The sequence below is a fragment of the Leopardus geoffroyi genome, chromosome B4 (genome assembly GCF_018350155.1).
Source record: "Leopardus geoffroyi isolate Oge1 chromosome B4, O.geoffroyi_Oge1_pat1.0, whole genome shotgun sequence".
NCBI classification, from domain to species: domain Eukaryota; kingdom Metazoa; phylum Chordata; class Mammalia; order Carnivora; family Felidae; genus Leopardus; species Leopardus geoffroyi.
In genome coordinates, this window is record NC_059341.1 from 122,714,287 (window position 1) to 122,919,437 (window position 205,151).

The following is a 205,151-nucleotide window of genomic DNA, read 5'->3' on the forward strand; positions in this document are numbered from 1 at the left end:
AAAAAAGAAAAAATTGTACCGTATTCTTTGTAATATTCTGCGTCTCTTTACATTACGTCACTAAGAGAATCTATATTATTAGGTGTAGCCATAGTTCTTTCATTTTCACTGCTGTATAGTATTTTATTGTGACTCAGTGCTCCATAGTTCATTCCATGGACATGTGGATTGCTTTCAGAATATAGCCTATATAAACAATGTCACTATGAAATTTTGATCTACATATATGCTAAAGTTTTCGCAGAGAATCTGGATGTGAAGTTGCTGGGTCATAGGCTGGATGACATTCAGTAATGGGGAACTGGTTTCCAGTTCCACCGACAGAGTTCTCATTGTTCAATATACTCACCCCTTGGAATAGTCAGATTTTTTTTTCTTTTTTCTTTTTAAGTTTATTTATGTTTGAGAGAGGGAGTGCCAGCAGGGGAGGGTCAGAGAGAAAGGGGGACTGAGGATCCCCAGCACACTTGGGGTTGACAGCAGCAAGCCTGATTTGGGGCTTGAACTCAGGAACCATGAGATCATGACCTGAGTGGAAGTCTGTCTTAGCCAAATGAGCCACACAGGTACCCCTAGAATAGTCACATTTCTTAATTTTGCCATTCTAGTATAAAATGATATTACTTTGGGGTCTTTATGTCTCTGTAATTACTTGTAAGATTAAGCTCTTGTTATGCTTATTGGCCATTTGCATTTCCTTTTCCATGAAAATCTCTTATTTGGGGTTTTTAAATTGATTTATAAGTCTTTATATATACCAGACATTAATCTTTATGACTGTTTTCTGTATCTTTTCAAAGAAACACATCTTTATCTTGAAGTCACAAAAATATAAAGGTTTTAACGTTTTATTTTTTAAGTGTTTATCTAGAATCAATTTTTGTGCCTAGTGTCAAGGTAGAATCCAGTTACTTTTTTTGCCCTATGTGGAACCCAATTTATGCTTTTTTTTGCCCTATGTGGAACCCAATTTATGCTTTCCCTGCAACAGCCATGTTTGTATGACAGGTTTCTATATGTTTTGGGGTCTGTTTCTTTATCCTGTTCCACTGGTCAGTCCCTCTATACCTGTGCCAAAAACAAGACTTTTTCATCATTCCAGCCTAATTAAATCTTTGTTGTCTAATAGGGCAAGTCTTACACCTTATTTATTTTCTTTAGGAGTATTCTGTGTATTCTTGAACTTTTGCTTTTCAAATGTAAACCTTAGAATCTGTTTTCCAAGTTCCATGGTGGGGGGGTGGGGTGGCGAATGTTGGATTTTTATTGGAATTGCAATGAATCTGTGGCTCAGTTTGAGTAAATGGGAGTCTTCTGTGCTTGAATATAGTATATTTTCCATTTACTTAGACCTTCTTTAATATCCCTCAATAAAGTTAAGTCTTTTTTTGTCTGTGCAGGGTTTGCACTTTAAATAGATTTATTTATAAATTATACTTTATTGTTATTTTGTTCTAACTGCTGTTGTTTAAAAATCCAGTTGATTTCTGATATGATCTTATATCCAGCAACTTGCTAAACATTTACTGCTTCTAATAATTTGTAGAGGCTGAGATTTTATAATCATATCATCTGAATAATGACATTTTTGTTTCTAATTCTTAGGCTTTTTTTTTCCTTCCTTTTCTGACTGCACTTGCTAGAATGCTCAGTACAAAGATGAATAGAAGCAGCAATACTGGACATTCTTTCCTGTTTTAAAGGTTATGATTCTAAGGTTTCCATTAAGAGAGATTTTGTTTGCTTGTTTTGTAATTCTGTTTTAAATCATGAATGAGTGCTACATTTTATTAAATTATTATTATATCTATTGAAATGATCTTTTCTCTTTATTTTGTTAATGCGGTGAATAAGATTGATGTTTTTTTAATGTTAAATCAAATCTACATTCCTGTGATAAACCCAAGTTGATTATGATGGATTAACTTTTTAAAATTTTTTTTTTCAACGTTTATTTATTTTTGGGACAGAGAGAGACAGAGCATGAACGGGGGAGGGGCAGAGAGAGAGGGAGACACAGAATCGGAAACAGGCTCCAGGCTTTGAGCCATCAGCCCAGAGCCTGATGAGGGGCCCGAACTCACGGACCGCGAGATCGTGACCTGGCTGAAGTCGGACGCTTAACCGACTGCGCCACCCAGGCGCCCCATGGATTAACTTTTTAAGCACATTGTTGTTTGGTTTGTACAGTATTTTGTGTCCATTTTCATGACTGAGATTGGCTTGTAATTTTCTGCCCTTATCTAGTTTGGAATCAAGTCTAGGTACATGGCTTACTTCATGTTACCAAGTTTTTGTTCAAATGCTACTATTCATATCAATGAGGCCTTCTCTGCCCCTACTTTTAGATATTATAAATGCAAACTCTGCACCTTATTTCGCCTCTTTCCCTATTCCCCTTCCCCATGTACCCTTCTCCCAACACTTACCATTTTTTATTGTAAAGGTAACTTATTTACTTTATTGTCTCCCCCAACCCCCATTAGAATGTAAACTCTGAAGGGCAGAAAGAATTGTATATAGTGTGAGGAACAGATCTAACTCCATCTGTTTCCAAATATCTATCCGGTTATCCCAACATCATTTACTAACATGTCAGTATTTTTCCCCCACTGATTTGAAATACTGCCTTTATTATCACTGCCTTTACTTATTTCCATAAGGAGTGGGTCAACATCTGGATTTTCTGTTACATGCCATTGGTTTATATACCAGTACCACACTGAATTACAGACACTTATGAGTATATTTTAATATTTGATAGACCAGTTCCCCCATGGCTATTTTTTTAGAGTTTTTCTAGTTATTCTTACATTATTTAAATATGAATTTTAGCATCATCTTATGTCTAAGAAAGAAAAAACCTTGACTTTTTAAAGTTTTTGTTTAAATTCCAATTAGTTAACATACAGTGTGATATTAGTTTCAGGTGTACAATACAGTGATTCAACAATTTCATACAACACCAGGTGCTCACCATAGCAAGTGCACCCCTTAATCCCCATCATCTATTTTACCCATCCCCCCACCAATCTCCCCTCTGGTAACCAGCAGTTTATTCTCTATAGTTAAGAGTCTGTTGGGGCGCCTGGGTGGCGCAGTCGGTTAAGCGTCCGACTTCAGCTCAGGTCACGATCTCGCGGTCCGTGAGTTCGAGCCCCGCGTCGGGCTCTGGGCTGATGGCTCAGAGCCTGGAGCCTGTTTCCGATTCTGTGTCTCCCTCTCTCTCTGCCCCTCCCCCGTTCATGCTCTGTCTCTATCTGTCTCAAAAATAAATAAACGTTAAAAAAAAAAAAAAATCTTAAAAAAAAAAAAAGAGTCTGTTTCTTGGTTTGCCTCCCTGTGTCTTTTCTTTCCCCTTTGCTCATTTGTTTTGTTTATTAAATCCTGCATGAGTGAAATCATATGGCTTTGTCTTTTTCTGAATATTTCACTTAATTGTATGACATTGCAGATGGCAAGATTTCCTTCTTTTTTATGGCTGAGTAATACATATGTATATATTATATTGGCACATTTTTTTAAGGGAGAGAGAGAGAGAATATCTTAAGCAGGCTCCACACCCAGCATGGAGCCTGACGTGGGTCTTGGGTCTTGATCTCACAACTGTGAGATCATGACCTGAGCCAAAATCAGGAGTGGGATACTTGACCGACTGAGCCACCCAGATGCCCCTATACCACATTTACTTTATCCATTCATCAGTTGATGGACAGTCCAGCTGCTTCCATAATTTAGCTATTGTATATAATGCTGCTATAAACATCAGGGTGCATGTATCCCTTAGAATTAGTATTTTTGTATTCTTTGGGTACATAGTAGTGCAATTACTGGATCGTAGATAGCTCTATTTTAACTTTTTGAGGAACCTCCATCCTGTTTTCCAGAGTGGCTGCACCAGTTTGCATTCCCACCAACAGTGCAAGAGGGTTCTGCTTTCTCTACACGATCGCCAACACCTGTTGCTTCCTGTGTTGTTGATGTTAGCCATTCTGACAGGTGTGAGGTGATATCTCCTTGTGATTTTGCTTTGCATTTCCCTGATGATCAGTGATATTGAGTATCTTTTCATATGTCTGTTGGCCATCTGTATGTCTTTTTTGGAAAAATGTTTATTCATGTCTTTGGCCCATTTATTTTTTATTTATTTCTTAAATCTTTATTTATTTTTGAGAGAGAGAGAGAGAGAGAGAGTGCAAGCAGGGGAGGAACAGAGAGAGAGGGAGACACAGAATCTGAAGCCAGCTCCAGGCTCTGAGCTGTCAGCACACAGCCCAATGCAGGGCTCAAACTCACGAACTGGGAGATCATGACCTGGGCCGAAGTTGGCCCCTTAACCAACTGACCCACCCAGGCACCCCTTTGGTCCATTTTTAAATTGGATTATTAATTTTGTGGGCTTTGAGTTTTATAAGTTCTTTATATATTTTAGATACTCTTTATCAGATATGTTGTTTGCAAATATCTTCTCCCATTCTGTAGTTTGTCTTCTGGTTTTGTGGATTGTTTCCTTCACTTTGCCAAAGCTTTTTATTTTGATGAAGTCCCAATAGTTTCTTTTTGGTTTTGTTTCCCTGGTCTCAGGAGACATATATAGAAAGAATTTGCTATGGCCAGTGTCAAAGAGGTTACTGCCTATGTTCTGGGATTTTTATGGTTTCAAGTCTCACCTTTAGGTCTTTCATCCATTTTGAATTTATTTTTGTGTTGGTGTAAGAAAGTGGTCTAGTTTCATTCTTTTGCATATTGCTGTCCAGTTTTCCCAATACCATTTGTTGAAGAGACTCTTTTTTCCATTATATATACATATTCTTTCCTGCTTTCTTGAAGATTGACCCAGGAGTTGTGGGTTCATTTCTGGGTTATCTATTTTGTTCCATTGATCTGTGTCTATTTTTGTGCCAGTACCATACTGTTTTGATTACTACAGCTTTGTAATATAACTTGAAGTTCAGAATTGTGATGCCTCCAGCTTTGCTTTTCTTTTTCAAGGTTTATTTGGATATTTGGGGTCTTTTGTGGTTCCATACAATTTTTTAGGATTGTTTGTTCTAACTCTGGGAAAAATGCTGTTGGTATTTTGATAGGGATTGAGTTAAATGTGTAGATTGCTTTGGGTAGTATAGACATTTTAATAATATTCTTCAAATCCATGAGCATGGAATGTTTTTCCATTTTTTTGTGTGTCATCTTCAATTTCTTTCATCAGTGTTTTATAGTTTTCAGAGTACAAGTCTTTCACTTCTTTGGTTAGGTTTATTCCTAGGTATCTTACTGGTTTTGGTGCAATTGTAAATGGGATTGATTCCTTAATTTCTCTTTCTGCTTCTTCATTATTGTTGTATAGAAACACAACAGATTTCTCTATATGTTTTGTATGTGGCGACTTTACTAAATTTGTGTATCAGTCCTAGCAATTTTTTTGGTGGAGTCTTTCAGTTTTCTATATAGAATATCATGTCATCTACAAATAGTGAAAGTTTGACTTCTTACTTTCCAATTTGGATGTCTTTTATATATTTTTGTTTTCTGATTGCTGTGCTTAGGACTTCCAGTATAATATTCAATAACAGTGGTGAGAGTAAACATCCCTGCCTTGTTCCTGGCCATAGAGAAAAAGCTCTCAGTTTTTCCCCATTGAGGATGATATTAGCTGTGGGTTTTTCATATCTGGCCTTTATTATGTTGAGGTATGTTCCCTCTAAACCTGCTTTGTTGAGGGTTTTTACCATGAATGGATACTGTACTTTGTCAAATGTTTTTTTCTGCATCTATTGTAATGATCATATGATTCTTCTTTTTTCTTTTAAGTTTGTTTGAGAGAGAGAGAGAACGTGCAAGTGAGGGACGGTCAGAGAGGGAAAGAAAGAGAATATGAAGCAGGCTCCATGCTGTCAGTACAAAGCCTGACTCAGGGCCCGATCCCATGAACCATGAGATCATGACCCAAGCTAAAATCAAGAGTTGGATGCTTATGGGGCACCTGGGTGGCTCAGTCAGTTAAGCGTCCAACTTCGGCCTAGGTCATGATCTCATGGTTTGTGGGTTCGAGTCCTGTGTTGGGCTCTGTGCTGACAGCTCGGAGCCTGGAGCCTGCTTTGGATTCTGGGTCTCCCTCTCTCTCTGCCCCTCTCCCACTCTCACTTTGTCTCACTCCGTCTCTCAAAAATAAATAAATGTAAAAAAAATAATTAAAAAAAAAAAAAGAGTTGATGCTTAACCAATTGAGCCACTCTGCCCATATGGGTCTTGTCCTTTCTTTTATTCATGTGGTGTATTGATTGATTTGTAAATATTGAACCATGTTTGCAACCCAGGAATAAATCCCACTTGATCGTGGTAATTTTTTTAATGTATTGTTGGATTTGGTTTGCTAGTACTGAGAATTTTTGCAGCCATGTTCATTAAGGATTTGGCCTTTAGTTCTCTTTTTTAGTGGAGTCTCTGGTTTAGGTATCAGGGTCATGCTGGCCTCGTAGAATGAATTTGGAAGTTTTCCTTCCTTATTTTTTTGAATAGTTTGAGAAGAATTTGGTATTAACTCTTCTTTCAATATTTGGTTCAATTTGCCTGCAAAGGCATCCGGCCCTGGACTTCTGTTTCTTTGGAATTTTTTGATTACTGATTCAATTACTTTACTGGTTATCGGTCTGTTCCAAGTTTTCTGTTTCTTCCTGTTTCAGAAAAACCTTGGTTTTTTATTGGGATCGCATTACACTTACAAATTTACTTAGGAAAAAAATGAAATCTTAATGATGTTAAAATGTTCCAACAAAGAACAAGGAATGTCTTTCCACTAGTTTAAGTATACTTTTGTGTCTTTAAGAAGTATTTTAAAGTATTTTAATGTAGGTTTTGAATGTTTCTTGTTGTTTGTTCCTAAATATGTTCTTTTTTGTTGCTAGTATAAGTGAAATTGATTTCCTCTTTCATTGTATAACCTAACAGATTATCTTTTGTGTATATGAAGGCTTATGGGTTTTGCATGTTTCTTTTATATCCTGCCACCTTGCAGAATTCTTTTCACGTTTGAGTGAGTTTATTCACTGAGTCTCTAGAGATCTCCAGGTATTTTTCATGACATCTGTAAATGGAGATCATTTTATTTCTTCTGATTCCTGTCTTTATTTTCTCTTGACTCTTTCATTAGCGAAAACAGTGTCAAATGGTTAAATAGTAGTTAAAACAGTGTCAAATAGTTAAATAGTAGTGGAGGTGGTGGGCATTTTGTGTTGTTCTTTACCTTAGTAAGAATGCCTCAGGTATTTCCCCATTATTAAGATGATGATTTTACAACTGTATTTTTATTTAAAATGAGTGTTAGATTTTGTTAGAGGCTCTTTCAAGCATCCATCAAGATAATCATACAATTTTTTCCTTATACCTATTAATATAAATTATATTAAAATGTTTGCTAATATTACTTCATCTCCGTATTCTTAGAATAAATCTTACTTGGCCATGGTGTGGTATTTTCTTCTTGTAATTTTGAAGTCTGATCAGGTTTTCTGCATTAACATTCATAAGGAATATTATTTTATAATTATCTTTTATGTTGCTGCAATTATCAGGTTTAGATCATGTTATACTTGCTTCATAAAAAGAATTTAGAAGTTTTCCTTCATTTTCTATGCTCTGAAACATCTGTGTTGGGATTCTTTGGTTCTAAATGCTTTTTTTGTAAATTTCTTTGTAAAATCTGAGCCTCGTGATGTCATGCGAAGTAGCTCCTTGATAGTTTTCTTGATTTCTCTTATAGAAATTGGTCATTTTAAACACTTGTGTTTATTAAGGTCAGTTATAGTAAACTGTCTTTTTCTAAGTAATTCTTGATTTCATTTAGTTTTGTAAACATATACATAGAGATGTATAGAGTAGTCTACTTAGATTTTTAAATTTCTGCGGTATTATTTCCTCCCTGTTCCTGTCTGTTTTGGGATTTTTTGGTTTGAGTTTTGTGTGGAGTTGGATTGTTTTTGTTTTGTTTTTGTTTTCCCCTATTCCTGGGGTTTGTTTGTTTTTTGTGGATGGTGTTTCTAGCTCAAGAGCACCTTCTTCTGTCAGTATAATGAAGTGCAGTTTCTTTTTTTTTTTTTTTTTAATTTTTTTTTTTTTCAACGTTTATTTATTTTTGGGACAGAGAGAGACAGAGCATGAACGGGGGAGGGGCAGAGAGAGAGGGAGACACAGAATCGGAAACAGGCTCCAGGCTCTGAGCCGTCAGCCCAGAGCCTGACGCGGGGCTGGAACTCACGGACCGCGAGATCGTGACCTGGCTGAAGTCGGACGCTCAACCGACTGCGCCACCCAGGAGCCCCAATTTCTTTAAGTGATAATAACGTGGGAATGAGGAGGTTTGGTTAGGTGACTTGTTTAGCTTTTGCTTCTGCAGGATGTTTAATTATACCCTTCTAACTTTCTGGTATCTCCAAGGGGCACCACCCCTTCTTTATTATCTGATTCTCTCTGGAAGCAATGGGGCCCTGAGGCTGCCACCACTACTGGGTCATGCTTACCTTCAAAACCTAGCTGGTACCATGAATTACCAAATCCTAGGCCTGTGTTCTGTATTTTGGCTCTTAGTATTAGACTTTGTCTTGCTAGACGTTATTCTATCTTGTTTCATCTACGTGTTATGCTCCCCAGCCCACTTTTGTGTAGTCTTTTAAGCCTCCCCTGCGCAGACTTATACCTGTACCTGTACTTATACCTGGGCTCGCAGCAATGGCACAAGCTCTGTTGGAATTTGTCGTTTCTCTACTTAGAGAAGTTCATTGTATTCTCTGTCTCCTGGTAATGCTGAAGGCATGGGTTGTGTATGATTTTATTTTCACTCTTTTGTTATCTTATGGTTCTCAGAGAGGATGTGTGGAGAGATTCACGTTCAGGGGGTCACCATTAACCTCCATATGCCAAATTCTCTCCTAAATCTTTCCTTGGTTTTTAAACATCACCAGTCTTAAAAAAATAACTTTTATATTTATTGATCTTTTCTGTTAAATCTTAGTTTTCTTTCATTAATTTCTGCTGTTTATTATTTCCTTATTTCTATTTTCTTTTGTTGGTCTCTTTCTAACTTTTTCTGTTGGATCATTAGCTTGTTTATTTTCAAGACTTCTTTTCCAACATATTCATTTGAGAGGATAAATTTCTCTCTATGTGCCCATTAGCTGAATCCCACAAGTTGTGATAGGCAGTATTTTCATTACTATCCGGTGCTAAGTATTTTAAAATTTCCGTTGAGTTCTTCTTTGACTCATGAGTTACCTAGTATGTTTTTAGACTTTTAAACAAATGTAGTTCTTCAGTTTTATCTTTTTTATTGAAATATTCTAATTTGATACCTATAATCTGGATCATACCTGTGATTTGAAATGTGCTACCACTTGCTTTATGACTTAGCACAAGGTCCATTTAAAAAATTATTCTAGGGGCACCTGGGTGGTTCAGTCAGTTAAGCATCCAAGTCTTGTTTTCGGCTCAGGTCGTGATATTATGGTTTGTAAGTTCGAGGCCTATATCGGCTCTGAGCTGACAGTGTGGAGCCTTCTTGGGATTCTCTCTTTCTCCCCCTCTCTCTGACCCTCCCTCACTTGCTCTCTCTCTCTCTCCTTCTGTCTCTCAAAATATATAAATAAACTTCATAAAAATTATTCTACGTGTGCTTAATAAGAATGAGTAAGGTCTAATTTAGAGATGTTGAGTTCTAGATATGTCCATTCAATCAAGTTCACTAATTGTGTCATTCAGATCTTTTATGACCTTGCTGATATCTTTGTCTCCTTGGTCTAGGAATAATGGAAGAGTTATTGGATATGTGTTAAAATATTCTACATCAATAGTGGATTTGTAAATTTCCCTTATAGTGCTGTCAATTTTTGATTTTTGTATTTTGAAGACACTTAATTAGGTACATATATGTTTAGAATTCATCTTTCTGTCAGTTGAAACTTTAATCATTATGTAGTGACCTTAATAATGCTCTTTGTCTTAAATTCTATTTTGTTTAATATTAATAAAATGTCCTCATGTTTCTTCAGTATTTATCCAGGATATCTTTTCTCATGTGTTTACTTTTAAACTTTCTACATCCTTTTATATTTCATGTGTATCCCATTGTACATACCCATTTTTGTTTGATGCTATAATGTTTGGGAACATGTAGGCTGTTGGCTGGGGTATTTCAGTTTTTCTCAAAGTGGGCTCTCCAGGAAGCTAGTTCAAGCCCATCCACATCAGTTCCTAGGTTCTAACTGAAGCCAAAAGAGAGCAAGCCCCAAGGCACAATCATTTTCAAACTTCTGCATTTGTCCCATGTCCCAAAATTATTCAAATGACCAAGCCCAGCTTCAAAGAGTGAAGAAATAAATTCTCCCTCTTGGTGGGAGAAGCAGCATAAATCTGTACTTACAGGGACACAGGCATTATTGTATTCATCTCTGCAAATAAGTTATTACAAACCTCTGTTTTGTATTTTGCACCTCCCTGTATCTCTGCTACAGTGTGGGCAATTATATATTTGATTAAATCACTATGTGAAATGCAACCAAATACAATTCTGAATGATACAAAAGTGCATAACTGAATTTTTTTAACTCAGTTTGCATTAGCTAGGGTAGACTATTACTGCAACAAATAAAACCAAGTATGTATAATGACTAAAAAAAAAGTTATTTCTCCTATGACTATACTGGGAAAGTAAATAGGTCCTCAGGGCAGCTTTCATGTATGCAGGCATTTAGGGACCCAAACTGATGGAAACTCTGCCATCTTCAACTTGTGGCTTTCAGAGTTGCCACAGAAGTGGTCTCTATCCCAGCCAGCTAAATAGGAAAAGAATAGGGAGGAGCACCAGGTAGGAAGTTTTTATGGGCTAGACCTGGAAGTGACACACGTTATTTCTGCTTACATTTTATCACCTAGAAAATCAGTCACATGTTCACACCTAACAGCAAGTATAGTGTTATTCAAGGAGAAATTAATAAAAATGGTTTAAAACATGACATGAAAGTACAGAACAAAATTAAATTAGGCTCTTCCACTTGTTAACCATGAGACCTTGGGCAAATTACTTGACCTCTCTAAACCTGTTAGTCTTCACTAACATAGGGGGAATAAAAATAATAGTATTTATCTCATAGAAGCTTGGATTTTAAAAAGTGAAATAAGGCATAAAAATTCTTAGTAAGCACTCAATAGTATATATCAAGTACTCAGTAAATACAAGTTATCAACATTACTAATATTATAATGGGTACTTGTTGAGTCACTGGTATACTATTTCCTGAATATCAAACATGTGAGTGCCTACCAGTGCCAGACATATTAAATAACATAGAAAATTTTAATCATAAAAATTAATGTTTTATTAACAAATGCAGATTTAGGGATAGAAAATATGAGTTTTTTTTCAAAAATAAGAGTTACTTAGAACATAAAATGTTACAGGTCATTCTGAGTCTTTAAGGAAGTAGTTCTCAAAAAAAGACCTAAGAAGCCCACAGGTAAACAAAAGCAGGACTGCTTGCATAGGCTGGTTTGAAAGGACCCTGTGGTAGTTACTGCTCTCACAGTCTTTTTTTTTTTTAATTTTTTTAACATTTATTTATTTTTGAGACAGAGAGAGACAGAGCATGAATGGGGGAGAGCCAGAGAGAGAGGGAGACACAGGATCTGAAGCAGGCTCCAGGCTCTGAGCTGTCAGCACAGAGCCCGACGCAGGGCTGGAACTCACAGAGCAGGAGATCATGACCTGAGCCGAAGTTGGTCGCTTAACCGACTGAGCCACCCAGGCGCCCCTCACAGTCTTGAGGCCATTCTCTCACATGTCCCATCTCATTGCACCTGTAATAGGCAAATGATATGATTTTATTAAGTTTAGTCAGGTGACACTTTGCATATCAAACAGAACAACTTCCTAGACATCTCTTTAACCAGGGAGCTCTTTCCCTCCAAGTCCGCATAAGAGGGCCTCATAGCAGCTATCCGTTCTCTCCCACTATCTCTCTCGCTTGCTTCCCCACTACACCTCTTGCCAAGTTTTCCTTTTTCCCATTGCCTTGGATCTTCCCTTTTGGGTCACTCTATTACTTTCTTTAGTAAACAAGATAAGTTTCTCATGCTTCTGTTGTATTCACCCTGTAACTGCAGTCACCAAAAAAAAGGACCTTCCTTAGAAGGTTTGAAAAGAATAAAATTATACATAACTAGTTAATAATTTTGCAATCACAGCTAGAATAAAGAGCACAATTTGGAAAGGTAATCCTTTAGGCAGATATCCCAAGCATCCTTGATATCCTTCTTGGTCTCCCTGTTCATTTACTGAACACGGTGATGTTTGGCACAATCTTCTCACCTTGACTCCTGCCCTCATCCTTTGACCTCTCGGTTCCTTAAGGTCTTCATCTAAAATGACCTGGCCCTGCACTCCATTCAAAGTCCCCCAACTCTTATGGCCACACATGAAGCTGTTCTACCCTCAAAATTCCTGTCAGACATCTTACCCTCAAACCAATCAATACCTCCTACCTCTCCAGCTTAGTCTCATCTGTTTCCACTATAACAGATATATATATATATATAACTATAACCTGCCAGTCTCATCCAGACTTTCAGTCTGTTACTGTTTTACTTTTCCTTTTTCCATTGGCCCTCCTCTTGTCTTTGATTCAAATTCCATCATTTTAGTCAGTCTTTTGCAAATAACAACCTGTGCTTTCACTACATTTGTATGGCAAAATGTTATTTCTGCAAACAGCCAATTGCCTTTCTTTGTACTACCTACCCTTGCTCCAGTGCCTCTGGGGAAAATTAACCAAATTAACCAAAGGAGCAAACTTGTAGCACTTTTATTTATGAGTTCTAGCCTCAGTTGGGCCCTCAACATTGCCCTAGATTCTCCCATTTCCCTGTGGCAATTCACTGTCCCCAATTACCATTTTAAAGCCTTTTCTACTCTACTCAGCCTTCAACACTGTCACCCCTCTTTCACTTAGTACTTAACCCTCCTCCTTTTTTTTCTGAGGGAGTAGTTCACACTGAAACCTCCAAAATTTTTCCATCAAAGCTACAACCTACCTACATCTGTGTCCATTCTTTCCTCCTCTTAGACTAGAGATGTTCGTCCTGTGTTCGGAATTCCACGGCCTCTTGTGCTCCAAGAATCTTACATTAGCCATTATTTCTTTCCCTTTCTCTGCTCTATCCCTTCCCATTAACATTTACAAATACTCAAATCTCTCCACAATTTAAACTCCTGGGCCTTATTTCCAAACAAACTGTTAGTCCCCTATGCCTTCCTTTTAGCATTCCAGATTCAAGAAAGAATTATCTAAGCTTATTGCCTCAAATTCCTCTGCTTCCATATACCCTTTAAAATACCCCAACCACCTTTGGCCCTTTCCCCTTTAAATTGGTGCTCACTCTAAAGTGACCAGTGACCTCCATGTCAAAGGGATGTTCTCTGGTCCTCATCTCATTTGCCTCTCAACAACAGGCAAAAGTTTTAGCTACTTTTTTTCCCTCCTTCTCTTCCTTTGGCTTCTCTTACTCTCTTCTCATTCTGGCAACTTCTCAGTATCTTTGATAACTCTTCCTTCTTCAGTGGACCCAGATGTTGTAGTTCCCCAGAACTTGGTTTTTCTCAGTTCTCAATTTGTATTCTTTCTCTAAATGTTTTCATATACCTGTGGCTTCAAATATAAGAGTTTCTCAAAGTGTGGTTTATGGGCCAGGCTATGTCAGGATCATTTGCAGAGGATGAAGTGGGGACATGTTGTGGTAGGGGGGTGGGATGGGTAGAGGAGTGTTAAAATGAAGATTCTTAAGCCCCATGTAAGGCCTAACAAATGAATAACTCTGTGGGTGGGGACTGGGAATTTGCATTTTAAATAGTTCTCCAGGTAATTCTCATACTGATGAAAGTTTGGAACCACCAATGTGATTTGCCACATTAACAAGAACAGCTCAACATCTCCATCTCGTGTCTTACTAACACCAGTGCCTTATTTTTTCAAACGTTAGGAAACTTAATGATGTGAAAAACAGAAAGGAAGTAAGAAACAAAAGATATGAATGAATTACCTGCCCTCTGAATAGCCAAGATTAGATTATGTCCTCTTTTGGCTTTTCTAGCTCCAAATGAGAATTCCTTTATATTCAAGTTTCAAATTTTAATCCTTATCCAACTAAATAAAAACATAAGGATTGGAATGACTGTTTCATTCATTACACAGTCTCCTAAAATGGAACCAAGGGTATTTTATGGATTTTCAAAGTTAGCTTTCTCTTTAGTTAGCTAATAAAACGCATTCTACTTCCCAGTAAGCATTTAATATGGGTCATTAAAATTTTACCTAAAATTTATTGTTAAATTGTTATCTTAGTTTAAAAAGTAATAAATATTCATTGTAAAACAACTTTTAGAAGATAATTATGAAGGAAATGAAATTCACTTGTAATCTCACTACCAAGAGATAATACACAATTAAATTTTAGGTATTTCATTTTTTCTGTGCATAAATGGATTTTCCCCTGGATAATTTAAAAATATTTTTTGACTTTTGTATCTGCCTTAATTTGCAATTAAACTCTGCAAACTTTTTTCTATTTTTAGCCATATATTTTACCACTTGTATCTAAATTTGGCAAACAAAGGCTTCAGGGTTTTATTGACTTTGATCACACTTTGATTGCCTAAAGTCCCAGATAAAATTCGCATATTACAACATATTAGTTTTAGATGGATAACAATTTGATGTTTGCATATACTACAAAGTGATCTCCACAATAAGTCTAGTTACTGTCACTATATAATTGACTCCCTTCACCCTTTTCACCCATCCAAACCACTTCCTGTCTGATAACCACCAGTCTGTTCTCTGTACCTATGAGTTTTGTTTTCCACATTCTACATATAAGTAATACCATATGGTATTTTGTCTTTCTCTGATATCTCACTTAGCATGATACTCTCAAGGTCCATCCGTGTTGTTAACAAATAGCAAGATTTCCTTCCTTTTATGGCTGAACAGTATTCCATTGTATACATTCCATTGTATGTCCATCAGTGGACAGTTAGGTGTCCATATCTTGGCTATTACAAAGAATGCTGCAGTGAACTCAGGTAATTCTTAGAAGACCACATTAATACTCCTCCATGTATATCATTGCCCATTTATTCTAATTACCTGGATTCCTGACAAAATGTCCTCTCCTTTTCTTTAGCAACCAGTGGTGTAGAATCTTGTCAAGGTCATTTGAAAGCCTAAATATTTCATCCCTTGGTTCCTTTTTCATTGCTTTAAAGAACTAAGGCGATATAGTCAGTCTCTTAGGAAACTTCTCATTAGATGAACGACTAATGATGGACTCCTACCTTGACGTAGGAGTAGGAGTTTAATGAACAGATAAGGAAAAGACAGGTCAACCAATAATATTATCTGCAAGGGTACAGAGGCATAACAGTGCAGAACATGTTTAGGAAAATGCAGTGTGGCTGACAGTGTGGGCAGGGGTGAGACTGGCAGGGGAGGAAAAGCAGATCAGAAAGACAATGTAGGACCAATTGTGAATCATAATAACCATAATTGTGAACCATTTAGGGAGTAGTATGTGGCAGGTACTGTATGATGCTTTGCAAACATTTCTTTGAATATTTCCAATAAAAAAATTATAAGGTTCACTGTATTATAATCAATTTTTTCTAATTTTTTTAACATTTTTTTATTATTTTTTTTAATATATGAAATTTATTGTCAAATTCCATACAACACCCAGTGCTCATCCCAAAAGATGCCCTCTTCAATGCCCATCACCTACCCTCCCCTCCCTCCTACCCCCCATCAACCCTCAGTTTATTCTCAGTTTTTAAGAGTCTCTTATGCTTTGGCTATCTCTCCCACTAACCTCTTTTTTTTTTTTTTTCCCCCTTCCTCTCCCCCATGGGTTTCTGTTAAGTTTCTCAGGATCCACATAAGAGTGAAAACATGGTATCTGTCTTTCTCTGTATGGCTTATTTCACTTAGCATAACACTCTCCAGTTCCATCCAGGTTGCTACAAAGGGCCATATTTCATTCTTTCTCATTGCCACGTAGTACTCCATTATGTATATAAACCACAATTTCTTTATCCATTCATCAGTTGATGGACATTTAGGCTTTTTCCACAATTTGGCTATTGTTGAGAGTGCTGCTATAAACATTGGGGTACAAGTGCCCCTATGCATCAGTACTCCTGTAGCCCTTGGGTAAATTCCTAGCAGTGCTACTGCTGGGTCATAGGGTAGGTCTATTTTTAATTTTTTGAGAAACCTCCACATTGTTTTCCAGAGTGGCTGCACCAGTTTCCATTCCCACCAACAGTGCAAGAGGGTTCCCGTTTCTCCACATCCTCGCCAGCATCTGTAGTCTCCTGATTTGTTCATTTTGGCCGCTCTGACTGGTGTGAGGTGATATCTGAGTGTGGTTTTGATTTGTATTTCCCTGATGAGGAGCGATGTTGAGGATTTTTTCATGTGCCTGTTGGCCATCTGGATGTCTTCTTTAGAGAAGTGTCTATTCATGTTTTCTGCCCATTTCTTCACTGGGTTATTTGTTTTTCAGGTGTGGAGTTTGGTGAGCTCTTTATAGATTTTGGATACTAGCCCTTTGTCCGATATGTCATTTGCAAATATCTTTTCCCATTCCATTGGTTGCCTTTTAGTTTTGTTGATTGTTTCCTTTGCTGTGCAGAAGCTTTTTATCTTCATGAGGTCCCAATAGTTCATTTTTGCTTTTAATACCCTTGCCTTTGGGGATGTGTCAAGTAAGAAATTGCTGCGGCTGGGGCGCCTGGGTGGGGCAGTCGGTTAAGCGTCCGACTTCAGCCAGGTCACGATCTCGCGGTCCGTGAGTTCGAGCCCCGCGTCGGGCTCTGGGCTGATGGCTCAGAGCCTGGAGCCTGTTTCCGATTCTGTGTCTCCCTCTCTCTCTGCCCCTCCCCCGTTCATGCTCTGTCTCTCTCTGTCCCAAAAATAAATAAACGTTGGAAAAAAAAAAAAAAAAAAAAGAAATTGCTGCGGCTGAGATCAGAGAGGTCTTTTCCTGCTTTCTCCTCTACTGTTTTTTTTTTTTTTTTCAACGTTTATTTATTTTTGGGACAGAGAGAGACAGAGCATGAACAGGGGAGGGGCAGAGGGAGAAGGAGACACAGAATCGGAAACAGGCTCCAGGCTCTGAGCCGTCAGCCCAGAGCCCGATGCGGGGCTCGAACTCACGGACCGCGAGATCGTGACCTGGCTGAAGTCGGACGCTTAACCGACTGCGCCACCCAGGCGCCCCTCTCCTCTACTGTTTTGATGGTTTCCTGTCTCACATTCAGGTCCTTTATCCATTTTGAGTTTATTTTTGTGAATGGTGTAAGAAAGTGGTCTAGTTTCATTCTTCTGCATGTTGCTGTCCAGTTCTCCCAGCGCCATTTGTTAAAGAGACTGTCTTTTTTCCATTGGATATTCTTTCCTGCTTTGTCAAAGATTAGTTGGCCATACTTTTGTGGGTCTAGTTCTGGGGTTTCTATTCTATTCCATTGGTCTATGTGTCTGTTTTTGTGCCAATACCATGCTGTCTTGATGATTACAGCTTCATAGTAGAGGCTAAAGTCATTGATTGTGATGCCTCCTGCTTTGGCCACCTTCTTCAAAATTACTTTGGCTATTTGGGGCCTTTTGTGGTTCCATATGAATTTTAGGATTGCTTGTTCTAGCTTCGAGAAGAATGCTGGTGCAATTTTGATTGGGATTGCATTGAATGTGTAGATAGCTTTGGGTAGTATTGACATTTTAACAATATTCTTCCAACCCATGAGCACGGAATGTGGTTCCATTTCTTTATATCTTCTTCAATTTCCTTCATAAGCTTTCTATAGTTTTCAGCATACAGATCTTGTACATCTTTGGTTAGACTAATTCCTAGGTATTTTATGCTTCTTGGTGCAATTGTGAATGGGATCAGTTTCTTTATTTGTTTTTCTGTTGCTTCATTATTAGTGTATAAGAATGCAACTGATTTCTGGACATTGATTTTGTATCCAGCATCTTTGCTGAATTCATGTATCAGTTCTAGCAGACTTTTGGTGGAGTCTGTCGGATTTTCCATGTATAATATCATGTCATCTGCAAATAGGGAAAGCTTGACTTCATCTTTGCCAATGTTGATGCCTTTGATTTCCTTTTGTTGTCTGATTGCTGATGCTAGCACTTCCAACACTATGTTAAACGACAGCAGTGAGAGTGGACATCCCTGTCGTGTTCCTGATCTCAGGGGGAAAGCTCTCAGTTTTTCCCCATTGAGGATGATATTAGCTGTGGGCTTTCTATAAATGGTTTTTATGATCTTTAAGTATGTTCCTTCTATCCCGACTTTCTCAAGGGTTTTTACTAAGAAAGGATGCTGAATTTTGTCAAATGCTTTTTCTGCATCGATTGACAGGATCATATGATTCTTATCTTTTCTTTTATTATGTGATTAATTTAATTAATGTGATTGATTTGAGAATGTTGAACCAGCCCTGCATCCCAGGAATGAATCCCACTTGATCATGGTGAATAATTCTTTTTATAAGCTGTTGAATTCGATTTGCTAGTATCTTATTGAGAATTTTTGTATCCATATTCATCAGGGATATTGGCTTGTAGTTCTCTTTTTTTTACTGGGTTTCTGCCTGGTTTAGGAATCAAAGTAATACTGGCTTCATAGAATGAGTCTGGAAGTTTTCCTTCCCTTTTTATTTTTTGGAATAGCTTGAGAAGGATAGGTATTATCTCTGCTTTAAATGTCTGGTAGAATTCCCCAGGGAAGCCATCTGGTCCTGGACTCTTATTTGTTGGGAGATTTTTGATAACTGATTCCATTTCTTCACTGGTTATGGGTCTGTTCAAGCTTTCCATTTCCTCCTGTTTGAGTTTTGGAAGTGTGTGGGTGTTTAGGAATTTGTCCATTTCTTCCAGGTTGTCCAGTTTGTTGGCATATAATTTTTCATAGTATTCCCTGAAATTGCTTGTATTTCTGAGGAATTGGTTGTAAAAATTCCATTTTCATTCATGATTTTATCTATTTGGGTCATCTCCCTTTTCTTTTTGAGAAGCCTGGCTAGAGGTTTGTCAATTTTGTTTATTTTTTCAAAAAACCAACTCTTGGTTTCGTTGGTCTGCTCTACAGTTTTTTTAGATTCTATATTATTTATTTCTGCTCTGATCGTTATTATTTCTCTTCTTCTGCTGGGTTTGGGGTGTCTTTGCTGCTCTGCTTCTATTTCTTTTAGGTGTGCTGTTAGATTTTGTATTTGGGATTTTTCTTGTTTCTTGAGATAGGCCTGGATTGCAATGTATTTTCCTCTCAGGACTGCCTTTGCTGCATCCCAAAGCGTTTGGATTGTTGTATTTTCATTTTTGTTTGTTTCCATATATTTTTTAATTTCTTCTCTAGTTGCCTGGTTGACCCATTCATTCTTTAGTAGGGTGTTCTTTAACCTCCATGCTTTTGGAGGTTTTCCAGACTTTTTCCTGTGATTGATTTCAAGCTTCATAGTATTGTGGTCCGAAAGTATGCATGGTATGATCTCAATTCTTGTATACTTATGAATGGCTGTTTTGTGACCCACTATGTGATCTATCTTGGAGAATGTTCCATGTGCACTCGAGAAGAAAGTATATTCTGTTGTTTTGGGATGCAGAGTTCTAAATATATCTGTCAAGTCCATCTGATCCAATGTCTCATTCAGGGCCCTTGTTTCTTTATTGACCATGTGTCTAGATGATCTATCCATTGTTGTAAGTGGGGTATTAAAGTCCCCTGCAATTACCACTTTCTTGTCACTAAGGTTGCTTATGTTTGTGAGTAATTGTTTTATATATTTGGGGGCTCCCGTATTCGGCACATAGACATTTATAATTGTTAGTTCTTCTTGATGGATAGACCCTGTGATTATTATAGAATGCCCTTCTTTATCTCTTGTTACAGCCTTTAAAGTCTAGTTTGTCTGATATAAGTATGGCTACTCCAGCTTTCTTTGGACTTCCAGTGGCATGATAACTAGTTCTCCATCCCCTCACTTTCAATCTGAAAGTGTCCTCAGGTCTAAAATGAGTCTCTTGTAGACAGCAAATAGATGGGTCTTGTTTTTTTATCCATTCTGATACCCTATGTCTTTTGGTTGGCGCATTTAGTCCATTTACATTCAGCGTTATTATAGAAAGATACAGGTTTAGAGTTATTGTAATGTCTGTAGGTTTCATGCTTGTAGTGTTGTCTCTGGTACTTTGTCTTACAGGATCCCCCTTAGGATCTCTTGTAGGGCTGGTTTAGTGGTGATGAATTCCTTCAGTTTTTGTTTGGGAAGACCTTTATCTCTCCTTCTATTCTAAATGACAGATTTGCTGGATAGAGGATTCTCAGCTGCATATTTTTTCTGTTCATCACATTGAAGATCTCCTGCCATTCCTTTCTGGCCTGCCAAGTTTCAGTAGAGAGATCCGTCACTAGTCTTATCAGTCTCCCTTTATATGTTAGAGCATGTTTATCCCTAGCTGTTTTCAGAATTTTCTCTTTATCCTTGTATTTTGCCAGTTTCACTATGATATGTCGTGCAGAAGATCGATTCAAGTTACGTCTGAAGGGACTTCTCTGCGCCTCTTGGATTTCAATGCCTTTTTCCTTCCCCAGATCAGGGAAGTTCTCAGCTATTATTTCTTCAAGTACACCTTCAGCACCTTTCCCTCTCTCTTCCTCCTCTGGAATACCAATTATGTGTAGATTATTTCTCTTTAGTGCATCACTTAGTTCTCTAATTTCTCTCCTCATACTGCTGGATTTTTTAAATCTTTTTCTCAGCTTCTTTTTCCATAATTTTATCTTCTAGTTCACCTGTTCTCTCCTCTGCCTCTTCAGTCCATGCTGTGGTCGTCTCCATTTTATTTTGCAGCTCATTAATAGCATTTTTTAGCTCCTCCTGGCTGCTCCTTAGTCCCTTGGTGTCTGTAGCAATAGATTCTCTGCTGTCCTTTATACTGTTTTCAAGCCCAGCGATTAATTTTATGACTATTAATCTAAATTCACTTTCTGTTATATTGTTTAAATCGTTTTTGATCAGTTCGTTAACTGTCGTTATTTCCTAGAGGTTCTTTTGAGGGGAATTCTTCCGTTTCGTCATTTTGGATAGTCCCTGGAGTGGTGCGGACCTGTGGACCTGCGGGGCACTTCCCCTGTGCTGTCTTGAATAACTTGCGTTGGTGGGCGGGGCTGCAGTCAGACCTGATGTCTGCCCCCAGCCCACCTCTGGGGCCACAGTCAGACTGGTGTGTGCCTTCTCTTCCCCTCTTCTAGGGGCGGGATTCACTGTGGGGTGGCGTGGCCCATCTGGGCTACTTGCACACTGCCAGGCTGTGGTGCCGGGGATCTGGCGTATTAGCTGGGGTGGATTGGCAAGGTGCACAGGGGCGGGAGGGGTAGGCTCAGCTCACTTATCCTTCGGTGATCTGCTTCGGGAGGGGCCCTGCTGCACCAGGAGGGAGTCAGACCCGCCCCCCCCCCCCCCCCCCCCCCCAGCCGGAGGGATGGATCCACAGAAGCACAGTGTTGGGTGTTTGTGCGGTGCAAGCAAGTTCCCTGACGGGAACTGGTTCCCTTTGGGATTTTGGCTGGGGGATGGGCGAGGGAGATGGCGCTGGCGAGCACCTTTGTTCCCCGTCAAGCTGCGCTCTGTTGTCTGGGGCTCAACAACTTTCCCTCCCATTGTCCTGCAGCCCTCCCGTTCTCCGAGCAGATCTGTTAACTTATAACCTTCCAGATGTTAAGTCCTGCTTGCTGTCAGAACACACTCCGTCCGGCCCCTCCGTTTTTGCAAGCCAGACGCGGGGGCTCGGCTTTGCTGGCAGGCTGCCCCTCCGCCCTGGCGCCCTCCCGCCAGTCTGTGTAGTGCGCACCACCTTTCTGCCCTTCCTACCCTCTTCCGTGGACCTCTCGTCTATGCTTGGCTCCAGAGAATACATTCTTCTAGTCTTCTGGGGATTTTCTGGGTTATTTAGGCAGGTGTGGGTGGAATCTAAGTGATCCGCAGGACACGGTGAGCCCAGCATCCTCCTATGCCACCATCTTCCCAGAAGCCTTCTTCCTCTAATTTTTTTTTAAAGTATGACAGCTTGCCTTCAACTTAAGTAACCCAGGAAATTGATCTTCCACATGTACCCAAACTTTATTCTGTGAAGCTAGTGTTTTTGTCACCCCAGCACCCCTCCCCTCTTTCTTTTGGTAAAAGTCTCCATCTGCCTGTCTATAGAAGTAGGCACAAATCACAGTAACTCCTCTCCATCAATGTTTTCTATACTGGAGCCAGAGAGGAAACTTCCTGCCTCTATGAGAGATATGAGTCAGGAGCTGCCACGACCCCACTATTGGGGAGAAATGCTGACGTACAAGGCAGGGATGGGCTGTGTTGAACAACAGTCTTGGCAGGGTATCTGTCTCCTCCACCCTTGTTTATCCCTTAAGTGGGTTGTTCTTTTTGAACCTTACAGTCCCTTTTTGTATCTTAGTGGCTAAGAATTAATTTTGGAGACACTTGGGTCAAAAGCTGATGCTGCCACTTAATAGTTACAGACCTTGAGCAAGCCACTTAAACTAGTTAGGTCCCAGTGATAACGTAGGGGATGTGGGGAGGATGAAATGGGATTATGAACATAAAGCATTTAGCACACACCATGTGTTTACAAAGATGTAGCTGTCATTAGGCCAAGTGGAAGAAGGAGCAACTAAGACTGACAAGAAGCTCCTTCACCTCTCCTTACTGAGACTTTGTACTCCATGAAGTTGGGATTTACTTGAAAATATATCAACAAAGAAAAACAAAGAATAGCTCAAACAAATGTGGCAAAATCTTGGTAACTGTTGAACAGATGGAAGTCCTATGCTAGACTCTACTTTTAAATTTTTTATAATCTTTTTTGAAAAAAGGTCCATTGAGATGGTCATGCAGTTGTCAGTCCTGCTGATGTAAACTGTACTGATTTTTTTTTTGTTTTCGGTTCTTTTATTTAAATTTTTTTTTTTTTAACTTACATCCAAGTTAGCATATAGTGCAACAGTGATTTCAGGTGTAGATTCCTCAATGCCCCTTACCCATTTAGATGAGCCCCCCTCCCGCAACCCACCAGTAACCCTCTGTTTGTTCTCCATATTTAAGAGTCTCTTCAGTTTTGTGCCCCTCCCTGTTCTTATATGATTTTTGCTTCCCTTCCCTTATGTTCATCTGTTTTTTATCTTAAAGTCCTCATATGAGTGAAGTTATATATTTGTCTTTCTCTAATTTCACTTGGCATAATACCTTCTAGTTCCATCCATGTAGCTGCAAATGGCAAGATTTTGTTCTTTTTGATTTCGAGTAATTCTCCACTGTGTATATATATATATATATATATATATATATATATACACCACATCTTTTTTATCCATTCATCCATCGATGGACATTTGGGCTCTTTCCATACTTTGGCTATTGTGGATAGTGCTGCTATAAACATTGGGGTGCATGTGCTCCTTTGAAACAGCATACCTGTGTCTCTTGGATAATATACCTAGTAGTGTAATTGCTGGGTTGTAGGGTAGTTGTATTTTTACTATTTTGAGGAACTTCCATACTGTTTCCCGGACTGGCTGCACCAGTTTGCGTTCCCAAAACCTGTGCCGATTTTCAAGTGTTGGGTCAACCTTGAATTCCCTGAATGGACTCAGTTTGATCAATAAAAAGAGTTATTCCCCTTTGAAGGATAACTGAATCTGGCTTAGTTTTCATATGGGATTTTTTTTTTTTTACATTAATTTATTCTTGAGAGACATAGCACAAGTGGGGGAGGGGCAGAGAAAGGAGACACAGAATCTGAAGCAGGGTTCAGGTTCTGAGCTGTCAGCACACAGCCTGACGTGGGGCTTGAACTCACAAACTGCAAGATCATGATCTGAGCGGAAGTCAGATGCTTAACCCACTAAGCCACCCAGGCACCCCTCATATGGGATTCTTATGAGATAAGATGGTGTGTGGTTTTCCTCTCTTATGGTAACTGAGCCAGGCTTTGTGTTCACCTCAACGGATGAGGTTAGATGGTGTTTCCTTTGTTTTCTACCATCTAGATTTTTGTGGGATCAATGCTGTTTCTTCCTTAAATATCTTGGCCTATGATTACACTTCCCTTTTAAATCCTTGAGCTGTTACTCATCATACGTTGTATGCTTTTTGGTATATGTAGATATAATTTTAAAAATTAACACTTTTGGGGGCACTTGGGTGGCTCAGTGTGTTAAGCATCCGACTCTTGATTTTATCTCAGGTCATGATTTTGAGCCCCACATCAGGCTCCATCAGGGGCTGCTGGGTATGCAGTCTGCTTAAAATTCTCTCCCTCTCCTTTTCCCCCTCTCTTGCTTGTGCACTCTTGCTCTCTCAAAAAATAAAATAGTCTCAGAGAAACAGGGTAGGCAAAAAAATTAATTTTTTTAAATGAGAATATGTATAACTTTCTTAGCTAAGGGCAATGTAATCATTTCATCCCAATGAAATGGGATGAAAAACCTCACCCCTGGTCTAGATAGCAGTCCTTTACACACACACTTTCACCCTGCCATCATCACCACTGACATTACCAGGTAGGAGTCATTTCCCAGGCACTATGCTGGGTATACTACATCTGCCATTTATTTTAATCATCACCATAAGTCTCTGAGGTAAACACCAGGTACTGCCTCCCACATTTTAGGAGAAAGCTGAATTGTAGCAAACAATGTCCATCAAATCCCAGAAGTCTGACTACATATACTTCTGACTGTGAGATCTTAGACAAATCACATAATCTTCCTAACTCTGGTGTCCTTGACGATAAAATACAACGGGTAGCCCAGGGAGTCATTTTGAAAATTTTTCCTATCAAGGCTGAGAGTTTGGAGGCATCAGCTTGGGGTCAAGCAGGATGAGGAGCTTTCCTTCTATATTATACACTAGTCTTCAGTAGGATTTCATTTGAATTAATAGTTCTGGGGCTTTAAAATTTTTGAAACTCATCAGCTTCTGAGGTTCTTCCACTCTAATAATTCTACAGAACCATTTAGATGAATGGTTCTATGAATATTCTAGGATTCTGTTTTCTATCACATTATCTGTTATGTTCTTAATTAGATATGGACTATTCATCTAACTACAGAATCTCCAGTACACCCATTCATTTCTCTATAGTTTTTCTATAATAAATTCATGTTTAGAATACCCAGATACATCCTAAATTTTTACTGTATAATAAATCCCATTTAGAACTTATTTTCCCCCCTATAAAAGGACATTCTCCAGTATGTTCTAGTACTACCTTCCTACACTACTTTCCATTTATTATCAGTAGTGTTCAGTAGACACTGATACACTGTACAAGCACTCAAGTGATTATGGACTCTGGATAACAATAAACTCATTCCTCAAAGATTTAAAAATCAAAGCATCAGACAAAATGTAAGTTTTTATGAGATTTCACATTTTGAAATACATAACTCTTGTAGCACAAACACTGTATTTACAAGTTTTTTTTTTACAAAATATGTGTGCCATTTTGAAAGAATACTGTTGAGATCATGATCTAAAATACCTGTTAGAGTTCAAAAAGGACTTACGGAATCTGGTCTCCAGAAATCCACCATATAATGATATAAATAAAATAGAGCTGAACATCAGGGCTTACTCATACATAAAAATACTAGTTCTCTATCCCAGTGGTCAGCAAACAATGGCCTGTGGGCCAAATTCAGCTGGTGGCCTGTTTTTGTACAGCTGCAAGCTAAACACGGTTTTGACATTTTTAAAGGTTAAAAAAAAATAAAACACCTAAACAATAAAGAAGAATATGCAACAGAGATACATATGGCCTGCAAATATTTACTATGTGTACAGAAAGTTTGCTGACCCCTGCATTATATGAAACCAGCTGAAAGAGATAGCTACTAGAATTATGCTGAGTATTAAAAAAGACACCACTGTAATGTGCCAGTACCATCAGCATTACTCATTTCTAAAATGAGGCACTTCTGTTTGAATATGTACATTTCCAAAACATAATTACATCTGAAAGGTAGCTCTGCTACTTAACTCTAGCCCTTTGTAATTAGGCCTCCACATGAAATCACATTCTTAGGGGCTGAAGTAAACAAGCACAAAGTACTTCAGATGTCAGTCATTGATCTCCTCAGTAGTTGACCACTTACAGTCTTAAATGTTAATAAAATCCATAATTTAGGTATTTCCAGTAGGAGGTGGTATTGTTGCATTATTTAAATAACATCTATAAAAATGTGTTTAGATATCCCAATTCATTATTTTCGGAAGCAAGGGTAACTAGTTAACTTAGTAGCTACTTATTTTAAAAATAGGAAATGGGAAAAACAAAAACAAAAAAACCCAAAAATGTAAAACCACAGCAAAAGGCTTTGGAATGCAAAGACTGGGTTCTCTTAGCAATGGCTCCCAAGCTAGCCAAGGCTTCTCATGTGAAAGTTAATTGGCAATGGTTGCTATGGGAACTTAGCAGCTGTCTCTTGTCAGTGAGCCTTTTCAGTAAAAGAATGATGGGTCCAGGAGCAAATGCCTTAAAAGTAAAACCAGTCCAGAGCTGCTCAGCACACAAGTTTTCCACGTCTTGTTTAAACAATTACTGGTCAGTAGGCTATATTCACACCACAAAACAAGTATTGTACTGGATGCTTTTCCTTCTTCAGGCCAAGCTGGCTGATGTCACGAAGACATCTCTGTGATGCCGAGTTTTAAAATGCTCAGTGAATGCTGAGGTAGATGATTTTCAAATGAAGATCTTCTATACCCTGATTCGATCGAGACTAGCTTCTTTCTGTATCCTCCTTCTCGGAAATACCTTCCGCTTTAGTGCAATTAACTAGATAATAAAGACAGAAAATAAATTTTCTCCATGTCGACACATGTTAAATTCTGATAGTCATTAATCATTTCCAGTCTTCTACATAAAAAAAAAAAAAAAAGCAAACAAGTCTCCATCATTCCTCCCCAAAATAAAACCAACTACTACTTTTGTTATAGAGTCAATATGCCTAGATATGTGCCCACAAAATATTTAAACCCACAAGGATTAAAATTATTTTGGCCCAGCTCCACTATTTAAAAGACCTATAACCACAAATTTTTACATAGTGATTACCAAGCATATTTATTTTCAAGATACCTGTTTGTCAAGTCTTTCTAGAAACCTGTGTAGCTTATTAAAACACTGCCTCTCGATCTGAAAATGACTAAATATGTCAATTTTTTTAAAACCCTGTATTAAAATCCTATCACTTTCCCCTTAAACATAGCAATATCATTTGAAAATATAGGTAATACCTAATTTGTGAAATGGGTTTTAACACAAAACGCTACTTTGTAAATTATTGGCTTAGAACTTGGATAAATACTTCTCATAGAAACCATTTATCCGGGGTGCCTGGGTGGCTCAGTTGGTTGAGCGACCAACTTCGGCTCAGGTCATGATCTCAGGTTTGTGAGTTCGAGCCCTGCGTCGGGCTCTGTGCTGACAGCTCAGAGCCTAGAGCCTGCTTCGGATTCTGTGTCTCCCTCTCTCTCTGCCCCTCCCCCACTCATGCTCTGTCTCAGAAATAAACATTTAAAAAAATTAAAAAAAAAAATTTATTCAACGTTTATTTATTTTTGGGACAGAGAGAGACAGAGCATGAACGGGGGAGGGGCAGAGAGAGAGGGAGACACAGAATCGGAAACAGGCTCCAGGCTCTGAGCCATCAGCCCAGAGCCCGACGCGGGGCTCGAACTCACGGACCGCGAGATCGTGACCTGGCTGAAGTCGGACGTTTAACCGACTGCGCCACCCAGGCGCCCCATCCATGATACATCTGAAATAAAAAACCTGACCCCCATCATAACAAAGCGTCAGTGAGAAAAACAAATGTGTTCTTTATGGTTTCAATTTGGGATCATACTGTCTACCCCTCCATCTCAAGGTAGAAGCAGGGCTTTGCCCAAGCACAGGCCACCACGGTTTGAGTGATGAGCTAGCTGGGACTGTGGGGCAGAGGAAGCAGCAGCACTGGCTGGTTTGTTGGGGAGTGTGGTAGAGGTTAAGGAATTTGCTTCAAGTAGGTAAAGAGCAAGGAGACAAGAGAGGATTTATTCTTCCCTTTTCTAGTTCCCTGTTCTCTGCTGGCCAGATGAAAGACTGGCCCTCTTGTTCCTTCCCACTGCCATGAGCTGTTCCTTTGAGCTGAGATGCCTCTCCTTCCCCATCACAGGCAGCACACAGCTGACTCATACGTTCCTCATTGGACCTCTGTTCTAAAGCAGGAACAATTTTTTTTTAAAGATTTTTTTCTAAGATTTTTACCCGCCAGGAATAATGGCAACAAATATCAAGAACAAGATTTACTGGGATGCAGGTGAAGATTAAATAGCAATCCTGTTCAACTGCCCAATCTCCATTTCCTCATTTCCTTCCATTTGCAGCAGAAGGCCCATGCACTGCTTATTCTAAGGTTCTCAATACTTCAGCCTCTTCCTCCTTCTCAGTTTATGTAAACTCAGTGCAAGTTTCCCATAAGTGACAGCTAGAAAATCTCCACTCAACAGTCACCTCAAATGAAGGCTGAGGCGAGGTTTGCATGCCCCAGTAAGTCAGGTCAGCCCAGACACTGTTCCCTTTCTTCTTCAGCCCTTTCTGTTTAGAGCATTGCATGCCTACACCAAATAAGGATTCTTTGATCCCTTTCTTTTTACCTCACAAACCTCTCTTATACTCCTGAAGGAGTTGTGTGCATGCCTGCATGGAGAGAACTCCCAGCAATTCAAAGGAAATGTAATTGAGAGAAACACAAGCACAATGGGCACTGTCCACAGAACACTGGGAGACCTGAAGATAAGACACTGTGGTGGTCACCTTTTAGAAAGGTTATAAGAAAAAAAATTGGAAACCCATACAAAATCAGTATCAGATGAGGATTCTAGGTGGTTTTTTGGTTAGAAATACTTAGAGACTTTTTGTTTTAGCTTGATGTCTACAAGTTAATCTACTGAATTCCAGGTAAAAAAGAATACTCGTAGTGTATCCAGAAGGTAAATGAATAAAAAGCTATTATGTTTGTTGCCTGAATATTTTGAAATATGTTTGACATATCGACACCTGAGTTATATGCCAAAAGAAATTAAAATTTTCTTGTTGTAAATTAATGTCACTTACTAAAAGAATCAAATATTCACATATTAAAAAAGTTTGATCTCCACATAAAGTATGTAACACTTACCTGTTCAGCAAAAAATGAGAATACAGTAAACATAATCAATGTTGCTAGTACACAATGAGTCCAAAACTTCAATTTGTCTCGATATGCTCTCCTATTCAGAGAGAGAGAAAAAACAAATATGTTTGTCTTACAGTCTTTGGTTTCTGTGCACAGTTTCACTGTATTAGTTATATGCTAGTTTACCAAAAAGTCTTGAAACACAAAATCACTGGAGGCAATTTGAAAATGTTAATACAATGTATGTTTCCAACACGAGTTCAGATTTTTCATTATGTCATGGTAAACATTATATCTGAATTGTAAAAGTTATCCAGGCAGAAAAGAGGCCTTCAAAAGAAAATTACTTCTAGCATTTAGAATTTAAACAAAAGCACACTTTCATTTACTTTTATTTATTCATTCATATCCATTTCTTCATAGTCACTCAGTCAATACTTCCTGTGGATACAGACGGATGAACAAGACGAAGTCCATGCTCTAAAGTGTTTACCGACCTGGGGAGTCACTGACCTGCAGATGAACAGCCATCACACAAGATGGACCCAAAAATGTATTATCAAAAGCAAAGTCTTGGGGCGCCTGGGTGGCGCAGTCGGTTAAGCGTCCGACTTCAGCCAGGTCACGATCTCGCGGTCTGTGAGTTCGAGCCCCGCGTCAGGCCCTGGGCTGATGGCTCGGAGCCTGGAGCCTGTTTCCGATTCTGTGTCTCCCTCTCTCTCTGCCCCTCCCCCGTTCATGCTGTGTCTCTCTCTGTCCCAAAAATAAATAAAACGTTGAAAAAAAAAAAATTTAAAAAAAAAAAAAAAAAGCAAAGTCTTGGGGAAAACAGCATAATGAAGAAAGCACCTCAGGGATGGTGACATTTCATTCAAGCCTTGAAGCAGAGAGGGAACGCATTTAGCTGAGTAAGGCTGTGAGCATCAGCAGAGTCAGATTAGCAAGCTGAGTCCTGCAGAATGAAGGAAGTCAGGCCTAGGGGGCATCAGGGAGAGAGCTAAGCCACGGCAAGGCAGATGGGCATAAACTGCAGGTGTTCTGGAAAACCATGCAATGGGGTTTGGACATAATACTCTAGTGGGAAAGCATATGAAATGGCAGGTGTGTGTCTGTGTGTGTGAGAGAGAGAGACAATCGGGGTGAAAAAGGTGGCCATCTGAAGGATGCATGGCAGGTGACCAGAGGTAACCAGCCAGGCAGTCACATTAGTCTGGGTATGAAAACCTAGTGAAGGGCAGTGAGAATGAAAGAAGCAACAGAAGAGACAATCTGAGAGTAGAAGCAACTGGACTTGGAAATAGGATATTGGGGATAGAGGCAGTAAAGCACAGTTTCCTCATCTGTAATTTGGAAATAATTTATTATGAAGATTAAACATATGCTTTTAACATAGGCTTGTAAGATATATTAATGACTACCAAATTTAGGCCTCTGCACTGAGTTCAGAACCTCATTTACAGTTTGGCAGTGGATGTCTCTACTTCAAGTCCCGTATTGATAATGGTACGTCTGTTTTTCCTCCTGTATTTCCTATGTCTCTTAATAGGATCACAACCAATGCAATCAGTTAATGTCTACAGTGTCATTCAGAATCAATATGTAATTTAAAGAGCCAAGAAACCACAGACTGTAACACAACTAAAAAATTGTCCCAGCAACCAGAGAACCTTAAAAGAGCTGGAGGTTTCCTCAGTCACTCACATCCACCAAGCACCTACCATGTGCTAGAGAGGCACTGTGGACTCAAAAAGAGTAAGACACCATCTCTGCTCCTGAAGTGGGCTCACAGTTTACCAGGAGAGACAAGTGCACCCTATAGACTGCTGTACAGTGCAGAAAGTGCTGTACCCAAGGAACAAGAAGAAAGCCTATCAGGAAACCAGAGAAAGGTAATAGGGGACACAGGAGCATGATGTCATGAAAGGAAAGAGAAAAAGTAAAGTTTCTAGAAGGTAGGGTGGTGTTGGTGCTCAGCAGTGAGAGATGATCCAGAAGTGGAGCAGGATGAGGAAAATGAAGCCCCCAGATCAGGGAATTGAAAAAAGGTCCTACACCTGATTTATCTCATTTGTATAGCACAGAAATCAAAGTCCTCTCACTACTCTTAAGCCCACTCCTTTCTCACTCAATTAGGCCCTTGAAGATAAATTAAGTCACAAACTGGATTTGGGGAAACCATCCAGAAATCTTTTTCCTTTGAGCTAAAGGAAAATAAAATGAGGAGAAACCATTCCTAGAAGACAAGACCCACAATTTAGTAATAACTTCTCATTTCAAAAATAAAAATATATAAATATTAGCAATCTACATGCTGTCTCACTTTCCCAACTCCAAGACACCAAAGCATTCTAGTTGCCAAGATTGCTAATTTTCTCTCTACAATCTGTCCCAATTCTGTCTACTGCTTTCTCCTTATTTCCTGAACTGTGTGTCCTTGCTTCACACCTTGACTGACTGTTTCATAACTACTAAAATGCTTAGTACTTGTATCCCTGCCTCCAGTTTCTAGACAATACTGTCTCACTCCAAACAACTTCCTCACCAGTCCAACCCCATACTATTAGTTATCTTTCCAAATCATGAAGTCTGATCACTACAAACATCTAAAAAAATTTCTCTGGGGAGCCCCATTCTCTAAAGAAAAAAAGCCTAATTCAGATACAGCCCTTCACAATCTCTCCCTTCTCTCCAAAGCACTCTATTTTACACCTCTGTGCCTTGCACATGCCATTTCTTCTACCAGGAACATGCTTTCCTACCTGGAAATGTCCTTTTCATAATTCAAAACCAGGTCCAAATGTCACCTTCCCCTAACAGAATTAGCTACTCCCTCATCCAAACTCCAGTAGCACTGAACCATGCCACAGCACTTGGTATCACAACTGTTTGCCTGCAGCCTGTCTCCCTGAAGGGACTGTGAATGCCTCATAGCCTGGTACCATACTCCTTTCGTCTATGTATTCCTAGCCCTGCATGGGGTAAATAGTAGTAAAATAAGACATGAAGGAAACATTTATAAAATTGCTTTGGATTACAGTGGAACTGGAGGGTTGGAAATCAGGCTGGATTTACCACTTCTCAGCTACTTCACCTTGAGCAAATCACTCACCTTCTGTTACTATGTTCTCCTCCCATACAGCAGGTACTCAAGAAATAGGGTAGCTATTCTTATGGCAGAGAATGAGGCTCAGCAGATGTGCTTGGCCAGTAAGCTCATTAAAAACTTTTAAGTGTATTTTTACAAAGTAATTATAGATCAAATAATACATTAAAGAAATTTCATCTCTCTAAAACACACACACACACACACACACACACACACACACACACCATATGTGAACATGAGACCTTACCATTCCTGCAGCTCATGCATGTGGAGGAAACGGTTTCGATACTCCCTTGGCAGCTCAAACTGGGACGGTATGGGGAACATGGACTCATAGAAGTCCCTGAGAACAGCTTTCACTGTCTGGGCATCTTTATGATTGTGGTCAATGTTGTCATTCAGGCAAACAAACTTCCTAGAGATAATAGAGATCTGGGGTTATTGGTTATGGTAAGAATGATCTTGACATAATAAAACAAGAAATGTAGATTCCAAGTATATTTTAAATGAACTCGTGTTCCAAGCTGTTGCATGTACTGATATGATTCTCTGGGAGCGTAATATCCTATAAAATTTTCTTTGGATATTCCTCACCTATAAAACAAAGAAGAGTTAGGGAAGATAATCTTAAAAGTGCCTTCTGGCTGTTGGGAGTAAATTAATTTAATGATTTCTGTTTAGCATGTCCCCAGTTACGTGTTTAATAAATGTAGTTTACTGACTAGAGCATTTTTGTTGGCAGCCAGGGGAAAAACTGTTAAGCACCTAAAAGCAAGTTCTCTAAACTGCCACAGTTATAGTACTAAGAACAGTGACATAGATATGGTACCTTATAGCTATAGATTCTGTGAGTTTGATGACTTCTTAATATATCTCCAACGAACCTATAAGATACTACTGTTCTAGCAAAAAGCACATGACAGATGCTTCCCTACTTGTTTCAAGTTCCCTTCAAGGCAAAGTCACCCACTGAAACAGTAGTCAGGGATAATGCCAGTTTTGAAGTACTTGTGCATTTTAAAATAAAAAAAAGAAGTAACAACAAAAATACCCCCACCAAATTTTAATAAAGCTCTCAGATTCAACTACCAGTTTATAGGAAAAACAGAGACCTAGGAACATGTTAAAGAACTGAGACACACACACACACACACAAAAAGAACTGAGACACAATCAGAGAAATCCTAAGTAAGGAAAAATAACAGAATATATAAGTGGATTTCTTCGTATACACACAAAAAATTATATGGCTAAGAGAGGCTGAGGGAAAACCTGTAGATTTAAATGCAGTGAATTTACTTGATACCACTTCAAATCAATAAACTTAAAAAACATAAATGCTTAGAAAAGACAACTGGAGAAATGTGTGCACTGACCAGATAGTTTATCATATTAAGGAATAAATAATGATATTCTGGTTATTTTTAAAGAGTCGTTATAATTTAGAGAAATATATATGTATAAATCTGGAGATAAAATGATACAGTGTCTGAGATTTACATAAAAACAATCAGGAAGTGGTAGTAAAGGAATGTGTTTAGATGAAAGAACAACCATAAATCACTTCTTATTGAAGATGAGTGATGGGTGAAAGTTCATTATCCTATCTACTCTCTAAATTTGAGGACTGCTGGGGCGCCTGGGTGGCGCAGTCGGTTAAACATCCGACTTCAGCAAGGTCACGATCTCGCGGTCCGTGAGTTCGAGCCCCGTGTCGGGCTCTGGGCTGATGGCTCGGAGCCTGGAGCCTGTTTCCGATTCTGTGTCTCCCTCTCTCTCTGCACCTCCCCCATTTATGCTCTGTCTCTCTCTGTCCCAAAAATAAATAAACGTTGAAAAAAAAAAATTAAAAAAAAAATAATATAAATAAATTTGAGGACTGCTTTAAACTAAAGGAGTACTAAAAAGGCAGGTTAACAAAATAACAATGCATGAGCCTTGATTTAATTATATCCTGCATTTAAAAAAAAATAGCTAGGGGCGCCTGGGTGGCGCAGTCGGTTAAGCGTCCGACTTCAGCCAGGTCACGATCTCGCCGTCCGTGAGTTCGAGCCCCGCGTCAGGCTCTGGGCTGATGGCTCAGAGCCTGGAGCCTGTTTCCGATTCTGTGTCTCCCTCTCTCTCTGCCCATCCCCCGTTCATGCTCTGTCTCTCTCTGTACCAAAAATAAATAAACGTTGAAAAAAAAATTAAAAAAAAAAAAATAGCTATAAAGGGCATTTGGAGGCAACTAGGGAAATTTGAATATAGATGATCTATTAGGTGGTATTAGTCACTGTTATGGTTCTCAGATACATGTTAATGGTCTTTGGTATAAAGGAGAATGGTTTGAGGGTTCCTGGTGGCTCAAGAGGTTAAGTGTCTGACTCTTGTTTTCAACTCAGGCCATGATTTCAGTTTGTGAGTTTGAGCCCTGTGTCGGGCTCTGCTCTAACAGTGTGGAGCCTGCTTGGGATTCTCTCTCCCACCCCTCTTTGTCCCTACCCCACGCACGCACATGCTCCTTCTCAAAAATGTTTGAAAAATAAAAATAAAGGAGAATGGTTTGGCTTTAGAAGATATGTACTAGAATAATGAGAAGTAAAGTATATGGATGTCTGAAACTAATTTTCAGATGGTTAAAAAACCATCCGGTAACAAAAACAAAACCTGTGTGTGTGTGTGTGTGTGTGTGTGTGTGTCTGTGTATGTGTAGATAAAAAGAGATCAAGCAAATATGACAGAATGCTGACAATTTTAAAATCTGGGTTAAGTATTTATGAGATTTATTGTACTATTTTTTCTTTCAATTTTTCTGTATCTTCAAAATTTTTCAGAAAGTTGGGAAAAATGAAAAAAGAAGGCATGTGCATGAGACAAAGGGTGGGGGTGGATACAAGTAGCTAAAGCAGACCCTGCTGGGTGCCCAGCAAACACCACCCCCTTTCTTCCAAAGAGAATTTGCATTTTGTTCAGTATTTCTCTCCCCATGAGCTGATTCAAAGGGAGGCAAGCCCACTTCACCCCCGAGGCAGCTCCTGACTCTACATGAATCCCTCCTCTTCACAGTCAGTGACTGGAGTAAAAGTGGAGGGACAGCACAAAAGGGGCAGTCCCTTTCTGCCTCAGAGCATGGCTCCATCTGCAGGGCCATCTAGAATTACTGTGGCTGCCCTATCTCCCGCCTGAAGATGAAGCCAACACAAGCAGGAGGGCAGCAGAGATGAGGAGGCTGGAAGAAAAAGCCTGGATTCAGCCTAGCCCAGACTCCTTGTTAATGGTGCAAGTGTGTCCTTAAACTTTCAGTCAGAATACTGGTTTTCCACTCCTAACTTAAAAATGAGCACACATAGGGGCACCTGGGTGGCTCAGTCGGATGGGCAACGGACTCCAGCTCAGGTCATGATCTCATGGTCTGTGGGTTCGAGCCCCACATCGGGCTCTGTGTGGACAGCTCAGAACCTAGAGTCTGCTGCAGAGTCTGTGTCTCCTTCTCTCTCTTCTCCTCCCCCCTTGTGTTCTATCAAATATAAATAAACATTAAAAGAAAAATAAATGAGCACCCATAAAAGTAAAACAAAGCAAATCAAGAGTTAAAAATGGTAAGACTGTTCAAGGTCACAGGAGGTATCTGGGCCGGGGAGACACTAAACCTGGACCGCCATGTGTCTTTCTAGTTAAAATCCTGTCTCTTTAAGTACCGTGTAGGTCTATGAACTGCTCATCCAAAAACTTTCAAACTGGCACAAAGACATAAAAGTATAAGGTACAACTGAAAACTACAAATTCTCACATGGTATTGCTATAGATAACTAAATGACTGAGAGAGCACACCAACAAATGGGAGAAGCAAAAAGCAAGTATTGAAATTGGTTTTTAAAGTTATTTTTAAAACTTAGGGCAGGGCATTCCAGTCAGAGGGAACAGCAAATACAGACAGCTGCAAGCCGGGTGATTATTATGATGGCTTACTGTTTGCTTGGCTTCTGGGAAATACTTGTTATTCTGTAGGAAGTATTGTACCAAATTACTGAATATACTAAATAAGCATGAAAGGTGTTTCCATTTTTCTTAAAATTCCCATTTCCACCCCCACCCACAACCAGGAATGAGATTTTCAGAAAAAAATACCATGGCTTTAAAATGTCTAGAAATTTTATATCTTCTGATCATTTATAAATAAAATCATAATATAATGAAACTAAAGACTTACAAAAGCATTTTAAAAGACTCAGGTGAGACATACTCAATTTTCCTAGAAAAAAAGACCTTTTTTTCCTGATGAAATTTTTCCTGATGGAATGCTTCCCACTAAAGTTCAAAACTCAAAAATGCAGGTTTTAACCAATTTTTATCAAACTATCTTAGGCAAATGTTAGGGTGCCCAGGCTGGAAATTTTCAAGGCTAATATAAACCTGAACATTTATTCATCCCCAAGGAATGACTGAAGTTTACTGGATTCATTTTCACATTTATGAGAACATTTCTTTTTCCTCAGAAACTAATCTGAACTTTACTTTGAATTAAAAAGTCTAACTGCCAAAACAACTTTTCTGGAAGCACCTTTTTAGAAAGGCTACAAGAGTCCCAGCTGTCTGGCCTCACTCCCCACAATGGAGCCCACGGCTTGGCCTCACTGAATAGCTTATGTCACCAAACTCTTAGAAGTCCATGCTAGTCCCTGTGCCTGGGGGAACCCTATCTCAACTCGCAACTGCTTTCTCTAGCTCAAACTCTACTTCACCATTAGACCTTTCCATCTACTCCAAACAAAACAAGCCACTTCCTTCTCTTGAGTCCTACTGCCTTCTTTTTTTCATGTTTGTTTGCATAATTAAAGGTAATTGTTTAAAGTTGTGGGAATTCTCTATTTTCTGGTCAACTCTGCTATGAACTTAAAAAAGTACTCAAAAAAGTTTATGGGTTAAAAAAAAAAAAGTACCTGGGGTTTTTCCTTATATCATCCAACTGGCCAACCACATGAGAAACATTGGTACGAATCATTTTAAAAGCAATTTCTTCTTCTCCCATGATTTCAAACCTAATTATCAAAACATTTAAAGAGTTTAAATATTTATATGGGAATAAAAACAAAATTTCAATAAGAAAAGTAGTTTATAAAACTTTAATAGTCAACATCCTGAGAATGACTTAACCTTTTGGTATTACTAAAGAAAGCAATTTCACATAAATTTTAAAAGGCTTAAGAGATAAACTATTGTAAAATTATGAAAATACCAGACTCCTACAATTATTCTTAAACAGAGAAAATGTACGTACTACTTACCTATATTTGTTTTTGTCCTTATATGCTTTGTGGATTTTATCAGTTACTGGTTTACAGTTGGTTACTAGACTCTTAGTGACTGGTGGCTATGAGAAAATACAGACATTGCATCAGGCCAAGACCAGGGTGAGGCAAGTGAAGCACTAACCTCATTGTAAAATGTAAGGGGGGAGGAGGGAACCAAAGGCTCAGTAATAAAGACAAATATTTTAATCCAATATTTGAAAAATATCTAATTGGCATGCTACAGCCTGCAGGCTAACTGCCTGTTTTTGTAAATTTTTTTTTAATCACACATTACTATATACTATCTGTTAAAATAGTCTCATAAGTTATTGTTACAATTTTTTTTCAGAAAGAAAAATTTTTAACAAACTGTTATGAACTGGTCTACATGATACTCATAAGCTAACCTGTCATTCTTAAAGTCTAATTAGAAAATAACCTACATGTAATCAGTTACTTACAGTAATGAAGCCAACATGTTGCTAAGAGTTCACTTGAGTAATGTTAACTTATATTGCCAGTATAACTGGTACTTGTGCTCCAAGCAGTTTATTTGCATAAGCCTCAAGACTAACTTATAATCGTTAGCAGACTTTACTTAATTCTTAACATACAAAGGATATTTATTTGTTGATTCTAAATTTCATGCCAGAAAGCTGGCAAATACTGAAATGCTTTGCTAATAAAGGAAATTGTATGCATTTCAAAAGGGAACTAAAATCTCTCAATAATCTTTAATTGTGCCTGTAACAACACAAGAATAACTGCTTTCTATCTGTAAATCATATTCCTGAGAAACATGCAAATTCTGTGTAAGTGCAGGGGTTTGGTAACTGTAAAGTCTTACTAAGAACCCAAAGTTTATAAGCTTTAGAAAGAAAACTAGAGGAGGAAAGACAGACAGTGAAGGACAGATACAGAAGTACAGGTGAAGTCCTGAATGAGTGTGAACACAGGATGTGCCACCAGCAAAACTCTCTCAAGTATTTTCACTGGCTATCTTCTGCTATACTTAGTGAACAGACGTCTGGTTACAGAATATTAGCAACCAATCTCAACGTTAGTTTATCATCCACTAGGCAGGAGAAAAGCAAGATATAAACGATTCTGGATTATCTGGACTACTGTTTTCTACCAAAGATAAATACAGAGCCTGCTTCTACTGTTTAAAGTATATTTTCTGTTTTACATAAAGGAACTCATGCCACTTACCAGATTGGGATCATAGTAGGCTTCCTGAGTTGGTGGAATACTGCTTAGCTGAGTGATATTAGCAGGAAGCATTTTTGAGCAATTTATTAGCATGTGTTCCAGACCTGTTAAATCCTAACAAAGCAAAATAAAAGGATAAACCTATGTATAATACAAGTAATAACTATGATTTAAAAATAAAAATTATGAAAATGTCTCCAAAACTTCTTTAAATGCTATCTTCTGGGCACCTGGGTGGCTCAGTTGGTTAAGTGGCTGACTTTGGCTCAAGTCATGATCTCGCAGTTCATGGGCTCTGGGCTGATAGCTTGGAGCCTGGAACCTGCTTTGGATTCTGTGTCTCCCTCTCTCTCTGTGTTCCTTCCCCGTTCACGCCTGCCTGCCTCCCTCCCTCCCTCTCTCTCTCTCTCTCTCTCAAAAATAAACTTAAAATTTTTTTTAATTTAACTGCTATCTTCAAAGAGAATCTGACTAGATGATTCTTGAAATAAAAACACCCTAGAAAAAACAGAATGAGATAATACAAACACAAATATTTCATCTTCATTTAGAAGTAATACATCTTGGACTGTGAGGCTCTATTTTACACAGAATGGTCAGTGGAGTGCCCAGATAGGATGTCCTGTGATTAGATTCATTTTGGCACTCTCCATTAGCGACTCTCTCACTCCTGGGACTAGAGGATGCCGTGACACTGGGGATTGTGCAACAACCTAGGCCTGGCTGAGACATAACTCCAGTTGGCCACACCCGAAACTCCCGAATGAACTTGTCACAACAATCTTATAGGCAGGGACAGTCTGGCTCTCCTCCAGATAATACAATAGCAATGCATAAAGCCTAAAAACGTAATCTCATAAAATATGAACCTCAAATTTGGTTTAATTCTGGCACCAAAAATGGACTAGTTGTGAACAGCTTCATTACATAAGAGAATTACTTTTACCTGCATTGTACTGAAATATGTAAGAGAAAAGGGGAAAGTTTAGGGAAAAAAATACAACACCTGTAAACTTAAAGGCAGGTCATGAATTCTGGTAGCCAGTGTTCGGATTTCTCTGTCAGATAATACACCAGATTGGTCTGTATCAACTTCATCAAAAACTTGAGATATATTCAGTGGCTGAACTGCACTCATGAGATAATAAAAATACGAAAAGGCAAACTGCATATCCTCAGAATGGCGCACTTTGTGAAATGACGTCTTGTCAAATTCCTCAGGAAACCTGCCCAAACATAACATATATAGTGAGCTCTGGGCATTTAAAAATATATATATAGACATTCATCTACATTAAAATATATTCTAACATTTGTGGAGTTAGAATCTTTTTCTTTCCTGCTTATTTAGGTAAACCTTCAACACATCAGTCACCAAGTATTAGAGCCATACATGTTGCACAGCGAAGTGTCAATTTTAAGCAGACTTAAAGCAGCTCTGAGCATGTGCAAGCAGCTCAAACAATCAATACTTACATATCCTGAAGCTCTTGCATAACGATTCGGTCAATCATGTGAGGCATGTGAGCAGGGACTTTCCGAGATGTGAATCCAAACTTGCTGTTAAGAATTTTATTTACATATCGGAGGGAATCTGCAAATGTATCTTTTAGTTGCCTCCCGGTGTGTCTGCTATCAGTGTAGTATGCTAACTGTGTCTTCAATGACTCTTCTTCCTGAAAAGAGAATTCCATGTAACACAGCGCTGTGTTTAGTGCACAAGTGTATACTCTGTTAACAGATAAAGGTACTATGTTATATAACTAGCCACTAACAATGGCAAATGAAATGAGCGCTAACAGGTCACTTTAAGGATCCTAAGTGCAGAACTAAACTAGATTTCAGTGAAAGTAACACCACTATTGGCTTGTGAACAACTGTTGTATGATACAGTTCTATTTATAGGGTATTCTTCAAGGATAAGCATGAAATTTTATAGCCAATTCAATGCAATATTTAGAAAATGTATTTAAAAAAAATTTGATAGCACTTTGTTTAAAAAAAAAAAGGTTTATTATTTATTTTGGGAGAGAAAGAGAGCACGAGCAGGGGAGGGGAAGACAGAGAGGGAGAGAGAGAGAGAAAAAATCCCAAGCAGGCTCCACACTGTCAGCATGGAGTCCAATGTGGGGCACAAACTCACAAACTATGAGATCATGACCTAAGCTGAAGTCAAGAGCTGGATGCTGCTTAACCAACTGAGCCACCCAGGTGCCCCTGATAACTTGATCAAGTTATTTCTACTGATGACACCAAAGCAGTCAGCACTTGAGTTCTGAACACAAGGACTAAAAAACTGTTTTGCCATCTTAATAGTGTTAATATTATAAATCATAAAGAGCCCTGTCAAAACCAGTAAGAGGCAGAACTAAGTGAATGGGTAAAGAATATTTGCAAAATATATGAACACACTTTATGAAGATGAAATATTTTTGCTTCTCAAACTGGTAAAACAAAACAAAACACCATAGACTGACATTAACTGCTGTTTGGCTAGCCTGTGGAGAAACAAGCACTCTTGTACTATACACTGTGGAAGTATGAAGCGGTACAGGGTTTCAGAAGGACACAAATTTAACTGTAACACAGCAATTCTACCCACAGAAGTAAAAACTTCCTCCAGAGTAAGATATATGTACAAGAATATTTATTGCAACACTATTTGTTAATTGCAAAACAAACAGAGCTATTAAAAAACAATGAATTGGCATGGGTTTGCTCACCACTAAATCAACAGGCAATGGCAGAGCAATATAAATAGTGTCATTTCACCATTGCAAAACAGGTATTATATAGTTTGTATGTTTGCATATCTATATAAAAATACCGGAAAAGTGTCCACGAAACTTTTCATAGTGATTATTTCAAGTAGGGAGGTTAAGGAAGGAAAGATGCAGATCTTTCCCTTTTTCATTGTGTATTTTTTGGATTGCTTGCAATTTTTACCACTAGCCTGCAAGACTTTTGTAACTTCAAATAAAGGGGTTGCCTGGTGGCTCAGTCAGTTAAGCATCCGATTTAGTTTCGGCTCAGGTCATGATCTCACGGTTCATGTTTTCAAGCCCCCACATTGGGCTCTGTGCTGATGGGGTGGAGCCTGCTTGGGATTCTCTCTCTCCCGCTCTCTGTACCTCCTCCACTTGCTCACTCTCTCAAAATAAATGAACATTTAAAACATAAAATAAAGAAAAGGCTTGGAAAAGTGAGGAAATCATCATAAGCAAGAACTCCGCAGTCCCTCACTCAACAATTAGTAAATGACTACTGTGTCAGGAACAAATACTTTCCAAAGACAATGAGATTAATAAGTTCCCTTCTTCATCCTCTTTTTCTCCCAGCTGGACATCTACTCATGACTGTGCTCTGCTCACGATCCAGCTTAGACCACAGTGTTTTTCTTGGTCAACTCCTACACACCTTTAAAAGGTCAGCTTATGGGGCACTGCCTCACGATGCCTCCCCCAATACTCTCAGTGGAGTTAAGGAATTTTTCCCTTTGGACTCCTTGCCCCTACCTCAAGAGACCCCTATCACTTTGCTATAATTATTTACACACAAATCTGTCCTCCCAGCTTGCCCCCTGAGACTCCATGAGCTGTGTTCTAATAGTCTTGCATTCCCCAGCAGTGACCACAGTGCCAGCACTTGGCAGATGTACAAATGACACCATGACACCGCGGAGGCCGTGGTACAGGAGGGTGAGCACTCAAACTTTGAGGCTTGGCTCACACTGGAAGCTAAAGAATATATCTGCACCTTGGGGTATTTTCCATCAGTAAAATTGGAGAAATATTAGGTCTGGCCCACACAACATACACAAAAGCATTTTTTTTTGAAATCACAACCTGCCAAGTGAAGGTAAGGTACCATCCCTGTTCCACTACTTACTCGGGGCCTGCTCCTGGCTAACTTCCCAACTCATTCACTCTAAGGCTGTTTCACTCTAAACCGTAGCATGGGGATCCTGACAGTAGATAACCTTATAAGGTATTTTTATGTTAAGGGTATTGGGACAATTATATTAAACCACGTAAAAAAAAAAAAAAAAATTTAGTCCAATGGTTGGCACAGGAAGTCCTAAATAAATGGCACCTATTATAGTTATTACTCACAAGGTTATTTATTTCTTCCTGAGCATGGGACGCAATTAGGCTGGATGTAACTTACATCAAGAAGATCTTGGAAATATTTTTTTTTCTCCCATGGCAAAAAGCCCAGGTAACTGTCTGCGTGATGCTGCAGTTTTCTGCCAGGTAATACTTCATTAACATCGATATAATTGTTCACATCTTCCTCCATTCTGTGTTTCTCTTGTTCTTTCCCTGTGATTTTTTCTTTTGCCACCTGGTCTTGCAGTGGAACAATTCGAGATGAGAGTTTTTCTTTTGACACACTTTCGCCTCTTACTTCTTGGATCAGAATTTCGGATCTAAATTTGCCTTCCATTTCTAAGTCTGGGGGTGGATTCTGACTCTGGTAGTGGCCATTCACTTTTACTGTTGCTGCTGGAAAAGTTGACTTCTGTAATCTTTCAAATATTCCCAAGCTATATGGCAAGATGCTTTTGTGAACCTGTTTTTCCAGCGGGGCCTCTACACTGTCATTTCTTTCATCTGTTATTATAGCTTGATATCTTTTTATTTTAGCATCTGGTAGGTTCTTCAGAAATGATCTCAGCAAAGCTGACTTGGACAGGTTGTACCCTTTCACAGTGATGTCTCCACGTTCTAGTTGCAAATCCAAGTTACTGAGACTCAACTGGGCCTCTTTCGGAAGGAGTGAAATATTCACTTGGGGAATTTTCATCTCCACTTGGAATCTTCCTGTTGTGTTGCCATCATGTCTCTTGAACTTTGGAAAGCGTTTCTCTTCAGGAATATCTTCAAACAGGATTTCTGCCTCTGGTAGAAGTGTCGTGGGGCTAACCAAATTTTGGTAAGATTTCTGGGTTGTAGAATTCACTTTGGGTTCCTCTCTCGTGTCAACCTCTACTATTATCTGAATTTTGAACTCTTCATCGTTTGTATTTTGAAACGTGAGATTAAAATGTATTGTGGTTGCATTCATTCCACTGTGCATTATGAGGTGGATGGTTTTCCACTTATTGGCAATGGAAGCATGTCGAATTATTGGGTTGTCGCTATAGGCACCTTCAATTCCTCTTTTGGCTATTTCTGCAAAGCTGAAATAAGGCAGGCATTCACCTTTTGGAATAACATAGTGAGTCTGGTTTGGGAGAAGTGTTACTTTATACAATTCATGAAAATGATCTAGAGGAAAAAACACAAACATGACTTTAAAAAATGAGGCATTTTCCCTTCCTTTTCCTTTAATTCTGAGGGTTTGAGTTTTCACTTTCTAAGAATGACTTTAAATTGACTTCAAAATAGTCAAACATTCTAACACAAGAGCTGCTGTTATAGGGCTCATTTTACTATCTGAAGCAATCACTATTAACATGAAATGCAGAGTCTAACTTACTATAGAGATATGGCAAATTTCAGTGATGAACTTTCAGCTTTGTGTCCATTTGAAAAAGTATGACATTCTGCCCAAACGACCACCACTGATAAGCTATCAGCAAGATCCAGGGGCATGTGGGTGGCTCAGCTGGTTGAGCATCCAACTCTTGATTTCAGCTCAGGTCATGATCCAAGGGTTGTGGGACCGAGCCCCATATCGGGCTCTGTGCTGATGGTGGAGCCTGCTTGGGATTCTCTCTCTTTCTCTCTCTCTCTCTCACTGCCTCTCTACCCTGCTTGTTCTCTCCCTCTATCTCTCTCTCACTCTCTCTCAAAATAAACACTAAAAAAAAAAGATCCAATATTCATTATATTGGATTTAGTACATTATAAGGTCTCCTTTTATTATTTCTAAATTAAACCTTTACTATATATTTTCAACAAAGGTATATCTGCTTAGTACAAAATCAGTCAGACTGGTGCAATAGCAGGAAAAGCAGCAGCTCCAGTATCTACTATTTTTTAAAGATCTCTTACTTTTCACTTACTGCTAGTTTGAATGCAAGGATGGGTGAAGAATACATAGAGAGTAATTAGTTTAAATAACAATACAAACTCCCCTCTACTCATCAAGGATTTTGATCCCCTTATTCTAAATATGTTTTACGGCAATAAATATACCTTGCCCACAGTCGCCAGCATCAAACCCACAGGACAAGACATTGCAAGCCTGGTCACAGAACTTATCAGCAAGCCAGGAATTAGCACATCCTTGATTACAGTAAGAAACACTGTTTAGACCTCCGCCAAACTGCCAGGGCTGTCCAATTCCAATACTCCCAGTACCCCCGCCTCCTGCGACGTAGCGACTCCCGCCACTGTTACCTGTAGAGGAAGGAAGAGAACAGGATCCTGCTGTGTTTATCATCTTGAACAAAGGGCAGTTTCTCTTTCTCAATAGGGCTATTGAGATTAATGCCTACATTTCAGCCAGAAAAGGTTCACCCAGATTTCATGTACCTTAAGAAGAAAACAAACTGAAAAGGGGACATCACTTGCCAGAGGATTAGGCATGTGATGACCAGGCCTTGGCACTTACTAGCTGTGCAGCCCTGAAGTACAAACTTGCTCCAAGGGGTGTGTGGGGGCGTGTGGAGGTTGTGTGGAGGAGCAGGGAAACAGGAAGAGGTTATTGAAGACTGACTGTCAGAACTGCCAAAACATGTCCAAATATGGGTGCCAATATCACTACCAAATGTTAATGTTCTATTAGGGGCTGAGTTCTCTGGACTGCACAGATCCACCGGGTATGTCTGCATTCTCTCATTGCAGCTGCTTATATTTTTCAGTGCATCGGATAGATCTGACCAGACTACAACTTAAAGCTTTGCTTTTTCTAATACTCAACACGTTTCCAAATCTGTTTCTGCATGTGGGATATGGGTATGATACCTGTGCACACATTCTCTCTTCCTTAGGTGACTAAAAAATTCAAGTGGATAATGGAGAATGCTTTATAAACTGAAAGGCAATCAACAAATGTAAAAACACGTTATTATCAACAAGTGTAAACATAACCATGTAAGGGGGATGCTGAAGAGAGAAGATCTTTATTTCTCTTTAGTTACTCCCTAACAGCAAGCTGCTGCTGAAAGCCACCAGCTGTGAGCTCCTACAAGACCCAGTCAGAGTGATTCTTGCTCTTGAGTTTACATAATTAAGGCTATTCCTGATTTTCGTATTTTAAATAATAAAAGGCATTTTCAAGTGCAGGGCCAGCATGGAAATATGCCCTCAACAATGGAGAATATGAAAAAACTGATCTACATGGGGACACTAGCCCTACGATCTCCAGAATCTATGGATTACTGATTGTTTTCATACAAGCAGAATGTTTAAGTCATATATTCAATAATATTCAATAATGACTAAGAATGAAAAACCGTTCAGGGGTGCCTGGGTGGCTCAGTTGGTTAAGTATCTGACTTCGGCTCAGGTCATGATCTCGCAGTTTGTGGGTTCAACCCCTGAGTCGGGCTTGCTGCTGTCAGCATGGAGCCCGCTTTGGATGCTCTATCCCCTCTCTCTCTGCCCACCCCAACTCTCACTTGCTCAATCTCTCTCTCAAAAATAAACGTTAAAAAAAAAAAGAATGAAAAAAGTCCATAAACATGAACAAATTACATGTGAACACACCCTTACCAGAGCAGTCACCACCATCCCAATCACAGGCTGAATTATTACAAGCCTTGTCACAATAGCCATCTTTGATCCAGGAACCCGGGCAGCCCTCAGCACAGTTTGGCACAGGCCATGTCAAATAAACCTAGGACAAAGCCAGAAAGAAAATGGTTTCTGACACTTTCCAATCTCAAAGTAGGATTCTTTTTAAAAAACAGAAGAAGAAGAAAAGGAAAAAAAAGAAAAGAAATTGAGTGAGCCTCTAGAAAAGGTTACAATTTTCCCTGGGCTGTCTGCATCCATGTGGCATATATTGCATTAAGTCTGCAGGTACCTGCAATAGTTTGCAAAGTCCTCCTGCTCTGTTGATGATTCTTACTAAGTACATTTACTCTTTTCCATTACTCAAGGAAAGCAGACAAGGACTCAATTCATGGGTTAGTTTTTCACATGGTCTTACAATGTATTTTGAAATAAAATAGCAACATGTCAGGCTTCAATGTGAATAAAACGTGCCAAAGCAGGTAGAAAGTATATCATACAAGTCACTGCTTTTCTGTTAACAACTGTCATTAACTCCCAAATGTGTTTATGTATAATCTTGTCCCAAGGCTGAGAAAAGCAGCAGATGAACTCTCAATATCCTTACGTCTGTGCATAAGGTCCTGTGATACATTATCAGCACAGTGTTTTGAGTTGTGAACTCACCTGCTTCCAAAATGAGTGACAAGGTACAAGGTTACTTTTTTTTTTTTTTTTTTTAATGTTTATTTATTATTGAGAGACAGTGAGACAGACCATGAGCATGGGAGGGGCAGAGACAGAAGACAACACAGAATCCGAAGCAGGCTCCAGGCCCTGAGCTGTCAGCACAGAGCCTGACACGGGGCTCGAACTCACAAACTGTGAGATCATGACCCGGGCTGAAGTCAGACACTTAACTGACTGAGCCACCTAGGCGCCCTTATTTTTTTTTTTATTTTTTTTTTTTTATTTTTTTCAATGTTTATTTATTTTTGGGAGCTAGAAACAGGGCATGAGCAGGGGAGGGGCAGAGAGAGAGGAAGACACAGAATCAGAAGCAAGCTCCAGGCTCTGAGCCGTCAGCACAGAGCCCCACACGGAGCTCGAACTCATGAGTGGTGAGATCATGACCTGAGCTGAAATCGGACACTTAACCGACTGAGCCACTCAGGCGCCCCACAAGGTTACTTTTTAAATTAAGTTACTTTTTTAAAAAATGCACTCCATGCCTCTACTTGGAGTGTCTTTCTTCATCTAGTTAACTCCTATTTGTTCTTCAAAGTCCACTTCAGTTCAGATGGGAATTAGTCTCTGGCCCTGATTTCAGCCTGCTGTGCTCCCACTCTTCGCACCAGGGCATACCTGCCGGCACGGAAATCGCCGTTCAAGGCCCTGATTCTGTACGTCCCCACTGCCGAGCCGCAGCTCAGCGTGGCAACCCCACAAACACAGAGGAGGCAAGTGAACAGGGGAGGAGAGGATGAGCACTCTGGGGCAGCATAAACAGCAACAGGAAAGTAGCTTTGTGCAGTTAGCACTTCCACCTGCAGGGTTCTGGCACTTAAAAGCTTATGACTAAGTCTCCAACTCATCACTGATTCCCTCCAACAGCGCCACAGGGGTACTCCTAGCTTCCGCACTTTGCAGACAGGAAACCCACATCTAGTCACTGGCCCAGGACGGTCCTCAACCGTTGCTCTGGGCTCGGTGCTCAAAGCCACTTCCCCATCATGCCTCTCAAAGCCAGAGTGAGACCACTGCCTTAAATGAAATTTTATCCATGGCTGTAAGCAGAAAAGTGAGCTCACTTTTATCCTGGCCATTTTGCTGATGTTCTAACCACGATTTCACATTTCATAGCGACCTTACTTTTTTCTGCTGTTATTGTAATAGAATAATTTAGAACATGGGTTCTAGGTGTCTGACAGGGCAGAAAAGTAAAAAACTACTAGGGAACAGTTTTTGTACTTCCAAATTATTAACTCTCCTGAGCTTAGCACTCAAAACTGAATACAGTAGTACGCATACTCGATGTCCTGACCTACTGTTTATAACTTCTAAGTGACTTCTAAGCTAGGCATCCCTTTCTCTTAGGCACTCACCTTCTGACCTTTGGAGTGACTATAAAAATCATCTGGCCACACATCCTTCCCAAACATGACATCGTCGTTCAGATAAATAAACTTCTGGGACAGCCCTTCGATGCGATGAATGTGGCTTTCAATAGCAGGTGAACTAAAGGTAGGCAAGTGGCTCAAATTTCGGAAAACATCCTTTTAAGCAAATGACAACATAAAAAGGCAAGAGAAAAAGAGGGCGGATAAGAATCGTTTTGTTTTGGTTTTGGTTATGGGAGGAAGGAAGGGAGAGGAGAAGAAAAATGAAGGGGATGCAGGTGGGGAGGGGGAGGGTACGGGGAATGAAATGAGGGATAGGTAAAGGTGCAGTGAGCAACAGAAAAACCACAGCCTTGTGATATATGGAAAGTCATGGACCTGGTGTGTGACTATTGTCACTCGAGGATTATCAAGGTTCAGCCAAGAGGGAATCTGCCCATTGGTGACAATGAAAATATTCCGAACCCACGGAGCATGCCTCTCAATGGATCGCAGGGAGTATCTCAGCTCTTCATTATCTTCAAAACGGCTGGCAGAAACATCTTCATCCTGCTTAGACTGAGAAAACCATTTCACACGTGAAGATGTAAAATACCACTTAAGTCATACCTTCTCCTCCTGGCTATCCCTCTGCCCAATCTGCTCTCAGGCTCTGGCAGACTTTTAAAGACCAAGCCCTACATTTGAACATTACCAAAAAATGTGAAACACTTGGCATATTTAAAACAACAACATAAGGGTGCCTGGGTGGCTCATTTGGTTAAGCATCAAACTCTTAATTTCAGCTCAGGTCATGGGACCAAGCCACACATCAAGCTCCACCAGGAGTGTGGAACCTGCTTGGGATTCTCTCTCTCTCCGCCCCTCCCCACCTCTAAATAAATAAATACATACATACATACATACATACATACCCAACTTTTTTTTGTACTTTTTAATTTTTTTTAAGTTTATTTATTCTAAGAGAGCTAGCAAGCGTGTGCATGAGTGGAGGCACAGAAAGAGAGAATCCCAATCTCACAAACCCGTGAGCTCATGATCTGAGCTGAAATCAATAGTTGGACACTTAACCAACTGAGCTACCCAGTTGCCCCCTTTTGCACTTTCTAAAGAGAGACGTTTCTCGGATCTGATTCTAGGTCACTTCGGTTAATGTTAACCAATGGCAGTGATTGGAAAATTAGAAAAGTTCCAATCAACTCCTCTCTCTGGAAATCCTCTTCCTTCTAATATAATGACTTACAAATCTTTAACAATCTAAACCCTTGATCCAGGTTCATGCCTTACCTGGCTGATGGCACTCAGGTCCCACAATAAATATGCAGGACTTATAGTCAGTTCTTTTCCCTCAATGGTCATGTTCTTCTTGGTCTGCTTATTCAGTTCTTGGAAATCTTTGGGGTTATTCAGTTTCAGAAGTGCTACACTGGCCTCTGAATACAATTGCAACTGTAAAATAACAGAAGGGTTACGCGTAGAAAAACTCAACCTCAAAGAAGAGACACGTTTGATCCCAGTTTGATCTTTAATCTTTAAATATATACATAGTGTATGATGCATACTTAAATATATTGTATATATATTTAAAGATTAAATGTATCTCTTTATATAGATTATGAACTAGTAAGGCTATTATCACCAAAAGAAGACCTGAACAGGCCAGACACACTTCTCAAGTGAACGGAAGAGACCAGGCATGTAAAACAGAGCGAGTGGTGGAGTTGTGGGAAATGGGACATTTCAGGGCCATCCACAAGCTGCAGCCACTGCTCAACATTGACAAGTGCGGCCAGATCCTGAGACACGAGGATCCCCGAGTGTTGTAAGAAATCTCCCCATTTTTCAATGCTGACTTGTATGTTTTTGATGGTCATGCTCTCAAACAAAACACAACTGGTCACCAATTGTGACCTTTGTTCTAGAATATTACCAATCTGCTTCTACTGGGAGAAACCTGCAAAGTAACTGCCCAGACTGGCAGAGAGCACGCCCGTTAGCAGGGCCTCCAATCGGCTTCTGTGCCCCACATTTAAGAGGAGCACCTTTGACAGGACTGACTGTAGGACTTCCATACGAAAAGCGCTTTTGGGGGCAAAGCTTTCAAAGAAATCATGTCTAAGGGAACGTCACAAACATCAACATGTTTTACAAACAGGCTTTCCCACCACTACCAGAGTCCACACCACCCTTGAGCTGTTTCATGTTCTAACTCTGTATCATTCAATTTCCTATGAAAAGAGGCTTTCAGACTTTAAAGGGTAGGGAGGATTGGAAACTACTAATCTTGGAAAGCAAAACCTTCTGCCCAACTGACTCTTCTAACAGGGCCAGTTCCTTAATTTATGGCATCCTTTCTTTATAAAACAGAGCAAACATAAATCATTATGGGCTCATTTTGAACTCTTGTATATGCCACATGACTATATTTACCTCATCTTTCAATGTTTCCTCAGCTTATTTATGCCAAAAACTAGAAGCTAAAGTTAGAATTTCATTTATATTTTTCCCCTTAACACAAATCGTGTGTGGGTGTATGGGCATGTCCATGCACAAGTGGATACTGTCTTCTGACAGATTACTTTCTTCCATGCTAATGGCACCTGGCATATACTAAGCACTCACCGAAGGTCAGCTCCCACTGCTGTCATATCCTACCTTGCTATGTGGTGGGACAGGTAGGAGGCAGGGCAGATATTCTTTTATCCGGACATCTACCGAGTCTCACTGCCCACCCCAGCCTCCCCTGCTCCTCCCCTCCCTCCCTCACTGCCTCCCACAGCACGTCTGAGGGCTCCCTGGAATATAAAATCACCAAATGTTTATAAATATAGTGTTTTAACATTGGGTAAATATCCTTATCTTAATCTCTTCTATCCGAAATGATTGTAGTCTGGGAAACCATTCTGAAATTTCATAGACATTTTCCTAATTAGAAAGATAAAAGGTAAAGAGCTTCAGGAACTATTTACATGTTGAAACAAGCTTTTCTGCTGCCATCAAGTTGTGAGTGGTGAAAAAGTTGGGGAGGAAGTATCCTCTGATAGCCACTAGGTGGCACCCTAATCCTGGACACTTAATTATGTCTGCAGGGAGACAGGAGGTGGTAAGGAAAAGTGGGTGTAGTAAGTGCCCAAGGCTGGAGTTCCTAGTTTGGGCAACTATGGGCAACTGCCTCCATATATAGCTTCTTATGTGAAACTATCATTTCATCTAAGTTCTTTAAATTATAAGTTTCTCAAAGAAAGAACAACTTCTACACCCACCCACTGCAGACCCACAACAGACATTTCTTTAACCTGATGGAGAAATAAAGGTTTGTTATTTTTAAGCCAGAGATTTCAGGATGTTTGTTTACTATAGCATTATCTAGAATAATGGATCGATATACCTATACATGGTGGGATAAGGTTAGGGGAAAAACATGCCAACTAATATAAATGAAAAATAAACTCATTCCAGTAATTAGACAACTCAAGAATTTTCTAAAACTAAAATCAGTTCCAGGGTTGTTTGTTTAATCTACTGAAGTGCCTACCTTAGGAATAAAACAGGCCAAAGGGTACTATCCTTTAAAAGAGCAGGTGCATAAGGTAATTTCAGGGAAGTCACTAAAATGGGCATCAATACAGTATTACAATAATTTACTGTTACCTTGAATGTGCCGTGAATAGAGGTTTGAGGGAACAGAGTCCAGGTAGGACAATATGCTGTTCTCACCCCACCCGCACTGTCCTTCCTGTCGGAACAAACACCCTGGTCAGCCTTCAAGGATCTGTACAGGCTCTTAGTCTTTGAAAACTTCTCTCATGTCTCTAATCCACATAGACCTTTCCTGACTCTAAATGCCAACCCGAAGCCTCTGCTACTCTGCTCGATACCTAATATTACACTGTCTTGTCTTGCTGCTTGAATACTTCACATGCACACATACTATCTCCAAAACATGATTCTAAGTAGCTTGAAGATAAGTCCATGTTCTCTACTTCTTTTGCACACTCACTCAGCAACTAGTAGTACTGAATCATAAACCAAATGGTAGAATGTACTTGAGAGCTTTGGGAAGATTTTTCCACATGCTCTAATAACGTATGTTAAAGAAGTGAACAAAAAATCAAAAAACAAGTGAAAACTCCACTATGAGTAAAAATGTCTGAAAATACAGAATGATTTAGAGTGAGCTAAAAATAAAGACCAAAGGATAATCTCATTTCCCAAAAGGTGAATTCTGTGTCCATCATGTATAAAAATTCTACAGATAAAGGGTTATTAATCACATCAAACTAGAAAGCTTTTAATAGAAAAGACTTATTTGTAAAACTATAGGCCACATAAAAGTGTTAATGAATTCAAATCTATTGGTCTGCAACTGCAACTACATTCAACCCTACTTCCCCTCCTCGGGAGCGAGGAGATTCTGGTTTTGCTCTAAACAGAACGATAAATGCAAAGTTGTACGTATATGACTATGGTACCAAAACCCAAAGTGACTTCTTAGAATAATCACACTGCTCAAACATTTCCCTTTATATTCCAGGCCATGGTACACGGCAGGTATGTTCTCAGTCACAGCATTTCTTCTTGCTCATGCCTTCCACAAGCATTTCTGGAGTGGCCCCCTAGGTGCCAGGCCCTGTGGTAATCATGAGGGGTACACAAGTGAACAGGCAGTGCCTGTCCTGGGCATTCGTGCCCAGGCAGGGTCTGAAGGACAGAACCGAGCCCTGGGTGACTCGGAGGCCACAGGCCTACTTCAAGTCCTCCTGGAGGACCCTGGGAGGGCAAAACGGTCCAGCTCGTTTAGGTCCTGAAGTCCAGTGTCTAATAGCCCTCTTCTCCCACATGCCACAAAGCACCTCTAACATAACATGCCCTAAGCTAAGCTCTGGATTTCCTTTCCAAAAAACTTGCTTCTCCCATGGAGGCTCCAAATGTGGTTAAAGCCATCACTTCCATCTTCACTAGTAACATCCACTTCCCCTTTCATTTTTCCTTCCCTCTCACCAATGGCTAATAAGTCACTAGGTCATGCTGAGGATTTCTTGCAGATGTTTTTGGAACCATTCTCATCACTGGCACCATTGCCAAGGCACTTGCTGAACCTGAACATCTTGCTGGGCTATAGCCACAGTGGCTGAACTGGTTTTTTGCACAGCCTCATCTTGCTTAATCTCTGCCTACCAGATACCTTCACCTATTACATTCCTTAGAAACAGATTAAGTGCTCCTGGTTGCCCCCTGTCTCCAGGATAAAGTTCAGGCACCTTAACAGGAGATCTTTCTCAATCTGGCCTCAATCTCTTTTCCCCTTTCTCAGCACCAGCAAAATCCCTGCCTGGTTTCTAGCCTCCGGGAACCAGCTGCCTTGGTTTTCAGGAAACCATTGACTTATAGGCCTCCAGTCCTTTGCTCAAGCTGTTCCCTACTGTTGGAATGGTCTTTCCCCCTCCCTTCTCTGCCAGGAGAACGGCTGCTGTGTTCAGGGCCCAGCTAAGATTCCTTCTATTCTGCAAAGCCTTCCTTGCCCCAGTACAACTAAAGCCCAGGTGTTCCTACAACACTGTATAAACACTTACTTGGAAGTGATCACCCCCGAAAATTAGTTAAATGCTTTTATTCACTCAGTGATCCTTAGCACACTCCCTGGCACACAACAGACATTTACTAAAAGCTCACACTCTAAATGGACTGGGAACCCAGGAACAGGAAACTTCATTCTCAAGGTATTCATAATAAAACCAGGAAGAGGAACCTACAGAAAAACAGTCACTCGAAGAATTGGCCTCAACTGCTGATACACTCCTCTTGTTCCCCTTTGTCATTTTCTCTTTAGCCTCCAAAAACCAGAAGTTCTAATCCCTGAAATTGATCGCAGGTGTTGGCATCAGGAAAATGACCTGTAATGAATGTCGTGGGTACTCAGCCTGACCCTCAGAGGGGGTGATAGCCTCCACAAAGACAAGTCTGGGAGTCCAAATAAAGCTCCAGCTGGGTGAATGAATGGTGGAAGGGGGTATCATCATGCACAGAGCACAGAGCTTGCTGGTACTCCTTGTCCAATTCAAGTTACTCCCCCGCCCTACTTCTACCTGCACACACCACTCCATACCCAAAATAGTTTTGCTGAAGGGTTAACTGCTACTTGGATTGGCATTCTTTGGTGGCACACACCCATCCACCAACAGACGCACCAAAAGCTGTCAGCACTGGTGAGCACCTGCAGCAGCCCAAGAGCAGTGGGGTGGTCAAACCCGAGTGGAGGATGGAGATGTATCATGAACCTTCTTTCCTTTAAAAATGTATTACAGTTGGAATCATATAAACAGATTCAAGAATGTCATTCTTTCTGCATAAGGAAGTTGAGCTAACAGTCAGAAGTACAGCTACACGTGTCTATAATTCTTGAACTAATAGCTCGGAAGCCAAGAAGCTAAATAAACATCGGGGGAAACGAATGCTAATCTATGCTTTTATCTGTCCAAATCAGTACGAAAAATAAGTGACGGGAGAAAAACACATGCAGAACAGTGAAAAGAGGGATCCCTCCTTCCCACCACTCACATAAATTGGCTACAAATGATCAGAGACTTAAACATAAGACTTGATACCATAAAACTCGTAGAAGAAAACAAAGGGAAGGATCTCCTCCATAGCAATCTTGGCAATGAGTTTCTGGACGTGATGCCAAAAGTACAAACAACAAAATAAAAAATCAATAAATGAGACTACATCAAACTCAACAACTTCTGCACAGCAAGAGAAACAATTAACAAAATGAAAAGAAAACCTAAAGAATGGGAGGAAATTTTTGCAAACCATATATTGGATAATGGGGTTAATATCCAAAATATAAAGACCTCATACAGCTTAACAACAACAACAAAATCCAATTTAAAAAGGAGAAATAAATAAATAAATAAATAAACAATAAATTAGAATGAGAACTAAGTAGACATTTTTTGAAAGAGAACATTAAAGTGGCCTGCAGACATGAAAAGATGTTCAGCATCACTCATCATCAAGGAAATACAAATCAAAACCATAATGAGATACCACCTCATACCTGTCAGAATGGCTACTATCAAGAAGTCAAGAGACAACAAGTGCTGGCAAGGACGTGGAGAAAATGGAACCCTTGTCCACTGTTGGTGGAAATGTAAATTGGTCCAACCACTATGGAAAACAATATGGAGGTTCCTTAAAAAATTAAAAATAAACCTACCATATGATGCAGCAATTCCACTTCTGGGCATATATCCAAAGGAAATGAAAACAGGATTTTGAAGAGACATCTGCACTCCCATGTTTATTACAGCATTATTCACAATAGCCACGATATGGAAACAACCAAAATGCCCATCAACAGGTGAACAGATTAAAAAAAAAAAAAAAAAAGATGTAGTATATATACATAATGGAATATAATAATATTCCATTTGGCCGTGAGAGAGGAGGATATCCTGCTATCTGTTATAACATAGATGGACCTAATGCTTAGTACATTACACTAATAAGTGAGGCAAGTCAGAGAAAGACAAATTATATGTGGAGTCCAAAAAAGTCAAACTCATAAAAAACAGAGTAAAATGGTATTTACCAGGGGATGGGGGACTGGGGAATAAGACCGATGTTTTAAAACACAAACTTTGCAATGAGTAATAAATAAGCCAGAGAGAGCTAATACACAGTATAATCAATATAGACAATACTGTGCTATAATTATGTAGTGATAAATACTGCTACCATGGCAATCATATTACAATACATAAATGTATTTAAAGTAACATATCATAGGGGCACCTGGGTGGCTCAGTCGGTTAAGCGGACGATTCTTGGTTTCAGCTCAGGTCATGCATGATCTCACAGTTTGTGAGATTGGGCCCTGCATCAGGCTCTTTGCTAACAGCGTGAAGCCTGCCTGGGAGTCTCTCTTCCTCTCTCTCTGCCTCTCTCCTGCTCGCTCATTCTCTCTCAAAATAAACATTAAAAAAAAAAGTAACATGTTGTACACCTTAAATTTACAGTGTTATGTCAAACTTTTTCAATTTAAACAAACAAAAAAAAAACTTAGAGGAAGGAGGAATATCTATTTTTAAATAACTGAAGATAAGTAATAATTCAACCCTGATCTAGCTGCACACTACCATATTTCTAGGTACCATAAAAAAAACTTAGGAAAATATGAAAAAAAGAAAAAATATAAATATCATTCTATTACCATCGCACTTACAGAGGTGATGTAGTATATCTTAAAACAGTGGTACATTTATGGAGAAAAGAAGTTAAAGGGAACTTTAGGAGTGGGGCAGGGTATAAAAAATATGGTCAAGACAGGAACTCAAGAACTCTCCAATCACTGCTCTCCCCCACCACTGCTTCCTCATCTCTACCCTTTCACCTCTAAATTGTTAAATGACATCAATAGAAGGAAGTAAGAATCAGGAACCTGACCGTGGCAGAATTTAAAGAATGTTTCCTTGCAAAATCAAGAAAACCAGACCCTAAAAATTTCTGAGCCCAGAACTCTATGCCTTCTGTTCTAAGAAAAAGGCATTCATGTTTCATAACCCGGAATGTTTCTGACAGAACCGCAGGCGTCTTGACATAAGGTCAAAAGGAAAGAACACCCACACAATAGAACAAGTGGCTTGAAAACAATAAATGTTAAGGAAAAGGCATGTCTTGGGTCAGCCTCCAGAGTCAACCCTAACAAATGGCATCAAAGCATTAAGAGTTAGGGGTGCCTGGGTGGCTCAGTCAGTTGAGCATCCAACTTTGGCTCAGGTCATGATCTTGCGGTCTGTGGGTTCGAGCACCATGTTGGGCTCTGTGCTGACAACTCAGAGCCTGGAGCCTGCTTCGGATTCTGTGTCTCTCTCTCTCTGCTCCTCCTCAACTCACACTCTCTCTCTCTCTCTCTCTCTCAAAAATGAATACATGTTAAAAAAAATTTTAGAAAAAAAACAAAAACATATAGAGTTAATAGGTATAAGTTCTAAATACGTTGGTGGCTCAATTAGCTACTAGCGAAGAAGGCTTTCACATTATCAAAATTCCAAGTATCTGACGCATTCTCCCTCTATGAGTGAAGGCTCTTAATAAAGGCTCAGGCTGCAGTCCCTGTCTACTTACTGTGAGTTTGACCTCCCCTACTCCCTCCTCTGTGCTTCCATTTCCTTGCACTGTCAGCTCCACCAGGGCTTTTGTCTGTTTTGTCTACTGCTATACTCTCAGCAGGTGTAACAGCACCTGAGACACAGTAGGAGCTCATTTGTTAAACAAATGGATCATGTTTCTGTCTGGGAATCCAGTAAAGCAAGTAAGACTCTGCAACTTTTGCCCAAATAAAAAGAAAAGAGTAAGGATCTTCCATAAAGAAAGACAACACTGTGGCAGAATAGAGACCTGCTCTGCTTATGACTATCAGCTATGCTAGAATTCAAATGGACCACAGAGAACAGTCGGCATTACATGAAATGTGTTATACTCACTGCTCAGTTCCTATGCTCTTACCAGTTTTATTTTAGAAGAAAGATTTTCTGGCAATTTTGTTTTTAGTTGATTTGTTTCCTTAAATGTCAGTGGAAATCCACTCAGGAAAGCCAAATCTTGCATTAGCACTAACCCAGGGACTTCTTTATCCGTGGTCTAAAATAAGAGAGGGAAAAACACAACTCACTTTCCATACCATATGGCTGGTAAAAACTTACAGCTGGGAAAACTAGTAAAGATTTACTACATCTATCTACCAGCTTCAAAATCAGAACATTACAGTTACTTAAATCGGCACTCATTAATACTTGTAAGCTAGGCTAAGAGGAAAAGTATCAAAAAGCCTCTCAAGGTAAAACAGCTTTATTACTTATACTTTTATTCTAACCTACTGTATAAATACAATTGATTTAAAATAACATACCAAATAGCCCCTCCAAACTGTCTGTTTGCTGTTTCCTTTAAACATTCCATTCTGGGCATCTTCAACTACAATAAAGAATACAATAAGCAAGCACATTCTTAATGAATACTATTATGATATCTACCAGGACACTACAAAGCATTTTGAGACTGTATAGCAGACTGTTATATGGTCTCAAAAATAGGTAGCTGGGGGAAACAAAATTAACCCATCCAACAAAAGGGGAATGATGTAATACCAGTGTGCAATTAAATGCTAAATTTTGCAGTGCTGTAGAAGAGATTCATACAGGCAGCAGAAACACGAAGATGACAGATCGAGAGAACTGCAGATGTAGGAGCAAACGTCGACATATTTAATAAAAAAAAAAAAAAAAAAAGAATTATTGGGCGCAAGTAAAACATTTGGGAGTGGTGGGTACTAAGAAAAAGGGGTAACCAGAAGAAAGGCCCTTGAAAGCCAGGCCAATGGCATTATGATTAACAGCAGGGAACCACTGTAGGTCCTAGGGTTCCCTCAAGGGTGACAATGAATTCCTAAAATTTATCAGGTAAGGCCGAATAGAGCAGATTAAGTTGGAGAGTGCAGAGGGGCGATGACACAGCCCAACTGGGAGAGGGTTCTAAAGTGATGGGGACAAATGAGATCATCAGCTTGCTGCTGTCATCTGGAGATCCCAAGGATCTTGGAAAACAGGAGACGTCAGAAGGCTGTCATCTTCAAAATGGGCATGGAAAGCAGGGTCTGGCCTGTCAAGATGGCTGTCGATCTTGGGAAAGAGTTTCAGAGGTACCATAAAAATAGAACTGGTGAGCAATGAAAAAAAGCAAAGCCTCTGCAGTATACTGTTAATCTTTAAAGGAAGCACTGAGCACTAAGAATTATGAGTTCATTACAAATAAATTTATCAGATATGCACCTGTCTCTTTCTGTCTCTCTCCTATGCTGGCAGATCAGAGAACTCTGATAGATGTGGTATGTCATCTGTGCACAATTTCAGCAAGGTAGCTAATGACATCTCACGTCATCTCTATGGACATAACAGACACTTAGCCTAGATCCTAAGTTCAGTGGATTATAACCAATTCTGACTGAAGACTGAAATTATAAAGCCACAATTAACCTAGAGAGAGGTTTCGAAGATCGTGCCATAGGTTTGTATTGTTCAACAGTCTTTCAAGGTTTTGGAAGACATAGAAGGCATGCTTCTATGAAGTGTGTGGATTTACATAAAGCCAACAGAGAAGTGATTATCCTGGATAACATACTAGGGGTTCCCCAAAGTTCTTATTTGGAGCAATGAGTCAGACCTAACAAAATGAAATCTGCTACAAAGGTTAAGACCTTTAAGCTGGTACCAAAAACCAACTACACGAGCATAAATTAAGAAGTACTGGAGCATTAGCATGGATTGTTTCTTTAGAAAGACAGGTGTTTTAGTCCAGGGCAAGTTCAGTAAGAGTCAACAATGTGCTGTGGCCATACTGAATTTCTACTGTAATTCTGTGCTTGCTTGCTTGCTTAATTTACTCACTCATTTATTTAATAGAGAGAGGGTGCTGAGTGACGGAGGGGAGGGAGGGAGGGAGGGAGGGAGAGAGAGAGAGAGAGAGAGTTCCATGAAGGTCAGAGGGAGAGACAGGGAGAGAGGTGGAGAGAGAGAGAGAGAGAGAGAGAGAGAGAGAGAGAGAAGGAACTGGGGCTCACCGAAAGCGGGGCTCTATTCCCCACCATCAACCCATCAGGAAATCCTGTTAGATTGATCTTCAATCCAACCTGTTCTCTCCCCTACTCTGATCCAAGTCACCTTCCCTCTTGCCTGAATCTTGCCTGAATGATTCTATCTTTGCCTCTCCTCAGTTTATTCCCACCACAGCAGCCAGACTGCTCCTTTTGGAACATCAGTCAGATCATATCACTCCTGTACTCAAACCCTCTAATGACTGCTCACTGCACTCTGAGTTAAAGCCAAAGTCCTCACCATGGCTGCCAGGGCAGACCCCCTATGTTCCCCACTACTTCTCTAGGCTTATCTCTTGCCCCTCTCCCTTGTTCACCCTATTCCAGCCACACCAGCCTCCCTGCCAGACACACTCCTGCCTCGGGGACTTTGCAGTGGCTATTCCACTTAAGTGAACCACTCCTTCCCCATATATTCATGTTGCTGGTCCTCCCACCTACTTTAAATTTTCACTCAAAAATCACCTTCTCAGTGAGTCTGCCCCTATCACTCGATTTCCCCTGCTCAATTTTTCTGTACACCAGTTGTCTCCTACAAACTATGTAATTTATTTGTATGCTGTATTTGTCTGTCTCCTTCTGCCAAGAGGTAAACTCAATGAGGGCAAAGATTTTTGTCTCTCTCTTCACTGCTGCATTTTCAGCACTGAGAAAAGTACCTGGCACAGAGTATGCACTCAATAATAAATACTTACTGAATGAACAGACCCACTCTCTTTGCAGACTGAACCACAGTGAAAAAAAAAAGGTTCTATTCTACTTGACACACTATAAAAGTAACAGAAACTAAAGCTCATTCTGAGAAGAACAAACTAGAACACAAGCCCCTAAGAGACAGCTAAAGGAGTAAGAATGAAAAGAAATGTCACATGGGAAAGGGAGTATATTACATTAGTTCTGTAAGATCCCAAAGGGTACAAGTTTAACCAGCATGAGAAAGCTACAAGGAAACACTTTATAATTCCTTGTAAAGGTCAGTGTAGTCAAGAGGTAAAGTGATCTATCACAGGAGAAAATTCAATTCCTATAGATCAAAGGGAATAAGCTTAACTGGAAAAACCACTTTGCTGAGGAAACCCAGGCCCAGGCTACAGGGCTAGACTGTGTGGCTATTGAAGTACTGTCCACTTGATAGGGTAGCAGAGTCATCGGAGGGGCAAAAATGACGTATTTCATAAAGAGAAAAAGAGTCAACAGTTTTTTGTTTTGTTTTTTTTTTTTTTTTAACGTTTATTTTTGGGACAGAGAGAGACAGAGCATGAACGGGGGAGGGGCAGAGAGAGAGGGAGACACAGAATCGGAAACAGGCTCCAGGCTCTGAGCCATCAGCCCAGAGCCCGACGCGGGGCTCGAACTTGCGGACCGCGAGATCGTGACCTGGCTGAAGTCGGACGCTTAACCGACTGCGCCACCCAGGCGCCCCAAGAGTCAACAGTTTTTGATAATTAACTGAAAAGAGGTTAAATGAGATAAATGGAACATCAAATGTGGAACAAATATTTTATCGACATCAGGGTCGGCATTCCATGGCCAAAACTTAACCACTGCCTGTTTTAGTACAGCCCCAAGTGAAGGACAGTTTTGACATCTTAACAAGGCTAAATGTTAAATACTTATATAAATGCCTACATAATATCCTCCATTTTGCCTCTTGGCCCATAAAGCCCAAAATGTTTATTATCTGATCCTTTAAGAAAGAATTTGGCAATCCTTCATCTAGATAATTGAGGATAAAGAATGTGTCTACGGCGCACTAGAAATATGAGCTCCGTGAAGGTAGGGATGTGTCTTTTTTGTTCTCTGCCATTTCCCTTTTTCCTGGAACAACCGCAATGGCCCAACAAATCTTTACTCAACAAATGAGTGAGTAGGGCAGGCAAACAGAAACCCAGGTGGGAATTCAAAAACAATGTTTAGAAGACTATAGTTTAATACAGATTTTATTTATATCAAAATTTACAACCTCTTAAGTCTTTACTATGTTATAAAATTAGCAGAGGAAAAACCCAAGATTCTCTCCATAGATATTATACCTGAATTATTATAATTCTTAACATAATGTCATTCCTTTTTCTCTTCAGATGGAACGTTATCAGAGCACCTTAACTATAGTTACTTAAAGAACAAAGCTAGGGGTGACTGGGTAGCTCAGTCGGTTGGTTGAGAATCTGATTTCGGCTCAGGTCATGATCTCACAGTTCATGAGTTCAGCCCCGCATCAGGCTTCGTGCTGACAGTGTGGAGCCTGCTTGGGATTCTGTCTCCATCTCCCTCCCTCGCTGTCCCTCCCACACTCTCTCTCTCTCAAAATGAAATACATACATACATATATACATACATACATAACAAAGCTGAATTTAGCCAAACAATAAAACAGATTAATTTGCTATAATTTGTCCAAGATTATCCCTTTACTTTCCCTATATATTTAAACTGTAACTTAAAAACAAAAATATTTTACACAGAACAGTTCAGAAACAAATCTATAGCATAAAGGGGACGATATCTATACTTAGAAAGGTTAACTTGGAAACTTGAATTTCCTTTCAAGTTACAAATACCTCATTAAGTACCAGGAAGATAGTGTGATGTTAGATAATGTTCAGGACACAAATTGGTAAGTGATAAGGTTTCTGCTGGATTAAAAAATTAGATGAAAATACCATAAACTCCTGCACAACCAACAACTAAGTTGTGAGTCGGGTGACAAGTACAGGGATACAGAAAAGTCAAAATCAGTAGAATCACTGTGAATGCACTGCTCGGGATCTTCATGGAGACAGAACTTGAGATGGGGTGGGAAAGAACAGGAGATGGGCTAGGAGGGAAAGGGGACCAGGAGAGCAGCACCACATGTGATGACAAGGGCAGCCTCGAGGAGATGCTGGAGGGCTGGAATGTGCGGAACAACGGGCAGAGTCAAGGCAATCAAAGCTGAGTCCTGAACACCAGGGAAAAGGATTCTCTATCGTGTGAAAAACAAATACTACTGTATTGTCTTCAAAAAAGGAGCGAACCAATAAAATCAGAGCTTTCTGGTTTATTTACAGTTATGTGCAGGACAGACTGGAGAAGAACTTTATAGGTAGGTAGGCAGAGCAGCTAGGTGGCTATCACTGGAGCCTGTGTGAAGAAATTGGGTCTGGTGTGGGGGAGGTGAGATGAGTAAGAATGGGGAGAATCATTTGCAGAAAGCAAAAGTAATAGGGTGAGGTTAATATAGTGGTGATGGAGGTTAAAAAGCAAGAACATATCGGAGATACTTCCAAAGATTTAAGCTGGGAGGTATGACACTGAAAGAATGGGAACTTGAGACTAGGCCTCAATGCTATAAAGGGAATGTGACAGCTTTCATTTTATACAAGTGAAAAAACATAGAGCCTCTAAAGAGAGAGGCTCAGTGCAGAGGAAGCATGAGAGACAGCACACCAGAGGAGACACAGGCATGGGGCTCAGCAACTCAGTGGCCAAGTAGGAGGATAGGATCTCTAGATGCAGGTATTGTTCTAGGCCGGAAATTACAATTTCAATTCTATTATCTGGCCAAATCAACTGTATAACCAGTTATTTCAGGACGTAAAGTAAGAATGTTCCAGGTATGTTCTGTCCATACTGTAGAAAACAACCTTGCTTAAGAGTTATATGGTGGTAAGAAGAAGAAGAAGGAGGAGGAGGAGGAGGAGGAGCAGGAGCAGCAGCAGCAGCAGCAGCAGCAGCAGCAGCAGCAGCAGCAGCAGCAGCAGCAGCAGCAGCCTCCGCCGCCACCGCCTCCACAATGACTCAGAGGCTAGGGAATAAGGTTAATCTACGTATCAAAGTTAAGGTCCTGACCACAGCACAGAAAGACAAGTGTATTACACAGAGTAAAATGTATGCAATCCCTTTCTAAAATTAGGGCTGAAATACAGCGGCAGCTCTTCTGCCTCTCTTGTTATGTTTTTAGTTTATCGGACACTTCTTTAAAATTGAATCATGTCTGTTCCATTCAGAATTTTGTTATTCAAACTGCCAATGAGAACATGATTTTCAAATACCCATAAGGTGATCTTACCATTCTTAGTACTGTCGAAAACAACAACTGAGACATTAGTGGAAGGGTTTTTTGGTTTTGCAACGTTGAATACGTCACTGGCAGAATGAAAAGAAGGATAAAGAGATCGCAGGTCCTTCAGTGTGACGCTGGCTGGCAGGGCTGGGTCCAGGACGAGCATTGGCACCTTAATGCAGTATGTCAACAAACATTCCAACTGCTTCTCGCTGGAAACAAACACCAACATGCTCACAAACGTTCGTGAAAATGTGATCAACACTAAAAAGCTTGTTGGTACTACTAAATTTTCCAGATGTTTTTCTAGATCCATAAAAAATCATAATTTTTTAATAAACAAAGAATTTTTATCTCAAGAATAGAAAAAGAGAGCAAGTAGGACATAAAATTATTAAACAAGTACAGCTCTCAAGCTTTTAAACTCCTATTAATATGATTGTCACCAAAATTTACTAACTCAAAGGTGGACAAGAAACTAAGCATTTCATTTAAGCATTTCATTACTACCATCTTAAAGATTATTCATAATTCCAGTGAAGCCTATCATTTGGCAGAGCAGGAATAGATAAATTCTGTTTAACAGAGTATCATCCTACCAGATACAATTAATTAATTCTGATCAGAATACAATAAAGTACATTCGAAAGACATGACACCAATGGAAACAACAGCAAATGTGACAAGGTTCTAATATGAATGTATAAGGTATTTCTATCTAAATGTAAGGAATGCCTAGAATAAATATATTACCTAAATAAACAATGGACAAAACACGGCTAGAGAATTCACAAAGAGAGAGCTATGACTAGTTAAGCAATATATAAAATTGTCCAACTGCACTAATATTTAAAGAAATGCAAAAAAAAAAAAAATGAGTTATCACATTTTATTTACTAAATTAGCATTGCTCAAAAAGTGGACTCAATGTTACTGCAAGCCCAGTAAACCTATCCCTTTCAAACACTGCTGGTGTCACTGCAGATGGGTGTTCCCATTTTCTCTCTGGAGAAGCAATTTCATAGTGTATGTGTGTATACTCAGAGCCATAAAAACTTACACATATGCTTCTACCTCAGTAGTTCACTTCCAGGAATCTAGTCCAAGTAGGAGAAGAGAAACAAAACAGGAAAAACAAACCCACATACAGAAAATGCCACAGACCCAAATTTAAGATTGCAAACTATTTACAATAGTGAAAATACAGAAGTGCCTAATATTTAGTAAATTATAGTACAGTTACTTTACGGGATATTATACAACAATTAAAATTGATAAGTAAGAAGCATGAAGATAATCTATGAACATAGCTGTGTAGATTATATACAATTTTTAAAGCAGGATACAAAATTGCACAGAGATTACAAATTACAACTATAAATATATGCACAAAAAGGGAATAAAAAAATGATCACAGTTGTTGAATGGGGGCCGTAGAAGTATCTTCTTTTCACTCCTCTCAATCCTTTGTAACATGGCATCATTACTTTAAATAATTAAAAATTTTATTTATGTCATTTAAAAATAACAGTTTTAACAGTGGTATATTTATAAATAAATATATAGAACATAAAGAAATGATTCAGAAGGTACTTCTAAATCTCAAAATTCCTCAGGATCATTTCTATAAAATAACTCTTTTATTTTAAAACTAATGGTTAAGTGAGAAAGTGCCATTAACAGAGATTTCTGCTTATCAGTGAGGCAGTTTTGTTTTAAGGACCTATCAGAGTCTGGTAGGATTCAAATCACAATAGACACATCTGATTCTTGGCATTGGGCTAAATCCCCTTCCCAAGTCCTTAAATATAAGACATACAACTATGACAGCTTTTAAAAATAAGGAAATATATAATGAACACACAATTGAATGACGGATATAAATCCTATAAATGAAAACACTGGGTATAAGTTACACATTAAGTGGACCAAGAGAACAGCGCACCAAGACAGATTGATGGAAACAGCAGAGCAGAAAAACCTTGCATCCAAAAACCTAACCCATCCAGAAACAATAAAGCTTTTGTTAGCTACAACCCAAACAAGAGTTCTCAATCAACTATGCCTCTGGCATTGCAAGATTTCCCATCTAAAAGAGGCAATTAATTTGGGGGTCAAAAGCTAGCAGATGAGGGATTAAACAGGAACAATAAACACAAAATACTGTATATCCAACAAAAAACAAGAACCTGGAAGTTTCACTTCAACTTCTATTCCTAAGAGGAAAATCAAAACACTTACCTCTTCTTGGTTGGTTCTGTTGCGTTCTTCCCAAGGATTTCTCTAATGAAAGCAAATATATTTCATTACATATTCATGAGCTAGTACTAGTCCTAAATGTGAACAAAAGGTAACTAAAAACAATGATTTTCTTAGTTACTCCACTGGACTAAATAGTAGGTTAGGAAATATAATGCTTACAACATTTAATATGCATAATAAATTTTAAGTTTCAATGAAATATGTTCAACAATTATCATCACATACCTCCCACAGTAACCATGAAAGTTGACTTAAGCTTTTACATTTTACTACTAAAACATGGTACCAGGCTGCCAAAGTTATTTTCATGCACTGGGAAGGTATCCTACTCTCTGACACAAAGAGAAAGAGAAAATTTGTTGCAGTATAACATGGCCAATGACCTGCAACTTGGGGAGCACCCATCATATTTATGAAGAAATGAATGGAGAAATGGAGAAATTCTCAGAAAATGCTAAGGAATCAGAGGGGAAGTTATATCAGCCAGATTTCTAGCTCTTAAGGCTCTCCATTCAAGTGCATTGTACCTTTCTCAGATAAAAGAACTAAAATGATCAAAATTCCACATATAAAAAAATTAGCAGTTTCTAATTCCATATTGTATGATTTAACATTAAAAGGGGTAAAGGGAACATACTTTGTACTGTATTTATCAAATGGAAAAAAAGTTAAGTCTGTAGGCCTGTTTTATTTTCAAGGGAATAATGGGTCTTACCATGAAACTTTTTTCCATAATAACACCTTATTTCATGAAGGTATCACACATGGGACTCAGACTGAGTAAGCAAGAACCCGTGGGAGACTCCTTTCCTTTCAGGCCCCCAGAGAGCAAGGCATCACTAGAATAGCACAGTCATAAAATGGCCATCTAACAAAGTGGCTGAGTCCTCACTGGGTACCAAGAAACAAGGGTCAGACACATGGGTGACAAAATCTTGTAATGGCACGAATTTGAGATGCAGGTTTTTGTTTGGATTAGCACTGTGAACATCACCCTACCCTTCTGAAATGCACTGTTACTTGTATTCATAGAACTTTGTGTGTTGTTGTTTCTTTTTAATTCCAATTATTGTTATTTATTTTTTTTTTTTAAGTTCTATTTATTTGGGCGGGGGGGGGGGGGTGGGTAGAGGGCAAGCTTGTGTACATGCAGTGGAGGGGCAGAGAGATACAAAGAATCCCAAGCGGGCTCTGCACTGTCAGTGAGGAACCTGATGTGGGGCTTGATCTCATGAACCATGAGATAATGATCTGAGCAGAAATCAAGAGTCAGATGCTTAAATGATTGAGCCACCCAAGCACCCCAGAGTGTGTTTTGTTTTTTAAAAATCCATTTTACCTCATTGCTTTCTGCTCTTCCTCCATCTGTTCTCGGACTTGCTGTAGCTCCTTCAGTAGTTCAAGATCTGTGCCATTCACCCAGGTATAAACCACGTCGATTGGCATGGGCAGACAGAGCCTAGGGCAAAGCCACAGGTCCTTCAGCTTACATGCATTTTTCCAATACATTTAGGAATAAGAGTATATAACAGGGCTTAAACTCAAAGATTATGAAAAAAAATCAATGAAAAGGTAATCTAGCCAACTGTATCACAGACTTGCATGACTTCAAGCTGGAGCTGGGAGACGACTTGTTGAAACTTTCTCTGCAAGATGCATGCAGATAATTTCTGCAGTTCTGCATCATTTAATCCTCACAACCACCCTGTAAAGAAGCTGCCATCACTCCACTTCTAAGACCATCAGGAGGTCCCAGAAGCTCAGTTTACACTGCTACATGCTCAGTTTGACAAACAAGGGTGTTGCAATGCAAATGCCCCCAAACAGAGAAAAGAAATTAAAAGCAAAACAAAATTACCAAAAAGGAGTTATCCAACAGTCCGTAATGAAGACCTAGCCCTATTTAATGCTGCAGTCCTCCTATTCCCTGCTGCCCCAAGCCCAGCCCCTCCCAACCCTCCTCACCCTGCCCTGCATTTTCTTGTCTTCATAGCACTGACCACCTTTCTAACATATTAAATAATTAACTTGTTACCTACACTGGTAATTGTATGTGTCCCTCCCCCAGAATGTAAGCTCCAAGAGGGCAGGAAACTTTCTTGTTTTGTTCCCTAAAGTACCCAATCAATTAGAAAAGTGCCCAGCATACAGGCACTCAGTATTTGTTCAATGAGCCTATGATATATGTGAGACACTAGCACAGACCTTCCTGATACTGCTCAAGTTTTTCCTTATTATCTTTTCCTCAAAATAAGGAGTGAGGCAGGCATCTAATTCTTGAGTAACCCACCTAAGCCTCATGTTTGTGTTCTGTTCAGGTTTTAACCCTGCTGAAAGCTCTCTTCCCCTTTCTTTTACCAACTTAACCAAATCCTCCCCATCTTTCAGGTCTACTTCAGATCTATAATATAGTAGTTCATTATGACTCGTAGGCAGGTGGCATTTCAGCCAAGACGTGAAAGAGAGGAAGCAAGCCATGTGAGTAACTAGGGGAAGAATGGTCCAGAGAATGGGAACACCATGTGCAAATGTTCTGAGGCAGACACCCAACAGGCACAGTCAAGGAACTAGAGGCCAGTGTGGCACAGACAAGGGGAGCAAGAGGAAGAGCATAAGAGAAGATGAGGGTCAAAGAGGAACCAGGGACCCAGAGCTTCACAGGAAATCAGGAATCACCTCATACTCAGGCATATGTGATAGCTGAGCATCTACCAACCCTCCTGTTAATGTTCACCACTGTCTGCAGAATAAAATCTAAACTCCTCCATAATGTGCCCCTTGTGGTCTAGACACTCCAATTGCTTACCCAAGCAGGGTCAGACTTGCAAGCTTTTGCACCTTTGAACATGCCTCTCCCACTGTCTAAAATATCCTCCTTCCCCAATTGCCCTCTTCCCTCACCTCCCACAAAGAGAATGTACTGCTTACCACACAGTTTCCATTGTACTCTGTACTCTAAGGAACTCCTGGCATACTATGTTGTACTAGTTTTTATGCATGTCTATCTTCCACTAGATGGAGTATCTCTAGGGCAGAAATGGTACTATGCATTCTGTGCTCTGCTTCAATTACTTCCTCTTTCCCATATCTTCAGACTCTCTCTCCTCACCATAAGTAACAGTACACAAAAGCTTCCTCGGCTAGGTTTTTTAATCACATTTATTATACCAATGGTCCTCAAATGTTAGCAGGCAACAGAATCACCTTCGGGCTTGTAAAAACAGACAGCTGGGCTCCATCCCCAGAGTTTCTGACTCATTAGGTCTGGAGTGGGGCCTGAGAACTCACATTTCTAACAAGATCCCAGGTAATGCCAATGCTGCCAGTCCAGAAATCTGAGAAATAATGATTTATATGCAGGTTGTAGTTCACATTTTTAAGTTAAAAAAAAAAAAAAAAGCTTCCCCCACTAAAACGCCAATTCTATATGAGGTCAGTGAGTTTCTCTTGTTCATCACAAGATGCTTAAAAATAGGGCCTGGTACATGAATGGGATTTAACATATACTCATTGGCTAAATTAAAACTCTAAGTTCATTCCCTCAACATACAAATCAGTCTTTTGTGGAAGGAAGGAAGGAAGGAAGGTCGGTCTTGTATTACCCACATCTAAATTATCCAAGGTCATCTCACTCTCAATTTCTCAGACTAAAAATTAATTTGAAAAAACTGCTTAGATGACATATTTTTTAAACTTTTTTTTTTTTTTTTTAAAGAATTGCACTTTCCAAAGCTATCCTGTAAAAGTAATCACCTGCTATTAAAGATCTTTTAATAGAATCAAGAGATATCCATACATGTTCATTTGGGGAAATAATTAAGTATATAATAGATTGATGTACTGGCTCTTCTATTAAGTTTGTATTACAAGATCAATTTAATTCTCTGGTGTTAAACTAACAAACTAAGGAGATCGTGTGATCCGCCCCAGGTCAGTGAGTCAGTTGTTTTTCTACTATTAGACATGGCCACAATGAGTATGAGTCTTTATTTCTGACCACAAGACCACTATATCTAAGTTTCCAAATGAAAGAAAGCCTTTATCTTAGAGTTGAAGACTAAATAAGTCACCTGTGACTCAGAACCAAAGCCATGGTGACAGTAATACAGCTTTTATTTTAATCAGTTTGGTTTAAGTGAATACACAGGCACTATGACATGTAAAGGATACTATGAATGTAGTCCTTTGGTTCTACATTCTATAAAGTAGGTATGAAAACTCAGAACTTAAATGGTATCTTAGTGCCAAAGAGTTGGAAGAGATTTTACACTTAATCTAATACCTACATTTTAGAGATGACAAGACTAGGCCCAGACTGACTTAATGCCTTATAATTAGTAGTAGATAATTTACATATTCACTTGTTACTGACATACAGAATAGACCTTTCTTTTAAAGGGGCGCCTGGGTCGCTCAGTCGGTTAAGCATCCACTTTGGCTCAGGTCATGATTTTGCAGTTCGTGAGTTCCAAGACCCACACTAGGCTCACTGTTGTCAGTGCAGAGACCTGCTTTAGATCCTGTCTCCCTCTCTCTCTGCCCCTTCCCCACTCATTCTCTCTCTCTCTCTCTCTCTCTCTCTCTCTCAAAAATAAACATTAAAAAATTTTTTTTTCAAATAACATTAAAAAGACTTGCAGAGAAATTGGCAAAATGATGAAAACTCCCTATAAACATTATGGTATTTTAAAATGTATTAGAACATGTGATATGTTATATATGATCTATTTACTTGTCATCTTCAAAATTAGGCAATTTTGAAATATCCTTATATAAAAACCAAACTATATTTTAATGCAATCTAAAATTAGGAGGAGAAATATTTAACACCCATACACAAAATTTTTCAGAAAGAGAACAAGAATGGTTGATTAAAACCGCTGACCTCAATATCTGGATTTTCTAAAGCTACTTTTCCTTCTAAAATTTGGATGCTCCTTCAGGGCAGGGATTCATGCAACTGCACGATCAGCACCTAGCACAGCATAAGGCACAGTAGGTTGAGTAGATGCTTGATAAATATTTGATTTTAAAAAGACAATCCATTTTGAGCTTTTCTTAGGAAAATCAGCTAAAATGAAAATGAAGAAGTAGGAAAATTGTATTTCATCAAGAAGCCGTAGTATTCTCCATAGTCACCAGACCTGCAGCTTCGGTACCACCAGTGAACTTGTTAGAAATGGAAATTCTGTGAGCGCCTGTGAGACCTCCAGACGCAGAAGCTCTGGGGGTGGGGGAAACTGTATCTTCTCAAGCCTTCCATGGCATTCTGCTGCACACTAAGGTTTTAAGAACTGCTATGTGAGAGAAATGGTTCTCTACCAACTTTTTACTCTCCAGACCCTTTACACTTAAAAATTAAGGATCCCCAAAAACTTTTGTTTATAGATTGTAACTATTCACATTTGCCATATTTGAAAATGAAACACTATAAAAATAGTTAATTCATCTTAAAATGTTAACATGAATAACTTTTTTAATGAAAATAATACTCTCCAAAACAATAAAAAAAACAGTGAGAAGAGAGGCATTGTTTCACTTTTCTGCCAATCTCTTTAATGACTTAGTAGAAAAGAACAAGCACCTTGGATCTTCTGTCTGCAATCTGTTCCCACGTGTTGTTTTGGCTGAAGTGTATAAAGAAAACCCAGGCTCACACAGATAATGTAGCTGGAAAGGGGAGTTGCATTTTAATAGCCTTTTCAGGTAACGGCAGGTTTTCTTCTTTGATCCTACCAAAATAAGCGGTAGCTGCTTAAAAATTCATTGCAGTGTGGAATGTGAAGCCACATTAAAGAACTTTTTGTGCTTTTACACCAAAATCCATTGGTCTTTCTTACACTTGAATGACTTTTTTACCCATGCAAGATTTTGTAAACACCTGTAAGGATCCTGTAACAATGTATTGGTTATCTGGAAAATAACAGCTTACTGAGTTATACACATCTGCCAGATGGTGACATATTTCCTTAATTTTCCTATATAATATTAATGAATGTGATTTTTGTGGACAATGCCACATATCTATCTAATCAGAGAAGTCTTTATGATATGTGAACTGTTAAGCTCACAGTGATAGAAACAAGTTTTCCCAAATTCTAATTTACATTTGAAAGCTCAAATTTTATCATTGGCAACGGATACTATTATTCATTTTCCTTTAAGAGACAGAATTGCTTTGTTCACTGTCAAGAAAACATCTATCAAATGACCAGTGTGAGTAATCACACTGTCATCTCTCCTTTCAAGTTATGACAGTGGTGTCCCATGAAACAGAAGGGCTGGTCTAGGTTGCAACTCAACCACACCAGGGTTTCCTCAAGACAATCACCATACGGTCAGGTGCATTTCATCACACGGAACATTAAAAAGATGTGTGGCCAAAGGGTCAAGATATAACCAAATGAATAACTTTTAGTGCTTCAACAAGAACATTTTTAAGTGAAACTAACTTTTATCTTACCCCTGAAAATATAGGGTGGTGAAGAATACAGTGATTCATGCTAAGGTCTGGCAATCTTACCCAGCACTGCTTTTACACCACCAGTGCAAATGTCAGCACAGTACAAAAGGCAAGTAACACCTTAGAACTCTTATAAAAAATAGTTTGGATTTTGCAGACCCCTAGAGTCTTTGAAAACTATCTTTAAAAGATCCTAAGAGAAAAGCCTAGAGTTTCCCTACTTCACTAATTACTTGCTTACAAGCCATTCTCCCTACCACACTATGAAATTCTTTACCACAGATAGTTATATATCAGTGTCTAAAACAGAGTAAGGCTTAAAGATTCCTTTTCTGTTAAAGGAGCAAATTGAGGGATGTCATTCACACATAGGGCACTGAGCAAAGAGTAAAGCTTTAGTCAATTCAAAGAATCCATAGCCCTTCCTCCCTAAGATGGTCAGGACTATAACAGTGCACACATCTAATTAGCACACTAATTTTAAAAAACACTTATTTGGGGGCGCCTGGGTGGCGCAGTCGGTTAAGCGTCCGACTTCAGCCAGGTCACGATCTCGCGGTCCGCGAGTTCGAGCCCCACATCAGGCTCTGGGCTGATGGCTCAGAGCCTGGAGCCTGTTTCCGAGATTCTGTGTCTCCCTCTCTCTCTGCCCCTCCCCCGTTCATGCTCTGTCTCTCTCTGTCCCAAAAATGAATAAACGTTGAAAAAAAAAAGACCAAGGCTGCTTGGTATTCTTTAAAAAAAAAAAGAAAACAAACACTTATTTGATAGAAACCACATAGGGACTCATAAAAAGTGAACAGAGGGACAAGGAAGTACTTCTAAGCAGGGAGCAAGGGCTCCAGAGGAATTGGTGATGCAGTCTACAGATCCTCAGATAACTCTGAAGGTGAGCCAACCGACACCAAATGTAGTTATTTGCAGTTTCGTTAGGTTTTCCGGTTCAGTGAGAGCAGAGGGAAAGATTTATGAGAACTATCCTCAGGGGAAAATGGACAGTCAGGATCAAGGGAGGTTTGTGGTTATGGCCTCTGACATTTAGACTCTGGTCTAATGAGGTTAACTACCCCTGTTAGCTACCCCACATTTGTTCTGGTCACCTACTGCTCTTAGCCCCATAACAACTGGCTATGCACCATTACAATGGAAAAGAGTCAATAGATACTGCATAAAATGAATAAAAAAGGAGAGAACTCCACTTATTGTTTTAAAGTTAGAATGATGATTACCAAAAGAATCATTAACAAAAATTTGTTAACAGGGGCACCTGGGTGGCTTAGTCAGTTGAACGTCCGACTCTTGATCTCATGGTTTGTGAGATCAAGCCCTGTGTCGGGCTCTGTGCTGACAGCATGAAACCTGCTTAAGATTCTCTCTCTGTCTCTCTCTCCCTCTGCCCCTTCCCCACTCTCTCTCTCTCTCTCTCTCTCTCTCTCTCAAAATGAATAAATAAACTGAAAAAAAATTGGGGCGCCTGGGTGGCGCAGTCGGTTAAGCGTCCGACTTCAGCCAGGTCACGATCTCGCGGTCCGTGAGTTCGAGCCCCGCGTCAGGCTCTGGGTTGATGGCTCAGAGCCTGGAGCCTGTTTCCGATTCTGTGTCTCCCTCTCTCTCTGACCCTCCCCTGTTCATGCTCTGTCTCTCTCTGTCCCAAAAATAAATAAACATTGAAAAAAAAAAATTAAAAAAAAAAAAAATAAACTGAAAAAAATCATTAACAATGGTTCCTCTGGATGAGGGGAAATTCACAATGGAACAGAGAGGCTTAACTTTTTATTTTTATGTACTGTTTGAACTGTTTTCGACCACAGACATAAACTGCTTTTACGATATAAAACAACTTAAGCACTAATTTTATAGACAAAAACCAAAAAGAGCCCGTGCAAATCATTTTAGCTGCAGGAAGGGAAGGAAGATGTGGGGAAAGATTGAGTCCACTCTGAGGTCTGTCTTATGAAGCAGGAAAAAAATCTTGAAGGAAAAGGTTGAAGACAGCATCTAAGAGTGGCTGCACCAGGAAGCTTGGCCTTAAAGAGAAAAAGACCCAACCTGTAAGGCTTGCTCCTCCTCACAGTGAGGCAGCAAGATAGGGTGACCACAGGGGTAGGTAGTGGGTCAATTCCAGTGGCTTCCAGAATGGCTCTGGTTAACAGAGTGAGGTCAACAAGAGTATGGGCCAGGGCTTGGAACAGAAGACTACTGGCCAGAGTAGCCAGCTAGTTTCCTCATCCTGCAGGCAGATTGAATTACCTTTACCTCATAGAACTAGGGCAATAATAAAATGAGATCGTGTAACTCAAAGTACTCAATAAACCGCAAGGCAGGATTACTCTTTGGGAATCAGATTTTTCAACCATAAAATGTGAGGACAGACTATAAGGTTCCTTCAGATAGGAGTAGCCTTGAATAAGTTAAACCATATCTACACTTGGAAAGACCCCCCCCCTTCAACCTGAACTGTTACATTTAAAGCAAGAGTGAAATCGTGACTCATCCTCTAAGTCCAAAGAAGCTACTCTCCAAAACTGATTTCTTCTTACCGATTCTGAAAGGACTTTCCAGCAATATTGTCTCTGTAGGAATCAAATAAAACATGGTACTGATCCCGGCTCCATTCCAGAACCACCTAGGAAAAAAAAAAAAAAGGAAACAATATTTTCTCTGCATCAAATACTAAGAGTATATAACTTTCATTTCATTTCAATTTCATTAAAAATCACTAAAGGAACAGGTAAAGCAATTAAAATTCATCCATTCACCCAATGCCAACTCATGTATACCAGACACTGTGGTCGACCCAGATAAAAAAGCTACACAGATATATAAAGTTATACAGATATATAAATAAAAGCTATAGTTACTGGCCTGTGGAAAGGGGAGGGAAATCAAAGAGATTTAAAAGGATGCAATATGAGAACTGGGTCTTCAAGAATGAGTTCACCAGGTAGGGAGAAAAGGACAGCATCACAAGAGCAGGTTCCGAGGCTGAGAAGCAGCAAGGATGAGTTGTTTCAGGGCAGTGGTGCAGTTGGCTTTGGCTGCAGCAAAGTGGAGTAAGTGGAGAGAATGGGGCTGAGAAGGGAACAGGCCTTGACTGTGTTGTGCCCTGTGTGCCATGGGAAGCAGAGGCACTGAAGGATTTTCAAGCAAGCGACACGATCCATCCAAAACTTTGGAGACTCTCCTCAGAGCACAGAACAAAGCTAAAACAGAAGAAATTGACAAGATATGAAGCCTTACTATCTGTGAAGTTTCAGCTGATGACCTTGCCGAAGAGTTCAGGAGAGAGCGGAAGTCTTTAGATCGGAGCTCCCTCATGTCTGCACTTGAAATCTAGAAGCCAACCCAATGTGCCCCATTTCTTCTTCATTCCCTTCACCACAAAGGAAGCGTCCTTCCTCCTTGCAAACATCACATCTCTGTCCACTTGCTCTGGATCTCATCAACTCATCTTAAGACCTTGCCTGCTCTCTCTTTTCCTCTCAACAGGCTTATTCCCGTCAGCATATTCCAGTAATCTCAGGAAAACCTTCCCTTCACTCCACACGCTCTGCCAGCTGGTCCCTCTGCTCCAAATTCTTTCAAGGGCAAATGTCTTTAGAAGGTCACCTCCTAGGTTCTATTCACCCTTTGGCCTATTCCAATATCACTTCTGCCCTCTCCACATCAGTGGTTTTACCAATGCCTCCATGTTGTCGAATCCAGTGACATTTTTTGCCATTTCTATCTTAGTTGGTAGTGGCTGCCCAGTTCCTCCTTATTGAACCACTTGTTTTCCTCCTATCACTCTGGTGACTCCTTTTCAGTCTCCTTTGCCAGGTCATCTTCTTCTATCTGACCTTCAAGTGTGTCCTCTCACTCTATTCCTCTTCCTGGAATGTCCTCCTTTCTGTAAAGGCTTCTTCTGGCTTCCTTCCCACGCTACAAATCCTAGGATGTGTGGCCCTGCTACACTCACATGACTACAGGGGAGCCCAGTCATTTAGATTCCATTCCAGCCAGCAGAGAGGAGAGATAGGGAATGAAATGCCCCTCCATTAAAGAAACTTCTTGGAAGGGGCACCTACCACTTCTGTTTTCACTGGCCAGAATGCAGTCACATGACAATATGTGGCTACAGGAAAGACCTTGTGAACCCATGTGCCCAACTACAACTGAACATTTCTTTGCATGGTATTCAGGCTTTCAGCATCTGGCCTCTGCCTATCTTTATAGACTTACTTCACTGGGCTGTTTCATAAACACCATAAATACAACTAATAACCCTCCCATCACTCAAGGTACTGATTTAAAAACTTAGGGTCTAATGTGCCTTGTACTGGGTTTACAAAAAGAAATACGGTAAGTTCCTTGACTTCAAGAAACTATAGCCAGTGCTTAATAGAAAAGTTTATTGCTGGCTACAAGTGCACTGAAGGAAGACACTTAAGACTTCCCTGAAGAAGCAATGTTAACAGTCTTAAAGGATGAACAGGAGTCTGATGGCAGTTCAGCTGGGGGACAGGGAGTATGTTACAGGGATCTGCTACCAGACTGAACAGGGCAGTGAAGAAGAGAAGCAAAGGTGATTGCCAGGTTTCCAGTATTTCTACTAAGAGTGACTGAAGAGACAATGGGACCACTAAATGACATGGGAGGAACAGGTGTAGTGGGGATGAGAGCTGGTAGGATTCCCATTTTAGTCATGGCAGATTTGAGGCCGTATGTGCATACAACTGGCCTCTCCAACTGGACTGGAAATTCCAAGAGGAGGGGCAATGAGCTCTACTTTAGTATCATACATAGCACCAAACTATATAGCAGGCATATAGCTATAAAATGCCATCTTCCTTGCTAAATATAGAATACATATCTATTTTTAATAATATGATTGTATTGATTTGGATCAACTAATTGAGCTCAAACCGAAATGACTCTCCATCAATATCCCTATGTAGTTGCAAAAGGACAACCAGTATATCTATTATTTTTACAAAACAAACCACAAAAAATGAAGCTCAGTATCATTCCTCTTGGCTAGCAGGGCTACCTAGAAGATGGGAAGATAATATCAGAGAAAGCACACTTCACAAATGGCTGAAAAATTCCGACACGCTATGTGTTGACACAACGTGCCTTCCTTCATCAGATAAATTAATCTCACCATCTCCAAACCACTTTGGTGTATTAGAAAGAACAGCAGCAGCAAAAGGTCCTTATCTAATACACTGAGGAATGCTCCTATCAGCCCAGAGTTCTGCACACTATGCTCTCAGGGGAGATAGTAGGAATGCTGGGTTATGACTCGGGGGACACAGGGTTTCATCCCAATTCTGTCACTTTTATGAGACCTTAAGCAAGTTCTCTGATCTGTTTAGGCTGTTTCTTCATCTCTTTTACATTTTGTGAAGTGGGTCTGACCAAACCATCCTTGAAATACCTTCCAGCCCTAAGAACATATGACAGAAGGAGGCACAGGGCTGTGTGACTGCAGTGTGACTGGCACGGTTTTTTCCCTGCACCCACAGGTCAACACCACTGGGACACTATGTCTCTTCTCCTCCTGTCTTCGGTCTCCTCTAGGTCTTTGGTCCCAGGACCTAACCATCAACATTGAAACCGGATTCTCGTCCATCATAACCATTTCCCTTTTCTGCTTAATCCCAACCATCAACTACACTCTATTATGGAAATCTTGCCAAATTCTTTAAGTGAATGAGTAATGTGCTAATGGGGGATCAAAAAGGAGCCTTGTAAAATGAAATAAAAATCATCTAAGGGCTAGCATCAGATCATTTTCTTACACTATCAAGGATGGAAAAGAGTAGAAATTTGAATGGGCAGTTACCAAATTATTTATTGTGGGGTAAGCTGTACAAATATAAACACCTTTCAAACAACAAAGAAGCCAAAATAGACTTAAGCTTGCAATCAGAACTTGTTTTCAGCCATTATTAGCAATAAACAAAAGACCAGAGGAAAAGGCTGGAGAAACACTATACTGTAAAATCAAGTCCATTTTCGTCCACAAAGCTTCCCTATATTCTTTAGCCCAACCTGAATGCTTCCTTCTCAGAACTTAAAATTTGTCTCAACCGCTTACTTGGAAATCAATTACTCACTGCCCTTAGCATTGCTTGCCTTAGAATCCCTTAGTTTGTTATTTACCAACCCCCTCAAGGTAGCATCTTATCAGACCAATGGAGTTAGAAACTGCTTGAGGGTCAAGAACTACTTACAATTCTACTTATCAATTCATACCCAGCACAATTCATTATATGCCATCTTTTTGTTCTTAAGTATTATCTGATTACAGCAGGAGTGGCAGAAGACTGGATTTGGGGATAGGGGACACCTCCAGGGGAAGACCCTCCCAGTTCTTCTATTTAGTAGCCGTGTAACCTTGGGTGCTCAATTTCCTCAACTATGAACTAAGTACAAAGTGTATTTCATCAGTCTGCTGTGTCGCTGTAGCAGAAGAGTGCTTCTCAATTGACGTGTGTAAACAAAAGGCATGAGGAAGGTACCAGGCATGTTAGAAATCTTGGGTAGAAAAAGCGTATCTTCCTGAACCATCATTTTTATAATGGTAAGACATTTAAAATATTGTATTGATAGTAATGCAAACATTTTATGGAGGAAATTGATGTGATTTTTACAGACAAAATGTTGGCCTTCAAAAAATTTCCTACTTACCGTTTTGAGCAATCCCCACGTCCTCCACCCCCCAAATCTCCTCTCTACACTATTTTCTTCAAAGTATTTACTTTTTTCTGCTATTAAAAGTAGTTTGTTGTAAAAGTTAAGACACAAGGAACTAAAATAATATTTATTAAAATACTATATGGGGCGCCTGGGTGGCGCAGTCGGTTGAGCGTCCGACTTCAGCCAGGTCACGATCTCGCGGTCCGTGAGTTCGAGCCCCGCGTCGGGCTCTGGGCTGATGGCTCAGAGCCTGGAGCCTGTTTCCGATTCTGTGTCTCCCTCTCTCTCTGCCCCTCCCCCGTTCATGCTCTGTCTCTCTCTGTCCCAAAAATAAATAAACGTTGAAAAAAAAAAAAATACTATATGAGCTCTGAAATACCATAAAAACAATGTATTATTAATAAAGTATTGTAAAAAATCATCTAAAGGTAGTTTCTTCTACTAGCTTACAATATTTATTACTTTTAAGACTCTATTTTAATAATCCTGGCATTCAAGGTATTCAAGATCAATTGTTGATCATTTTTCACAAATTGCAGCCAAGATTAGTCTTAATGATCACTGAGAAGGGGCACGTTCACGCGTTCACCAAGCACCATAATGCCAGGTGCTCCTCCCCACTGAATCCCTGCAACAAGGTACTGTAAGGTAGGCACTTCAATGGCTCATTTTCCAAAGAGAAGCTCCAGGCCACACAGCAATGTATGATGGGGCTGAGATGTGAATCAATCCAAGTCTGGAGTCCATGATCCTGTTTAGCTTTACCCAGGCTCTCTCAGCCTCATCAGGCTGCCTCCTCTGTTGCTTACTTACACAGAGCTAGCTTTGTCAAACACACATTTATAAATGTGGTCATTCAACCAGTTCTGAAACTGGTATGTTTACCATCCTTAATTCAACAATTCAACGACCCAAATCTGTTTCCCGTGCATGTTTCTAAATGACCACAGTCACATAATAAATTTATGTTTTTCCCCAGGGTTTTTAGATTTTTTTTTTTCAACGTTTATTTATTTTTGGGACAGAGAGAGACAGAGCATGAATGGGGGAGGTGCAGAGAGAGAGGGAGACACAGAATCGGAAACAGGCTCCAGGCTCCGAGCCATCAGCCCAGAGCCCGACGCGGGGCTCGAACTCGCGGACCGCGAGATCGTGACCTGGCTGAAGTCGGACGCTTAACCGACTGCGCCACCCAGGCGCCCCCCCAGGGTTTTTAGAATATCTAACAGTCCTTTAACTGGCGTGTGCACACAAATACTAAAATTTTTAGATGATGAACTTTTTATTTTTATTTATTATTTTTTAATGTTTATTTTTGAGAGAGAGACAGAGACAGCAAGGGAGAGGCAGAAAAAGAGAGAGAGATGGAGACACAGAATCCGAAGCAGGCTCCAGGCTCTGAGCTGTCAGAACAGAGCCCCAACACGGGGTTCGAACTCACGAACCGTAAGATCATGACCTGAGCCGAAGTCAGATGCCTGACCGACTGAGCCACCCAGGCGCCCCAATCATAACTTTTTAGAGTTATAAAACTGATGCGTGCTTTGGTTGAAGATTTTTGTCACCACAGAACAAGTTCAAATGCATGCCTGTGGTGGAATAATAGTTAATGAGACATAAACTCCATAATCTTTTGTATCAGAGGAATTCCCCAGTTAAGGAAAACAGGAAGGTTATTATCCAGAAGAGAACTGGCATACAGTGCAATGATCATAAGATTTACATCAGACACATGAGTTTAAATCTGACACTTATCAATAAATGATCTAGGGCATTTGTCTACTCTCAGTTTCTTCTTTTGTACAATGAGGGAATTAATGCCACGTATTTCACATGATCTGATGAGTAAATGAGATGTGCAGATCATACAGCGCTATACAACACCATGCAAATTGTTCACCGGTTCTTGCTGCAATATAATTTACCTGTTTAAATATCTGTGTAAACTTCTGTGAGCAACTCAAAGCCACGAACTTGATCTCTTTATAATTTTTTTTCACAGAACCTTGCTCAGTGCCTCACATAAAACCAATAAACATTCTAGAATGAATAAATATGGCTACTAGTTTTACAAGGCAAACATCCTAGAACAGTTTACATGACATGGTGTCGCTCCAGGACTTTCTGCTTTCAGATTTCATTCCAGGATACTCAAGGTAAAAGCTAAAGGCTAGAGTTAATAAAGAGACAACAGTAGGCTAGGTACACAAGGGTATAAAACTCTCTGTAAAAGCAAATATCCCTTCCTCAATTTTTCAAGCATAGAAATGTGACCTGTTACCCTGTAAAACTTAAAATGTAGGGGCTCTCCAACCTCAAGCAGTAAGAACCCTTTGTAACACTGACAGAGCTTTTCACATATCAATAATAATACTAGAAGTTTATAATATTCCTAGATTACATGTTCTTCATAGTTTCTGAAAAAAATTTATTTTTGTTCATTAAAAGGTAGTAAAAGGGAGACAAGATATTCTAAGTTTTATCTTTTCTACTAACCCTCCTCTCCTCCTTGATAGCAATCAGGAAGTCAACCTGCTCATCACCATTCCGACTGCTATGACAAAATACTACAGACTGGGTAGCTTGTAAACAACAGAAAGGTATTGCTCACAATTCTGGAGACTGGGAAGACTAGGATCAAGGCACCAGCAGACTGGGTGTCTGGTGACAGCCTGCTTCCGGGTTCACAGACTGCCTTCTCTTTGTGTCACCTTCCATGGCAAGAGGGGTGAGGAAGTTCTCTGAGGTCTCTTTATAAGAGCATTAATGTCCACCCTCATGACCTCCCCACCACCCACCGTTAAAGGCCCCTCCTGCTAATACTATCACACTGAAGATAAGGCTTCGACAGTATAAATTTTGGAAGGACACAACCACTCAGTCTATAGCATTTCCCAATGCAAAGTGACTAAATTAAAAGATTAACCCATTTCTTATTAGGAGTTGAATGGTTGTTAAAACTGGGTGACTTCTCCCATTTCACAGAGAGGAAATGACCCAAACCCAAGACATGTGACCATTATCTACTCAAACATTAATTAAACTCAAGAACACTTTTCTAGACCATTTCTACATTCTTTGAATCCTTCACAGAATTAGACACACAACATATATTTGTTACACATTTTAAGGAGCACAAGATAGAAATCAGGCCTCTGACCTCAAAGAGTTGACATCCCTGTTAAGGACTAATACTTACATGAAATGATTTAGAAATATTTACTTATAAATAAATAACATTTAGGAATATTTCAGCTTTTAAATGAGTACAGATTAAAACAGATTACTGTCAGGGAAAATGATAACCAAAGACAGGGTTAATCACGGCAACTTAACAAAATCTCCTTTTCCTAGGAGCAAAAACTGAGATTTTTAAGGAAATGAAGGAGCAGACAGAAAAGGAGGACTGTTTGCCACAGGGATAGAAAGGTGGGCAACATCATGGAAGAAACCATATTAAAAGGCAGAATTAAAAATGTTAAACCTTTTGATAGTAGTTCACTGTAAAAATTTATATCTAAAGGGGAAAAAAAACCTCCTACAACCACACTTAAATAAAATGAAAAGAAAAAAAAAACCCTACCAAAGAGACTTTCAAAATGTATTCAAACTGACTTTCTGGGATATACGTAGGTTTACTTGTTTTACTGGTCAGAGTTTATAGAATCACAGAATTGTATAGGATGGACTTTAAATCCAGTGCTCTACTCTGCAGCCAGTGTGTGAATCTCTGCTATAATGTCCTGGCAAACACTTATTCTACCTATGAGTTTAGACCTGCACTGCCCAAAACCATATGCACTAGCCACATGTGGTTCATTTAAATTAAGACTAAATAAAATTCAATAAAAAGTTCAGTAACTTAGTCACACCAGCCACATTTCAAGCCCTCATTGGGTTAGTGGCTACCATATGGGACAGCTCAGAATTATAGAATACTTCCATCATGCACAAAGTTCTACTGGACAGTGTTGTAGCCATTCAATCCTTAGAGTTAACAAGAGTCACACAAGAAGGCCCCAGTTTTGTGATTTTAGACAAGTCACTTAAACCTCTTTCAGTGCCAAATGTAAAATTTAAGGAATACCTTATTCTATAAGGGGTTGTTGCAAAAAACAAGTGAACAGATGTATATCTATATATTCTGACAACTACAAAGTACTATAGGAAACATATTAAGACTATGAAAACACATTGAATTTATTTACTCCCTCAAAGGGCTTAAGTCTGCTGGGGAGACAAATATGATACAAATAATTGTAATATATCACGCGAAAAATGTAACCAAAATATGAATGAAAGTATAGTCGAACCTGGTAAATATTTCCATTATAACTATTAAACCAGCGGCACCTGGGTGGGTGCGGCTCAGTCGGTTAAGCATCTGACTTAGGCTCAGGTCATGATCTCATGGTTCTTGAGTTTGAGCCCCATGTCAGGCTCTGTGCTGACAGCTTAGAGCCTGGAGCCTGCTTTGGATTCTGTGTCTCCCTCTCTCTCTGCCCCTCTCTCCCTCCTTCTCTCTTTCTCTTTCTCAAAAATAAACACTAAAAAAATTTTTTTAAGAAAAATCTATTAAACCAGAATCCCAAACTCATCAAATTAAGGTTTCTTTTTTTTTACTTTTTTTGGCAAAATTAAATACAATTTTAATTTACATTAAAAAGTTTAGTAAAATGAGTAGTTTCACAAAGTATCTGCTTGTGATAATTAATGCACTCGCTTCCATCAACAAACAAATTTTATCTCATACTATTAGCTAGTTATAAACACTTTTAAAAACGTGACAAGAAGAGATCTCTTTTTATGAGTCTGAAGTACAGAAAAGTCATAAATAAGTTGAAAAGTATGTCATATATTTTTAAACAGCTGCAAGGCCATTTTAAAAACTGCTCCCTTCAGGAGAGGCAATTAGCATCATGTATCAAAGGACCAAACAAAATGTCTTCTGTTCTGGCTAACGCCACTTCTAGATATACATGCCAAGAAAATCATCATAGATGTACCTAAAGACCTGAATAAATATGACAATGGCCATTATTACTTAAAAAATAAAACCTGGACACAATAGTTTAACACTTAAACATAGGTAATCAGGAAAATAAATTATGGTACAGCCATACAAATATTATAAAGCTATTAAAAATCATATTTTCAAATAATTATAAAAATTAGTAACTTAATTCAGTCAATAAATACTATGTGGTACCATTCTAGACTCTGAGGACATAGCAATGAGCAATGGCCAAAACAAAGCAAACAACCTCATCAAAGGATAAAGTGTTTGATAAAATATCATGTGAAAAAGCAACAATCAAAACTAATCAATCTGAAGCATGATTTCAGCAAAATGGCAGAGTAAGCAAATCCAATCTCCCCCCTACCCCCCAACCCCTGAAACACTGAAAAACAAGCAGACGTTGCCAGGACGAGTAAAGAAATATTATATGAAATGTCCATGATATAAAATATTCAGAACAGGCAAATCCATACAGACAGAAATCAGAGGTTACCAGGTCCCTATTACTGCTTAATAGTTACAGAGTTTGTTAGGGGTGACGAAAAAGTTTTGGAAATAGATAGTGGTGATGGTTGCACAACAACGAAAATGTAATTAATGCCACTGAGTTGTACACTTAAAAACCGTTAAAATGGTAAATGTTATGTTATTTGTGTTTTGCGACAATAATTCAAAAGAAGAACAGTCACTACAATACTCCCTACAAGAGTAAAAAAGGAATGTTATGAATAACTCTAAGACTACAGGTCTGACAACTTAACTGAAATGGACCAATTCCTTGAAAGACACAATCTACCAAAGCTCAAACAAGAAACAGATAACATGAATAGACATATACCTATAAAAGAATATGACTCAATAAGTAATAACTTTCCAAAACAAAGCACCAGGCCCAAAGAGGTTCACAGGTGATTTCTACCAAACACTTAAGGAAGAAATTATCCCAATTCTCTACAATCTTTTCCAGAGAACAGGAGAGGGAACACTTCCTAACTCATCCTATGAAGAAAAATATTACAAATAATATTTCTCACGAACATAGATATAAAAATCCTCAATAAAATACTATCAAATCAAACCCAACAATGTACAGAAAGAATTATATACCACAACCAAATGGGATATATTCTAGATATGAATTTTTGAATCCTCGTTCAACATTCTAAAATAGTTAACGTAACCCATCACATCGATAGGCAAAAGAAAAATCGTATGATCATAATAGGTGCAGAAAAAAGCATTTGACAAAACCCAATACCTATTTTTGATTTAAAAAAATGTCAGCAAACTAGGAATAGAGGGAAAATTCTTCGATTTAAAAATACTATTTACAAAAGACCTACAGTTAACATTATACTTGATGGTGAGAAACACAAAGCTTCCCCACTAAGATCAGGAACACGGCAAGGATATCACCCCTCACCACTGCTTTTCAACAACATATTGAAGTCCTAAATAATGCAATAACGCAAGAAAAGGAAATGAAAGATACATAGATTGAGAAGGAAGAAGTAAAACTGTCTTTGTTGACAGATGACATGACTGTCTAGAAAATCCTACAGAACTGACCAAAAAAAAATCTTCTGAAACTAATACATAATTAGTTACAGGATACAAGGTTGCAGCACACAACATTAATATACAAAAATCTATTGTTTTCCTATATAACAGCAATGAACTAAATGACATTTTGGGAAAGGCATAACTATATACACAGTTTTAAAAAGTTTTAAAAATCACTGATTGCCAGTGGAGAAGAAAGCAAGCACTAGGCATAGTGCAGGGCAAGGGCATTATCAGGGCAATGAAACTATTCTGTGTGATAGTGAAATGGCAGATACATGATATGACAGTACAACACAAAGAATGAATCCTAATGTAATGGAACCCTAATGTTCAATTTATTTTTAGTTAATAAAAATCTATCGGGGTGCCTGGGTAACTCAGTCAGTTAAGCATCCAAATCTTTCAGTTCAGATCCTAATCTCACGGTTTGCAGGATTAAGCCCCACGTTGCACCCTGTAGACCACTTGGGATCCTCTCTCTCTCTCAAAATAAATTTTTCAAAATGTATCTATGTTGGTTCATCAATTATAAAAATGCACCACACTGATGCAAAGTGTTAAAAAATGGGATAATACGCTGGGGGAGAGGAGGTATGTGGGAAATCTCTGCACTTTTCATGCAATTTTTTCTGTAAACCTAAAGCTGCTATAGAAAATAAATCCTATTGGGGGTGCTTGAATGGCTCAGTCGGTTGGGCATCAGACTTCAGCTCAGCTCATGATCTCACGGTTCCGTGAGTTCGAGCCCCACATGGGGCTCTGTGCTGATGGCTCAGAGCCTGGAGCCTACTTCGGATTCTGTGTCTCCCTCTCTCTCTGCCCTTCCCCTGCTTACACTCTGTCTCACTCTCAAAAAAAAAAAAATAAATAAATAAACATTAAAAAAATTAAAAAAAAAAAAAAAGAAAAGAAAACCTATTAAATTATCATGATGGTTAATTTTATGTGTCAATTTGACTAGGCCAGGGGATGTCCAGATATTTGATCAAACATTATTTTGAGGGGCGCCTGGGTGGCGCAGTCGGTTACGCGTCCGACTTCAGCCAGGTCACGATCTTGCGGTCCGTGAGTTCGAGCCCCGCGTCGGGCTCTGGGCTGATGGCTCAGAGCCTGGAGCCTGTTTCCGATTCTGTGTCTCCCTCTCTCTCTGCCCCTCCCCCGTTCATGCTCTGTCTCTCTCTGTCCCAAAAATAAATAAACTTTAAAAAAAAAAAAAAAACTTTAAAAAACAAAACAAAACAAAACAAAAACATTATTTTGGGCATGTCACTGACGGTGTTTCTGGATAAACTAACATTTGAATGAACAGACTGATTCAAATCAGTTGAATTTTATTTAGGCATCAATTGAAGGCCTAAATAAAATTAAAAAGCTGAGTAAGAGAAAACTGCTTCTGACCTGTTTTGAGCTGAACGCCAGTCTTTTCCTGCCTTCGGATTCGAACTGAAACATCAGCTCTTCCTCAGTCTAACGCCTGCCAATTTTACGACTGGAATTATACTATCAGCTTTCCTGGTTTTCAAGCTTTTGGACTCAGACTAGAACGACACCATTGGCTCTCCTGGGTCTCTCGCCTTGCTAAATGCAGATCTTGGAGACTTGTCAGCCTCCACAATCGTGTGAGCCAATTCTAAATAATAAATCTATTTCCATACACACACAGACATACATCCTACTGATTCCGTTTCTCTGAAGAACCCTAATATAAGTACACATGTATATCATCTAAACCTATATACTTTCCATTAAGGTTGAATTTCGAAACTGATCATTGCAGGTGACCTTACTATATTTAGATACTAGGACAAAGTATTTCTGCACTCTACTTCTTGGTGCCAGGCTCTATTCTAGGAGCTGAGGATACAGTGGTAAATAAGACAGAAAGGTTGGATAAGACAGAAACCCTGTTCCCAGAGCTTACATTTTGGTGGAGAGAGATAAGACATTAAATATACAAATACACACACACTTTCAGACTAAGTACTATTTAAAAAAGAAAAGGGGAGCTCTCATAAGGAATGAGCTGGTCAAAGAGGCTACTGTAGGCTGGGTGGTAGGGAGGGCCCATCTGAGAAGGTGCTACTGAGCTGAGACCTGTAAGACAAGAAGGAGCCCGTCACATGATGGTCTGGAGGCAGTCCTCTCCAGGCTAATGGGACAATAATGCAAAGGTCCTAAGGCAGAAACAAATTTGATGGGTTTAGGGAATAAAAAGACAGTGAATACACCAGATCTAAGTCTAAACCTCAGAAAGGTCTGCAAGTATCCATCTGATTTTTTGTGCCCTTACCACCGTCTTGAGAAGAACACACCTAGGCTGGCCCACTGGTCCCAGGAGGAGGAAGGAAAGTGGGGCAGAGCCCACCAAATCCAACCCAGATCAGCCAGCTCCCATTTGTCCTGCACATCAAGGGAATGTTCTTTCAAGCCAGGGGATCAGCAAAATTTTTTCTATAAAGGGCCAAATAATAATCATCTGCATGGCCCCTACTTTCTTCAGGATGAATCCATATTCTTTCCCATCACTCAACAGGCAAGTCCTAACCTGGCGGCTACTGCCTCTCCAGCTTCAACTCCCAGTGTGCTGCAGCGCTTCAGAACTTCTTTTGTTCCTGCAAGATGATAATGCCTCTCAAACCAATGCCTTTACACCGAGGGCATCCTTTGCTTTTGAAAAAGGGGGTCAGGGGAGCTCCCCTTTCTTCCCTCAGCCATCTCCTTCAATATCAAATTCAGATGTCACTCTTATGTCTGAGAAACACCCATTCCTATTTCTTCAACTTAATCTATCTGCTTGCCCATCTCCCTGTCTAGAGCGAGTTCCTCAAGAGTAGAAAGAAACTGAACCATCTTTGTGTCTCTAGTAAGCAGAAGAGTACCTGGCCCAGAGCAAACACTTCCATAAATCTCTGTCGAATAATCAGCTTCAAAAAATTTGGTTTTATCCAATTTGGAATTAATCAGATAGAAATGAAGTTAATGGAATGAGGTAATGAAGGGGATGGGGAGGTATATCCAGTGGGAAAAATAAACTAGAACCTAAAAGAAGAAACAATTTTAGGAAGCAATTTTAAAGTGGGCAATATCCCTGCACAAGTGTGACTTAGTCTATAACATTTTTGAAAGATCACTTTTTTTTCCCTGCTTAATTTAGTGCAAAGTATGAATCACACATAGGCTGACTAATCACCTGCTAAAGATACTGCATGTGGATCACAAGACTGGAACGATCAATCTAAAGGACAATAAGAGATATTAAAAGATATGCATAACTCATCACTGCTACACTTGATTGTTACATTTTAGGAGGAACCAGAGTAACATGCATTATCGTAAAGCACAGCTGGGTATTAAATTAATGCACTTGCTCCCTCTGTTTTCATATTAACCATAATAAAGAAATTGTGAACCTTTCTGCTCTGTCCCTAAGGATTAATATACTCTTCAATGGGACCTTGGGCACCAGACCAGAAGGTAGGTCTCCCGCTGCTCTCTTCATTGAGCCTCGTGGCCAAGGGAAGAACAATCCCAGGATAGGACACATGGCATTTACTAAACACCTCGTACCAGGCACTGTGCAAGGTGACTGATAAACGTTAGGCATGTCATTTAAACCATCCTTCCTAAGGCTCGATCACAATCACTGAGTAAAAATAAAATTTTATAAGTATTCATTCAACAAAGCACCTATTCATTCTCGTAGCCTCTATAGATAGCACCTGGGAGAGATGTACTTGTCTATCTTGCTCACTTTTGTATCCCAACATGGCAGCAGAGTATCTGGCACATAATGCAACATAAAGACCAGACAATTTTGCCTCCTAAATCTCTCCAATCTGTCCACTTCTCTTAACATACCCTTCTACCAGCCTTGTCCAAGGCTCCTAAGTGCCCTGCAGCCATTCTTGCTCTCCCTCTAATTCGGGTTTTTCCACTTTGGCAGTATTGACATTTAGGACCTGAAAACATGTTGTTTGGGGGGCTATACTGTGCACTGCAAGAAGTTCAGCAGCATCCTTGGCCTCCACCCACTACCTGCCAGTACATAATAACCTTGAATGGCATCTGACTGTTCTCAGAACACCCAAATCCTGAACACCTAATCTTCCCAAGTGTGGGAAGAGGGTGCCACCAATTGTACCAGTGTCCCCCCAGATCCTCGCTTTCTCTTGCTCTCTACCCTCCAGCTACTTAGGCCTCAATTCACCTTCTCAAACGTACCCCAACTTCAAGCCCTTCACATTGTTTCCAGGGCCTGAGCACTACTGATACTTGGGGCTGGATAATCTTTGTGGTGGGGGCTGGCCTGTGCACTGTAGGATGTTTAACAGAATCTCTGGCCTCCACCCACTGAATGCCAGTAGCACCAACCCCACTCTACACCCCATCTGTGACAACCTAAAATGTTTCCAGACATTGCCAAATGCCTCTGGGGGCAAAATCGTCCCTAAGAACCGATGGCCTAGAACAGACCTGCCCACCTCTGTCCTCTGCCTCAGCAATTTTGACCCTTCAAAGTTGAGCTCAAATTGCATCGAGAAAGCCTCTCCTGACCCAGGAACCAGACTAGACACTGCTGGTCTCTCCCACAACCCCCTCTCCTGCTTATAGCCTTTCTCACAACTGTCATTAAGAAGCATTTAATGTCTGACTGTACAACCAGAATATAAACTGGTCCTCTGCTGGAATCTGTCTGCTCTGTTCACTCTCCATGCCCACGGGCCCGGCACTGTGCTCAAACAAAGAATTTACTGACTGAATGAACGAATGATTCTGCTGTTCTGCTGGGGCACAGGGACTGCAAGATAAGAAAGGCAATGTCTTTGTGCTGAGGATGCTGAGTACAGAAATGGCAAATAGGTTTCATCTCCAGGGCAAACTTGATTGAGTTTTCAATCAATTGTAAGTTCAGAAAATCTAAGTTTCTTCTGAGGCACCAAAAGACCAGATACCTCGTTCCAAAATGAAGAGTTGAAACAAGAGGCAGTTTCTGGAGGAGATGGTTGAAAACTTATCCAAATTGTGGTAGAAGGGTACAGGTTAGGAAGCTGCTGGCATTCTGCACATCCGTTCCACCTTATCTAAAGAGGACAGGTGGAAAATCTTTCCATTCACCTCAAGCAGGAAAAGGGCTCAGTGAGACCACCAAGATAGCCCATTACAGATCCCTGCGATTGGGAGGATGCCACATCCAACTCACATCTGAGAAATAGAAGGGCTGGCCGGCTACCTGCACTGAGGGCAAGGAAGAGGTTGCTGCTATGCTGGAGCCAGCCCACCCTCCCTCACTTCGAGCTGACAGGGTTCAGGATATGCTACCCCCAAATATGGCACATTGGCTTATTGAATATTTCAAGCTGAAGGGACCTGAGAAGCAGCAGGTGCAGGAAGGGTTTTCTGACCGTCCCCTGAAGCAGGTCATCAGACCCTCTGTGAGAAACGCCTTACCTACACCGGGAGGAAAGGAGGATCCTTATCTCGGAAGAACAAGTGATGCCAAAAGGAACCTGAACGAACAGGCCTCGTGTTTCCCCAGCCTACTACACTTAGCTCATACTCATTTCTCTCCTATCATGTTTTTCCCAAACTCTCCACTCTTCATCAAACCTGCAATAAAAATACTAAGCTTTAACTGCTTCTTTGGGTCTTTATTTCCTTATGAAGGCTCCCACAACATGTAATACTTATATTAAACAAACCTGTATGCTTTTCTCTTATCAATCTGTCTTTAGTTACAGGGGCCCTAGCCAAGAACTTTAGAAGAGCAGAGGAAAAAGATAAATTCCTCCCCTACAAAGCAAAGCATGTGGGTCTCCATGCACCAGATGAGTGCCATGCACAAGAGAATACCTGCAGAGGGGCTCCTGGGTGGCTCAGTCAGTTAAGCGTCTGACTTCAGCTCAGGTCATGATCTCACAGTTCGTGGTTCGAGCCCCGCGTCGGGCTCTGTGCTGGAAGCTTGGAGCCTGAAGCCTGCTTCAGATTCTGTGTTTCCCTCTCTCTCTGCCCCTCACCCACTCACGTTCTATCTACCCTTTCTCTCAAAAATAAATAAACATTTTAAAAAATTTAAAAAAAAAGAGAGAGAATACCTGCAGTGGGTCAAGTTAGATCAGGTCCAGAGCCCCAAAAAGAAAAGGACAGAGACTGAGATGAGAGGCTTACGATGGCATCAGACTCCTAAGAACCAAGGAAGGCATAAGCAACCAGCCTAAATGAAGACGCATTTGCTCTCATCAGAGTTAAAGCCAGTCATGGCTCTGAGGGTGTGGTCTCTGAAGGAGTGCGTTGAAAGCACTCAAGAGGGAACAAGCTTTGACACCTGGAAATTCCAGAGCTCTGGCACCTGTTTTGGAAGGACTTTCCTGCCCTCACTTCCTTTCCTTCTTCTAGGTGCTCCAATCTCTTAGGGTGCTGACCCCTAAGAGGGGCCAGAAACAGGCTATGGAGAAAGAGAAGCACCAGATGAGGAAAGAGAAAAGCATCCCACTGTGCCTCATCTTCCTTCCTCAATTGCAGGCTTTCTGCCTAGAGCTTTCTGTCAAAGGGAGACAAAGCTGCCAGAGCCGGGGAGGTAAGAGGCTATGAATTCAGCAGGCTCAAAGTTGCTGAAATGACATTATGTTTTATAACCTGAAGTGACCACAAGACTTTTGGTTACCTAGAGTGACAAGAGAAGGCTTAGGCCCACCCGAGTTTTCGCCCAGAAGCAGAGGCAGAACCAACCCCACAAGTTAATATAAAGGGCCAGCGGGAGACAAAAATGACACTTGCTACACATCAGTTGTGCTCATTCAACATGACAACTGCTACACACCTATCTCGCAGTTGTGAGTTCAAGCCACACGTTGAGTTAGAGATTACCTTTAAAAAAAATCGAATCTTTTTATTTTTTATTTTTTAATGTTTTTTATTTATTTTTGACAGAGAGAGAGAGAGACAGAGCATGAGCGGGGGAGGGTCAGAGAGAGAGGGAGACACAGAATCCGAAGTGGGCTCCAGGCTCCAAGCCATCAGCACAGAGCCCGACACGGGGCTCGAACTCACAGACCATGAGATCATGACCTGAGCCGAAGTCAGACGCTCAACTGACTGAGCCACCCAGGCGCCCCAAAAAAATCAAATCTTTTTAAAAAAGGGAAACAACTTTTACATCTTTTAGAAGAAGGTAAAGGGCTAAGAGCTATCATAGTCACAAGGTCAACATTAAATGCCCAGGAAAGGAAATGGGTTTTGGCTCGAGGCAGTGTCTAGGCCATCTGTTGCTCCGGCCCCTTCGCTTGATAACAACCTCATGATTTCCCTCTGGGGAAGCCCCTCAGTTCACGTGGTTCATTTAAGGCTGACTATGCCACCCACAACCCTCACTCTGGGGGTGATTCAGATGGTTAACAAGGGCATAGCAAGGGCACTCATTCTGTGGCTGGGCAGGCCACCCTGGACCTAGCTGGCACTAACGAGAATGAAACCCTCTTTTTGCTAGGGTTACTCAACTAGCAGACTAGAAGCTGGAGTTGCTGGCAGCAATCTCCTCCCATATGGGCAGCACTAGCCTGAGAACTAAACCAACAAAGCTGGAGAACAGGGACATAAATGAGATTCCTGATGACATCATGTGAGCACTTCTATCCAACCCAACCTCTCTGTGAGGGGGGATGGGCAGAGAGAGGGAGGGAGACAGAGAATCCCAAGAAGTCTGCACACAGTCAGCGCAGATCATGACCTGAGACAAACCAAGAGCCAGACACTTAACTGACTGTGCCAGCCAGGTGCCCCCAAAACTACCTTTTTTATTTTTTTAATGTTTTATGTTTAATGTTTAATGTTTATGTTTAATGTTTCTTTGTTTAATGTTTTATGAGAGAGAGAGAGAGAGAGAGAGAGAGAGAGAGAGGGAGAGAGAGAGCGTGGGCACATGAAGGGGGAGGGGCAGAGTGAGGGAGAGAGGGACACAGAATCTGAAGCAGGCTCCAGGCTGTAAGCTGTCAGCACAGAGCCCAATGTGGGGCTTGAACTCACAAACCGTGAGATCATGACCTGAGCCTAAGTCTGATGGTTAACCGACTAAGCCACCCAGGCGCCCCTACCTTTTTCTTAGGCAGGTCTGAGTCAGATTCTGTCCGAAGTGCTGCTAACAAACACCTGCAGCAATTTTAAACCACTAATAGTTCAAAAGGAAAAAGTTTGCCTCCTTGTAAAAAATTTCACCTTCCTCTAGGACGTTTCAACCCAGTTTTCTTCCTTTCCTCTGATTTTCTAAGCAATTACTGTGTATCTATTCAGGCATTCAATCACTCACTTCCTTGTACTGTTACTCATATATATAGCATGGCCTCACCTCAACTAGACAAAGATGGCCAAAGATGAGCTATAATTCTTTGTATCTTTTCTAGAACCTTTCACCATACAAAGTACAATCAGACCAATTGTGTCTGAGAAATCAAAGGTAGCTAGAGACAGTCTGAACATCAGGGTAGAAATCTTATCTTTATTGTAAATAAATGAGTTTGAAGGGACGTTTGTTAAGCTCACCCCAATTAATTCATCCATCCATCATCAAGTATTTAGTTGGCACCAACTGGGTACCAAGCACTTCCTAGGTACAAAGAATATAGAGGGACTAAGAAAAGGTCCCTGCTTTGACAGCAGGACTGTGTATCTTTCCCAAATCCCACAAAAGAAAGAGACGATTTAAAAAGGCTCTATGTGGCCAAGGCATTTTCTCTGTAGTGCCAACTATGTTACATTATAGTTCATGCTTTCTCATGGGAAGCACTCTATAAATGTATATTCATAGAACATTAAAACTAAAATGGGGGTCTTAGAAATTTTGATATTTTAAGACATTATTTTTAACAATGAAAGCTTTCCCCACCCCAAAACAAATCCACAGGAGATAAGATAACAAATAAGAGTGGCTGCAGCCAGCCCAGGAGGCATCTAGAAGTAGTAACAGGGCAGGGGAAGTAACAAAGCACTTAGGTCACAGTTTATCCAGGAGCTAGAATCACGCCAGAGGCTGTCTTCCAATTCTCAGGCCAGGTCCCTTTGACTCCACCTATTTGTTGCCTTTGGCAAAGAAAGAACACACTCAAAATATATGTTTAATGAGTGAACTAATCAAATACAAACATGGTAACTAATTTCTTTCTTGAAATGGAGCCAGGATGAGAAACTCGTCACAGCAGCTGAGCATGACTTTGGCTGGACCCAGTTTTCAACCTTCTTTTTCGCTGAACAGTAACATCTCACTAATCCAAAATGGCAGGAAGGCAGACAAGCCAAAGGGAACAAGCAGGCCAGGGGAAAACTACCCACTACAGGTAGATTCCATCTGAATCTGCTTCCTCATGAAAGTTAATTTTGGGGTATTTACTTGTTTCCATAAGGAAACAAGGAAGTGGTATATTTCATATACACACAAACCACACACACACATGCAGATACACACATACACATCTAACAGTGATTTACAAGCTTCTATTTGCAATCCTGAAATCCAAAAAGTTCTCAAAAATTGAAGACCTTTTTGTACCTTACTTGGCAACAAAATCTGATCTGAGCTGAACTCATTTGGTGGCAAAACTTGGCCTAAACTGACCTGAAGCTATTTATAGTCTTTATTGTCCTGAGTGAGATTACTCCTATTTTCACTGTAAAAGATACTAATGTTTAATTATAAGGTTAATTTAGTAGAATTTTCAGATATGGAATTGTGGATTTGTATATAAATGGTTCAACAGATAATGATGGCCCTGAAATAATAAAATTTTACCTCAAAAGCACATGTTTTAAACTCTATGTAGTAGCAACCAACAGAGGGCAAATATTTAAAATCAGAAGTTGCTGAGCTAAAAATGATCTTCAGAGCATAGTAATCTAATCTAGTGTCCTCATTTATAGATAAGGAAACTGAGGCTCCCAGAGCCTCATGATTTGTTCAATCAACTAATTTACAACAGACAAACTCCTATCTGCTACCCTCACCCCAAGGCAGTGCACTGCGGTGGTTATTAGTCCTCCTCCTGAGGGCTCTCCCTGTGCATTTGGATCTAGCTCTGCTTTTGTTTGATCAGAGTTCCCAAGAGTTCTCTAAAGAGTACCTGGCTCAACTTAAAGGGAAAAATTTTTAAATACTGTTATGTGTTAATACTTCCCTCCCTCCATTACATTTTCCTTCCTCAAAATTTGGATAAGTGTACAAATGGCTTATCAAAAGGTAGCAGCCAATACCACTTCTACCAAGAGGTGGGAGAAAGATATTAATGAACTCACAATTAACAAGGACCATCTTAGTCCTTTTATCCACTGCAATTAGCAAAGTTATTAACAAGTTGGTAACATTAACTGTATGATGGTAGTATTCTATTTCAAGGGCTTATTTCAAAATAGTTGATATTTTAAATATTTTAAATATTTTGAAACGGCATAAAATAGTTGATGAGAATAATAACAGTAACAATACTTACTACCATTTTTTTTTAATGTCTATTGATTATTTTTGAGAGAGAGAGAGACAGACAGACAGAAAGAAAGAGAGACACAGAATCCAAGGCAGGCTCCAAGCTCTGAGCTGTCAGCACAGAGCCCAACGGCACACTTGAACTGCAAGATCATGACCTGAGCCAAAGTCAGACGCTTAATCGACTGAGCCAACCAGGTACCCCCAATACTTATTACTCCCATTTAAAGAAAGTCTGCAATTACTACGAACCTCAAGCAGTACCTTACATAAGAAGCCTTACTTAATCCTATCAACCTTACAAGGAAGGTATTCTTATCTCAATTTCAAAGATAAGGAAGCTGAAGTTCAAAAAGGTTCAGTATCGTTTCCAAGATCATACAAAAGGACAGCTCAGACTGTGAAAGACCAGGAAGCGTAGTACAAGCTCTGGAACCATATAGTGCCTTGATTTAAAGTCCAGCTCTGCTATGAACTAGCTGGAGTAATCTGTGCAAGTGCTTCACTCTCATCACCTATAAAATGCGCATTATAATATTACCCATATCTCAGGGGTGATGTCATGAAGATTAAATGAGTTAACTAACATATGTAAAGCAGTTAAGAGAGCACTATCTACTAGCTATCTATCTACTAGCCCTATCTACTAGCTATCATCATGATCATTAATACAAGCACTAGCGTTCAAACCCTGACCTGCCCAGATCCATGGCTTTCTTTTCCACTATGCTGCAAAAATTGTACTACAGGGGTATCTGGCAGGCTCAGTCGGTAGACCACACAACTCTTGATCTCAGGGTTGTGAGTTCGAACCTCACACTGGGTGTAGAGATTACTTAAAAACAAAATCTTTAAAAGAAAGAAACTATATTACAGGCAATATATTAGTGGCATTAGACCAGCTGTCTCCACCTCCCATGCCTATTCTTCGCCTCTTATTTCTTTCGTCCATTCCAAACTCTAAGGTTTGTGATCATTTCAAAGCTGACAAGCGTCTTTCTTTTGGTAAATAAATAACCATGCGTGGAATACAGAAAATGAAAAATTCTAACAACTGATGCCTTTAAGTCACCTTCACACTGCAGGGGTGTTAGTAAATAGCTAACTTAAAATTACTCGGGGCCAAAAAAAATCTTCTATCAAGAATAAGACAACTATGCATAGATATATTCACTGTATTAAGTTGCAACATATGGAACAAAGATAAAACAGCAGGTGGTATAATAATTAGGTATATATTCCACACTTACAAGTCTGGGGCACTTTCTCACCCTTACTTGTTAAGACTTATTTTAATTTAATCTGGAAAGTTCTCTAGAACAAGAACTACTAAAAGTGTACACTTGAAATCATGCCACATAATTAAATCATTCACTCATTACACAAATATTTAGACTGCATATTCCGGCAGTACCTGGCACAGGTACCCTTCATCAGGATTACAGTATTTCAACAGACAGCACCTTCTCTTAAGAAGTTTACAATCCGGGGCACCTGGGCGGCTCGGTTGGTTAAGCGTCCGACTTCAGCTCAGGTCATGATCTCGCGGTTCGTGAGTTTGAGCTCCGCGTCGGGCTCTGTGCTGACAGCTCAGAGCCTGGAGCCTGTTTCAGACTCTGTGTCTCCCTCTCTCTCTCTCTCTCTCTGACCCTCCCCCGTTCATGCTCTGTCTCTCTGTGTCTCAAAAATAAATAAACGTTAAAATTAAAAAAAAAAAAAAAGTTTACAATCCAGCATGCGTACAGACCTTAAGCAAATGTAGACTGTGGTATTTCTAAAAACCATTCTCTTAATTTTAAAATCTTCTGCAACCTCCTACCCAAAAAGTGGGGGGGGGGAGGGGAAGCGGGGAATAAATATTAAAACAAGGAAACAGATTTCTAACAATTTGAAAATACAACTTTTCTCTGAGTTGCTATACTTATTTTTAAACATGTTCTCTAAAATCATATGCATGTGCTCTTCCAGTTCTGACCTAACCAGTCTCTGTACACTTGTTTATGATGAAGAATACCAAATTAGACTGTCAGTAATGTAACTATCCAACCTAAACCAAAGGGTTGTTTCATTCAAGAAAATATTTCATCTACATATCCAGAGAGGCACAAAATCTATTAAACTTGGGTGTTTCCATCTCCCAAACCTGTTGTGTGGACCCTCTAAAGAATTTACAGAGTCTAACTGAACTACTTTATTGCACATTACCTAAGGGCAGATCAAGAAAGGCCTGGCTTGTGTGATTCCTATTCGGAGTCTAAATTATTAGCATATCCCATGACCCAAGGGCTTGTGTTGGCTCCCAAGACACTGGGTGCTGGAGTTTAAGACAGGGCTTCCTGGTCAACTGAAGGGGCCCCAGCCTCCAGCTGATCTCAGGATAGGGAAGAATGTCTGAGGCTGCCAAGAGATCTCTCACATCCGTGTGTGCACATCTACCAGTAGAGCCTCTACAGGCTAACTGGTGATGCCCCCAATAACAGAGCAAAAGTGCAAAAAAAAAAAAAAAAAAAAAAAATTCCCTTTCACAAGTAAGTCTTTAAATTTGGGGCCACTACCCGGTCCTCACTGCAAATTCACGTGCAAAGAAACACACACCCCTTGAAGAAAGTTATGAAATCCGGAAAGAAACGAGATTAAGAAGACAAAGTGCCTTTGTCAAAAGTGAAAAGATTAGAAGGGCGACTGCAGAGGATTAAAACTGTAGGAGGGGCAGGGAATGAAAATTTTGGAGAATTCAGGAATAGGAAAAGACACCGACTCTGGGTCCCGGGAGGGGGCTTCGGGGAGGACGACAAGGCCCGAGCGAGAAAATCAAATAACTTGGGGGCCCCGAAGAAAGCACCTGGAGGGCACAGGAATCGGTAGAACGAGACCCTATCCCCCAAACCCTGAGGCGGACGAGATCTGGATCCCAGATGCTGAAACTGGAGCTCGGGGAGATCTGAGTTCTAGGAGCCTCCGGGGGAAAAGGCAGGCTATGGGACATGTCCCCAGGGCTGCAGGGAGGATGGGGAGGCAAAAGGCAAGCGCGCCTGGGCTCGGAGCGCCCCGGGGTCGTGCGGGTCCAAGGCGCCCCGGTCCGGGCTCCCGCGCCGCTACTCACCTCACCGAATTGGAAGGCGGAGACGATGGTGACAACGACGCCCACGAAACAGACGTAGAGCCCATACCTGTGGGACAGGCAGGTATAGGTCTGTCTCTGTAAGAGCTTGAGCAGCATCACCCCGGCCGCCGCCACGCCACGCCACGCCACGCCCGGAGCAGCCACAGCCGCCGCCGCCTCAGCGAGCCGCCATTCAGCGGCCCCAGCCCGGCCGCCACGCTCAGGTCACAAGGGGCGGCCGCCACGCATTGCTGCTCCGGGGATCGACGCCCGCTCGGCTCCGCGCCGCGGCCGCCGCTTCCGGGAGCCGGGAGCCCACGCCCTCGGCGCGGCGGAGGCGGACCCGCGGCCCGCGAGGCGGCCAGCGCCGCCCCGGTCCGGCCCGGCGAGAGGCAAAGGCGGAGGTGGCGGCAGCAGAGGCGGCGGCGGGGCGACCAGCGCCACCTGGTGGGCGGAGGGGCGGAGGGCGGGCAAGGGACCTTCCCGTCCGCGCGTGCGCAGCGGGCTCTGCGCAGGCTGGGTTGGGCTCTCAACCGAGAGTAGTCCCTGCAAGATCGGTGTGCCACAGAAGGCGTTATGAGTGCTTGTGTACACAAACCCCTTTCTGCATTTACAATAATTGGGAAACTATGGTAAATAATTTTTACGGCGTTAAGCGAAGATGCTGTATGGGGCTCCTTTCCCCTGTCTCCTTAACTATATTGTTTGAAAGAGGAAACCTTTGGGCTAAATGTGCCCAAACCCAAATACAATTCATTCATGTATTCACTGAGTGTCTAGTGAGTGTCCCGTGCCTGGCAAGTGTCTGGTGTCGGGTATTCAAGAAAATGAAGTAGACCGGGCCGCTGTTGCCGGAGAGTCTGGCTTGGGAGATAAACACGCAAACCACTGACTACAAAAAAGTCAAGATAGAAATCGTGCTAAGTTATAGCAGGGGAACCAAGGCAGTGGTGGTCAATTAATCATGCTTTGGCACCAGGCGATTTCCAAGAGAGCCTCCCCTCGGTACCTCTTATTTGAGAGAGATTTTTCTTTTTTCCCAGTATACCCTGATTAATATGATTTTTGTCTTGATCTAGTCACCCTGGAAAACAGTGCACTCAGCCAATGTTGCCATCATTTATAGCATTTTTAGAATTATCTTCAGAACTAGCTGAAGGAAACATTCAAAATATGCACTTAACTGAATGGTCGATGGAATGAACAGACTTGCAAAAGGGTTACCCTCACTCCAATCCAAGGTAAGGCTTTTACACTTTTTAGTCAATTCTTTTAATCCTGCTTTAGGAAAAGTTGATTACATGCCATATATACATGACAAAAATTATGGCAGTTGTGTGAGACACATAGTTCTGAGGTCTTTTCAAGAGTGGGAAAAGGTATAAAACCATCTAGCATTCAACAGGATTCTGTTAAGGTGTTTGTTTCCACAATGGTGATGGCCAACGTTTACTTAGAATCCACTGTACGCAGGGTTCAGCTAATCCTCACAACCTTATGAAGGACATAGCATTATCATCCCCCATTCTACAGATGAAGAAATTGAGGTACATGAAATGAAATAACTGGCTAACATCACACAACCAGTAAATGACAGGATTGAGATTTGAATAGTATACTTAGGCTGAAAAACAGGGCTAGGAGTAGTGAGAGGTGAGTCCTACAAGTGCAAGGTCAGACAGATTCTGTCTTCATTTAAAATTGACATTTTGTTTTTGGTGGATATTTTGCGTTAATTTTTATCTTTTTAAATACAGTGTTAAATATTTCATCTTGCTTAGTGAATGTTTGGCTTTCCCTTACATTTTGCGCTGAAGGCAAGTGTCTCACTCTCTTAGTCCCGGCCCCTAGCCTTGGCCCTACCTAGAAGTCATGGGTCTAAGGAGGTTTGTTTTGATGCATGCTTTTTTTTTTCCCCCTATCTCTTTATGCTCCAACCAGAGAGCCTCAGGGGTGTCAGAAGTATTGTTGAAGTCCTTTCTTCTAGAGAACTCACTCTTGCTTGCTCTCTCTTTCCTGAGCCAGTATCACTGAACTTGAGTAAAATAAGTGTTGGTATAAAATGATACATCTCTAGTACCTACCTTATAGAGATATTAGGGAGATTAAATAAAATAATGCATGAAAGCACTTAAGTGCCTGGGACATTTTAAGTTTAGAAAAGAAATAAAAGTTAAGAAAAAGTTATAAAGTAAGAAAAGTTAAGAAAAGAATATTTAGCTTTGTTCTAATTAAGCAATGGCTTTTCAGCAGGGGAATGATCTAATTAAATATGCTCTTCCAGAAGATTAATCTAGCAGTATGAAATTTGTGGAAACGATTTTAAACTATCAGCATCTGAGCAGTGGAAAAATTACGCATTGGCATCTCATTTATCTCAAAATCTCTTATCTGTCAACCTAAAATAGCCAGAAAAAACAAGAAAACCATAAGACTGCCAGGAACCCACTGAAATCCATGAGTTTTCCTTTTAAGCGAACCCCTCAGTCCTCTCAAAATCTAATAAATATGGTTCTCAGAGATCTTGTTGTCTGGGTTCTCAGTCCCTGGCAGATTGGTGCGGGGTGGGAGGGGGTGAGGCGGAATTAAGATATCTGTTTCCTGTTCTTCTCCCAAGCAAGAAGTAACTTTAACAGATGATATTTAAATTTAACAGAGTTAAGAAGAGAAAAAATATTTTTTTAAAAAGTCAAATTGATTAAAAAAATATAACCACCTTGGGGCCAATAACGTAAATAGAGGCAAGAACAGAGAGATATAGTGGAGGCACCAGTATCTCCCAGAGAGTAGGATAATGGGTGATACAGTGGTGAGCCCAGTCTTTGAGAAAAGTTCAAGAAATGTTTTGTGTTCATTTATTCATCATTTATCAATGAACACTCTGCTCTGGACATGTAACCAGGCCCTGAGGGTACCTACTAGATACCTATAGGTCTTTCCTGGATTTTACACTCTAGAAGGACAAATAGGTATTAAGTTAGTATTGTGAGGGGAGCTGACTTAGCCTGGAAGATCAGAGAACGCTTCCTGGAGGAGATGCTGACACCAAAGCTTGAGGACTAAAGGTGAGAGGCAAAATTGGCACGTTGAAGGCTCTAATCTAAAGCAGGAGGGGCTGGAGAGGTTGGCAGGGACAGGAGGGCCATAGTAAGAAAAAAGGACTTAATCTTAACATGAACAAAGAATTTTGAACAAAATAAAAACTGCAAAGTGACATGATCAGGTAAGAATTTTAAGAATCATAACTGTGGTGTTGAAAATGTACTGGAGGTGACCCAAGGAGCTGAAATGGGACCAGGGGGAGTAGAGTTATCAGATAAAATACAGAATAACTTTGCTCTCCTGATCTTCATTCCCACCCCTCACCCCACGAGAGGAGGAATGTACCTGACTGGTGAAGCTGAAAGGAATTGAACCAGTCTGCCAGAGACAAGAGTTCTGATCCACTATCTGCCCAGCATAGGAGTATGTGTGCCAGGACCTGAGCAAGAACCTAGGAACTCGGTCTCATTCAAGAACGAAATATTGGTTGCCCACTTGTCTGCAAACGGAAAACAACATTGTCCAATTAACTTTATCAGTACTAAAGCTAACACTTTGGTCTCTAGCTGTCTGTTTCTTGCACAGCTTTCTCAATTGGTTCAGAATTCAAGAGACAAGGAAGAATGCTTTTATATATTGGACCCTAAAACACCAACCATCCTTGCGTGAGTCTCCTTTGGCTTGGCCTTGATGAAAAATGAACAATAAAAGGAAAGAGTCTTGTACAAAGAGGAACCTCCTGCCCTGGGCCTACAAAACATACGTGTCATATATAAAGATGGTGTACTTAGAAGGCCTTACCTTGAGCTGATAAGAATATTGAACCTAAACAAAGAGCTTTAACTAGCAGATTAAACCAAGTTAAAATAACTCCTGATAAATCTGTATTTAGCTGAGTCCTTGCCTTATTCAAGATTAAAAAAATGAAATGTTTGGGGGTGCCCTGGTGGTTTAGTCGGTTAAGCGTTCAACCTCAGCTCAGATCATGATCTCGTGATTCATGAGTTCAAGCCCCATGTTAGGGTCTGTGCTGACAGCTCAGAGCCTGGAGCCTGCTTCAGATTCTGTCTCCCTCTCTCTCTACCCTTCCCCCACTCATAGCCTGTCTTTCTCCATCCCTCAAAAATGAATAAACGTTAAAAAAAATTTTTTTAACAAAAAAAAGGTAAAATGTTCACATTGCGAAATGCTTTTACTCTATTTTAAGCTTTAGACCTGAAAAACTTGCTTATTCCTAGGAAACATATTTTGATTTTTGCCTCCTTCCTCCTTTCAGGGTACGTAGTACATGTTCATAAAAGATATGCCTGTTGTAAGTGACCTCATCCCTTTCTTTATTTTAAAAAAGAAAGCCAGGGGGCGCCTGGGTGGCGCAGTCAGTTAAGCGTCCACCTTCAGCCAGGTCACGATCTCGCGGTCCAGGAGTTCGAGCCCCGCGTCAGGCTCTGGGCTGATGGCTCAGAGCCTGGAGCCTGTTTCCGATTCTGTGTCTCCCTCTCTCTCTGCTCCTCCCCCGTTCATGCTCTGTCTCTCTCTGTCCCAAAAATAAATAAACGTTGGAAAAAAAAATTTATAAAAAATAAATAAATAAATAAAAATAAAAAATAAAAAAGAAAGCCAGGACAGTTTCTAATTTTTTTTAAAAAATAGAAAATAAATAAAATTATTAAGAAATTTAATTGTTGGGATGCCTGGATAGCTCAGTTAGTTGAATGTCCCACTGATTTCAGCTGAGGTCGTGATCCCAGGATTGTGGCCTTGAGCCCTGCTTTGGGCTTTGTGCTGAGCATGGAGCCGCTTGAGATTCTCTCTCTCTCTCCCTCTCTCCCTCTCCTCCCCTCCCCCTCTCCTGCTCACATGCATGCTGTCTCTCTCTAAAATAAAATTTTTTTTAATTTAAAAAATTTAATTGTTTCTGAATTTCAGGAGCCAAAGCATAATATGGCCCACTATTTATTTTTTATGAATTCAAATACATCCTGTATTTATAAACAAATATACATAATGTTCACATGTGTAACTATACTTCATTCTATTTGCTTGATATTTACTTGTGGGTGTTTTGTGTGTGTGTGTGTGTTTTATCCACAGAATATGGGCATCATAAAGGCGAGAGATTTTTCTAAGTTATTCATAACTATATCCCTACCCATGGCATTGTGCCTTGCTGATTGTAGCCAAGCAAAAAAATTTATCATATGAGTCAACATATTTTGCACTGATAAAAGTACCAAGTATAGAGTTGGCAGCTCTTGACGTTTTGATGAATTGGGGACAGCTGTTTGGCTCAGTTGGGTAGAGCATGTGACTCTTTTTTTTTTTTTTTTTTTTTTTTTTTTGCAACACTTGATCTCTGGGTCTTGAGTTCAAACCCCACATAGAGCTTAAAGTTTTGATGAATTGAATTGAAGGAAACTAGAATGTCATGGAAAACAAGCTTAAATTTTGAGTAGAACTCACTTTTAAAACTATCTGGACCTGGATATTTTTGTTATGGGGGACTTCCAGAAATGTACTCAAATCGTCTAGGTTTTAAAAGCTGTTGTTTGCTGTGATTTACTTTGTTTCATCTTATGTATTCTTTGTATTTTCTCAATTTTTTCCTAATTTTTTTCACTTACTCTTTGGCTCATCCTCTCTTTTTCTGTGGTTTTCTATTTTATTGATTTATGCCTTTATCTTTGTAATATCCTTTCCTCTTATTCTCTGAATTTGCTCCATTGCTCTTTCTCAATTTTAATACTTAACTCAATATTTTTTCAACCTTTATTGTTTTTATTAACGTTTCAAAACTATATACTTCCTTTTAAATGCTAATTTTATTGCATCCCATAAGTGTTGGCATGGAGTGCAGGTGCACATTGGGGTTTGGGGCTCCACTGTGGGTGCTGGGCCTGGACACACAGTGTCCACATCAGGAAAACCAAGACAAAGTGGCTTCAATCCTGGGCCAAGGCACTAACTGTGCTCTCTGGGCATGCACGGCTGGGCAGAACATCACTGGTGTCCTCACATATTCATACCCAATCCATCCATGCAGCAGGTGGAAAAAAAGCAAGAACCCTCTTCATCCTGTAAAATCCCTCCGACACCCTCTGCTGGCAAAGGTTAACATCATAATCACTACAAAGAAATGTCTGAATCCAGTCTGGTATCACAGAGCAGGTGATGAAGGGGTAAATTCAGAGCTGAGAGGCAACAATTGACACTTGGCACATCCCTGAAACCGGGGTTCCAGATGTGATATAGATCCTCCTGATCAGATGAATTCACAGAAGGCTTGAATCTGGGAAGGAAGGGAGGAGAGAGGCAGGGGAAAAGGTACCTATTTTTGCTAGTGAGCTAATGAAGATGTATGATTCTGAAGCCAGCGCTGCTGGAAGTGACTTCCTGCCTCTGCAGAAGATGTCCACCCCTGTTTTTGCTGGCGGAGTCAGCAGCTCCCCATGGCAGCTCAGTTGGGCTGAGGTTTGAGGAGTTCTTCCTACAAATCCAACCTAAAATCTCTTTGTTTATCTCTGGTAATAGTTGATGGGTGAATCAACTGAATCCCTTTCTGTTTAAAATAATGAGGATTTTTTAGTCTACAAATAATCTGACCGAAACAAGGTAAGAGAATGGGCTTTGTATGATATCAACTCTGGAATTACTTGAGGTTTCTTTCCTTGCCCAATACATGATCAATTTTTGCAAAGGTTTTCGGGTTTGCTCAAAAAGAATATACATCCCCTTCCTCCCCTGGCTCCTAATTACTTCCCTGTTTAAATTCTCACAAGCCATCCGTTGAACAATAGGTTCTAAATATTTCCCAGGGTAATATCAAGTGCACCATGATATATTTTGCAGAATCTACCTATTTGCAAAAGGTAAATCTTGCCGTTACATTTGAAAGTTGGATCTATTTTCCTGGTCTCCAAGCCTTTGGGATTTTCTGACGTCCATGATTTTTTTTACTGGTTTTTAGTTTTCTGCTCCCTAGAGTCATGGTAGTGAGCACTTAACATGTAGATTTGATTATCTATAAAGATTGGTTATCTAATACATTGCAATGTTAGCTGATTAATCAGGAAGACTTGCATCTTGCACCGTATGCTTTCTAGAAGAATGTCAGGGGTACTCTGATATCTTGCTACGGTGCTTTGGCAAATGCTCTAAATTTATTATAGATGCTGTAAACAATCTTTTTTTTAATATAAAATTTATTGTCAAATTGGTTTCCATACAACACCCAGTTCTCATCCCAACAGGTGCCCTCCTCAATGTCCATCACCTGCTTTCCCCTCCCTCCCACCCCCCATCAACCCTCAGTTGACTGACCCCCCATCAACCCTCAGAGACTCAGTTTTTAAGAGTCTCTTATGGTTTGCCTCCCTCCCTCTCTAACTTTTTTTTCCCCTTCCCCTCCCCCATGGTCCTCCACCAAGTTTCTCAAGATCCACATAGGAGTGAAAACATATGGTATCTGTCTTCCTCTGTATGACTTATTTCACTTAGCATAACACTCTCCAGTTCCATCCATGTTGCTACAAAAGGCCATATTTCATTCTTTCTCATTGCCAAGTAGTATTCCATTGTATATATAAACCACAATTTCTTTATCCATTCATCAGTTGATGGACATTTAGGCTCTTTCCATGATTTGGCTATTGTTGAAAGTGCTGCTATAAACATTGGGGTACAAGTGTCCCTATGCTTCAACACTCCTGTATCCCTTGGGTAAATTCCTAGCAGTGCTATTGCTGGGTCATAGGGTAGGTCTATTTTTAATTTTTTGAGGAACCTCCACACTGTTTTCCAGAGCGGCTACACCAGTTTGCTTTCCCTCCAACAGTGCGAGAGGGTTCCTATTTCCCCACTTCCTCGCCAGCATCTATAGTCTCCTGATTTGTTCATTTTAGCCACTCTGACTGGCATGAGGTGATATCTCAGTGCGGTTTTGATTTGTATTTCCCTGATGAGGAGTGACGTTGAGCATCTTTTCGTGTGCCTGTTGGCCATCTGGATGTCTTCTTTAGAGAAGTGTCTATTCATGTTTTCTGCCCATTTCTTCACTGGATTATTTGTTTTTCGGGTGTGGAGTTTGGTGAGCTCTTCATAGATTTTGGATACTAGCCCTTTGTCCGATATGTCATTTGCAAATATCTTTTCCCATTCCATTGGTTGCCTTTTAGTTTTGTTGATTGTTTCCTTTGCTGTGCAGAAGCTTTTTATCTTCAGTTCATTTTCACTTTTAATTCCCTTGCCTTTGGAGATGTGTCAAGTAAGAAATTGCTGTGGCTGAGGTCAGAGAGGTTTTTTCCTGCTTTCTCTAAGGTTTTGATGGTTTCCTGTCTCACATTCAGGTCCTTTATCCATTTTGAGTTTATTTTTGTGAATGGTGTAAGAAAGTGGTCTAGTTTCATTCTTCTGCATGTTGCTGTCCAGTTCTCCCAGCACCATTTGTTAAAGAGACTGTCTTTTTTCCATTGGATATTCTTTCCTGCTTTGTCAGAGATTAGTTGGCCATACTTCTGTGGGTCCAGTTCTGGAGTCTCTGTTCTATTCCATTGGTCTATGTGTCTGTTTTTGTGCCAATACCATGCTGTCTTGATGATTATAGCTTTGTAGTAGAGGCTAAAGTCATTGATTGTGATGCCTCCTGCTTTGCCCACCTTCTTCAAAATTACTTTGGCTATTTGGGGCCTTTTGTGGTTCCATATGAATTTTAGGATTGCTTGTTCTAGCTTTGAGAAGAATGCTGGTGCAATTTTGATTGGGATTGCATTGAATGTGTAGATAGCTTTGGGTAGTATTGACATTTTAACAATATTTATTCTTCCAACCCATGAGCACGGAATGTGGTTCCATTTCTTTATATCTTCTTCAATTTCCTTCATAAGCTTTCTATAGTTTTCAGCATACAGATCCTTTACATCTTTGGTTAGACTAATTCCTAGGTATTTTATGCTTCTTGGTGCAATTGTGAATGGGATCAGTTTCTTTATTTGTCTTTCTGTTGCTTCATTATTAGTGTATAAGAATGCAACTGATTTCTGGACATTGATTTTGTATCCTGCAACTTTGCTGAATTCATGTATCAGTTCTAGCAGACTTTTGGTGGAGTCTGTCGGATTTTCCATGTATAATATCATGTCATCTGCAAATAGGGAAAGCTTGACTTCATCTTTGCCAATGTCGATGCCTTTGATTTCCTTTTGTTGTCTGATTGCTGATGCTAGCACTTCCAACACTATGTTAAACAACAGCAGTGAGAGTGGACATCCCTGTCGTGTCCCTGATCTCAGGGGGAAAGCTCTCAATATTTCCCCATTGAGGATGGTATTAGCTGTGGGCTTTTCGTAAATGGTTTTTATGATGTTTAAGTATGTTCCTTCTATCCCGACTTTCTCAAGGGTTTTTATTAAGAAAGGGTGCTGAATTTTGTCAAATGCTTTCTCTGCATCGATTGACAGGATCATATGATTCTTATCTTTTCTTTTATTAATGTGATGTATCACGTTGATTGATTTGCGAATGTTGAACCAGCCCTGCAGCTCAGGAATGAATCCCACTTGATCATGGTGAATAATTCTTTTTATAAGCTGTTGTATTCGATTTGCTAGTATCTTGTTGAGAATATTTGCATCCATATTCATCAAGGATATTGACCTGTAGTTCTGTTTTTTTGCTGGGTCTCTGTCTGGTTTGGGAATCAAAGTAATGCTGGCTTCATAGAATGCATCTGGAGGTTTTCCTTCCCTTTCTATTTTTTGGAACAGCTTGAGAAGGATAGGTATTATCTCTGCTTTAAATGTCTGGTAGAATTCCCCAGGGTGTAAACAATCTTTTAAAATTTTTTTCTAAGTTTATTTATTTATTTTGAGAGAGAGAGCACAAGCAGGGGAGGGTCAGAAAGAGGGAGAGAAAGAATCCCAAGCAGGCTCTGCACCGTCAGTACAAAGCCCGATGTGGGACTTTGAACTCACAAACTGTAAGATCATGACCTGAGCGGAGATCAAGAGTCAGACACTTAACCGGACTGTGCCACCCAGACGCCCCGTCACTGTAAACAATCTTAAAGAAACTCTATGAATCAAAATAACATCAACCAGTATAGTTAAGGGCACCAAATTCTAGAGTTTACTAAAGTCCAGATGTCACAGTAGAAGACTAGTTAACTGATGGCTCTGACACATCAGGCTAAAAGAGTTAGGCAATGGCCATGGTATGAATTTCTAGAGGATACCAAGGTAAAGGATTAAGAATTATTAGGGTTGGAGTAAACAGAGGAAAGCTCAAGGAAAAGAATAGATTTACTTTGGTCTTCTCTCATCAAGTACAAACTAGCTGCAGGTTTCTCTCACTTGCTGCACTGTGAGGTGCACATGAAACAAAACAAATTCTAAAAGCCACAACTGTCAACGTGGACAGTTCCCTTCCTCTCTAGGGCTGATAGGCTCTTTGAGTTCTTTTTTTTTTTTTTTTAATTTTTTTTTTTAACGTTTTATTTATTTTTGAGACAGAGAGAGACAGAGCATGAATGGGGGAGGGGCAGAGAGAGGGGGAGACACAGAATTGGAAGCAGGCTCCAGGCTCTGAGCCATCAGCCCAGAGCCCGACGCGGGGCCCGAACTCACGGACCGCGAGATCGTGACCTGAGCCGAAGTTGGCCGCCCAACCGACTGAGCCACCCAGGCGCCCCAACTCTTTGAGTTCTTAATTTGAAGCAGTGGCATCAAAATTACAATTCAGATAGGGTAGGACTAGTTTTCCTCATGCTTCACATCTCACTTCATATTGATATAGATTCAATAGGTAAAGTCATTCTTTCTGGATTTCTTTTCACTTCATAATGTGCAGATTTGCTAAGTAATTTTAAGAATGTTCCTCTAGTTACAAAACAGATGAACCTAAAGGAAGGGAAGCAAAAACAACATAAACAACAAGGAGGGAGACAAAACGTAAGAGACTCTCTTAAATACAGAGAACAAACAGGGTTGTTGGAAGGGTTATAGGTGGGGGGATGGGCTAAATGGATAAGAGGCATTAAGGAAGACACTTGTTGGGATGAGCACTGGGTGTTGGACATAGGGGATGAATCACTGAAATCATTATTGCATTATATGCTAACTTGGATGTAAGTTAAAAAATAAATTAAAATGATATATATTTTTAAAAAAGAATGTTCCTCTAGTTAAGCTAGAAACGTGCTTTCATGTCAAGACAAATTTATCTCGAAAAGTCATGGTCAAAACTTCTGTGTCTGTTGAGCAACCATGGAATAATGTTTTTGTTTCCATTTCCATTTACTGCCTTAATTATTTTTCCTCAATTTCCTTGAATATTCCCTCTTTAGCTTTTTTAAGAAACCAAATTGATTGTTGTATCATTTATATACCATAAAACCGACCTATTTTAGGTCAACAATGATTTTAGTAAATTTGTAGAGTGATTCAGCCATCACTGTATTGGAGAATTTGAATTTAGAATATTTTCATTATCCTAAAAGTTTTCTTGTACCTGTTTGCAGTTAATTCTCACTCTCACCTTCAGCCATAGGCAAACACCAATCTGCTTTTTATCTCTGTAAATTTGTCTTCTCTAGACATTTCTAGAAAATGGAATGGAATCATACAATATCTATGATATCCAGTCCTTGTGTCCACCTTTTGTCACTTAACATGATGTATTTGAGGTTCATGCATGTTGTAGCATGTACCTCATGTAGTTCATTGATTTTTATTGCTGAATAGTACTCCATTGTATGCTTACCACATTTTGTTTATCCATTCACTGGTTGATGGGCATTTGGATGGTTTCCAGTTTAGGGCTATTGTGTGTAATCCTGCTATGAACAATCAATCACATACATGTCAGTGGGTGGACCTATGTTTTCATCTCTCTTGGGTAAATATGGAGGAATGAAATTACTGGGTTTTATGGTAAGTATAGTTAACTTTTTAAGAAACTGTCAAGCCATTTTCCAAAGTAGCTGTACCATTTTATATTCCCGCCAGCAATGCAGGAGCATTCCAGTTCCTTCTCATCCTTTCCAACACTTGGCACTGTCTGTCATTTTAATTATAATCACTCAGTATAGTTTTGATTTGCATTTCTTTGCATTTCCCTGATGACCAATGATGTTAGCATCTTTTCCCATCATTATAAGCCATTTGTATATTGTCTTTGGTGAAATTTCTATGCAAACTCTTTGCCCATATTTAAATTGGGTTCCTCTTTAACCTTTGAAAACCTGATTTCTATTCTTACTCCTATTAAAAATGCCCTCATGGAAATAATCCAGTAGTGTTTTAAAATTTGTCTTCTCCTTGACCCTATTGCAGTATTCAATAGTGTCTTCATTAACCCTTCTTGAAATGTCATCTTACTTTGGTGTTCAGGACAAATAGGTTTTTTTTTAATTTTTTATTTTTTTAAATTTGCATTCAAATTAGTTAGCATATAGTGCAACAATGATTTCAGGAGTAGTTTCCTTAGTGCCCCTTACCCATTTAGCCCATCCCCCCTCCGACAACCCCTCCAGTAACCCTCAGTTTGTTCTCCCTACTTATGAGTCTCTTATGCTTTGTCCCCCTCCCTGTTTTTATATTATTTTTGTTTCCCTTCCCTTATGTTCATCTGTTTTGTCTCTTAAAGTCCTCATATGAGTGAAGTCATATGATTTTTGCCTTTCTCTGACTAATTTCACTTAGCATAATACTCTCCAGTTCCATCCATGTAGTTGCAAATGGCAAGATTTCATTCTTTTTGATTGCTGAGTAATACTCCATTGTGTGTGTGTGTGTGTGTGTGTGTGTGTGTGTGTGTGTGTGTATATATATACATATATATATATATATATATATATATATATATATATATATATACCACATCTTCTTTATCCATTCATCCATGATGGACATTTGGGCTCTTTCCATACTTTGGCTATTGTTGATAGTGCTGCTATAAACATTGGGATGCATGTGTCCCTTCAAAACAGCACACATGTATCCCTTGGATAAATACCTAGTAGTGCAATTGCTGGGTCGTAGGGTAGTTCTATTTTTAGTTTTTTGAGGAACCTCCATACTGTTTTCCAGAGTGGCTGCACCACCTTGCATTCCCAAGGACAAATACTTTTTTGATTCTTCTATGATAATTGTTTTTTTTGGTTAATAGTCTTCCTCTTGCTCTAACTGGTCCAGTCTGCATGGACTAGACCTATGTCCTCTGCTCTTCTTCTACATTTTATTCCATGGAAAGTTATAATATCTTTAAGGAAATGTCTAAAAGGAAATGAGATATTTAATAATGTCTTTAAGGAAATGGAGTTATCAGAACCTGTGAGGGCTGGAACTGTTGAAGAGGGAGCTGCCTGATAGGAGGTGCAGTAGTAAATTGGAAATGTGGCCACTGTGAGGAGGGATGCAGCCAAGCAGTGAGGGGACAGGAAAGAAACACCCCAAACTTTATCTATTTCCATCCTTTGATCTTATACTAGGGCCTCCCATTGGTTGAAGCCAGAGATTAGGAGAAGCTTGGTAAAGCCATCTATGGGGTCAGCAAAGGGTATGGGAAGTGACTCCAGGAGCAAATGGAGAATAGGTGACATAATGTCTTGTTGTTCCTTCATATTCAGAGTCTAAAACAGATGACATCATCTTAGTGCCTAAATCATCTCCCTGTTTTAAATTCTGTGCCCGTTAGGGGTGCCATTACCCTCTTGGTTTCCCAGGCTGGAACCTCAGAAAACACTACAATGCTCAATCAATCTCTTCTGCTCATAAATTCTGTATCCCTTATTTGGCATTAATCACCTCACTGGTTTGAACCAGACTGTTGTTAAGATCTATAAGTGTGAGGTTGCATGGTTTTATGGTACTCAACGTTGCGTCATGATTTCATTGAAATTCTCAAGTATGTATTTGTGTCTTGAACAAGACTATAAGCATTTTTTCGGGCAGGGTCTGTTCCTGATACTTCTTCAAATTCTCTCTGGGCTCTATTAGGTTCTATTCTATTAGGTTCTGTTCTGTTAGTTTAGAGACTCAGCAAAGGTTTGTAAAACGAATGAATGAATGATTCAGACATGGTCCTAAAATTTGTCTAAATCACTTGTCCAAATTATAGATTTTGACAACAAAGAGTCAGCATGTTTCACCACTAAGTGGCATCATCCTCAATGATAATTTCCAAAATGGCCCCATTCCAGGGAGCACATCAGTAAGGCTTCAATGATCATAGTAGCAAGAGTATGATAAGAACAGAACCTGCTGATAAAGCTATTCTCTTTCTGGTGAAAAATTACCAATGGATTACTGTCTGTGCAGATAAATTGCTAAAAAAATATGGCTAAGAATAAAACGTGTTTGCTTTGCTTTTCTATGAATTGTAAATTGTTTTTGTTTTAATTAGAGTTCAGTTTTCTTATCATGAAAAGTGTTATATTCTTAGTATAGAATAGGCCAAAGAAGACAAAATCTCTTATAGCTCTTCCTGTTGTTTTTGTTTCTCTGTAAACGTTTCACCTTCCTTTTTTCTTTTGCAAATTGACCTTTACTTTTTATTGTTCCAAAATAATTCATGCTTACAAAAATAAAAACAATAGAAGTGTATATAGTAAAAAGTTAAAGACTTTGTTCCCTTGAAGGTCCTGCTGCCACTCCCAAGGGGTAACCATTGTTAACATAGTGATACATATTCTTCCAGACTATTTTTTTTTTTCAGATTTAATTTTTTTTTTAAGTTTCAGCACGTTTTATTAAAATTCAGTGTAAATAATATTTCCTACCTGGTCCCTCTCACTCCACCCCTCCCCTTAAATGAATCGCAAAGAAGTAATCATTTGTTACCAGTTTGCTATGGATTCTGGTTGTCAACACTTAGGCATTTGGAAATATGTGAGGACATTTGTGGTTGTCATAGTGATTAGGAAGCTCTGTGGCCCGTGGGGGACAAAGTGCTCAGATGTTAACAACTGTGGAATGCCTAGGAGGGTCCCACAAGATAAAACACTTTGTTCCACTTGGAATGTCACAAACATTTCTGCTCAGAAACCCTAAAGATCTCTTCCCTACTGAATATAAACACACACACACACACACACACACACACACACACACTCACAGAGCCTTTTTTTCATTCAAAAGAAAAGCTAAACGAATTCGACAGTAAACACTCAAGTACCTACCACCTAGATTCTACTCTTGACGTGTTGCCTTCACTCTTTTTCCCACAAATCTATTCAAATATGTGCCAATGACTATGCCAATTCCTATTCAACTATCCATTTTTTTTATGTATTTCAAAATAGGTTGCAAAGATCAGTATACATCATCCCTAAACATTTCACCATTAAGTTGTCTTTTATCTTTTTAATTGAAGTTTGGTTGACACACTATGTTACATTAGTAAATTGCCTTTTAAAAATCTTCTTATACATGGTGATCTACAGCTTGCTCTATAAATCTATCATCAATCATTCAATAACTCAATATTTTTATTGAGGGTTTACTATGTGTCAGATACTATGCTAGGCCCTGGGGTTACACTGATGAGTAAAACAAATACAGTCCCTGAATCATGGAGCTTACTCTAATAGAGATTTTGAAACTTTCTCCATAATAGTAGTAATAATAATAATTAGTAGTAGTATAACAATATTATAGCAATGTATAACAACATTATAACAACAAAATAATTATCATTATTTTAACAATATAATAAAATTTTGTATTTGTTGTGTACACTATATTCTTGACATTGCTCTAAGTATTTTTTTTTTTTTTTTTGAGAGAGAGAGAGAGAGAGAGAGAGAGAGAAAATGAGCTGGAGAGAGGGTCAGGGGGCGAGAGGGAGAGAGAGAATCATTTATTTTTATATATTTTTTATTATTTATTTATTTATTTTTAATTATTTTTTTTCAACGTTTATTTATTTTTGGGACAGAGAGAGACAGAGCATGAACGGGGGAGGGGCAGAGAGAGAGGGAGACACAGAATCGGAAACAGGCTCCAGGCTCTGAGCCATCAGCCCAGAGCCTGACGCAGGGCTCGAACTCCTGGACTGCGAGATCGTGACCTGGCTGAAGTCGGACGCCTAACCGACTGCGCCACCCAGGCGCCCCTATTATTTATTTTTGAGAGAGAGAGAGAGAGAGAGAAAAAAAAAAACAACAGAGTACCAGGGGGGAGGGGCAGAGAGACAGGGAGACACAGAATCTGAAGCAGGGTCCAGGCTCTGAGCTGTCAGCACAGAGCCCAACATGGGGCTTGAACCCATGAACCACAAGATCATGATCTGAGCCAAAGTTAAACACCTACCTGACTGAGCCACCCATGTGCCCCAAAGAGAAGGAGAGAGAATCTTAAGCAGGTTCCACACTCGATGCAGACCCCCATATGGGACTCAGTCTCACAATCGTGAGATTGTGACCTGAGCCAAAATCAAGGATCAGACACTCAACCAACTTAGTCACCCAGGTACCCCTAAGTATTTTAAATATATTAACTAATTTAACCCTATAAAGTAGAACAGTTATAATCTTCACTTTGCAGATGATGAGACTGAGACACAGAAAGTAAGTAACTTGGCCAGGATCACAAAGCTAGGAAATAACAGAGCTGGAGTATAAACCCAGACAGCCTAGCTCCAGAGTCCACAGGCTGTACCACTACACCACTGCCTCTCCCATATTATCACCATGTTAATAGTATATGATCTACCCTATTCTTTTTTCACAGGTGCATAATATTCCTCAGAATTAATTTCATGCAATGTATTTAATGAATCCCTTACTTTGAAAATAATTTTTCACTGTCATATTTAATGACACAGCAAATATACATGTTCTTAAATTCTTGTGTATGCACATATTTTGGTTAAATATGTAATAGAAGTAGACTTGCTGAGTCAAAGGTATGCACATTTTAATTTATTTTATTTTATTTTATTTTATTTTATTTATTTATTTATTTATTTTTTAACAGAGAGAGTGTGAGCAGGGGAGAGGGGCAGAGGGGAGAGAGAATCTTAAGCAGGCTCCGTGCTCAGCATGGATCCCAAAGCAGGGCTGGATCCAATGACCCCGGGATGATGACCTGAGCCAAAATCAAGAGTAGGTCTCTCAAATGACTGAGCCACCTGGGCACCCCTACACATTTTAATTCTAATAGATATTGGATAACTGCCTTCAAAAAATGTTACACCAATCAGGTGGCATTTGAGACACCTCACTAGTGTTTTAATTTTACTTCTGTAATTACCATGCAGATGGAGCAAATTTCTCCCCTCTGGTGCCTAGACTATGAAATATTTATGAGCGTAGTGTTTTCATAGACTTCCAAACTCCCTTCAATCACTAAATGTTAGTCTATAACTTTACTATGTGTGATGCTTTTGAATGAAGCCAATTGTAAGGGTGTCTTCCTTCCTTCCTTCCTTCCTCCCTCCCTCCCTCCCTTCCTTCCTTCCTTTTTTCTTTTTGGTCAGGCCTATTGAAATAAAATTTACATACAATGTAACTAACCCTTTTAAAATGTACAGTTCCATGAATTTTGATAAAATGTACATTTTTATAACCATCACCACAATCATGGTAGAGGATTATTCCATCACCCAAAAAAGTTCCCTCATGCCCCTTTGAGGTCATTTCCTACTTTTACCCCCAGCCTGTAGACGTCATTGATCTGTTTTTTGTATCTGTAGTTTTACCTTTTCTAGGATGCCGTATAAATGAACTCATCTGGTATATAGCTTTTTGTGTCTTTTTGTACTTACATTCATGTTGTTTCATCTCTCAGTAGTTATTTCATGTTTACTTCTGAGTGGTTTTCCATCGTGTGGTTTGTACCATGGATCAGTTCACCAACTGAACATTTCAGTTGTTTCTGGTTTATTGCCATTATAAATGAAGCTGTTGTGGGCATTCTTGGATAGATCTTTGTGTGGACGTATTCACTTTCCCTTGCATAAGTACAAAAGAATGGGATGACTGGGTCATATAATAAGTGTATGTTGAACTTTCTGTGATATTGCCAAACTGTTTTCCAAAGTGTCTCTAACTGCATTCCAGTTGACAGTTCCTTCAGAGTTCCAGTTCCTTCAGAGTTTCACCAGCAGTTGGTAATCTACTGGATATGTGCTAATGTCCCATTGTGGTTTCCATTTGCATTTCCTTATAGAGTAATGATGTTGAGCATCTTTTCACGTGCCACCTGTATATTTTCTTTAGGAAAGTGTTCAAATCCTTTGGCCATTTTAAAATTGTTTTTTTACTATTGTGTTTTGAGAGTTCTTTTTATATTGTGGATACAAGTGCTTTATCATATATGTGTTTTACAAATATTACCTTCTAGTCTGTGCCTTGTTTTTTCATTTCTTAACAGTGTTTTACACAAAGGAAAAGGCTTTGGTGAAGGCCAATTGATCAATTCTTTCCTCTTGTGGTTCATATTTTTGGTCTGTCTTGAGAAACTTTTGCCTAACCCAGATTTCTCAACCTTAGCACTATTAGCATTTGGTGATGGATAATTCTATTGTATGTGAGGGATCCCTTGTGTATTGTACAGTGTTTGCCAACATTCCTGGTTTCTACTCATTAGATCCTAGTAGCAATACCCCATCTAAAGTTGTATTTGCCAAAAATGTATCTAGACACTGCCAGGTGTCCCCTGGGGCCAAAATCACCCCTGGTTAAGAACCACTGGTCACTTCCAAGATCATAAATATTTTCCTTCGACACTTCTAGAAATTTTTTTAGGTTTAGCTCTTATATTTAAGTCTATGATCAATTCTAAGTTAATTTTTGTATATGGTGTGAAGCACAGTAGTTTTTTTCTTTTTCTTTTCTTTCTTTTCTTTCTTTCTTTCTTTCTTTCTTTCTTTTTTTTTTTTTTTTTTTTTTTGGTATATCATTATAGCACATTTTGCAGAAAAGACTTTGCTTTGTCCACTGAATTGACACCTTTTCAAAAATCAGCTGACTTTTATTTGTGGGTCTATTTTTGTTTTCAATTAGCAATAATCACGCCTCAGATAAACCTCATTGGCTACCATACTGCCACTGTGCAAAGCCTGTGGGCCTATTTTTGGATTCTCTCTTCCATTCCATCAAACTTCATGTCTTTTCTGACACAGATACCATACTCTATGTGAAATCTTGAAATTAGATAATTTGAGTCTTCTAATTTTGTTTTCTTTTAAAAAAATGTGTTGACCATTTGGATCTTTTGATTTTCCATAAAATGTTAAGTTTTATGGAAACTTGATTTCTACATAAAAAGGGTCTTTGGGATTTGGGTTGAGATTACATTAAATCATTAGGTCAATTTAGAGAGAATTACACCTTGGTACTAGTGAATCTTTCAATTTGTGCACATGAGACTTTTCTCCAGTTATATAGACTTCTTTTGTTTTGAATTAAATGCTGTACATGTTTTATAGTTTTCATCTTCTCCATTCTTTTTTCAATCTCAGATCTTTCTTCTGTACTCATTGTTCTTTCTGAAATACATTCTTTCGATGTTGCTTTGGTGAGAAAGTCTAGTGGTGATAAAGATTCTCAGTTTATCTGAAAATTCTCAATTTATCTCAAAAGAGTTTTCTGTAAAAACTTTGGAGCTATCCTTCCACACTCACCTAGTTTCCTCTGTTACTGTTTAGAAATCAGTAGTTAAGGTGGGTAATCTGTTTTTTCTGTCTGGCTGCTTTTAATTTTTTCTTTTTCTGTCTTTTTTGGTGTTCTGCAGTTCCAATGCTGGCTGTTGACATTTTTAAGGCATTTAGTATTCCCATGCAGAACCCTGGAATGTTCTTCCTTGTATTTATTTCTCTTCTTTAAAGAATTAGTTATCTTGAAATTTTATACAAATCTACCACCAAAACCACCCTTGTTATTGAGTCAGCTATTCCCTTATATGAAGTGTTACCTTCTCTTAGGCACCACATTGGTCTCCTCCAGGAAATCTAAACCCAATTAAAACCCTGTTTTGACATATGACACATTATATAACATCAAAGAAATCTAGATTCTAAGAAGAAATATTTGTAAGTTATATATGTTAAATGTGTGCTCTACCTGTTAAATTAAAGCCTAAAAAAAAAAAAAAAACAAAAAAAACAACACAGGAAACCATCCTATGATAATGCTTCAGATCTCCAAATATCAGTGTCAACTCCACCCCTGCGTTTGATAGCCCTCGAATACCTTTTGGAATTCCTCTTTCTCCAGTACACAGCCACCATGGTGGATGGCCATATGTCCCCTTGAGGAAGGACTGGGAGAATCATTATAGAATGCTCCTGTGGTGTGGTTTCAGGGTTCCTCCTCCTGGTGACCTGGCCACCTCTTCAGTCAACCAGGACCAGATCTGATAACTGACTCAGGCTCAAGAACTGGGCAAAAGATCATGACTTCCTAGTGGATGACCACCTTCATTTTGTCAAACACAGTTTCTTGACAGTATATATCTAGCATTAAGCACAGGGATTGACACATAGTAAGCCCTCAAAACATATTTGGTATATGAATGAATGATGTTTTGGTTTTCCTAGATATAAAAGTTTAGGGTGGTATACATACCTCAGTGAATCAATTGATTACTGAAACTTTTACCTTTCATTAAGTATCCTATTTGACTTACAGGGAGAAGATAGAGAACTCCTCAAGAGAAGAGTCTCTGGAATCAATCAGTGTAGATTTGATAACGCATCCCCTCTTACTATCCCTGAGCCTCATTCTCTCATCTGTAAAATAGGTATAATAATAGCCTCTCTGACCCATAATAGTAGGTCCCTTTCATTCATAATTGATCTAAACATTTGCACTAGTCTCCACCCCACTTGGTTGGAGGGAGAAGGGAAGCAGTAAAATGGGATGCCACAAGAGTTAAACTTGCCAAGTAAAGTTATCTTAGTGTGTGCTGTTTAAACTGTCTCTTGCTGGGTAAATATTCAATAATCTAATCTGTAACTCTACATCAAAGCCATTTCCTCCTTCCTCCCCTTCTTACTTTTCAGGGTGTCTGAGTTCAATGGGAAAAGCCGTGTACCCTCTTAGCGGGAAGAAAAAGTCCTTATGTCCCAAAGTGGATCTTTCTGTAGGCTTTGAAATGTTTGTTGGTCTTAGAGACCCTCCTCAAATTAGTATCCTAGATATCAATCAATGTCTGTGGAGACCCTGGGGACATTTGCTGTTGGAATGTGCAGAATTTAGACTATTGGCCTGTACTCCTGGTTGGACTGGGCCCAGTGATCCACAAAGGCTGACTTGGCCCTACCTTAGAGAACTCAGGCATTTTCTCTGTCAGACCTGTGGCAGAGGTTGCCAAGTCACTTCTTGCTCCTACACCTCTTTCCTCGTGGTGGCCTCAAGGCAGGTTACCACTCAATTACCTTCCACTTCTAAAAGTATATGAAGGAGGGGGGATTTGGTTCCGTCCAAGCCATCGAGGGAGGCTCCTTCTGTCTCGTCAACTATCGTTGCGTCCCTGTGTTGCAGGATCTTTTACCATAATACCTGGGATCCGTTGTCTCACTGCTTTGAAGAATGAAGAGATGGACACAAATGAGCAACAGGCAAGAGTTTATTAGAGTATAAGATTAGAAAGGAAGAATAGTAGGAAAGCTTTCTTTCCGGAGAGGGGACATTCAAAAGTGAATGCCCATGCTATAATAGGCAAGGGTATTATAAGGGGTTTTATAAGGGGTATTATAAGGGTTTTATAAGGTTTTGGTTAGCCCTCCCCTCGCCCCTGTTCCCTCTCAGGTCCCACCCTTATTGGCCTAATAGCTCTAGGTTCTGGGAGATCCACTTCTGATTGGCTCAATTCCATTGTGTGAGGGGTGGCCTAAGGCCATACTCAGGTCTTTTTGTCAAATTCCTGAGGGAAACCTGTAGGGGAGTAGGTGGGATTCGTTACATTCTTAAGAGGAAACTTAAGCCTGAGGGGGTTTGCTGTGGTCAGACACGGATGTCCAATATATGTGTTTTTCCCTACCCAGGGACCTCAGGTCCTATCCTTTCCTTCTCTGCCTATTTTATCCTATTTTTTTCCCCAGTCATATGAGGGGTGGTCCATGGCCATATAATTCCTTGCGGGTCATATGTTTTATGGCCTACTACTTATTTTTAGTTAGGTCTTTTGTCAAATTCCTGAAGGATGCCTAAAGGGGAGTAGGTGGTGTCTGTTACATTCTTAAGAGGAACGTTACCCCTGAGGGGGGGTTGCTGTTGTCAGACATTCCCAGCCTTGTTCCAAAATATGTGTTTTTCCTCACCCAGGGACCTCAGAGCCTAGTCTTTCTGTCTCTGCCTATTTCATCCTATCTTTTTCTATCATACCTGCAGCCACTCTGAGTAGGCCTAGGGACACTCTTGAGTGGTGTTTTCTCCTTTAAAAAAAGCCAGGACACCTTTGCATTTGGTTTATCTCCTCACTACAAACCATGGTTTCCCCTTTGTTAAAGAACAGAAATTCAACTGAGTAAATTTGAAGATCTAATTAGCCTTATTTAGTGATTCATGAATGGGAAAGCATCACATCTAGCAAGTAGGGGGGAGTCCAAGGAGCCATACAAAATAGAAGGTTTTTATAGGAAGGAGGGTGGGACAAGAATGTTATTAGCAGGAGAAAGGATTGTTGCAGGTAAGGTCACGGTCCATTAGGGAGAAAGGGCAGGAGTCTTACTAGGTAGATTACCTCATTATTCCTTTGGGGAATGGAAAGAGTTCATGTGACAAATTACCTCATTGGTGTTATCAGAAAATACCTGACTGATTAGTTAAGACTTTTATTTCTGGGAGAGGTTGAAACTACTAGAAGTTTAGGTAGTAAGCCCCTGTTTGGAGACTTAGCCTAAGTGACACCATTTTGGGCCTGTAATTTTCTTTTTAACACCTTTTTTTTTTTTTAAGTTTATTTATTTATTTTTGGTGGGGAGGGGCAGAGAGGGAAAGAGAATTCCCAGCAGACTCTGGGATAACTAACAGCGCTTGGTGCGGGGCTCGATCTCACGAACTATATCATGAACCATGAGATCATGACCTTGATCGATGGGATTTTGGGATGTTCGTGGGGGTTTGGAGCTGACAGCCAAGAAAGAATTCTTTAAGACGTCTTTGGTGCAAAAGGTGATTTTATTAAGGCACAGGGACAGGACCCATGGGCAGGAAGAGCTGCACTGGGGTTGTGCAGAGTGACTGCTTATACACTGTGGAGTTGGGAGAGGTAAAGTCAAGAGAAAGTTTCTTAAAGAGATTTTCCTATGCTAAAGAGGATTTACAGTTTACTGGAGGCCTAGGTATTGTCAAGCTAAGGTTGTTTTTCCCTCTAGCAAAGCATTATTAAGATAATAGGGAGTTCCTGGAGATAGGCTATTGATAAGATTGCCTTTTTCTTGTAATTTACTAAGATATTTGTAAACTGATGGAAACTCATCAGTTTAACTATTTGTTTTCTGTCCTTTCCTTTGTCCTTGGGTAGCCAGGAGTGTCCAAGAATATCACACATATCCCACCTGGCAGAGGTGGTGGTGAGGGGAGGGTTGGCTTGTGCTTTGCTCTTAGCTTGCCTTATGCTCCCTCATCAACCTGAGCCAAAATCAAGAGTCAGATGCTTACCTGACTGAACCTTCCAGATGCCCCTTTTTAACACTTTTCTAATCAACTACAACACATTGAAGTTTCAGCAGGGAGCTTGGGCTGTGTGCCAAGCAAGGGTCTTGATGTCTAATCTCTTCTCCCACATCTTCCACAACCTGTACCAGTAGACAACAGGTGGCTTCCCAAGAGTACCCTTCTTCCTGAAGAGCATCAGAGTATGCCACTGCATATGGAGTATTTTGAGCTAAAGGCTATTGAGAAACAGCAGATAGAGGAAAAACTCCAAAATAGAATATAAATTTTCCTTTTGTAAAGGACAGCTACATTTATAAAGGAAATTTCCATTTGTAAAAGGAAGCAAGACAGAGGAATACTTCACAACTCTTACCAACCTGCAAGCACTCAGTAAATCTGCATAGCAAATCTTACTAAACAATCTTCCCTACCCATACTTTACCAGGTCACCTTCTTATAACTTGCATTTTCCTTACCTCCTCTAATCCAAAAGGCTCAAACCCTGTTTCCTTTGTTTAGCCTAAAATGGCATATAATCCAAAATTCCAAGTACCACTTTGATTTGTTTATCTGTGAGTGTCCCCATATGTCTGTTCAATGCACATATTAATAAACTTGTTTGCTTTTCTCTTATTAATCTGTCTTTTGTTAGTCTCATGTTCAAGGCCCCAGCCAGAGAACCTAAAATATGTAGAGGAAAAACTATTTTTTCCTCTCTTATATTCCTTAATCTAAAGCTAGTTCCTTTCCCTTTCTCTGAGACAATAAAACAGTCCAAGCTTGAGGCACCTGGATGGCTCAGTTGGTTAAATGTTTGACTCTTGATTCTGCTCAGGTCATGATCTCACAGTTTTGTAAGTTGGAGCCTTGCATGGCTCTGCACTGACAGCCTGGAGCCTACTTGAAATTCTCCCTCTTTCTCTACCCCACCCCCTGTAAGTGTTAAATTGTAGTGTTGGGCTAACCTGTAGCCTTAAGAAATAACAGCTTTGTTTTAACACTGTAGATTAAGAGATAACAGCCTTGTCCTATCAATCAAGGGAACAAAAGTTCAAGGAAAATCAACTGGATTAGTGTTTGATTGGATTGGGGCAAGGGCATGTCTGAACTGTTTCCACCCCCATCTGGGAACTATTTCTTTGTTTGTTCCCAGGTGATGATAAGACGATGTGGTCGGCTATAAGAACTCTGTACCCGGCTGTTCGTGACCGCATTCTGGTCAAGAGTGTCCGTCCCGATCGGTTGGCCTTGCCTCTCATTGCAATAAACTTTTTTGTGACTGTCACTGATGCCCGTAGCATTCTGTTTTAGGAGTCGTGTGGATGCAACACTCCCACTTGCACTCTCTCTGTCTCTCTCAAAATAAATAAATTTATGAATAAAGAAAGAAAGAAAGAAAGAAAGAAAGAAAGAAAGAAAGAAAACAGTCCAAGCCTTGAAGTTAAGAATGTTTGTAAGAGAAGGAAACAGATTACAGAGAAAAGAACTATTTGGGGGAGGTATTTCTACAATACTAAACCAGTTACATCATCCTTTAACTAGAAAATTTGAGTGTTCTCCCACCTCACCCCTGCCCATCTTTTTTTAAATTAACTATAGAAAATGAAGAAGCTATACAATTTTATACAGCTGAGGTATAATATTTAAAATTTTAACCATAAACATTAGAGCTCAATATTAGGATGATAATGGTGATAATGACAAATAACAATGATGGAGTTGAGGAAAAACACAGAAAACTGGATTTGGCAGGAACCAAAGTTCAAGATAGCAGGCAGTGAGTGAGTGATCATGGGTAGGGGGTTGGTATGAGTTGAGCCCATAAATACGGGTGTTAGGAATAAGCCCATCAACCCAATCAAAGGAGGGATGCAAAGACTCAGAGCACAGTGAAGTGAGGCTTTAAGCAACATTCTTGCAAAAACAGGTGTCTGATGGACAAGCATACTCGGGGCAGTTACAGCAGACAATTTATCTCCTAGCATGGAAGCCCCTTCCCTGGTTCCTCATTGGCTGAGTACTACAGAGGTTACAGCCTTGTCCGGATATCGCCTATGCCCACATAAGGTAAAAAGTAGTCTGATTGGAACAAATGTACGTTCCCTGAGGTGACACAAAGACTTTCAGTCCCTTCTCCCTTTGTTCTTTAGCTCAAGCTCATTGCAAAGCCTGCAAAAATAAGCCTGCGAAACAGAGACAGGAAGAATAATCAGGAAGTGAATTGTCTAAGGTTTTGGGACTCCATTGTGTGTCGGGGGGGGGGGGGCGGGGTTCTTACATATTTCCAATAGGTTGTAAACCTATTGTTAATTAGACAGCAAAGCTTTTATTTGGCATTTCTGAAAATGATTCATCTCCTTTACTTCTCACAATAGGCAGGGAAGGGGACACGTGGGATGTGCTCTTCTAGGCACTCCAGTGCTATCAGGGCTTTTCTGTTCTGGTGTTTGGAATGTTCTGGTCATTGCAAAATGTCTTCATCAGTGTCTCAAGGAAAGGCATTAAGAAATAAACACAATGCTTGGGTGGCCTGGGTGGTTCAGTCGGTTAGGCATCTGATTTCGGCTCAGGTCATGATCTCGCAGTTTGTGAGTTCAAGCCCTGCATCGGGCTCTGTGCTGACATCTCAGAGCCTGGAACCTGCTTTGGATTCTGTGTCTCCGTCTCTCTCTTCCCCTCCCCTGCTTGTGCCCTCTCTCTCAAAAAGAAATAAACATTAAACAAATTTTTTTTTAAATAATAAAAATTAAAAACAAAAGCACAATGGGTTAAAGTTAGAGCATGAGTCAGCAGCAGTCTTGTCTATTTCTGGTTTTAACTATTGGGGTCTATAATTGAGCAAGAGGTCTTGTTGACATTCCCTTTTCCTGTTCTCTCTCCTTTTCCATGACCTTGTTTCATCACTTACTTCCTGAACTAGGAAATCTTCAAGTTGTCTCTCCCTTGGATACGATTCCATCCTAACCCATAAATATGAGCGTTTCCCCGTTATGTATTTATGTACTTCTGTACCTATCATCTTAGAATAGAATTCTGAACCTACTGCCTTTACTCCTCAGTCCAATGCAATCCAACTTTTATTTGTACCACTGTGCTGAAATATTTTTTAATAAAGATTGTCAATGACTTCGTATCTTTCCAAACCAATCTTTCCTCTTCTCATGCTGGATTTCACTACAGCATATACTCCCTTGATGATCTCACATATTTTAGTGGTGTACCACCTCCTGTCCACTGATGCCTCCCAAGTCAATCTCCAACTAGCTATCAGTTGTCTTCACCTAGGTATCCTACAAGCATCTTATTCATTAAACTGTTGTATATCTAAAACCGAACTCGTAATCCTCCATATTTCTTGTGTTCCCTGGCTTAGTTAAGGGTTAATATGCCCTGGGCCTCTGCAGGAGGAGACCAACCCCGTCTCCTCTTCAGTTCTTCTTATTCCATTCATCCAATTGTTCACCAAATCCCTTTTCTCCATCCACAATCCACTGCCTTACATTACTTTTTTGCATTTCTTAGAAAGCCCCACCTGTCATTAATCCCCAGTGATATCTCCAGTCCATGCACCCAGAGCCTGCTGAAGTTTTCACCAGAGACAACAAATCTGATAATGATATCTTCTACTCACCTTCTCCTCACAGGTTGCTCCCAGGTTGTGTTCAAACATCTTAGCATATTAACGGAAGACCTTTCACAATGTCATCACCGCAATCTTCCCAGCCTTATTTTCATGTGTTCCAGTCACCATAGACCTCTTTTCATCCCCCAAGCAAACTAAGTTCATTTGAACTCTGTGACTCTGACTTCAGGCACTGAGTGTTCTCTTTATTCTTAATCACAAAGCACAACATCTGACAAATTGTATCTCCTCAATCAATGTTTATTGGATGAATTAAGCACAAATCCTAGATGGTTGGTTCTTCAATAAGATATTGATTTTTAAGTAAAATAATTATAAAAGAAATGCCTCCTTCAAAAAAACTACTTTCTTTTTAAATTTTTTTTTCAATATATGAAATTTATTGTCAAATTGGTTTCCATACAACACCCAGTGCTCATCCCAAAAGGTGCCCTCCTCAATACCCATTACCCACCCTCCCCTCCCTCCCACCCCCCATCAACCCTCAGCTTGTTCTCAGTTTTTAAGAGTCTCTTATGCTTTGGCTCTCTCCCACTGTAACCTCTTACTACTTTCTTTTTTGGATGGGGGAGGCAAATAATTGCCTGGTGTCCTGATTTTTCCATCATTATCCCAGCCATGTTCAAGTCTTGTGTAATTCGTGTCAGGCTATCAAACTGACAAAGCCTTCCCCACTCTTCTGTAATATTTTTACTGTGTAGAGAAATTTATTCCTGACATCATAGTAAACATGAGTATCATACCTCAGTTTTTCCATAGATAGTGGTAACTAAAGCATGAACTACACCTCATAATAAAACCCAATGTAGGACTGTTGCCATAAATAGAGATTTAGATTAGTTAAACTGAGAAAGTCAGGTCATATGAGTTCCTATATTTGCAAGTTAATTTAGAAAGTATCAAGGGGAAGGGAGAAAAAAAACCTCTTAAAATTTACAAGAAATTCTCACCCTCATTGTCAAAATGGAAATTCCCAAATTTCTCCCACGTGTTCTTTCTTCTTTATCTCTGGTAGCATAAAAACACCTACCAGAAAATATTCTGAAACTGAAGAAGTATCTGGTATCATTGCCCAAACATGTAGTCACTTGTAATGATCAGTTATCTTCACTAACTGGTATCACTCACACGAAAGGCTCTGGTTTCTCTCCCTTTGAGTAACTGAAATTTCTAAACCTTTGCCGCAGCTTTGATTTCTGTACTCAGTGATATGGGATTAATAGCACCTCTTAAGAGATGTGAATATGTTGATGGTACATATAGTTGTATATACAGTTGTATAAAGCTGTTAAGCTGGTACAATTAAGCTGGTATCAAGCATGTATCTATAGACTTTGTCACAAAAAGCCATTTATTTATCATTTATTTTGTGTCAGTGCTTGGCACTGGAGATACAAATAAAGGAGATTCATTTCCTGCTCACAAAGAGTTTAGAGTCTAGTGGGTAGACTGACAAGTTAACATTGTGGACATTTAGTCGAATATATAATAGAATATATAATAGAAGTAGCCCAGAATGTTTTTGAATGCATAGGAGTGGCACAGAGGTCAGACCTTGGGAGTATTAGGGGAGACATCCTGAAGCAGGTCACTGCTGTGGTGAATCCATTCATCAAATAGTCATTAAACTACCCATGTCAAGCGCTGTTCCAAGCCTACGAATATAGCAGTGAAAAAAGCAGAAAGTCCTGTCCTTATGGAGTTTACAGTTTTGGAGAATATCCTGAAGGAAGTTTTCCAGATGAACAATCTAAAAAGAAAATGAACAATTTGTCTTTAAGGATTCATTATGCACAAGTGAGTATAGTTTAGGCACTAGAAAAATCTGGCTCACTTTGTAATTTCTGTCCTATTCAAAATGTGTTGAGAACATGTTGAAATTTCCTGCCTTTGTATACAGACGGGTGACTGCTTTCTGTACTTGGGAATAGGGCCCAGAATGCATTCACAACTCAGGGGTCCCTGCCACAATAAAGACACACACACACACACACACACACACACACACACACACACACACACACAGTGTGGGCCATTCACACAGCGACCAAGACTGAGTCATGACATCCCCATGGTGACAATATCCCTGTGCCAGAAGCAGGAACACAGGGAAGGGATTCCACCTAACCCCTAACCCCAAGAGCATGTTTTAAGTTTCTTCCTGATCATAAAAAGGAGACAACTTATATATAGTGCTTTTAAAAGAGATGGTACATGTTGGTATGTGTGCCCTTTTTTTCCAAACAATGGTAACACACATTCACTCCGATAAATTTATTGGACTTTTTCCAAGGGCTCTTGGAAGAACGATGGTGACATGCCACTTGGGTGGAAAGATCCCTGTGCCACTGCCATGCATTGAAAAACATGCTATTTTAATTCTAAATGTATTGAATTGCAGTGCTTCTTAGTCACTTTAGTTCTCCTGTGTTTATTGTTCATAGCAATGTTTGTTAACCTCTACCTGACTCTGTGAATCTGGAAATACCATGTAATGTCAACCTAGTTCAGATGAGTTAGGGAAGGTGGGAGACTCAAGTGAAGTAGATGTACATCCTAGTTAAGATAATGTGAGCTTCTATAGTAGAAAGACCCAGAAATCTTAAAAGCTTCAGTTTCTCATTTATGAAAAGGCCCAGAGAAGTGCTTCTTAATGGTGGGGTGTGGGGGTTTGGGTGGAGTGCATTGCTTCACAAAGTTGTTCAGGGACCTAGGTTGACAGTCTCAATCCATAACATGTGGCTTCCAAGGTCATCATGGGCACTGACATCTAGCCAGTTGATGGGGGAGGAGAGAAAGTAAAAAAGGCATACTCACTTTTTCACCCCCTGTACTGGAGAATGACTCACATCTTCCATTGGCAAGAACTAGTATGATCCCACCAGGAGGAAATGAAGTCCATGTCTGAGAAAATTCCTTCCCAGCAAGAGCTACACAACGAAAAAGGAGCAGGAACCTTCTTTCTAGGTGAACATCTAATCATTTCTGCCACAATATATGCTTTCTGGTTTTACAATATAATTTAGAAAAGCAATATGATCGTCATAGGGTGACTAATGAAGTGTGAGATTTTAAATATGAGATCTTAACATTGATCTAGGAGTAAATAAATGTAACTTTTAAACTTATTTTGGAATAATTTTACATTTACAGAAAAGTTGCAAAGGTGGCAAAGAAATTGAGATAATACATGACCCATGTGCTCCTAATAGTAACATCTCATGTTACCATCAGCTATGCTACAGGCTTTGTCCAGATGTCTCCAGTTTTTCCACTAAGGTTCCACTAAGTTTTCTGTTCCAGGATCTAATTTGGGATACCATATTGCATTTAGTCATCATGTCTCCTTTGTCCTAATATGGGACAGTTTTTCAGTCTTTTATTGTTTTTCATAACTTTGACACTTAGAAGGTACTAACCAGGTATTTTATAGAATGGCCTTCAGTTTGTTTTCTTATGATTAAACCATGGTGTGGGTATGGGTTTGGGGGAAAATACCACAGAGGTGATGTACCTTCTTCTTATCACATCATATTATTGTATGTGTATAATAATATATAGAGTATTAATTTATTACTGATTTATTATCAACTCTCATCACATTGTATTATTATATGTATATAATAATATATAGAGTATCAATCTATTACTGATTTATTATCAGGTTAACTTGGGTCATCTGGTTAATGTGGTATCTGCCAGATTTCCCCTCTGGTAGAGATACTTTATTTCTCTTCCATACTGTAGGCTTCAAAGGCACATTACTAAGTTCAGTCCACATTCAAGGAGAGAGGATACTGCGAATTTTAGAATGGAGAAATAATTCAAGTTTTTACTGCCTGTAGGTAAAAATATATACAATAAATAAAGACATGGTGAGGGAAATGGGATTTACAGTGCTAATTTTTATACTCTTTTATCTGGTATTAAAGAGCTGAGTAATGACAAGTGACCAAGTTGCTGAACTGTAATTTTTTTTGTTGTTTTTGCAAAAAATATGCTATATTTCTAGTAAAATAAATGGCCCTGATGCGGTACCCCAGCTTCTTCTAATAATAATGATGGACTAGGAAATTCAGACAAATGAAAAATCTGGGGAAATATAAAAACATCTTCCTAGAAGTATCAAAGATTTAACCAAATTATGAGGAGTTTTAGGGCCAACATCCCCCAAAAGAATAGAAATCCAGAGAAGTGAGCCTAGCTCTGGGGCTGTGTTTGCTTAGGACATCTGTTATCAGGAGAGGCCACTGAGCAGGGCTTTCAACTACCTTATAGGTTATGGTCAGGGTAATAAGTCTTGGAGGCCAGGGCTATGGAGCTGAAGGAATGGTGAAGAAGAAACAACCAGCCCTCATATATACCACAAGTCTGGCTTCAAGCTATCTGGGTGGATAGAAAACCTCAAGCCCTAAAATGATATTCAGATGATGCTGAATAGCAAGTGTCCCTGGTGCAAGTAAGAAGTAAACAGAATACTCACTGGAGAAAGCCAGTATCATTTAAGACCTAAAATGATTTCTAAAAATATTTCTAAAAATAATTTTTCAAATACAATATCTAATATTCAACTAAGATAACTTAATATGGTGCCTGAAAATGGGAACTCCAGGGATATAAAAGCACACTTTAAGAGGTAAACCAAAAGACTGCAGTTTGAGTTTGTAAATTATCATTACTTGGTAGAAGAAATAAGCCTCTTAAGCAAATTTAGCATATGCAAATCCAGATTTACAAAGGGGATATATGATGGGGTAATTTACAAGAGGATACATTATAGTATTACAAAGGTGGTATTTAGAAAAATGAATTTATACTCAGTTTTCTAGGAATATGGCCTATCAGACAACTGGGGACCTGAGATTTAGAGACACCATAAAGGGGACGTGATAACCAATATGGGAAGTATTACTTGTGGCTACATGTAAGAGAAAATTCCCTAAATAATAGTGTTTTAAGTAAAATGGAAGTTTATTTCTCTTTCATATAAAAGAAGCCTAGAGCTAGACAAAAATCAGGGCTGCCTCAGCACCTCCATAATGTCAACAGGGACGATGACACCCATCTTTTTGCTCCACTGTTTTCACTTACAGCTTCTTTCCTCAATGTCAATGACTGCATAGTCCAAGATGGCTGCTGGAATCTAGTCATCCCATTATGTTGCAAGTCAGTTTGCCTTGAGCAGCCTTCTTCTATCACATAACACTTATATGTTAATAAGTGGACAGAACCAAGTCACACGGCCACCCCTAGCTGCAAGGGAAGCTGGGAAATGTAATCCTTTTGTGTGGGGGCAAAATGTGTCCATTCTAAGTTGGGGATTTATTACTAAGGAGAAAGGAAAAACGGATGCTGCACTGGATAGCTAGTGGTCTCTATCACAACAGTGAAATAAGGGATCAAAACTTTAAAAGGAAGTATGCTAAAGTCTCAAGTAGTATTTCATAGGTATTATATAACATTAAAAATATAGACAGGTAAGATATAATGAATCTGTTACACACAGGTTATTAGAAGCAATGAAATTGACACAATACTTTCAAATAATTTAGGATGTTTACAGATTTTAAAATGTTCATCTTGCCCTTTGGCACAGCAATCCCACTCATGGAAATTTACCTAAAGGAAAAAAGAAATACCGAAACAACTGAGATGCTTGTAGAATGTTATTTAAAATAGGGAAGTACTTGGATTAATACACATGCTTAGTATTGGGGGCAGTGAAGTATAGTGCATTAATTCAATGGACAAATATAGAGTAATGAAAACCAGTAACCCAAAAATTATAATAACATGGAGTAGATATTTAATACATAAAGATGATAAAGCTACAAATTTGTAATTACAACTTGATTTTGAATATTCCTATGAGTAAGAACCAAATGATAATTAGGAAATTGGGAAAGTTGACTTGTTGGCAGAGAATTGTAGATGCTTCTCTATAGATGATTCTTATTTTATTTTATTTATTTATTTATTTATTTATTTTTTTAATTTTTTTTTTCAACGTTTATTTATTTTTGGGACAGAGAGAGACAGAGCATGAACGGGGGAGGGGCAGAGAGAGAGGGAGACACAGAATCGGAAACAGGCTCCAGGCTCTGAGCCATCAGCCCAGAGCCTGACGCGGGGCTCGAACTCACGGACCGCGAGATGGTGACCTGGCTGAAGTCGGACGCTTAACCGACTGCGCCACCCAGGCGCCCCTAGATGATTCTTATTTTTACTGTTAAATAATATTGTGTAATATTTTGAAATTTTTTTCAAATCCAATGTATTCATAAATACATAATAATAAAAGATAACTGCATATATCATAAGGAGTTTCTAAAATTTTAGAGCTTTGGAATTTGAAGAGTGAGACAGTTCCTCACAATGGATAGGGTTACAAGTTTTTGAGCCACATAGATCTGGATTCGAATTCTGCATCTCCATTAACTAGCTCCATGAATTTGAGCCTTATTTCCTCAGCCATAAAAGGGAGATGATACCTAAGTGCTCATGTGAAAATTATTTAGATCAGGAAGCATACTTTCAACAAATTGTGGTCACCAAGGAAGAATGTCTTCATCTTCAAAAGGTCAGTCTAACCAGATCCTTACTTTGAGTCAGTGTGGCTTTGACAGAGAGAAAGTCAGGAATTAATTCAAGGGGAGAAGCACAACTTTCATTAAAAATCCTAAAGAGGGCGCCTGGGTGGCTCAGTCAGCTGAGCATCTGACTTCTGCTCAGGTCATGATCTCACAGCTCATGGGTTCAAGCCCCATATGGGGCTCTTGTGCTGACAGCTCAGACCCTGGAGCCTGCTTCAGATTCTGTGTCTCCCTCGCTCTCTGCCCCTCCCCCACTCGTACTCTATCTCTCTCTCAGAAATAAATAAAACATTAAAAAAATTAAAAAAAAATCCTAACAGTGTAGAGAAGGGAAATTATTTTTTCCTCTTTTAGGTTCTTGGCTGGGTCTCTTTAATAAAAGACAGATTAATAAGAGAAAGACCAAATTTTATTAATATGTATATCTCATATACAGTTGACCTTTGAACAATGTGGGGTTTGGGGCACCAACCCCCATGCAATCGAAAATCCATGTATAACTTTTGACTCTCCAAAAACTTAACTACTAATAGTCTACTGTTAACTGGAAGCCTTACTGATAACATACACAGTCTATTAACACATATTTTGTGTGTATAGATATAATATACTCTACTCTTACAATACAGTGAGCTAGAGAAAAGAAAATGTCAAGAAAATTACAAGAATGCACCGCGCTCTATTCTTCAAAAGAAAAATCAGCATGTGAGTGGACCTGTGTAGTTCAAACCTATGTTATTCAAGGGTCAACTATATATGTGGGAGAAACTCAGGGATGGGTAACTCAAAGTGGCAGCTAGAACTTTGTATAGCATCTTAACAAGGGAACAATCAACCTAGAAATAACAGGACAGAGGGAAAGGGTTTTAGGCTTTCACGGGCAGAAACTGGGGGAAGGTAAATATATGAGGGGAAACCAATGGAGCAAAGTTTGCAGATTCCTCTGGTGGCACTTCTGGGCTGAGTTTAGAGCTATCTCCAGCAAAGGAAATTTATATTCTGCCTTTAGACAGAAAGGAGGAGTGTAGAGAAATTTTCCTGTTTTTATTGCTGATTAATTGCCTTCAGCTCAAAATAATTATGTCAAAGAGGCATGTTTTGAAGTGACATATTCTGATTTCCTTCACCAGTAAGGTTGTTTTCCAGGACTTTTGCATTCCTATCATAAACTTTGCTATTCCAAGGAGAGGGTGTTTCATGATGTATGGTATGGAAGGCTTATAGAAAGGAAAGCAACACTGTGCTTCTCAGAGCTGCTTGACCCCATATGAAGTATAAATGGTCAGTTATAGTTATATACCTGTTTTAAATATATGCATGTATACGTACTTATTTTAAAAAACAAAATATCTATTACTATTATTGTCAGACAATTCTTATTGTGTTTGTATTAACAATGACTAGCCAATTGGGTTGCTTAAGCAACCATAAGCAATGAAAGGATAAGGTGATCAGTTGAGTTATATTTAATGTCATAATTTCTCTGCCTCAGGGAGGGTATTTTATTTAAAAAAAATTTTTTTTTAACGTTTATTTATTTTTGAGACAGAGAGAGACAGAGCATGAACAGGGGAGGGGCAGAGAGGGAGGGAGACACAGAATCTGAAACAGGCTCCAGGCTCTGAGCTGTCAGCACAGAGCCCGACGCGGGGCTCGAACTCACGGACCGTGAGATCATGACCTGAGCCGAAATCGGACGCTTAACCGACCAAGCCACCCAGGCACCCCAGGGAGGGTATTTTAAAATCAGAGAATCAGGGGCGCCTGGGTGGCTCAGTAGGTTGAGTGTCTGACTCTTGATTTTGGTCTCATGGTTGTGGGATCGAGCCCTTCAGTGGGCTCTACGCTGGTGCATGGATCCTGCTTGGGATTCTCTCTTTCCCTGTCCCTTCTCTGCTCGTGCTCTCTCTCTCTCTCTCAAAATAAATAAATATACATTAAAAAATAAATATACATTAAAAAAATCAGATGAATCAGTAGTAGAGTAGGGGGAAAAGGAGGGCATAGGGAAAGGGAAGGAAGACCAGGGAAGAGAGTGGTTTACAGAAAGCAGAAACCAAGGTGCGGATGTAAGGGGGGTTACCATGGATGACAGCTCTTCTGATTTTTAAAAGCCTTAATTTAAAGCCTCTGTTTTATTCAACATGGTGGTCACTCCTCCCACAGCCACAGTGATCTGACATACAGGGCTGTCCATATTCCTGTAATTTCCTCACTACCACAAAGCAAAAATGAAAACAAAAAGTGAAATAAAAATAATTACCAGGGCTCCTGTGAGATGGCCTCTTTGCCCACCTCTCCATTCTCTGCTTTACACTTATGTGAGTGCTTTTTCTAGTTCCATAAATATAAGCAACACCACTCTACGCATTTTCTCTTATTGCTTCCTTGGCCTGGAATGCTACTCTCCCCTTTCTTTGTCTGGTTAGCAATCTTTTACTTTCGAAAATTCTAATATCATCTGTCAGGAAGACTTCCCTAATACCTTTCTGAGCGCTGGCCTGCCAGTTCTGCACATGCCTCTTTTCCTTTTTAAAAAATATTCTATGTAATATTCCATGTAATTTTATTTAATTTTGATGTCAGTCTCTTAGGCGCCATGGTACTATTTAATCTTTGCATCCTGTCCCCTAGCAGGGTTTGCACCCAAGAAACATTTATATGACTGAAATGAACCCACGTTTGGTCCCCATGAGACCCCATGACCTCCGACACAGACCCCGGGCTCAGAATCTATAAACTATCCCTCAAAATCACCAGGGCTCACAAGTGCCTACAGGACACAAATTCTTTTCGCAGTGTTTGAAATGTATGAGGTCCCCATTACTCATCTTAGGTCATGGCTCCCAGCGTGGGCTAACCCTGATCCGTCAGCGGGGAAAGGGAAATCTAACTTCTAGGAAATAACTCCAGGTCTGCTCTAGGGGAAAGCAGAACTGTGACGCACAAGGAGCGCTTCGAGCCCCGCTTGAAGTCAGTCCGACCTGGACTCCCACGGGCCCCTCCACGCTCTAGGTTTCCTTGTGGGCAGCATCCAGGTGGGTGTCACGTCCGTGCCCCGTGAGTTGGCGAACGTCACCGTACTTCTGACCCGACCCCTGCAGGCAGCAGCAGCAGCAGCAGCAGCAGCTGCGGGATGGGGTGGGTGTCGCCTCGCGGGGGCCACGCTCTCCCCCCCCCGCGACGGCAGGTGGCCGTACCACGGAGGGGAAGCCCCTGGGGTTCGAGGCCCAGCATCCCGGAAACCCCGAGGGAAGAAGGAGGGCCCGGGAGGACCTGATCATTTCTCCCGAGTTGCTCAAGAGCTGCGGAGGCCGGGCCGGCTGGGACGGCCCCGGGCATCCCCGCCCTCCCGCGCCGACCCCCGCCGAGTCCGAACCAAAAGCGAAAGGAGTCCGGCGCCGCGAGGAGGTCGCCGCGCGCCTCCAAGCCCGCGGGGGCCGCCGTTTTGTGACTTCACCGGTTTCGCAACAAGCCCGGGCCGCCCGCGCCCCACCCACCCCCGGCCGGCCGCCTCTCCGCCCGTCGCCTCGCTGGGCTCTCCGCGCCTTCCTCCGTCCGAGGCCGGGCCTGCCCAGCCGTCGCGGAGCCTCCCGTCCGGCGGCCGCCGCCTCCGGACCAGCACGTGCGCGACTCCCGCGCCCTGCGTCCCGCGCCGCGCCCCGCTGGGCGCAGCGCCCTCCCGGCGGCGGCGCGATGCTGTGCTTCCTGAGGGGAATGGCCTTCGTGCCCTTTCTTCTGGTGACCTGGTCGTCCGCAGCCTTCATCATCTCCTACGTGGTCGCGGTGCTCTCGGGGCACGTCAACCCCTTCCTCCCCTACATCAGGTGAGGGCTGGGCGGCGGGGGCCCGAGGCCGGGCAGAGAGGGCGGCGTTGTCGCTGCAGCGGAAAGGGTCCCGACCCAGCCGTCCCGCGGACAGATCCAGGTCCGACGACGCCGGGGAGCGCGCTCCTGGCGGCTGGGACCGGTAGGGAGCCCGCGGGTGCAGAGCCCGGCGGTTCTGACTTTACCCTGAACACTGAACCCAGTGGCGTCGGGAGGGGCCCAGGACAGACGGTAGAACTTCCGACGGACTGTGGGACAGAATCCCTGGAAGATGCTTCTTGGGCGGTATTGAAGGAAGAATGGGTCCTGATGGATGCCATTTATTGAGTGTGTAAGAGGCAGATCCAGGTGTGTGCTAAAACAGCTCACATACTTCCTTCCCAGCATCCTCGTGATGGATGTCCGACTATTTTTCATACAAGGAAACCAAGTTTAAGCAGATGTTGAAATATCATCAATATGACACTGATGTCACAGTTAGAAATGATGGAAGTGGAATTCACGCCCAAGTCCGTCCCATGCTAAAAGCAACACTTTGCCACTTCCAAGGATTTGGGAGTCAGGCTTAAGCATTTCTGGATGGAGCTGCCTAAGATCCGTTTGGATACTGCACCCCCAAAGTCAGAGCCCTCAAATTATCAGCAGCTTATGACATCTTTTGTGTTGCCATTGTACCATTTTTGTTGTTGTTTGTTTTTTGGTTTTTGGGTTTTTTTTTGGTGAGTTTTGGCCTCTACCTTTCTTGAGGGTCACTTCGTTGGTGCCCGGGAGGTCTTGATCCTTTTCAAATGCTTCCCAGCTCTGTGCCGAGACCATGGCAATGGGCATTCCTTAAACATTAGAAGGATCCATCTTTATCCAAGTGGTGAGGTTGGATTGGTTGGTGAGGGAATAGTAAAGTTGGTGACAACCAAGGTTTGTTACCACTTGATGGTTATAGAGATGGTTATAGAGATTGTAGGGCCTCTCCCTCCTGCAGCCATGCTGAGTGGTGAGCAACGTTCTGTTATGTTTGTGGGCCAGGAAGGGGAAACAAAGAAGGTGAGGCAAGAGGAGACTAGAGTTTGAAGCAAAGAAGAAAGCAATGTGGAGACTAGTGCAGAAAAGCAAATCTGCAGTTAACGGTGGTTTTGCCCACTTAAGAAGTGTTCCATGCATCAAGGAGATTTTCCCATCAGGCCTTGCACCCTGTGGAAACCTGGACTGGGTTTCTTATGGCTCATCTCAGTCCCACATGGCATTGTCTGGTTTCTCTTGATTCTGAAGTGGGATAGATCCTCTTAGACTCCTGTAAAAGGGAAGAGTTTCTCTCCCTACAATGCTCTTTATTGAGAAAATAGTAGCTGTGTTTGTCCTGGATATAAAGGTCAGGAACAGATAATATTTGGTACTTATTGGTGAAGGGGTGAGAGGCAGAGCTTGAGTCTTTGTGGAGATGTCCGATGTAGTTGTGATTCATAGCACCCCAAGATGAACTTGAAATGGAAGACGTTCAGAAATGGGGAAATGAGCTGACAAGGCGAACCACTTGTGAGATGCTCAAATCACAGACAGTCCAAAGAGCAGGTGTCAAATTCAACAAGGAAAGGAAGCCTTCAGGAAAAGCAGGTTTACAGGAGAAAAAGGCTGAAGATGGTCACCTTGTTGCCGGAGCCAACAGCCTATAAAGCACTTGTCCACATGTGCTGGGGCGGAGGGGTGGGGGGCAGTTTAGGTTGTCTGCTCTCCTGCCTACTTGAGCAGCTAGAGCACTAGATCATCTCTGTCCCTCCTAGAAAACTAAGTCATTGAGGCAAAGGCAAAATTTAGATTAAGAGCAAGAAGTGATGGGAATAACACCAGATTTATCCATTTGGCCCCAGCAATGTTCGATCTTATCTCCTATAACTTATCTCTACTGTCTGTGTCTCCTGTTTTGCCTTACCCTCATTCCATCCACTTCCCTCCAAGCACACTGGCCCACCTTCCTGTGTCTTGATCATGTCAGGCACACCATCTCCTCATGACCTTTGCCTTGACTGTTCCTCTGCCAGATGGAGTACCTTCCTCCAGGTACTGTCAGGCTTTCTCCTTTACCTCCTCCTCTGTTCAAATATTGGTAAAGCCTATTGCCCTATTTAAAATTGCATGTGGGGGGCCTGGGTGACTCAGTCGGTTAAGCATCTGACTTTGGCTCAGGTCATGGTCTCTCAGTTTGTGAGTTTGAGCCGCACGTTGGGCTCTGTGCTGACAGCTCAGAGCCTGGAGCCTGCTTCGAATTCTGTCTCCCTCTCTCTCTGCCCCTTCCCCACTCATGCTCTCTCTCTCAAAAAGAAATAAACACTTAAAAAAATAATAAAATAAAATTGCACGCTAGTGTTGCTCATCCCCCATATCTAGTTTAATTATTCACCATAGCATCATCTATCATCTTGCAACAAACTATATGATTAACTGATTTTTTTAATGTTTATTTATTTATTTTGAGAGAGAGAGAGTGCGTGCATGAGCAAGGGAGGGGCAGAGAGAGAGGGAGAGAAAGAATCCCAAACAAGCTCCCTGCTGACCTGCTACAGGGCTCAAACTCATGAATGGTGAGATCATGATCTGAACTGAAATCAAGAGTCGGTCTCTTAACTAACTAAGCCACCCAGGTGCCCCTTAACTTTGATTATCAGTCTTCCCTCACTGGAATGTAAGATCCATGAAGGCTTTTGATATTTGTTGAATTCATATTTCTTGGGCATTCGCTATTGATATTGTTATTTTTTTCCCCTAGGGCAATATCCCTTTAGAGATGATAAGGTCATTGGTCATTGATCAGCGATATGGATGTATTCAAGATGATCCCCTTTTACATGATGACATTGTTCAACCAATCTGATGTTCTGGAATTTCTTAACAACGTTGAACACTTTAAGAGCCATTGCATTTTAAATAAGAACCATAATCCTGGGAGGGCCGCTTTCCAATATGACATTCAAACAGCTTTCTCATCACAAATCTTCTTGTAACATTGTTATTCTTCAGCATATTGGTTAAATGAGCAAATAGCTCTTAGACATATAGAAAGATGCTCAGCCTCATGAATGGGATAAAAATTCAAATTAAAACTCACTGATGTCATTTTTCATGATTGGATCAGCAGAAAACTAAATGCTTGGTAACATTGGTATTGATATTGGTGAGACTTAGGGGAAACAGGCTTTCATATGTGTTGGTGGGAATGTAAATAGATTCAGTCTCTATGGAGGCACTTGGCATCTATCAAAATGACAAAAATATATCTGCAAGGGTACTTATAGCATTACTTTTAATAACAAAAGGATGAAGCAATGCAGATTTCCATCAGGGAGGACTGGCTAAATAAATATGGTTTATCGAAAGAATACCTCAAAGGAAAGCCCTCTCTATATAGAATACCTTTTTTTTCTTAATTTTTTTAAATTTGTTTTTATATTTTATTTATTTTTGAGAGAGAGAGAGAGTGTGAATGGGGGAGGAGCAGAGAGAGAGGGAGACGCAGAATCTGAAGCAGGCTCCAGGCTCAGAGCTGTCAGCACAGAGCCTGATGTGGGGCTCAAGCTCATGAACCGTGAGATCATGACCTGAGCCAAAGTCGGACACTTAACCTAACTGACTGAGCCACCCAGGCACCTCATCTTCTTTTTTTTTTTTTTTTTTTTTTTTTGAGAGAGAGAGAGACAGAGTGTGAGCAGGGAAGGGGAAGAGAGAGAAGACAAAGAATCTGAAGCCGGCTCCAGGCTCAGGGCTGTCAGCACAGTGTCCCCCATGGGGCTTGAACTCACGAACCGTGAGATTATGACCTGAGCCGAAATCAGATGCTTAACCGACTGAGCTACCCAGGCGTCCCTAGAATACTCTTTTTAAATTAATACATTGGTATGCAAAAATCTCCAATACATTGTTACATGGAAAAAAGCAAGATGCAGAGCAAAATATGCCACTATTAGTGGGGTGGGGGTGAGAGAAGTTAGAGGGTGGAGGGAGTAATAGTGTATGTTTGTATTTGCTTGCATAAAGAAACTAATAAAAGTGGTTTGTGTATGATCGAGGGAGGAGGTCCTGGTCACTTAGAGTTTAGCAGTTGGAAAAGAGAGTGGGAATAAGACCTTGTGCCACCATTTTTAAATTAATCCTCTTATTTTGAGATAAATGGAGATTTCCATGTAGTAATAAAACAATAATACAGAAAGATCGCAGTTTTTACCCAGTTTCTCCCAAACGTAACATTCCCATACCTGGCATGCCTTATTTTATGTATTTATTTTTTAGCTACATGGCTTGGTTTCCTACCGAAAATCGAATTAGAAAGATGTGATTCAAACAACCACTAAATTTAACAAGCTGGAATAGCATAGTGCAATGCTTCTGTATTATGAAACTATTAATGCAAAGATATCAAAACTGAGGACAAGTTAAAGTCAACCTCAAAGGATTAGTTTAAATTTTTACAAGGCCACACCCACATTCTTGAGCACAATCATGCTTAATTTGTTATAGTTTCTTACATTCCCTTTGTAACCAAATCTCGCAGGCTATCGTGAATCAACTTTACATATTAATTCCTTCCAGCCAATAAGCCACTTTCTTTTATTTATTTTTTTATTTTAAGTGTTTATTTATTTATTTTGAGGGAGAGAGAGAGAGAGAGAGAGAGAAGACAAGCAGGGGAGGAGCAGAAAAAGAAGGAAAGGGAATCCCAACCAGGCTCCATGCTCAGTGTGAAGCCTGGCTCAATTTCATGACTGAGAGATCATGACCTGGGCTGATATCAAGAGTCAGATGCTTAACCACTGAGCCACCCAGGTGCCGCCCCAAGCCACTCTCTTTTACATCTTCTTTGGCCTGTGTTTCATGCTTCCAGAGTATTCTCTAGCTCTTTATTTTCAAAGTTTTGCCAGTTCTGCATCCTGGTTGCTTTTTATTAACCTAATCTCACTTTTTGTGCAAGTACTGTTTGCTGAGTAGATTGTGGCCTTTGGCCACTCCCATTGTTCCTCGTCACGACCACAAACCTACTCAGGGGTTGGTGGCAGAAAACCGGGTCACCTAGAATTAAGTCACCTTAAAAGGGAGACCAAAATGGCATAGTAAACAAAGGAAAAGAGGTTGGGTATTTAACTCCAAAAATGAATCTAAAAATTAGGGAAATTATCTTACCTTTCACTTGGTTAACAATCACAAAATTTAGGTCATAATCACAGTTAGGTGCTAGTTCTAATAATGAATAAAATTCATTATAATGAACACATTTTGTAATAACAAAACAATGAAAGGACAAAATTCTTATAATAAACAAAAATCTTAAAATGATTCAGGTGTGGATTTTTTAAATGAATGATATATACTTTTTCCAAGAATAGTCTTATGATTGTGTGTTATAAAGTCCTTGATTTCACTTTTGTCTTTTGAAGGGACATATGAAGAGGTTCATTTTTGCAGAAATGTTTTATGACTTCAGTTTCCCCAATGACCATTCTTTTTTTTTTTTCCAATGACCATTCTTAATCTGCATGTAAGGAAATTGATCCTGATTATTGTGTTTTTCACACAAAATATGTTTCATGAGGGTAGAGATTTAGAGTGTGTTCATTGTTGCTTCCCTACCATGTATGACAGTGTCGGACACGTAGTAGGTGCTTAGTAAATATTGGTTGACCACCAAGATAATTTACCCCAGATGGGCCTGCTTTAGTTGTGCCTGTTAATCTTGTCAGCTTCCCTTCAATTGTTAACTGATTCTGCCAGTGCTCACTGTTCATTAACTTGGGCTGCTGTTCTAGCTGTTCTCCAACACGATTTCTGTCAACTTCATGAAATTCTGCATGTTTTACAGGATTTGCAAGTGTAGTTTGACTTACACTGTTGAATATTTACTATCTTTGATAATCATACAGAGAAAGGAGCAGAGCGTGGTGGGTAAGGGAACAACTTTGGAGCAGGCAACTTTGGTTAGAATACAACTCCACCATGTGTCCCAACTATAGGACCTTGGATTGGTTAATTGAATTCCCTCTGCTTTTCTCTGGGTTAATAATAGCACCCCCTCATAAGTTAACATGTGAACTCACTTAGAACTCATTAACACCCTGGTCCAAGAACAAAAGTTCTCTGTAAGCACTTAATATTGTTAGTATTATCAAGGGACCAGTCCACAGTAGTCTGGATAGATGCTAGTGTTAAGTAGGAAGGGACATTTGGTTGAGGGCTAATTTTATAAGTAGTAGGCTTATTTGTGATTATAGCAGAAGTTTTCTTTTTTTAAATTAAATTTAATTTAAAAAAAAATTTTTATTTATGTAGGTAATCTCTACACACAACATGGGTCTCAAACTCACAACCCCGAGATCAAGAGTTGCATACTCTATCCACTGAGCCAGCCAGGTGCCCCTATAGTAGAAGTTTTCTTAACCAACTTCTATCAACTTGCTGGGTTAACTGATCACCTCATTCTCTGAAAAATACACTGACCCGAAGCCACTGGTCCCTGAAAGTCTTTCCCAGTGCTGACCACTCTCTGGGTGTCTTGCTGTCTTCTCTCACCTGTTTTTTTATATACTTATTTAATACCAGCTGTGTTTGTTTCCAAATGTGTTTTTGCCAGCTATATGTATATATACATACACACACATATATATATATATATATATATATGTATGTATTCACACACATATAAATAAATAAATATATATATTTTACATACTATTTATAAAGTAAATAAAAATATATATATATTATTGTAATTGTGTGATTTAACTCAACCCATATAAACTGTTGGTCTGTAAATGCAAAAAAAAAAAAAGAAATCTAATTTTTAAAAAATTTTTTTAACGTTTATTTATTATTGAGAGACAGAGAGAGCAGAGCATGAGCATGGGAGGGGCAGAGAGAGCAGGAGGCACAGAATCTGAAGCAGGCTCCAGGCTCTGAGCTGTCAGCACAGAGCCCAACACGGGGCTCGAACCCACGAACCGCGAGATCATGACCTGAGCCAAAGTCGGACACTTAACCGACTGAGCCACCCAGGCGCCCCAAAAGAATTCTAATTTTTAAGAAAACTCAGTTGAATGCTTTGGGAAGATTCAAAAGACAAAAGTTGTCAAAAAATTACAGTCTGTTTAGTAGTGTTTATGACAAATGTAAAGATTTACAAAAAACGATTAAAAAAACCCTTAGGATTCTGCACTCAAATTGCTTCAAAAGTATCTTTAAGATCTCCTCCCACTTTAAAGAGACCATAGCTAGAAATGCAATGATTCATAGCAGATGTGGCTCATATGCCAGGAAGACACACAGTGGAGTGGTACTCACATAACAGTCTTGGCCTATGTCAACAGGTGTGCAAATAAATGTACATACATTTATATGCTTGTGGTGTGTGTGTGTATCCACATAATTTTTATTTCTACCTACATAATTTTTGATGACTTTATGCCTAAATGGCTTTTTTGATTGCTAACTACATTGAATTTCAGGCAATGGTGACTTTCGCTTCCATTTCAACCAAAATAATGGGGACTGGGATAATAAATAATCAGATAATGAGGTCTGTGTGTATAAAGGCACATATTCTGACATGATGTTAATGATACTTGAGTCTTTACAGTGGAGTGATTATTACTTCATAGTATCTCTAGGCCATGGTGTCATGAGGATGAAAAAGCAGGCGTGCCATTGAAAACTTTTAGCTAGAAAAGTATCATCCTTGAAATGATAATTTATAGTTTCACATTTTCTTCAAAAAAAGCATTACCCAAATTAGTTAATCCTAAGCATAGTAAAAACAGTGAAGATCCCAAACTTTCACAGCTCCAGAATTAATTGAGGTGATGGATGCAGTGTTGTTCAGCTTCTGAATCAACTATAAACATATGTAATTTCTCCTCTGTTTAAGTTTTCCATTGTCATTTGATGACATAAAATTCTTTTTTTTTTCATTGAAAAATAAAATTGTGAATGTTTTTCTTCTGTTATTCTCACTTCTAAAACGTCAGTAAAGTATTGCTCAGAAGTCCGACCTCTGTAAGGCTGACAGCTTGTAAGGTCTCAATTTCAACTTAAAAAATAGAGAGTGCTCTACTCAACATTTCTCTTTACCTGACAGTAATTACATTTCAGTCCATTAAGTGTATGTATTGTAGACATAGTGCATGCCAAGGATAACTTACTAAAGGCTCCAGAAGAAATAGCTGATGCAAACCTGGCTGTAGATATGCAGCACCGTAAACTCACATGGAAATGATAGGTTTTCATAAAAAGAAATGTAAGTGGGGCTCCTGGGTGGCTCCTGGGTGGCTCAATCAAGAATCATCTGACTCTTGATTTCGGCTCAGGTTATGATCTCACAGTTATGATATCGAACCCTGCATCAGGCTCTGTACTGACAGCACAGAGTCTGCTTAAGATTCTCTCTCTCCCTCTCTCTCTGTCCCTCTCCCATTCATGTGAAGGCATGCATGTGATCTCTCTCTCTCTCTCTCTCTAACATAAGATTCACAGCAGAGTAGAGTTCCTAAGTTGTGTCCATTGAAATTAGCTCTAGGGGCACCTGGGTGGCTCAGTTGGTTAAGCGTTCAACTATTGGTTTCAGCTCAGGTCATCATCTCACGGTTTGTGAGTTTGAGCCCTACATCGGGCTCCGTGCTGACAGTGTTGAGCCTTCTTGGGATTCTCTGTCTCCCCCTCTCTCTGCCCCTCTCCTGCTCTCTCTCTCTGCCTCTCTCTCAAAAATAAATAAATAAACCTAAAAAAAATTTAAAGAAATTAGACAGCTCTAGATGCATGGCTTGGCTTTCCTATGTACTATCCATGTGACCTTGAGTGAATTACTTTTCTAAGACTCAGCTTCCTCATCTTTAAGTTGGAGATAATAAGTACTTTCCTTATGAAGTTGTGAAGACCAAATAAGATGTGCCTGGCTGAGTGTGAGTGCTGAGGAAATGTTAATTTTAAAATTTCTTATGTAATATTAGTAGCTGTAATACAAGCAGGGGTAGTTTTCTAAAGACTCCTCTCGGAAAACTTCCCAAATCTGATGTCTTATCACCTCCGGTTTCATTACCATCCTGGTCTGAGCCACTGTCATCTCTTGACAAACTACTGAAATAGCTTTCTAACGGTCTCTTTGGTCCATGCTTGCCTCTCTTCAGCCTTTTCACAACATCCTTTAAAAACATCAATCAACTTCATATCACTTCCCTGTGCTCAGCTCTCAATGGCTTCTCATCAACTTAGAATAACAGTCAGAGTCCTTACCGTGACCCTGGGGCTCTCCGTGATGCCCTCCCCCATATACACACATGTTCTTGCTCACTCCCCTCCAGCCACACCCGCTTCCTTGCAGCTACTGACATATTGCCACCTTAAGGCCTTTGACTTTATTGTTTATCTGCTTGTAAATTTCCTGGCCCAAATATTCCATTTCATCCAGACCTTTGTTCAAGTAGCCTTCTCAGATTACTCTGTCTCAAGTAGGCACAGCACCACTCTCTCTCGGTTTTCTTATCCAACTTTCCTTTTCTTCATAGCATTCATCACCCTGGACATTTTTTTAAAACAGATCTAACCTATTTTTTTTAAGTTTATTTTCATTGAGAGAGAGAGAGAAAGTGAGGGAGGGGCAGAGAGAGAGGGAGACAGAATCCCAAGAGGTTCTGTGCTGCCCAATTGGGGGCTTGAACTCATGAACCATGAGATCATGACTTAAGCTGAGGTCAAGAGTCAGATGCTTAACCAACTGAGCCACTCAGGTGACCCAATTAAAAAAAAAATTTTTTTTAATGTTTATTTATATTTGGGAGAGAGACAGAGGCATGAGCAGGGGAGGGGCAGAGAGAGAGGGAGACACAGAATCTGAAGTAGGCTCCATGCTCTGAGCTATCAGCACAGAACCCGACGCAGGGCTCGAACTCACAAACAGTGAGATCACGACCTGAGCTGAAGTTGGAGGCTTAACCGACTGAGCCACCCAGGTCCCCACCCCCCCCCACCCCCCCGCCTCCCCGCCCCGGCCTTTGTTTTAAGAGAGAGAGAGAGAGAGAGGGAGGGAGTGTGAGAGAGGAGTGGGGGAGGGGGCAGAGGGAGAGAATCTTGAACAGGCTCCATGCTCAGCATAAAGCCAACACAGGATTCGATCCCACAATCTTGGGATCATGAACTGAGCCGAAATCAAGAATGGGATGTTCAACCCACTGAGTCACCTAGGCACCCCCACCCTAGACTATTTTTGTTGCCCTCCACAGAATGTAAGTTCCATGAAGGAGGAACTTTTTCTGTTTTATTTGTCACTACATTCACCATGCCTACAAAATTGCTGGTTGGGTTGAAGGCAATCAGTAACTCTGTGTTAAATCAGTGTATCTTTGAATTTTTTGTTAGTTGATAAGCTTCTTGAAGGTTAGTTATGTTTTTTCATCTTTGTATCCCCATCACCTGGCACCATTCCTGACCTCTAAGAGATACTTAACAATTAAAAAAAATGTTGTGAACAAAGAGGATGAACAATTAATAGAAAGGGGAACAATTTGCATGTGGGTGGGGTGAGAAGAGAGCAAGTTGTTTGCTTTTATGAGTAGGAAATTCTTTTGGAGTTTAAAAATGGTTGATATAGGGGCACCTGGCTGGCTTAATCCGTAGAGCACGTGACTCATGATCTCAGGGTTGTAAGTTCGAGCCCTGTGTTGGGCAGAGAGATTACTTAAAATAAAATCTTTAAAAATAAATAAATAAAATAAAAATGGTTAATATAGCTGTATGGTGCCTCCCACTCTAGAATAATCATGAGCAAACACAGCTGCTAAAAGTCCTAACAATTAAAAATATCTAATAAAATGTAATGACTTTATTATCACACTTCTTTCCTTCAAATGTTATATTTAAATATTGTGAAGATAAAACAAGTATGGTCTCCTTTTTATTGGTGCATTTAGTGTCTTCAGGTTCTAAGTCCTGATCAGTTTACCAAAAATGGGCCTAGAATTTTAGGGCAGTCTAATAAACCTCATTCTGGGCAGATAATTTTGTGCATTATCAGCATGTCAGTTCCCCAGATAAACCGTGACCCCAGACTTTGGAGTGTAGCTCGGCTTATATTATCATGTAGTTCTTCTTTGCATTGTTTTCACTCCTCTCAGCATCAAGTGATTATGCCCTGGTATAGCATCATAAATTAGTCTGGAGAAGGATATTAGACAAACAACTTGGAATTTTCCATGGTGAACTTAATTTGTAGAAATGTAAATACAGGAAATATAGATGTAAACTGATTACTTAGACACAATCCTAATCTAGAAACAACCAGCTACACACAACAGCCTCAAGAGCTTCTAAGCCTCATGCAAATGAACAATTACTTTCTGTCCTGGTTGCAGCTTCCAGGAAGTGCCTCATTTACAAGGAAGCATGTGAGGAGGAGCTGGGACCTGGCAGGGCCAGAACTCTGTTGCTTAAGTCATGAGGTACAGGACTATGTGGTGGGAATTGGGTGGGGAGACTATCAGGTAGGGTTGGGAGGCAGTTGGTTTCACCTCTTACTCATTCTCCAGTTTCCTGAGTCAGTACCCAAGTATAGCTGTGCTGACCACTACCTCTGCCTTTGTGCAATGAGATCATTTAGTTTGAGCTTAAAAAAATAAAAAATAAAAATGTAAAGAGTCTACCCATAGTTTCTCTTGGTACCCCTTGGTGTTACACTCATCTGGATTCCAATATCAGGCAGAAGATGTGATGCAGTATTTATTAATGATGTCACATATTAGCTCAGAGACTGAAAGACTTAAAAGAACATTTTAAAGTAAAAGAGCGTAGCGGCGCATGGATGGTTCAGTTGGTTAAGCGGGCCAACTTCAGCTCAGGTCGTGATCTTACAGTTTGTGAGTTCGAGCCCCACTTTGGGCTCTGTGCTGACAGCTCCGAGCCTGGAGCCCTCTTCGGATTCAGTGTCTCCCTCTCTCTCTGCCCTTCCCCTGCTTGCACTCTGTCTCTCTGTCTCTCTCAAAATTGAATAAACATTAAAAAAAATTAAAAAGAACAAACCAAATAAGTATATTCCTTTAAAATTTTACTGGATAATGTCCCTAAAAACATGAAAATTTAATTAAGAGTAATAATTAAAAATGAAAGATGGGACGCCTGGGTGGCTCAGTTGGTTAAGCATCTGACTTTGGCTCAGGTCATGATCTCATAGTTCGTGGGACTGAGCCCCACATTGGGCTCTGTGCTGACAGCTCAGAGCCTGGAGCCTGCTTCGGATTCTGTGTCTCCATCTCTCTCTATCCTCCTCCCCCATTCACAGTCTGTCTCTCTCTCTCTCAAAAATAAATAAGCATTAAAAAAAAAAAAAGAAAATATAAAGTAAAAGAGCCTTTCATTTTTATTAATGATAATGGGCAACCACTACTATTTTTTTTTAATTAAAGTAAAATTAACATACAGTATTATATTAGTTTCAGGTGTACAATATAATGATTCAACAATTCTGTGCATTCCTCAGTGATCACCAAGATAAGTGTACTTTTTATCTATTTTGCCCGTTCCCTCACCCTCCTCCCCTTTGGCAACCACCAGTTTTCTCTCTGTAGTTAAGTTTGTGTTTTTGTTTGTCTCTTTTTTCTTTGTTTGCTTGTTTTGTTTCCTAAATAACATATATGGATGAAATAATATGGTATTTGTCTTTCCTTTATTTATTTTACTTAGCATTAAAGCTTCTAGGTCCATCGATGTTGTTACAAATGGTAAAATCTCATTCTTTTTTATGGCTGACTAACATTCCATTTTGCATCATTGTGTGTGTGTGTGTGTGTGTACCACATCTTTATCCATTCTTGTATTGTTGGACACTTGGACTGCTTCCATATCTTGGCTATTGTAAATAATGCTGCGATAAACATAAGGGTGCATATATTTTTTTGAATTAGTGTTTTCATGTTCTTTGGGTAAATGCCCAGTAGTAAAATTGCTGAATTATATGTTAATTCTATTTTTAATTTTTTGAGGAACTTCCATACTGTTTTCCACAATGGCTGCACCAGTTTACGTTCCCACCAACAGTACATGAGGGTTCCCTTTTCTCTACATCCTCACTAACACTTGTTATTTCTTTTTAATTCTAGTCTTTCTTACAGGTTTAGGGTGATTTCTCATTGTGTTTTGATTTGAATTTTCCTGATGATGAGTGATGTTGAACATCTTTTCCGTTTGTATGTCTTTTTTGGAAAAATGTCTATTTAGGTCCCTAGTTTTAATCAGATTATTATTTTTTTTGTGTGTGTTGACTTGTATAAGTTCTTTATATATTTTGGAATATTAACCCCTTATGGGATATATCGTTTGCAAATATCTTCTCTCATTCAGTAGGGGGCCTTGTTGTTTATTGATGGTTTCCTTTGCTGTGCAAGAGCTTTTTATTTTGGGGTAGTCCCAAGTAGTTTAATTTGGCTTTTATTTTTAAAAGTTCTTAGAAATGTCAGGGTGCCTGGGTGGCTCAGTGGATTAAATGTCTGACTTTTGATTTCGGCTCAGGTCACACATAATCTCATGGTTCAAGAGTTCAAGCCCCATGTGGGGCTCCGTGCTGACGATGTGGAGCCTGCTTGGAATTCTCTCTTTCTCCCTCTCTCTCTCTCTGCCCCTCTCACTCTCTCTCTGTCTCTCAAAATAAATAATCTTAAAAAAAGAAAGTTCCTAGAAGTGTCACATTTTCGTTTGCTGCTTAGACAGTTTTCTTGAAATATCTTGAGCGAAATTTCACCATACGTAGTTAGGTACCGTTTTGTCACTTAAGGGAAATAAATCACAAACTGACCATTCTTACCTGATAGATTGGGGAATTTGTTACTCAGATTGTATCTAACACATAGTATGTGTCCCTTAAATATTTTGTTGATGAGCAGATAAATTTCATGGTTGTTTGTGGAGCCAAATAAAAAAAATTTTTAAAGATGGTTGCATTTAATCAAGCAATGGTTATGAATGCGGTGCATTAATATTTTACTCCCGTTTTTGTAGTATGGTCACTGCCTATGTCGTAGTGCGAAGTTTAGGAATGTAGGCCCATTGATACTCACGTACTGATGGTAGGTGCTGTGGACTCAGTAATCCTGAAAGAAAATCAGATTAATTATGGTAGTAAATATTTGTCAAAAATGTTTTACAATTCAATTATGGTATTTAAGGAATTACGAGCTCTTGCCTAGTTTACACTTTCCTGGTGTACAAGAAGGGCATGATGATCTCTTTTCATTACCAACATGGTTCATTCTCATGGTGTGCTGGAGCCAGCTGATATGTGCTCCTGGGAGCCAACCGTGTATATTTCTTCCCAGTTCAATGTTTAATAACCTACGTTTTGGTAGCTTGAACTTTGACTTGTTGGCAGCATTTACACCATGGAAATTGGCCTATGCTACAAATCAGACTCCCTCTGAGCAAGTTGTTAAATATTTACCAGCATACCAGTGTTCATTCTCTACCCCCACTGCCAATCCTTCTAATTTCTTCATTCCTTGCCTGCTTTAGAGCACACGGGAGACAAGGAAGTCAAGGAGTCAGATATCTGGATTGTATTAAAAACAAAATTTAACTGAACAAAAATTTAAAGATCTTATTAGCTTTATTCATGGATTCATGAATCAAGCAGCATCCAGTCTAGCAGACAGAAAGAAGATCTGAGAGGGTGCCTTTGTGGCTCAGATAGTTGGGCTATTCGGCTGTTGATTGCAGCACAGGTCTTGATCTCAGGGTCATGAGTTCAAGACCCGAGTTGGGCTCCATACTAGGTGTGAAGCCTAATTTAAACAACAACAACAACAACAACAACAACAAAAAACAAACGGAACTCTGAGGAGTTGTACAAAATAAAAGACTTTTATAGACAGAAGGGAGCAGGAACAAGGAAGTTATACTGGGCAAGAAGCCAATTGGTTATTGCAAGGTTACTTTCCTTACACGGGAAGACAGGGGTCTTATAAGGCAGATTATGCAACTTGCTGTTCAGATGATTCCTGAATGACTGGTTTAAGATTCCATTTCCAGGAGAGCTGAAACTGTAAATAAGTCTCAGTTTGGTGACTTGGGGCTTAGCATGAGCAACTCCATTTTGGGTCTATTGTTTTGTGTTTAATTATTGGAATATAGATTCCTCTCCTTAATAACTCTGTGGCCTTGAACAAGTTCTGTAACCTCTCTAATACCAGTTTCTTCCTTAGTAAAATGGGGTTGAAATAAGACTTACCTCAATGGTCATCTGGGTGGCTCAATTGGTTAAGCATCTGACTTCAGCTCACATCATGCTCTCACAGTTTGTGAGTTCAAGCCCCACATTGGGCTCTGTGCTGACAGCATGGACCCTGCTTGGATCCTCTGTCTCCCTCTCTCTCTGCCCCTCCCCTGCTTACACAGTCTCTCTCAAAAATAAACATTTAAAAAATCATAAAATCTCACCTCAAGATTTGAGGATAAAAAGAAATGATATATAATAACCACCTAACAATGTTTGGTCCATAGTAAATGCTCAGTAAGTGGTATTTATTAGGTTTGGGTTTTTATTATTATTATTATTATTGCCAGTACTGATTGTCATTCATTCATTCAACAAATACATATGGATTTTGGCCCTTGACATATGTCTTGGTTTGCTGTCAGTGGACAGATAGTTCCAGAGTCTGGTCAACTTATCTCCTGTTAGGGCGCCTTCTTCCCCCCAGTTACCTATCCTCATAAATATCTTCCTCACTCCTCCATTTCCTTGCCTTTCTTCACAAGTAAGCAGTCTTCCCGGCATGCGGCAGCTTACTCTCTCAGGTCTGTGATCGCAAGTACTCTTGCATAACTCACCTGGAAGCTGCTTCTTTAGATCCTGAGGCCAAGGATGGAAGGCTTGATTTCTACATGAGATTTAATCTTTGGGCAAAAGTGCTGCCGGAGGGTATAAGCTGTCTCTGCCTTCTTGCCATTACAGGTTCGGTCCCCTTTTCTTACCCACTTTGTCGTGCTCAGAGGGACGTCCCACACATGGTGCTGTGTTCTCTGCCTCAGCATTCCTTTGGGGAGAAAAATGGTTATTTAAATGGCAACGTTAGATTCTAAACCCTCCAGATTCCTACAGGTGCAAGTGGCACTGAGATTGAAATCATTAGGAATAGAAGTATTTGTTGTAAGGGGGAGTATTAGCCTCTTTATACTCTCCAAATATTAAGTGTGCACAAAACCTAGATTCCTGCTGCCTTCTGCACACGTGGGCTTCTTGTGGGATTTCTCAAATAATTTGAAGTGTGCCTTTCAACATGATCAGCTTTTCAGTACTTATATTTCAGAGCTGTTTTAAAACACGGAAACATTTAAAACTGGTATGAATTGTTTCATGCTGGGAACTCTTTTGCCATCAGTTTTAAACTGTTGCTTTATGGGAGCAGCTTGACAATGTAAAAATGTAAACTTTGGCATGAATGAATAGAAAACAGAACACGTCAAGTGCTAATTTCCAGCTCATTATTTTTTTCCAGCTTATTTAATTGATTAATTGATTGCACCAGAAAAATGTCTTATAGAAACTATTTTTTATTGAAATACTTTATCACAATTAATATATTCTTGATGCCTATTGTTTCCATAAGGTTCTAATAGGTATCAATGATATTGCTCAGCTTTCCACCATTCTGTTTTCAGCAGTGTAAACTCTTGTGGATAAATCAAATTGTTAAAAAAATGTACATGATGTGTTTATGTATAGCTACAATCCAGATAGATTTTTCAAACTTGATTTTAGATTTCTTTTTCCCAAAATAGTCACATTCAATTCTTATTGAGAATGAACACACATCAAGTTTATTGAGAAACATCACTACCATTGACTTTAAATATTTTCTAGCTTTTTAAAAAAAATATTTATTTATTTTTGAGAGAGAGGGGGATAGGGGCAGAGAGAGGATTCAAAGCTGGCTCTGTGCTGATAAGAGATAGCTCAATGCAGGGTTCGAACTCATGAACTGCAAGATCATGACCTGAGCTGAAGCTGGATGCTTAACCAACTGAGCCATGCAGGTGCCCCAGTATTTCCTAGTTTTTTATGATCGGAAAAAATTACTTAAAAAAATTTTTTTTACCGTTTTTATTTATTATTGAGAGACAGAGAGAGACAGAGCATGAGCAGGGGAGAGGCAGAGAGACGAAGAAACACAGAATCCGAAGCAGGCTCCAGGTTCGGAGCTGTCAGCACAGAGCCCGATGTGGGGCTCGAACTCACAAACCGCGAGATCATGACCTGAGCCGAAGTCGGACGCTTAACCGACTGAGCCACCCAGGCGCCCCATGATGGGAAAAAATTAAATGTAATCTCTCAAGGTAGAAAAATGAGTTTTAGATTTTTCAGAGCCAAAATGAGAATACTTTAGAGCAAAATTAGACCAAGTCTTTGGAATTCAAAGTGGCTGAACACCCAGAAGAAACACCCTATAAAACCTGCCAATTACATGGTCTGAACAGAATTCCTTTTTAATAATTCAGAAATTTCTCTTTGTCAGTGATACAGGAACAACACCTCCAGAAAGTGGTATTTTTGGATTTATGATAAACTTCTCTGCATTTCTTGGTAAGTATGCAATAATTCCTATGAAAAATTCACAGTCTCAAGTGAAGTAAAATGTGTCATTGACAGTTTGTATATAATTTTTTGATATTTTTTTAGCAGACTTAATTTTTTAGAACAATTTTAGATTCACAGCAAAACTGAGCAAAAGGTAGGGATTTCTCATATATGCCTTGCCTCCCACCCTGTGGCCTCCCCCACTATGACCATCCCTGAAAAGAGTTGTACGTTGGTTACAATTGATGAACCTACATTGACACATCATTATCCCCCAAAGTCCATAGTTTACATTAGGGTTCTCTCTTGGTGTGTATAATTTTTTTAAAGTACAAGCTTTGCAACTAGAATTTTGTTCTACTTTGAGAAACTTAAAATGACTGGAAAGTTATTTATGGCCTCATTTATAGAACTGTTCTTCACTTCATCTGGTAATGTGCCACAGGATTTTGAAATGAATTTTAAATGTAATTTGTTTATAAATTTGTGATTTGTATCCCACGCATTTGTGAAAGCCAAAGCACCTAGTGTACAAGCTAATGTTTCTCAGAGTGGGTACTGAAAGCCACTTACCTGAAGATCATCTGGGATGCCAGTTAGAATGCATGTTCCCAGGGAAAAATGCAGATCTACTCAGTCAGAACCTGTGGGAGTGGGCTGAAGAATCAGCATGGTGGTCAAGCACTCTAGGGGACTTGGATATTTACTATAGCTTGGGAACCCCTGACAAAGGTGTTGTCTGACCTGTAAGAGAAAAGGAAAAAAGGTGAAACAGACAACACTTTGTCTCCAACTCAGGTATGATTGTTCCTTTCAGTTCCTCAAATGCAACTGAGAATAGGATACAATGCATTTGATAGATAGATACAGTTGATAGGATACAAGCCTCTCATGAACCAATCAATACAATGACTAAAAAACTTAGTCTACTGTGGGGAAATCTGGGTGTATAGATGTAAGATGGGGGGCTCTTTCTCCTAGTCCTTTCATAAGCCCTTACCTCCTGGAACAATCAGGTGTTTGTCAGGGGCCTATCATGTAACCAATACTTTCTACCCTTCTCTATTGGTGCAGGGTGGGAAAAGGCAGAGGCACGGGGGAACCCTAGTGACTTGGCATTTTTGGAATTTGTTCATCTTCCTTGGTAGAGAGTTTCACGTGTCATTCATTTGTGGTGTTCTCATCCCGAGGTTTTGGAGGTGAGCGAGGGGAGTGTAGAAATAGGAGTCAATCAATCTCAGTGTCCTTTTATGCCATCCTTGCCTACAGTCCAGATTTAGAAGAGAGAGAGATTATTTCATCACTGGCAGGCAATAAATATGGCCTTTTGCTTCTAGACAGGGCAGAATCTGTCATGAACATCTTCACTTACAATAGTCTATGATAAATGATGAGCTTTTAGCCTGCTTTTTAAATTTCAGCAAAAAAAAAAAAAAAAATGACCATCACACCATGTCAGTATGTTGAAATCTATTTTGCTCTTTTAACACATGCATGATACCCCTCTCATGGGTATATTATAGCTTATTTAATCAGTCCCCTCTTGTTAAGCATTTAGGCTATTTCTGACTTTGCAATTTACAATGCTCAAGTGAATATTCTCTTTAATACATCTTTGCATATTGATGTAAGATCTTCTATAAGGTAAATTTGTTGAGTAAAAGTTATTACGGATCTAAAATTTTGATAGCTGCCCATGTATTCAACATTCATTTAATAAGTGCCTACTGTGTGGTAGGCTCTGTGCTTATGCTTAGTGCTAGGGCCCCAGCAGCAGAAAGACAAGGACCCTGCTGTTATGGAACTCATGTATAGTAAAGTTTATTTATTTTGAGAGAGACAGAGACAGCACGAGTGGGGGGGGGGGGTGGTCAGAGAGAGAGAGAGAGAATCCCAAGCAGGCTCAGCACTGCCAGCCCAGAGCCCCACAAGGGCTTGAACCCATGAAGCTGGGAGACCACGACTTGAGCTAAAACTAAGAGCCAGACGTCCGCCCAAGCCCAACCGACTGAGCCACCCAGGTGCTCCAGAGATTATATGTTATTGTGACATTACTCTCCATAACAATAAGTGGTATTTGATTAATTGGTAAGGTCTTTGGAAAAACATACCCTTTGTACCGTCCTCACACCATTCACAAGAACCAGTGGCAATGAAAGAACTAGCCATGAAAAGCAACACTGTAAGATAATTAAGTTATAGGAAAATCCTTTAAAACCTGAGGATGGAAATGCTTTAAGCTTACACAAAACCCAGAAGCTAAACAGGAAAGAATTGATAGATTTAGTAGATAAGAACTTAAAACTTCTAAAAAAAATTAAAACTTCTAACTGATGAAGGATACCAAACAAACCAAGCAACCAGCAAACAAAAACCAAAAACAAGATTGAAGATAGACCAGAAGAAAACTTGTAATATTTATAGCAGACAGTAGACTAATGTGTACTACTAATGTTTAAAAAGCAACTGCAGGGGCGCCTGGGTGGCTCAGTTGGCTGAGTGTCCGACTCTTGGTTTTGGTTCAGGTCATGACCTCACAGTTCCTGGGATCAAGCCCCACGTCGGGATCTGCACTGACAGCATGGTGCTTGCTTGGGATTCTCTCTCTCTCTCTCTCTCTCTCTCAGTAAACATTTTTTAAAAAGCAACTACAAATTAAAAATGAAGGGGCGCCTGGGTGGCTCAGTTGGTTGAGCGTCCAACTTCAGCTCAGGTCCTGATCTTGTGGTCTGTGAGTTCGAGCCCCGCATCGGGCTCTGTGCTGACAGCTCCGAGCCTGGAGCCTGCTTTGGATTCTGTGTCTCCCTCTCTCTCTGCCCCTCCCCCGCTCATGCTCTGTCTCTCTCAGTCAAAAATAAATAAAACATTAAAAAAATTAAAAAAAAATGAATAGCCAAACAAGAGAAAAATAAGAGAAGTTTAAATGCAATTTTCAGAAAAAGAAATGCAGATGACTGGTAGACATACTGAAAGTTGCTCAATCTCACTAATGATCAGAGGGATGCAGTTTAAACCAACAGGTTGCTGATTCTCATTCATCAGGTTGGTAGCAATTAAAAAAGCCATTAAAAGGACTTGTAAAATTGCTTTCAAACTCTGCTGTGAGAGTATAAACACTGCCATACAGTCTTGGGGCAATTTGCAGATACTTCTTGGCATTTCAGTTGTGCATGGTTTTTGTTCTGGTAATATTGTTTCTAGGAATTCATCTTTCAGAAACACTGAAAGCATGCCAAATACTTGTGTACAAGGCTGTTCATTGAGCATTCCTTGTAACGGGAGAAACAGAGAGACAATGTAGAAGTCGAACGTTAAGAGAATGATGAAATAAATATATACCGTGATGAGACCCCTAAAAATGTGGAAGTAGACTTACTTGTACTGACATGGTATGATCTCCATGGTGACTTATCTCAAGTGAAAAAGAGTAAGTCACAGAATATGTGCACAGTAGCATTTATGTGAAAAAGATAACAGGCAAGTTTGTGTGTGATGATACACACAGTGGGGAGAGTGAGTTGGGGTGAGGAAGGACAGGGTGGGTGAGTGGGAGACTATGGCAGTTGGGAAACTGAAATACAGATTTTAAAAACACAAGGCAAAACTTTCCCTGTGTTTTTCGTTCTAAAAGGTCAAATAATAAAAATTCACCAAAGTGCCCTTCTTTTTCAGGTGCAGCCACAATGTACACAAGATACAAAATAGTAGAGAAGCAAAATCAAACCAGCTATTTCAGCACGCCTGTTTTTAACCTGGTGTCGCTAGTTCTTGGATTGGTGGGATGTATCGGAATGGGCATTGTAGCCAATTTCCAGGTGTGTCCTGAAGTTTTTTTTCTGTTCTTGGGGATGATGGAATATGTGTGTGTCTGGAGTAGAGAAGCAGGAACACAAGGGGCATGCTTGTGCCAGGAGAGTTCTCAAATAGTTGATGGGTTTGTAAAAGTGGGGATAGTTTGCTTCTTAGAAACACATCTTTATCGTTTGAAAGTCAGTCCTGCCTGGTGCTTGGGAGAGGGTGGGGTTCACGTTTGCACACCTATGAGAGAGCGTGTTTCACACGATGTTCCAGACTCTGCATTGCCCCATGTTACTAACATGATCTGATGGGTGGGGAGAGTGACTTCAGTCACTGTAATAGTTTCATAAAGAGTGTGAAAGTATTTGTGTATATGAGTGTGTGTGTGTGTGTGTGTGTGTGTGTGTGTGTGTGTGTATTTACCAGTTCACAGAGCAGCTCCTGATCTCTTCCCTTTGCAGGTAAGGATATAGGTACATGAAGGTGAAATCATATGCTCAGGGTTACTCAGCTCATTCATTATGGAGCCAAAACATGGAGCAAATGAACTTATATGGTGACTTCTGTGGAGTCTGCTTGATAGATTCCTACTGTGTTGAGTGTTTGAAAAAAACCCTACTTGCTTTATTCTAACTTGTAGATACCTGTTCATCCCAAGGTCTCTTTCAGGAAGGCGTGTGAGCTATTTGTCCAAGGAGACAGTATTTAATATTTTTAAAAAATGTGTTGTATTTCAAATTCGTACTAGTTATAATAGTATCGTGTCCTAGGGTTATTGTAAAGGGTCCCATGAGATGTTGCAGAGTAACCAGCAGGCCGTACGTGGCAGCCCCTGACCATCATTAGAGGCTAACACCGAGGTGGTCCTGTTCCCTCTGCCCCTGTTGTTTCTTTGTGGCGGCACAAAAGAAGTTACTCCAGGAAGACTTGCTTCTACCCAGGAGGACTCCTTTAACTTTTTTCCCACCAGAAGTGGGCCGATCTTGTGTGGTGCTGATATTCACAAAAAGGTGTCAACCTTGGCTGCCAGCCAGCTGCTAAAGTACACATCCGTGCCCAGAAGCTGCAGTACAGGGCCGTTGCACCTGCTACGGGTCTGCGAGGGTAATAACCTCGGGCCTCCACCTGTACCATCTGCTTCCCATCCATTTGCTAACGCCCCCTCCTGCATGAAGTCAGACCATTGTCAGAGAGTCCCCTGTCTCACCTGTACCACATGGCCTCATAAATCACTTTCTTTGCACTGCACATGGGCGATGCCATCTGTCGATCAGGGGACAGAATAAAGTGCTCCAGGAAAGTTGGTGCTGTGTTGTGAAGGGTGAGGTGGCAAACACCCTTCCTTATATTGCATAGTGTCTCCAGGACACCCTGTGGGGCAGGGATGGTCTCCCAAGCCTCAGGGCTGACGAGTTTTCATTTTTGGACATTATAAATCCATTTTTGGACATATTTGTTGTTTCCGTATTAACACTGAAAGGTCGGTAGAAAGGTGAGAGGCAGGTTTGTAGCCTCCCCAGAGCAAGTGTAGAGGGCTTCATTGAAGGAATTGTGTGAATACATTTGCTTCGGGCTCCATTTACTTTGCTACCCCTCTTGTCCCCTTATGGCGAAATAAGACAAGGGCTGCTATACATGACTGCAGGTGACATTGGTCACATGGTGGAGACTCTTGCTTTATATTTTATGCTTGTATGCGTTTGGTTTTTCATGACAATTTTTTTTTTAATTTTTTAAGTTTATTTATTTTGAGAGAGACAGAGACAGCGTGAGCAGGGAGGGCAGAGAGAGGGAGAGAGAATCCCAAGCAGGTTCTATGCCCCCAGGGCATAGCCCCACATGGGGCCCAAACTCACAAAACCATGAGATCATGACCTGAGCTGAAACCAAGAGTCAGACGCTTAACCACCTGAGCCACTCAGGTGCCCCTTTTCATGACGACATTTATTGAAAATTTCCTATGTGATAGAATTTATGAAAACATTCAGTACTCCTATCATGCTAGTAATGACCTCAGAATAGAGGTAGTAGCATTTTCCTCATTTGCCAGTGGAGAAATGGAGGCCCAGAGGGGTTAATACTTGCCCAGGATTGTCTGAGCACCGAAAGGCAGAAGTGCACTTTGAATTGAAGCAGTCTGTCTAGAGCCTGTGGGAAAGAGGTAACTCCATTGCCAGAATGGGTAAATCTCTGAGAGTGAAAGCATGTACACAATTCACATCCCTAACACCAGAAAGCATGATGGGAAGCAAAATTAAAATGGGGGGTGAAGGGAAGATTTGGAATGATATAATCGTTACTAGATTGTTGGATATGAATTATTCGGTGGGGAATAGTAGGCACTAGATGATATCCTATCGCTTTACTCTCCAAATAACTCATGGTATAAGCACCATAACCATCAAGTTTTAAACCAGAAAGGCAGACTTTAGAAAGAAAACTTAGATGTCAGATAATTGAACTTGTGGTTCTCTTTAGGGTTTCTATGAAGTGATTACATCTTTACAAAAACCAGAAATAGAATCTTAAACTTTCCTGAGAGCAGAGTGTTTGCCTTGTCATTGTTCCCATAAATATATCTTTACAACTTCCTTGTTTTATATCCTGTAATTCATTTTCAGCATGCCAACCTGAGCTGTTCCTTCGAGAGGAATTGGAGGTGTGCGGGCAGGAGAGCACTGGCTATCTCTGGGGGATTTGCTTTCGTAGGAGTAAATTGTGTAGGAGTTCCCAGAGCTCTCTGTCCTGAGCTGGTAGGCAGAATGGCAACTTTTTGGTGTGTCCTCACCAATCTCTCTCAATGCTTTACTTTCCTACCAGAAATTTCCTTTTTGGAAAAGTTGTTTTTCAAGGTTTAACCCTTTCAACTTTCTAATTTTCTCTATTTTTACTATCTTTTATTGTTTTAAATGTTTATTTATTTATTGTAAATGTTAACTCATTTTTTGAGAGAGAGACAGAGCATGAGTAAGGGAAGGGCAGAGAGAGAGGGAGACACAGAATCCAAAGTAGGCTCCAGACTCTGAGCTGTCAGCACAGAGCTTGACATGGGGCTCGAACTCACGAACTATGAGATGATGACCTGAGCCGAAGTCAGACACTTAACCAACTGAGCCACCCAGGTGCACCTCTATTTTTTACTTTTTTAAATTAATAAGAGAGTTTCAAAAAAGAGGTCCAAAAAGGGTGCTGGGTTTTTATTTTAGCCTCTATCCACAATTCATGCCTCATCTGAGAATCATTTCGCTTCTAAAAGACCTTTGATGCGAGAGTGTGTACTCCACAGCGGCAAAAGCACCTCCCGCATACGACCCCTGCAGAGTCAAGGACCTTTTGACCCAGTAATGTCAGGGTTAATGTGGGGGTTTGTGAGGGCCCATGAAGTTTGCAGATTAAGATCCTAAAGGATGTGTTGAATTGGCCAGGGTTTAAGAAGAGAATTCCTTGATAGTGTAATTGGAGGAAACAGAGTATTTAAGTTCAGGATGTTGATTTACTTAGCAAAAAAGAAAGTAGACAGTGGAAAGCATCAGGATTCTCAGAAGATTATTCCTTAAAAGGACACATTAGCAGTGGACATCTTGCCTTTTGTTTTCCCTTGTCCTAATGTGCCTAACATTCAAGGGGGGAGGAGAGGATCTGTTTGTCTTCATTCTTTTATTATTATTATATTTTGGTTTAATATTGTTTTTCCCCAGATTTACTGAGGTATCATTGACATATAACCTTGTATTAGTCTAAGGTGTATAACATAGTGATTTGATATATGTATATATTGCAAAATCATCACTATAAGTTCATCAACATACATTGCCTCACATAGTTACAATTTTTTTCTTGTGATGACAACTCTTAAGATTTACTCTCTTAGCAAAAAAAAAAAAAAAAAAAAAAGATTTACTCTCTTAGCAACTTTCGAATATACAGTACAGCACTGTTAACTATGCTCACCATGCTGTACATGACATCCTCAGGCCTTATATCTGGAATTTTCTATGTTTTGACCCTCTTTTCCCCACCTCCCCCCCCCCCACCTCTGGCAACCATCAATCTGTTTTCTGTATCAAAGAGTTCAGTTTTTAACTTTTTTAAGATTCCACATATAAGTGAGATCACACAATATTTGTCTTTCTCTGTCTGACTTATTTCACTTAGCATAATACCCTCAGTATCCATCCATGTTGTCATAAATGGCAATACTTCTTTTTTTTTATGGCTTAATAGTAATTGGTGTGTGTGTATCACATTTTAATTATCCATTCATCCATTGAGGGACACTTAAGTTGTTTCTATGTTTCGCCTATTGTAAATAGTGCTGCTATGACCATGAGCATGCAGTTATCTATTCAAGAGAGTGATTTCATTTTCTTTGAATTATTGTTATTTTTCATTGTAGTAAAATAATTGTCCATCTAAACCATTTTTAAGTGTACAGTTGAGTGATTTTTTTTTTTTTAATTCTTAAAGTACTTAAATGTCTACAAATTTTTTAAAGGGCATAGAATGTATTTTATTTTCTATATATAACTTTCCTAAATCTGTATGCCATGCTAGGTATCCTAGGAATACAAAATCCATACCTAATAAATGAGTAATTGATAGGCCATGTTGCAAAATGTCAGTGCAGCCATATTTTATTATAACATAAATCAAGTTGTGGATTTTCCCCTATATTCCTAGGTTTGATACCAGGAAATAAATTTCCCTAGCAAATAAATTTGAAAGTGGTTTTTCTTTTTTTTTTTTCCTTAAAAAAAATTTTTTTTAATGTTTGTTTTTGAGACAGAGCATGAGCAAGGGGAGGGATAGAAAGAGAGGGAGACACAGAATCTGAAGCAGGCTCCAGGCTCTGAGGTGTCAGCACAGAGCCCGATGTGGGGCTTGAACTCACAAACTGCGAGATCATGACCTGAGCCGAAGTCCGACGCTTAACTGACTGAGCCACCCAGGCACCCCTAGTTTTTCTTTTTTTAATCTTCTTTTCCCATGTGGAGAATAAAGATTTGATATCAGTTTATTTTTGAACAGATGAAGAACACCGTGGTTCTGGGGAAGCCTGGGTGACCCAGGTCAAAGAAAAGTCTGGGAGGGACAGGGTGTGGACAGTGGGGCCAGCAGGAGTCTGGGGCCCAAACCAGGCCCTCTTGGACAATACTTTCACTTCCCCCTTTGCAAAGCTCACATCTTCAAGTTCAACCAGAGACTCTGTCGTTCAATCCAATATCATAGTTATACCATAATTGTGCCCGTTGCACAATTAAAAGGAGCCTAAAGTGAGCTCCTTGAATGGTCTATCATGAGCATGTTCGGGATCAATACCAGACTCTTTGCCTAGATTGGATGTAAGGGTGCCTTCTGGTTGAATTGGCTGGTTAGAGGATGTAGGGGTAGGGCCTTGACTTGAACCTGCCTTGGCATGGCAAGGGCAGTGTCTTTACTTAGATTTGCATGTGCATGTGGGGAGAGACAAAGAGACTATTGGGGAGCAGGGAGCCTGAAAACCCGAAGCCACCCTTGGTACCTTCACAGAACCAGTTACATGCTGTTAAATGAAATTCATCATATAATTTTCACTGCAAACCTGCAAGGCAGAAATTATTATGCCTATTTTACAGATACAGAGACTGAGGTTATAAACTAAGGTCACAGAACCCAGTGGCAGAGTTGAAATTTTTTTTATCCGGTTCTGCCAGACTCCAGAGCCCACCATATTCAACTCTCCCCCCTCGAAGGCAGATATCACTTTGTCCCTGTCCAGCATGCCCACGTTTGCTGTGGAACAACTAAGGGCATTTACTGCAGGGTCTGGAAGGCTTTTCTCTTGGTAGTCTTCTGCAGGCAGTCGCATTTTCCAAGGAGTGGTGGGTGCATCTGTGGCTTTGAGTGGACCAGCGTGGGTGGGTGCGTGGGCCTACTGCACGCGGACTCACGTGGAGTAACACCTGTTTGTGACTCTCTTTCCAGGAGTTAGCTGTCCCCCTGGTCCATGACGGCGGTGCCCTTTTGGCTTTTGTCTGTGGTGTGGTCTACACACTCCTGCAGTCCGTCATCTCTTACAAATCGTGTCCCCAGTGGAACAGCCTCTCCACGTGCCACGTGCGGATGGCCATCTCTGCCGTTTCCTGCGCAGCTGTGGTCCCCAGTATCCTTTTGCACATTTGTCAGTGTCTTCGAAAGCTTAACCCTTCTCCCTCGCCCCCAAAAAAGTATGAAAAAAAAGGAAAAATTAACAGCCCCGTTTCCACATGCTTCAGAAGAACAACTGGCGGAAAAGTGTAAATCTTTAAGAAAATATTTCCACATTGTGTTGTTATTTCAAAAGAATCTTTGTGGGGAATGGTGTGCAGGGAGAATGGAAACATGTCCAAACACTTTAGTCTGTTTCCTTTCCTCCCAACAGGGAAAATTTCATAAGCCATGTGAAAATATTTATTTTTCTTTGTAGTGCTTGGTCAAAGACACCAAATATTGATATTGTACTTAAAGTTATAGCCCTGTGAAGTCCCAAGGGGCTGTACTCTGCCCTCACCCTGCACGTAGGTGATTCATTAGATGGTCTGACTTACTCATCCATGTTAAGAGGTTTTAGAAAGCTCTCTATCATTTATTTCTAAATCACTCGAAATACATTTAGCCTTCTCTTGTTATCACTGATGCCAGTTTCAAAATGAAATCTCATTCCATTTTCGTATTCCACAATGTGAAAAGAAAATCTGAATTTTTATGCTTATGCATTCTGATTTAGAGGGAATGAGAGCTTGATCTTTCTCTCTTTCTTTCTAGAGCTATTTAACAGAAAAAAAAAAAAAAAGCCGTGTCTTTAAGAGGTAGAAAATTCCCCATCTTTCAAAATACCATCTGTAGTCCTATCAGAGAAAACTGCAGAGGCATCAAAAAATGTTGATTCCTGTCAGATTGTAGAAAAATAGAAAACTAATTAGTGGAAACTTTGTTAGTCTGGATTGAGTTGTATAAAGTGGGCAAGCTTGAGTAAAAATGCACCATGTGCTTCTAAATATTAAGCTCTGTGATTCTCCTTTAAAATAGAAGCTATACAAAATGTACAGTCTAAGTATGATTTTGGGTTTCGTTTCGTTTTTTTCATCTTAGGGAAGGAAATTTTTGATTACAAAATTTCTAAGTACAGAGGAAGCAAATCCTAGTGTTGAGAAATTTAAACAAAATACAGACCCTTGTTCCAGAGATGGTTCCTTCTCGATTCTTTGTTCTATTTATGGATTGAAGACACTCATGTTTGTCTTCAAATATAACTACTTTTAGCTTGTGTTAGTTGTAAAGTATATAGAAGTGTTTGTAGTGTTAAAACCAAAGTTCCTTCCTTGCTTCCAACTTTGGAGACACATCTCTAGATGGTAAAATTAGAGAGAATTTTAGCAGAATAAGGCTTTCAGCCATCAGAGTTTCACACACAAATAGTTCCCATTTTTAGGCAGCTCCAATGAGCCATGCCAAGGGACAGCTTTCCCACAGAAACAGGTCATGTCCCTGTATTAAATTAACTTGAATGAATTCATCCATATGAAGAGTTCTTTTGTCTTAAACATTAGCAAGGTATTTATATTTCTTTACAAAGATTTCAAAGCATCTTTGAAATGCCCTTGTCTCTCCTTACTACAGTATTTCTGTGAAACACCATCATTTGACTACTGAAGAAACTGAAACAGAGAGTGAGGCTGGTTGCTAGGATCTTGCTTCTAAGCCCTTCCTGTGAGACTATCCATCTTGCACCTGGCTTCTAAAGCTTTCAAAACCTTCACAAAATCACTAACAGCATAAAGCCCAGGTTCCTTTTCTTGAGACCCATAATTTGAGACCTCATTTTACATTGTTTCTTCTGGACTTGCCTGCTTTCTGTTCTCAGCTTTCATCCATTCTCTTCTACCTGGATGGATTATCTTCCTCCACCTTGTTTTCTAGAGCCTAGCTGTCCAGTATGGTAGCCACTAGCTACATGAGGCCACTGAGCACTTGAAATGTGGCTGGTCCACATGGAGATGTGCAGTAAGTGTAAAAACCACACTGATTTCAAAGATTTAAGAAGAAAGAAAAGGAGAATATAAAATTTGTCACATTACTTCTTTATATTATTGCATGTTGAAATGATACCATTTTTGATATATTGAGTTAGATAAGATATATTCTTAAAATTAATTTCATTTGGTTTTATTTATGTATTAAGATTTATTTTTATTTATTTTTTAATTTTTTTATTTTGGGGAGAGTGCATGCTCAAGTGGGGGAGGGGCAGGGGGAGAGAATAGAAGAATCTTTTTTTTTTAACTTCATTTTTTATTTTTTAAAATTTACATCCAAATTAGTTAGCATATAGTGAAGCAATGATTTCAGGAGTATATTCCTTAATTCCCCTTACCCATTTAGCCCATCCTCCCCTCCCACAACCCCTCCAGTAACCCTCTTTTTGTTCCCCATATTTAAGAGTCTCTTCTGTTTTGTCCTCCTCCCTGTTTTTATATTATTTTTGTTTCCCTTCCCTTATGTTCATGTGTTTTGTTTCTTTAAGTCCTCATATGAGTGAAGTCATGTGATTTTTGTCTTTCTCTGATTAACTAATTTCACTTAGCATAATACCCTCCAGTTCCATCCACATAGTTGCAAATGGCAAGATTTCATTCTTTTTGATTGCCGAGTAATACTCCACTGTATATATATATATATATATATATATATATATATATATATATACCACATTTTCTTTATCCGAGAATGGGAGAATCTTAAGCAGGTTCCACGCTCAGCACGGAATCCAATGTGGGGTTCAATCCCATGATCCTGGGATTATGACCTGAGCCAAAATCAAGAGTCGGACGTTCAACCTACAGCCACCCAGACACCCCTAAGATTTTATTTTTAAGTAATCTCTACACCCAACAGGGGGCTTGATCTCACAACCCCGAGATCAAGAGTCACATGCTCTACTGACTGAGCCAGCCAGACACCCCCTCATTTGGTTCTTTTTAGGTTTTTTGTTGTTGTTGTTTGTTTGTTTGTTTGTTTTTTACTGTGGCTACTATAGTAGAATATTTTAAATTACGCATGTGGCTGGCATTAATTTCTGGGGTGACGCTGCTCTAGAGAGCTCCTCAAGCCTCAACTCAGATTAGGCTCAACTCAGTGAAGCCTTTCCTGACCCCTCACACCCCATTCCACTCTGAACTCATCGTTTTCCCTCTGAGTCATCACTGTGCCCTGTTCTTTTCTGTCTTAATGCAGCACATTCCCTGGGCTTCGTCCAACAAGGCTGTGATGTTTCCAAGAGCTGACACCAAGTCTGTTTTTCCAGAGTTTTCTCTATCTCCCCCTTCCTCCCCACCAGCATGGTACCTGATGCACAGAAGATAGGACTCAAGAACAAAGAATTAAGAGACTTTTAAGCTATTAGAAACAGATATGGTAATGACATGATCAGAGAATCTCCTATGCTTTCTACTCCTTTTATTTTGAGAAACCGAGAAGTGTTAAGAATTGCAAAATATTGGGGGGTGGGGAGGGCAGGGAGAGGAGATGCTGACTCTGTATTCAGAGGAAGTTCTAAACTTGGCATTGACTCTGAGCTTTGAATTCGTCTGTTTGCAAAAGCATTTTAAGAGCATCTCATCTCTAGTCTTCTCTTTTGCCTTCTAAGCTCCATCAGAATGGCTGTCCCCGCCTTTGTGCAGTCAGTCAACGGAGGCTCTGTCTGGCCTCAGTCCTGGGCACTGTTTGACTGGCCTCTCAGGGTATCTCCTAAGGTCAGAGGTAGGACATTATCTCTTTGATTTGTACACCCTTTGGGCCAGGAAGGAAGGGCTCTGCTTATACCTGATTACTTGATGGGAAAAGTCTGTTTTTTAAAGACAGGAGTTTGAATCTTTACCTTATTTTTGTAGACGAATTTTGGTAGTTTGTGGTGCTTTTGTACCTTGAAATGTTAATCTTTCCTTAAAGCTGTTGTCTTGAAAATAGTATTTTAGGGAAAGAGTATTTTTATTCAATACTTTTATTTAGGGAAAGTAGTATTTTAGGGGAAGAGTATTCAAAAAGAACGTATCTGGATGGCTGTGTCAGTCATTTTGACAAAATTTAAAAAGCAGAGTAGGGCATAATGTAGCCACAAATTAAAATTTTACTATACGTAACTGAAATTTTACTATACGTAATTGCTAAGGAATGACTGTATTTCCATCACAGTCTAATTTAAGGGTTGAGATTATAAGAAGCTGATATAACTGGTTTGATTACAGAAATGTTGATATTAATATTTTGACCCTGTGTGATGATTATTAGCAGAATAGTCTTAACATTCAAAGACCTGGTTTTTTTCTGGACTTTCCTTAACAATCTCCTTTTTTTAGTGATCGCCTGTGCTTCACTAATTTCTATAACCAAGCTGGAATGGAATCCAAAAGAAAAGGTAAAATTTAACTCAGTATGATTGTTGAACGTGGTTCCTGGGATTATTTTCAAAATTTTGAATTCCTAATTGAATTTCCTAATCAAAAGAGGTAGGGTAGGGGGTCAGTATGAATTAAGGTGTATGGAGGGCAGAGGAAGCAGAGAATGTTAAGCAGAAAGGATGAGATCAGCTCCAGCATGGAGGGTAGTTTGTTTCAGGATGGCGTGGAAAATAAATGTGGTCAGGGCTATATTTGCAGGAGGGGAGTTAACGCCAAGGTTTTGAATAGGCAAGTACGTGGAAAGAAGATTAGCAGGGATGGGGGCGCCTGGGTGGCGCAGTCGGTTGAGCGTCCGACTTCAGCCAGGTCACGATCTCGCGGTCCGTGAGTTCGAGCCCCGCGTCGGGCTCTGGGCTGATGGCTCAGAGCCTGGAGCCTGTTTCCAATTCTGTGTCTCCCTCTCTCTCTGCCCCTCCCCCATTCATGCTCTGTCTCTCTCTGTCCCAAAAATAAATAAACGTTGAAAAAAAAAATTAAAAAAAAAAAAGAAGATTAGCAGGGAGATATTAGTCAGAAGCAACCCTGGGATGAATGGATGAGGAGAGAGCCCGGAGTTAAGGTGGCAGGAAGAAGGCAGTTCTCTAGCTTTCAAATCAAGATTTGCCTAGGGGACTCAGCAGCACTCATTGTCAGGGAAATGAAAATCAAAACCACAATGAGATATCACCTCGTTCTGACACCTGTCAGAATGGCTAAAATAAAAAAAACACACGAAACAAATGTTAAGGAAGACGTGAAAAGAAAGGGACCCTCATGCACTGTTGGTGGGAATGCAAACTGGTGCAGCCACTGTGGAAAGCACGACGGAGGTTCCTCAAAAAGTTAAAAATAGAAGTACCATATGATCCAGTAATCATGCTACTGGGTATTTACCCAAAAAATACAAAAATTCTAATTCAAAAGGATAGATGCACCCCTATGTTTACTACATTATTTACAATAGCTAAATTATGGAAGTGGTCCAAATACCCATTGGTAAATAAATGGATAAAGAAGATGTGGAATATATACACAATGAAATATTACTCAGCCATGAAAAGAATGAAATCTTGCTATTTACAACAACATGGATGGAGCCAGAGAGTATATACTAAGTGAAATAAGTCAGAGAAAGACAAATACCATATGATTTCCCTCATATATGGCATTTAAAAAACAAATGAGCAAAGGGAAAAAGAGAGAGAGAGACAAACCAAGAAACAGACTTTTAACTATAGAGGATAAACAGATGATTAGCAGAGGGGAGGTGGGTAGAGGAATGGATGAAATAGGTGAAGGGGATTAAGAGTACACTAATCATGATGAGCACTGAATAATATATGGAAATGTTGAACCATTATATTGTACACCTGAGATTAATATAACACTATATATTAACCATACAGAAATGAAAATTTAAAACTTTTAAAAATGGAATGAAAAAAGGGGCATCTGGATGGCTCACTCAATTGGTTAAGCATCTGACTCTTGATTTCAGCTGACAGTTGTGAGATCAAGCCCCGCATAGGGCTCTATGCTGACAGGTCTGGAGTCTGCTTGGGATTCTCTTTTCCTCTCTCTCCGCCCCTCTCCTGCTCATGTGCGTGCACGCGCGCGCACGCACACACACACACACTCTCTCTCTCTCTCCCTCCCTCTCTCTCTCAAAATAAATAAATAAACTAAAAAAAAAAAGGAAATAAAAAAATTAGCCTAGGGTGGAAGTAATATGGGGAAATATTTAATGGGTACTGGCAAGTGACAAATGAGAATAGAAGGACATGAATCAAAGAAGACTTCCAAGTGTTATCTTGGGGAAAGCAAAGAATCTGTCCCCATAAACAGAGAGAAGTAGGGTCCTGAACAGGAATAAATGATTCCATGGCCGGGGGCAGGCGGGGACTGGGTGGTTTGGTTTTAGAATTGTTGAATCTGAGGCTGTAGTGAAACATTAAAGAGAAATGTCCAGTTATTGTGAGGGACTAGACTGGGGTGGGGGGGCAACTGGGAACCATCAGGGCACAGGGTAGAGGGACTGGTAATTTCCAGCCCAAATGTCAGAACACCTGGAATTGAAGGTTTGGAGTTGAGATGGACTCATGCCATTGGCTACTCATAGTGGTGGCTCATCTAGATGCCACATAGGGAACGAATGATGCCCAGGAGAGGAGAGTTAGTGGGAGAATGGCAGTTTGTTTTTCAAGGACCAGGGGAGTTACCGATGTTTTTCAAAAGGTAGTTTCAGTAAAATGTTGGTATCAGAAGCCAATTGCAGGAGGTTAAAGAAATGGTGAGAGGGATGGTTCATTCATTCATCAGTCTAGTGTTCGGAGGTGTGAGGAAAGGGAGAAATAAGATGGTGGCTAGAGGGCCAGTGGGATCAGTGGATTTTCCACAACAGAGGACTGGGGCATGTGAGGAAGCCTGCAAGAGACAACAGAGAGACTGAAGATGGGGAGGAAAAGAATGATCCAGACGCAAGTTTTAAGAAAGTCCCTTCTGAAAGCCAGACCTCACAGCCAAGCAGCTTCAGGTGTATTTTTACCATTCAGCCACTGGGGGGAGGCATTTCACCACAAATCAAACAAACCAGCTGCTGGGAAGGATTCATCAGAGTATATCTATCCCCCAGGCAATTGAAAATTGTTTTTTATTTCGTCTTCTATCTTAAAAATATGAAAAGTACCACATTTTTGCTCACTCCATAAATTACCATGCTATACTTGTGTTTCTTTCTGTTCCCAATATCAAGGAATGCACACAAAACCCTTTGCATTAATTCACTGAATGGGATAATCAGTTAGGTACTTCCCTAGACTTCTGTGGAGTGCTTGGGAACTTTATAGCACATTCCTGTGCATTGACTTACTGGGTAGGGAGTGTAAGAATTATAAAATCATTGTCTCATTTTATTTTATTATTTTTTAAAAATTTCTTTTTAATGCTTACTGCTTACTTATTTTTGAGAGACAGATGGAGCCTGAGTGGGGGAGGGGCAGAGAGACAGGGAGACAGACTCTGAAGCAGACTCCAGGCTCTGAGCTGTCAGCACAGAGCCCGATGTGGGGCTCGAATTTGTGAGCTTCAGTATTATGACCTGAGCTGAAATTGGATGCTTAACCAACTGAGCCACCCAGGCACCCTTATAATATCATTGTCTCATTAAAAAAAAAAAAAAAAGTTTATTTATTTTGAGAGTTGGTGGCGGGGGACAGAGGAGGGTCAGAGAGAGCAAGAGAGAGAGAATCCCAAGCAGGCTCCGAAGCACTGTCAACACGGAGCCCGACATGGAGCTAGAACTCCCGAATCGTGAGATCATGACCTGAGCCGAAGTCAGATGCTTGACGGACTGAGCCACCCAGGTGCCCCTAAAAATGCTTTTAAAGTAATTTACCACATTTAAAAATCAGGAGAGATCACATACACAAACACACAAACACAGGCTTTTTTCTGAATCTCTCAAAACAACACTGGAGCCACAGTTTCCTATTTGAGGAAAACGGAATTGAGCCGATGAGGAGTGGGCTCTCAGTCCTCCCTCTCTTTTTGCCATCATCAGTTCCATTTATTTTTATTAATTCTCTGGCCCACATAGGAGAAACCCCCAATTAAAGCCTTCCATTCTTTCATCCCTGCCCCCAATAAGATAGTTAACGTGTAGATGTCTCATTAGCCTGCGCTTTGTGGCTGTGTTTACCTTACAGTGTTAAGCAGAATCAGGTTCTAAACGGACATTTTGTATAGTAACAGGAAATGTAACACCAAGTGGTGACAGCCAGTCTCCTCCAGGTGCGAGAGCTCATTCTGTTTTAACAAGGGCCCAAAGGCTGACTAGATAGATGTTTTTAGGCATGCCTTTGAACTTTGGGATTCCTTAGCAGTGGGAGAGCAAGTCATGCCTTGAATGGAAAGTTCTTTCTTCCCTTGAGTCCAAATGTGTTTCTCAGCCATTTTGTGGCTCTTATTCTGCCTTTTGAAGTGTACAGACTAGGTCGTAAAACCAGAGTGTACGAGAGCCCCAAGAACTTTTGGGATAATTGCATTCACATTCTCATTGGGCAGGTGCCCTCATTGGGCAGGTGTTCATCTCCCTGGCCTTTCACTGCCTTTTCTCAAGGGGTTGATTTATGCTCATCAGACAAGGTTTTCATTTGATCTGACCAGTGTTGTATTTCAATACATACAGTATGGTGAAGGTATTTAGGATAAATTCTGTTTCTTTATTGTTGCTATTAGGATTATATATATCACGTAGTGAGTGCAATCTGTGAATGGACAGTGGCCTTTGGTTTTATTTTCTACTTCCTAACATTCATCCACGATTTCCAGGTAGGTATTTACCAATTCAAATGTTATAAATTGCTGACAATTAGGATTAGGAGAAATCCATAGAACATTACTTACACTAAAAAAATAAAAATTTAAAAACTTAAAAAAATTAAGAAAGCACTATCTGTCTTTTTACCCTTATGTGTTTGAAAAACATGTAAATATTAAGGAAGCATCTTTAACAGCTCTCCCAACAATGAAATTCTCATATGTCCTCTGCCACTAGATGCCTATAGTCAGATATCCTGGTTATTAGCTTTTTGAAGGCCTCATTTACTAGTTCCGAATAATAGGAAATATGTCCATTTAATAAACAAAAATTTGTTGTGGAAAATGTTCCCAAGGTAGACAGAAGGTAGGACCTTATCAGGTTTGACAACAGGGAAGATCTTACATTTTGAAACAAGTGAATTCTTAGCTGAAAGGACATAGAAGAAAGCCAAGAAAACTCTTTAAGACCCAACTCCAACTCTGCAGAAACCATAGTGAGGTCATCTCCGAAGGGGTGGGGCAAAGCTGTTGGGAATCCATAGCTGGCACCAATGTACCTCCTTTGAAACCTTTTTCTTCTGTCTTTAATAGAGTGTCACCCTAAGGATATCCACAGAAATCAATGATGATATTTGAAGAAAGAAGAATTATATGTCACTCAGTGAAAGTCACAGGCAATTTCTGGAAGTGGTACAGAGGAGGGTCTTAATGCTGCCCTGTGTGGAACGCATCTGCAGTACATCCGGGACTTGAATTTCATTAAGAATTCCCAATAGTTGTACTATTTCCAAAGGTATGTTTTCATAGTGAGTGTAGAGCATTTGTGACATCGTAGCAATGTTTTTATAATTTTCTAAGTAGACACTTTTTTGTATTAACAAATTCATTACAGAGAAGATAAGGTGTTACAGAAAATGGACAGCTCTTGTTTTTGCACAGATTCTGTTTTGTTTTCTTTGTGTGTGATTGGTGCAAATACACTAAATAAGGAATTCACTAAGAAGTAAAATCAGGGCATATTCATTTAAAATTTTTATTTTTAGAGCATGAACTGTCTAATTTTATATCACGAGAACACTTACAAAATTTGATTTATAATGATTTAGTTAACAAATTAACACTATCAAGGATACTCTGATTTTTATGTGAACTAAGCAAAATGCTTCTGCTGAAAGGCCTTACTATCTCTATGCACATTAACTCTAAGTGAACACAGAAGACCTCAGGTTTTAAATTCCGCCCCCCATGGGCCTCCCTGCCCACAGAGCCACAGTGTTTACCCTTGCTGCTGACTGGCATGCCATAGTGGGCCTAATTCCAGGTGGGATGAATTCAGCAAGGCAGATTAGAAAAACCTTAGAACAACCAGAAAATGGAAACAAGCACCTGACAAGAAAGCCTCGTTGGATTCTGGATCATTGTCCTTGCTGGATGAGCAAGGATGGAAAGTATCTCAGGGACCGTTTGTGGAAGAGATGGATTGTGGGAAGACCTCTGGTTAATACGAACCCTCCACAAAAGCCAAGCTGTGAGAAGCATCAAAAAGACCATTTGTAAAGGCACCCTTTGTTGTAACTGGCATAAATTGATATATAGTCTGACTCAGAAGCTGAAACTCACATCTCAAATTTATTTCATGGCAGTAAACCTGTGGAAGAGCACGTAGGTCTGAGAGAGGAGAGGGGAGAAGGCGGAGGGTGCAGTTTGTTTGATCCTTCTTTTTATGCCTGTAGCTGGATGTTTGCATACCTCACGAAATGTGAACCTGGTCCTTTGTTAAGACCTACACGACCTACACACTCCACCGTCTCACCCAGATCACAAATGACAAACGAAAAGCAAATCATTCCAGAACAAGAAGCGGGCCTTGACATGTTAAGGCTTAGGTTTGAAAACTGAAGAGAAGGCCTTCCTTCAAAGACCCTCCAGACCACAAACCTCCATCTGGCCAAGTGGGTCCAGACCTTGAGTTCATTTGCCAGGGCCAGAACTTGGACAGCCTGGGAGGGAATCCAGGAGCGGTGAACACATCATGGCTCTTCAATAAATATTTACCGAGTGAATGAAGCAGTCGGCCACCTCAGCAACAACAAACTGTGTTGCCTGTATTCAGCAGTGAGAACCTGATAACCATGTCTGAGTCTGTTACAATTTGTCGTGATGCTGTGGGGCCCCATAGTAACACTGGAACTGAAAGACTGACTGAAGCTCTGGCAAGCATTCATTATCTTGAAGATGGGGGGAAAATGTCACATTCCTGTGCCGTGAAACCTGTAGGAGAATGAGTCCTCAGCTGGGACTCACTTTGAACAGACTTTTCTTATCTGCACTTCTCATGATGCATTATTATTCTTCATGTCCGTATCTCTCCGTGAGATAGATTGGCAGAGTATGTGCCTTGATCTTTATCTTTGTAAATCAGGCGTTTACCAGGATGCCTCCTGGTACACAGCAGGTGCTCAATAAATACTCATGAATGCATGAATGAATGAGTGAACAAGTGAAGGAATGACTAGGGGTATTTGTAGTGCTGCATAGTGAGATTTACACTGGTTTACTAGTTAAGTGATAAACAAATGGTCTGTATCACTCAGTAATGTTGACTGTTTTGCTTTGTGTACTGTAAACATTTCAGTTGTTTGGGCTTCACGACCCTATGCCAACTCTCTTCAACCTGGACAGTTACCACCAAAATTGTTACATGGGATAGACAAAACGGTACACCTGGCTTGCCAAACTGAGAATGCCAAAAATCACTCCAGACAATCACATTCTGCTGGTTCCCTGAAACCCCTAAAGCTGGTCTCATCCACATTTATGGTATTATTTCTAATTTCCATGACTTTGCATTTCCTTGGCCCTCTTGGCTAAAAGAGTAGAATAAAATGAAATGTTTCTTTATTTTAGTAATTTGTGTTTCTGTTCAATTATAACATGTTGACTAGGTACTACCATGAAGTGTGTATATCCAGGGAACAATTCTAGCTCCACTTGGACTCTATAGAGGTAGAATTTAAACTCTATGTTTTCTTAATTCTTACAGCTTTGCATGTGGGCACAGTGGTTCATCTTTGTAGAGACTCAAACATTAGTATCAGAAGTTCATATTGGTCTGGACTCTTAGAGTTGATGGTGCCAGAAATCCAACTCAAATTTGTTGAGGAAGAAAGGGGCATCTGTTGACTCAAGTGACTGAGAAGTCCACGGGTACAGCTGGCTTTAGGGATGGCTGGTCTGAAAGTGGCACCAGAACTCCATTTCTTCTCTCCCTCTTGAAGCTCTGCTTTTTCTCTCTATTGACATCATTCTCAGGCAGTTTTTCCCCCCGGTGGAAGTGAGATGGCTTCTAGAAGCTCCAGGCCTACAACCTGTCCAGCAGAAAGAGAAGACTTCTCAATAGTTCCATCAAAAGCCTGGGAGTTAAAGCTCATTATCTGACTGGCTGGCTTGGGTCACATGCCCATGCCCAGCTCAGGGAAGTATGATGCTCTGATTAGTCAGCCTTGTGTCACCTGTCCACCTCTGGACAGGTCAACTGTGTCTGAGATGCTAGGCTGATGGTGGGTGAAAGTTGTTTTCAGAAGAAAGGAACGGGAAATGGATCTGGGACAGACACAAAGCAGTAGATTCTGTCATGGAATTAAAGCTTTCCCCCAAACCCCCACACCAGATGTCTTGGGTGGTACCACACGACAACTTGTTTCCAAGTAAAGCAAATTATACTCGCTGACAACCTTTTCAGGTTAAAAAAAAAAGTAAACATCAGCCACTTAGGTAACAAACAGGCCTTCAGTTAACTTCAAAGTTATATATTTTCAAGCTTTTTGTGTTTTTATTTCACCCCCATGTGTCTGGTCAGGCAGTCAATTACCACATTTCTCAGAAGAGGAAACTAAGGCAAAGAGAAGCTCTGTGATATGCAAGAGGTTCTACGGTGGGATGGCAACAGATCCCGGTCTGGGACCCTTGTTTTCCTGATTTCTGATCAAGTGGGTCTTTTTCTTTTTTCCTTTTTTTTTTTTTTTTTTTAAACACTAATGGAGGATTCCACAGAAATTGCATTTCACAAACCAAATTAAGTACATCAGTGTTGTGCCGTGTTTGGGTTTCCTAACATCCCTTGCATGTGGCATTGTCCCATGTTCTCATTCTTTCGCTCAGTTGGAGACATGCTGGTGTGGTGTTTGGGCCCTGGAATGAGGAAGGGGGAGCGGGAGGGAGATAAGTGGCATCCCATTCTCTCCCACTCCCTGATTCTGGCAAGTCAGTAAGCCCAGCCGTCTCCCCACACACATATTCTTGGTCTGGCTCTGAATGCCCGGCATTCTCAAGGCCGGAATGTCATGCATTTGCGTCCTGTCTGTTGCATAAGAGAGCAACCACAGCCTCTAGCCCTGGAGGAGAAGCTTCTGGCTCTCCTTGGTCACCCCCAGGAGACTCATCTTCTAAAGTGAAGGGCAGCAGGATGCCAGACCCATACTGGGGGGTGGCGGTGACTTCCAAAATCGATGCCCAGAAAATGCTGAACGAGGTACCAACCATCTGCTCTGAGAATTGAGCCAGGGTGCCATCAGACACTTAGTAAGCCCACAGTTAGTCCCTCGGCAGTGAGGAGTGCTCTGTGCCCCACTGTCCCCGAAGCCAGCTCTGCCTCTGAACTCTTCAGTTACAAGAGTTGACAGAGTCTTTTTAACTTCGATAAACTTGATAAGGATTTCTGATGCATAGCCCTGTAAGAGCCCTGACTGATAGGCCTTACCATCCTGGGGTGGAAAGGTAATTTCTAGATAAGTGGGGATTCAGCTGCTCCCATTCCCAGCCCTTACTTCCTGAACCATTTGTTATTTAAAAATTTTTGAATCAGTAATAGTATTCAGGGGATGCAAAAATCAAAACAAAATAAAAAGGTATTCTGTGAAATGCTTTTGTACTCTTCCTTTATCCACACTTACTCCATATACCTCTTTTTGCAGATAGCCACTTTTTATGAAAATACAAGCGGAAACACTTTTTAAAATGTTTCCCTTTTAACTTCTGCCCCCAATGTAGCATACTGTACCGACAGCTTTGAGCCTTCCTTTTTTTGACTAAGCAATGGGTCTTGGAGATGCTTCCTTATCAATACAGAGAGCTTCCTTATTTTTTTAGTTGGTTCTGTGTTACGCCTGCATTGTATTCCATTGTGTGGCTGTGCCATCATTTATTTAACAAGTCCCCTGTTTGATGAGCTATCGTGTGGTTCCCAGACTCCTGCATGACCTTGTACATACATCATTTCATGCATGTGCGAGGAAATCTGTGGGAGAAATTCCCATAAGCGGGAATGCTGGGACAAATGGGAACTGCGTTTGTAATTTGGCAAATATAGTCATCTTGCCTTTAGAACCTTTTTACTTGATCATTTTTTTGTTGGGAAATCTTTCCAACTATTTTACCCTTCCTTCTAAACTGAGGATGCTGATTGTAAGTTCACCTTTGCAGGGGTGAGTCAGTCATTCATCGACAGGCACAGACGTGGATTCTGGGGTAGATGGTGTGGGACAGAGGCAGGCTGACCGTGTCACTGTTCTTCTACAAACACTCTCCCTCTTTGTTCCCCCTTTTTATTTAAGCACCTAAGGCAGGGAGGGCAAGGCTGTTTGCTCCCCTCTCTGTGGACAGCAGGACTGTCTTCTCTCTCCTCCCCAAAGGCTCCAACTCTTCTCATTTTCATGGTCAAAAGTGTCTCCATCTCACTTGGGGTTTTCATTGTGATCTTGCACTTTTGTCATTGCCTCTTCTAATCTTGTGCTTTTTCTACCCACTTTCTGGCATCTCTTTGAAGGGCTACTATTCACTTACACTTTCTTCTGAGAATACTTTGCTTTTATAGACCTCAGTCATCAATCACAATATCCCTTTTCCCCTTTCTGGCAGACAGACTCATGACCGAACACCAGGGAGAATTCACAGATCCTTTGGCCTTCCCTGGCCCCTTGGCTTGGTGGTCATTGTGGAATGGCACAAGTGGGTGGGGGATACAGCAATGCAGGAGCCACAAAGAGAGAGAGGAAACTCCAGCTTTGAGAAACTGAAAAAAACTTATTTAGAAATAATAGGTTTTAATTTTTCCTAAATGTACCTTTTATGCTATTTTTTAAATGTTTATTTATTTTGAGAGAGAGACAGAGAGAGAGACAGAGAGAGAGAGAGCGTGTGGGTGGAGAAGGGGCAGGGAGAGAGAGAGAGTGAAAGAGAGATAGAGGGAGAGAGACAGAATCCCAAACAGACTCTGTGCTATCAGTGTGGAACCCAACATGGAACTGGATCCTATGAACCGTGAGATCATGTTCTGAGCTGAAACTAAGAGTCAGATGCTTAACCAGCTGAGCCATCCAAGCAACCCCCTTTTATGCCATTTAAAATACTTACACACTTTACTTTTTAAAGTGGTTTAGGTTCACAGGAAAACTGGGTGGAAAGTACAGAGCTCCCCCACCCCCCACCACATGCACAGCTTCCCCCACAGCGTCAGAGTTCTCTGAGTCTCTAACAGCAGCAGGAAACCATAACGGTCTCAGGACTTGGGGTCCTGGGTTCCAGGTCTCTTGCCCATCAGAATGATATTGGCACCAGTGATAAGAATGCCTGGAAGACGGACTTCACCTTCGTGAGTGATCCTTTTGCTCAGGGTCAGCCCAGAGGAGCAGGTTCCTGGTACCACCCAAGACATCTGATTTAAGGCGAAGAGTGATGTATTTAGAGCTGGCCAGCAATTTGACAGCTGCTAACATAACCTTTAACACGTGTACTAAAATGAATCCTGAGCTTAGTTCAGTCTGTCATTTCCTCTTAATACTTGAAAAGTCACAGTTTTGTTTGAAAGTTCCCTCAAAAGGCTCTCGAGGGTGAATTTACTCTTCCGCTTGACTGCACTTGGAACCCTTAAGAGCCACCTTGAAGTTGAAACTGGGAAAATCCCAGGTTTCTCTGGCCAAGAGAAGAAGAAAAGGTATGTTCTGAGGTTTATTAAATAATTACCTAGTTGTTGACATGTTGGGAGAGAGGGGAAAGTCTGAGGTGTTGGCAAGTGTGGACAGAGGTTAGTAAGGATCGTGGGTCACGTGGCCTATAAATGAGAGAGAACATTTTCGTGTTCAGGAGATGTGTTGTTCTGACTCAGTTAGTTAAGCCTTAGCATCGTACATCATTATCTGGACTCTAAGTGACCATGCTCAAATGTGATCCAGGGCATCCTGAAGATCGTTGGCTGTTGGGAGTAGACACATAGGTGACTTGAAGGGAAGCAAATGCAGAGAAACAAAACCCAGAATTAATTGGCCATTTTGACTTCGCATCTGCAGTTGGTCTGAGTGGCAGATTAGGGCAGGTTTCCTAACAAATTGCTCTGAGACTAACTCTATTCAGAGCTTCAGGAAGAAATGTCGTTCTCAGTTTGGCGATCCCTTTGATCGGTATTCTCCAAAACTCCAACCATTTGTATGCCTCCTTTGTAATTTTTTCATGCTAGTAAATTACTGCAATTTACTTAACACTTTTCAGTGACTTGCTATATGACTTTATTTATATTTTAAGAAGAAACTTCTCCCACTGCTTCTCCTTCTGGCTGCCTAGCTTAGTAAATGGTGTTAACATCCACTGGGTCGCCCAGGGCAGAAACTTGAGAACCATATCCTAGACTTCTTACTCTGTTCCCTACCCGACCTCATATTCTAATAAGTTTATCTCCTATGTACAGGGTGAACAGATGGTTTAGCCAAACCAGGGTATTTTGGGGGAATGAAAGGGACACTCTTGGCAATTGTACCTAGAATAAACTGGATCTGTCTGAAGCAATTGGAATGTCTGATCAACCCATCTCAAGAGAAGGAGAATTCTCTTTCTCCTATTTCCACCATCACTACCTTGGTGCAGGCCTTCATAATCATTTGCTTAGACTAGTACAGTAGCTCACTATTGTTTCGTTGATCTCAGTCTTGGTCCTTTATAACACATTGCACATACACATATGATATATATAACCCTCTTGAAATCCTTTAGTGGCTCCCCATAAATCCCCTAGTATTGTCTGTGAGGTTCTTTACAGATCTGGTTCCTTTTTATTTTTCCAGCCTGTGAGCTCATTAACTTATTCATTTGTCGACATTTATTGAGAGTTACTCTGGGTTGGCACAATGCTAGGCTATGGAATATGACAATAAATAAGACGGGCTCTGGCCTCAAGGTATTTACAATGGAATGGAGAAACAGCCAAGGGAATATTACTGTAAAACGTACTATGGAGAAGCACTACACTCTTTGATCTCGTTGCTCTAAGTGCGGTTCGGGGACCAGCAGCATGAACATCACCTGGAGGCTTGATAGCAATGCAGAATTTTAGGGCCCTGCCCCAGACCCACTAAGTCCAAATCTGCATTTTAACAAAATGCCAACATGACTGGAGTGCACACTGGTTTGCAAAGCCTGGTCTGTGTGACCAGTTGAGGCACCTGGTTCAGATCCCCAGGGATAATCATGCCTGGAGGGAGACCTGGAGGAGAAGCCAGTTTGCTAAATGGAGGCAAGGTGAGAAAAGACACAGAGTGGAGGGATTCGCCTATGCTGTGGCACAGAGAGGAAGAGAGAATATACTGTTTGGTGGGAGTCACAGATTTTTCAGTGTTTGGGAAACACAGGTTGCAAATGGGAGCCTTAGCTAACTCAGAGATACCCTTATTCAAGGGAAAAAATGGTCAATTTTAGCATCTCCATTTCTTCTTTGAGCCCATCTGGAAACAGTGATTTAGAAGAAATACTTTGATTCAGAGTGACAGCAGGATAGAGGTTACCAGGCCTGGAGGGAGAGGAGAATAGGGAGTTACTGTTTAATGGGTAGGGAGTTTCTGTTTGAAGTGATAAAAAAGTTCTGGAAATGGATAGTGGTGATAGTTGCACAACATTGTGAATATACTTTAATGCCACTGAATGATATACCTACAAATGGTCAAAGTGGTGATTTTTTTTTTCTTCCAAAGTTTTACTTAAATTTAAGTTAGTTAACATACAGTGTAGTATTGGTTTCGGGAGGAGAATTTAGTGACTCATCACATACAATACCCAGTGCTCATCACAACAAATGCCCTCCAGAGTACCCATCACCCATCTAGCCCATCCCTCTACCCACCTCCTCTCCACCAACCCTCAGTTTGTTCTCTATAGTTTTTCTTTTATTTGCTTAAATCCAAAAGTGGTGATTTTTGTGTTACGTATATTTTACCACAATTTTTAAAAAAATGAGTACTTTGGAGTCAAAGGAGGCTTAATTTCAAGTTTCAGCCTTGCCAGATCCTGGCAAGTCAGGTAACTTCTTGGAAACTCAACATGTTCATCTATAAAATGGGACGGATGATGGTACCTGCCTCATAGACTTGTCATGAGGATTCATTGGAGCAAGACCTGTAAAGCACTGGGAGCTTGTTGACTTATCTTTGGGCCCATCCTTAGCACAGGGCCTGGGATAGCCAGAACTCTGCAGTGCAGCTAGAATCATTCCTTCCTCCCCATTTGACTGAGGAGGTGGTTTTCTACTCTGGCTGCATGTTAGAATCACACGGAGGGAATCCAGGTGATTCCAGTGTGCAGCCAAGGCTGAGAAACTCTGCAATAGAAGTGGGTCACAAACTTGAGTGTGCATCAGCATCACCTGGAGGGTTTGTTAAAATGACTCCTGGTCCCCATCCCCAGAGTTTCAAGGTTAGTAGATGGGGACCAGCCTTTCACTTTATCATCTGCCTAGTGGCTCTTTCCTTTTGTTGGCAGAGTTTGTACCATTCCACTCACTATCTGACCTCTTCCAGGTCCATTACTCTACTCCAGCTTTTCTTGAAAACATTTGCCAATAACATTTCTCATGTCTCAATAGTCCCCAACCTGCCCTGGCTTTAGACACAGTTTACCATGTCTCAAAATTCTCCTCCTCTGAATTCAGAGACATATTCTTTGCATTTTCTTCTTCCCTTCTCCCTCCCCAACTTGGAAGCAGGGATTCCCATGTGACACTCCCATGACCATATTCTTGGGTCCCTATATTTATCCCTTAAAAAGAACACAGTCTTGGAAATGAGACAGACATGGATTCATATCTTATGCTTGGGCAACTCAAACACTGAGCCTCCTTTTCCTTTCCGGTGAGTTATGGGTAAAGATAACAGTACCTCTATAATAATACATTCCTGACACAAAACACCCAATTATTAGTTATTACAGTGTGTAACCTGGGGTGCCTGGGTGGCTCAGTTGGTTAAGTATCCAACACTTGATTTCACCTTAAGTCATGATCTCACAGTTTATGAGTTCGAGCCCTGCTTCAGGCTCTATGCTGACAGTGCAGAGCCTGCTTGGGATTCTCTCACTCCCTCTCTCTGCCCCTACCCCCCTCAAAAATAAATAAGCTATAGTGTGTCACTTTTAAGAACATGGCAAAATCGTGACTTGAAGACAACTCCAAGAGTAGTGGGACTAACCCATGGGGGGATACAGTAAGGGCTTTACCAAACCAGGATTTACCAAGGGGCAAGGAATGGTCCTAACCACAGATTTTCCAGAGGACCTGGGAAGACAGGGAGGTGACAGATGGGATTTGACAAAAGGAATGGCCAAGAGATTCTCTGTGACAACATTAAAATGTGAGCCTATGGGCTGGTCCACGCACAGGAAGGATGTTATTAATGGTGCTAGCACGGGCTATGGAATGGTCCCAGAGAAAATCCACAAGGGAATTTTAACCCCATCAATGTGGAATTCAGTCCTTTTGCAAGAAACAAGATGATAAAGAACCTGTTACAATTTGCATCATTTATTATAGTTGTGTGCAAAACATGACCATGGGGTGTTACACAGAGCTCTTGTTACAAGATGAGGGCTCTGAGTGCTGTTTCCCGTCGATGATGTTATTCAGCAGGATGGCTCACATGTTGAAATTTGAAACTCTTTGGGTGAAGAATCCCTCTGCAGGCTGTACCAGATGTTGCTTGTGTAGCTCCCCAAGCACAGAAAGATGAGTTAATCCTTGAATTATTCTGAACTTACATCAAACTCAGAGGCTTTGATCCAATGAGCCATGGCAATAAAAAACAAGGCTATCAGAAGAGCTGTGGGTGGTAGTCCTGTCTCTGAGAAAGGAACAGGGCCACTGGCTGACGGCTGCATTCCAAAAGGCCTCCAGATGCAGAGAGCCATGAGCAGAGGGCCTGACTTAGTGTGATGTTGTGAAAATCCTGCACTTGAAACACATGTAGTCATAAACAAAAACTTCCTCACCCTCTAAAGACCCTGCAGAAGTATCACCCCCTCCAACATGCTTCCCTTGGTTCCAGGCTCACTGATCCCACTTACCTTCTTTTATCTTCATCATCCATAACACGTAGCTTGACACTTGGTTATTCTACAAATACACAGTTTTCTCTCCCCAGTTATATGGTAAGTTCCTAAAGGTCCTAAACCAAATATATATATATATATATATATATATATATATATATATATACAAAATAATTATTTTGTATTTTTGTATTTCTGAATGCCTAGCACTCTCAAGAGATACCATCGTCATCTTTTCATCCCTAAATCTAGCACAGCACCTGGCAGGTAGCAGATACTCAGTAAGTGAGTAAATAGGTACTTACTAAATGAATGGAATTGATTGATAGCTAAGTTGAGTTGGCAATCAATAAGGGAAGATATAACAGGCATTTCTTGTTTTGTTTGCCCAGCACCTCACCCCACCCCCTTTCTTCCAGAAGTTTCCTCTCCCTTATCCCCATCTTTGTGGTTCCCACAGGATCTGCTATGTTGTTTCATGACCCCGTTGAGTTTACCTGACTCCAACTGCTTCAGTGAGTCCTTCCCTAGAATTTTTCAACTTGGAACCATAAAGAATGTTAAGATAGCTTTTTTTTTTTTTTTTCCCTTTTCCTGATGACCAAAGCTATGAAATGTACTGTTTGTTAGCGAGCCCTTTGCCCCCATGTTTTTCACCACATGAAGAAAGTTGATCATTAGTTTGGATGAAGAATGAAACTAATGAAGAGAGTGAATGGAGACAAGAAGAATAAAAAGGAAACCTGATGGTTTTGAGTTCCTGGTTTCAGTTGTTCCCATGCCTCAGGCACATTCCTGTCTCTGGGTTTCACAGAGATCACATTATGCCTTATAATAACCCCCACTTTTGCTTAAATGAGTTTGAGTTAGGTCTCTCTGTCACTGGTAACCACATAAGTCCTAACTAATACAGAAGTCCCTGCTTTGTGGTAGACACTCCATAAAAAAGAATGGATGAATACAACCTCATTAGGTCAAATTATGATGTTTTACAAGCAGGCATTTTTCAAAACTTCCCATCCTTATTTGTGGCTTTAATACATATCTCTTTGATACCCCTCCCTCTACCAACCACCCCCAGAGATAGCTCAGTTCTGAATATAGAGGAGGCACATGCTATACATGGCAGCTAGTTTCTGGTGAGTTGCTTCTTCGTTTTTCATTTTCAATGACAATTTAATCCGTGAGTGCATTTGTTGAGAATCTAAGATGTTTGGGGCTGCATTGCCATCTGTGCATGATGGAAGACATTTGTAACAACTTTCTAAAGTGCACATAGAGTGATGGGTTTTGAACAGCAGCCATGAACTCAACATGAAAGGATGGTCTTCACGAGCAAAGGGAAAGAGCCTTTGAATAGCTCCATGGTAGACAAGATGGTACTAGAAACTTATTGGTGTCCACATTTTCTGGACTTCAGATTCAGGCATATGGCCCAGGGCATATGAGGGAATTTATGGGAACAATGGGACAGCTTACTTGATGTTGGGTCACCAGCTCAGTAGCTCTGGTCACCGTATTTATAGAGCTAATCTTTAGCATCAAACCTTTCTCTAGACAGGCTGGTCTGCTTACTGCCACACAAATGGCCATGTGGGTTTTATCCTTAACACATTTTCTCGGAAAACTCCTGGTGCCAGATACCTCTTCCTGCCTTACTTCCTGTCCTTTCATTCATATCAAACCCATCCCCCAAGTGCCTCTGTCCCATCTCCTCCAGAAATGACTGTTCTATCTAATCTGCCACACGTGACATTTTATTCATCCTAAGAATGGCATGTACCATATAACCTCATATCCACACTCCCCTACTCGTGAAAAACATCACTAATTGAAATTGAAATGGGTGCTCCTTCCCTCCAAAGCTGGTAGGAACATCAGAATTCTCAACATAGAACTTGAGGCAGACAGTACAAGCTCAGTGTGGTTTGTAAGCAGCATGAAACCTAGTTGCTATCTCTGATCCATCCCCTTATATTGTTATTTGAGGTTTGGGGATGTACCTTTGTAAATTTATATTTTAGTTACTATGCAGTGCAATATTGGTTTCAGGAGTAGAATTCAGTAATTCATCATTTACATATAATACCCAGTGCTCATCACAAGTGCCCTTCTTAGTACCCATCACCCATCTAGCCCATCTCCCACCCACCTCCCTCCATCAACCCTCAGTTTGTTCTCTATCACTAAAGTCACTTGTGGTTTGTTTCCCTTTCTTCTCTCTCCCCCCATATGTTCATCTCTTTTGGACGTGCTTGTTTTCTTTCTTGCTCCAATATAGCAGCAAATATTTATTGAATGCTTATATGTGCTGGCATTGTGCTAACCATTTTACATGTATTTTCTAATTCAGTCCTCAAAACAATCCTGTGAAAGTATTAGTATATAATACCCTCAATCCTGTGAAGATATCTGCATTTTATAGGTGGGGAGTCTAAGTGTTATATTTATTTATTAAATTGGTTTTTTATTTTATTTATTTAGTTTTTATTATTTTATTTTTTAATTTACATCCAAATTAGTATATGTTAAATTGATTTTTAAATAAAAATTGTATATATTTACAGTGTACAACATGATTATTTGATACAAACACACACACACATATAATGAAATGGTTACTGCCTTCAAGCTAATTAACATATCTTTTCCTTTCATGGTTACATTTTGTTGTTGTGAGGAGAGCATCTGAAATCTACTCTGTTAGCAAGTTTATAATATTTGTTACAGTATTATTAAATATAGTCACCATGGTGTACATTAGGTTTCTATACTTCTTCATCTTACATAACTGAAAATTTGTACCATTTGACCAACATCTTATTTCCTGCACCTCCTGTCCCTGGTAACCACCATTCTATTCTTTGCTTCTATATATTCAATTTTTTAATAAGTGACATCATTCAGCTTTTTTCTTTCTGTGTCTGGCTTATTTCACTTAGCATAATGTCTTCTGGGTTCAGCCACGTTGTTGCAAATGTCAACATGTCTTTTTGAAAAGCTGGACAATATTCCATTATATATATCTCACAGTATTTATCTATACAAATACATGGCAGTTTCTTTTTAAAAAATTGTTTTTAAGTTTTAAAATTTGTTTATTTTGAGAAGGAGACAGAGAGCATCCCAAGCAGGCTCTGCACTGTCAGTGAGGAGCCTGATGCAGGGCTTGAACTCACCAACTGTGAGATCATGACCTGAGCCAAAATCAGAGGCTCAACCGACTGAGCCACCCAGATGCCCTATATGGCAGGTTCTTAGTCCATTCATCTGTTGATGCACAGTTAGATTGTTTCCATATCTTGACTCTTAAAGATAAGTAACTTGTCCGAATACACGCAGCCAGAATATGGCAGAACCAGAACTTGACTTCCAAACATTTGCTCTTAACCAATGTGGTGTATCATGTTGCTCTTCTTTGTATCATCCAACTAGCGCAGAGCTGTGTGCATAATAAATATTTGTTGAATATAGGGGCACCTGGGTGGCTCAGTCAGTTAAGCTTCTTACTCTTGGTGTCGTCTCAGGTCATGACCTTACAATTCATGAGTTTGAGCCCCACGTTGGGCTCTGTGCTGCCATCGCAGAGCCTCCTTGGGATTCTCTCTCCGTCTCTCTCTGCCCCTCCCCTGCTTGCTCTTTCTCTCTCTCCCTTAAAATAAACATTAAAAAATAAAAATAAAATAAAATAAATATTTGTTGAATATAGGGTTTTTATAAAACAATAAAGTTTTTCACAAGAGACAGAAATTGAATTGAAAATACCAGAAACAAATTCTCTAGCGAGAGTTGGAGCATACTTGAAAGGAGCCTACTTCACTTTCCCAGTATCCTTGGCTAAAGGCAGTGCCCTTCCCCATTCCACAAATACACATGCTTTATGAGAACAGAAATGCTAAAGATCAACTCTGACAGGGGTGCTCTAGGGAAGAAGCCCCTCTGGGAGCTTGAGAACCTCCCAACGGATCCTCAGGATGGCTCTGCTAACCACCCAGTCACTGGCACCTCCCTGGGGCTCAGTTTCCAAATTTGCAGAATGATTCATTTAGACTTGATCACCACTACCCAAGTGTGTTTCTTGGAATATTGGCCCTACAAGAAATTCAAATAAAAAGTAGTTGTATTTTCAAGTGCTAATGGGAAATTGCATTTCTCCTTGGGAGATACATAATCCATATTAAAGGGTCTGAGTAGTCCAGCAGGAAAGAACCTGCCTATTTAACGTTTACTTAATGGCTATTTAACTTCGCATTGCCTAGTCCCCTTTGGTTTCACATAACTGCTAATATATTTCAGAGCTAATACACTTAGGAAAAAAAAAAGTTAAATATTTTCTAAAGCTCCTTCGTAACATTCTGTAAGTCTCTAAAGTAATATAATTTGACTATAAACTTCCCTCAGTGAATTAAAGATGGAATCACACCGTTTCAAGTTTTTGGGATTTCTTTGTCAGAAACGTTGAAAGGGTGTTTAGATGACCTATCCAGGTTTAGCAGTTCAGGCTGCCCTGTGTGTTTCCTGAAGTGGACAGTAGGGGGCACTAGTGGACTGCAGTAAAGGCCACCCCTCCACAAACCCCAGAAGAAGCGGCCAACTGAAGTAGCAACCAGCCCAATTCCTTTTCCAGCTGAAAGGAAAGCTACTGAGAGCCAACTCCTCTCCCTTTTGGGTCTCTTTCTCCTTTAGAGGAAATACTGGGATCGAATCAGGATAGATAACATTGTATGTGTGCCCTTTACCTTCAGAGATAGAAATCATATAAGACAACTCTTTTCAACTGCTTTTCATTGATTGTGTTCATTTTGGGGCAGCTACACTTGACAATGGAAGTTATTATTGGACTAAACATAGAGCCTCTGAGTTGAAAAAGGAATTCTTTCCTTCATCAATTCTCTCATCTCAAAAAAAAAAAATGTACAGGTGAAGAAAAGAAAAAACTTTGTTCAGATGTAAGTTCTTTTTTAATTTATATTTTCTCTCTGAACTTCGGGTGTAAGGCTTACACAGGCAAGTGTAAGAGGCTTGGGGGGAAATGGAGATACATAACTTTTTCCCACTTATCGTTGTCATTTTCCTGTGAAGTAGAACAAGTCAGGCAAGCCTCCTTAACCTGGACAAACACAAGAGATTGGGGTGATCTGCTCTAAGATGATATCATTTTTCCTACATCCTCCCTCATTGTTAACTCCCTGCTTCCCACCCCCCATGCTGTCCCTGCAAGAAGTCCCCCTCTTAGGAAAGAAATGTTACATAGACTTAAAAAATGTTTTCTTCATGAAAAAGTGCAAACACAATTCAGGAGTATAGCCTACAGAAAGGAACAGAAGGGAGAAATATTACTTTTCACCGGTAGAAATTCTCTGCCTTCTGGCTTAGAGGAACTTTGAGCTTGAAAGTCCTCAGCATCCCCCTCAAACCCATCCCTTTATTGTGTACTCCAGGGGCCCCAAGACCCCAGGGCATGCAAGGAGGTGTACCAGCTGGCCGATGCCTGCCATTCCAATGGCCTTCTGCTGGATCCCAATCCCAACCCTTTAGGAGATAATAGGTGCTCATCTCTGTAGGCAGCAAAGTGCACCAAGCAATGGCCACACGCCACACTGATTGTATCTGTGGTGTGGACTGTCTTGTTTGTGACAACACCATTCTTGCCCAGTGAGAACAGGGGAGAAAATGGCAGGTGAGAGGGGGCTGCTGGGCCAGCAAGCAAAGCCTGGTTTGTCTGATTTCTGACCCATCTCTACTACTCACCTCTGTCAGAAAGTAATGCTGGGAAGAGCTCAGAAGCTCAGTAAGCAGTTTAAGCTCTTTGGAAAATTCCTAGTGCTTTGAATTCCAGGAAGTATTGAATCATAAAGTCACAAAAGAGGAAAGGATTCATGAGAAAAGGATGAAATGAATATGTATTGAATGCCTCCCATATTATTGGATGTATTTTTCAACTTCATAGTCAGAGGTAGGCATCCTGTGATCCTCTCTGTGGAGGGGGGGGGGGAAAGAGGATCCCAGAGGTGGAGGAGGTGGGCCCAAATCACTGGGTTTACAAGCTAGGATTTGAACTCAGGTCTGTTTTCACTGATCAGAACCATTATACCTTTACTCTTTGTGCTCACCTCCTGTTTTCTACCAGGGTGATGCTCAGACCATATCCTCTATGTGTGATTTTTTTCCTACACTCTTTTCAAATCTGCACAGATAACAGTATTCTGCAACCACATTTGTGTCTGCCTTTCACAATCAGCGTGAGCAAGTTCTTCCTAGCATCTAACTTACATACCCCCCAAATGCAGTGAGAGCTACTGGCCCTGCCCTCAGGGAACATGGAAGAAAGATGGCTACAGCATTCCAGTTAGCAGCGGCTTCCCAGTCCTTCCAAATTGCTTCTGTTAAAAGAATCTGCAATTCAAAACACATGCCCTGTCATGAAGCCTCACCCTGTCCCAGATGCTTGACTCCTGTTTGGTCCCTCTTATTTTTTTATTAAAAAAAAAATTTTTTTTTTCTAGTTTATTTTCTGAGCGAGCGAGAGAGAGAGAGAGCAGGAGAGGGGCAGAGAGAGAGAGACAGAGAGAGAATCCCGAGCAGGCTCCACACTGCCAGTGCAGAGCACGATGTGGGGCTCAAATCCATGAACCGTGAGATCATGACCCGAGCTGAAATCAAGAGTCAGATGCTTTACCTACTGAGCCGCCCAGGCGCTCCTCTTTGGTCCCTTCTAGAGTGAGCCTGAGGGGCACCTGGGTGGTTAAGTGTCTGACTTTCAGCTCAGGTCATGATCTCATGGTCCATGAATTGGAGTCCCGCATCGGGCTCTGTGCTGACAGCTCAGAGCCCGGAGTCTGCTTTGGATTCTGTGTCTCCCTCTCTCTCTGCCCCTCCCCCACTCGCATTCTGTTTCTCCCTCTCTCTCAAAAACAAAATAAAAACATAGAGTGAGCCTGAAACATCACTCAGAATCAGGCCCCAGATAGCAACAAGGTGGATCAAGGCTTTTCTCGTACTCCCATTGCTGTGCTGAGGCCCTGGGCAGATCCCTTTTTTTTCAAAGTATGTTCTAGGCTAGCATTTTTTGTGATCACATACAAAGGCTTACTTGCATCCAAGCTGTGAGGGACCAGAAAGCAAAGTTTCTTACACTGGGAATTTGGGTACTTTATTCTTTACAAATAAAAAAATCTAGCCTGGGAATCCCTTTGCAAAGATTATGTGTTTAGGACATGATAGGAATGCATAGCAGTACAACTTGCACTTAAGGTTTGTGGGAAAGAAAGGGAATTTGTAGGTAAGAGACCTGGGTGTGAATCTTATCACAGCCCCTTAGTAGCTGTGTGATCTTTGCATGTTAGCAAACCTCTCTAAACTTCCATTTTATTCTCTATGGAATGCAAGTAATAATACAGAACTCATAGGGATGTTGGAAAGATTCCTGTAAGGTGCTTTATAAAAATTTTAAAGATATTAGCACTGTTGCCATTGCTGCAGCACTAAAAAAACAAGCCTACCTCTGATTCAAGGGAAGAATAACTTTCAATCTTGCTACCTTGGGGCACACCTTTGTTCCAGATGTAGATTACCTTCCAGGCTTCCCAGATTTCATGTCTCACGTGTGTTAGCTCATTCCTACCTGGAAGGCAGATGGTATCTTTAGCATCCTCGTTTTACAGCTGGGGCAAAGAAGTGAAGCAAATTACCCATGGCTGTGAGCTAATAAGTGATAGAACCTAGGCAATCTCATTCCAGAATCCAGCTCCTAAGCACTCTGTCATTTAAGATGCATTTTGGATATGAGTAGCAGAAACCCAAAATAACAGCGGCTTAAAATAGAAGTTTATTTCTCTCTCTTGTAAAAGTCCAGAGGTTGACAGTTCAAGACCAGATTAGAGTCTTGGCTCCACACAGTGCTTAGGGCTCCAGGCCCCTTCTCTCTTCTAGTCCTCCTGATGTCTGGGAATAATGTCTTGTCCCCAACATCCAAAATAGATGCTAGAGTTTCAGCCACTACATACACATTCCAAGCATCAGAATGGAGGACGGGATAGGATAGAGAAGGGATAAAACACATGCCAGTTATGTATTGCAGACTGTTCCTGGTTGCGGCCATACGACATTTCTGTTTACTTCCCATTGGTCATAGTAGCAAGGGGGTTGGAAAATGTAGTCATTATTCTGGATGGCTTTGTGGCCAGTTAAAAACTGGAGGATTTTATAGTTTGTGGGTTCCAGCCCTGCATTGGGCTCTGTGCAGACAGCTCAGAGTCTGGAGCCTGCTTCAGATTCTGTGCCTCCTTCTCTCTGCCCCTCCCACACCCACACTCTGTGTCTCTCTTTCAAAAAAAATAAAAAACATTACATTAAAAAAAAATTGGAAGATTTTATTACGGAAAGGGGAGAGGTAGTCAGAGGTTATGTGGATGTATGGAGGAGGGGGAGGAGATAAAGCTGGAGAGGGGACAGGGACTGGGTGAGGAGGATTTACCAAGAGCCTACAGTTCACCACTCTAATCGCTGTGTTATTCTCCAATTTGAACAGGTGACAAGGGAAGGCAGGGCTGTCCCCTGAAAACCACCAGTTATGGCCACTGAATGGCCCTCTGAAGCCCCATAAGAGGCATTCCTAGAATACAATGCAAGTGTCCGCCTTGGTGGTAGACTTGAGGCTGCTTTCTGTCTGAGACCCATTAGCTCATTAGGTTAAAATGGGGGTGGGTGGCTTTTGATTCATGTCTCCAGCAAGTCCAGAAAGAGGAGGTGGGGTAAGAGGACACTGGGACAGAACACAGGCCGAGTAGCCCTTGGCTGGCTTCTCTAAACCTCCAGAGAGATCCTGGATACCACACACTGGAAAGTAACTTTGTTTCCAAAATCCTTTCCCATATGCTATTTCTCTTGGAATGCACAATAAGATTGTGGTAGGGGTTGCTTTGCTCCCTATTTTGCCAATGAAGAAAAGGAAGTCAGAATCCCCCTGTGATATTCAGCAGGATGAGGTCTTAGAATCTGTCTTTTCACAAGAGTGCCAGGTAATTCTTATGTTCAAATAACTTTGAGAAACACGACACTCAGGGCGCTGAGTGATATGAAAGGGTCACATCTAGGGTGGCAGATGAACCAGGAAACCATAGACTCCATGATGATGTTGAGTTATGTCTTTCATCATCACTGCTGTATCTCTACCAGCACATTGTAGGTACTCAGTAAATACTTGATGAAAGAATGAATGGAGACGAGTTTAGGGATCCAGCCTTTCTTGGATACCATTTCCTTTAGTGCCATGGAATAGTCCTAGAATGAGCTCACATTTTTCATGCTTAGTGCTGACAAGGTAGGAGACAAATGCTATTAAAACCTCCATTTTAGAGATAGAAACTGAAGTTGAATGACTTTCCCAAGGTTACATAGATAGCAAGCAATAGAACCAGGATTCAAACTCAGGCTCTCAAATATCATGCTTTCTTGTTTCTCTAATAGAGAATAACTATTCCATGTCAGTAGATTTATCACAGCTCAAATCATTCCCCATGAAACAGAAAAAGTCTGTTCTATAGATATATAACAGTTAACCTAATACACAGATGTGAGTCCTGTCATTTGACACCAGTGTTATAGAAGAGTTCTACTCTGCTTCATATACTCCTTGCTAACATTGAAGTGCCAAACTACATTGGCGGAGAGGAACGTATATTGACCTCCAATGTTTACTTTGCTTGTGAGCACACATCTGTTTTTGTTAATGGAGATGAGGGCAATCAGAGCAAACTCTCAGAAGCAGACATTCTTGACATGGAATTCACTCCCAGTCCGCGAAGTTTTATCATCCTTCAGGCTTGAGAGCAGGTTGTCAGTTTAGACAGTGGCCTGTTGAACCTAGAAGCTTCTGGACTCTTCAGTTCTTTGAAAAGAGGCATTGTTTTTCCAGGGCCTTTAGCTGAAGTTGAATTGTAAGGAGATGTGAGATTTTGTGTTGGAGTAATTACATCCAAAAAAACTCCAGGTAGACTTAGAGGAGTAAAACAACTTGCGGGGGGCGGCGGGTGGGGGGGGGCATCTAACAGCTCTTCTGTTTTCCAGCAACAAATTCTAAGTACAAAATCTGACCCCTTTCCCAATTTGCCTTCGCGGGGGCCCCCCATTCCTCTACTTTTTTATCCACTGCCCCAGCTGTAGCATGTGTGGGTGAGGGGAGGTTGACCACATTGGAAATGGTTTCCATTTCCTTCCTTTGCTGACATTCTTTTATAGAAGACACAACACACAGATTGCAAAGGCAAATGTTGCCTCATAACATGTTTGGCATCAGCGGCCTTTGTGTGCTTTCTTGCAAGTTCTTCATTTGTCTTAGATGCAGGCAATGTCCTTGCACCCACTGACCACCATATCATGGGAGCACATAGCCCAATGGGTGCTCGGTCAGTGGGTTTCACGAAGACTGCTTTGTGACTCAGCTGCCTTACCTTAAAAGAAGTTGTTGACAGGAATACATGCTCCTTGGAGACAAATGACTGTGACTGGGTTTGGGGATCCACCCCACCAACCCAAAGGATGAGAACAGTTGTCAATTCATTGACTGTTAGAAGATATGTCCCATGACATCTGGTGGAAATGGGAGGTGTGGATACAGAGGGCCTTGAAAGTAAATCTATCCATGAAGTTCATAGTCTGTTCATAGTCTTACTTTGTATTGCTTTTATAACTCACTAAAAATGTGATTTCCTTGATTACAGAAGAAATGTGATGGCTTATGGTTCAATACTCTAAATGTAATTTCATAGACTTTGGACATTTATATTATGCTTCTAACACTTACATTGTTCATCTTTTGGGATGTCTGCTCATTCCATTGGGAAAAGCTTTATGTAATATGTACATATAGCCTCGTGTCATCCCAGACACCTCCCTTCACTTCCTACTCCCCACATGCCACACATAAGCTTTCTCAAGTTATAACTCTGCCAAATAAAAGGAACTGGAGATCTGTATCCTGCTTTTCTGTGGTGCTAACAGAATGTGATACTGGGCAGGCAACAGGTGGTTAAAGATTTGAGCAGAAGGGCACTTGCATCCACTCTAATGCCTCTGAGATAGATGGACCTGAATACAGTATGTGTAAGTGTGAAAACTGGACACGACCTTCAAGGCTGTGGGAACCCAGATGGCCTCACCCCTTCATAAAGTTTCCCCTGCACCTAGCTTGGAGGGAGATAAGGCACCAGCACAGAGCCTCACCACCTTTATGATGCCCAGCCATGGCTTGAAGTTCCCTACCATTGAAGCAAAGGAAAAGAAACTGGGGAAAATGCCTGGCATTGAGCTTCCTCCCAATTTTGTCCTGTGTGGCACTGAAGTTGGATTTAATTTAATATAGAAAAATAAAGATATCTTATCAGCTACACTCTGAGTACTGTGTAAGAATTATTGACGGTTAATATATGTAAGACAAAGTGAACCTCAATCTGCAAAGAAATTCAAATGAGATTTTTCTCCCATTAGATTAGCAAAGATGCTTTTATTGATTTTTATTTATTTATTTTTCAAGGTTTATTTACTTACTTTGAGAAAGAGAGACAGAGAGAGCGAGCTGGGGAGGGGCAGAGAGAGGGAGAGAAGGAATCCTAAGCAGGCTCCACACTGTCTGCACAGAGCCTGATGCAGGACTCGATCTCATGAGCCGTGAGATCATGACCTGAGCTAAAATCAAGAGTTGGATGCTTAACCAACTAATCCACCCAGGCGGCTCACAAAGATGCTTTTAAAAGCCCACACTTAGATGCTGAATGAGGGTGAAGAGCAATGGGTGTGCTTATGTACTTTCATTGGACTTATAAATTAGTATAGTCCTTTGGCTCTTAATTGGGTCTTTATTAAGAGGCCTAAATTTTGACAACAATTCTTCCACCAATCTACCATAATGAAATAATCGGTAACTTGGGTAAACTTTATACACAAAGATGTTCACGGTAGTTTTATTTTTAGTTATCATGAAGGTGATATGATGCATTAGGTAACAATGTGACACTGATGATAAGAAAATGGTTAAACATTATGGCACATCTGTAAGATTTCATACTGAGGTAGTCATTAAGACTTTTAAAAAGATATCATGGCTCCTTCCCAGATGACATTAGATACAGGCGTGTACAAGTCGGTTCTTGTTGTATAACACATACCCTCCAAATTTGGTGGCTTAAGATGTTCTCAAAATGTGGGAATTGGGTGGATGGATGGTTTCTCTGGTCTAGGCTGCTTGGAGCTTGATGGCTGAGAATGGCCTCACTTACATATCTGGGATTGCTAAAACAGCTGGAACAGCATGGCCTCTCTCTCCATTGATCTGCCATCCTCTGCATCAACCTTGGATTGTTCTAAAAGCATTAAGACAGGCACCTCGGTGGCTCAGTTGGTTAAGTGTCCCAACTCCTGGTCTCGGCTCAGGTCGTGAGATCAAGTTGTGAGATCGAGTTTGTTCTGCACTGACAGCACAGAGCCTGCCTCGGATTCTCTCCCTACCTCTCTCTCTGCTCCCCTCCTGCTCTTTCTCTCTCAAAATAAAAAAAAAAAAAAAAAAAAAAAAGCATTAAGAGAGATCAAGCCTCAATGCACAAGCATATTTTAAGCCTCTGCTTAGATTTGTTACTGTCCCATTGGCCAAAGTAGGTTACATGGGCAAGCTGAGTTGAGGGATAGAGAAGTAGACTCAACCTCCTGATTGGAAGATCTGCAAAATATTGTGTCCATTTAAAAAATATGCCATGCCACATGACTTGATTTGGATAATAAAATGTGAAAACTTTGGGGGAAGAAGCTGTAAGAGCCAATGCATTCTTTCCTATATTCTCCTTTCCTTCTTACACAATAGCCAGATACACTTGAGATGGTAGCTGATCTACTTGCCTTGGTTCCAGAATGATCAAGATGAGCAGAATTTCCATGCCAAATTGCACTGGACATATGGCTTGACTAAGAAATAAACTTTTGTGGTTTGAAGCTATGCAACAAAATTACCTTTTTTTGTTATTGTTACAAAACCTAGCCTAGCCAAACTAATACAATAATTGTACAGGAATTAAAGTGATATATATATATATATATATATATATATATATATATATATAAATTTTTAATGTTTATTTTTGCGAGAGAGAGAACAGAGCACGAGCAGGGGAGGGGCAGAGAGAGAGGGAGACACAGAATCCAAAGCAGGCTCCAGGCTCTGAGCTGTCAGCACAGAGCCCCCTGTGGGGCTGGAACTCACGAACCACGAGTCAGGTCCTGACGTGAAGTCGGATGCTCAACTGACTGAGCCACTCAGGTGCCCCTAAAGTGATATTTCAAAAGAATGATTTGGGGGCACCTGGGTGACTCAGTCGGTTAAGCATCTGACTTTGGCTTATGTCATAATTGCACAGTTCATGAGTTCAAGCCCCTCCCCTGCTCTCTCTCTCTCTCTCTCTGAAAAATAAATAAACATTAAAAAAAATTTTAATGAAAAAATAAAAGAATGATTTTTAATGTAGGAAGAGGTTCATTATAAAATTCTGTATTAACCAGCAGCCTATAAAGCAGGTATATACTTGTATATGTTGTATAATCCTAAATTTGTGAAAACAAGTAAATGCATAGACACATTGCCTGGAAGGAAATACATCAAAGTGTTAACAGTGGGATTATAGGCAATTTTTATTTTATTCTTTCCTGTGTTTCCCAATTTATTTATCATCAGTGTATCTTATCATGATAGACAAAATTATTTTTTTTCAATCACTTGTCACCCTTCCCTCTCCATCATCAGGTCATTTACTGTGCCTCCCATGAGAAGATTTTAGGTCCCTACCTCATTGGATTTGGATTTAGCCATGTGATGTGCTTTGGCCAATTAAATGTGAGTAAACTTGGCATTCACCATGTTGGAGCAGAAGGTTTAAGATTCATCTTGAGGTTTGGCCAGTTCTCTTGCTCTTTCCCAGATATGTCCCATGTAGGGACTGCTCCTTTGGCCTGGGTCCTGAAGTGAGAAGACAGCAGAGCCTAGGGTGTGAGGTAATAAAAATATGTATATATGGATCCCTGCTCCTGGTTCTTGGCAAAGAGCACCTAAAATCTTAGAATTCCCTAAGTGATTGAAGCACTGGCAGCACCTTTTGTTTCAATATTTGGTCTTTGATCCCCATTCCTGACATTGAGCTCCTAAATGCCTTGGAATTTCCTAGGTGATAGCAGTGTCTTTGTTCTATGAGGTGACTCTTGGTGGGGGGCTGGTCACCAGAAAGACCGAGCCATGGTTAGAAGCTTGGAAGAGGGGAGAAGGGCTAGAAATGAGTTAATGATTGATCATACCCAGATGATGAGGCCTCCATAAAAAATCTCAAAAGTATGGGGGTACAGAGAGCTTCTGGATCAGAGAACACTTGGAGGCACTGGGAGAGTGGCATGCTCAGAGAGAGCATGGAGGTTCTGTGCTCCTCCCCATGCCCTTATCCATTCATCTGCATCCTTTATCACATTCTTTTATAATAAACTGATAAACAGGAAGGACACTGTTTCCTGAGTTCTGTGAACCACTCTAGCAAATTAATTCTGAGGAGCGGGTGGTGGGAACCTCTGACCTATACCTGATCGGTCAGGAGCCCAGGTGAGAACCTGGACTTGTACTGGCATCTGTGGCGGTGGTAGTAGAGGTGGTCTTGTGGGACCGAGCCTTCACCTGTGGGATCTGATGCTGTCTCTAGGACGATAGTGTCAGAATTGAGTTGCATTGTAGGACGCCCAGCTGGTGCCACAGAATTGCTTGGTGCAGGAAGCCCCCCCACATCTGGTAGCAGAAGTGAGTGTGGTGGTGAGGATAAAGGGAGACACACAGCAGGAAGGGCGAGTTTTTCCTACTCACACAGCCTGGCGAAAATCTTAGCCAATCTCAGCCTCCAGACAGCACGAAGAAGAAATAAACCATTCTCTTGTAAGTTGCTGAGACTTGGGGGGTTTGTTAACACAGCAAACCTAGAAAAATTCCTTTTTTACTTTAAAAGACATACTTAAAAATATGGCCATCAGTTACTCGTAAGTCACCAAATTCCAAGTCCGACCTGTACACCATACTGCTTTCTTCTTTATCCCACGCCATTCTCTCTTTTGCCTCCCCTTTCAGTTACAAGGTAGACTTCTACAAAGACACGTTGTCCTGAAACAAAAAGATCCAAATCTGCCCCAGTCCTCTTATAAAGGCACGTTCCCATTTGCTGGGGATGTACCAGGGTTGCCACACTTTGGAACCCAAGGACAGGTGAGAAAGTAGCTCATCTTTTCTTTAGTAATATTTTAGCTCTGGCAGAGAGTATGGCATGATTCAGAAAGTCACCAACCAGCACAGAATTTTTGTCATTCCATATTAAAATAGGAGTGTTTCATCCAAAACCTGACTGGGGGTATTCATAAACCACATGTAGAGGGGTTGATCATTTACACACAACATACTCATTTCTTCAAAGAAAATGTGGTTTTCTTATTTTTCTAGAAAACTACCTAAGCTGCCTTATGAGCCCCATCCTGCTGAGTAATAAGGAAACTTAGATTTAAGTATCTCAGTGTCTGTTCCCTGTCTTTTCCTCCAGAATGCTTATTAAGTACACAGATTTGCTTATTGTATGGCTGTGGTGGTGAGCAGGTGGGAACTCAGATCCCCGCTATTCCTTGGATCTTCACTGTCTTCGAAGAAATTATTTCCTGGTGTACCTGGTTATGCCTTGCTTTGCTGCTACCTTCTGTGGACATCTGGGGCTAGAATACTCCAGGTCTGCTGTTTCTCACCTCAGTCAGGGCCTGGAGTCCTGGTTAACTTGCCTCATCTCAGTTTTCTGGGATTGCCTATTTCTTTGAAGTGTAGACGGGATTTCCATTTGAGTTCCAGCTCAGGTGATCTGCCCTACAGGCCCCACTTTGGTAACTCTCCACTGAGTTTGCCAGCAACACCATCAACTACCTTCTGTGTCCTTCACTGGGTCCTTAAAGGACTCCTGGGTAATCTGCACGCTAGATGGGAGCTGAAGTTGCCTCACCTCATGTGGCAGCCCAGGCTGGTAGAGGGGGGCACTCTGTTTCATTCCAATTGCTACCCTTGTGCAGAAGAGGAAAGATACGAGCTAGACTTTCTGCCCTTGGCCTTGGGTGAAGGTCATGAAAGGAAGTGGGCCACAGCCCAAAAATTGGAAATGAGGGCTCTGTGGGCTCCTCAAACCGGAACAAGATTCTCTCCTGCTTCTCTGAGAGCCATGCTTGGGCCATGTTTGGGAGCATATTTCCCATCTGTTTTTCATTTCCCCAGCATAGAATGTGGGAGGCCAGGATCACACAACATTCCCTTCTCATTCCCCAGATGCCTCTGAACTCTCTTCCTTGAATTTTTTGTTCCAATCCATGCTGAATTACTTGAATGGCTCCCAGCACACACCATGCTCTTTTATCCTTCTGAGCCTATGCCTGTGCTGTTTTCTCTGCCCAGATTGCCCCTCTAACACTCATTTCTCTTGAAAACTTCTACTTCTCCCCCAAGACACTGCCCAGGATTCTTCCTCCAACATGCTCACTTCCCTCTTGGCAGTTTGTACCACGAACTTCACTAAAGAGATATTTTGGTGTCTGTCTTCATCATGAGAGCTTAAGGCACTGAGGCTCAGGGATCCCAGTTGGGACATCTTTGTTGTCCTGATGGCTGGCACAGAAAACGTGTTCAATGAATGTTGGTTTAAAAAATTAAATCTTGGTAAAGGGTGAAAAGTATATCTTTCAGCATGTGAATCTGCAATTATCTCAAGGTAAAAAGATTTGGTTAAAAACACCTTAATGAGAAAAACCAATTATTCTTTAAATCTCCCTGGCTACCCACTGGGAGAGGACCAGAGTTTAAAAATCCAAGGTCTTTATGAAGTTGTCATTTCCAAATGGGGGATGGATAGCTCAAGCTATTAGTAGTCAGGTGTCCTGTACCCCACTTGCCCTCAGAACAATCAAGCCCTGAATGGCTTTGAGGGAAGGTGAGACACCGGCCAGCACATCCAAATTATAACAATTATAAAAAGGAGCTCTCTCAGGCAGAGGAATTGGGAAAAATCGACTCCTTTTGGCTTCCTTCCTCCAGGAAGCTAAGAGAGGTGTATAAACAAGCTAAGAGAGGTGTATAAACCCAAGTTAAGTATCCCCTCCCTGCTCCAGCCCTGCACTTGTGTGTAAAGCCTAACCTGAACAAAGCAGCTCCAGCCTGAATATTTCCCTAGGTTTGCCATCTTACTTCAAAGGGCCAATGGCTGTGTTTCCAGGCACTTGGACTGCTTGCTCGTGTTGAAACATTACTTGTGGGTATAAATATATTGTGGGTAATATAGATATATATATGTTCTGTTAACTTTCTTAGATGAATCAGTGTGAGTAAAAAGTGGGTTGCTTATTCTCCACAAAAATTAGTACATTAGTTCCCCTTTAGTGAATATCTCCTCCTTTTGGGTTTGTTCCTAGTGCGAGTTCTTATCAGATACAGTCATCTGTGGGGGCTTTTTTCCCTGAGGAGTGAAAGTGAGGGTCTAGAAGCCAGCGTGGGCCCCCTTTATGAGTGGCCCTCCAGGAATTTACTAATCTAGGCAGAAGTATGCATTTTATACAGTATGCAGATTATAATCTGCCACCTAGAGTTGCAATGCTGTGACAGTCTGTCAAAGTCCCTTCTTTCCTCAAGTGTCTCGGAGGGTATTGCATCCTTACTGCCTTTGAGTTCTTTTCCATGAGACTGTGAACTACTTGTGCAGAGGGACATTGAGTTCCTCACATCTGCATGCTGGCTAATTTCCTGGGGTCTGATGCTGTCATGCCAAGGTGGCAGACACACACCTTACTAGTGATGTGCAGCAAAAAGTGAAGTACGGTTTATTGGAGAAGCTTCCACCTTAGAGGCCGCAGAACCCTGGGCTGCCATCATCCAACAGAGAGATGTGTGCTTGACTGACCAGGGCTGAATGTCCCCCCAGGAAATGGCTCCAGGGAAAGGACCTTGCCCTGTACTGCTCTATGGATTTATAGGAAAAGGATGGCGGAGAACATATGGTATATGTTTTTTTGTAAAATTTCTTTCAATGTTTATTCATTTTTGAGAGACAGAGAGAAACAGAGCACAAGCATGGGAAGGGCAAAGAGAGAGGAGACACAGAATATGAAGCAGGCTCCAGGCTCTGAGCTGTCTGCACAGAGCCTGACATGGGGCTCAAACTCGCAAACCATGAGATCATGATCTGAGCCGAAGTTGGATGGTTGACTGAGCCACCCAGGTGCTACCATATGGTATATGTGGGACAGAGCCTCCAGAGATTAGCCTCTGGCATCATCCTGTTCTTCCCTCAAGCTACCACAGACCTGCTAAACCAGCCTCTTGCTAAACTACCAATAGGATGGTTGAGATTTGTCTCTCCTCTGGCACCACATAGGTAATTTGGAATACAGTAAGCATTGGATTAATAGGACTGCTATTGTTAGGAGCATGTTCATGTTTATTTCATTTAAATTTGTTCTCCTTCCACACACTAGTTGTGGTAAGGCCCCTTAGAGGTCAATGAGCTGGGCGGGATCTTGGGGAATTTTCCATGCCTGCCCTCTTAATAGGGAAGGGGGTGGGAAGATTGACTAGAGAGGGTTCTTTTTGCACCTACATCCCCAGGATGGAAACCAAGCAAACTTCTCTTTCATGCTGGGTAGAAGACAACCTCTGGAGAGGCACAGGAGCAGAGGAAGCAGGTGAGCAGGTGGGCACAGCTTTCTTCCCTGCAGCATAGCTTGGGCAGAGTAGCCCCCAATGTGCCCAGAAAAACCTTATGACTATTCTGGGAGAGATCTCGTTAGGTATGGTAATCATGTTGTCTCAGCCAAAACATCAGGGCATTTGACAGCCATATGATAACTGCCGAGGGCTCTTTTGGAGATAAATGTTTGAAATCAGGCCTGTCCCAAGGGAAAGACAATCCAGGATCTATCAGAAAGATGGGTTTCTTATGAGCCAGTAAGGCCCCAGAATCCCTGGGGGTTCTAGATCTACTGCTCTGGGCTCAAGGATGATGACGGGGGTTGCACCTTATGGGGTCAAGAGATGTCAGGGCTCAGGTAGTGTGAAGGATCCTCACCACAAGGGGGCCGGCAACTACCTTCCCGGGGAGGAAGAAGCTGCATTTCCTTCCATGAGCAGTAGGATGAACTGCAGATTTAGAAGGCAGAGGATGTGGTTCTGAGCATTGGGCAGCCCTTTCTTTTTCTCCCCCTCAAACTGAAGAGACTTCCAGGGTGGGATGAATCTGCAACTTGCCAGTGATGGCTGGTCCCATGAGTTTGCTGTGTCAAGAATGAGGAAACTTACCCTTCTCTGCTGAAGGCCAATGTAGCTCATCTATTACTGCTGCTGCTGCTGCTGCTACTACTACTGCCGGTTATTAACCAGGAAGTTTGCAAAAGTTGTACAAAGATTTTTTTCACTTAAGCCTCAACAATAACCCTATGAGGTAAGTTCTATTGGAATTTAGGAATCTGAAGTGAGGCCACATAAACTGTTCACGATAAAACAGCTTGGAATGGTATAGTCTGGATCAGAACACAGTTCAGTAGGACTCTAGCTTCACTATTGCTTTGTTATGCATGTGTCTCAGATGTCCTAACAACAAGTAATCTCTGCAGCCAAGATATCTTCCTTCAGAAAGTGCCATGTGGCAGCAATTTTGTTTATCCTTTTCACCACTGCAGTCCCAATGCCTCGGCCGGTGCTTGGCCCATCATCAGCACTAGATATGTATTTGTGGAATGAAAACAGGGATGTGTATGTAGCAGCAAGACAGAAGTTTGTACAGAGCCTCAATCCTAAAGTAAGCTATGAATCATATTCCTATACCAGGTTAAGGGAAGGAAGCCATGGGCCATCAGGCTATTTGTGCCTTCAGTATTTCAATTCAAAACAAGAATT

The 205,151-nt window shown here is 40.5% G+C and overlaps 2 protein-coding genes, 1 long non-coding RNA gene and 1 pseudogene across 5 annotated transcripts; 1 reads left to right on the plus strand and 3 right to left on the minus strand.

Moving 5' to 3' along the window:
* Window positions 1–25,508: 25,508 nt before the first annotated feature.
* Window positions 25,509–100,391, minus strand: GNPTAB (N-acetylglucosamine-1-phosphate transferase subunits alpha and beta). Of its 2 annotated transcripts, XM_045465435.1 has the most exons (21): window positions 99,965–100,391; window positions 75,670–75,755; window positions 68,006–68,125; window positions 66,646–66,687; window positions 64,411–64,616; window positions 58,620–58,684; window positions 58,217–58,351; window positions 49,994–50,155; window positions 49,085–49,264; window positions 48,692–48,862; window positions 46,587–46,710; window positions 45,066–45,269; window positions 43,090–44,192; window positions 40,399–40,598; window positions 39,929–40,148; window positions 38,923–39,036; window positions 37,705–37,790; window positions 37,360–37,458; window positions 32,685–32,852; window positions 29,335–29,425; window positions 25,509–26,948 (listed from the first exon to the last, which is right to left on the minus strand). In XM_045465435.1, exons 1-21 carry the CDS (start codon window positions 100,079–100,081, stop codon window positions 26,871–26,873), a joined length of 3,771 nt encoding a protein of 1,256 aa, XP_045321391.1. In that variant the 5' UTR covers window positions 100,082–100,391; the 3' UTR covers window positions 25,509–26,870. The 2 variants fall into 2 exon arrangements, with proteins under 2 accessions (XP_045321391.1, XP_045321392.1); XM_045465436.1 differs by lacking the exons at window positions 58,217–58,351; window positions 58,620–58,684; window positions 66,646–66,687; ... (1 more) ...; window positions 75,670–75,755; window positions 99,965–100,391 and having other exon boundaries at window positions 64,411–64,563.
* An 18,547-nt stretch (window positions 100,392–118,938) lies between these two features.
* Window positions 118,939–119,060, minus strand: LOC123592242 (annotated as a pseudogene).
* Window positions 119,061–128,592: 9,532 nt separating this feature from the next.
* On the minus strand, window positions 128,593–136,909 carry LOC123590030. The gene is made up of 3 exons (XR_006708560.1): window positions 136,823–136,909; window positions 130,063–130,175; window positions 128,593–128,995 (listed from the first exon to the last, which is right to left on the minus strand). It is a non-coding gene; the product is annotated as an uncharacterized LOC123590030 (long non-coding RNA).
* DRAM1 (DNA damage regulated autophagy modulator 1) lies at window positions 136,893–176,719 on the plus strand. 2 transcript variants are annotated; one of them, XM_045462788.1, is made up of 8 exons: window positions 149,064–149,124; window positions 155,185–155,252; window positions 158,919–159,061; window positions 161,666–161,797; window positions 165,009–165,186; window positions 169,418–169,476; window positions 173,735–173,827; window positions 174,410–176,719. In XM_045462788.1, exons 1-8 carry the CDS (start codon window positions 149,120–149,122, stop codon window positions 174,452–174,454), a joined length of 723 nt encoding a protein of 240 aa, XP_045318744.1. In that variant the 5' UTR covers window positions 149,064–149,119; the 3' UTR covers window positions 174,455–176,719. The 2 variants fall into 2 exon arrangements, with proteins under 2 accessions (XP_045318745.1, XP_045318744.1); XM_045462789.1 differs by lacking the exons at window positions 149,064–149,124; window positions 161,666–161,797 and adding an exon at window positions 136,893–137,665.
* Window positions 176,720–205,151: the final 28,432 nt, after the last annotated feature.

Coding starts and splice junctions, on each gene's coding strand:
- GNPTAB (XM_045465435.1), bottom strand. CDS start 100,081: ATGCTGCTCAAGCTCTTACAGAGACAGACCTATACCTGCCTGTCCCAC. Junction 49,265..49,993: donor ACCTGAGTGCCATCAGCCAG/GTAAGGCATGAA, acceptor TGGTTTTCTCAG/TCTAAGCAGGATGAAGATGT. Junction 26,949..29,334: donor TCTCATTTTTTGCTGAACAG/GTAAGTGTTACA, acceptor TTTATTATCTAG/TTAATTGCACTAAAGCGGAA.
- DRAM1 (XM_045462788.1), top strand. Junction 159,062..161,665: donor GCATTGTAGCCAATTTCCAG/GTGTGTCCTGAA, acceptor ATTCATTTTCAG/CATGCCAACCTGAGCTGTTC. Junction 165,187..169,417: donor CTGCGCAGCTGTGGTCCCCA/GTATCCTTTTGC, acceptor TCCTTTTTTTAG/TGATCGCCTGTGCTTCACTA.